The sequence below is a fragment of the Ovis canadensis genome, chromosome 18 (assembly GCF_042477335.2).
Source record: "Ovis canadensis isolate MfBH-ARS-UI-01 breed Bighorn chromosome 18, ARS-UI_OviCan_v2, whole genome shotgun sequence".
NCBI lineage: Eukaryota > Metazoa > Chordata > Mammalia > Artiodactyla > Bovidae > Ovis > Ovis canadensis.
The window spans coordinates 81,722,128-81,983,344 of record NC_091262.1 but is presented as its reverse complement, the minus strand read 5'-3'; the positions used below and the strand labels follow the sequence as shown (position 1 = coordinate 81,983,344).

Genomic DNA, 261,217 nt, shown 5'->3' with positions numbered 1-261,217 from the left:
GGCCTTGGAGTGAATCTTCCAAGTTCAGCCAAAGCTGTATGACACCTTAGTGAAAATTCCAAATACAGGTGCCACGCACAGAGACTGCAAACAGCTTCAACTATGAACCCAAAGCAAAGGTTCCGAGAGCAGACACCGGGACTCGCAGGCATCCCTCTGCAGTCCAGTGGCTTCCACGCGGGGGCCAGCAGGGGCGCGCCGGGCGCTGCGTACGCAGGGGCAACGGGAAGGGCCCCGGCACCGAGTGCCGTCTTAAAACTAACACACCTCCCCATGAGACGGCAACGACGGCCGTCTGTCCACAGTAACACGCAGCTGTGGCAGGCTTATAGCAACGTCTGCAGACTCCCTTACACAGGTCAAATCACCAGTCCTCACCTACGGCTGATTCATGCTGATGTCTGACAGAAAACAAAATTCTGTAAAGCAACTATCCTTCAATTAGAAAAATAAATAAATGTTTTTAAAATCACCAGTCTCCTGTTGATTCGAAAGGCGCCCCTTCCATAAGCAGAGACGCAATGAATGTTCCTACAAGTACTGCGTTGTACTTTCCTTAGCGTAAGTAAACATCGGATCAAAGGACACACATGATCACTCTGAACGGTCACTTCTGGTGATAAGGTACTGCGCTGTTCAGACAAACATGCCCCCTGAGGACAACTAAAGATGCCAGATTAAATACACAAACATCATCTTTAAAAAGCCAAAAGTTTGGTGAGAGAGAGGAAAAACACCAGGGCAAAGTGTCTAACAAGGCTGGGACACAGAGAGGGAAACCAAGAACTCAAAGCTGCTTCTGCCTCAGGAGAAAGACCAACAAGGGGAAAGGAACCAGGAGACAGCAGAGTGTCCAAACATGAGAAATACAGGCTGAGTGAGGGTGGGGGTCTCCGGGATGACGGCTCGGAACGTTTCGGAATGGATGAAAGACATCAGTATTCTATACTGTCAGCAAGTCCAAGTGAAGACCATTAAAAGGATTAACGTATTTTTATATAGGGGCTGTATGTTGAAATTTTCAGAAAGGCTGAAAAGGAAAATATTACTCAAATCCCAGCTTCTATCTCTACATCAGAGGGTGAGCACACAGGGTAAAGGGGACAGAACTTGCTGACTGGCTGGTAGGAAGTTTGTGATGCGTAAGCTTTTGCAAACCAAAAAAATAAAAACTTACTTCTACCATATGAATCAGGCCTAATGCTAACAAGAAAACCCACACAGAAAAAGGGTGCGCGCTCACAGGACTTCTATCTTTTATTTTACACATTTATGTATTATTTTAAATTTTGTTTTAATGCAGTTATTCTTAAAACTATAATAATTTTTTTCATTAACTTTAATGATACAGATGATTTTTAAAAATAAAACAGAAAACTCACATTTCTAGGCTAATGAACATCATTAAACTGCTACATGTGAGTAGATAAATTCGTTTCTCTTTTATGCACCTGAAATACTCTTCCACTTTCATTTTTGAAAACTACTTTTGCTGGGTTCAGTGTTCAAGCCTGTTACTATTTTACAGATTTCACTCCACTCTATTCTTGCCCGCGTTGTTTCAATGAGAAATCTGTGATCATGTTCGTTCCTCTGTGCGTAATATGACTTTTCTTCTTGGCTACTTCCAAGAATTCTCTCTTTACCTTCGCTTTTGAGTTATTTGGTTATGCCATGTGTTAGTTCAGTTTTGTTCCTGTTTCTTGTGCTTACGGTTCGTTGAGATTCATTGATTAGTATGTTTATAGCTTTCACCAAATTCGAAAAAAATCCAGCCACTATTTCTTCAAATAGTTTCTTTGTTCCTTCTTCCAATTTTGCCTCCCCTTTTGGGATAACAAGTAAACACATACTTGAGACTTAAAGCTTTTCCACAACTCATCGGTGCCCTTAACTATTCACTTTTCACTTTCATTCTGTCTTCTCTCTGCATTTCATTTTCAGTTCAGTTCAGTCGCTCAGTCGTGTCCGACTCTTTGCGACCCCATGAATCACAGCACGCCAGGCCTCCCTGTCCATCACCAACTCCCAGAGTTCACTCAGACTCACGTCCATTGAGTTGGTGATGCCATCCAGCCATCTCATCCTCGGTCATCCCCTTCTCCTCCTGCCCCCAATCCCTCCCAGCATCAAAGTTTTTTACAATGAGTCAAATCTTCGCATGAGGTGGCCAAAGTATTGAGTTTCAGCTTTAGCATCAGTCCTTCCAAAGAACACCCAGGACTGATCTCCTTTAGGATGGACTGGTTGGATCTCCTTGCAGTCCAAGGGACTCTCAAGAGTCTTCTCCAACACCATAGTTCAAAAGCATCAATTCTTCAGCGCTCAGCTTTCTTCACAGTCCAGCTTTTTTCACAGTCCAGCTCTCACACCCATACATGACCACTGGAAAAACCATAGCCTTGACTAGACGGACCTTTGTTGGCAAAGTAATGTCTCTTGCTTTTGAATATGCTATCTAGGTTGGTCATAACTTTCCTTCCAAGGAGTAAGCGTCTTAATTTCATGGCTGCAATCACCATCTGCAGTGATTTTGGAGCCCCAAAAAGTAGTCTGACACTGTTTCCACTGTTTCCCCATCTATTTCCCGTGAAGTGATGGGACCAGATGTCATGATCTTCATTTTCTGAATGTTGAGCTTTAAGCCTGGCTCCTCTGTCCATGGGATTTCCCAGACAAGAAGACTGGAGTGGGCTGCCATTTCCTTCTCCATATAATAACTTTAATAACAATTTTAAGTATTTCAAATTAACAGTAAGGTAAGGGACCATCAGTAGTCTTCCAAAAGCCAGAGTATTCAGATACTATACTTAAAAGAGAAAAAAATGAGCAACTTACAACCCATCACACACTCACAATTTATAATCTATCATACACTCACTCCCCTAAAAATCCTGAATTAACAAACAACATGGATTCTTCATTGATCAAAATATTAATATATTTTTAAAGACTTTTAAGAATTTAATGTTGTGAACAACTCAAATATATTTTATGATATTTAAAGATACCTGTTTTATCTGACCCACTGATTAAGTGATCAAGGAAATACAGATAAAATTCTTGTGCTTCAAGTTGTCTGTATTTGTCAATGTACTCCATTTCCGCGCTCTTTTCACCCAGGAGCCTGCAAAGAATATTAAAAGTTACTATACTGTTTACAAAAGGCCTATAAAAAGTCTACTGTTTATAAAAAGCCAAGAAATTTCCATATGCTAAGAGAATTCTTGAATAGCTAACTTTTACATTAAGCCCTACAAGAAAAATTGCAAATCATCCATAAACAAATGAAAATACAATCAAATTCTCAGTCAGTCACCAAAGAGATGCAAATTAAAGCAATGAGGTTTTTCATCCTTCAAATTGGCGAGAAGAACAAGCGGCCTCAGATTCTGAGGGGAGGGTGGGAACCGGACGCAGCCACTTACTCTGCAGGGCAATCTACCAGTGCCTGTTGCACTCCCCCCGTGCCTTCCCCGAGAGCAGGGCTGAGAGCAGGGCTGCGCCTGCAGATGGGAGTATGAGCCCAGATGCGCATGGAGGCTGCAGGGTCTCAGAACGAGCCTCCGCAACACGGCTCACTTTTCTATGAGGATTCTTTTGAACTAAAGGCAGTCAAGACGCTACAGGTTCAGAGAGAACAAAGGCAACACATTCTCTGACGTAAATCATAGCAATGTTTTCTTAGGTCAGTCTCCCAAGGCAACAGAAATAAAAGCAAAAATCAACAAATGGGACCTAATCAAACTTACAAGCTTTTGCAAAGGAGATGAAACCAAGAAAAGACAATTTACAGAATGGGAGAAAATATTTGCAAATAATTCAACCAACAAGGGCTTAATTGCCAAACTATACAAACAGTTCACACAGCTCAATTTAAAAGAAAAACAGTAAAAAAAAAAAAAAAAGGCAAAAGACCTGAATAAATATTTCTCCAAAGACAACATCCAGATGGCCAACAGGCACATGAAAGGGTGCTCAACACTGATAGTTGTGAGAGAAATGGAAGTCAAAACAACTGTGAGCACCACCCCACACCAGTCAGAATGGCCATCATCAAAAAGTCTACATGTAACAGGGAGAGCTCTGGCAGTCCAGCGGCTCAGAACCCGCCTTCCAGTGCAGGGGACACGGGTTCAGTGCCACAGCTACTGAGCCTGCGGGCCACACCTAAGACCTGACACAGCCAAATCGTTTCCTTCTAAAGTCCACGCGCAACAAACACGGGAGAGGGTGTGGAAGAAGGGGACCCTCCTACCCCGTCGGTGGGAATGCAAAATGGTGCGGCCACTGCAGACAAGTCTGAGGCTTCTCTAAAAACAGGAGTTACTGCACGATCCTGCAATCCCACTCCTGGGCACATACCCAGAAAAGAACTGTAGTCTGAAAAAAGACACGCACCCCAGTGTTCAAAGCGGCAGTATTTGCAATAACCAAGACACGACTTTGCTGACAAAAGTCCGGCTAGTCAAAGCTACAGCTTTTCCAGTAGTCACATCTGGATGTGAGAGCTGGACCATAAAGTAGGCTGAGGGTCAAAGTACTGATGCTTTTGAACTCTGGTGTGGGAAAAGACTCTTGAGAGTCCCTTGGAGACTGCAAGGAGATCCAACCAGTCAATCGTAAAGGAAATCAGTCCTGATATTCACTGGAAGGACTGATGCTGAAGCTGAAACTCCAATACTTTGGCCACCTGATGCAAAGAGCCGACTCACGGGAGAAGATCCTGATGCCGGGAAATAATGAAGGCAAACGGATACAGGGATGACGGAGCGAAGACGGTTAGCTGGCATCACCGACTCAACAGACACGAGCCTGAGCAAGTTGGTGATGAACAGGGAAGCCTGGCATGCTGCAGTCCCTGGGGTTGCAGAGAGTCGGGCACGACTGAGCGACTGAACGGAAGACATGAAAGCAACCCAAACGACCATCCGTAGAGGAACGGATAAAGAAAACGTGGCTGGGGATAAATTACACAGGGGACACGCAGGCAAAGACAGGACAGAGACGAAGGCTGGGCAGCTCGGGAAAGCAGGAGCCCTGAGGCCAAAGCCCCAGGAAGGTGGGCAGGAGGCCCACGTGGCTCCGGCAGAGAAAGCCCGGTGGGGGTGGAGGGCTGGAGGTGCAGAAGGGCCAGGGATCCGGGCGGAGGGGAACCAGGGGACTGGCAGGGGCTAAGCCTAAAGATTTTGGCCTTTGCTCTGAGTGAGGTGAGTCTGGCGCATAGACAGAGAAACGGCAATACCTGACTCCTGTTCTAACAGGATGGCTCTGACCGGGTGAAGTGGGGCGGAATGATGGGTGCTCAGACACAGCAGAAAAGCAGGGAGACCACCTAATGACCATATGACCAAGGCCAGAGCTGACAGCGCTCCGACCAGAGGGGCAGCGGCAAAAGCGGAGCCCACAGGACATGCTGTCAGTGTTAGACCCGGCGTACGCAAAATGACCGGCTTCCCTGGCAGCTCAGGTGGGAAAGAATCCGCCTACAATGCAGGAGACCTGGGCTGGGAAGACCCCCTGGAGGAGGGCAGGGCAACCCACTCCAGTCTTCTTGCCTGGAGAATCCCATGGACAGAGGAGCCTGGTGGGCCACAGTCCATGGGGTCACAGAGTCAGACAGGACTGAGTGACGGAGGAATCGACAACGAGTTCAAGGCCCCAGCTCCCAGCTGGACGGGTGAGCATCTGCACCCGCACAGGGGGCAGCTGCGAGTTCCGGCAGAATGCCTCAGCAGCCGCTGCGGGACGCTGACCAGCAAGCGGAACCGGGCAGACTGGGGAGAGACGAGTGCCGAGCGCACACCAGGCGCAGTGCGTCGTGCTTAGCTCTGGCAGCCCCTGGCCTGAACTCCCCACGCTGCAAAACGCACGTGGGCCCTGGCACAGGGTGTGGGGGGACTGATTTCCTTTAGGATGGACTGGTTTGCAGTCCAAGGGACTCTCAGGTCTTCTCCAGGAACACAATTCGAAATCAATTCTTTAGCACTCAGCTTTCTTTATGGTCCAGCTCTCACATCCGCACATGACTACAGGAAAAACACCACTTTGACTACGTGGACCCTTGTCGGCAGCACAAACTCTCACGGCCCTTTTTCTTGGTCTATCCACTGCTCGGCCTAGAGGACAGAGGCTGCTGCAGGAAGTGCTTGGCAGAACAGGACAAGAAAGCCCCCGCTTCTGGCCAGAGGACTGGGAGAGGGAGGCCCTGGGCGGGACAGCGCCCCTGGGACACTGCAGACCCCCAGGAACCTCTAGGAACCGCTGTGCTCACCCGGGCTGGGCGCGGCACCAAGCCCAGACAGCCTGGCAAGGACTTGGAGAACTGAGGACAGATCCAGACAGCCCTGCCGAGGCTCGGAGGCCCCGATGGGCCTCGGATCGCTGCCCACAGGAGGCCGGGTGGAACCTGCAGCCCCACAGGGTGTGACGAGACCCAGGGCCCATGATACGATGATACTCCAAGCGCCCAGGGCACGCCCACAGGGACCGCGCTGGGAGCCGTCAGGAGCGCTCCTGGGCGAAGCGACGACCACTGACTTTGGATAATGGCTATCCAACCTGGGGACCCCCCACCTCACACCAACTGCAAATCAACTCCAAACCAACTCTACAGCCAGGAGGTACTTATTTTTTAAGCCTAAAACGCTGATCTTCCGCTATGTCATAACTATGGAGTAAAGAAGGCTTTAAACAAGAACAGAAAAAAGGGAAATATGAATGAACAAGTTATAAAGCCTGGGACGATGTCTACAGAGGCAAAGGGCACGGACAGAGGTCACGTGAGAGCGGTGACCCAGGCGCACTGCGAGTCCCCACCCGTCAGGAAGACCCGAGCACAGCCCAGCAGGGACGCAGCTTTTAACGTGGCCTGCCGTATGGAGGGAGTAATTAATACAGGGAAAAGAAATCCAACATCAGCTTCTCAAATGCTGACTGCATCTTTAATAGTCAAAAAAAAAAAACCCCAATAATCCAGAACTTTGAGATCCGTAGCAAAGGAATTAAAAACCGGAAGACAGTAGTCTCTTTACAATGAAAAACCTTCCTTTAATTGCAATACAAAGCTGCTGAGAACTGTATGAGGCGGCCGGGTCGTAAATACATAAAATCTGCGTATATACAATCTGGCTCCTTAGCCTGCCCTTCAGGATTCCAAAACTTTGTCTTTTTAGACTTAAATTTACTTCCTTATGCATCTTACACTTTTACACACATGCACACTAGGGATGACACGACCCTCTCTCACCGTCTTATAAAGCTTTCTACAGCTCAGCCAAGAGGCCTGAAAGCCATGGCAGGGACCAGAACGGAGCCACCTTCACACTCAAGTCTCACGTCTTCCACACAAACCAGCCTCACGGGGTTGCAGTCAATTAGAAAAACTCACTCATTCAACTCACTAAAATGTTTGATGAATAAAATCCAACATTATTCTGATTATACTCTGATGAACAGGCAGGATTAACGCAAAGGTACTTCCTTACCCGGATCTACAAATACTTCTGTTCTCTGTCTACATCACAGTAGGGGAACTGCTGTAATCAGAGAATGACATTTGGGCTCTATTTCAATCTAATGACCTCAGGAGCTAGGACAGAAAAAACAAAATTTATAATACTACCGGTGGCACACCCTAAGTATTAGAAAAACTGGCTTACCCGAGGAAGATCAAAGGAAAATGTACTGAGTGTGAGTCAGGGAGGTAGGAAACGTTCTGTGAAGGTCAGACTTGGGCAAGCCTCGATGGCCAGTTAGGTGCTAACAGGTCAAGGGGAGGCGGGAGACCGCCCCTCGAGAAGTTCTCTGTGTGGCTTGCTCAATGACCCTTAGGTCTCTGCTCCGAGGACAGCCCGTCCCCAGGAAGGCCTTCCCCGACCCCTGCAGCCAACCAGGGAGGGCTCGAGTGTGCCAGGACCACCACACCGACCCCTCGGGGACTCGGGTTCGTCTGCCCACGGGGCCCACAGGTCAGGGCACGATCAGTCGGTCCACCGCTGCCCCCCACGCCCCCCCAGTCCCCGACATGCACCAGGGCTGGCACAGTCGGGCACAGTCAAGGGTACCTGCTGAGAGGAGAGCCACAACCCCAGCAGGGGCAGAACGGACCTGGTCTCAAAGGACAGGAGTATAGCAGTGGGGAGAAACGCGACCAGAGCCAAGCAAACAGGCGTCAAGGGGAAAATGGTGTTTTTCCTTCAGACCGAAGAAAAAGTTAGTTGGTATTTAAACCAGGCCCTGAAAAAGAGAGTTACAGTATAGGTACACGGAAAAGAAAGACAAGCCCCGCAGCAGAGCCAGCGTGAGCGCAGCTGAAGGGTCAGAGCCGGGCACGCACGGGACAGACACCGGTGTGCAAGCAAGCAAGCCCAGGACAGAAACGCAGGTCATCTTCCACACCCAACACAGCTCTGACGCTGCAGAGGCAAACGTGAAGAACAAAAGCGCCGACGAGGAGGTTATTCAAAGGGAGAAGCCGCGTGGTTCACAGTGCCGTCAGGAGGAAATCCGAGAGGACAGTTCTGTCACGAGAAACTTTCCTCCCGTCCTTCGCACAGCGCTATACACGATGCAATGTGAAAACCTGCTCGTTGCAGATAATGAATCTTGACATCTGGGTTTTCTAACATGTGAGCGACAGGAGCTGCAGGGTGACCACACGCATCCCTCTCTATCGTGTGTGACATGCAGGTCTGATGCGGACGAGCGAGGTCTACTCGTCACAGTTCAGTTGAAGGAAAGAGCAACACAAGAAACAAATAGAAAAGGGAAGCGCTGTGCAGTCATTTAACACAGACCTAGAGAGTCAAGAACCTGTTCACACCTGAGGGAAAGACACACAGGCGCTCGGACAGAAAATCCTCACGAGGACCTTACACGCCAGCTCACCCGAAGAGGACGTGCAGGTCTCACTTTCAGCTCCAGAAGAACACAGAAATCCTTTTCTATAATGAATTGTAAGATTTTGTTTACAACTTCATATGTTCTTATGTCTCTATTTTTTTTTCTGACCTTAATCAATAGACTCACTTATCACCATGCTTCTAGAGATTACAAAGTATTAAGTTATCTGCTTCAGTGTATGTAATATTATATGTAATGCACTGCAACTTGTTTAAATATACGAATTTAAATACTATTTAGAAAGAAAACCGAACCTGTACAGAATGTAACATTTGCTAATATCTAGCATTCTCTGCCTATTTTGCACAATTGTAACGCGTTTCCTCAGAGTGTAGATTGTGTGTATCTTGTGCAAAGAGTCAAGCCCGATCCCTTCCCCATGCTTTCATTAGCGGGGACAGTGACCTGGCTTCTAAATGGCCTGAAAGTTAAGCTGAAGAATAAAAGCAACACGGTTATTTTTAGAGCTCTCCAGGCATAAAAATGCAGCACTAAACTGTGGCCCGCAGCTCCGCACAGCAGAGCGTCACATCACGAGGCAGTCTTCACTTTGGCTGGGAGCGCATCTGCGGTGCTTCAGACGACCTTTCTTCATCTCTTCACCAGGGATATGTCTAAACGCATTTAGGACCAGAATCCGTAGCTGCCGGCATCTTTTTCAAAGAGACTGAGCTACATTCAAAAGGCAAAGCGTTATATAATTTGTAAAGATTAAATAGTAAGTTATTTTTGTCATTTCTTCTAGGCTACTTACAAGGTGAATTAAGGAGCATTCTCTCCAAATGAAGACATCACAGCCTCATTCCTGACACAGAAAGTTATTTATTTTGAAGACGGCTTCAGTGGGGAAAGGAGGCGGCTCATTCTCTCAACAGGGGCCCATCCAGGAGGAGGAGACGTGCCTGTGTGAAGCACAGCTCCATCACCAATTCAAGTGAACTCTTTAGCAACAGGCCACGTTGGACCCAGCAACTTCACAGGTAACCTTTAAACCTTTTCTGTATAAAACCTGAGTCAGAAGTATGTTTGCAGACAGCACTTTCCTATATGTTAATATTATAGAGCCCCCTAAGAACCTTTAATAGCAAGTGTTGGTGTTATTTTCAGAAAGCGTTCAGTCTGTACATTATCTCTGGCTGTGTTTCATTCCTGCTTAGCGACATAAAAGTATTTCGAAAGCCTGGTGTTTGGCACTGACCTAGTTAGAAATAATCCGTTCTAATCTTATTCTGACCTGTATATCTAACCAGTGAAAAATCCATGCACTTTTCTGGCAAATTTACTGTAAAGAAACAAATATTTGCTGATCAGAGCCGTAACATTTCATGCAAGTAAACAAGTGAAAGCTTTTCCACAGGCTTAAAATGCCATTTTTTGGCTGGATGAAATGGCCAAAATATGATTCCTACAAATCCACACACTACCCTGACTCAGACGTAGTGACCAAGACTCTGCTCCGGGAATTAAAGTGGCATCTGAAGGAACGGGAGAGGCTGATACAAGAGATCGAAAACGAGCAAAAAGTGAAAAAAACAGGTGTGGATTACAACTGGCTGAGAAGCTGCCAGAATCCCCACACAGCCATTCCAGCTACGGAACAAAGACAACTCGAGGTTCTCTGCTCACAGGTTCAACCTTGTCAAACGGGAACTGTTCTCAGCAGGTAAAATACTATATTCTCTTCTCGTGATGTCTGCTGTCAACTCTTAAGCTCCTCTTATATTTAGAGTGGAAATCGTTATTTATCATATAAATCCTTTAACCATGTGTATCAAATACTCAGCAACCAAAATCCCTAAGAATGGGCTGGACAAGAAAAAAAAAAATCTGTTGATATCTCACTGGCTAGGAAATGTTTTAAAGTCACTTTCAAAATTTCTTCACTAGAAGCATAATTTTAAAGCAATGTGCAGTTTATGCTAAAGATGGATAACTACTATATGAGCACATCATTTAAGCTGAATTTTTGAGACAAAGGGTTATGACAAAAGAGATTTTCTGAACTGAATACTCATAAGTGCTTTGCCTCTAGATTTCGAGAAGTTCTGGCAGAAAACGATGTACTGCCATGGGAAATCGTCTACATCTTCAAGCAAGTTCTGAGAGACTTCCTGAGCAGCGCTGACGGGAGCAGTCAGCAGGAGGGCCTGGAAGGGTCCCCGAGCGCAGCCTGCGCTGTACGCTCCGTGACCCCCGGGGGCAGCTCCGTGGGTCCTGAGAAAGATGAAATCCCCACCATCTCAAGCTATGTAGACAGGAACACAAAAAACAGGTTCCCGACATTCTCACACCGAATATGGAACCTACCGTACTACTACCCATCAAGTTAAGTTACCTATACCCAGAGAGAAGAGTTTTTTGCTGACCATCTTAGCATCAGAACTCTTAACATTAAGAGAAAATGATGTGACTTAATGCTCCTTTGTTGCAAGATCAGAAGCTAAAATTTCTGTGACATAGTCGATATCTGAAATAGTGTTCCTTTTCTAGCCACTTTTAAAATGCAGTGTTTTCACTGAACAGGATGCTTTTAACTAAAATATTTCCTAAATATTTTGAAAAACTGTTTGAAGTATTTTCTTATACCTCAAACACAACTCACAGGAACTAAGTTTTATTCTGAAATTTGAAATATGAAATTTATATGAAAGTATGAAGTTTAACATTTGACAAATTAACTTTGACATTAACTTTGACTTTTCTTGTAAAAGGAAGCTATGTATGAATAAAATAAATGATTGATGTGAATCTTATCTTTACAATATAAGACTGGATCAATCAAGCTCGGTGGGGGAGGCGGCAGGAAGGAGGAGACGACGGGCGCTCTGCAAGCAAAGCAGCGCTGCATCTCAACGCTCGGAGTCACCTTTAATCTCAGCCAACGTTGACAGACACGACTGGGCGACTTCCCTTTCACTTTTCACTTTCATGCATTGGAGAAGGAAAGGGCAACCCACTCCAGTGTTCTTGCCTGGAGAATCCCAGGGATGGGGGAGCCTGGTCGGCTGCCGTCTGTGGGGTCGCACAGGGCCGGACACGACTGGAGCGACGCAGCAGCAGCAGCAGCAGCAACATTAAGAGAAGCATAAAAAACACAGATCTATATTATGAATAAAAAGAAATGAACTGGTTTAACAACACTGGTAACTGCTACTCTCAAAGAAAAACAATCAATGCTGATCTATACTTTAAACCAATACTGTGTTAGTCGCTCAGTCGTGTCCGACTCTTTGCAACCCCACGGGCTGCAGCCCGCCAGGCTCCTCTGTCCGTGGAATCCTCCAGGCAAGAATACTGGAGTGGGCAGCCGTTCCCATATCCAGGCCATCCTGGTGTCAACATGACCAGGGTTTAATAAGACAAGGCAAATGGAAATTCACCCCAAGCAGATTTAAAATAAAGACACCTTTCACTCCTGATCCCTTTCTGTTCAGTTTTCAGAACATAACTATGGCTTCTTCCATCACTGTCAGAGTTCACAGAGTGAGAACTATTTGTAGGAAAGAGAAATGTTCCCCAAAGTGCACAGCTGCTCACTGAGCAGTGAATGTAGGAAGCAGAAAACAAGAGGTTCAATACTGCATCAATGATGCAAACAGGATTTTCATTTAATTTTTATGGGAGTCTAGTTGGTTTATGACGTTGTGTTGGTTTCTGCTATACAGCAAACTGAATCAATTACACATAAGCATAGATCCACTCTTTTTTAGATTATTTTCCCATAAAGACCATTACAGAGTATTGAGTACATTTCCCTATGCTATATGGGAGGTCCTCACAGAATTTTTGTTTTAAATAGAATTTGGAGTTTGTCTATGAAACTCCGTACTAGAACTGGCAGCCTCACCGTATCAGAAAATACACACCATGAAGAGGTTTAAAACATCTTCCTCCCACAAAGGCACCTCAAACAGTCACCGCACAAAAGAAATGACCAAGTCTACAGCACTTTCAAGAAAGGGCAATCCTCTCTGTCCAGAAGGGAAGAAAATACAATTTTAAATATGGTTCCTATCAAAAAGCTCACAGTGACTGAAGAGGCTGTAGATGGTAGGTCATCCCAGTAGCGCAGGAAGAAGACGGACCCACCCCACTGAGTCACCCACAAGGCGTGAGCCATCCGCACCCCAGACTGTCAGCGAGTGGGAAAACGCACTGACCTGGGCATTCTCAGTTTCCACCTCCCACTTTCGTCTTTGGCAGTAAGCTAATAACCATGGTTCCCGTGTCAGTATCAGTGGATATAACTTAAAACTAGAGTTGTTTCTTAAAAACCGACAAATTAAGCAGAAACTATAACACCAATAACTCCCTGAAATATTACCAGATCCACACATGTATACACTGGGCTACTTATAGAACTTAAAATCAGCAAAAGAATGAGGATTGAAAATATAAGTGGGGTACAATTGGGGGAGAGGAAAGCTTCAGGTATGGTTTACAAAGATGAAGTGTCGGCACAGCAGCCAAGTTTGAGCTTGGGAACAGTAAGGAATACACACACTAAGCCACTAACAGGGCTCTGGTAGCCTGACACACAGCCAGCTCTCAAAAGGCGGCATTGCTCCCCAGCTCGGTCCACCCAAGAGCAGGCAGCCATGCCTCTCCACGCAGGCGCTGTGCTGAGCACCGCCTGTGTGTCTCTCTCAATCCTGGATTCGAAAGCAGGTGACGCTGTTCCCGTCCAACAGATGAGCAGACGGCCTCAGGCCTGCTCAACGGCTCCCCAACAGCGCAGAGACGCTGACTGGCAGAGCGGGGATGCACGTCAGCCTGGCAGGCCCCTCAGCCCCAAATGCACACAGCCGGTTGCCTACCCGACACCTCCTCTTGGAGGCCCACAGGCAACTTAAAATCAACATGCTCTAAACCGAAATCACAGAGGTTCGCTAACAGGATAAATAAAATGCAAGAAAGGAACAGAGGAATCCAAACAGCACATTTACAGACTAAAAGCACCACTCAACCCTTCACCCAGTGCTTTCCAGTCACGTCTCAGGAAAGGACACCACTACCCGTCCATCCAATTTTATAAGCCAGACATCTCAGAATCATTCTGATCCCCTTGCTTTGGTGGAGGAGCCAAAAAACACATCACAAACAAGACTGTGTGTGACGGTGTACACCGTGAAACACACTTACTCTGGAACTACTTCGTGGTACAGTTGCCAGGGTATTACACACACACACCCCCGCCCCAACCTGAGGGAAATCAGCTCTGGTCAGAGGAATAAAGACAGATTTCAGGCTTTATTCAAGATAGGAGCAAATGAGGAAGCAACCCTCATCATTTTTAGAATAAAAATAACTGGGACCCACAAAGACAATTCATCCCCTCAGACACCTGAGTTCCTGCTACATGCCAAGTACTGTGCTGGGGTGGAGACTCATTGAAAATCTCCACCCTCAAGAGTTATGTGGGGAAAACAACACAAAATAATTCCTTGAGAGCACTAAGAGACACACTCAGTACACTAAGCACGCGCGACGCGAAACAGGCTCTCCCACTTGCCTTTCCTCAGACCCTGCCCATGCTTCTTGCCAGCCGCCTTTGCACACTTTATCTTACAACCTCTAAATGAGCGCGTGCTCCCGGCTTGGGGCTCCATCACCCAGAGCCTTAAACTCCCACTGGTCCAGCCCCACAGCGAGGCTTCTCTCCTCGACTCCAGACTACCTGCACTTCCCGTTATCTAATAGGGATTTCAAAGTGAGCATGTTCGCGGTCAAGCTCCTGGTACTCCCCCCATGCCCGTTCTCCCTGCAGGCCAGCCTTCCTCAGCGGATGGCAACAGCTTGCAAGGGCTCGGCCAGAAACCAGATGTCACCCGTGCCTGCTTCCCACTCCCGTTCTGTATCTGATCCGGCTAGAGCTCCAGCCTCTTAATAACACATCCTGAATCCCACCGTCGCTCACCACCTCCATTGCCACTGTCCTGGTCTATATGCCTGTCCTCCCTCCTGCTTGGATGATGTGTTACTGAGGACTCTTCAGAGAAACAGAGCCAACAGGATATGCGTTGATAAAGTTGATACCCGACTGCCCTGTTTCTGCCCTGGGCCCCATTCAGTTCATTCAACTGGCAGCCACCCTGCTGGAGTGGGAACCACAAGGGGTGGCCACGCACAGAGCCTCCAGGTGCCCTCCAGTGACCCCGGACAGCTCGGTGGGGCAGCTTCTCACTGAGACCACAGATGGAACTTGTGACCTGGCGCCTGCTCCCACCGGAACCCCCTCCTCTCCATCAGCCAACCCCAGCTGCTCATGGAAGACACAGACACTCAAGTACTTTCCCAACGAATGGGGAAATTACCTAACAATTTACATTCGTTAAACAGAAGGTTTTTAAAAAACAGGGACTTTGTAGGTGAAGAGAAAACAGAACTCCTTGGACGGTAACACAAGCCAACACTAACATCTATGCAAGGCCTAGACACGGAAAGGCAGGGCCGAAAGGAGAAGGTCACATGCTGTGGAGTCAAACACACCCACTGTCCAGCCTATCAGATACCGCGCTGGGAGCAGCTTCTCAACGCAGCTGAGGAAGCCAAGGGGCAGCTCTAAGACAGGACCAGCCTCGTCTGTCACAAGGACGGACTGCTTGTGCGGCCTGTCACGTGCAAAATGCCCAACGCAGCAGGCACTCAATCGACAGTACTGCACACCAGGAAGGAAGCGGGAAATTAAGAAACAGGAAACTGGATAAAGGCGCCAGACGACGGCAATCTGAAAGCTTCTGCAGCAGCGCCTCCGGGATCAAGAACACCTTAAGGTGCTGGAGAGTCAAGAGATGTAAGAGTGGGAGCTAAGCAAGATCGCAGTGAGCCACGAGTCTGGGAGCTTTGCAGACAGAGGCCAGGCCACACACAGACCAGCCCTGGGCGGGGGTGGGTGGGGGGGTGGGGGGGGGGTGGGTGGCCAGCTCCCAGCCTCGAGCTGAGGGCCAGGCCCTGAGTTCCAAAGGGAAGCCCGCAGACAACCGCGGAGGGAAACGCTCAGATGCCTATCACAGTCACAAAGTATTTCCTTTTTCACATGCCAAGGTGAAGAAAGGGAATGTAAAAATAAAAGAAAACATCCCACAATCAGCACAAAGGAGCAAAAACACAACACCACGTGGAAAACAAGACAGGAGGAAATCCATATCACTGACACATCATCTGCCAACCATTCACCCACCCACCCGGCTTTGCCACCCCTCCCAGCTCGGGGCCATCTCTGACCACTCACCACAGGGCCTCAGGCACGGCCTCCTTCCAGAAGGAAACGCACACCGTGACCGTACTCACCACCCAGACATGCATCCATCTCACAGAGCAACTCTCATCTCAACTACTGTGATCCATACTGGAACCTTTTCTAAATGCTAGGGGTCATGACTCCTGCGGCTCACCGAACTGACTTAGCACCACCCACAGACGAAACTCCAATGACGCATGTGCACTACTCTTCCCACCTGAGGGATGGATCCCCTCTAGTATGGTTTCACTGTGTGATATCCTGCACTGATAAAGCCTGTCTTCCTCTGCATCGAATGTTTTCTCCCAACATCGAAACTCTCCTGCACAGAGAAGACATCAGTCGGAAGCCTCACCGTACCAGGTGACAGCTTCTCATGTCTGAATCCCAGCTCCACCGCTGCCACAGTCAGCTCGAGCTCAGCAGTCTAGAACAGCACACACGTGTTGCTTCACAGTTTCTGCGAGTCACGCGTCCAGGTGGCCCCAACCGGGCCCTCTGCTTTGTGTGGTTGTTCAGTCATCAGGTTGTGTCCGGCTCTTTGCAAGCCCATGACTGACGCACACCAGGCCTCCCTGTCCTTCACCACCTCCTGAAGCTTGCTCAAACTCATGTCCACTGGGCCAGTGATGCCATCCAACCATCTCATCCTCTGTCTCCCCTTCTCCTCCTGTCCTCAAACTTTTCCAGCATCAGGGTCTTTTCCAATGAGTCAGCTCTTCGCATCAGATGGCCAAAGTACTGGAGCTTCAGCTTCAGCATCAGTCCTTCCAGTGAACATTCAGGGTTGATTCCCTTTAGGATTGACTGGTCTGATCTCCTTGCTGTCCAAGGGACTCTCAAAAGTGTTCTCCAACACAATTCAAAAGTATCAAGTCTCTGGCGCTCCAGCTATGACAAACTTAAGATAGTGTACTGAAAAGCAGAGACATCACTTTGCCAACAAAGAGGTCCGTTTAGTCAAAACTACAGTTTTGCCAGTAGTCATGTGCAGATGTGAGAATATCACTGTCCTATGGTTTGCCTTGGAAATGAACTGAGATCATTCTGTCATTTTTAAGATTGCATCCAAGTACTGCATTTCAAACTCTTTTGTTGACTATGAGGGCTACTCCATCTCTTCTAAGGGATTCTTGCCCATAGTAGTAGATATTATGGTCATGTGAATTAAATTCACCCATTCCCATCCATTTTTAGTTCACTGATTCCTAAAATGTCAATGTTCACTGTTGCCATCTCCTGTTTGACCACTTCCAATTTACTCTGATTCACAGACCTAACATTCCGGGTTCCTATGCAGTACTGTTCTTCACACCATCAGACTTTAGTTTCACCACCAGCCACAGCCACAGCGGGGCACAGTTTCCACTCTGGCTCAGCTTGTTCATTCTTTCTGGAGCTACGTCACTCTTGAGCATACTGAACACCTACTGACCTGGGGAGGGGGGCTCATCTTTCAGTGTCGTAATTTTTCGCCTTTTCACTGGTGGTAGGCAAACATCTGGAGAAGGCAATGGCAGCCCACTCCAGCACTCTTGCCTGGAAAATCCCACGGACGGAGGAGCCTGGTGGGCTGCAGCCCATGGGGTCACACAGAGTCAGACACGACTGAGCGAATGAGCAGCAGCAGCAGGCAAACATCTACTGCATTTACCAAGTAATCTTACATGCCGATTGTAATAATCCTAAAAATGGGGCTTATATTTTATCTTTTTTCATTTTATTACTCTGAAAATTCATTTTTTATTGACTTTACAATAGTCTTAGCCCATGAAGAATTGAGAATTTTTAAAACTCTCAGACAGTAAAGCGTCTGCCTGCAATGCAGGAGACCCAGGTTCAATTCCTGGGTCAGGAAGGTCCCCTGGAGAAGGAAATGGCAATCCACTCCAGCACTCTTGCCTGGAAAATCCCATGGATGGAAGAGCCTGATAGGCCACAGTCCATGGGGTCACAAAGACACTGAGCCACCACAGGGAAGCAACTATAAGGCACTGTGAAAAGTGCAAAACTAGAGATAACAAAAAGATTAGCGGCTGCCTACCCACTGGGGCTGGGGAGTGGGGCCAAGAGGGATGAACAGGCAGAACACAGGATGTTTTCAGCAGGGGAACTACTCTTTTTGATACTAATGGTGGATACATATCGTCATGCTTTGTCCAAACCCACAGACTGTACATCACCAAGAATGAACCCTCTGTCTTATCTATGGATCTAGTTAATGATGATGTATCTATTGGTTTGCCAGCAAATAGATGAGGAAAATGGGGAAACTGTGAGATTTCATTTTCTTGGGCTCCAAAATAAATTCCAATTGTAACAAACATACAAATATACCACACTAGAGCAAATTACTAACAATGGAGGAAACTGCTGGAGCAGCAGGAGATGCCTGGGACTCTGCTTTCCGTTCAATTTTCCTGCAACCTTGAAGTGAAGTCGCTCAGTCGTGTCCGACTCTTTGCAACCCCATGGGCTATAGCCTACCAGGCTCCTCTGTCCATGGCATTTTCCAGGCAACAGTCCTGGAGTGGATTGCCATTTCCTTCTCCAGGGGATCTTCCCAACCCAGGGATTGAATCCGGGTCTCCCGCATTGTAGACAGATGCTTTGCCATCTGAGCCACCAGGGAAATCCTAAACTGCTCTAAAGAATAATAGTAAAGCCTATCAATAAAAAGATTTTTCACTGACCCAAACTCTGGAGAGGATGCACTCCTGGTGGAGAAGGTTAACCTGGTCCAGGCCACAGACTAGGGCTTGTCTGATGCCCAGCTACCTCACCAGAGAGGCCAAGGCCAGGGACGCGGTCTCAAGGGGTGGGGGCGGCCCAGGTCCTCGGAGCCCAGGCCCACAACTGCGCCCACCCGTCTCTCTCTTCCCCAGCCTCCTACCTCCAGGGTAGTGCCAGCATGGCCTGGGCCTGGGCCGGAGCCTGCTCCTGGTCTTGGTGCTGGCCCCCAGCCTGGGCCTGGGCCTCAGCCTGGGCCTGGGCCTGAGCCAGGACCGGAGCCTCAGCTGGAGCCTCAGCCCGGCCCTCAGCCTCAGGGTCAGAGCTGGGGGCCGCATCCCTGCGCGGTGCCTCGTCCCGGGCAGCCTCGGCGGGGAAGGCAGGTGGTGAGCCGAGGAGCTCCACGTTGGTCACCATCTTGCCGATGGTAAACCAATCATCGATTTGGTCGAGGGTGAGCTTGCGCAGCATGTTCGCAGCCCGGCCTGCGCGCCGCTCAACCGCCGGTCAGAGAAGCGTGAACTGGCGAGGCGGGAACACCTGGCTGCACCACCAAGAGACTGCGAGCCCGCGGCCCCGCCCCGCCCCGCTACAAGCCCTCCAATCAGAGCCCTCCACAAGGCGCATTGCCTCAACCTCAGGCCGCTGGCCCCACCCCCCTCAAGCCCTCCAATCACAGCCCTCCACGCGCCGGGCTGCTGGGAGCTTGTGGCGCCAACGGACCCCGTGGCACCGACGCGCTGCGCTAGGCGTGTTGGGAGCGCTGGTCTTCCGCCCACATAGAGGCTGGGTGACTTGGGGCTCTGCCGTACATTACCAAAATTGGGGAAATGAGGCCTTCAGGGTCCCTCAGCCATGTGGAGGTGGGCCCAGCATCAGGGGACTGTAGATGTGCAAGACCAGCGCCCCCAGTGTCTCTCCAGCCTCCCCCTCGGGGCTGCTCCGTCTGAGGCCTGGCGATCTGGGCCGAGGGGGAACAGACGTTTATTGCGTACTTCCTGTGCGCCTGGCCCAGCGCAGGGTCGCGGTGATAGACCTCAGGTGAGGAAGATGAAAGGCAAACCAGAGCCTGCTAACCTCAGACACCTTGCACCTAATTTGGGGAATGGAGCGAGAAAGTTAGGGAAGGCTTCTTGGAGAAAATGACACCTAGGTGGACACTTGCGGGAGAACCGGTTACAAGCCGGGCGAAGGAGGACTTGGAGGGGAGATAATCCGCTGATGAAGCCAGGGGCTCTGGTAGCTGAGAGGATCTGGACGGAATTTAGTGGGGCCAGAACTTGACTGGCCGCAACTTGAGTTCGTCTTCCTTCCTAAATCCATTTCTCGGGGGCAGTGTCCCCACAGCTGCACAGAAACAGATGGTAAGAGGTTCACATTTGGAGATTATCCGCAAATGGATGGTGATTAAAGCCCTCAGAGCAGCTGAAAAGGTCCAGGCCAGAGCGAGTGGAGGTGGACAGAAGCTAGGAAACAGCCTGAAAGAAGAGGCAGAGAAGGCAAAGATACTGACGTTACTGCCTGCCCAGCTTAGTATCATCAGCGCCCAGTGCAGTGTCTGGCACCACGTGGGCTCCCGGGAGCGGTGTGAAAGAGTGCGTGAGCAGCGTGAAGAGCATGGTACTGATCAACAATGTGAGAGCCAATCAGGTCAGGACTGGGAAATACCCAATGAGTGGCAGTTAAGAGGTCAGCCTGAGAGCAGTGCAGGCAGAAGTCAGACTAGACACGGTTGAACTACTGGTTTCTTACAAAAAATGAACCCAGCGTGGCACTGACCTAAGTTAGGACAGTTCCAGGTCCTAACTTGGCCACACCACCACCGTGTTATGAGATCTGGGCCTTGGGGTTTTGGCCAGTCCAAGTACTGAACCGTCAGAAGTATGCCTCACACATACACATTTGTGGGCAAGGGAAAGACAAGAAAATGTGATCATAAAGTCATTGAGACTCTTTGTACGTCGTTCAGCATTGATTGAAAAACACTACAACTTCATCCGTTTAGTGAAGGCTAACACGTGTCCGAATTTTGCAAGATAGGCTGTTGTTCAGTTGCTCAGTCATGCGCAACTGTTTGTGACCCCATAGACTGCAGCACACCAGGCTTCCCTGTCCTTCACTGTCTCCCAGAGTTTGCTCAAACTCCTGTCCATTGAGTCGGTGATGCCGTCCAACCGTGTCGTCCTCTGTCGTCCACTTCGGTAACTGCAAATCCTATTTGTGTTCCCTGGTATGTTATCAGTATATGACTAGTACAAGGAGAAAGAAGGCAATGGCAGCCCACTCCAGTGTTCTTGCCTGGAAAATCCCACGGATGACGGAGCCTGGTGGGCTGCCGTCTATGGGGTCGCACAGAGTCGGACACAATAGAAGCGACTCAGCAGCAGCAGCAGTACAAGGAGATCAGCCCTGAAGATTCACTGAAAGGACTGATGTTGAAGCTGACACTCCAATACTTTGGCCACCTGATGCGAAGAACTAACTCATTTGAAAAGACCCTGGTGCTGGGAAAGATTGAAGGCAAGAGGAGAAGGGGACTATAGAGGATGAGATGGTTGGATGGCATCATTGACTCAATGGGCATGAGTTTGAGTAAACTCCAGGAGTTTACTGGAGACCAGAAGTCTCCAGGCTTCTCTGTCCATGGGATTTCTGAGGCAAGAAAACTGGAGCGTGTTGCCATTTCCTTCTCCAGGGGATCTTCCCGACCCAGGGATCAAAACTGTGTCTCCTGCATTGGCAGGTAGGTTCTTTAACACTGAGCCACCAGGGAAGTCCAAAAAGCGGATTAAGCACTACAGTATTTTATAACAGAAGGTAGCTGAAGATACTGCATGCTAACAGACAATATGATACATAAGCCCTGGGCGAGGAGTCAGCAGGGCATGTGGCCGAGGTCACCTGTTTAGACTGAGAGCCTTTCAATGGACTGCTGGATAAATTGGCTCTGCCGCTTCAGCTGTGAGCCTTCGAGGATGACAGAACAAGTGATGACAGGTCTGGAGATGCCACGGGCCTGCCCCAGGGCCTGCTTTGAGCCCCTTCCTTTCACGAGTAGTTCTTGGCCCTCTTTAGTCACTTGGCCCAGCTCATCCAGCATTCCTGCCCAAAGTCCAGAGTTCACAAGAGGCAGCTTGATAGTTCTGCATAGGCACGTGAACACCTAGGTCAGGGCACCTGGGAAGGCCCCAGAGTGGGCGTTGGTGGAGGTTTCACAGATTTGCATTCCCAGAGCTGGTGGGGCTGCAGACCCAAAGGGGAAACAGAAGACGATTACAAATGATGTTGATGCCATGAGCAGGAGAAGCTTTGCCCAAAATACTTTCATATCTTCACTGACCCTCCTCAGGCACAAAATACAGCATTTTGTACTCTGAATAAATCTGCTGGGATGGCCCATTCTTTAAACATTGTTTTCTTTAAACATGGGCCATGTTTCTTGCAGGCCATGTTGGATAAGCAACTAAGGACATTGAAATTCTGTTGATCTCAAGTGGAGTTTTAAGTTGAAATGATTTGTCTTGAAATAACTCCTTGAGGTTTTTCCCAAGTGTTTTTTGTCCTCTGCAGTTTTCTACCTCTTTTTCTAAGAGTGTTTTTCAAACTTTGTCTTTGTTTCAGGATTCCTTTACATGCTTAAAAATTGTTGAAGACCCACCCTAGAGAGCTTTTGTTTATGTGGGTTCTATCTACTTTTTTAGGGGTTACGACTGAGGTTTATTTATTTTTACATTAATTTTATAATATTAATAAAACTATTTTGTGTTAAAGCGAATAATTAAGAAAAGTCACTGTATTTGCCCCTCAATTTTTGTGTTCGAGAAGAGTGACGTGTCTGCGTTTCCACAGACCTCTCAATGCCTGCCTTAATGGCTGATAGCTGGGTTCTCATTCTGTTGTGACAGCACAAGTCATTCAGCCTCTGGAGAGCTCCACCATAGACCTGTGAGAGAATTCTAATGAAAAAGACAAATAACATCTTACTATTGTTATGAATAACAGTTCTGACCCCTAAGGAGTCTTGAAAACCCCCAGACCACGTTTTGAGCATCAATACTGTAAGATGACAAGTTGTCTGAGTTTGATGCACAGCTTCTTCTAATTCTAAACTTTCTTCCCTTTGAAGTGGGGCCCAGTTCATTGCTGTTTCTCCTTCACACCCTTCCATCTGAACTCACTTTTCTTTTGCCTGAATAATGAACACCAATTTTTTTTTTTAATCTGCAGATCTACTACTGATTATTCCCTCAGTCTTAGTTGGTCCAAAATGTCATTTCGCTTTCTGTATTGAATGCATAGTTCCTCACGCATAGAATTCTAAATCGGTGGTTATATTAGGGTAGACTTGCTGTTCCTCTCTTTTTGTCTGTGTTCCTCCAGAATGGTTTTTTCTAACCCAGCCTCCAATTCAGTGATTCTTCAACTAATATGTTGCTATAAATCTATCAAATTTCTTTTTGGCTCTTTTTCAGTCAGTTAAGTGGCTTTCTTTGTTTCTTTTTCTTATTTTTTTTTTACAATTTCCAGTTTTCTGCTTAATTTTTCAGCCTTGTGTTTCCTTGTGCATACTAAGCATGGGTCTTTTTAAAACCTGCGTTTATTAGGTCCAGTGTCTGGAGTCCCTGTAGAGGTCTTTATTTATATTGTCTATTGTGTAGAATTACTATGCACGGAATTGATGCATAAAAACATGCAGAGCAAGAATGTTGATAACACAAAGAGAAACGGCAAGAAACCCAGAGGTGGGAGACTCGGCTTCTCGGCCATTAACACGGCAAGCAGAGACTCCCGTTATCAGGTAGACCAACTCGTCCTCTTTGTCCAAGACCTTCCCTGTTGCAGCACAGGAAGTCCCACTCCCGGGCAAATCCGGACGGTTGGTCACCTTATTGTGACACAAAACCCCGCCACGTCCCCTCCCCCAGCGCTCGTGCTGAGGCCTCCACCCTGTCGAACCGCTGGGGGCGCTGTGGTGCGCAGGCGCGGCCAGGTAGGCGCGCTGGCCGGAGGACTGTCGCTCCTTCCGCCTTCCCGGCAGGCCCCGCGCGGCGCCTGCGCGCTGAGTGACCTTTCCGAGTCGGCGGTTCTGAGTTGGGGCTTCCTGAGCCTCTGGTCCTTGGCCGAGGTGAGTATGTGGCCGAGTTCGGCGCTCGGCGTGGGGCCACCGGGATGGTGAGGGCTGGACCGCGGGCGGCGGAGACCGGGGGCCCCGTAAGGCCCCCACGGCCGCGGGCAGGGGCTTCCCCGGCCCTCCCACAACCGCACCTCGACCCCCGCTGACCTTGGGGCCCAACCGCTGCCGCTGCCCACGCGAGTGTTCCCCCGCGGGCCCCCCGCTGTAAAGGGAGGTCGTCTCGGGGTTCGCTGTGCTTGGCGAGTAACGCCGAGGACGCGCTGCGCCTTTTCCTTCAGCCTTGAAAGTCAGCCACCTCCTCCGAGGTTACGGGGCTAGTAAGTGATGGAGTCAGGATCCAAGCCGAGCACTTCGGCGCCACGTCAGGTGGCCTCTCGCCTTTACCCCTCAGGTTTCCTCGCTCCTTACTGTTCTCGGAGCTACCCTGTACGTATGACAAGGCCATGGGAGGGGCGAGACGGGGACCAGAAGGGGATCCGAGGTGGTGACTACAGTTGCAGGGACATTCAACGTGTGAAGCCTGGTCCGGGCTCAACGGGTCAGACGTTTCTGGTCCTCAGTGTAGGCTCAGGTGACGTTTGCTTAACATAGCGCGCCAGAAACTGCAGACTGACACGGACACAGTGGACGCCCATCTGGCCTTTGACTCGGAGGGGCCTTTGAAGGAATGGGCGTTAATAAAACCCACCCAGAGCTGGGAAACGTGGCCGGACAGAGTGGACTCAGGCAAAAGTAGGAGGCCTCCGGGACACTCACTCGTCCGACCAAGCTTGGAACCCTTGAGCCAAAGGCAGGTGGGAGGTGAGCATTTGCAGCGTACCTGCCCTGTAGCGGTCTCGGGTCGTTTTAGGTGAGGAGAGAACGCCAGGGGCCTGGGCCTTGAGCAAAAGATCCAGATAACAGAAGGTTATTTTGGTCTGTTCTTAGGGCCTTTAACCTTCCTGGTTTGCTTTGCTCTTTTCCTTCTAGGTCTTCATCTGGCCTTGCTCCAAGCCCTCTAATGGGCCTGGGCCTTGCCCTCATCATAAGCTTAAGTCCTCTGTAGAACCCCAGGAGCTTAGAACTATTGCAACCAGCTAGCCTTTTGGAGAGATTCCTTCTGACCTTGTTGTGATCATTTTCTGAGTTTTTATTCCTCATCAGGCAGTAGGCCGGGCTTCCCTGGTGGGCTCAAACGGCAAAGAATGCGCCTGCAGTGCTGGAGACTGGGGTTCAATCCCTGGGTGGGGAAGATCCCCTGGAGGAGCCCCCCTGGAGGAGGGCATGGCAACCCACTCTAGTATTATTGCCTGGAGAAGCCCCATGGACAGAGGAGCCTGGCGGGCTACGGTCCATGGGGTCGAAAGAGTCGAACATGACTGAGCGAATGCACAGGCAGGCCAGGGTCCCTTATGTTTCCTCCTGAAATTCCATTGAGAGCACAGGGGGGCAGGTAGAGCTGTCTGTGCTTCACAGAAAGGGAAACCTCTGAAGTGACATCTTTCAGTCTGGCCCAAGGTAGAGGGCAAAGCAGGCAGAACTCATGTAGGAACCCAAGATTCACAGGCTCCCAACCCCACTGGTCTTCCTTCCCAGTCAGTGCTGGGCGCAGGGAGGAGAGGAGCACGCTCAGCGCCTCCGAGCTCTTGCCATCTGGGGCCCCAGAGGTTCCTCCGCGCCCTGTGGCGTCTTCTCAGGTGCCTCTCGAGGTGGCACCCTTGCCCTCCTGGAGCCGTGTGTTCTGACGGAGCATCCCAGTACTGCCTGGGGACAGGACGCGTGAGGGCACCGCTGTGTCAGCCCAGCCTGCGTCTGTGCTCTCCTGGGAAGAGCTGGGAGCCAGGCCTCAGCGCAGGTCCTCAATCACGAAGCGCAGATCCAGCTGGGTGAGCTCGGGCAGCTTCCTCCTGGGGCGCAGGCGATAAGCGTGTAAAGTGCTTCGCGAGTGTGCTAGGTCTCTGTGACAGTCGCAGGGTGAGAACCGCGCTCTGCTGCAGCCCCCAAGGCCCTCCGTGCCCTGGCCGTCCGCCGCCCAGAGTGCAGCTGCGATTCCATGTGTATGAATGCTCGCTGTAGCACAGCAGGTGCTGTGACAGCAGCGCCTCTGTCTTCACGACAGCCCTCTGAGTGGGGTGGGGTGGGGTGGTGGTTTTATCCCTGCTTTAGAGATGAAGAAACCGGGACAGTTCAAGTTAGCTGGCAAGAGGGACGGTCCAGGTGCAAGCCCCGCAGCCGACATGGCCTTCCCGAGGGCCCTCCCACTCCGGGCACGTCCTGACCGCGGGGTCTTGGCCCGTGTGCTGCCTCTGCTGACGACACTGTTCCCCCAGGAGCTCCTGGCTCTTTAGGAGCCCGTGCTTCAGCTCTGGAAACAGTGCCTGCCACCTCTTACATGCACACTTCACACCTGCTGAGTGAATAATGGCCACACGATACAGATTTCATTCACGGAAAACCAGAGGAAACTGAAGTGAAATTTTGTGTAGCCAAGTAGAGATTCGGAAGGAACAGGGGTGACTCTCAGTCAGCCTGGGGCTGGGACCGGGCCTGCTCTCGAAGCCAGAGCAGTGTTTCCTAGTAAGATGAGAAGTACTTTGATATCGGTGTTCCTCACAATGATTTGAGTGGCAATAGTTTAATAGATCACCTTGGATGCTGCAAAGCTTATTAAAATGAAAATGGGGGCACCTGAGCAAAAGCATTGCTTTGAGAACTGCACATAAAGGTGAGCTCTGTCAGTTCAGAATGTGATGGCTTTTCCTAATCAAATCCAATAATTATTGTGTTGATTAAATAAGTTATTACTGCATCTCTTAGGAAGTGAGTGTTCTCTCATGCTCAAGACTGGGATACATGTAACACTCTGTAGGTCATAACGCTGAATTGCATAGTTGAATAGAACTGAAAGTTCTCTTTAAAAGAAAAGTGAGGTGACAGGCATGTTAATTAACTGGACGGGGGAAGTTCATCCGCAAGGTGCCCATCTGTCGGTCACCACTGTGGCGTGCACCATAAGTACCGCACAGTTTTGTAAGTCAGTTATGTCTCAGTACTGCTGAACTTAAAACATAAAAGGCCTGAGATTCACTGGATGAACGTGAGCCCGAGCCTGGGTGTTATTGTCACAGGGAAACCACCATGCTCTTTTTCAGCATCGAATGCCAACAACTCTTAACACAGTGATGTAAATGTACTAGTTTTAAAGTTTTAGAAGCGTGTGATTTGGGGCATAATTTGGGGACACTGGTGGAGGGTAGCCTTCAGAGGCGGGCTGTCAATGACAGTGCAGGCTGAGAGAGCTCTGGGCCTGGAGGAATGGGAAGTGACAGAGTGCCTGGATGGCCAGGGTTGGGGGTATTGCCGGTGTGTGGAGCTCGGAAAGCTGTTGAGATCAGAGCCCCAGTGTAGATGTTGGAATGGCTTTGGGGAGCAGGTCTGGCATAGAGGCTGCTGCCCATTGAATAGTTTGAGAAATAGGGTCAAACTTAATAAAGGGAAACCTCTTGGCAGTTAGGTTTATTAAAACAGCGGTCATGGTAATACTTAACCACTGTGCTCCTTTTCAGATGCTTCAGAGTCTTATTAAGAAAGTTTGGATCCCCATGAAACCCTACTATACCCAAGCTTACCAGGAGATTTGGGTAGGAACGGGGTTGATGGCCTACATCGTTTATAAAATCAGGAGTGCTGGTAAGTTTCTTTGTTTGATTCATTAGAGGTCAGGAAGAAAATTCCTTTCAAAAGGAATCACAGTTCATATTGTAAAGAAACTATGGCCCTTAACCAGCAGGGCACACCAGAAACCCTGGTGGTCCTTTATTGAAACATGGGGAGTATAAGAGCTGTGTCAGCAATAAGAGAGATTTGAATAAGACTTTGCTATCAGGGAATTGTGAATTTTCTTAGGTGTGGCAGTGTCCAGAGTGCAGAGGCGACGTCCTTAGTTTTGAGAGACGCAGGTTAAAATATTCAGGGGTGAAGTGACGTGGTAAACAGTATTCCACTGCACCTTTCCCACTGATCTGAATGAATATGTTCATAGTAAAACTTGAGGCAGAGCATCCACTTGGTTCTCAGTAGAGCAGAGATGAGGCCCAATTGTGTATGAATAAGAGAGAGTGAAGAAAGGAGAAAACTTTAAACTGCAGGGCTGGAGTTTGGGATGTGGTGGGGAGTGAAGGGTCCTGCAGATCATGAAGGGCTGTTTAACTGTTTAGAGATCATCTGTGGTAAAACTTTTACCACTTTTTGGCTTTGAAGCACTATAGGATTACTACTTTCTGAAAGCTTCACTTGACAGCTTTACCTAAGGTATGAACTTTTCAGCCAGATGATGATTTTGACAATAAATTGGCTAAAGGTATTTTTGGAAAGAATTGATATGACCAACTTTTCTTTCCATTTATTTTAGATAAAAGAAGTAAAGCCTTGAAAGGTAAGATTTCTGCTTAAAATGGGTGGGGAATGAAAAACACCATCATACCTTTTCAAGACAAGGTGCCTCCTTATTGGGAATTGAAGCCAACAGCTGTTCCAGTGAGCGTTCAGGCCCAGAGGGGACATATCAGAACGTAGAGTGCTGGTCGGCTGAAGCAGAGGAGCCTGCTGTTCTGCTTCCTATAGACTGAGCTTAAAAACCATTGCTCAGCCCGTGGGCGGAGTGTAGCTCCCAGGAGAGCAGTGAGTTGATCAGAGCTAGCTGGTGCCACCAGTGGGGACGCAGGAGTTACCTGGGCGGGCAGGCTGCCCTGGAAACGCACAGCGGCACTCTGGTGCTAGGTATTTCTTCACTTCACTTCCTCCCGACAGTGAGACTCTAGCCATCTGAGTCCTAGACAGACACAGGGCTGGCCCGTGAGCTTGGGAGGAGACATTTCCCTGCCCTCGCTCTTAGTGTCCAGGTGGGTTCCACAGACCCTCCATGTACATTGCCGTAGAAATAGCCCTCTCTCTGCTTCCTGGTATTGAAAGTCGTCCTTTGTGCCTCCGGCTTGTCAGTGCGGGCTTGCGTGATGACTGCAGTCCGCTCTTCCCCCCCCTAAACTGTCTCTGCATCGTGCTTCTCTTTGGAAAGCTTCCAGCGCCGCTCCGGCTCATGGTCATCATTAACCAGCTTTCCACGGACGGGACACCGGCCTGGCTCTGCTGTGGGAACGTGGGATCCCGTGTTGACGTGCTGCGGTGCCGCTGCCCTCGGGCCTGAATAAACATACCTGTGAGACTCACCCTGTCTGCACCCGTGTCCCTCCCTGTGCCCCTCGCCCGCCCTGCGCCCCTTGCCCGCCCTGTGCCCATCCCACCCCGAGCAGGTCTGCGCGACAGGTGCAGCCATCCTCAGGGGCCCTGAGGGGCTGAGGAGTATGCACCCCAGTTAGCGCAGGAGTCCGGGGTCACATCTAGGCACTCACGCTCCCATGGTCTGTAAATGTTTGCTAAACAGATGATTCTGCTGCTTAGGACTGTGACCTCCCTAAGGCTCCCTTTTCTCATCTGGAAAATGAACAGGGAAGTTCTAACAGGGTTACTGTGGAGCTCAGGAAGAGGAGGTGTGGGAAAGCGTGTGTTATTCAAACTATAAAAGGCTTTAGAGGTAAGGCAGTGTTAAATCACATACTAGGTGGAATGAGAGACTCATTCCACCAGGAGAAGGTTTTGTCCAGAAGTCACTTATAAGGCAAGATACATAATAAAAAAAAATTTCTTTTAGCTTGACTGATACAAATGAATGCTGCATGATGTTTTTCTCCATCTAAGACAGTTACCAATACCCCTAGAATTGCATTCAAAAAGTAGGTCCTGCCGCAGTCGGCACAGGGTAGCAGTGCGGTGGCCGTGTCTCCCTGTGGAGTAGACTAGGGCCTGGGGCTCGGGCTGGTCTCCGGGCGCCTTCCCTTCTCTGAAGGGCAGTGGCCGTCCCTGCTTGTCATTGGTTCTCCAGCACTGGTGTCAACTCAGGCCCATGGATGGTGCCTGAGAAACGGCTGCCACTTCCAAATGGGGTCTCTGAGCCTTGGTCTCTGTTGTAAAACGGGGATAAAACCCACTTTTCAGCCTTGCTGGCTCTGACAGGGCACTGGCGTGAAAGTGTCATACAGTCCCAGAGGGCCTTGGCGTTGAAGCTGGGTGCAGGGTTCCATCTCTTGCCAGAATAGCATTTTCTCCGATAACTGCCTCCAGAGGATGAGTCAGCTCTGCAGTTCAGAAGGACCTCATTTTAAAATTTGCTCATCTGGGCCATCTGTTCCGAGATGGCATCCCCTGGAGGGCTGTCAGCAGGGATGAGCAGGCCCAGCATTTCCAGCTTCCTTCAATGTAAGGAGAAGCCTGAGAACTTGTGTTTCTCACAGGTTCCCAGGACCACACTTTGAGAACTGCGGATCATACAAAAAACGCACCCACCCAGAGCCCCTAAGGCCCACTCCACCAGTGTTCACCCACATTCCCACGGTGCTGCCCGTGAGCACAGTCAGTCCTGAGACCCAAGCGAGGTGGGGCTGTAGTCCCGTGTTACAGAGGAGCCTGAGGCTGAGAGATGGGCAGTGATGTGCCAGGGGTTGGGTAGCCAGGGCTGGGACCGGGACCAGGACTTGGACTCCGAGAAGCCGAGCTCTGTCCGGAGAAGGAGAAGGTGAGGCCCGGGAACAGGCCCTGACGTCAGCAGAGGTGTTGCTGTGCGGACCCTGGGGGCAGGCCCCCTCTGCCGCGAGCCGGTCCCCGTGGTGACAGTCATGGGGGAGCAGTCTGTAACAGATGCTCGCTGCTCACCTAGGACCTGTGCAGAAAATGGGGCGAGGGGCTGCTGGGACTGTGGGAGCGGGCCCTGTGGCTCATGAGTGCTGTGCAGAGGAGCGGCCCACCCCGGGGTACACCAGCCGGTCTCTTTTCTGTTTACTTCCTGAGTTCGTTACAGTGACCAGGAATTGAACCCTCAGCCCCTGCATCGGAAGGTGCAGTCTTACCCGCTGGACCAGCAGGGAAGTCCCGCCGGCTGGTTTCTTGGCCCTGCCTCCTAAGTGGGGGTAGGTGGCCGAGAGAAGCGCTTGTGTTGCTGCTCGGAACCCACTTGCTGTTTCGCCCATGGCAGCCTGTAGGGGGAGCTGGTGTTCGCTGCCAGCCCGGCATCCCCAGGCTTCCTGTGGGCGCTGAGCACCGAGCTGGGCCAGCCGGGAGCGGTGCTGGGGGCGGGGAGGGGCCCTCCACAGGGGAGGGGCGCGCTCAGAGCAGCCCTCAGGAGGTGCCGACCAGAGAGGCCTGGAGCCAGCTGGAAGCGAGAGCAGCCAGTTTCTTTTTCAGACGGTGCCACAAGGGGGCCCTTTATCCTGAAGTCTGCCTGCCGCCCGTCCTGGCCTAGTACTCTGCTCCTCACCCTGAACCGGTTGGGGGGGAGGGGGGATCCTGAGACAGGTGGGGGAGAACACAGCTCCAGCATCTAAAGGGCTACCTTTGAACAATGTGTTTCAGCCTCAAAGAAGCTTCTGGGAGGAGGCACATGTCTCCTGTCATTGTATATCACAGGGGTACCTGCACCCCAGTCAAGCTGTAAAGCAGCTGTAAGGTGACTGATCCTAAATTCCAGATTATGTGAAGGGCGCTAACTCAACCTCTTTCCACCTGGTATCTCATGGAGGACCAGGTGTTAGCATCAGGCACTCAATGAAAGCAAAAGCTTGTACTTTGAGAAGATAAAATGGACAAACCGTTTAGGTGGACTGGTGAAGAGAAAAAAGAAATAGTGTCAAGAAAGAGGGAGATGCCGTTACTATAGATTCTAAGACCCTGAAGGGATGAGGACTTCCCTGGCGGCCCAGTGGATAGGAGCCACCCCTGGCCCAGGAAGGCCCTGTGCGCCGCTGGGCAATGGAGCCCTTGCGACGCCACAGCGGGGCCTGTGCCCTAGAGCCCGCGCCGCAACTGCTGAAGCCAGCACAGCGAACAGCCCAGCATCCCAACAAAAGCAGCCCCACTCGGCCACAACTCCAGGGACCCCACGCACAGCAACGAAGACCCAGCCTAGCCGATAAGCAAGCAAGGGAACATCACAAAAGACCAGAAGATTCTACAGGGTGCATGAAGTAGACAAGTTCCTTGTAAGATACAAACCACTAAAGCTCACTCCAGAAGAAATGGGAATATGAATAGCACTCTCTCTCTTTTTTTTTTTAGCACTCTCTCTCTTAAAGAAGTTTAATCTGTGGCTGAAAACTCTGGAAACTCCCAGCTCAGATGGCATCCCTGGTGAGTCACACCAAATTTTGAAGAATGATATAATAACCAATTGTACACAAATTCTTGCTTAACAGAACAGGGGGAAGCACTCCCCACTCATTCTGTGAGATCAGCACCAGCTGCTCTCAAGGGATGAGAAGCAGAGTGACGTTAAAAACTGCAGACCAGTGTTCCTGCTTGAATGTAGATGCCAAAGTCTTCCGACAAAATTGTAGCAAATTAAATCCCATCAAAAGTAAAAAGAATAATCATGACCAATGTTTAAAATTTTAAGAGGTTTAAGATTCAAAACTAAACAGGACATGTAGGAATTCCCAGGTAGCTCAGCTGGTAAAGAATCTACCTGCAATGCAGGAGACCCTGATTCGATTCCTAGGCTGGGAAGTTCCAAGAAACCCTGACTAGGATTAGGCTTAAGGTTATGCTAGCAGATCCCCCAAGAGAAGAATCTGGCAAACAGCAGAGAACCTACTGATTCTTAAGAACAAAGACAGCACGACCTTCAGCTGACTGCTAGCCTGGCTCCAACACTTTTCTCGAGGGAGTAGGAATCACTGGTATGCTCCTTAATAGGCACGCTGACCTATATATTTTAATACATGTTACAACGCCAAAACTAAAATAGTAGTAGTGAGGGAGTGGTGGAGTGGGAGGTTGAGGTCTGCAGATGTAATTAGACTGTATATGGAAATTAACATTGTAAATCATCTATACATCAATTGAATTAGTAGTTGTTTCTTAGGGCAGTATGCTGTTATGTGTAGCAGAAATAAGGTGTTCTTTGCTTAACTAAGGAAAAAACATAGCTCGTCGTATTACAATGACAATATGATCATCTCAAGAGATGACAAGAGAATTAGGGTTAAGCGTCCATTCATGTGAAGTTTCTTATCTAAGCAAGGGTAGAGAGTGACATCCACCACGTAAGTGCGTGTGTGAGCACTTCCAGCGAAGGCCATCCTCAGTGGAGAGGCTGACTGCTTCCCCTTTATGACTCTGGGAAGATGGGGTTGTCCGCCCTCACCACTCCTGCGCAATGTCGTGCTGAAAGTACAGGCCCTTCCAGCCGAGCAAGATAGAGACGTGAAAACGCATGGAGAGTGGGATACAGTAAAGCTGCGCACAGACAGCATGATGGCACGGAGAAGCCCTTCCGTCCTCTTCCGCAAAGCCGCCAGCCCTGTGAGACTGTTCAGCAAGTCTGCAGGACCAAATGTCAAAATACAAAAATCAGTTGTATCTCTCTGACAAACCTAGACAGTGTATTAAAAAGCAGAGACATCACCTTGCCAACAAAGGTCCATCTGGAGAAAGCTACGATTTTCCCAGCAGTCACGCACTGCTAGGCAGCTCCCTGAAGCCCCAGCCCCCGCCCCACCCCTGTGAGTGACCCAGCAGGTCTGGGGCGGGGCCCGGGGACCTGCATTTCCCTCAGGTTCCCAGGCGCTGCCGCCACTGCGGGAGCCCCAGGACGCCATCCTGAGAGCTGCCGCTGTGGCCTAGCCACTGCAGAGAGGACTCGTTTGCCGTCACTCCTCAGCTGCTCGCCTTCGGGAGGACCTGCAGCCCCGTCCAGGGCCAGTGCACCGTCTCACCTGGACGGCGGGCTCCACGCTGCGGAGCTTGAGGGCAGGGGTCTGCAGAGGGAGGGCGGGGCCCCCCTTCCTTCCTGAAGGTGGGTGGGGCCCTCGAGGCAGTGCCCGGGGCTCAGGGCACCGCTGGCCTGTGGCAAGGGGGTCTGTAGGGATGGAGGCCCAGTGACGGAGGACCCCACCTCCACGGCCAGTGGCACCTCGGCTCATGGGGTGGACTTCGGAGCCACTGCGGCTGTCCGAGGGGCGGCACAGGAGGCCTCAGTGCTGGTTTCACTGGAAATGTCACTGGGTTTAAGGCTGCTGGGTTTCTGCCCTTTTCAAAAGGCAGAGCGGCCGCACCTGACGGCAGCGTCTGCTCTGAGCCCAGCGTTGTCCACAGCAGGCAGACGCCAGCCGGAGGCCAGGCTGCTCCTCTGTGCCCCCGTGGTCCCTGAGGGAGCCCCTCTGCAGGCCTCCGCCAGGCCCCTGGACGCCTGAGGACGCTGGCAGGTCGTCACAATATCCCCGAGTCTTGGCCTGGGCTGTCAGATCCCTTGAAGGAAGGTATTGTGAAGGTCGGGGAAAGCGTGGTGGCCAGGCTGAGGTCCCTGTGTGCGGGGCCTTGTCCTTGGCACCCCTGTGATTCCTGTCACATTCTCCCGAAAGGTGTCAGGAGGCTCAGGCCGGCTTGTCAGAGGCCGACCCCAGGCAGGGACGCAGGTGCAGGTGGCTTCTTGGGGAGGTGTCCCAGGAGAGCCCGGGAGGTGGGAAGGAGCAGGCCTGGTACACAGTCTGGGGAGGAAGAAGCCAACCCGGGGCGCCGCAGCGGAGCGGCCACTCGGCGGGTCACACGCCCCAGCGCTCCTGGCCCTCCTGGGACTGGCCCCCAGAAGCAGCGTTGTGGGGGCTGCCCTGAGGTGGACCGGCAAAGCCGGGAGGGCACTCAGGCCCGTGAGCGGACAGGGATCTGGGAACAGTAGCAACAGGCTCCACCTCATCTGGGTCCTCCCCAGACCCTTCCAGCTAGGAAGGAAAATGTCCTTGCAGTTATTTCAAGAAATCTTGTCATCTACCAAAGAAGATGTGTAATGATTGAAAGAGTGTAGTGATAATAATGACGGAAAAGAATCTGAAAAAAATATGTCTGTGTATGTATAACTGAATCACTGTCTATATTCTTGAAAGCAACCCAACATTGTAACTTAATTATACTTCAATTTAAAAAAACAAAAGAGCTTAGTGACACCAGAAGGGCGTATGCAAAAGAGCTTAGTGAGACCAATGAAGAAAAGAGAGAAGACCCAAGTAAACAAAATAAGAAATGAAAGAGGAGAAATCACAATTGATACCAAAGAAACACACACAAAAAATAATACTATGAACAATCGTATGCCAACACCAGTTCGACAACCTAGAAGAAACAGACAACGTTCTAGAAATGTGTGGTGGGTTTAGTTGCCAAGTCATGTCTGACTCTTACGACCCCATGGCTGCTCTGCCCATGGGATTCCCCAGGCAAGAATGCTGGAGTGGGTGGCCATCTCCTCCTCGAGAGCATCTTCCCATCTCAGGGATCGAACCCTCATCTCCTGCATTGCAGGCAGATTCTTTACCACTGAGCCACCAGGGAATCCTGTCAGAGTCCACCAAAACTGAATATAGAAGAAATAGACAACTTGAACAGGCCAATCACTAGAAGTGACATGGACTCCAAACAAACTCCCTACAAACAAAAGTCCAGGACCAGGTGGCTTCACAGGTGAATTTTACCAAACATACAAATAAGAACTCATCCTGATTCTTCCCAAACTCTTTCAGGAAATTAAAAAGGAGGAAACACTCCTAAAGACGTTCTGTGAAGCCACAATCACCCTGATAACAAAAGCAGGTAGAATTACAGGCCAAAATCTTTGATGAATACAGATGCAAAAGTTCTTGACAAAACGTTAGCAAACTGAATCCACCATATAAAAAAGATACACCACGACCAAGCTGAACGCATCCCAGGGTGACAAGGATAATTCACATACCCAAACCAATCAATGTGATACACCACCTCAGAAAAAAAGATAAAACTACATGATCGTTACTACAAACAAAGCCAGTGGAGGTGACGGAATTCCAGCGGAACCATTTCAAATCCTGTAAGATGATGCTGTTAGACTGCTGCACTCAATATGCCAGCAAATTTGGAAAACTCAACAGTGGCCACGGGACTGGAAAAGCTTCATTCCAATCCCAAAGAAGGACAATGCCAAAGAATGTTCAAACTACCATACAATTCTGCTCATTTCACATGCTGGTAAGGTAATGCTCAAAATCCTTCAAGCTTGGCTTCAGTAGTACTTCCAAGAACTTCCAAGAACTTCCAGATAGAAAAGCTGGGTTTAGAAAAGGCAGAGGAACCAGAGATAAAATTGTCAGCATCCATCAGATTGTACAGAAAGCAAGGGAATTCCAGAAAAATATCAGCTTCATTGACTATACTTTTAAAGCCTTTGACTGTGTGGATCATAACAAACTGTGGAAAGTTCTTAAAGAGATGGGAATACCAGACCATCTTACCTGCCTCCTGAGAAACCTGTATGCTGATCAAGAAGCAGCAGTTCGAACTAGACATGGAACAAGAATCTGGTTCACAACTGGCAAAGGAGTATGTCAAGGGCTGTGTATTGTCACTGTTTATTTAACTTCTATGCAGAGTACATCATGCAAAATGCTGGTCTGGATGACTTACAAGCTGTAATCAAGATTGCTGGGAGAAACAACAATCTCAGATATGCAGATGATACCACTTTTATGGCAGAAAATGAAGAGGAACTAAAAAGCCTCTTGATGAGGGTGAAAGAGGAGAGGGAAAAAGCTGGCTTAAAACTTAACGTTCACAAAATTAAGATCATGGCATCTGGTCCCATCACTTCATGGCAAATGGCTGGGGAAACAGTGAAAACAGTGACAGATTTTATTTTCTCGGGCTCCAAAGTCACCGTGGATGGTGACTGCAGCCATGAAATTAAAAGACGCTCGCTCCTTGGAAGGAGAGCTGCGACAAACATAGACAGTGCATGAAAAGCAGAGACGCCGCTGCTGACGGAGGCCCGTCTAGTCAAAGCTGTGGTTTTCCAGTGGGCATGCACAGATGTGAGAGCTGGACCATAATGGCTGAGCACCAGAGAACTGATGCTTTGCAGTTGTGGTGCTGGAGAAGACTCTTGAGAGTCCCTTGGACAGCAAGGAGAACAAGCCAGTCAATCGTAAAGGAAATCAACCCTGAATGTTCACCGGAAGGACTGATGCTGAAGCTGAAGCTCCAATACTTTGGCCACCTGATGCAAAGAGCTGACTCATTGGAAAAGACCCTGATGCTGGGAAAGACCGAAGGTAAGAGGAGAAGGGGATGACAGGATGAGATGGTTGGATGGCATCACTGAAACACTGGACATGAGTTTGAGCAAGCTCTGGAGTTGGTGATGGACAGGGAGGCCTGGTATGCTGCAGTCCATGGGGTCACAGAGTCAGACACGACTTACCAACTGAACACCAGAGCAAGAAACAAGTGGAGATGAAGCATTTTAAAATGCCATTTATAACATTACTCTGGGGAAAGGCCATATGTGTGGGTGCATTTGATGAAAGATGTGCAAGACCCGGAAAGTGAGAGCCATGAAGCGTCACGGAGAGAAACCAAGACACGTAGATGGGGAGACGCAGTCGCGGGTAGGGCTTCCCTGGCTTCCCAGGTTGCTTCAGACAGTAAAGAATCTTCCTGTATTTGGGAAGACCCGAGTTCAATCCCTGGGTTGGGAAGATCCCGTGGAGAAAGGAATGGCACCCCACTCCAGTATTCTTGCCTGGGGAATCCGATGGACAGAGAAGCCTGGTAGGCTACAGTCCATGGGGTCGCAAAGAGTCGGACACCACTGAAGCAACCAACATTTTCTCACACTCATAGATACAAAGACTCAGTCTTGTTAAGATGTCAAGCGGCTTCAAATTGACCTAAGACAATTCCAGTCAAATCCCCAGGAGGCTTTTATAGGAATTTCCAAGCAGATCCTAAAATGTATATATACATGATTGTTCATAACAATTGCCTTAATAATAACCAAAAACGCAGGAGGGGAGATCAAATGTCTATCAGCAAATGAGTGATAAGTTGGAATATCCATACAATGGACAATTCCTCAGCAATGAAATCTATTATCAATACACACAGCCTGGGTCAGTCTCTGGACCACTATGCCGAGTGACGAAAGAACTAGGAGAGAAGACATGCGGTGTGACTCCACTTAGGATCCGTTTCCAGAAAGCGTGTGCAAATGTGCAGCAACCTGCGGAGAGCAGTGGCTGCCTGCGGTGGGAGGGTGGGGCACAAAGGGCCGGCAGAGGCTGGAGTTGACGGAGGAGTTCATTTCCCTGATTACAGTGATGGTTTGACGAGTACATACATGTGTCAAAACTCGTAAATTGTACATTTTAAACATGAAGTTTATTGTGCGTCAATTATATCTCAATAAAGCTGTTACGGGCTTCCCAGGCGGCACGGTGGTAAAGATTCTGCCTGCCAGTGCAGGAGACACAGGAGACTTGGGTTCAATCCCTGCGGTGGGAAGAAGCCCTGGAGGAGGAAATGGTAGCCCACTCCAGTATTCTCGCCTGGAAAATTCCACGGACAGGGGAGCCTGGCGGCCTACAGTCCATGGGGCCGCAAAGAGTCCGACACAACTGAGCACGCGTGCAAAACTGTAAGAAGGATTTTAAAGTTTCTAGTCCGACCGCTTCAAAACATAAAGATGTGGTTCAGTGAATGAACCGAAGAGGCTGGCATACCAAGCCGCATGAGTTCAGCCTCCACTCACCTTCACTTGGGCATGGCGTGTCTCAGCAGGTGGAGGTGACACGGGTTTTTCAGATGCAAGAGTGATACTAAAATACGTGAGGGGCCCTGAGATTTGAATATCCATGTGCATTTAGAAGTGCACATTCATAAAGTAGATGAGAGGGTGATGTGCGTAGTCCTTACCCGGTGAGGCGAACTTGCAAACGGCAAAAACTGGCAAAGCTGAGAAGTGAGCTGCCAACAAACCTGAAACATGTTATCAGCTTTTCATGACTAAGACTTCTCTTCATTACAGTGGGTAGGTTTCACTATAGTCACAGGTTGAATTCAAAACAACTCACTTAGGGTTGATTTGGGAGCAAAATGTGCTCAGAATAAACACAACAAAGTCTATGGCCGTCACATACATAGGGGGTTCCTGTCACCACAGCGCTCGGGTCCGGTGGGGAAGCAGCCCTGGAAACTGCGCCCTCTGTTGGGGAGACAGTGGCAGTGCCCACGATCCCGTTCAAGACCGAGTGCTCCCAGGGGAAAAGCTCGAAGGCTACCCCAGGGTGTCCCAGCTGAGTGAGGCCTAGAGGCCCCTTCCTCCCGGAGTAGGAAGGCATCGCCAGGTGTCCTGCCTAAATGTCTTCTCCGAGAGGCTTTGGCCCTGCAGTCTTTTCTTTTTTTTTTAAGTTTTACTGAAGTGTAGCTGATTTACAGTGTTACTAATTTCTGCTCTACAGATGTATAGAACGGACTTTTAGACTCTGTGGGAGAGGGAGAGGGTGGGATGATTTGGGAGAATGGCATTGAAACATGTATACTATCAGGTAAGAAACGAATCGCCAGTCTATGTTCGATACAGGATACAGGATGCTTGGGGCTGGTGCACGGGGATGATCCAGAGAGATGATATGGGGTGGGAGGTGGGAGGGGGGTTCAGGATTGGGAACTCATGTACACCTGTGGCTGATTCATGTCAATGTATGGCAAAACCAATACAGTATTGTAAAGCAAAATAAAGTAAAAATTAAAATTAAAAAAAGTTCTCCTGAAGTCTAGCTGATGTACAGTGTCGCTAATTTCTGCTCGGCAGCGAAGCGCCTCTGTTGCGCACGCACTCTCTCATCTCCCCCCACTGTGGGTCATCACAGGATGCTGAGCGCTGCGCCCTGCGCTCTGCAGGAGGCCCCTGCTGTTCTGCCCATTCTCTGTGTGATAGTTTCTCTGCTAATCCCAACCTCCCCATCCTTCCCCTCCCCCCCACCACAATCACAAGACTGTTCCCTGTGTCTGCGAGTCTGTCCCTGTTTCATAAATAAGTTCGTCTCTGTCAGGTTGTAAGCTCCACAGACAGGTGATGTCACATGGTGCTTGTCCTTCTCTCTGTGCCTTAGCTTAGTACGACAATCTCTAGGTCCATCCACGGGTGTTTTCTCTTTAATATTTATTTGGCTGCGCCAGGTCTTAGCTGTGGCTCATAGGACCTTTTCTTTGCGGCATGCGAACCCTTAGTTGCAGCGTGTGGGGTCTAGTTCCCTGACCGCGGGTTGAACCCGGGCCTCCTACACTAGGAGCACAGAGTTTCAGCCACTGGGCCACCGGGGAAGTCCCCGTAGGCTCTCTGACGATGGCCGTTCTGACTGATGTGAGGCTGGTACCGCACTGCAGCTTTTATTTGCACCTCTCTAGTAATCACCAGTGATGAGCACCTTTTCATTGCCTGTTGGCCGTCTTGGCGTCTTCTCTGGAGAAATGTCTGCTTGGGTCTTCTGTCCATCTCTCATTCTGTTGTCTGTTTTCGCTTCTTTGTGATTAAATTATAGGAGCTGTTTGTATGTTTTGGAAATTAGGCCCTTGTCGGTTGCATTGTTTGCAAATATTTTCTCGCAGCCCTTAGAGTGTCTCTTTGTTTCATTTATGGTTTCCTTTGCTATGTAAAAGCTTATAAGTTTGATTAGGTCCCATTTATTTATTCTTGCTTTTATTTCTATTGCCTTGGGAGACTGACCTAAGAAAATATTGGTATGATTTTTGTCACAGAATGTTTCGCCTATGTTCTCTTCTTTATGGTGTCTTAGATTTAAGTCTTTACTATTTTATTTTTCTGTATGATGTGAGAGAATGTTCTAACTTTATACATGTATATGCAACTGTCCAACTTTCACAGCACCACTTGCTGAAGAGACTATCTTTTCCCCGTTGTGTATTCTTGCCTCCTTTATCAAAGATTAACTGACCGTAGTGAGTGGGTTTACTTCTGAGCTGTCTATTCTGTTCCACGGATCTGTATGTCTGTTTTTGTACCAGTACCATGCTGTTTGGCCTTCCCAGGTGGCTCAGTGGTAAAGAATTTGCCTGCCAATGCAGGAGATATAGGTTCAGTCCCTGGGTCAGGAAGACCCCCTGGAGAAGGAAATGGCAGCTCCAGTATTCTTGCCTGGGAAATCCCATGGACGGAGGAGGCTGCAGCCCATGGGGCCACAGAAGAGTCAGGCGCAACAGCCGTGCGGTTTTGATCACTGTGGCGCTGTGGTCTTGCCTGCAGTCTGAGAGGGCCGCGCCTCCGGCTTTGCGCTTCCTCCTAGGGTGGCTTTGGCAGTTCTGGGCCTTCTGTGTTGTTTTTGTTGTTCAATCATTAAGTCATACTTGACTCTTTGCGACTCCACAGACTGCAGCGTGCCAGGCTTCCCTGTCTTAGGAGATTCTGATCACAGTCAGAATTTTCAAGACCTTGGAAGAGCCCGCCTCTGAAGGAAGCCTGGAGCAGAGGCTGTGGCAGGGCCGTCAGCCACCTGCAGTTCTGCCCAGGCAGTGAGTCACAGCGGGCACACCAGGTTTTCCTAACACGGGGCCCCTTCACTCAGCACCCAGATGTCCCCAGGGAGCAGCTGCAGGTCCGAGCACTTGTCTCCCTTCCCTCCCCTGCCCCCCATTCCTGGCCAAGGCTGGGAGCCCCACCCACCAGTGCGGGGGCCACAGTCAGTCTTGTGGCCCTAGACTCCATTTCTGGTGGCTTTAGGCCCAGTGTCATCCCCCCTCCAGCCCCTAGTGTGTCCAGGCAGTAAGCTGGGCTGTCGTCTGCCCCCCAGCCCTGATTTGAGCATGAAGCTGGGCATCAGAGGTCCTGCCTAGTTCCGTCCCCTCTGGGAGACCGACTATCTTCCAGTCCCCGATTTGTGGTCAAAAACGCCTCTAACAAAGATGGACCTAGTATCGCTACTGACCAGAGCCTCCCAAGGCCCCTCCCGCCCGCGAGGTCTCTGTGCTTGCTAGAACTCTCTCACAGGTGGGCCACACCCAACACCCAACACTGACCGCCAGGTACCAACATCCCAGCCTGTGAGCCAGGGAGAGCTGACCTGTGTTTCCCAGGAGGTGGGCACTAGACCCACACTGGACTGGCCCAGAACTGCCCTCCTGTGTGGGGCCAGCCCAGCTCCAGCCCTGCCCCTCCTGTAAACCCAGACAGGCCGGAAGGAGAGCAGGCCCGGCGCCCACAGATGTCTATCCCAAATGTTCTCGCTGGGCCTGTCCACTCATGTCGGCCCAGGAGGGACGGGGGCTCCTTGGAAACCCCAGGAAAGCACAGGGGCCCCTGGACCTCCTGGAACCAGAACTGGATCTGGGAGCTGGAAACTCTCTGCATCCCCCCAGGCCCCACAGCACGTCTTCCCCCTGGTGCCTGAGCCGCCCACTCCACTCCTCTCGGCCGAGATGCCACGAGGGGCCCATGTGACGCTTTTGCTGCATCGCCCTCCTCCTCGGGGCATCTCCCTCTCTTCCGGGTCCAAATACCTGCGGGGGATATCCAACTGGCCCAGCCCATCTTTCTGCACTAGGCCACCGGGCACGCGCATGACCTGCCTTCACGTCAGGTGTCAAGTGGAGACTGAAAGAGGCTTTCCTTCATGACAGCTCTGGCCACCATCTCTCACTCCATCACTGAGTAGGCTTTGAAAACTTTGACCTGCAAATCCCCCAGTGGATGTGTCCAGTATGTCAACAAGGCCCCTGACCTGGAAGTGCAGGTTTGGGGGCGGCTGCTGTGGCTGTGGGCTGGGCCCTGGCACCAGGAGCCAGCCTAGATGTCTACAGTGCCCCCTTCTCCAGCCAGGAGCCCAGGTCAGCTCACATTCACTCCCAGTGGGAACTGAACGGACAGGTTTCTCACCTCCCAGGAGAAAAGTTTGCTAAGCCTCTGGTTTCACTGCCCAGATAGTGAGGACTCTCTGCTCACTTCTGCTCTTCTTCAGGGAAGGCTGAGGGTGGCCCACGCAGGACTAGGGTTCTGGGGGGAACTTGGGGCCCCAGGGACAGCCACAGCTAGCTTCTGTGACCACCACAGGGAGTGGTTAATAACCACCTGGGCTGGCGGAGGGCTACCTTCTTCCAGGAAATTAGTTCAGGAGAGCTTGGTGGCCTGGATCAAGTCTCCTGTTAAAGAGTAACTTACACCCCATATTACATTCAAGTCCCGGGAGTAAATATCCAGGGGAAGTATTTATTTTAACAGGGAACAAAGCATCCTTTGTGGGCCAGCTCCGCCAACGCCCGGACCTCCTTAGATAGGAACTGGCTGGCGCAGTCCCCTGGGAACATGCAGCCTTGTGGCTGACCAGCTAACCTTTCCGAGTGGGTTTACACACTGCCGTCTTTGCTCTCCCTGAGAAGTCAATAGGGCTGTCAGCAGCCCCTGCAGGCCCCTCAGGTCCAAGTTGAACAGGATCCCTGTCCATGTGTGGTCTCTCCCCTCATCTGGAGTGAAGGTATAATGCACCCTCTGAGTGGTCCGTCCAAACCCAGACACGCCATTTGGGCCTCACCTCTGGGGGCTCACGGCGTCACCTAGCCTCTCCTGGAGGCAGCACCATAGATCTGCCAGCGCTGAGCACCCTGCCCCCCACTGGCTGCATCTCTGTACCTCCCAGGAGGGAGTGCTGCTAAAATACACTTTTTCTGGGCCCCAGCCTGGATGACTCAATTAAATTCCTAGGGGTGACAGTCTGGGACTTGTATTTTGAAAAAAAAAAGGAAAGAAAAAACAACTTTCTTTGCCTGATTCAAAACAATGTTAGGAGAATTGTGCAGAGTATAAATAAAACGATGGGCATGAATAGAGTTGATCATTGATATGGGGATATGAATGTTCACTATAAATCCCGTCTCCTGTAACAAGCCTGAGGGAAAATATTAACAATGCTTCACATGAGGAAAAACTTTTAAATGCAGAGATTCGCCTCTGCAGCCAGATTGAGAACCCCGAAAGTGAGCCCCGTGGGACTGAGAACCCCAAAAGTGAGCCCCATGGGCCTCGACGGGAATGAGCCGGCTTGCTCAAGATGCAGACAGACCCAGCATGCTAGCGCCTCCAGCACAGCGGCCTGCCGCCAGCCTGCTCCATTCCTTCTCAGCAGACTCCAGTCAGATTCGGGGAACAGCCCGTGAGGCAGAATCCGTCTCCGCTGTGGCTCAGGAGGCCTGCGGGGCCAGTCATACAGCAAGCAGAGCAGGAGGGACTGGGGCGCACCCAACCTGCAGGCCAAGCCAAGGTCCTGTGGGGTGGGACGCTCCTCCCCGGGACCCCTTCAGGAAGAGCCGAGTGACAGCCTGCTGCCGGCGGTGCCCCTGGGCCGCTGGGCACAAGTGGCCTTGTGACCAGGGCGGTGGCCTCCCAGGAGATAGGCTCAAGGTGGGCAGGTGGGGAAACCGGGCCGAGGACACACCCCGGCCGCACCCACGCCGCCCCAACCCCTGGGGCCCCGGCCTCGTTCAGCCAAACGCCTGGGAAGTGGGGCAGCTGGGGCAGGCCCATCCCGGGAGCACAGGGCAAGGTCCTTCAGCGGTCCGGGGACTTCCGGCGGCCGGCGGGCGGGCCCGCAGCGAGTCAGGAGGACACAGCGCCCGGGGGAGGCTGGAGGCCACTTCCCCGCGTCCTTCCGCCTTCAGGGGAAGCGCGCCCCAATTAGCACCTGGGCCACACCCGGGCCCACCCGGGGGCCTGGCCTTCCCCGGGCCGACAGAGGCCACCTAGCGCTGGCGTCACAGGGAGTGGGAGACCTGGGCCCACTGGCCCGGCTGGGAGTCCTGGAAGGCAGGGCCCGGGGCCAGGGCCCAGCCCTCGGCAGCAGGCCGCGGAGAGGAGGCCGCGGAGGAGGCTGCGGGGAGCGGGGCCGCGGGGAGAGCGGGCGGGGGCGGGGCGAGGGGCTCCTTGGCTTCCGGGGCCGGAGGCCAACTTCCGGCGCCCGGTCTGGACTCGCGGCCGCCTTCCGGCGCTCCACCTGGCCTCGCCGAGAGCCGCGGGGGCCCGAGGACGTCCTGGGCCCTGGCCCCGGTGTCCCCCTCAGCTGCCGCCGCTTTCCTCGTGCTCCACACTCAGCAGTCCCGCCCGCCCGTCTCCCAGCCCCTGATCCTCACACAGCTGGACGTGACCCGGGGCAGGTCACACAGCCTGCACAGGAGGAAGCCTCAGCTTCCTCCTCCATAGACGGGGCGCTAACGCCTGTGGTGGCCATCGCTGCAGTCCGGGGCCCTCTGCAGCAGACACAGGTTGTAAAGAAGACCTCTGCACACGGACCAGCTCTCCAGGATTTAGTCTGCTCAAGGAAAAGCAGGCCGCAGGACGGCACACACAGAGCGACTTGGTTTGAGTTTCAGCACGCCGCAGGCGCAGCACTCAAATTGTGCATTTATATAAGCACGAGCTTGTATTAAGTTGACCAGAAAAGTTCGGTCGGGTTTTTCTGTAGCATCTTCTGGAAAAAACCAAAAGAACTTTTTGGCCACCTCAATATACAAGTAAGGGATGAGATGCGTGTGCCTGCTCAGTCTTGTCCAACTCTTTGCAACCCCATGGACTGTAGCCCGCCAGGCTCCTCTGTCCATGGTATGTTCCAGGCAAGAATCCTGGAGTGGGTTGCCATTTCCTCCTGCAGGGGATCTTCCCGGCCCAGTGATCAAACCCAAGTCTGCCGCGTGTCTTGCCCTGGTAAGTGGATTCTTTGCCACTGAGCCAGCTGGAAAGCCATGTCTGCCAAGGTGGATGCCAAAACTAACCAGCAAGTACACCAGGAGTCGGGGGCTTAATCAGGATGGACTTGGATTTTATTGGTAACACCTTGATTTTTATGAGACTGCTCAAGAATTACTGTGTGATCTCAAATAAAAATGTAAATTGCACCCTTCTTGCAAAGGCGTGGGGAGAATTACACCCTGAGAGCCTGGCACAGCCCTGCCCTCTTACCCTGTGCCTCCTCAGCACCTGAGCTCCAGGAACCGGCCCAGAGCCAGGCCGTTTATTCGTCAGCGAGCTGGTGCTACTGCTCCTCTGCTGGCCTCGGCCTGGACTCTGGGTCAGAGGCGGTTCCAAGGTGGGCCTGGCATGGCATGGAGTCTCCCGACCCCAGGGGACATGGCAGGCGCACCTGACGCCCAGCCTGGCTTCCACACGCGTCTCCTAAATGTTTGGAGGTGCCAAAAAACACCAGCAACAGTATTTTTCATGCCAAACACCCATGAATAAACATTCTCTTCCAAAGAGACAATGTGGGACTTCCCTGGCAGTCCAGTGGTTAAGACACCGAGCTTCCACTGCAGGAGGAATGGGGTCAATCGCTGGTCAGGGAACTAAGACCCTGAGTGCCTCTCAGCATGACCAAAAAGTACAGAAAAAGAAAATTCGTCAGACCAAGATTGATTAGCCAAACAGTAAAACACAACAAAACTAAAGTTTTTCTCTGGAAAAACCCAAAAGAAGTTTTTGGCCAACTCAGTGTATTAGTAAGGGATGGGATGTGTGTGTGCTCCGTCGTGTCCCAACACCCAGACCAGTGAAGTTACAGGAAACAGGCAGCTTGGAGAGCTTCGCCAAGCACCTGTGACACCCCTGCAAGGTGTTCTGAACTTGAGACTCTTCTTGTTGTCCGCTGTTTAGTTGCTAAGTTGTGTCTGACTCTTTTGCAATCCCAGGGACTGTAGCCCACCAGGCTCCTTTGTCCATGGGAATCCCCAGGCAAGAATACTGGAGTGGGTTGCCATTTAATCTACCCCACCCAGGGATCGAACCTTTGTCTCCTGATGGGCAGGCAGATCCTTTACCACCGAGCCACCGAAGATCCGGCTCTAGCGGGGCCCTCGGGCACCAGCGTTGACTGCCGCGCACCCAGGCGTTTTGCATTTGCCCTTCCCCACCCCACCACCGACCACCAGCCCCGCCTGGGCACCCCACCCCTTCTGAAACCCTTTCCCACTCTCTCCTCTCAGCCCAAGCCAGGCCCAGGCACCTCTAAACCGAGTGCACCCACGATCCACCTGTCCCCAGGGCAGGGTTGACAAACACAGAAGACCTGCTCGGCAGGATCTGGGGGCGCAGCATCCAGACACAAGCCCAGCCCCAGGTTGCCCCAGGGGCTCGGGGAGGCTCCCCAGGTGTGGCCACCCTTGCCTGAAGGTTCACACCTAGGCCTGAAAAAATGTGTGTCAGATTCAGTGGAATGCAGTTCCCAGCAGGGCACCAGGGAAAACAAGTTCCAGAGCTGGCCTCCCAGGAAGTCACACCTGCTGCCGGAAAGTCACTGCTGGGCTCTGGGAGCTCCTGCTTCCTGAAGACAGACAGCAGCATCGTGTCCACAGGGTCAGGGCCTGGGGAGCCCAGTGTGGGTGGGAAGCTAGGGGAGCTTTGGACTTGCGGGCATTGTCCCCAAGCCTCGCCTCCGTGCCTGAAAGATGGGGCTGTGCTGTCCCCACCAGCAACTCTGACGAGACTGCCAGGGAATGAACGAGGCGTCCTGTGAGCCTCAGGAGGGGATGGTCTGGGGTGGGGGAATGGCTTCTCCCTAAAATCAGGGCCACAGAAAGTCAGCACAGAGCTCCTCCGCGTGACCCCTGCCTCCAGGGCTCCCTGGAGGAGCCTCACGCCCACAGCCTGGATAAGTTTTCAGGTGCCCGCACATGACAGAAGGAGGTCAGCCCACGCCCACCAGCTCTTAGTGACCTCCCCCAACCCCCAGGAAGCACCCAAGTGCCAGAGCAGCCCTGTCCCGTCCTCCCTCAGCCCCAGATCCGGCAGCAGGAAGAAGCTGGAGAAGCAAGATGGACAGTCACCCCATGGGCCCCAGCGGCCAGCATCTGCTGTGAGACTCCCTGCCTCACCTCCCTAGGGTTGTGAAGAAAATACCCTCGCTTTGGTCAGCTTTTGGTTGGGAGGGCCCCTGTGCAGACCCTGTCTGTCTGCCAGCAAGCAGCCTTCCCCAGCTGTGTCCCAGAGGACAGTGACTAAAGCCATTTTGTCATCCTGCTGCTGATCCGATGAATTGCCATGGGCAGCGTCACCTCCCCATTCGTGAACTGTGAAGCGAGCTAACGCCACCCACTCAGCGCTCACAGGTCTTTATCGTGAGTGTGTATCGCTTCCGTAATCAAAAATAACAGCAGGGCACTTTAAAAACAATGAGGCAATAATCCCCCAGCCCAGCCAGCCTGGGCGGCCTCAGGGAGGCAGCGTGGGGTGGGGCTTCCTGAGCTCCGGGCCATTCAGGGTCCAGATGTCCCACCCCAGCTGCCTGACCCCCAGGAGGGGGCAGGACAGTTCAGCTCCCCAGCCCCGCCCTTTCATCATCCTCCATCAGGAGTGTTTCTGCCCCTTGGTCACCAGCTGAGGCAAGCTGGTGCCTCCTGCCAGGAAGGACAGACAGACCCCGCTCCCAGCGCTGCCCTCAGCGGCCCTCAGGCAGCCCTCAAGGTCTGCACACCGAGCCGGCTCCCGACTCCCCTCCCAGACCCACGTGTGCAGAAATAGGACAGCTTGCAGGGCTGGGACTAGGGTCAGGGGAGTGAGGCGCCCAGGGCACCCCTCGGAAGGGGTGCCCACTCTAAGGGCCCATGACACTGCCAGAGGATTTAGGTAAATTTACTTATTTTTTAAATTGAAGTAGAGTCGATTTACAATGTGGTGTTAGTTTCAGGTGTACAGCAAAGTGATTCAGTTATTCACACAGGTTCAGTTCAGTTCAGTTCAGTTCAGTTCAGTCGCTCAGTCGTGTCTGGCTCTTTGCGACCCCATGAATCGCAGCACACCAGGCCTCCCTGTCCATCACCAACTCCCGGAGTTCACTCAGACTCACATCCATCAAGTCAGTGATTCCATCCAGCCATCTCATCCTCGGTCGTCCCATTCTCCTCCTGCCCTCAATCCCTCCCAGCATCAGAGTCTTTTCCAATGAGTCAGCTCTTCACATGAGGTGGCCAAAGTACTGGAGTTTCAGCTTTAGCATCATTCCTTCCAAAGAACACCCAGAGCTGATCTTCAGAATGGACTGGTTGGATCTCCTCGCAGTCCAAGGGACTCTCAAGAGTCTTCTCCAACACCACAGTTCAAAAGCATCAATTCTTCGGCGCTCAGCCTTCTTCACAGTCCCAACTCTCACATCCATACATGACCACTGGAAAAACCATAGCCTTCACTAAATGGACGTTAGTTGGCAAAGTAATGTCTCTGCTTTTGAATATGCTATCTAGGTTGGTCATAACTTTTCTTCCAAGGAGTAAGCGTCTTTTAATTTCATGGCTGCAATCACCATCTGCAGTGATTTTGGACCCCAAAAAATAAAGTCTGACACTGTTTCCACTGTTTCCCCAGCTATTTCCCATGAAGTGATGGGACCGGATGCCATGATCTTCATTTTCTGAATGTTGAGCTTTAAGCCAACTTTTTCACTCTCCTCTTTCACTCTCATTAAGAGGCTTTTTAGTTCCTCTTCACTTTCTGCCATAAGGGTGGTGTCATCTGCATATCTGAGGTTCTTGATATTGCTCCCGGCAATCTTGATTCCAGCTTGTGTTTCTTCCAGTCCAGCGTTTCTCCTGATGTACTCTGAATATAAGTTAAATAAGCAGGGTGACAATATACAGCCTTGACAGACTCCTTTTCCTATTTGGAACCAGTCTGTTGTTCCATGTCCAGTTCTAACTGTTGCTTCCTGACCTGCATACAGGTTTCTCAAGAGGCAGGTCAGGTGGTCTGGTATTCCCATCTCTCTCAGAATTTTCCACAGTTTATTGTGATCCACACAATCAAAGGCTTTGGCATAGTCAATAAAGAAAGGAGAAAAGGAAAGATATAAGCATCTGAATGCAGAGTTCGAGAGAAGAGCAAGAAGAGATAAGAAAGCCTTCTTCAAAAAAAAAAAAAAAGAAAGCCTTCCTCAACGATCAATGCAAAGAAATAGAGGAAAACAACAGAATGGGAAAGACTAGAGATCTGGTCAAGAAAATTAGAGATACCAAGGGAACATTTCATGCAAAGATGGGCTCGATAAAGGACAGAAATGGTCTGGACCTAACAGAAGCAGAAGATATTAAGAAGAGGTGGCAAGAACACACAGAAGAACTGTACAAAAAGGATCTTCAGTTCAGTTCAGTTCAGTTCAGTTGCTGTCGTGTCCAACTCTTTGCGACCCCATGAATCGCAGCACGCCAGGCCTCCCTGTCCATCACCACCTCCCGGAGTTCACTCAGACTCATATCCATCGAGCTCGTGATGCCATCCAGCCATCTCATACTCGGTCGTCCCATTCTCCTCCTGCCCTCAATCCCTCCCAGCATCAGTCTTTTCCAATGAGTCAGCTCTTTGCATGAGGTGGCCAAAGTACTGCAGTTTCACCTTTAGCATCATTCCTTCCAAAGAATCCCAGGGTTGATCTCCTTCAGAATGGACTGGTTGGACCTTCTTGCAGTCCAAGGGACACTCAAGAGTCTTCTCCAACACCACAGTTCAAAAGCATCAATTCTTTGGCGCTCAGCCTTCTTCACAGTCCAACTCTCACATCCATACATGACCACTGGAAAAACCATAGCCTTGACTAGACGGACCTTAGTCTTCATGACCCAGATAATCATGATGGTGTGATCTCTAATCTGGAGCCAGACATCCTGGATGTGAAGTCAAGTGGGCCTTAGAAAGCATCACTATGAACAAAGCTAGTAGAGGTGATAGAATTCCAGTTGAGCTGTTCCAAATCCTGAAAGATGATGCTGTGAAAGTGCTGCACTCAATATGCCAGCAAATTTGAAAAACTCAGCAGTGGCCACAGGACTGGAAAAGGTCAGTTTTCATTCCAATCCCAAAGAAAGGCAATGCCAAAGAATGCTCAAACTACTGCACATATATACATATATTCTTTTTCAGATTCTTTTCCTTTGTAGGTTATTACAAACTATTGAGTACAGTTCCCTTGGGTAAAATTTTTAAATGCCAAACGCGACTTACAAACACTGCGATGCAGTTTAAAGCTTACATTTCCCTGAGTGTCCCCCGTCACTGGCTCTGAACCCCCTGACTGGATCTCATTGGAGCGGGTGCTACAGGCTCATGGTTCAGTCCTCTGAAAGGGTGCTCCGGGCAGGTGGGGCCCCCAACTCCCATCCCGCTCCCCAGCTCCACGCAGCCTGGACGGGGCACTCAGCCCAGGCCTGTGCCCTCTCCGCCAGGGCCCAGCGAGGGCTGAGGGCACCGAGCAGGTGCAAGGGGACCAAGGGCCGGTGGGGCTCCGGCTGGGACCTCCTGCGGTTGAGGTCACTCCTGCTCTCGGCCTCTCAGAGAGACAGTCCCGGTAATCACCCACTTCCTCCTCGTGCTCTGTGACTCACCTGCTCTCAGGTCAGCATCACGCCTGACTCACCTTCAGCATCAGCTGAGCGAGGCCAGAAGATGCCGGCCGCCGTGGGGACCAGGGGCAGGAGGGGGACATCAGGGGGGCGGTGACGGCCGCCGTGGGGGCCAGGGGCAGGAGGGGGACGTCGTGGGGAGGGAATGGCAGGAGCTCAGGGGCTTCTGTGCTGCGGCCTCAGGAGGAGCCCCGCTTCCCACAGGTGCAGCAGCCCTGTGTGTGCGCCGCACTGCACAGTTCACACACGCCATCTCCCATCTGTTAAGGAGGCAGAGGCCAAATGTCCCCTTGGCTGATGGGGAAACAGGTTGCAGAGGGGCCTTGATTTCCCAGAGAGCAACAAGTCAGGGTAGCCAGCCAGCCAGCCTCGGGCAGTGCCTTCCTGCTGCGTTATGCATAGCCCGGAGCTGTCCATCCCGGGGCCTCAGCCCCAAGCCCAGGGCCGAGGGGGGCGGGGGGGATAGGCTGGGCTGGGGGCACAGCGCTTGCTGGTCTTTGGAAAGATCTTCAGAAGATCCGCCTGCCCCACCTCCTCCCAGACCTCCCATTTAACCCACCTGGGAAAGGCTAGAGGTCAGAGGCAGCTCCAGAGGGGTCACCCCTCTGAGGGGGCATTTGGGCAGAAGTGAGGGAGGCTCCACCTCTCTAACTGGATGGGGGCTTCCCAGATGGCACAGGGGTAAAGAGTCCATCCGCCTGCCAGTGCAGGAGATGCAAGAGACCCGGGTTTGACCCCTGGGTTGGGAAGATTCCCTGGAGTAGGAAATGGCAACCCACTCCAGTATTCTTGCCTGGAGAATTCCCTGGCAGGGGCTGCAATCCATAGGGTCCCAGGGTCCCAAAGAGTCCAACACGACTGAGCACACACATACACACACACACACACACACACCACCTCTCTAGCTGGATGGGGGCACACCCGCCGGATGCCATGTGTGTGGCTCACCCAGCCTCCGCAAGCCCTGGGAGAAAGCTCCTTCCAGCAGGTGGAGGCTCCAGTTTACGGAAACCACACAGCAGCCTCAGCGCAGTGCCCGCCCGGAAGCCTCGTGGCCCCTGCCGTGTGCCTCCCGGTACAGAGGCCCCGGGGGTGCCCGTGCAGCTCAAGGGGAGGGGGGCCCAGTGGGCACCCTGCCCACACCAGGCGTGCCTGGGCCCCGCCTACAGAAGGAGACGTGGGGCCGGCCACCTCCAGGCCTGTCCTGACTGGCTGGAGCTTCTATTTTTACATCCACACTTCCCGCTTCTTTTCTTGTCCTCAGGAAAAGCTGACAGAGAAGGGGAGCCTGGGGTCGCTCCCTGGGGCGGGAGGCAGCCAGGCAGTGTCCCTGTCCTGGCGCTGTTCTCGGGACAGAGCCGTCCCCAGAGGGACTCTGCCCTGCAGGGCGGCCTGGGGGCACCCCTCCTGGCCAGGGCCTCGCAGGCTGGGCGACTCGCGGATGCTGCAGGAACTGGCCTTGTGCCCAGAGGCGGGGCACTCGAGGGGGTCTGGGGCAGCCGCTGCCCACTTGTCTGGGGTGTCCGGCCTACGCCCTCCTCTCACCCCCAGACTCATCCTTCCAGCCCCATCCGGCCATGCCCCTGACCTCAGAGCAGACGCCGGAAGAACCGGGGAGGAAGGAACGCGTGGGCAGGACAGGCTGGACAGGACGCTGCTTACCTTTCTTACGAAAAACAACAAACTGCGCGCGGGCTCTCCGAACCTGGCTCAGGACCCACAGCGGGGCCCCGGCAAGGCGGCTCCCTCTCCAGGCCCCCGTGTCCTCACCTGTGAAGTGGGACCCACGACTGCAGGGCTGACGAGTGGCCCACGGCCGTGGCGGGAGGGCTGTATGAGTCCTTGCGCCGCCAGCACTCAGACGCCAGTTCTGGGCAACTCAGGCCGCAAGGAGCCGGACCGGAGAGGTGAGGCGCCTCCCGGGTCCACGCGGAGCGTGACCCTCCGCTGACCTCAGGGGCCTCCATGGAGCACAGCTGGCTCGGTGCCCCCGGAGATGCGTTTATTTCTCCCCAAACCAGAAGGAAAAAATAAATAAACTTTTAGGTGGAAGAAAATGTTTCCATGTATGATATGAACATACTCATCTTTATCCCAACACAGCTATAAAAGGTCCTTTTCCATATTCGTTCATGGAGGAGGCCGGGGCCCCGCCTCCAGATGTGGCTCCGTGGGCGCATCCCCATCAGGTTTCCAGGGAGGAGATGCGGACCCGCAGCTTGAGTCAGGACCAACGACCGAGGCCAGCGGGCAGGGCGACCAGGTCCAGACTCGGCCACGGGGCAGCCGGTGTCGAGGCCCTTCCTGGAGAAGCCGGCCGCCCGGATGCCCCCGCGGGGAGGAGCGGCCTCTGTGCAGTCCAGGGGCCGCCGCTACCCTCTGCGGGTTCAGGACCGCGCACCCTCCTCTGAGCGGCCTCCCGCGCTCAGAGACGGGCCTTCGCCAGGGGGCGCTGTCAGCTCCTGAGCGCCGGGGCCGCGGGGCCGCGGGGCCGCGGGAGGGGCTGGAGGCTGCTGCACCCACCAGCTTTGGGTCTCCTGCCTCGGAGCAGCCCCGCGGAGACCACCGTGGCCGGGACCCCTTTCAAGGTCAGCATTGCCAGCCCTGACCTTGGCTGGGGGAAGCCTCAGGGTTACTCCCGAGCCTCTGGAGTTTGCTGGAAGGACCACCACGGTGAGGGCCCCCGATTGCTGGGGTGAGGAGGGACTCTGGGCCAAAGGAATCTGGGACACGGCACAGGACGGGCCATCCTTACTGGCCGCGTGGCCTTCTTTGGGCCCCTCTGGCCCTGTTGGTGAAAACAGACTGGGATTTAAAGCCAACCTGGCCTCGGGGCAGCACTGGGACTCAGCTCCTTCCTCTCTGGGCCTCATTTTCCTCTTTTGTAGAGAAACTGACTGCAGGGAGTAGGCCTCTCCGCATTGCAGGGGCAGGAGGGCCAGGAGGGGCCAGGCGAGCTCCAGGGACAGGACAGATGCTCAGGAATGTTTTCCAGCCCTCATTGTGCGCACTGCCAGCGCCTTTGGGGGCAACATGGAAATTCTCAATGGAAATGTTAGCTCAGGCCCCCAGCCAGCTGGTCTGCACCGCCCAGAGGCAGCAGAGGGCAGGGAACACCCAGGAGGAAAGCCTTGGACTGGCCTCCAGCTGGCCTGGCCCTTCTCTGCCCTCCTTCGTTCCCCAGCTCCCTGCCTCCCCAGCCAGCGTCTGGGCACACAGACCTCCTGGGCCTTCCCAGTTTCCAGGCGTCCCGGGCCCTCTGCCAAGGTGCCCCCGTCCTCGTGGTCAGGCTGGCTCATCCAGAGAAGACGCAGGATGAGAAGATGACAAGCCCCCCCTCTCCACCCAGGGAGCCCCTCACCCCTCTGCACCCAGACGTGCCCCCAGACATCGTCCTGAGCACTGACCTCAGGCCAGGCGCCTGGATTATGTCGCTTCCGTCCTCCCTGAGCACCCTCGCCCCCATTTTACAGGTGAAGAGACTGAGGCTCCAGAGATTGAGGCACTCATGGGTCTGCTTCGTTGCCTCTGCAGATGCCTCATCCTGTCTGAGCAGCTCCTGCAGAGCCTGCGTCGCGCTGGCCTCTTAAAGGCTCCGGGGCTGGGGGCGGGGGAGGGCGGCGGTTCATCCCAGCCATCGAGGGGGCATCAGGGAAGCAGGGAAGGGCTGACGGCGCCCCTGCCTGGCCTCCGGCTCATAGGCTGCCTCCCCGCCCTTCCCACTTGGCGCTGAACTGGGGTGGGACCCGCCGGGTCTGTCGCCTCCTGGCCTGGTGGGGAGCACACAACGCTGGTCCCACAGGTCCTCCCAGGCCTGCACGTGGTGTCAGCAGGGTCCGAGGGCCCCCACCCAGGCCTGCGGCTTCCCCGACCCCCTCTGGCCCCGGGGCCCACGCGCTGCTGTGGGACCTGCACACAGCAGCCCTTGGAGCCAGGCTGGGGCAGTGCGGGGAGCAGGAGGCAGCGCCCCAACATCGGGAAACATCGGCTCCTTGGCCATGCGGCGCCAGACCACAGGCCATAACAGCCTGTTGGTTTGGGGAGACGCAGGTCCCTGACCCTGCGCGGGAGGACCGGCAGAAGGGCACGTGGGGCCGCTTTCTCTGGATACCTGGCCCTGGGCGAGGACACCCCTCCCCGGGCAGGTCCGCGCTCATGGACTTGCCTCCAAATGCGTCCAGCTTGTCGATTACGCTCAGTGCCTTCATCCCTCGGGGATGTATCTGTGGGTGAAACTGCTGAATAACCAACCAGCGTCCTGCAAACCCTGCTGACACCAGAGTCCGCCTGTCCCGCTCTGACCTATCCCTGCAGCCACTTCTTGGTGAGTCAAGTTCTTTAAGATTTTCAATCTGTTCCTAAAGCAACAGAGATGAGTGAACAACTCAAATGCAAGAAGCAGGACAGCCGGCCAGGCAGCCGCTGCTCTGGTCCAGGGGCCCTGGCGCAGCAGGGGTACCAAAGAGAGAGTGGGCGTGGAGGGGTCTTGGGTGGGAGGTCTGCTCCCAGTGAGGTGCCCGCTGGCCTCTCTGTGAGCACCCCCACTCTGGGGCAGGGGGTTCTGGCTCCCCCGGCAGAACCAAGCACAGGGCCCAGGTCCTGCAGCAAGACAGAGGCGGGGTGCAGGGCCCTGGGGGTCCTGCCCGAGCTCTTAATTTCCTGGATTTCTGGGAGGCTCCTGGGGGCAGTCGACACGCCCCCCCCCCAGGCATGCCCAGTGGTCTGCAGCCCCAGGCGGCCTTTCCAGCACCACGTGCAGAGCCAGCTGGAGCCTCTGCAAGTGTCCGGCCACTGGAACTGGGTTTGGGGGAGGCCCCGAAGCCTCACCAGACAGCAGGGAAACAACGCCCACCGACCAGGGTCACAAAGCGGAGCCCCAGGGGAGGCCTGAGGCCGCCTGGGGAAGCAGGCTGTGGCCGCGGCCGCGCCCAGGCTCCAGCCCAACTCTCGGTGGCCCCGGTCCCCATGGCACCCCTGGGGCTGAGACCTGCCGACACGCTGGCCGAGGGTTGGAGGTTGTCCCCAGCCAAGTGCGGACCACGTGGTCACCCCTGAGCAAGCCCACCTGGTCCCCCAGACGGGCACCGTGGCAGAGGGCGGGGGACCGCCAGCTCCCTGGGGACCTGCAGAGCGGGGGCAGGCGGGGGTTCTGAGGGTTCAGTCTTGGGTTTCTGGGCAGCCCTGGGGGCGGCTCCAGGGGCAGAGGTGCAGGAGGGGGCGTGTCCAGTGGTTCTGGGGGTGGGGCAAATCCTGGGCAGGGAGGTGGTTCTTGGGGCAGAAGGTAAGGGGTCCCCTTGTGATGTCGACCGTGGGGCAGTCAGCATTTCCGGTGATGATGGGGGCTTAGCTGGGAGGGAGTGGAGAGTGGACCCCAGCGGGGAGGTGGAGGGCCCCTCGGAAACAGGGACAGCACTACCTCCTCCCAAGCGGGCTCCTCTTGGCCAGCCGCGCCCTCCAGTCCCAGCTCCCTAAATGCCAGAGCAGCGGAAACACGTGGGGGCTGCACCGGGAGGCATCTGGGCTCCCACGGCTGTTCTCAGCGTGGTGGGGCGGGGAATGGGGCCTGGGTGGGAGTCAGAGGTCAGGGGTCAGGGGAGGAGGAGGGGGACAAGGCAGGGCTTCGGCACCAGCGTCCGGAGGAGCCCTGAGTGGGCACCTTGAGCTGGAGTCTGCTCACTCCCACACCCTGCAGGGTCCACAAATCCCAGGAGGGGTGAGAGGCGGGTGCTGCTGCCTGGGCCCCCGCCTGGGCTGGGGGGATGGGGGAGCCGTTAATCCCCATGGGTTTTCACTCTGGGAACAGACAGCAGAGGGGTTGAAGCTGCAGGCGCCGACTTTCCCTGCTTCTGGGAGGCCTGCCCAGAGTCAGGGCACTGAGGGGGATGCCACCACACAGCCACAGGACCAGGCCATGTTCTGGGACTTCCCTGCTGGTCCGGTGGTGAGAAGACTCTGCTGCCGGTGCAGGGGACACGGGTTCGATCCCTGGTCCAGGAAGAGCCCACCTACCGCAGAGCAACAAAGCCCATGCTCCCCAAGAAAGGCCCCGGCAATGGGGAGCCCACGTGCAGCAACTAGGGAGAGCCCGCAAGCAGCAGTGAGGACTCGGTGCAGCCAAAGCCAGCCAATTAAAAATTTAAAACATACAAACCAAGGAAACATTGCTTTTTAAAAATAAAAGAAATAGAAACCATTTCCCAGCCCCCAAACGGCGGGTCCCTCAGTCCTTCCCACAAAGGCCCAGATGCCAAGAGGCCACTGTGGCTAAGGGACCTCTCTTTAGGCCAGCTTTATCAGCTAATGGCAGCTAAGAGTGATTTTACACAAAATAAAGTGTCGGAGGTAATTGCTCCTGGGCACAGCTCCCAAATTCCAGCCTGAAACCAAAGGCCAAATGTGCCCGTTAATGATTAAGCCTCTGGAGTGGGCGCCGAGGCGCAGAGCAGCAGGGAGAGGCTCTGTTGTGGGGGAGGGGTTACGGGAGGGAGAGGGGCCAGCCCCGTGGGGGAGGGGCAGCACTTCTCCACCGAGGGAAAGCTGAATATTGTCTAATCCAGCCCCCGGGGCAGCAAACAGGCCTCCCATTGTCTGTCCGGAAGCAGGTCACAGTCATGGCCCAGGCTGCACCCACCTGAGGTCAGGATGAAGGCCAAGGGAGGTTGGAGCATCCTGGTACCTGGTGGGTAGGACGGGGGTGAGATGGTGGGGTGGAAGGTGGGGGGGCTTGTGTCCACTGCCTTCCTCTGCACCGAGGGACATTCTTGGGGGTGTGGCTTGCGTCCTTCAGAGGGTTTAAACCACAGAAAATGAATAGGCCTACGTGAGCTCTGGCATAAGGAAACTCAGACTCGGAGACAGAAAGCAAATGTGGGCTGCTCTCCCAAGCGGTAAAGAGTTTCGGACTGGCACTCCGAGAGGCCCGGGCTCCGATCTCAGCTCTGCCACAGTCCAGCAGTCAGGTGAGGTCTCTAAGCCTCGGTTTCCTCCTCCATAAATGGGGACATGGTGCCTGACCTCAGGTCATCCTGAGGCTTGACGGGAGGATGCCTGTGAAGCGCACGGCGCCGCCCCCTGGTACGGGGTGAGTGTTCAATGCGCAGCGGCTGTTTTTAAATCACAGCTACGATCACAGCAGGATTTCGCCTCTTTGCAAGATCCTCTCCCTACCCCGGCCTCCCACCATCTGTCAGCGTGAGTCCATAGACGGATACTGGACAGCGTTCAGGTTCAGTGTTTGGGGCTGACTGAGGAGGTTTGGGGGAGTGGATGAGAGGGCATTAGTGACCCTGCCTCCCGGAGGTGGGCTCATAAGTGACTGTAAACAAATATCTATCTATTATACACACATGCACCTTACATATGTAATACACACATATACACACACACACACACACACACACACATTCTGTGTCACACTCTTTCCCGCCGTGGTTATCACAGGATACTGAGTACAGTGCCCTGTGCTCTACAGGAGGGCCTTGTCTATCCATCCTACACAGAACAGTTTGCATCTAATCCTTCCTCAGTGCCCTCGCCCTGGACAAGCACAAGTGTGTTCTCTGTGTCTGCGAGTCTCTCCCTGTTGCATAGACGGGATCGTCTGTGTCCTACTTGGATCCCACGTGTAAGTGCTCTCGGACGACATCTGCCTTCCCTGCTTCACTTAGCATGCTAGTCTCCAGGTGCGTCCATCATTCCGCTCTTTTCTGTGACTGAGAGTATTCCGTTGTATGTGTGTACCACGTCTCCCTCATCCAATGAATACATATTTTTACATATTTTACATATAACAGCTTTATTGATATGTAACTCACCTAGCATAAGGCACGCCCTTTTAAAACACACGATTCCACTAGCGGTCCGTTTCTCCCATTTCTCCCTCCCCTCCAGGCCTGGCATCCACTGCTCTGCCTTCTTTCTCAATGGATTTGCCTGTTCTGGACATTCCACATAAATGGAATCATACAATACATGTTTTTGTGTGCGTCTGGCTCCTTTCACCAAGCACACGGCATTCAATGGGCAGAACCTGTCTCAGTACTACCTTCCTTCCTGTGATCGAGTAACACTCCCTCTGGGCTTCCCAGGTGGCTCGGTGGTAAAGAATCTGCCTGCCAGCGCAGGAGATGCCGGTCCAGTCCCAACTCAAGAAGGAAATGGCCACAGACTCTAGTATTCTTGCCTGGGAAATCCCATGGACAGAGGAGGCTGGCAAGCCACAGTCCATGGGGTCATAAAAGTGTTGGACATGACTTGGCGACTAAACACCAGCAACAACATTGCCTCTGTGAACAAACTTCGTTTGTCTCACCGTTCATCAGCTGCTGGATATCCGAGTTCTTTCCCCCTCTTTTTACAACTGTGAGTCATCCTGCTATGAACATTAGTGCACAAGTTTTTATGTGGACACGTGTTTTCATTTCCCTTAGGTGTATACATAGCAGTGGAATTGCCAGGCTATATGGTAGAAAGAAGGCTTCCCACGTGGCGCTAATGGAAAAGAACCTGTCTGCCAGCGCAGGAGACATAAGAGATCGCTGGGTGGGGAAGATGCCCCTGGAGGAGAAAATGGCACCCCGCTTCAGTGTTCCTACCTGGGGAATCCCCATGGACAGAGGAGCCTGGAGGGCTACAGCACATGGGGCCGCAAAGAGTCAGACACGACTGAAGCGACTTAGCACGCATGCATATGGCAGAAAGAATGTTATTTAAAGCTCAACATTCAGAAAATGAAGATCATGGCATCTGGTCCCATCACTTCATGGCAAATAGATGGGGAACAGTGGAAACAATGTCAGACTTTATTTTGGGGGGCTCCAAAATCACTGCAGATGGTGACTGCAGCCATGAAATTAAAAGACGCTTACTCCTTGGAAGGAAAGTTATTACCAACCTAGATAGCATATTCAAAAGCAGAGACATTACTTTGCCAACAAAGGTCCATCTAGTTAAGGCTATGGTTTTTCCAGTGGTCATGTATGGATGTGAGAGTTGGACTGTGAAGAAAGCTGAGCGCCGAAGAATTGATGCTTTTGAACTGTGGTGTTGGAGAAGACTCTTGAGAGTCCCTTGGACTGCAAGGAGATCCAACCAGTCCATTCTAAAGGAGATTGGTCCAGGGTGTTCTTTGGAAGGAATGATGCTAAAGGTGAAACTCCAGTACTTTGGCCACCTCATGCGAAGAGTTGACTCACTGGAAAAGACGCTAATGCTGGGAGGGATTGGGGACAGGAGGAGAAGGGGACAACAGAGGATGAGATGGCTGGATGGCATCACTGACCCGATGGACATGGGTTTGGGTGGACTCCGGGATTAGTGATGGACAGGGAGGCCTGGTGTGCTGCGATTCATGGGGTCTCCAAGAGTCGGACACGACTGAGCGACTGAACTGAACTGCTGAACTGAACTGAACTGAGGAAGGGATAAGTTAAGGAGTTTGGGATGGACATGTACACACTGCTACACTTAAAATGGATAACTGCCATGGGATTCTCCAGGCAAGAATACTAGAGTGGATTGCCATTTCCTTCTCCAGGGGATCTTCCTGACCCAGGGATTGAACCCAGGTCTCCCGCTTTACAGGCAACCTCTTTACCAGTTGAGCCACCAAGGAAGAGTGGATAACCAATAGCGGATAACCATGTGCTATTGTCTAGCGCATGGGGCTCTGCTAATGTGGCAGCCCAGACATGAGAGGGTTCGAGGGGAGAACAGACACACGTGTGTGTAGGTGGAGTCCCTTCCCTGTCACCTGAAACTATCACAGCGTTGTCAGCCAGCTACACCCCAATACAACATGAAAGGTTCAAAGGGAAAAAAGATACAGTCGCCCTAAAAGCAGTAGAAGAATAAAAGTAACTCTGAGAGTCTCGTAAAGCAGACTCTTGAACAGCGTGGGTGTGAACTTTGTGAGTTCACTGATCCTCAGGTGGTGGTTTCTCCTTCACTCAGTGCCTGCCCTGTGCGCGGTGTGCTAAGTCCCTTCAGCCCTGTCTGCCTCTTACGGACTGTAGGGTAAAATCAGGTTCTTTTCCATTAGTGCCCCCTGGGAAGGCTTCTTTCTACCATATAGCCTGGCAATTCCCCTGCTACGTATATACCTGAGAGAAATGAAAACATGTGTCCACATAAAGACCTGTACACCAACGTTCATAGCAGGATGACTCACAATTGTAAAAAAAGGGGGAAACAACTCGGATATCCAGCAGCTGATGAATGAATGGTGAGACAAACGCAGCTTGTTCACAGAGGTAATGTTGTTGCTGTGGTTTAGTCGCTAAGTCGTGTCCGACTCTTTCATGACCCCATGGCCTGTAGCCCGCCAGGCTCCTCTGTCCACGGGATTCTCCAGGCAAGAACACTGGCGTGCGTGGCTGTGCCCTCCTCCAGGGGATCTTCCCGACCCAGGGAGCGAACCTGCGTCTCTTGCATCTCCTGCAATGGCAGGCAGGTTCTTTTACAACAAACGCCACCTGGGAAGTTCAGTTCAGTCGCTCAGTCGTGTCCGACTCTCTGCGACCCCATGAATCGCAGCACGCCAGGCCTCCCTGTCCATCACCAACTCCCGGAGTTCACTCAGACTCACGTCCATCGAGTCCGTGATGCCATCCAGCCATCTCATCCTCGGTCGTCCCCTTCTCCTCCTGCCCCCAATCCCTCCCAGCATCAGTCTTTTCCAATGAGTCTACTCTGCGCATGAGGTGGCCAAAGTACTGGAGCTTTACCGTAGCACCACCCGATCTGAGGTTGGTTGACTCCTCCGATGTGGAACCTCAGATAGGAGGGCCACCTATAAAGTTATATTTAGAGTTTTGACTGCAAGGGGCTCATTCCCCGGTTTCATTGTTCAGGGATCAGCTGTAACATAGTTGAATTTCTCCTTTCCTATTGAGGAGACCATAGTATCTGAAATTTGGAAAGGCAGAGACAGAGCGTGTAGGACTGCAGGGGCCACGCTAAGCCCAGGGAGAGAGGAGCAGCCCCGGGGAGGGCAGCCAAGTTGGGGAGGTGAGTGGGGACCACGCGGATTTGCACCATAGGCACCTCTGTGTCATTCATCTGGGACTGAGGGTATTGTTTGCAACAGAAAGATACTTTGTTAATTAGAACATGTTTGGAGTCACAGACAAATTTTGGAACTGAAAATGTAAGTTAGCAGGAAAACTGGTTCCGTTTACCATTTGTCAGGAACACAGCTGGAGAGGAGGCGGGCTCCAGCGTTCGGCTTTGCCTCAAGACACCATCTGCCTCCCTCCCACTTCCCCACCAGGCCTGGGACCACGGCTAGAGCCACAGGCTCAGGAGGGGTGTGTGTGTGTGTGTGTGTGTGTGTGTGTGTGTGTGTGTGTTTGCCTTTTCCCAGGGGAGAGCCCTGCAAACCCTCCGAGGCTGCTCTCCTGCTCCCTTGAGGCTTGTCTGCTAAAGGCTGAACTTCACCCACCTCCCAGCTGTTTAATGAACAGCCTCTATGGTTCCTTCCTGGCCAGGCACCCTGGGGCACTCAGGGTGTGCAGGGAGGCAGGGATGGTCTGCTGGCCTCTCGTAAGGAACATGATATCTGCCCATTCTCCAGCCAGCTACTCACCCGTCCATCCACGCACCTGTGAAACCCTCTCACCCACCTGTTCATCCATCTATCTATCCATCTCCCTGTCCACCCACCCCCATACCCATCCATGTATCCGTCCTTCCATGCGTCCCCCATGACTTGCTGAAGTCTCCTCAGAGCCAGCCCCCCAGGCTCCGTCCTCAGAGTCCAGTGAGAGGACCAGACACAGCTGTAAGCCAGCAGTAACCGCCTGGGCTGAGGAGCCGGGGCAGAGGTCAGCCCTGGGAGCGTCAGTGGAGCTTCTGCTTGAGGGACCCAGAGAGGGAGACGCTGAAATCAACAGCCTTGGAGTCAAAGCAGCAGAGAGCTGGCGAAAGGGGGTTGCTCTGTGGGGAGACCAAACCAGACCACCCAGGGGTCAGCTCAGGATGGGAGCAAGGTGCTCCCAGCTGTAATAGCTCCCTTGGGGGCGCTCTGTTTTCAGGGGACCCCTCCAGCTCCAGGACAGCACAGCAGTGAAGCCCCGGGGCTTTGGAGCCCCTCCAACCAGGACTTCGCGATTGCAGGGGCTTGGGGTGCGTGTGGTGCACCCCTTTCTCCCGGAGACCCGGACCTGTGGACATGCAGGATGTCTGCTGAGGACCCTCCCAGGGCGGGAGCCGGGGACAGGCGGGGGACAAAGCTTTCCTTATCATCCACGTTGTCACTGTCCACAAGTCTAGGACACGGGATTGGAGAGGGGGTGGCTGTTGGTGGCGGGGGTGGGGTGGAGTGGGGAGAGCAGCGCAGCAGAACCTGGTCCCAGGATGTGTCCCCAGCAGTAAAGCTCTCGGGAATACCCTACAGCGGTGGGCATCACCAGTGGGCACGCCGTCTCACACCCAGCCACGCTCACAGATACCCTCTCTCACACGCGCAAAGGCCCAGCTTCTCCGTACTGTCTTGGTAGCCCATCCACTCTGGACAAAGCCCAGGGCCACCGCCTCCTGCCTGGGGCAGCATTTGCTCCCTCTTAAGGGCAGTCCAGACGCTGGAGGCAAAGGTGGGGGAGCTGAACGCCACGAGCAGAAAGTCAGACTTTATCCTCCGGGCAGGCAGGGGTCAGGGGCCTGGTGAGACGCGGGTGTCAGGCTGCTGTGTGAGCCCTCGGGAGGGGTGGGGCTGGGGACAGGATGCACTGTGAGTGGCCCTGCTGTCTGTCAAGGGGACGGAGAGGCCTTGGCTCAGGAACTAGTGGACTGCGGCCACGGGGCTGGGGGCTGGGGAAAGCCAAAAGGCCTCTGACACTCTCCCCAGAATGCCTGGGAATGGCACATACCTCCAGGAATCTCTGCGGCCCCTGCCCTCTTCCCTGGAGACCCAGCCTTCCAGAAGCCCTCTGCGGAGTGTGGCTTGCTCCACCACCACCCCAGCCACGGAGGCTGCCAGGGACACTCGGACACCCAAGTTGCTGTCAGGGCGGGTGCAGGACACCACCGCAGGGTCTCCAGGATGCTCACTGGCCTGGAACTGATCTGTGACTGCAGCTTCTGGAGGCTTCCGGAGCCCAGATCCCCACCTGAGACCAAACCAAAGACCTGGCTCTGGTCCCTCGCTTGGCCTGCAGCCTCCCGACACTGACCCGCTGCGCTGTGTCCTCGGGCCTCCCCTGACCCCCTGGAGCCTTGGCTTTCGCATCTGTAAGATGAGAAGGGGCCCGAGATGCCTCGCTCACCCTCACTCCCACCCCCCACACTTCTGGGCGCCAGTTCCTTGCAGGGTGAGGGCGTCAGGGAGGGACAGACAGGTCCTAGGAGGGTGACACTCGTGACGATGGAGAAGAAGGAGGGTGAGGCGTCCAGGGTAGGACGTCCGAGTGCTCCCGAAGGCTGGGGTGAGGCAGGGCCCACCCTTCCCTCCCCACCCAGCACCCAGCACCCAGCACCCAGCACCCAGCACCCAGCACCCAGCACCCAGCTCTTGCCCACAGGCCTGGTTGATGAACAGATAAGCTGTCTTAGTAGCAGCTACCAGCCACCACCAGTAGGCACGAAGCCTATTGAGTTACAGAGGCCTGACTCACCGCAACGGGGCCCACCTTTCAGCAGTGCACACCTGGGCCTTAAGGTAAGTCCAGGTCACTTCTAATTGAGAAACGAGGCGGCAGCGGTTTCGCGGGGTGCGTGTCGGTGAGTGGCCGTGTAGGGCGGCCCTGAGCCTCGACGGGGTAGGAGTACAGTGCCGCGGGCCTGAGTGGACGGGGGGCTGAGAACCCCTCCTGGCAGGCCTGGGCAGCCAGCCCGGCCCACACCCTTCCCTCTGGCCTGCCCTGAGTTTCGGGACAGGAAGCGGCCCTCGACTGAGGCACACACCCGCCCCGCCCAGCAGGCTGTGTCTGGTGCTGTGAGGACGTCCTGAGGTCAAGCCTGCCATCGCTTAGGCGGATGCCCCGGGTAGACCAGATGAGGAGGGGGTGGGCTGGGGGCAGCTCTGCCGAGTAGGATTCTGAGTAGGGAAAATGGGAGCAGGGGGACGCTGGGGCCCCGAGACAGAGGGAGCAGAGGCATGGGGTGGGGCGGGGGAGGCAGGGGAGGGAGAGGCCGAGGGCAGGCTGGAGGGGCCGGGCCGCACCCTAGAGGCTCGAGAGTGGGGGCCCCAGGGATTGAGAGCCAGGCCCCCTCGGCACACGCCCTGCCCAGCACCACTCCCCCCCGCCCCCCCCCCTGCCCGCCCCGCCAAGTCAGCGGCAGGTGACCTCTGTGTGAGCCCTGAGGGGCACCAGGGCGGCCTGGGAGCATCACTCCCTTCCAGACCACACACCACTGCCATTTGCCTGCCAGGCCAGCCCCCAGGGCAGTACACTGGGCCCGTCTGGGATCCAGCCTGGTCAGTGGGCTCTGGCCAGGAGGCTGTATAGGTGGCGAGGGGACCAGGGGCCCCAGCGGGCTGGTGGAGGAGATGAAAGTCCCTCTGTGATGAGAAGTCTGGGTCCAGTTGTCAGCAGATGGGTCCTTTTCTGCCCGCAGGCCCAGGTCCAACTCCACCCTCCAGCTCCACCCCACCGGGCACTGCCTGGCACCTGTGTTCAGCTGGGCCCCGGGCAGAAGCCTTTGCTGCTGGAACCACAGGCACCGCTGCGCACAGGTGTGGGCAGTGGGCTCTAGGCCCCCTCCCACGGGTGCGAGCGCGGGTGGCAGGTTACCTGTCCTCTCTGGCCTCAGTCTACTCATCCATCAACTGGGTACGTGGTAGCAGCACTCGCTTCCCAGGGGCGGGAAGAGGTGAGGGTAAAAGATGCTGTGTGTGAAAGCGCCCTCAGGGAGCTAATAAGAGGCAGACTCAAACAGTGAGCACACTGCGAAACCCTGTCAGAGTTACCCAACGAGTCCGAGGTGCTGGGAGGCTTCCCACAGGCAGCTCCTGGAGCACCGGCCTCCACAGAGGCCCCACAGCGTGGAGCGCCCCCATGCTCCCCGCGCCTCCAGAACAGGCCCTGGCTCCTCCTCTCCTCCGGGTGGTGGGTCCTGGCCCCTTCTCTGCGCTGACCTGGGCCTCTGGGACCCAATGGCTGGAGCTGCTCTCTGCCAGGTCTGGCTTGTCACTCTCAGGGGACGAGGTCACTTGCACAGCCCCTAACCTGGGGCCTGTGCCACTTGTTGGGGGGGCGGGGGCGGGCATGAACCCCTCTGCACCTCCCACCCAGCTTGGAAGCACCCCAGGCTGCTTCCTCTGAGGATGAGGGAAGTGGACATCCCTGAAAGCCCTGGGGAAGAGCAGCAGGTTCCGGTGCCAGGCTCCAACCGCTTGGCCTGTAGCTCAGTTGCCCCAGAGTCTAATCCCAGTGACAACACAGGCTCTGCCAGGGCGGGCGCTCCCCACCCAACTTGTCTAATCTGGACAAGTGCTGGGCTAGGGGCAAGGGAGCAGTTAGAGCCGGGGACTCTGCGGGCTGGCGGCTCAGGTTCAAGTCCCGCCCAGACACTCACGGCTGTGCGGCCTCAGGCACGTTGCTCAACCTCTCCCGCCCGAACAGTGGGAGCGCCGGTGGTATCTTTGTCTGAGAGTCATAGTTTTACCAAGCTGGCAAGTGCCTACAAAGGAGCCTGGCCCTGAGGGCTGAAAAATCTGAATTTCAGAGAAGGGGCAGCACTGAGAAAGGCCAGGGCTAGTCAGACCGGCAGAGTGGGCAGCGGGTCCCGGGTGCCACCCTCCAGAAGCCCGGAGCACTGAGGGGCTGGCTGCAAGCCCGCAAGGGCAGCAACAGGCCAGGACCCGGGCCAAGAGCGCAGCCCCGGCTCTGAACGCAGAGAGCAGCGGGGCGAGCCAGCAGGCCCAGGAGGCTGCAGAGGCATGCCCGTGGGGAGAGAGCCCGCGCAGCCACTCGCGCACTCGCTCCCTCTGCTGTGTGCTCAGTCGATGCACTGAGCACCTCTTACATGCTGGGCGGCGTTCTAGGTGCGGGGGAGTCCCCCCACCCCGCCCCACCAAGCATCTCTTCCAGAGGTGGGTACAGTGCCAGCTGGAGTGCAGGGAAAGGGCATGCCGGGCATGGGGGAGGGGTCTGCGGGCCTCCCTGATGACGGTGAGCAAGAAAAACACATCCAGGGCCCGCTTCGTGGACCAGCACGGGGTCCCGCCCCCCAGGCGTACGCTCTGCCCACTGTCCTGAGAGTCTTGATCACTCTACCCTTGAATGTGTGTTACAAGTGGAGTCTGATGCCCCAGAGTTGGAGCCGGGCTCAGTCTTCCTGCCCACTGTTTCTCTGCCTCTCAGTTGCCCTCTCCTCTGCTGGCTGGCGCCCCAGACCCCATCAGAGCTACATACACACACACACACACAAGCCCAGCCACGGCTAACACCTGCCCCAGTGGGAACTGGAGTTCAGGGAGGCTCAGGGACAGTCACGCATGCCCCAGGGTGTCTCAGGGTAGGGCATGGAGGTGGCGGTCCCTACCCCGCGCTGGCAGCTGCGAGGCATGTTCTGTAGGAGGTTTGGCAGGGCCAAGGTACCGAATAGTTCCTGAACAGAGGTGGTAACCCCTGGGGGGTCGCCACGGGAAGGGGAGACTGTTTTCCTAGCAGAGGGGACTCAGCAGCCGGTGATGTGAGTGTACACCTGGGGTCCCACGGGTTCTCGTGAGGGTCTGCAAGTTCGGCAAGCAGCCCTTACATGGAGCACAACATTAACTGACAGATTAAAAAGATCAGGACAGATCGAGAGAGAGACTGTCTCTTGGAAGAAAGGAAAACGTTTTCTGCCTTGGGCCACTTAATAATACTTGTTTTTCTTTTTTTTTGCTTTTTAAATGAGGAGTCCCACTGGTCCCTACAAATGACACAGCCAGCTCTGGTCCTGTGGAATCTGGGAGGACTTCCCAGAAGAGGAAAGAGCACGTGCAAAGGCCCTGGGGTGGGGTGGTTGGCATAACTGAGCAAGGCGGCCGTGTGGCTGGATTAGACAAGGGGAGAGCTGCTGGGCATGAGGTGACAAAGGGGTTGGAAGGTGGCATTTGTGCCCACCCTGTCGGCTCTGGAGGGACTTTGGCTGGGTGACGTGGAGAGCCAGTGAGAGTTTAGAGGAGTGAAATGATCTGGTTCATTTTAAAAGGATCGTGTTGGGTGGTAGGTTGAGAATGGGTTCTAGGGTGGAGGGTGGGTAGTTCAGTGGGCAGCACAGGCAGAGAAACAGGGGATAATTTTGAAGGCCAGTGTAGTGACGCAAGGGAAGGGTGAGGCCTTCCTGGCCAGGGGGTTGCATGGAGGGGGTGAGACCTGGCCAGATTCTGAAGATGCTTTCACGGTAGAGCTGAGTGTTCTGGTAGACTGGATGTAGGGTATGCATCAAAAAGGACCCAAGGACCACTTGGCAGTTTTGTCCTGAGATATTAGCAAGATGGGGGTGCCCTCAGCCAACCTGAGGAAGGCTATGAGGCAAGTGAGGTGCGAAATGTACCCGTTTCTGATTGCTGCTATAACAAATGACTCCAAACTCGGTGGTTTAAAACGACACTGTTTTTTTTTCCTCTCTCATATTTCTGGAGGCCAGAAGTTTGACACCAGCTTCACTAGCCTAAAGCTAAGGTGCCAGCAGGGCTGGCTTCTTCCGAGAAGCTGTGTCCTTCCTTTCCTGGCTTCTGGAGGCCCCTCCCTCACTTCACTCCACCCGCGTGCTCCTGCAGTCCCGTCTCCCACTTCCTCCTCTGACCTTCTCCCCTCCCTTTCATAAGGACACGTGTGATGGCGTTTAGGACTCACCTCATCTCCCCGTCTCCAGAGCCTGAACTGAATCCCACCTGCAAGTCCATTTTCCCATATAAGGTAATATCCACTGGTTTCTGGGATAAGGATGTGTTTATCCTTGGGGAGCCATTATTCGCCATAGCACAGGCAGTTAGAAACTAGACGTTCAGCTTTGGATATATTAAGCCAAGATGCTTATTAGATATGCAACGAGAGATGCTGAGAAGTCGGTTCTATAAAAGAATATGGAGTTTAGGGGAGAGGTCCCGGCTGGAGACGCAAATTTGGGAGTCATGAGTGTGTAAACAGCATTTAAAGCCGTGAAACTGATTAAGATCATCTCGGGATCATCATTTCCTTGAGCTGAAGAAATTTCCCAAAAGACAGAGGTAGAAATGAGGAGAGAAAATTTAAGGAGAAAATTAAAAGACCAAACCAGTGAGTCCCACATCCAAAATGTCAGGAATTCCTAACACACACAAAGAGAGAAAGAGAAAACGAAATAAAATTATCAAAGACATGTTTAAGAAAACCTCCCAGAAGGGACTTCCCTGCTGAGCCAGTGGTTAAGACTCCATTTCCACTGCAGAGGACACAGGTTCAACCTGGTCAGGGAGCTAAGATCCCGCATGCCATGTGGCATGGCCAAAAGAGTAAAACAAAACAGAGACGAAAGCTATTTAAAGGACTTCCCATGTGGTACAGTGGCTAAGAATCCGCCTGCCAATGCAGGGGACACAGGTTTGATCCCCGGTCCGGGAAGATCCCACAAGCCGCACGGCAACTACGCCCGTGCTCCAGAACTACCGAGCCCGCACGCTTGAGCCTGCAAGCTGCAGCCACTGCAGCCGGTGCGTCCAGGGCCGGTGCTCCGCAACAGGGGAGCCCCTGCCGGGAGAGGCCTGGGCACCGCAACGCAAGCCCCGATCACTGCAGCTAGAGAGGGCCTGCACGCAGCAACGACCCAGAACAACCCAGAATAAATATTTTTAAAAATAAAAACTGTCTTAAGAAGTTGAGTTTATTGAGGTAAAATCTGTACACAATTAAATCTTTTAAAGTGTACAATTCAATGAGTTGTTAAACATGTAAATAATCATGTAACCTCCACCAACATCAAGATATAGAACGTTTCTGTTATCCCCAAAAGCTGCCTCAGACCCCACCGCAGTCATTTCCCCTTCATGCTTCAGGAACTACTGATCCGATGTCCTTATTTCAGTGCCTGTGACTTTCAGAATGTCACAGACTCATCCAACTTGTGGTCTTTTGTGTCTGAATCCATGCACTGCAGTTCAGTGCAGTCGCTCAGTCATGTCCAACTCTTTGCGACCCCATGAATCGCAGCACGCAGGCCTCCCTGTCCATCACCATCTCCCAGAGTTCACTCAGACTCACGTCCATCGAGTCTGTGATGCCATCCAGCCATCTCATCCTGGGTGGTCCCCTTCTCCTCCTGCCCCCAATCCCCTCCAGCATCAGAGTCTTTTTCAATGAGTCAACTCTTCACATGAGGCATCCGAAGTACTGGAGCTTCAGCTTTAGCATCATTCCTTCCAAAGAATCTCAGGGTTGATCTCCTTCAGAATGGACTGGTTGGATCTCCCTGCAGTCCAAGGGACCCTGAAGAGTCTTCTCCAAGGCCACAGTTCAAACGCATCAATTCTTCGGCGCTCAGCCTTCTTCACAGTCCAACTCTCACATCCATACATGACCACAGGAAAAACCATAGCCTTGACTAGACCTTAGTCGGCAAAGTAATGTCTCTGCTTTTGAATATACTATCTAGGTTGGTCATAACTTTTCTTCCAAGGAGTAAGCGTCTTTTAATTTCATAGCTGCAGTCATCATCTGCAGTGATTTTGGAGCCCCCCAAAATGAAGTCTGACACTGTTTCCACTGTTTCCCCATCTATTTCCCATGAAGTGATGGGACCAGATGCCATGATCATCGTTTTCTGAATGTTGAGCTTTAAGCCAACTTTTTCATTCTCCTCTTTCACTTTCATCAAGAGGCTTTTTAGCTCCTCTTCACTTTCTGCCATAAGGGTGGTGTCATCTGCATATCTGAGGTTCTTGATATTTCTCCTGACAATCTTGATTCCAGCTTGTGTTTCTTCCAGCCCAGCATTTCTCATGATGTACTCTGCATAGAAGTTAAATAAGCAGGGTGACAATATACAGCCTTGACGTACTCCTTTTCCTATTTGGAACCAGTCTGTTGTTCCACGTCGAGTTCTAACTGTTGCTTCCTGACCTGCATACAGATTTCTCAAGAGGCAGGTCAGGTGGTCTGGTATTCCCATCTCTTTCAGAATTTTCCACAGTTTATTGTCATCCACACAGTCAAAGGCTTTGGCATAGTCAATAAAGCAGAAATAGATGTTTTTCTGGAACTCTCTTGCTTTTTCGGTGATCCAGTGGATGTTGGCAATTTGATCTCTGGTTCCTCTGCCTTTTCTAAAACCAGCTTGAACATCAGGGAGTTCACGGTTCACGTATTGCTGAAGCCTGGCTTGGAGAATTTTGAGCATTACTTTACTGGCATGTGAGATGAGTGCAATTGTGGGGTAGTTTGAGCATTCTTTTGCATTGCCTTTCTTTAGAATTGGAATAAAAACTGACCTTTTCCAGTCCTGTGGCCACTGCTGAGTTTTCCAAACTTGCTGGCATATTGAGTGCAGCACTTTCACAGCATCATCTTTCAGGATTTGAAACAGCTCAACTGGAATTCCATCACCTCCACTAGCTTTGTTCGTAGTGATGCTTTCTAAGGCCCACTTGACTTCACATTCCAAGATGTCTGGCTCTAGATTAGTGATCACATCATCATGATTATCTGGGTCCTGAAGATCTTTTTTGTACAGTTCTTCCATGTATTCTTGCCACCTCTTCTTAATATCTTCTGCTTCTGTTAGGTCCATACCATTTCTGTCCTTTATCAAGCCCATCTTTGCATGAAATGTTCCCTTGATATCTCTAATTTTCTTGAAGAGATCTCTAGTCTTTCCCATTCTGTTGTTTTCCTCTATTTCTTTGCACTGATTGCTGAAGAAGGCTTTCTTATCTCTTCTTGCTATTATTTGGAGCTCTGCATTCAGATGCTTATATCTTTCCTTTTCTCCTTTGCTTTTCGCCTCTCTTCTTTTCAGAGCTATTTGTAAGGCCTCCCCAGACAGCCATTTTGCTTTTTTGCATTTCTTTTCCATGGGGATGGTCTAAGCGCAGGCGGCTGCGAGCCGGCTCACTAAGCACGGCGGAGAGGAGCTACCCTACGTCCGAGGTCAGGGGCAGCGGCCTGGAGTGCCAGGCTGCAACGGCGCAGGAATGGCTGAGAGGAGCTACCCCGCGTCCGAGGTCAGTGGAGGCAGCTGGGAGGAGCTACCACGCTTCCGAGGCCAGGGGCGGTGACCCTGAGGAGCCACATACGCCAGAGGCCAGGGCCAGCGGCCGGGAGGAGCAACCCAAGGAGCGGTGGCTGCGCAGGCACAGGAGGGCCTAGAGGAGCCATCCCACGTTGAAGGTCAGGAATGGCGGCGGTAAGGAGATACCCCTTGTCCAAGGTAAGGAGCAGCGGCTGTGCTTTGCTGGAGCAGCCGTGAAGAGATACCCCACGCCCAAGGGAAGAGAAACCCAAGGAAGATGGTAGGTGTTGCAAGAGGGCACCAGAGGGCAGACACACTGAAACCATACTCACAGAAAACTAGTCAATCTAATCACACTAGGACCACAGCCTTGTCTAACTCAGTGAAACCAAGCCATGGCCGCCGGGCAACCCAAGACGGGCGGGTCATGGTGGAGAGGTCTGACAGAATGTGGTCCACTGGAGAAGGGAATGGCAAACCACTTCAGTATTCTTGCCTTGGGAACCCCATGAACAGTGTGAAAAGGCAAAATGATAGGACACTGAAAGAGGAACTCCCCAGGTCATTAGGTGTCCAATATGCTACTGGAGATCAGTGGAGAAATAACTCCAGAAAGAATGAAGGGATGGAGCCAAAGCAAAAACAATACCCAGCTGTGGATGTGACTGGTGATAGAAGCAAGGTCCGATGCTGTAAAGAGCAATATTGCATAGGAACCTGGAATGTTAGGTCCATGAGTCAAGGCAAATTGGAAGTGGTCAAACAAGAGATGGCAAGGGACATTCTAGGGATCAGCGAACTAAAATGGACTGGAATGGGTGAATTTAACTCAGATGACCATTATATCTACTACTGCAGGCAGGAATCCCTCAGAAGAAATGGAGTAGCCATCATGGTCAACAAAAGAATCCGAAATGCAGTACTTGGATGCAATCTCAAAAACGACAGAATGATCTCTGTTCGTCTCCAAGGCAAACCATTCAATATCACAGTTATCCAAGTCTATGCCCCAACCAGTAACGCTGAAGAAACTGACGTTGAACGGTTTTATGAAGACCTACAAGATCTTTTAGAACTAACACCAAAAAAAGATGTCCTTTTCATTATAGGGGACTGGCATGCAAAAGTAGGAAGTCAAGAAACACCTGGAGTAACAGGCAAATTTGGCCTGGGAATGCGGAATGAAGCAGGGCAAAGACTAATAGAGTTTTGCCAAGAAAATGCACTGGTCATAGCAAACACCCTCTTCCAACAACACAAAAGAAGACTCTACACATGGACATTACCAGATGGTCAACACTGAAATCAGATTGATTATATTCTTTGCAGCCAAAGATGGAGAAGCTCTATACAGTCAACAAAAACAAGACCAGGAGCTGACTGTGGCTCAGATCATGGACTCCTTATTGCCAAATTCAGACTTAAACTGAAGAAAGCAGGGAAAACCGCTAGACCATTCAGATATGACCTAAATCAAATCCCTTATGATTATACAGTGGAAGTGAGAAATAGATTTAAGGGTTTAGATCTGATAGATAGGGTGCCTGATGAACTATGGACTGAGGTTCGTGACAATGTATATATCTGAATCACTTTTCTGTACACCTGAAACTAAAACAATATTGTAAATCAACTATGCCTCAGTGCTTTAACTACCGACCTTTATTTTCACTGCGCTGGGTCTCCGTTGCTGCATTGGGGCTGCTCCAGTCCCAGTGAGCAGGGACTGCCCCTGTTACCCAGCGCCCTAGGGCTCTAGCGCCCACAGTGGGCTCAGCAGTTGTGATGCATGGGCTTAGTTGCTCCATGGATGTAGGATCTTCCCTGACCAGGGATCAAACCCATGTTCCCAACGTTAGCAGTCAGCTTCTTATCCACCATACCAACAGGGAAGTCCAGTTCAGTCAGTTCAGTTCAGTCACTCGGTCGTGTCCAACTCTTTGCAACCCCATGAATCGCAGCACGCCAGGCCTCCCTGTCCATCACCAACTCCCGGAGTTCACTCAAACTCACATCCATCGAGTCAGTGATGCCATCCAGCCATCTCATCCTCTGTCGTCCCCTTCTCCTCCTGCCCCCAATCCCTCCCAGCATCAGTGTCTTTTCCAATGAGTCAACTCTTTGCATGAGGTGGCCAAAGTACTGGAGTTTCAGCATCATTCCTTCCAATGAACACCCAGGACTGATCTCCTTTAGAATGGACTGGTTGGATCTCCTTGCAGTCCAAGGGACTCTCAAGAGTCTTCTCCAACAGCACAGTTCAAAAACATCAATTCTTTGGCGCTCAGCTTTCTTCACAGTCCAACTCTCACATCCATACATGACCACTGGAAAAACCATAGCTTTGACTAGACGGACCTTTGCTCAATTTAAGAAAATAAAATACAGAGGGTGAGATGCAGGGAAAGAGCAACATGGAAACTTACATTACCATATGTAAAGTGGATAGCCAATGGGAATTTGCTGTATGGCTCAGGAAACTCAAACAGGGGCTCTGAATCCACCTAGAGAGGTGGGAAGGGCGGGAGATGGCAGGGAGGTTCAAACGGGCGGGGATATATGTACACCTACAGCTCATTCATGTTGAGGGTTGACAGAAAACAACAGAATTCTGTAAAGCAATCATCCTTCGATAAAAAATGAATAACTGTTTTTTACAAAAGAAAGAAAATAAAAGACACAACTTTTCCCAAGGGGCTGAACCCTTTTGCCTTCCCAGCAGCCCTGTGTGCGAGTCCCATGTGCCGCACTTCCTTGCCAACACTTGACGCTGTCTTTCATTCATTTCAGTCTTTATAGCTGGTGTGTGATGATAGCTCATGATGAGGACCAAGGATGATCTTTTCATGTGCTTATGTCATCTCTATCTCTGCTGAAGTGTCTCTTCAAAATGTTTTGCTCATTTTTTATTGGGTTGTTTGTCTTATTATTGAGTCATAATTGTTTCTATATTCTGGATACACGTCCTTTATTAAGATTATATTTTGCACAACTTTGTAAGTGAAACCCTAACACACATAACGATGATACTAATAAAGATACCAGCACAGTCATGTCCCCTCTGGCATTAGCATCTAGTCTCCCTACGCAGTCTTAGCCTTCAGGCTTCTGCTTCCTTCTCAGAGATGTTGACCCTTGAAGATGTTAGCCTCTAAAAGAGACTAGTTTAATCAACAATGAAAATACAGTCTGGAGGACTTCCCTGGTGGTCTAGTGGTTAAGAATTTGCCTGCCAGTGCAGGGGACACGGGTTTGATTCCTGGTCCAGGAAGATCCAACACTCCCAGCAGCAACTAAGCCCATGCGTCACAGCTACTGAGCCCACAAGCCCTAGGGCCCCAGGCTCTGCAACAAGAGAAGCCCTCACGCGCCACAGCCAAAAATAAAGAAAACTTTAAGGAAAGATGCAACCTGGAGGTAGCTCTTTTATCAAAACGAAACGTTTTGAGGCGTCCCTAGTGGTCCAGTGGTTAAGAAACCAGAGGCAGGTTCCATCTCTGGTCAGGGAACTAAAATCCCACACGCCCGGGAGCAACTAAGCTGGAGTACCACAGCTAACGAGGCTGTGCCCAGCAATGAAAGAGCCTGCCTGAGGCAACGGAGACCCAAGGCAGCCAAATAAATTTTTTTTTTAAAGAAATGTTTTAATAGAAGGGCATGTCTTTGCAGCTCCTCCGTCGGCACGCTCAGCTTCCCCAGCCAGACTGAACAGAGAGAGGAGTGAGATGGCCCTGCAGTACTCTTCTTGCACTAAGGGAAGACTTTCCTATGGGATTTTCCAGCTTACTTTAACTTTTTAAGGCCTTCATATACTATTAAGGACCTCTTTTAATTGTTGGAATTCTTGTCTCTGCTGACCTCAAAAACATTAACACACTGGGGAAAATTGTGTAAGAGAGACCCGGGTTGTGCTGACGTCACGGCCCTGCCCACCAATCACCAGTGAGATAATAGGCGTTAACAAAACACGGGTGCTAGCAAAACAGTCCGGACGCAGCTTAGCTCAGCCGTGAACAGTATGTATAAAGGTAAAATGCTGAAATTCTGAATATTGCTTAAGCCAGAAATATGATAGAGCCGTGCTGTGAAAAGGGAAACGCCAGGCTGGATGAAGCACAAGCTGGAATCAAGACAGTTGGGAGAAATATCAATAACCTCAGATATGCAGATGCCACCACCCTTATGACAGAAAGTGAAGAACTAAAGAGCCTCTTGATGAAAGTGAAAGAGGAGAGTGAAAAAGTTGGCTTAAAGCTCAGCATTCAGAAAACGAAGATCATGGCATCTGGTCCCATCACTTCATGGGAAATAGATGGGGAAACAGTGGAAACAATGTCAGACTTTATTTTTTTGGGCTCCAAAATCACTGCAGATGGTGATTGGAGCCATGAAATTAAAAGACGTTTGCTTCTTGGAAGGAAAGTTATGACCAACCTAGACAGCATATTAAAAAGCAGAAACATTATTTTGCCAACAAAGGTCCATCTAGTCAAGGCTATGGTTTTTCCAATAGTCATGCATGGATGTGAGAGTTGGACTATAAAGAACGCTGAGCGCCAAAGAATTGATGTTTTTGAAGTGTGGTGTTGGAGAAGATTATTGAGAGTCCCTTGGACTGAAAGGAGATCCAACCAGTCCATTCTGAAGGAGATCGGTCCAGGGTGTTCTTTGGAAGGAATGATGCTAAAGCAGAAACTCCAGTACTTTGGCCACCTCATGCGAAGAGTTGACTCATTGGAAAAGACGGTGATGCTGGGAGGGATTGGGGGCAGGAGGAGAAGGGGACGACAGAGGATGAGATGGCTGGATGGCATCACGGACTCGATGGATGTGAGTCTGAGTGAACTCTGGGAGTTGGTGATAGATGGGGAGGCCTGGCGTGCTGCAATTCATGGGGTCTCAAAGAGTCGGACATGACTGAGCAACTGAACTGAACTGAACTGATGCTGGGAGAGATTGAGGGCAGGAGGAGAAGGGGACAACAGAGGATGAGGTGGTTGGATGGCATCACCGACACAATGGACATGGGTTTGGGTGGACTCCGGGAGTTGATGATGGACAGGGAGGCCTGGCGTGCTGCGGTTCGTGGGGTCGCAAAGAGTCAGACAGAACTGAGCGACTGAACTGAACTGAAAAGGGAAAAGATGTTTTGGGAGAGGCAAGTAAGGTTGCTAAATTGTCATTTGCCATAGTAGGGAGACAGTTGATCATACGTCAAACTGAAAACTCAAGAAATAACAACATAAGCATAATTTCCATAATTATGAAGGTCTCTCTCATACACACAAAATAATTGAAAGAGGCTCTCCCTGGGGCATGTGAGTCAGAGATGGGCCTGTGAGTTGTCCATCAGAAGTACTGGCATTCTATTTACAATAGTTAAAAATCTGGTGAAAAATCAAGTCCAGAGAGTACTTCCCTGGTCGTACGGCGGATAAGAACCTGACCGCCAGTGTACGGGACACAAGTTCGATCCCTGGTCCAGGAAGGTTCCACGTGCCATGGGGCGACTGAGGCTGCGTGCCACAGTTATGGGGCCCACACCCTAGAGCCCGTGCTCCATGAGAGAAGCCACCGCCGTGAGAAGCCGGCACACCGCAGCAGAGACCCAGTGCAGCCGGAATTGAACAGATAAGTACAGGTTTTGAGAACTCAAGTCCACAGATTATTTGCATAATAATATAAACTGGGGTTTTTAACTGGAATTTAAATCAGATCTTTCTGACTGTAATCACTTGTTACGAGCAGGGAGATTTAGAAGCTGATTGGGGAGGTGACAAGCAAGCGATGGGCTGTGACCTATACGTGTGTGTGTGGGTGTGTGTGTGTGCCCACGTGCCATGTACATCCCCCTTCTGGCCCAGCAGGGCCCATCTGTCAAGACCAATGGTCTCCAGCAAGGCTCCCACGTGGCCTTGCCGTGCTTTTCACACCTCATTCAGCAGCGCCGCCCTCCTTGTTCAGCCAGGCAGACTAAGGGCTGCCAATTACCCTTCAGGGTCACTTGGAGGCACGTCAGGTGTCCTTATTCACTGGAGGAAATTCTGGGACTTGTACAGAATCGTCTCAGGCACCTGGGTACAAGTGGTAGCAGTCAGTCACTTTATCCCCACGTACCAAGAGGAGTGCCACCAGCTGTCTTCTCTGGGGTTGGCAGAAAGGACAGATCACCCCGTTCCAGCTTGTGTTGTGTTGTGTCTGTGCGGAGGAGGCTGAGGCGGGGGGCAGGGGGGAGAGAGAAAGAGAAGAGAAGGCTCCACTCTTCAGCCGGTGAGGGCTTTTTAAGGTTAGGCTGGCATGCCTAGGCACCCAAGTCTGCAGAACTGTGGATGGGGACAGTGGCTCTGAAGCCAGAGACCCTCCTGATCTGGCAGCAGCACCTTACCCGGTTCAGGGTGACAGCAAATGCCCGCTTGGCATTCACTGTGTGCCACACTCATCACTGTGTGTAATCCAGACAAAAATCCTTGAGGAAGGCACTGTTATCCCCATTTTACAGATGAACAAACTGAGGCACAGAAAGTTTACATAACTTACCCAAAATTACACAGCCAGACCATATAGCAGGTGGCAGAGCTCCACTGTCCAAGTACAGGTCCTGCCTGAAAGCTCATCTGGTTAACTTCTTGCTACAAAATATCCAAGCAGTAATTGTGAAATGGATTCTAAGCTCATAAAATAAGGCAAGGTGTGTATAGAGCGCAGGACTTAGCATCACAACTATGTTTGAATCCTGTCTCCTGCCAGAGGAAGCCTACCCCCACGGCCTGCATCCACAGCCTCCTGGCACTCAGAACTCAGTGGGCTGGCCCAGTGAAGTGCCCTAGTGGGAGGTCAGGGGGCCTTGGACAGGCTGGTACTTGATGGAATGTCATTGCTCTCAAGGTCAGGGTCAGGTGCCCCCTTGGTGACTTCTTTTTCATTTGTTGGGGACCTCCCCTGCTGCTTCCCTCCAGCCCTGGGGTTGGTGACTGTCCCCCGAGCACTGGTCCTGGAGGGGTGGACTCTTCCGCTGGTTCCCTTAACCCCCGTGGCTCTGCCCATTTGGTAAGCAGTCCCCTTTGTAAATAATCCTCCTGGAATTTCCCTGATTCCCGGAAGCCATCTGTTTTCCCACGGGCCCCTGAGTGGTGTGACAGCGTCATGAATAACGGGGGAACTGGAAGCACCTGAAATGTGGGAGAGCAGGGGTGGGAGGCGGGGAAGGCTGGCTGACCAGGGGCCACTGCACCGCAGCTGGCCGGGAGCGGAGGCCAGGACGTTGGGAGTGGAGGAGGGAACGCCAAGGGCAGGACGCTTGGGGAAGAACAGAAACCTGGAGACGGAACTGCGCAGCCTGCTCTGGTCGCGACCTCCGACGAGCTTCCTGCAGGCAGCGAACCGCAGCCTGGGGGCCTTGAGGCCAGCACGGAGGAAACAGTCGAGGTCGGAAATGAGTGAATCCATAAACGACGGAATGAGTGTTCAGGCCCAGCACTGTCTTCTCTTCTTCCCACGGGGGCCCTAGGCGGACCCCAAGAAGAGAGGAGAATGCGATTTAGGCCTCACACCAGGACGAGGGGTGTGTGTGTGTGAGAGAGAGAGATGGGTGTGTGGGGTGTGTGATCTAGTGTGGTGTAGGCTGATATGTGTGCGTCTGTCCGTCAAGGCAAGGTACCGCGTGGACCCCCAGACCTGGGGTGAAGCCCCGCCCACCAGGGCCCCGCCCACAGAGACACCCCGCCCACCAGCGCCCACGCCCATCTGGAGGCCCCGCCCACTCGAGGCGGAGGCGGCGGCGCAGCGAGCCCCCGAGGCTCCGAGAACGCGCCTGGCACCGCCGCCGCGGGGCGGGCGTCTGTTCTGCCGGGTTCGAGCCCCGGGCACTATAGGTCCCCGCGCCCTAGCCCTGCACGAGTGACGAACCCTCTCTGGGCTTGAAACGACACCGGCCTCACGAGGTGCCCGCAGGGATGAGCCGAGGCTTCGGTGTATATAGCGCTGGCCGCGTCCTGGGCAGGGGCGCCCCTCAGTCAACGACGTCCCCCGCCCCCGCCCCCGCCCGCGGCGGGGCGATGACCCAGCCCCTCGGCCCAGTGGCAGCAACAGGGGCCTGTGTGGGCATGGGCACAGCCCCCCAGCTGCCCCCGTGCTGAGGTTCGGCGGCCTGCAGCTGCGGGGTCTGCCGTGCGCTCCCGAGATGGAGGCGGCGCTGGGGCGCGCGGTGAGCGCCACTCGGTGCTGGGCGGCGGGGGACCCGGTGGCGGATACGCCCCCGCAGGGCCGCGTCCAGCAGAGCGAAACGGAGAAACAGACTGCTGGCTGCCTTCCTATCAAGTTCTTTTCTAACCTTGATCACCGAAAATATTACTATTCTGATGCCCCAGAGGAGCGAACGGAACCACGATTGGTTCGCAGCCAAGGTTTGTGGAAACCGGTTTCCCCGGGAACCGCGGGGGCGGAACACGAGCCTCCTTCCCCCCGGGTTCCTCCCACACACTCGGGGTGGGGGAGGGGAGAGGCAGGGATTGTGCGGGTGAAGGGCTGCCTGAGAGCAGAGTGCGAGGGGTAGGAGTTGGCCTGGGGCGGGTGGAGGTCGGAGGGCCTGTTCCGCAGAGGGGAGTAAGCCTGGGCAAGGAAGGTCTAAATCCCCAGAGCTTTAATTTATCCCCCGCCACCTCGGGCTTCGCAGGTGGCGCTAATGGTAAAGAATCTGCCTGCCAGTACAGGAGACAAGGAGACTGAGGGGTTCGATCCCTGGGTCGGGAAGATTCCCTGGAGGAGGAAATGGCCACCCACTCCAGTATTCTTGCCTGGAGAATCCCATGGACAGAGGAGCCTGGTGGGCTAGAGTCCATGGGGTCGCAACGAGTCAGACACGACTGAGCGACTTAGCACACTAGTCAGCAAAGTGATGCTCCTGTCTCTGCCCCCTGAGGGAGCCACTGCGGGGGCCCCTGAGAGGCAGTGGGCAGGAATGATTTCCACATTAGAAAAACCCCTTTAGTGGAAAAGGGTCTGAATGGAGAGGAGAGGTGAGGGTGTTTCCAGCTGGGAGTAGGGCAGTGAGAAAAGGGACGGGCTGGGCAGCAGTTGTGGGCGGGGGGGCGGGAAGGGGAGAGGCCCCAGCCATGCCTGACTGCCTGCAGTGCTGGGTCAATGAAAGGGCCCAGGGCGGTGCGGACTCAGCCTGCTCAGAGGAAGGGGAGTCCTGACTTGTGTGTGGCCCTTCGGTGGGCATGACAAAGCAGGATGTCGCCACGAGACCTACTGGCTCCTACTTGCAGGGGGCTCTGTGGGCACCAGAGGGCCTGGTCTCACCCCGCGCCCCAGCACCGGGCTGTCCCCGGTCCCTTTCTCTCTTTCCCAAATCCCACCCTTCAAAGCACATTCCAAAGGGGACCCCTTCCTTGCACCCAGCACCTCCACCTTAGTCCCCTTAAAGGGCCTCCCCCTCCTCCTGCCATATGCCAGCCAGCCTCCCCATGGTGGCCAATGGGCATTGAAAAACACCGATCTGGTCTTTCTCTCCACCCAGAATAAGAGCCAGACTCATGGCCCGCAAACCCCAACCTGACCTCACCTCCCTCCATGCTCCCCTGCTCTGCCCGCTCTGCCCCCAGGCTGCCCCCAGAGCTCCCCTTAGCTCCTTCCTTTCTCACCCACTCTCCTCCTCCTTCACACACCCCTCCCCGGGAGCCCCAGAAGGCTGCCTGCTCAGTATCCAAGCCCCATCTCAAATGTCACCTTCTCTTGGCAGAAGTAGCCATCTCTGTTACATGAATCTGGGTTTATTTCATTTTCTTTACATGCTTACCAGCATTTGAAGAGTTACTTTACTTGTGTTCTTGTTTATCCTTTTCTCCCAGACCAGAATATAAGCTCCCTGAGGACAGGGACCATGTCTGTGTTACTCAAGGTTAGGTTGCCGGGGCCTGGACCAGTGCTGGGCATATGGGAGAAGACAGTGAACACTCACTACCCAGGCGAGCCTGCTGGCCCCTGGGGGAGACAGATATGTCTCCAGGTCGTGATGAGTGAGCCAGGTCTAAGCAGTCTGGGAGAAGGTGGCAGAGCTGAGTCCTCCTGGAGGGAATCTGGAAAAACTTTGAAGAAGGATTTGATTTGTGACAAGAGCAGGTAATAATTCCTGAGGAAATTGGCAGAAGCACCTTTGCAGGAGTAGGGTCCTGGATAAGGGGAGGGCCCGGCCTCTGGATGGCTGACATAAAAGATCCAGATATGTGGGAATTCCCTGGTGGCCCAGTGGGTAGGACTCAGAGCTTTTGCTTCCTGGGGCCCAGATTCATCCTCTGATTGGAGAAACTAAGATTCTACAAGCTGAGCAGCCAAAAAGCCCCAAACAACAACAATAAACACCAGGTGTGGGGTGCTGGGGGCAAAGGAGATTAACCTGAAAAGACAGACTGGGGCCAGGCTATGAACTGTCTTGTTAGGGACTGAATTGTGTCCCCACAAGATTCATATGTTGAACTCCTAACCCCTAACACACCTCTGAATGTGACTGTCTTTGAAGATACGGCCTTTAAAAAGGTAATCAAGATTACACAGAGATCCTACCGTGGGCCCTAATCCAGTCGACTGAGCGTGCATGCTAAGTGGCTTCAGTTGTGTCTGACTCTTTGTGACCCCGTGGACTTGTAGCCTGCCAGGCACCTGTCCATGGGATTCTCCAGGCGAGAATACTGGAGTGGGTTGCCATGCCCTCCTCCAGGGGATCTTCCTGAGCCAGGGGTTGAGCCAGAGTCACTTGTGTCTCCTGCATCAGTAGAAGGGCTCTTTACCACCGGCAGCACCTGGGAAGCCCCAGTAGACTGACGACCTCACAAAAAGAGGAGGAGGTACTTGCCTGGTGGTCCAGTAGCTAAGGCTCCGAGCTTCCAGTGTGGGGGACCCAGGGTTGATGCCTGGTGTGGGAACTAGGTGCCATGCTATAACTAATGATCCTTTCATGCCACAGCAAAGACTGAAGACCTCACAGGCTGCAGCGAAGATCTGGCACAGCCAAAGAAAGAAAGATTTTTTTACAAATAAATAAAAAGAGGGAGAGACACTAAGCACAAAGAGACACCATGCACAAAGAGAAAAGATCATGTGAGGGCTGGCAAGGTGGCAGCCCTCTGCAAGCTGAGGAGAGAAGCCTCAGAGGAATCCAGACTTGCCAACACCTTGAGCTGGGACTTCCAGCCTCCAGAACTGTGAGAAAATAAATTTCTGCTGTTCAGACTAACATAGGTCTTAAGATTGAAATTTTTGAATTTTAAATCCTACGATATTAACATGGTTCAAAAATCAAACGGAAAAAGTCATAGTGACTAGATGAGCAGGTCGTCATCAATCAGTGAAACTGCATGTTGATAGCGTGTGGTGATCATGGCATTTTATCCCTGTGATATTCCTCCCCAAATCCCATAAACTCAAGCGAATCATGAAGAAAATATCAGATAGATCTCAACTGAGAAATATTCTCAGTTCAATTCAGTTCAGTCGCTCAGTCATGTCCGACTCTTTGTCATCCCATGGACTGCAGCACGCCAGGCTTCCCTGTCCATCACCATCTCCCAGAGCTTGTTCAAACTCATGTCCATCAAGTCAGTGATGCCATCCAGCCATCTCATCCTCTGTCATCCCCTTCTCCTCTTGCCGTCAATATTTGCCAGCACCAGGGTCTTTTCCAGTGAGTCAATTCTTCACATCAGGTTGCCAAAGTATTGGAGTTTCAACTTCAGCATCAGTCCTTCCAATGAATATTCTACCAAATACCTAACCAGTATTCTTCAAAATTGTCAAAGTCATATAAAATAAGGAAGGTTCAGGAAACTGTCACAGCCAAGAGGAACTGAAGGTGACATGATGACTAAACGTAATGTGTCCTGGATGGGATCCCAGAGTAAAGGACGGTGGGTAAGACTAACGTGTGTGTGCTAAGTGGCTTCAGTCATGTCTGACTCTGCAATGCCATGGACTGTAGCCCACCAGGTTCCCCTGTCCATGGGATTTCCCAACAAGAATACTGGAGTGTGTTGCCATGCCCACCTCCATGAGATCTTCCTGACACGGGGATCATACCTGCGTCTCTTAGGTCTTCTGCGTGGGCAGGCAGTTCTTTACCACTAGCACCACCTGGGAAGCCCAAATAAGGTATTGTGTTCTGTTGCTAAGTTCTGTCTGACTCTTTACAACCCTGTGCACTGCAGCACTCCAGGCTTCCCTGTCCTTCACCATCTCCCGGAGTTTGCTCAAACTCATGTCCATTGAGTCAGTGATGCCTGTGGACTTCAGTTAATAAACAATGTATCGATTTTGGCTCATTAGTTTAAATGAATGTACCACACTAACTGGCTTCCTCAGTGGCTCAGCAGTATAGGATATGTCTGCAGTGCAGGAATTGAAGGAGATGGGAGTTCAATCCCTGGGTCAGGGATCCCCTAGAGGAGGGCAAGGCAAGGCACTCCAGTATTCTTGCCTAAAGAATCCCATGGACAGAGGAGCCTGGTGGGCTACAGTCCACAGGATCGCAAAGAGCTGGACTCGACTGAAGCGACTGAGAATGCATACACCACACAAATATATGATGTTGACAGTAGGGGAAACAGTGGGCTTGGGGGGAGGCATATGGGAACTTTGTATTAATCTTTTTTTTTTTGTATTATCTTTGAAAGTTTTCTGTACCTCTAAAGCTGCTCCAAAGTTTATTTTTAAAAGTAGCAGTGAAAATGCTCACTCTGATTTCTGACCTAATCCACCCAGTTCCCACTCCTGCCTGCAATCCTTTATTAGGGTTCTTGCTCCTTCAAGAATTCCTTTATGCAAATTTGACTCTATACTTTTCCCCAAATGGGCTTTTTAACTTGCTTGAAAGAATATTTAATCATTTTTAATATAAAATAGTTCAAACATAAAAAGTAGAGAGAAAAGCACATCCCAGGGACCCATCACCCACATTCAACAGTTATCGAGGATTTGCCGAGTGCGCTTAGCCTGGATAGGATCTCCTGCCTGGCTCGCTCTCTTTTGCTGAACCATTGTGCATCTTTGGACAACCCAGATGTCATCTTCTACCACCCTAAGAATCATATCCCACCATCAACAGAGATTCCTGAAGGGCTTCTTGTGAGCTTTAATCTGGGTGATGTGGAAACATAGACAGCTTGGCAGGGTGTTTATCTTGACCCAATTATGTCCAGGTGTGGGATGGTTTGGGTGTGGAGGTCAGAGCTAGGAGGCCAATTATGCACGCCCTTGGTCTAGATACCAGATGACGGACCAGGCGATGGGGCCTGGTGCTTGGAGGTTGCAGTTGAATGGAGAGGAGGAGGACTAGCCAGAGCCTGTGTGGCCGGCCACCAAGCAGCCTGGCTTCACATGGGTGCTTGCCTGGAGGACAGAGGGTACCTCGGTGTGAGCGTAGGGCAGCTGCCTCCGTCTGTCCCCACAGGTCCTGCCGGCAAGAGTGGGCACCCAGTGGCCTAGCTTCCCCTTCTCAGGAGAGTGAGCTCATTTTGACCACCTCATCCCAGGTGGCACTTCTCTGCTGTGCGCTGACAAAGCCTGTTCTTTGCCTGTACCCACCCCTTCACGACTCAGGACTGGAGCATGTCAGAGCCGAAAGGCCCTCAGCAATCACGGACTCTAGACTTGCCCCAGTTACACATGGGAAAACTGAGACCCAGCGAGGAGATGCAAGCTGCATAGGGCTACACGGGGAGTCAGAAGCAGGGCTGGAGTGAGAACCAGGTCTCTGACTTTCAACCTGGGATCTCCTGTTATTACCTAGAGCTCTCTCTTCTCTCCCAGAAGAGACGTGCCACTAGCCATTGATGCCCAGTGTGTATAAATTTAAAAATCTCTGCGTAATCCCTCTCCTAGGGGATTACCTGGGTTACCTCTGTATACTAAGCCTGCTTGCTAAGGATAGCATAACTACAGAAACTACTATTTATAGAGCCGATCCCATGGGCCACAAACTGTGTTGGGAGATTTTCATACACATCCGAATCTCCCTATATCCCATGAGGCAGGTGTTATTATTTCTCTAATCTCCCATTATAGATGGGCAAATTGAGATAAACAGAGAAGGTGCAGCTTGTCTAAGATCACACTTGACGGTGTGGCCGAGGCAGTGTCTGACTGGAAAGTCTACACTCTCAACCATTAACCAACAACCTTGGCCTCTGAAGAAGAAGCCAAGAAGAGGATGGTAGTGGCTCCCCAGCCTCGCCCCTCTTTGTCCCTCAACCCCACCCAGCGGCTCAGGCCCCTCAAAGGGGCAGACAGGCTAGGGACAGACTCTGATCATCTGTCCCTGGAGACGTCCCTCTGACATCACCTGCTGTCGTCTCTATGGTCCATTCCCAAGGTGGGTTTGGGGCCATAAACAGACCCCTGCGCTCCAGATGCTCCAGAAGTTTCAGCGTTGCCTGTGGAGTGCACAGGTCACCATCTCATCTCCCGTCAGGGTTCAAGTGAATGGCACAGTGTGGCGGGCACAGAAAGGACGCGCACTCACTGGGCAGTGAGGGTCCGCTCAGCCCCAGCCCAGCCCTGGCCTCTGTTACTCAGGCGCTCAGACCGGGGTGCCGGTGAGACAGGGCTGTAAGGAGAGAAGAGGACCCTGGAGAGGAAGACTGCGTGCAGCCCGGGACGTCTGTGCCTCTGAAGGATGCTGGCACAGGTGCTGCAGGCATCCTAGGCCAGGGGTACCGCCTGCAGGAAGTGCCAAGGCTGAAGAGCCGCCACGTGCCCGGGAAGGTCGGCTGGCCTTGGGGAAAGGGCCCCGGGAGGGTCGCAGAAGCCGCGGGCAGGTGGTGGTGGCGGGGAACAGGTGCCCAGGGCCCGAGCGCCACGCCGGCTCGTGGGTCCGTGCTGAGCCTTGCGGAGCCAGGTCACACGCGTGGTCTGGGGCGCACCCACCCCCTTCCAGCCCGAGCCCTGCAGCCCCGCGGGGTTCCGGGAGGCCGGGGTCAGGCCGCGGTCGCAGGGGCACGCGCGCGCCGTGGCCGCGGTATGCGCCCCGCCCGCGCCGGGCCTCCCGGAGCCCGGGTTAGAGCCGTGGCCCCGCCGAGACGCGCTGCGGTGCCCCGGACAGGTCCTCCCTCCCTTGGGCCTCGGTTTCCCCCACGCCCGAGGTCTCGGAGGAGCCGAGACCGCGGCAGCGCACCGCCAGGGAGCCACAGGCCGGCCCGCGGGGCGGGGCAGCGGCCCGGCTTCCGCAGCGCGCGCGCCCCCCCGCCTCCCGCGGGAGCGCGGACGCGCTCGTACCTGGCCGCGCTCGGGAGCGAGGCGGAGCGGGGCGGGGCGAGCATGCCCCGCCCCCGGCGCGGGCGGGCCAATCGGAGGGGGCGGCGGGCCCCGTGAGGGGCGACGCGCTGGGGGCGGGGCCTGCGGGCGCTGAGGGGAGTCCGCGGGCAGGCGGCGGGAGGCGGGCGGCCGGAGGCGGCGGCGGCGGCGGCGGCGGCAGCTGGTCCCAGCACAGCGACGCAGCACGCCGGCGGCCGCGACAGGGCCGGCCAGGCTCTGCAGCCCGCCGCAGCCGCCGCCTCCCCGTGAAGGCCAGAGAGCGCGGCGGCGGGCGCGCGGCCTGTGAGGGCGACCGGAGCGGCGGGCACGGCGCGGCGCCGAGCGTCCTGTCAGGCGGCCGAGGGCGCCGCGGACCCGCGCCGCGATGATGCCGGTGGGTGCGGGCGGCGGCGGCGGCTTCCTCCGCGGGCGGCCGGCCAAACCTCCTTCCTCCCGCGCCTCCCGGCCCCCGGGGGCCCGCGCGAGCTCGGCGGGCCGGGCGGGAGGGGAAGGAAGTGGCCTGGCGGGCGCGCCCGGTCTCGGCGCCCCCCCCGCGGGTGGGCAGGTGGGGCGGCGCCGGCTGTCAGCGCGGGCTGGGCCGGGGGTCCGGGGATCTGGGGTCCGGGGGTTGCCGCGGGGGCCAGGAGCGGGGGCCGCCGTGGTCGAGGGTCCGGGGACGGGGGGGGTCCCTGGCCGGCGCCCGCTCGGCCCCCAGCGCGGCCCTTTCCTCCCGAGCCTCCGCGGCCGGGCTGCCCGGGAGGGGAAGCCGGAGGTGGGATCGGAGCCGGTCAGTTGCCCCCTCCCCACCCCGTCCGACCTGGCGGGGGGTCGGGCGGGGAGGCCGGGGTGTCGTTTAGCGCTCGCCCTGTTGCAGGGTCTCGCGGCGCCTCTGTCCCCCCCACCCCGCCTGAAATTTGCTGGTGTCGTATTTGGAGTCGGCCGTGTGGGTGCCCCCGTGTGGTGTTCCCACGCTGGAAACCCACATTTCTCCGTAGTCCTTTTCGTGATATCTGAAATCCTGTTGTATTTAGGAATTTGCTTGGGGACTGGATTTTGAGAGCCATTTTAGGCATTCCCTTTTACCGTCCCTTCGAGAGTTGTACCTTTGGCGTTATCTGGCCTGTCGCCGCCGTTTTGAAGGTTGAGCCAGGTTCGTTTGTGGTGCGGTGCCGCCTTGTCCTGCCCTCAAGGGTGCGTTCTACTAGCAGACAGAGCTCGTTAGATTGCCAGACTCCTAGCGGAGCTTTTCCTTTACCTGTCATCTAAAGAGCCGTGAGTGCTGAATTATAATTTTTCTATTCTGGCTTTTTGTGAAGTAAATGTCTTGATTTATGAAAAAAATGAAGGGCTGGTGGTACCCAGTTGGATGTATTGGTTTTCTGAGTGCCTGTATATTAAGTACAATTCTCAAAGGCATTTGTAGTAAAGTAGCAATTTAGCCTACAATTTCTACATTTGAAAATCCATTTCAGAAGGAAAGTACCATTTCTCTGCATTTTCTGCTTGAATACTATTATTCCACCGTGCTGCACCCAAGGACATTTAGATTAGCATTTTTTTCTCCCTGATCTTTCAAATCATTTCCTGTCTCTTGGTAATCTCTTCTGGCCTTTTTGAACTAATTCCAACGCATTGCCTTTGCAGAGTCTTAAGATTTGACCTAGTTGATCCTTAGATCCTTCTTTGGCATCAGAGCTTGTATTTCTAAATGTTTGGTTTTAAATGAGTGATTGTCTTGTAAAGAAAGAACTGGATCAGCATCAGAAGATCCAGAATCCAGTACTGGTTCTGCTACTTTTTAGCAATGTGACCTTGAACAAGTCAAGGTCTCCAAGCCTGGAATTACCTCTGAAGTAGGGATAAAAACAGAACAATATCTGAGGGCTGTCCTGAGGATCAAAAAGGATGATGTGTCCAGAAGTCCTTGTTAAACAGAATGCCATGCAGATATTTTTTATAGTTAGTATGGCTCTGAATTGTCAATTTCTAATTTTAACCTCTGCAAGATAAGGGATTTGGAAATAGTTCTCTCCCTAATTCTCACTGGCTAGATTTGGAAAAGGCGTTATGGTGTTTTGGAATTTTGAAACCACTTTTAGCTAAATCCTGTAATTGATACTATAGTAATATTGAAGCACGCCTATAAAGTTTTGACTGATTTCATCATTGTATGATGTTTCATTTTAAATACTCTGTTAAGGAATTTGGCTTGCATTTTCCATATGATACATTCAGATGTTTTATTTCTCTGCTCCACATAATTAGCATTTCTAGTCTTTACCTTACCAGGTTTTCCTTTTCAGAGTTTGCTTGGCTGGCAGTTGGGAAGTTTCTTTGTGATACTCATAATAATCAAATACTGTTATTGAAAAACAGGCCTATCAAGTATTTGAAACACGCTGCTTTTATTTTAAAATGCCTTCTAGAAACAGATGGTATTTCTCTTAGTCCCACTTTCAAGGTCTTTTCTTTTGTATTTCCTTCTCGCTCCCTGAGTATGGCTTTTAAGATTGAGCCCTTCCTCTGTAAATGTAGTTGGGGTTGGTTGTAAATTTCATAGACGTTTCAAGGACATGCCATTCTTACTTGGTACAATCTTAAACTGTGCACCCAAGATATAAATAAGATTTTTCTTTATTATATATTTGTTGTTCATCATCATCGTAAATCATTGAAGGAAGATTAGATCATATTTTGCAGTTTATAGAGAAGCACTACCCAGTAGGAATGTAATGAACCACACAGATGCAGTTCAGTTTGTCTAGCAACTAGTATTATTTTTAATATTTTATTAACTCAATATATTAAAAATATTATGACTAACATATAATCAATATGAAAAATTTACTCATGTGATACTTTACTTTTTTTTGGTACTAAGATGTTGAAATCAGTGTGAATCCAGTGTAAATCCAGTGAAGTTCTATGTATATAGCACACCTCAGTTCAGACTAGGACATTTCAAGTGCTCGGTAGCACGTGTAGCTAGTGGCTACTATCTTGAACAACACAGGTTTAGAGTGTATGGTATTTTACTTATTTGAGAATTGGCAATTAGTGTGTAGTGTCTGTAATAACTTTTAATTGATCAGATGATTTACTGCAGCAGCCAACCTCTCAGCTGTTGGAAATGAGTATCTTGCCATGTTCTCATCTGACACAATAAGGTCTTTGTAGAAGTCTTCAATTTGCTTGTTACATCAAGTTTCACAACTGTCAATTTTAAACAAAGTTATATTTTGGAATTTTCTGTTATTAAAATATCATTGCATTCTAGTATGTGTGGTCATTCACCTTTTTTCAATGGATGACATTTTAAAACAGTTTCCCAGGGGGAAAAAAGGACCACAGTTTAAAGATGACTTGTTGGCTGATCCCTAACGTCTGGACCTGAAATCATTTAGGCCATACCTAAACAACTTTGATAGAAATAAGGATTTTAATAAAAGTAGCCTGGTTCAGAGCATGAAAAGGCTGAAAAACTGCCTTGATCATTAGCATCATTCTTTTCTACAGAATGAACACTTTGCAGCTGTGGAGCTTTTTGTGCACAGGTGAAATGTATCTGGAGCATGGTGCTGAGGGTACTTTTTTCTCTTTCAGAGGACTGTTGACTTGGGTAAGGGAAGTTCTGTGGCTCTGAAGTGTGTGTTATCTGTAAGAAAGGCGCTCTGGTGGTAGTGTTTCGGTCAGGTTAGCAGTGGGACTCCTTACCTCCAGTAGGCACCATGCAGTGTGAGTAGTTGATTCCACTTGTTTCTGTCCTAGGAGCTCTTTCAGCATATTCACTAGGGGCTGTGGGTTACAGTAATTTGTGCTCAATATTTAGCTCTCATTAAACAAACATTCAGTTATTTCAGGTATTCACTTTTGATGATGTAGAAGACATTTTGAGGTTCTGAAATAGATTCCTTTTGAAACCATCAGCTTTCATGTAATTGACAAAACAGTGAACTGGAAGCAGAGAGGCTAAGGTTCTAGTCCCCACTTGTAAGTAACTCTGCGACCTTTGGACTTAAATTTCTTTGAGCCTCCGTTTCTCACCTGTAAAATGAATTGGTCCTGGTCTTTTCCAAGTATTTGTGCTTGGTCTAATAGTAGGTATGTGGCAGATACTTTAATGAGGGTCAGTAATATTCTCATTGGCTGCAGCGGAGGTTTACACAACCTGTCACTAGTTTTGGCAGTCTTTTAGTAAATGCATTGACTGCCTAAGTGTTTTGGTATGATAGAACTGATAGAAGCTCAATGGATGTTCACTAGTATTGTTAATAATTTAGTCATTTGATCGGCTTTAATTTCTAGCCTAACTCCCTGTACAAAACACTAAGGACTGGAGAAGGTTTTTTAAAAAAAATTCTAGTGACTCCTTGAACTGTAGCCCTTCAGGCTGCTCCAGGCTTTTCTGTCCATGGGATTCTCCAGGCAAGAATACTGGAGAGGGTTGCCATTTCCTTCTCCAGGGGATCTTCCTGACCCAGGAATCAAACTTGAGTCTCTTGTGTCTCCTGCATCAGCAGGTGGGTTCTTTACCACTAGCACCACCAGAAACCCAGTTAAGTCATTTTGACCGGCTTTATGTTATAGCCTAACTCAGTAAACAAAACACTCAGGACTGGAGATGTTTTTTGTTTTCTTTTTTAAACTCTGGTTTCTTTGAGACAAAAATTCAAAGATACTGTTACCATTTAAGATAATCAAACTATTTCTAACCTTTGGAGTGCCAGAAAGTTCACAGAAGGAAAAGGAAAGCTTCGATCACACAAAGATGCAAATATGAAAGGTTTATTATTACAGTTTTATTGAACTTAAAAACAATCTTTAGGAATAACTCTTCTGAAGGCTACAGTATTAAGTATAGCAGTAAAGTTTTCCAGCTGTTTAACTTGCTACGATTTAATTTAGTAGTAATGAGCACTCAATGAATGGTGTTTGTCATTATGTGCTAAAACGCTGTGTCCTATGGGCCTCCCCTGGTGGCTCATTGGTAAAGAACCCACCTGCCAGTCAGGAGATGCAGGTTTGATCCCTGGGTCAGGAAGATCCCCTGGAGGAAGAAATGGCACCCCACCCCAGTCTTCTTCCCGGGGAATCCCGTGGGTGGGGATCCTGGCAGGCTGCACAAGGGCAGTTGCACCCTATAGGTTTTGTGGTGATGTCTTCATTTTTATGGAGAACTGAGGCTCAGGAGGAAAAGAAACTTGGCTAAGGGCCCCCAGCTACTGAGTGGTAGAGTGCTGCTTGAAAACAAGCTCTCTGACTCAAGAGTCTTTGCTCCTGGCCTCTGTGCCAGTCACTTACAGGAGTTTGCTGTAGTCAAGGCATTTTGCTAGTGGTGCTGGTAAATTGAATTAGGCTAAATACTTTTACCTAGCTAAATACTTTTACCTTTGATGCCTAGCTCAGTTGGAGCTTAATATTTTAACGGATCTTGTGGTGAACCTATCTGATAAAAGACGATAGTTTTTGCCATCTTGAGTTTGGGGACGACTCTGTTTTAAACGTAAATGTAAGGCTTCTCAGGTGGCTCAGTGGTAAAGAATTGGCCTGCCAGCGCAGGAGATTTAGAGTCGATCCCTGGATTAAGAACATCCTCTAGAGTAGGAAATGGCAACCCACTCCAGTATTCTTGGTTGGGAAATCCCATGGACAGAGGAGCCTGGAGGGCTACAGTCCACACGGGGTCACAAAGAGTTGGACATGACTGAGCGACAGCATGCGCAGACGTGTTAAATGTATCTTTCCTTTCTCAGCATCCTACTTTGAAAAGTCTATGTCAGTGTATATGCCTAAGAGCTACTTATAATTTTTAGCAAGATAAAAACTTAAAATATCACCAGGTTGCTGTGTTGAAGTTACGTAACTGGTTGTCAGTGTGCTTTTTTGTGTGTTTGCACAGATGGGCAATAACTTCTCAGCAAAATTTCAGTGGGATTTTGATGTCTGAAAGTGCTGTTGCCATAGTTATTTCGCAAACTGTGGTTCTGAGGCTGAACAGAAGAATGGTGGTATTCAGGTTGTATTGTGACACTTTCTTGGCTTAATTGCTTTGTTTTATTTCACTGCAAAGATAGCCATATGACTGTTGTTCATACTAATTGGTAAGCAAAAGCTGCTGTTACTATATTTTGTAAAAGAAAAATCTTTGCTAGGTGATATCATACAGAACAATAAAAGACTAGAAAATGAGGTAGTTTTGATTAAAATTAATAAATGACATTCAGAATGTTAGTGTACAATTCAGAACAGGGTCTTGCTAGCAGTATTGTGTGTCCAGAGAAAATATTAACTGAAGTTTTGACTGAATCATGCTTTATAACGTATGTTGTGATTGTAATCTTTGTAGCTCAAGCAAATGCAAAGGCCCTGTGGTAGGAGCCGGCCCAGCATGCTGGAGAAGCAGGGAGCTCTGTAGCTGGAGCAGAGTATGTGAGGGGCAGACTGGAGGAGATGAAGTAGGAAGGTGTTGGCGGTAAGGGGATGGGTTAGGATCTTACAGGGCCTTGTGTGTTACTATAAGGGCAGAGGACACGGAGAGAAATTTCCTTTGGAAGAAATGAAACACAGTGGTTTACTTATTGCATCATAAGTTGTTCTGAATCAGTAGTCATTGCCTGGGGGACCTTGCTGTAGCAGGTCGGAGTATGGGCCCTGGCATGGTGTGGATTCTGGCATCACCAGTTGACCCTCCGACAGGTCTCCTGCCTTTAAACTGAGGATGCTAATAGTAGTAACCCTCGGGTTGTTAGGATCAGTGGGTTATTACAGTGAAAGCGGCCTGTTGTGCAGTCAGTGTTCAGCAAATGTTATATGTAATAAGTTAAATTTCCTTTGGGAAGCTTTCTCATCTTTGCCTCAGCCAGATACATCAGTAGAGGCATTCAACCTGATGTGCCTTTTTTTTTTTAGATGTAATTCACAGACCATAAAATTCACCTTTTGATGTGTACAATTTAGAAGAAGTTCTAAGTTTATAAGATTGTGTTGTAGTACAATCTTTGTATTGCCTTGCTTTGTATTGTAATATAATACAACCTTTGCCACTGTCTTCTCAGAACATTTGCAGTACTTGTAGTTGTGGCCTCAAACATTTGTGTGTGTGACTGGTTAATGTCCTTTTTTGTCCTAGGCTGTAATTTTCATCGTGGCAGGAGCTTCTTACTGTTTCACCAGTGCCTGTCCCAGTGACTGGCCACATAGTTGGTGCTTGGTGGCCATTTGCTGAATGAAAGAAGGTACGACGTGGAAAGCAGTGCCAGATCCCTTTGTGAAGAGGTGTGCGTGTGCCCTGGTGGGGTTTGCACTTGGTCCTGTGGGTGATCAGAAACCGCCAAACGTTTTTAAGAAGTGGAGTGATGCAGTCAGATTTGTGTGGTGGAGGGGCAATTCTGAAACCAAGACTGGAGGAGTGGGCCATGGAGTGAAGTGAAGTGAAGGTCGCTGAGTTGTGTCGGACTCTTTGCAACCCCATGGACTTGTCCATAGAATTCTCCAGGCCAGAATATTGGAGTGGGGAGCCTATCCCTTCTCCAGGGGATCTTCCCGACCCAAGAATTGGACCAGGGTCTCCCGCATTGCAGGCAGATTCTTTACCAGTTGAGCTGTCAGGGAGGACCATGAGGTAAGGCAAATTAAAAAGAAACAGGAAAAACAGTTAGGAGCCCAGTGGGCACAGGTCAGACTTGACCGGAAGGTGAAGGGAAAGATCCAGGAGGAGGTAAAGGAGATCGGCTGGAGCGAGAGGGTGTGTGGAATGTGTGTGCACGCGAGTGTGTGTGGCCGAGAGGAAGGAAGTACAGTGGCTGGAGCTGAGGATAACAGGCTGATCGCTCCAGCAGCCGGGCTTGCCTTTCCTGCGATTAAGCTAGAGAACGCGTAGCAGGAATAGGTTTAGAGGGCTGTAGGGGGTGAGCGAGGTTTATGCGGAGTGTGTTGAGCTCGAGACGTCTGCTGTATCCAGAAAGATGTTGCTCTTCAAGTAAAATGAATATGTTAAGTTAAATCGTGTTTCATATATTAACTGATTTCTGGTGTTGCGTTTTTGGTATCTGCTTTCTGGGCATCTGTGGCACGCCGCGCGCCTGTGGCATTCCTGGTAGTTGTTGTTTGGCCTGATCAGCTCCACCCTGAGACCCCACTAGACCGCCTGCCTGGGGCAGTGGCTGGCCTGGGCCTCCGCCATCTTTACGGAGTTTATACGCACGCGGTTTATAACAGTGTAATCTGCGTCTCCGCATTGATTGCTTATGTTTTGCTTGTTGTTTACATTGCATGCTTATATTTCTACCTAATGGCAGTCTTGAAAATAATACCAGTAAATAACAACTAAACTCTTGAATGATCAAAATGTGAAGACAGGTGAAGTAAAATTTGATGGCTTTAGGGTTAATAGTGAAAAAGCCCAATGATAGAAACAAAGAGTTTTGTAATAGAGAGACAGATGTAAAACAGGGGGCCTAGTGTTTATCAGCTCAGACTCTGGAGCCAAGACTGTCTGGTTTCAAAGTCTAGCTCTGCCACTTAGCAGCTCAGTGGCCTTGGACAAATTATTTCACCTCTCTGTGCCTTACTTTCCTCTTTACAATGGATTTAGTAGGAGTATGTTTCAGAGGCGGTTGTGAGGATTGCCAGGTGCTTAGTGCATCCTGTTAATGTAAAATAGCACTCAGTCATACCTGCTCCTCTTACGTTTTCTCCAGTAGCTGCAAGGCCTCATGGCAGAGGATCCTACGCACTGTACCCCACCTGGGAGAACTAGGTGGTGACTGTGACATCTGTCCAGTTGCTAGGTCAGAGAGGGACGGTTTGCATTTCTTAGAAATGAAAGTTTGCCCTGTGTCATCGAGACCACAGCTCAGAACCAGCTGGCGTTCCCTTCACTCAGTGCTCAGTCCCTGAGTGGGAGGGCCAGCCCTTTCCTTCTGGTCTCTACCTTATTCCCGAGCGCCCTGTATAAAATGCCCTCCCTAACTGCGCTTCACGTCTCTTCATCGTGCTGATGGCCACCTGGCAGTCACTTGTGGAGGCTCCGTGAAAGGGGGGCTCCGTTTTCTTTTCTCACGGCAGCATCCCCGGTGTCTCTAGTCGACACTCATTAAGTGCTTGTTCACTGAAAGGCCTCAGCAGGCATGTAGGGCCAGGACTGGCATAGTCCCTGCTCTCGGTGAGCTCACGGTGGGGAACAGGCCTATGAACAGAAAGTGCCATTCTGGGAGACAGAGAGCGTATGAGTGGCAGAGTGCGAGCTGCGGCGGGGTGCAGGTGAGAGGAGTCTTCTTGCCCTTGGGATGTCAGGAGAGTTTTCACAGAGGAGGTGACACTTGAGTGGAGTTGAGAAGGATGAGGAAGAAGGGATAGAGGGGGTGGGCAAGGGATTTAGATAGAGGCCCACTTTTGTGGGCTTCTCTTGTGGCTCAGCTGGTAAAGAATCCGCCTGCAGTGTAGGAGACCTGGGTTCGATCCCTGGGTTGGGAAGATCCCTGGAGAAGGGAAAGGCTACCCACTCCAGTATTCTGGCCTGGAGAATTCCATGGAGGGGTCGCAAAGAGTCAAAGACACTACTGAGCAACTTTCACTTCACATTTTCAGGGCACTGAGATCTGAATTGGTGTGGTGTGTCAGGGGAATTGCCTAGAGCGTAAGGCCTGGTGCAGCAGGGGGGCTGGGCAGGTAGGCGGGTGAGGTCAGATTCCGAGGACCTTGTGTGACCTGCAGACGAGTTTGAACTTCATCCTGAGAAACATGGAACTGCTGAAGTTTGTCTGTTTTTGAATTGTGTTAAAATATACATAAAATTTACCATCTCAGCCATTTTAAAGCATACAGTTCCGTCCCATTCAGGTTCGCTCACGTTGTTCAGCAGCCATCACCACCATCCATCTTCAGAACTTTTTCATCTCAAATTGAAACTGTTGCAGGATTTTAAGCAGAGTTGTAGATGCTCCGGTTTAAGTGAAAGTTGTTGTTAAGTGTCTGGAATCCATGAGAAGAGTCTGTGGGATAGTTGAGACAGGAAAGGTCTCTGAGCGCTCGAAACAGTTGTCAGAGCCATGCGTTGAAGGCGGCTTGCGGAGGACCCTCCTCAGCCCTCACTTACCCTGGGCTCCAGCATGTTGCACAGCTTCAAGTTGCCTAGCTCTTAAAGCTTCATGGAGGCTATAGTCAAGGTTGCTGGAGGGGTGTGACTATCAGCAGACAGGCTGCTGGAAACCACGGAAAGAAACGGCTTTAAGAAACCCCAAGGTTGTGGTCTGAGGGTGGGCATCCTGACCTCAGTCACCACCAAAGATAGCATGATGACAGTTTACAGACTACACACAGGGTGGTGGTTAAAGTCCTCATGATGACTGACTCATCAAGAAAAGGGTAAATAGCAGCAGTAACATAGGCATCAGTTGGACACGTTTAGATGAGCTCTGTCCAGTAGCAACATAAGGTGAGCCACAAGTGCAGTTTAAAAATCTGGTAGCCACATAAAAAAGTGGAAAGAAATGAGTGAAACTAATTTTAATAATATATTTTATTTAACTCACTATATCCAAAAATTATTTAAACATGCAGTTAATATTAAAACATACTTAGTGAGGTGTTTTATGCTCTTTTCTCATACTAAGCCTCTCAAATTCCAGAACATATTGTATTCATATAGCACATCTGATTTTGGACTCGCCATGTTTCAAGTTCTTGATAGCCACGTGTGCTGGTGGCCACGTCGAATGGACAGAACCATTTCAGATTTGGGGCTCAGACAAAAGGGCTAGAGCCTCAGCTATTCAGAGAATGCTACCATTCATAAGAATTAATTCCTCGAGGATTATACATGGCTGGTGTTTTATTGTAGCAGTTTTCATTAACTGATTTTTGCTTTTATGTTTGAAAAACTGTTGAGAGACAGTGTAACGCAGTAGTTAAAGAGCACGGATTTGGGAATGACTGGGTTTGAATCTCAGCTATTTGATTTCCTACCTGTTTGATCTTGGGCTAGTTACCTAATCTCTCTGCGTCTTATTGTCCTCTTCTGTAAAATGGAGGTCATAGAAGTACCTACCTTATTAGGTTTTGTAAAGATTAAATGAATTGTTAATATGTAAAGAACCTATAACAGTGGCTGGTGTATAACAATCACTATAGATGTGTGCTTTTATCCCCCACGTGTTTGGTATCTCCAAAATGTTAAATGATCTTAATTCAGTAGACTTAAAAGACATTTTTGCTTTAAAGATTGCTTCGATAGGTATTTTCACAGATGAAAACAGGTTAAACTGTAATTTTGTGAGGATACGTTCTAACTGATGTCTTTGGGTAAATAACTTTGTTTGCTGCAACACTGAGGGTGCAAACAACCACAGAACTAGTATAATTAATAATTAAAGGATTTAGGATTATGAATAAAATAGGAAAATTTGAAAGGATGATTTTATCAATATTTAATTACTAGTACTGTTAGACTTCCTGAGGGCTTAGATGGTAAAAAGTCTGTCTACAATGCAGGAGACCCAGGTTCGATCCCTGGGTTGGGAAGATCCTCTGGAGAAGGCAATGGCAACCCACTCCAGTACTCTTGCCTGGAAAATCCCACGGACGGAGGAGCATGGTAGGGGTCGCGAAGAGTCAGACAGGACTGAGCGACTTCACTTTCACTGTTAAAATTAAACTACTCTCTCTCAGAAATACTGTATCAGCCCTACTATGTCTGAGAAGACTACCTGGTTCTAACTTATTTCCTTTGGTATATTCAGCACTGAATTATTTTGAGAGTTTCATCTTCTACTCTTATTTGCAAATAAAATAGAAAAGAATAGCAAAAGTAAAACCAAAACATAAAAAGATCACTGTTTAGCATGTCGAAGATGTTTAAGAGGAGGTCCTTTATCACCTTCAAGAGTGAAATATGACTGGAAACATAGCCAGATTCATGTGTGGCTATTTAAATGCCAGGTTTTTGGCACAGAAGAGAGAAGTGCCTAATGGGGGCGATTTAATCATGGCCATTTTCATCTGCCATTGATTGGTGGTCTGTGGAACAGTTAAGCAGACTCTCTGCTTAGAACGTAATCTCCATACACAAAAATAAACTCAAAATGGATTAAAGACCTAAATGTAAGACCGGATACTATAAAACTCTTGGCAGAAAATATAGGCAGAACACTCTCTTGACATAAATCGCAGAAAGATCTTTTTTCATCCACCTCTGAGAGTAATGAAAATAAAACAAAAATAAACAAATGGAGTGGACTTCCCAGGTGGCACAGTGGTAAAGAATGCCAGTGCAAGAGATGTGGTTTCTGTCCCTGGGTCAGAAAGATCCCCTAGAGAAGGAAATGGCAACCCACTCCAGTATCTTGCCTGGGAAATCCCAGGGACAGAGGAGCCTGGTGGGCTGCATAGCCCATGGCGTTGCAAAGAGTTGGACATGACAGAGCAACTTAGCACACACATAAAAACAAATGGAACCTTATTAAACTTAGGAGCTTTTGCACAACTGTGGAACCCATCAACAGAACAAAAAGAAAGCCCACAGAATGGGAGAAAATATTCGTAGTCTCAGAGTGACCAACGGGATTAAAATACACAAACAGCTCATGCTCAAAATAAAAAAAACAAACAGCTCAATTAAATGGGCAGACCTAAGTAGACATTTCTGTAAACAAGACATCCAAATGGCCTAGAGGCACAAGAAAAGAGGCTCAACCTCACTCATTATTAGAGAGGTGCAGATCAGACCTGTAATGAGGCATCAGCTCACACTGGTCAGAAAGGCCGTCATCAGAAGGTCTACAGGCAGTAAGTGCTGGAGAAGGTGTGGAGGAGGGGACCCTGCTGCACCGTTGGCGGGAATGTACGCTGGTGCAGCCACCACGGCGAACAGCGTGGAGGTTCCTTAGAAAACCAAAAACAGAGCTACCATAACCTTCAGTGCCGCTCCTGGACATGTATCTGGAAAGAACCATAATTCGAGAGGATACATACACCCCCGTGGTCACTGCCGCGCTGCTTACAACAGCCAGGGCTTGGAAATAGCCCAGATGTCCATCAGTAGAGGAGTGGGTAAGAAGATGTGGTGCGCAGGTACAGTGGGATCTCTCAGCCATAAAAAAGGGCAAGCCCATGCCGTTCACAGCCACGTGGGTGGACCTGGAGATCGTCACGCTGAGTGAAGGCAGACAGACACCGTATGATACTGCTTATATGCGGAATTTAAGGAAACGGTACACGTTTACAAATGTACAGAACAAAAGTTGAGTCAAGATGTAGAGAACAAACGTGGTTACGGCGGGGAAGGTGATAAATTGGGAGGTTGGAATTGACATATATGCACTGCTATGTAGACAGTAGGTCTTTAATAAGAACCAGTTGAACACCACAGAGAACTCTATTCAGTACTCTAATGACCTACATGAGAATAGAAGCCAGAAAGGATGGTTGTGTGTTTATGTATCACTGACTCACTGTTGTACAGCAGACGCTAACACAGTGTTGAAAATCAGCTACATTTCAGTGACCTGGAGGAGGAGACGGCAGCCCACTCCAGCATTCTTGCCTGGAAAATCCCATGGAGAGAGGAGCCTGGTGGGCTGCAGTCCCTGAGGTCACAAAGAGTCGGGTGCAGCTGAGTGTGCACTCCAGTTAAAGAAATGGGGAAAAAACCAATAATAAAGAAGAATAAAGAACCAATCATCTGCCCGCCTCCTGCCTCCCACAGGCATTCCCACTCCCGTCATGGCTGACTCCTTCAGTCTCAAGCCTACATGTTGCTTCCTTCGGCAGGTCTTTGCCGAGCTGGCCATCCAGATCAGGCAGTCCTCCTGTGGGTCTCGCGGCACCTGCAGTTTTCCACTGGAGTTTCCGGGTATCTCTTTGTCTCAGCTCCAGGTTCTGAGGGGGCAGTGTTGACAGGGTGCAGCGCCTTGTTGGTCTCAGTGAAATACTCGTGAATGAATGAATGAGTGATCCTGTAAGTGTGTCCAATTTGTGTTATATATGTTGTCAGCCTTTGCTTTACACTTGGTTTTTGTTTTATGTGTCTTATTACACTGCAGTGTCTTGTCATAAAACAAACTCGGGAGTCTAATTTTAATCTACTTATGAACAGATCCTCAAATATCGTTAACAGTGAATACCTCATGGTCCAGTGGGTTTCTGGTAGGAGTCCTCCTGCAGAATTGCTGATAATCAGATAGGAAGGCTTATATGAGGTAATTGAAAGGGACTTCAGTCGCTCAGTCGTGTCCGACTCTTTGCCACCCCATGAATCGCAGCACGCCAGGCCTCCCTGTCCATCACCAACTCCTAGAGTCCCCCCAAATCCATGTCCGTTGAATCGGTGATGCCATCCAACCATCTCATCCTCTGTCATCCCCTTCTCCTCCTGCCCTCAATCTTTCCCAGCATCAGGGTCTTTTCAAATGAGTCAGCTCTTCGTATGAGGTGGCCAAAGTATTGGAGTTTCAGCTTCAACATCAGTCCTTCCAGTGAACACCCAGGACTGATCTCCTTTAGGATGGGCTGGTTGGATCTCCTTGCAGTCCAAGGGACTCTCAAGAGTCTTCTCCAACACCACAGTTCAAACGCATCCATTCTTCGGTGCTCAGCTTTCTTTATAGTCCAACTCTCACATCCATACATGACCACAGGAAAAACCATAGCCTTGACTAGATGGACCTTTGTTGACAAAGTAATGTCTCTGCTTTTTCATATGCTGTCTAGGTTGGTCATAACTTTCCTTCCAAGGAACAAGCATCTTTTAATTTCATGGCTGGAATCACCATCTGCAGTGATTTTGGAGCCCAGAAAAATAAAGTCAGCCACTGTTTCCCCATCTATTTCCCATGAAGTGATGGGACCGGATGCCATGATCTTCGTTTTCTGAATGTTGAGCTTTAAGCCAACTTTTTCATTCTCCTCTTTCACTTTCATCAACAGGCTCTTTAGTTCTTCACTTTCTGCCATAAGGGTGGTGTCTTCTGCATATCTGAGGTTATTGATATTTCTCCCGGCAATCTTGATTCCACCTTGTACTTCCTCCAGCCTAGCGTTTCTCATGATGTACTCTGCATATAAGTTAAATAAGTAGGGTGGCAATATACAGCCTTGACGTACTCCTTTTCCTATTTGGAACCAGTCTGTTGTTCCATGTCCAGTTCTGACTGTTGCTTCCTGACCTACATAAAGGTCAGGTTTCTCAAGAGGCAAGTCAGGTGGTCTGGTATTCCCATCTCTCTCAGAATTTTCCACAGTTTATTGTCATCCACACAGTCAAAGGCTTTGGCATAATCAATAAAGCAGAAATAGATGCTTTTCTGGAACTCTTGCTTTTTCGATGATCCAGCAGATGTTGGCAATTTAAGCTCTGGTTCCTCTGCCTTTTCTAAAACCAGCTTGAACATCTGGAAGTTCACGGTTCACGTATTGGTGAAGCCTGGCTTGGAGAATTTTGAGCATTACTTTACTAGCGTGTGAGATGAGTGCAATTGTGCGGTAGTTTGAGCATTCTTTGGCATTCCCAAAGAAAGGCAATGCCAAAGAATGCTCAAACTGAGGGGAAAGGTGGGCTGTTTTTATATCAGTGATAGCAGCCACTTATGCTATCAGTAGTCAAGTCAAAGTAGCTGAGTCCCGTGACTAAATGTGATGGAAAGTTATCTTTTGTGTTTGTTTTGCCAGCTTTTTGTTATGCAGAACTGTCATTAAAGCCTCTTAGTCTGCAGCTCTATGTTTAGTGATGCAATAGTCAGTGAGGTGTTGGCTAATATTCAGAGCAGTGTGATGCTGGAGGTTGCCAAGGTCAGAATTCTGCACCACTGAAGAGTCAAGACTGCAAACTTAGGAGCAGTAATTTTTTGGAGGCTCAAATGCGCATTTAGATTTTTATATTAAATAAAATTTCACTGCCTTCTTATCTTGCCATCTCCCTCCCTGAGTGGTACGTAGCAAACTCTCCTTTAAGTGCCTTTCCTTTTATTTTGAAATTTTCAACTTCTTGTAGGTTAAAGCCTTACCAGTTTGTCATAAAACTGTGGATTACTCTCCCCATTACTATGAAGTGAGGAGCAGTCCAGGATGAATAACTGCTGAGGTCCTTTCTAGGGCCACCTTCTGGCGGTGTTGTGATAGTTGAACAGAGGGGTCTGCACGTGAAAGCCCTCTCAGGGAAGTTCCTGGAGAAGCAGGTGGGCTCTGAGCTTGCATTGCATTTGAATTCTGAGGCGGAGAGGGGCCAAGTGGCCCAGCCGAGAACAGGAGGCAGTTCTCTTCTGGGCAGGAGAGCTGTACTTTCAGCAGGTACGTTCATGCCTCCATGATGCGCCAGGGCCCTGTGCAGGGTAAGAATGGCATGGGAGGGAAGGTAAACGTGGCACCAGAAAACTGACATTCAGCAGCTATTTATACAAGCATGCACTAACTTTGATTATATGCCAATGCAGTGCTGGGCATTCGAGACTCAAAGACACTAATTCACTATCTTGAAAGGGGTTGTAGTCTAGTTGACAGAAACATTCAAAACAGGTGTCCTGTGGGACCCAGTGTTTGAGAACACAGGCTTTGGAATCAGGTAGGCTTGGGTCTAGCCCTGTCCCTGCCGCTTACTGTGTGACCTTAAGTCACACACCTGCCAGAGCTTTATCTGCTCATCGGAAAGTAACAGTGCCTCTCGCTCAGTCAATTCTGCTGTGGCCATAGGGAGAAATAATATACAGCCTTTTTAAAAAAGAGGCAGAACTGTGTAAATTGTGGAAAATGCCTCAAATGAATTGTTGGTGGAAAACCGATTTTCTGCTCAATGTGGTCTCACTGGGAAAAAGAAAAGAGTTTTGTGGTGAAGAGAAAGGTCTGCAAGGGTGCACGGAGTGAAGCGAAGGCGCTCAGTCGTCTCCAGCTCTTTGCGACCCCATGGACAGTAGCCAACCAGGCTCCTCCATCCATGGGATTTTCCAGGCAAGAATACTGGAGTGGATTGCCATTTCCTTCTCCAGGGCATCTTCCCGACCCAGGGATCGAACCCGGGTCTCCACACTGCAGGCAAACCCTTTACCATCTGAGCTGCAAGGTATATACCAGCTGTTTAAAAGTGTGAGTCATTAGGGGAGCCGTCTTTTTATATCTGTTGTTAGATTAAAGAAGATTACATGTGTGTTAATTTACCACCTAAAATATAAGAATAATAGCAAAAAGAAAAAAGAAAAACCTCTTCCCCAGGATATGTGGCAGGACTGAATGGTATCATGCACGGAGAATGCCCAGGCGAGGTCCAGCGCATGGTGAGTGTCGGTCAGGAAGCGGGCGTCGTCACCGCTGTTGCTGGACAGAGCAGCCAGTGGGGAGGGCGGCAGAACCCTTGAAGGCTGAAGCTGGGTTCTGTGGCTTGAATTTCCAAGATTAGCTGATTGCTTGACTGTAGGATCTTGGTTGTGTGTGGGGGTCCTTGATTGTCCCCTAAGGCCCAGATCTGGGGAGGAGGGTCCTTGTGGTTCTGAAAGAGGAGGACCCTCAGAAGGGTTAAGTGTGCTAAGCCCATGTGAAGACCTCTCCACACCTGTTTCTCTTTTTTGAGGATAAGAACAGTGCCTGCCTCATCTTGAAGGGAAGGAGAAAGGTGGCCTGCCAAGCTATGATAGTTATCCTGAAAGAGACCTGGGAGCCTGGCTTTCGATGTCATCCCTGGGTTTAGATTCCGACCTTGAGCAATATAATCCTTTCTGGACGCTGCTCCTCCTCCCATAGAATGGGGATGAAGCTCCCGCTGCTCTCACTGACATGGCATAAATGGTTCTTTTCCTTGTTTCTGTTGGATGAGGGTGGATATGAATTTTTTTGAGGTAGGATTGATGAGTCATCTTATAAGGCTTGCTTTTCACTTGCTGGTGAAGTAGGTAGTTGGAATGAATGTTCACTAAAATATATATATATATATATCTGTTTCTGTAGTTTTTGTTTTCTCTTTAGTCCTGATTTTTAAAATACTTGCTGCTTCGTGGAACTCTTCCCTTCAGAGGGTTTTGTTGCCGATGAAACAGTGTGGTTCCCTAGGTGTGATTTACACTGATGCCTATACATCAGGTGTACAAGAGAAAGCCTTGGGTTGTTGCTTGTTGTCCTGGCGGTTTGTTTTGTTAGCGCCTTTATTTTCATTCGCAGTGGCCATGTGTTTAATTAAATGGTCACCTCAGTTACATTCCAGTTGAATTCCTTGGACTTCATTATTTTTAACTAATAGGGTCACCAAGTTTTCTTTTTCAGGATCCTGTTGATGGTCATGGAGTCATTTTCAAATTTTATTACAGGGCTGATTTATGATCAGCTGCCCTTTATCATTTGCTCGTGGTGGTGTATTCCAGTGTCAGTTTGTTTCATGATTCTCTTTTGTAATTTAATTTCAGTTCATTTCTGTAATTTTTTAAGTTCTGGGGTTTTTCTGGTTTTCACAGTGCCCAAAGCTGTTGCCAGGTATTTAAATAAAAGGGGAGGAAATTAGATTTGAGAGAATATTGTATGTCAGACTTCTTGCTGGACAGTTCACAGACCTTCTAGTTCAATATTAAGTCAACAGTGTAACTAAATAAACTGCTGAGGGAGAGGAAGCCTGTCTGGCTGAGAATCAAGAGACCTGATTTCAGTCTTGGTTTTGTTACTAACAAGATTTATTAGCCTTGACAAATTATTTCCTTTTCTGGGCTTCTGCTTCCTCATCTGTAAATGGGGAAAGAGGGGTGGTTAACATAGATAAGGCTCCTTTCTGGCTCCAGGATCTGATGACTGATCTTTCTGATAGCTTAAATTTTAAATTCTCAATGTATTTCTTTTAATTGAATTGAATGCCTTTACAAATGGATTAAAAAGCAAATGGTCACTTATGCTAACTCAGACTACCAAAAAATATTGTTTATCTTTTTCCCAAAACAATTTTAGTGACTATTGAAAAGAAAATGGAGGCACCGGTGTACCGTCCTCTCAGATTTGCAGCTTAAAATGTATGCGTTTAACAGGACTGGCTTAACAGGACTGGCGTGAATATTACCTTAGGGGACACATTGTTTTATTTTTGTGTTAAAATATGGATTCTTGTGAGACACTGAGTGCTGAGCCAGCAATTGTAACTGTTTTTGCAGCAGAGGGAAGGAGACTGTTCTGTAGCAGTGTATGGAGCAGCAGAGTTCCGCTACGTAGGCTTAGGGGAAGGAGACTCTTGGAGGGCACAAACAAAACCCTGTGCGCACCAGAACGTGAGGGAAAGGAGCAGTGACCCGTAAGAGGCTGTGCCAGACTTGTCCACGCGTGTTTGGGAGTCTCCTGGGGAGGCGTGGGTCACCGGTGGCCTGCCCTGTGGCCGGGGTGCTGGCAGCAGCAGGCCTGGGGGGCACAGCGTGTTGGAGTAAGTCCTGTTTGAGGAGGTTACGGTTAGCCCTTCCACAGAGCCTGGCATGCTACCATAGGGACTGCAGACTGCAGGACAGGGCCGCCTTAGGCCAAACTACAGGGAGGGGTCACAGCCCCCACCCGTCAGCAGAAAATTGGATTAAAGATGTACTGAGCCCTCTAGTGGTAAAGAACCCACCTGCCCATGCAGAGACTCAGTTTCAGTCCCCTAGAAGGAAATGGCACCCCACCCCAGTGTTCTTGTCTGGAGAATCCCATGGACAGAAGAGCCTGGTGCTACAGGGTCGCAAAGAGTCAGACAGGACGAAAGCAGTTTAGCACACGTGCGCGAAAGCATGCGCATGGCCCTGCGCGACAGAGCGAGACCCGGTTTCCCCAGTAGCCAGTCCCTCCCATCAGGAGGCTCGCACAAGCTTTCTACCCATCAGAGGACACAGAAGAAGCAAGGGCTGCAGCCCCATGGCCTCTAGAGCAAACCACAGTCACAGAAAACCAGCCAAAATGACCCCACGGACCACAGCCGTGCGGAGCTCAGAGACTGTGAGCCATGCCACGCAGGGCCACCCAAGACAGACGGGTCGCGGTGGAGAGTTCCGACAAAACGTGCACTGCTGGAGAAGGGAATGGCAAACCACTGCAGCCTTCTTGCCTGGAGAAGCCCGTGAACGGTATTGTTGATGGTAAGTTCTCAGCTGTGTCTGACTCTTTGTGACCCCACGGACTGCAGCACGCCAGGCTTCCCTGTCCATCACCATCTCCCGGTTTTCTCAAACTCATGTCCATTGAGTCGGTGATGCCATCCAGCCATCTCGTCCTCTGTCTTCCCCTTCTCCTCCTGCCTTCAATCTTTCCCAGCATTGGGGTCTTTTCCAATGAGTCTCCTCTTCGAGTCCAGTGGCCGAAATATTGGAGCTTCAGCATCAGTCCTTCCAATAAATATTCAGGGTTGATTTCCTTTAGGATTGACTGGTTTGATCTCCTTGCAGTCCAAGGGACTCTCGGGAATCTTCTCCAGCACCACAGTTTGAAGGCCTCAATTCTTCAGCACTCAGCCTTTTTTATTGTCCCCCTCTCATATTTTACATGACTATTGGAAAAACCATAGTCTAGATCATACTGACCTTTGTCAACAAAGAAATGTCTCTGGTTTTAATGCACTGTCTGGGTCTGTCGTAGCTTCTCTTTCAAAGAGTAAAAGGCCTTAATCTCACGGCTGCAGTCACTGTCCACAGTGGTCTTGGAGCCAAGAAAATAAAGCCTGTCGCATTTCCCATTGTGTCCCATCCCATGGAGCGACGGGGCCAGGACGATGCGCAAAGACAGAAAGATACGAAACTGGAAGGTGAGCCTCCAGGTCAGTAGGCGTCCCGTGTGCTGCTGGCGAAGAAGAGGGAAATAGCTATAGAAGGAATGAAGAGGGTGGGCCACAGCGGAAGCGACCCCCAGTCGTGGGTGTGTCTTGTGGTGAAAGTAAAGTCTGAAGCTGTAAAGAGCAGTCTTGCGTAGGGACCTGGGATGTTAGGTCCATGAATCCTGGTAAATTGGAAGTGGTCAGACAGGAGATGGCAAGAGTGAACATCAGCATTTTAGGAATCAGTGAACTAAAGTGGACAGGAATGGGCAAATTGAATTCAGATGACCTTTGTGTCTACTGCTGTGGGCAAGAATCCCTTAGAAAGAATGGAGTAGACCTCATAGTCAACAAGAGTCCTAAATGCAGCACCTGGGTGCAGTCTCAAAAACGACAGAATGATCTCAGTTTGTTTCCAGGGCAGACTATTCAGTGTCACAGTGAAGCGAGCCTGTGCCCCGGCCTCTGATGCTGGAGAAGCTGAGGCTGAACGCCTCTGTGAAGGCCTACAAGAGCTTCTAGTCGTCGCTTAGCTGCCGAGTCGTGCCCGACTCTTCTTGACCTCGTGGCCGCAGCACGCCAGGCCTCCCGGTCTCCCTCCTGCCGTCTCCTGGAGCTTGCCCAGGTTCGTGTCCATTGCACAGTGATGCCAGCCAGCCATCTCATCCTCTGTCATCCTCTCCTCCTGCCTTCAGTCTTTTTCAGCATCAGGGTCTTTTCCAGTAAGTCGGCTCTTCATAGCAAGTGGCCTAAGTGTTGGAGCTTCAGCATCAGTACTTCCAATGGGTATTCAGAGTTGATTTCCTTTAAGATTGACTAGTTTGATCTTGCTGCCCAGGATCCTCTAGCACCACAGTTCAAAAGCATCAACTCTTTGGCACTGTGCCTTCTTTATGATCCAGCTCTGAGAACCATTCGTGACTACTGAAAAGACCCTGGCCTTCACTATATGAACCGTTGTCAGCAAAGTGATGTCTTTGCTTTTTGGCACACTGTCTGGGTTTGCCATAGCTTTCCTGCCAAGAAGCAGTTGTCTTTTCAGTTTCATGGCTGCAGTCACCATCCCACAATCCACAGTGATTTTAGAGCTCAAGAAGATAAAATCTGTCACTGCTTCCACCTCGTCCCCTTCTATTTGCCATGAAGCTATGGGGCCATGTGTCATGATCTTAGTTTTTTTTAATATTTAGTTTTAAGCTGGCCTTTTCACTCTCCTCCTTCACCTGCATGAAGAGGTTCTTCAGTCCCTCTTCACTTTCTGCCATTAGAGTGATGTCATCTGCATATCTGAGGTTGATGATACTTCTGGCAGTCTTGATTCCAGCTTGTAGCTCATCCAGCCCAGCATATCTCATGATATACTCTGCATATACGGTAAATAAACAGCTGACAGTAAACAATCTGGTCAGACTCCTTTCTCAATCCTGAGCCAGTCTGTTGCTCCATACAGGGTTCTAACTGTTGCTTCTTGCCGTGCATACATGTTTCTCAGGAGGCAGGTCAGGGGGTCTGGGATTCCCATCTCTTTTAAGAATTTTCCGCAGTTTATTGTGATCCACAGAGTCAAAGGCTTTGGCATAGTCAATGAAGCAGAAATAGATGTTTTTCTGGAACTCTCTTGCTTTTTCAATGAACTAGCAGATGTTGACAATTTGATCTCTGGTTCCTCTGCCTTTCTAAATCCAGCTTGAACATTTGGAAGTTCACGGTTCACATGCTGTTGAAGCCTCACTTGGAGAATTTTGAGCATTACTTTGCTAGTGTGTGAGATGAGTGCAATTGTGCGGTAGTTTGATCATTCTTTGGCATTTCCTTTCTTTGAGTTTGGAATGAAAACTGATCTTTTCCAGTCCTGTGGCCACTGCTGAGTTTTCCAAATTTGCTGGCATATTGAGTGCAGCACTTTCACAGCATCATCTTTTAGGATTTTAAATAGCTCACTGGAATTCCATCACGTTCACCAGCTTTGTTTGTAACAATGCTTCCTAAGGCCCACTTGACTTCACACTCCAGGATGTCTGGCTCTAGGTGAGTGACCATACCATCATGGTTATCTGGGTCATTAGGACATTTTTTTGTACAGTTTTTCTGTGTAATATTACCACCTCTTCTTAATCTCTTCTGCTTCTGTTAGGTCCTTACCGTTTCTGTCCTTTATTGTGCCCATCTTTGCATGAAATGTTCCTTTGGTATCTCTGATTTTTCTTGAAGAGATCTCTGGGCCTTCCCGTTCTATTGTTTTCCTCTATTTCTTTGCATTAATCATTTGGGAACACTCTCTTACCTCTCCTTGCTATTCTTTGGAACTCTGCATTCAGATGGGTATATCTTTCCTTTTTCCTTTGCCTTTTGCTTCTCTTTGCTCAGCTATTTGTAAGGACTCCTCAGACAGCCGTTTTGCCTTTTTGCATTTCTTTTTCTTGGGGATGGTTTTGGTCACCACCTCCTGTACAGTGTTACGAACCTCCGTCCATAGTTCTTCAGGAGCTCTGTCAGATCTAATCCCTTGAGTCACTTCACTGTACAGTCATAAGTGAATTTTGCAATAAGATTTTTTGCCCAGAGGCCATCCAGGCTGTGGAGTAGGCTGACCTCTGGGTTCTGTAATGAGTCTCTGCTGATTTTCTCCTCTGGGCTCTTACTTACAGTGCTCTGCTTTCCAAGGAAACGTGCGTCATGCATTTGAGTTCTTCAGTTACAAACACAAAGGTTTGTCACTATCTCGTAACTCTTGAATGGAGATTGTCTCCTACAGCTTCACAGGGAAGAAGAGCTTGAATGGTTCTGGGCTTTTTCTTGTTTTAGGTGTTCACTGCTTTGTTCCTGAACTCTTCAGGTAGCAACTTAAGCTTTGGAGTCAGACACTCTTGGGTCAGACACTCTGGCGCTCCTTAGTCACATGACCTCGGGCAGTCCTTTACTCTGTCTGCGGTGCCGGTCATCCCAGCACCTAGTTCCATGGACTGTTGGGAGAGTTCAGTGATGTGATGTGGGTAAATAGCCTGTCTGCGAACATAGTAAGCAGTGAAATCATAGCCGTTTTTACTATTAACAAATTGTAAAAGTCCTTTGAAGTTAAGTATCTGGTTAGAAACTTCAGTTCTCATTTTAAGCACCTAGATATGTCAGTACTAAGTAAAGTAAATGAGTCGCTCAGTCGTGTCCGACTCTTTGCGACCCCATGGACTGTAGCCTACCAGGTTCCTCGCTCCATGGGATTGTCCAGGCAAGAGTACTGGAGTGAGTTGCCATTTCCTTCTCCAGGGGATCTTCCCTACCCAGGGATCGAACCTGGGTCTCCTGCATTCCAGGCACGTGCTTTAACCTCTGAGCTATGTGAGTACTAGCAGAATTTAAAAAGAAACAGCGGACCTCTATATGTCTCCTACTTCCAACAAGCAGTTTCCATAACCATAGGCTATAGACAAGGCATTTATTATGAAAACTTATTTAAAAACCCTGAGATCTTGGTCTTTTACCGACAAAACTTAGGCAAGCCTTTAGAAAAAATAATGGGTTTTGTGTGAAAGTAACTTAATGTTTAGTTTTCCTTTTATAGTGATTTCCAGATCCTGGTTACAGTTGTTATTGAACGGTGCTAACATTGAACTCTGTCTTCCGTGGGCCTCCCCTGATGAGGTGAAACCCTATCCACCATATCACTCTGCTGTACCAACTGTGGTCTGTCTTGTTTCATTAGGACGTCTTATCATGGTCCGTGCCATTAGAGCCTGAATTTAGATTCCGTGAAGCCCAAGAGACAGCTTTTGAAGTATTTTTTTTCTTTGTAAATGGCATAGATAATCTCCAGGCACTGAGACGTTTGCTTTCTACACTTGAGTTTTGCTTAGTTTTCTAAGGAGGAGAAACATATTGAAAATGGTAACTCAGAGCATTATAAGCAAATTCAAAGTAGCATCATGGTTTTAAGAGATGGCTCAAACCTGAAGGACAAAATAGAGTCATTTGTAAAAAGATATGAGGGCTATTGGACTTACTTTTCTGTGTAAATTGTGTTCTGATTTTGTACAGATAGATAGTATTGTCAATACACATGATTATATTAAAGTGCTCTTCAGAGACATTGCTAATTATTATTTCTGTTTTGAGTTTTATTTCCTGCTGGCAGAAGGATTAGTGGTACTTGACTTCTGGTATTAGCAGACATGAAAAAACAGGATTTGTCTAATTATAAATCTTTATTACTAGAGAGAAGAAAAATAAATACAAAGAAATGATTTAATATTTATTTAAAGTTATTTCCATTAGGAAAAATACTGATTGAATAGGTTGAATAACTGGTATAGCTAGATATTTTAAAAATAAGTTTATTGATATATAATTCACATGCTATCACATTCATGCCTTTGAAGTATACAATTTAGTGGTTTTAATATATCCACAGATTTGTGTAACCATCACCACTAGCTAAGTTTAGAATGTTTTCATCACCCCAAGAAGAACCTGGGTGCCCATTAGCAGTCACTTCCTCGTCGTCTTTCCTCTCATCCCCTGGCAGCCACTCATCCGCTTTCTGTGTGGATTTGCCGGCTCTGGGCGTCTTGTGCAGGTGGGGTCACAACAGCGTATGCCCTTCAGTATCTGGCTTCTTTCACTCGGCATCGTGGCTCTAAGGTTTATCCGTCATCTAAGGAATGCAGCATTCTCTTCATTCCTTTTCATGGCCAAGTAATAGTCCGTGGTGAAGACAGGCATACAACATCTGTTTATCCATTCATTGGTCTTGACTGCTTCCACTTTCTTGCTGTTATGACTGTGACTGCAGTTGGGCTATGATTTTATGTTCACGTTTTTGTGTAGACATACTTCTCTAGGGTATATACCTAGGGTTAGATCAGTGTTTTTCAAAAATACATATAGGAATATATTTTCTTGAATTTTCCAAAAAAATATGTAGGAAAAGGAAGCCTTATTCTGAGAATTGTTAATATACCTGAATTAAAATTTTGTAAGGTCAGTAAAATGTAATTAGAACATCTATTAGGAGATCATCTTTATAGTTGAATAATTAGAAAAAAATGCATGATTCTTTATTCTGGTTCCCTTATATGATTAACTTGTACATTTCAGATTCTTTCAACTGTAGACACTAGATAAAACTTGGTTAATTGAGAAGTTACATAGTAATGGCAAGTATATTCTAAGTACGAAGGTATTTATTAAAATTTCGCTGTTTTTCTTTTTTCTTTTGGAGTGGTTTAGAGTAGTGATTCAGACTGTAGCTTTGAAGTCAGTCAGATCAGGGTTAAATCCTGGCCTGGCATTCATTAGCTCGGTGACCTTGGACAAGTTATTTAACCTCTCCAGGTTTCCTTTCCCTAATGTGTAAAATGAAGGGCGGTGTTTGTCCCTAGAGTTGGTGTGAGGATTGAGGATGTGTGAAGTGCAGATGGCAGACACGATCAACTGAAGACCGTAGTTTCCATGAGGGTTCACTGTGTCTGTCGTACAGTTCTGTGGGTTTGGACAAATGTCGAGCATCTTTTATCTTCCAGTAGAGGATCATACTGAGTCGTTTCACTGCCCGAAAAAATTCTGAGTGTTTCATTTACTCATCCTTCCTCCCGCCCTCAACTCCTGGCAGCCACTGATTTTTTTTTTAACGTCTCCACAGTGTTTTGTTTTTCAGAATGTCATTTCATTGGAGCCATACAGCGTGTGGCCTTTGCAGGCTGCTGTCTTCGCTTAGCCGTATGGGCTTGTTTCCTGTGTCTTTTTGTGCCTCGATAGCTGTTTCTATCGCCGCTTGGTGTCCTTTGGATGCACCACAGTTCATCCATTCATTCACCTACTGAAGAATGTCTTGGTGGCTCCCAAGCTTTGACAGTTATGAATAAAGCTCCTGTGAGCATCCATGTGTAGCTTTTTGTCTAGATATGAGTTTTCAACTCACTTAGATCAATGCCAAGAATCTTTAATTGTTAGACCCCATGGTAAGAGTACGTTTAGTTTTGGAAGAAGCTGTGAGGCTGTCTTCCAGAATGGCTGTGCCGCGGTGCTCGGCTTCTTCCCCACCACCTGGCATCGGCAGTGTTCTGGAGTTTGGACCGTCTGTTAGGTGGGCGGTGCTTTCTTTGATGAGGTGTGTAGATCTTTTATCCACTTTTTGATTGGGTTGTTTTCATATTACTGAATTTTCAGTTGTGTATATTTAGGATACAAGTTCTTTATCAGTTATGTGTTTTATAAATATTTTCTCCCAGGCTGGTCTTTTCATTTTCTTAATAATTTGTGTGTGGGCGGGGGGGGGGTGGTGTTTAAGTTTTTATTTTATACTGAAGTATAGTGGATTTGCAGTGTATTACAATACTGTTTTATATTGTTCTGCTCCATTAAAAATAAAACTGGCCCCGAGGGCACTAACTGATTATACAGCATGTTAGTAGGTCACAAGCTGTGGTTGAAAATCAGTGTCTCTTCTGTTTCCATAATGTTCCATGAACAGAGTCAGTAAAGCAGCAGACATTCTGGGCAGTGATTCCCAACATCGATGAGTAGGGGTGTCAAGGGTTGGTACTGCCCTTTTCCTATTCAGGGATTCTTTAAGTTTTGGAGACTAGATTTGCTCAGCTGCTTCACCTCCACACATGCTATGGACTTACGGCATACCTAGTCTTTATGAGAAGGTTCATGAGTTTTGCATTTCTACAGGGTTTTAGACAGGTTCCCCCCAGATGCATATGCTTTTAAATACTGGAGGAACTAAATAAGTTAGATGAAGGGAAGCTGAGATGTGTATTTTGTGTTCCCAGGAATAGTGTATAACCAGATTTCACCAGTTCAGGCTATTGAGAGGAAGTTTTCATATGATGGAATATATATTTTAAAAAGCTAAATTATTAAAGCAAATAAAAACAGTGACTTGAACTAAACATAATTGATATGGTTTTTGAGGATCTAATTTAAAGGTCACTTAACTGTATTATGGAGAAGGCAGTGGCACCCCACTCCAGTACTCTTGCCTGGAAAATCCCATGGACAGAGGAGCCTGGTGAGCTGCAGTCCATGGGGTCACGAAGAGTCGGACACGACTGAACGACTTCACTTTCACTCTCATGCATTGGAGGGGGAAATGGCAACCTGCTCCAGTATTCTTGCCTGGAGAATCCCAGGGACGGGGGAGCCTGGTCTGTGGGGTCGCACAGAGTCGGACACGACTGAGGCGACTTAGCAGCAGCAGTAGCTGTATTAGTTTCTTCTTATAAGTAGATGCAACTCAAATATTTAAATGTATCTGTCCTCTCAAGAGTGTTAAATGTTTCTCACTTATTTAGAAAAAATTTTTCATTATTGTTCATAGGCTAGTTCTAGTTCTTTGCCAAAATAATGCAAGTTCTAGTCATGGGGATTGAACTTAATATGATCTTACTAAACTGTTCATTCTTCTTTGGAGTTAATTCTTTTCCCCCAGATTTGCAGGCGTGTGTGTGTGGGGGGAGAGGTGGAGCTCGCACCCTGGTACCCTGCAGTGCCACCTGTGGAAAGCGGGAAGGCTTTACCCAGGGATGGCTGCGATGTCTGGGTTTGAGTGGAATCTGCCAAATATCACATACGTGTGTACAGGCTTCTGACTTTCACACTAGCATTTTTAAGAGGTTCTTTTCCTCCTCCTAGTGTGGAGTAACTCGGCTACTAGAGGGATATAGTATTGATCTTTTTTTCCTGTTTGAGACTTTGAAGATAGTATAAGAAGGCAGACTTTGTGACGCCACCTACTTTAAAAATAATTATTTCATATACTTGGGGGAGTTGGTTGAGTGCCTACTATGTGCCAGGCTTTGCTCTAGGCAGTAGTGATACAGCAGTGAACTAGCTAAATCCCTACTCTTCAGGAGCTTAAGTTCTAGTGGAAGGAGACAGAGGATAAACAAATAAATACACAGCTTACACAGGTGTGTAGGTGGTGGGGCGTGTGAAGAGAACGAAGTGGTGAGAGGCTGCAGTGAGACGGGGAGGCCGCTTCAGACCGGCCGGTGAGGCGGACAGAGGCCTTGCAGGCTCCCCCCAGGCGGTTCCTTACATCAGTGGTCGATCCTAGTGGCTTTCTTTATGGAGCTCAGATGACCTTAGGAGTGAGGATTAGGTGCCCTCTTGCGGGATTCGATATGGTTATGCTGGTGGCTGCCTGCTAGGCTGCCTCTGTCTTTCACTTACCAGGCACCGCTCATCAGAATAGTCCACCAGCTCTGAGAACACAGGTGCTGCTCACAGCGGCCTGTGGCTTTTTGGGGTTTTTAAACAAGTTTTTAAAACGTAAAAATATGTGCAACTTGGGACACACTTAGATAATTTTAAGAGCAAGTAATGGGGTCAACAGCTCACCCCTGTGAGTCACACTATTTTAGTAGAGGATATAATCATGATAACCATTGATAATTTAGTGCAAGAATGTTGTGCCAGAAATAGCCACGGTCTGTTACAGGAGAGCAAAGGAGGAAGCTCTGACTCTCACCAGGCCAGGATGGGGAGACAGTGTGTCAGGAAATGCTCCTCGAGGAGGTGGACGACTGCGGATGATGGAGGGGGAGGGACAGGCCGGGGAGCCTGGCAGCGAGGCTTGTCTGGGCAGAGGGGGCGGGGTGAGAAGAGGCATGCAGAGCGCCGGTCGCTCCGCTCTGCTTGTGGCAGCGCACGGTGTGAACCCGTGTGTGCTTCTCTAAGTGTGCTCGGCCAGACCTTTTATTTTCAATAGATTAATCTTCTAGGAAGAATAAACAATAGCTTTTTTTTCTTTGTCTTCTTAACCCTTAACTCTATTGGATTTCATCTCTATATATACTATTAAGAAAGAAAAAAACAGCGCTGCCCCTTAGATTGTGACATGCTGCCAACTGTAAGATACCTTGTGGTTTCTTTGAAGATACTTTTAAAAGTGGATGCACATGTTGCTTGTGTTGAACATCCTTCCATTTCTTTTAATCTGGGGAAACCTTGCTGTAATAATGGCAGCAGCCCCATGCCTTTTCAGCTCTAATTTTAGAAGATGCTTTAGGAAGTATGGCATCCAGGTCAATGCCAGCTTAATTTATCTCAAAAGCTTTTAAATCTCATGACTGTAATAAAGTTAGCTTTGACTGAGTGATAGAGATTAGAGGAAATGGATTGTGCTAAGGTTAGGAAAGATAGGCTTTAGTAAAGACTTTAAAATAGAATTAAAAACCGAAAGAATGTGTAGTGACTTTTGGATCAGTTATCTGGGAGTTCTTAACTTTTAAGAATTACTGTTCAGACTCACAACTTGGCCATTCTGCCTCTCCTCTGCTTCTCCCATCATGTTGAACTTATTCACACGTCTCGGTAATTCAGAAAGCATCCCCAGAGTGTCACGCCATCATTCATTCTGACAACAGGTTCCTAAAGAAATCTGCTTTCTGAGCAGAGGAGCACAATCCGTGTCTTTATGGACGCCACCCTGTGCCCGTGGTGGGTGTGAGCACGCGAGACTGGTTCTGGCCAGAGGCCCGGCTTCGCGAAGCACATGGTCATGCAAACCTTCACTAGCTCAGAGTGTGGAGAACAAGCCATGGACCCTGTAGTGGATGTGGGGCTGTAGGATGAGGCTGCAAGGGCTGAGGAGCAGAGAGAAGCGGGACCCTCTCCTGGTCATTAGTGAGCTGTAGTTATAGCAGAAGATAATTTTTAAAAAATTTTTCGCTGCCTTGAAATTTCGATTTATAAACTGTGGCTTGGGAAAATCTATTGTTAGACCTTAAAAAGCATAGCCTGTGACGTCACATGGGAGGATATTTGCCACGTGTGGATTCGTGCTCAGTTGTGTCCAGCTCTGTGACCCTGTGGACTGTAGCCTGCCAGACTCCTCTGTCCATGGGATTTCCCTGGCAAGAATATTCCAGTGGTTTGCCGTTTCCCACTCCAGATTTATCATTAGAATTGTAAAATAAATGTGTAAATAAAAATAAAAATCTGTTCTGATTGTTCTTGTGAAACTGGTATAGCATTAAGGCCCTTCAAGTTCTGGACTTGTTTGTAGTAGATCCAGGATTTACCTGTTTTATTCCAAATTATACAGATTCCAACCAGTTATGTGTTTAAGACCCCCGACAGGAAAAAAATTTGTCTGGATCAAGGATCAGAAAGAACTGTTTTATTTCTTGTAAAATAGAGCTGTGTTTATAATTTCCAGAAGAACTGCGTGAAAATGCGTGTTTACCGAACAGACTGGATGTGTCTCACTCAGCACTTGGACAGTGTTTCTCCGGTTCTGGGGTGCGGCGGGGACTTTGCATTTTGCGTGCCATTCGTGGAGTCGACCAGATTTCAGGGAGCCTCGCAGGCATCAGATCCCGATCAGGAAGTGGAGTGAAAGATTCCAAAGTGAATTGCCTGGAGCCTGGGGAGGGAGGTAGACAGGCTGGCGCTGTGATGTAATAATGTGTGTGGAGGGTTACTGGATCACAGAGGAAGGAACACGTGGCCTCCCTGGTGAGAGAAGGTGGTGAAGGGAGGTTTTGCAAAGGCGGTAGCATCTGAGCTGAGTTTTGAAGGATGGACAGGAGTTGATAGGCAAACAGGAAGGGCACTGGGGCAGAGGGCCGGGGCCCTGAGAGAGTTGGGGAGGGGGAGCGAGGGGGAGCACAGGAAGACGCCAGGGCCGGCAGGCCAGGAAGGCGGTGAGGCCCGTTCCCCTTGGTAGGGGCCTGCAGCTTGTCCCGCCGTCCAGGCTTTCTCGAAGGCTGTTCTGTGGCGACCCAGGCCCCGTGAGAGTCCCTGGCAGGGGAAAGCTAGAGACCCGCATGAGCATGGCGACGATAGCCTCTGAGTGCCCCGTGAAGAGGCCAGTTTCCTGTTTATACACCGGAAGAAGTGTTTGGGGAGGGTGGCTGTTAGGCGGTACGAGCCCCCTGGATGTTTTAAGCCAGGAAGTGACTTCACTTGGTTCACGTTTAGAGAGGGAGCTGGTGACCGCCATGGGCAGGTGGGGTGAGAGGAGTCGGGGCCCAGGGAGTGCTCCATAACTGTGGCTGGTTTGGGTCGAATGGAACCTGGCCGCCAGCACAAAGATGCTTGAATCTCAATAGACAGGAATGCAGGGCACTGCTAAGAGAAGAGACTGTACCAGTAAGCTATGCTAAGATGCTCATTTGACAGCTGAGATTTTGAGAAGGGAATTTGGGGACAAATACAGATTTTGTTTCTGACTTTGATCAAAGATTAAACATTCTATGATATTTTCTGATTAAAGAAAATCTTTGGCTTAAATTTTACTTTAGGAGTAATATTTTTAAAAATCCATTCTCAAAGGACCTCTTGAATTCTTAGGTCAAAGTGATAGGTTTTTGGTGTTTTTTTTTTTAAAGATTTAAAAAAAAATAATACTGGACAATTTTTATTTTTTGAAATTATAATGTGCTTTCGTTTAAGAACCATTTTCATTTTTTTTACTTTGCTATATTATTTTTTCAATTAAAAAAAAATAAATTGGATTTTTGGTCTTTCTAGTACCAAATTTTAGGAGCTCTTTAGATCTTGAGGGCTTCCCTTGTGGCCCAACTGGTAAAGAATCCACCTGCAATGTGGGATACCTGGGTTTGATCCCTGCGTTGGGAAGAACCTCTGGAGAAGGGAACGGCTGCCCACTCTGGTATTCTGGCGTGGAGAGTTCCATGGGCTGCACAGTCCGTGGGGTCACAGAATTGGACACGACTGAGCGACTGTCACTTTCCCTTTAGACATTGAGATTTACTTTTTACATGTAGTGCTAGTTGCAAATATTTTCCCCCAGTTTGTCTTTTTTGCTTTGTAAAAGATTCTTGTATTTAATTACTTGAATATATCTTATAATGGCTTTTCAGTCGTAGTTAGAAAGGCCTCTCTACTCCAAGGTTACAAAAAAATTTACCCAGTTTTAGTTTAGAATTTTTATAATTTTGTGATTTACTTTAAGATATTTGATTAGGAACTTATTGCTTATGTGTAATATGCAATATAAATTCCTTTTTTTCCAGTTGGGCATACTAATTATTCAAGCAGCGTTCACTGAACAGTCTTTCCCCTCGTGAGTTTTGAGGTGCCTCCTTCATCATTGGCCAGTTTGTGTTTCTGGACTCCATAGTTTGTGCCACTGATCTGTTGGTGTTCTGGCGCCTTACCGGATTGAGGCTTTATAATGTCCAGCAGTGCTGGTTCCCTTCTAATAATCCTCTTTGGGCATTTTCCTGACTTGTCTTACATGTTAATTTTTCAACATGAACTTTAGAGTGAGCCTAACCTGTCCTGTAAGCATTTTGGCCGGATGGGGATGGATTGGTGGTAGGAAGGTGGGGCAATCACTTTTGATTTGCAAGTTAATCTTTTTATTGCTTAATGACTGTAAGTTGTAGCTTTAATATAATCTTTTTTCTTACAGATGATATTAACCGTGTTCTTGAGCAACAATGAACAGATTTTAACAGAGGTTCCTATAACACCAGAAACAACATGTCGTGATGTTGTCGAATTTTGCAAAGAACCTGGAGAAGGCAGTTGCCATTTAGCTGAAGTGTGGAGGGGAAATGGTATGTATTAGGCTCTATAACAGTGACCAAGTACATGAAATCCGATGTTTGTTGAATGCAGAATTTTGTTTCTGGTTCTTTGTTATCTGAGGTAATAAGGAACTGGGAAATTAAAAACTCGTTATATCACATGGGGATAGGATGGTATAAATGCTGTTTTCAAAAAAATGTGTTACAGCAAGGAGCTCAACCCAGTGCTCTGTGACAACCTAGAGGGGTGGGTTGGAAGGGACGTTTAAGAGGAAGGGGACGTATGTTTAAGTATTGATAGTAAGCCCTTCATAAATATTTATTTAATTGAGAAGAGTTAAGGCTGGCTCTTACATTTAAGGATTTGTCATGCTAGCTGGGCAGAGAAGATCAGTGCAGGTAATATGATTACTGAATGCAGAAAATTCTGCAAAATAACATAGACTCTAACGGAGGGGTTGAATTGAGCTGGGATGAGATATGCTCGGTGAGAGAAGCAGTGTGAGGGAAGGACTGGAGAAGAGAATGGCCAGGGTGTGCCCCTCAGACAGCATTGTGGTGGTGGTGGTGTGGGGGGGTGGGTCGCTGAGATGGGCAAGGCCTCCGCTCCAGCAGCGAGTGGAAGAAGGGGTGGTGTGCACTCACGACTCCGCGTCAGGGAGCAAGAGAGCAGCCAGCTGGACATGTTGCGTTTGAGATAGGTGTCCAGGTGGATGTGTTTAAAGGACTCTCAGGGATAATCAGTGAATTCTTAACGCTTCTTAAAAACAGGTTTTTAAGAAGTGTTTTAACTGAGGTGTAATTGGTGTACAGCATTCTGTTTGAAATGCACCCCATAATGGTTTTATTTTTGTGTGTGTTGTGAAATGATCACCACGGTAAGTCTAGCTCACTTCCATTGCTGCACACAGTCACAGAGCATTTGTTCTTGTGATGAGAACTTTTAAGGTCTGCTCTCAGCAACTTCACACCTGCAGTTACAGTGTTAACTGTGGTCACCATGCTGTACACAACATCCCCAGTAAGAGCTCTTTATGTATCCTAGATACAAGTCCCTAATCAGGTATATGATTTATAAATATTGTCTGTGTTATCCTTCAAATCTGGAGTAAAAACTTTAAGGACACATTGAGAGAAACTTGGCTTTGATAAATGGTGGATGGACCGTCACCAAAGTAGCAGGAAGAGGCCAGGTCCTCAGGCGTCAGTCTGACCAACAGGAGGGGGGTGAAGTAATGGGGGTTTTAGGGGGTGACTGTTAGAGCCTGGTCGCTCCATCATCTCTAGCCTCTCAGCTCTCTTGTCTTTGTTGCTTGTTATCACTACTGATTCCTGGTTGGCCTCATACAGTAGCTTGGGAGAGCCCCCATGGTCCCAGCTGCTGGAGGATGCTAGTCTCTTACGTGAGTCTTGAGCTGGTGCTGTCCCTGGCTCCACGGCTATCTGAAAGCGTGACCCAGGGTTTTACCTCATCGAGAATGAGGCCTGCCTCCCCGCAGAGCAGATGGTCACAGCCTGCCGCTCCTCTTGCCTGGAGCAGTCCCGAGCACCTGGCCCCCGAGCCTTCACTCTCCTCGAATCTTGGAGGGTGTTACGTGTCTCTCCTCTTTGCCTCAGTACTGTCATTGTGTTTATCAAAACAGGACAGTGGCTTTCATCCCCTCCTCTCTCATTGGACTAAAACTGGTGAAGGCGGGGACTTGTGCACCGTCACACATGCAGTGCCCAGCCTGGTGCTCATAGAGGCCCTGAGTAAACGCATCATTGAGTAGATTGGGGCTGCAGAGCGAAGTCTTGGCAAGATGGTGGCGGATGAGCTCCAAAGGAAGGGAGAAAGCACGGCCTTTTCTCAGTCTTTTGACCCTGGAGGAGCGATTCAAGTGATTTTCAGATTTCGGAGAACCCTTTGCATAAAATTACTGCATCCGTTACTCACAGTATACTCATGTCATCAGTGTTCATAAATAGAATACTCCAGTATAATTGTCAATGCTTTTTTAAAATTTTAATTTTTATTTGGCCACGTCGGGGCTCACTTGCAGCATGTGGGATCTTCACTGTGGCCCAGAATGCACAAGCTCAGTAGTTGTGGCCCGAGGGCTTAGTTGCTCCACCACACGTGGGCTCTTAGTTCTCCCACCAGGGATCGAACTCGAGTCTCCTGCGTTGCAAGGCAGTTCTTAACCACTGGACCACCAGGGAAGTCCCTGTCAGTCCCCTGTTGAGAGGAGAGCGTTTCTGTGTGGATCTGTGTGTTGGTCTGCTCAGGCAAATAACAAAGCACCCCAAACTGGGCGGTTCAAATAACAGAAATGCACCTGTCTTTTCACAGTTCTGGAGGCTGTTGGTCTGACTTCACGGTGTCAGCAGGGCCGGTCTCTCCTGACGTCTCTCTGCGTGGTGTGTGGATGGCCATGCCTTCTCCCCGTGTCCTCACGTGGCCTTCCTCCTGTGTGTGTGTGTCCTAATCTCTTCTTAAAGGGACACCAGGCACATTGGATTGGGGCCCACTCCAATGACCTCGTTTTTACTTTCTACCTCCTTAAAGATCCTGTCTCCCAATAAGGTCCTGTTCTTATGGAGGACTAGGTTCAGGACTCAGCATGTGGGTTCCTGTGTGAGGGGACCCAGGCCAGCCCATAACAGCCTGTTCATCTGGCCCGCTCACCACCCTGCTCTCGTCTGGCCCCTTCCTTACACAGGGTGTCAGCTTTAATGCAAATCAGGCAAGACCTTCAGTTTTTCTTTTTCTGAAATCTCCTACTTGGTGTTTTTTGTTGCCTTTTCCAAGAATGCCTGAAAGTCGTATTATAGATTTCTCCATTACATACAGTGTTGATGAGGGTTAGTATTTATTACATGGTATGTGCAGGGTAGTTTTGTTTTCACTTTAAAACAGAAATAACATTTTAGTTAACCTTTATTTTAAAAAGCTACTGAAGCTTAGTTTGCTTTTCTTAAAGTTAATCTTTTCTTAAAAATTTTTTTATTTGTAAAGGAAACAAATTTTTTTTAATAACTGGCTTAAGGGAAAATTAGATTTAATATTTATAAAGTTATGCTCAGACTTGGTGAAGTTATGCTCAGATTTAAGTGAAGATTATGTGAAAGTCATTCAGTCGTGTCCGACTTTTTTGGACCCCATGGATTATACAGTCCATGGAATTCTCCAGGCCAGACTACTGGAGTGGGTAGCCTTTCCCTTCCCCAGGGGATCTTCCCAACCCAGGTCTCCCGCATTGCAGGCAGATTCTTTACCAGCTGAGCCACAAGGGAAGCCCAAGTGAAGATTATAAGTTGATTTTAATTAACGTGAAACAAATTTGTAAGTCAAAGCAATACTAATAAAAATATGGCCTAAGATAAAATTTTATGTTAAACTGATGGACATGGTTAATCTTAAATTCCACAGCTATAGCATTAGAATATACATTTTTTTTTTTAGAATATACATGTTTTTAAAAAAATTTTTTATAACACAAAAATTGTTACTTTGAAAAAGTAAATCATGTTACGGTTTGACAGAAAACATCAAAATTCTGTAAAGCAATTATCCTTCAATAAAAAAAAAACAAGCCCCACCAAATGTGGAATGATAACGTTGGATACTTCTTTAGTGTTCAATTTGTGCTTGCTTCTTGCTGTACAGATACTCCGTTCTGAGTTGGTTGACCGAGATGAGACGATTTACGTCCTTGCCCTTGAGGTCTGTTGAATAAGACAGGGCTTGCCTACACATGTAGGAAGATGAAACGGCAGCAGCGTAGTGTGCATTGTGTTTCTGCGAATGGCGGGGTTTTCTTCCTTGTGGAAGTCTGGCCCTTCTCTCAGGGTGAAAATTAAATCACATCTTGTGTGTGTGATGAGGCTGCCACACGCTCGGCTCTTTCTCCTAACTTGGCCTGACCAGGTGTCTCTCACCAGCCCTGCTCCTGCGTTGAGAGGAGAAGTGCGGTTGAGTTCTGTCCTGCTCCTCCCAGGGCAGGCGTTTTGCACCAGCCTCGGGACCTGCCAGTATCCGTCCTCACTTTCAAGCACAAGCAGCAGTGGGAACATTTCAAGGTTTCCTTTCTTTCCCTTTACATTGAGATAAAATTCACGTAGCCTAGACATCCCCATTGCGGGGTACAACTTCGTGGCTTTTAGGACGTTCTCAGTGTTGTGCAGCCGTCTCTGAACTCGCTGCCTCCCGTTTCTCCCACCCCAGCCCCTGGCAACCACTGTATTACTGTCTGGCTCTGTGTGTTTGACTCCTCTAGGTACCTCATAGAAATTGGATCATAGAGTATGTGACTCTGATCTGGCTTTTTTTGACTCAGCTTGCTTAAGATTCATCCCTGTTGTAGCACTCATCAGTACTTAATTCCTCTCTTTGGCTGAAATTACCCATTGTATGATACGCAGCGTTTCGTTTATCCTTTCATCGGTTAGTGGAGATTTGGTTTGTTTCCCCTTTTTGGCTGGTGTGAACATTCTCTTGCAAGTGTTTGTGTGGGCTAGCTGCATTGCCAGGAAGTGAGTATCAAGCCTTTGTGCATCTGATTGCCACCTGTAACATTTTAGTGAATACTAAAATTTGGGCAGTTTGTTAATGTGTTCCTTTGAAAGAGTGGGAGGTACTCTGCTTCATGATGAATATAATCAAGGACATTTTTTCCAATGTTCCCTATTTAATGTTGCAAAATTGCTTTTATGATTACTTCTTTGTGTTTATAGTCTTGCTTTTATTTCATTAAAGTTAAAATTTAGTGCTAGTAATATCCTTGAATTCTGATGTATATATGTGTGTATGTTTATTTAAATTTATTTTTATTCATTTTTTACTTTTGATAGGATTCATTTTGTTTGTCTCTGGGAAAAGTAAGAATTTTTCTGTTTGTTTTTTCCTAGAGCGTCCCATACCCTTTGATTATATGATGTATGAACATCTTCAGAAGTGGGGGCCACGAAGGGAAGAAGTGAAGTTTTTCCTTCGACATGAAGATTCCCCAACAGAGAGCAGTGAGCAAGGTAGATCAGCGCTTTACTTTTTGCCGTGAAATAAGCTACTTCAAGGAAAATAGGAATAGATGCTAAATTATCCCCCTGTTCACTTGCAAGTGGTGAGAGGGAGAGTTGGTGTCTCAAGGGGTTTTACCCCTGTTACTGCCTCCCAGCCCTTGCCTCCTCAGGATCCTGAGTCAGTCACATAATGCGTGAAATACGTGCGTAGACCTGCTGCCAGAAGGGACTGATCTTGATAAATATCACATGGTTGAAATCTCTGGATTTTAAGAATGAATGAAACCATGAAAGCATCATAAAAATTCTGAGAAATGCCTATATGTGCATTTGAAGAGAGAGAAAGAAAGAGCAAGAGCCACCACCTAAGTGGGGCGTGCCCTGGTGGCCTGGTGGTTAGGGCGCCAGGCTTTCACTGCCATGACCCAGGTCCACTCCCTGGTCAGGGAGCTGAGACCCTGCAAGCCTTGTGGTACAGGAACAAAACTAAGGTATATATATGTATGTATGTATATGTAAGACTTCAGTGTGACGCTGAACCATAGTAGAAAAGACAGTTATTTAAGAAACAACAAGAAAAACCTGCATGGCAGTAACCACCCTAAAGCAAAGTCAAAAGATTATAAACTGGGAAATAGCATTTATAGCTCATATTGCAAAGGGTTAGTTACCTTTATATAAAGTGATAAGGCCAGTGAAATAAAATGTGCAGAATATGCAGACATGTAGTTCATAGCAAAGGAAATACACATGGCCAGATGTCCAGCCATACTCCTAAAGAAGGCATGCAGAGCAAACACTGAGATACTGTATTTCACCTGTCATATCGGCAAAGATTAGAACATTTAAGAAGTGTTGGCAAGGACGCTGAAAAACAGGCAGTCTTCCACACTGTTGGCAGCTTCTGTAGAAGCAATTTAGCAATATCTATTACACGTACGAAAGTATGAAACCTTTTACCCGGCAGCTTCACTTTTGAGAATTTTCCCATAGCTGAGTCTGCACACGTATGGGATGACGCATCCGCAGTGTTGCCCACGGGCGCTGCTGGTGGGAGCAGCCGCCAGCGCCTCCAGGGGTGTCGGCTGAAGAGACCGGAGTGCGTCTGCGTCGTGCCCTGCCTCAAACCACCTCCTACACTTGCCCCCTGAGTAAGCACAGTGTACACACGTGCTGCCTTCTGTGTAACAGATGAAAGCGTAGTGGCGTGTTCTACGTCGGCTGGTGTGTGTGTGAGTAGTATCTTTGGAACCATCAGTAGGAAACTGGTCACATAGCAAGCCTCGGGGGAAGGAGAGAGGGAAAACGGGTCAAGTATACCTTCTTGTTCCTTTTGAATTTTGAACAATGGGAATATACTGCTTGTTTTGAAAACTTTATTGGAGTATAGTTGAACTACAATGTTATTGTTAGTTTCAGCTTTACAGCAGAGTGAATCAGTTGTGCATGTACACACGTCCGCTTTTTGAAGATTCTTTTCTCGTATAGGCTGGTAGAGAATGCTGAGTAGAGTACCCTGTGCTACGCAGTAGGTTCTTATTAGTTACCTGCTTTATATACAGGCGTGTGCATATGCTAATGCCAATCTCCCATGAATCACTCATTTTTTAATTAAAATTTAAATAAGGGAATCTTTTTTTTTTTGGAAAGCATATACACTGTACAGTTAAGAAAAAATCCTTGTTGTTTAACAGTGACCGTGGATTACTTCTGGTATTAAAACAAAAAAATTGGAAGGACATCTTTTTGTCAAAAGAAGATTATTTTATTGCAGATTATCCCCAGTATGTTTCTTTTTGTTTGTTTTGTTTTTGGCCGTGCCATGGAGCACGTGAGATCTTAGTTCCCTGACCAGGGATAGATCCTAGGTCCATGGCTTTGGCAGCAAGGAGTCTTAACCACTGGACTGCCAGAGAAGTCCCTATTTGTGAGTTTTTTTAAAACCAGCTTTTTTTTAATGGGCAAAATATACAAACATGCAGTTCATAGCAAAGAAGAAATATATATGGCCTGGGAATATATGGAAAGACGTTCATCCATAAACTCCTAAAGAAAGCAGTGCAGGGAACCCAGCGAGATACTGTATTTCACCTGTCAGGTCAGCAAAGTTAGAGTGTGATGACAGCGTTGGCAGAAGTAGAGGACATCCCGCGCTTCAGAGTCGGAATTCTGTCTGTGGAGGCGAAAGGGGAGCGTGGAGGACGTTTCTCCCGTCACCTTTACCCTTGGGGGAACAGGAGCTTGGTGTGTGAAGGAGTCGACGCAGGTCGTGTGCAGAGCGTTAGCAAGAGTGCGGAGCTGATGGAATGGAGTTGGGAGCGGAGCCGCCTGGGTTCAACACTAGTCCTGCTGCTTGCTCAGTGTGGGCCCTGGGTGCCTGACTTCACATCGCTGTGCCTCCGTTTCCCTATGTGTGTGGTTCGCAGGGCTGTGGTGGCAGTTAATGAGATGTCCTGGTGCGGTGCTCACTAAATGTCAGCTCTCACTGCTTTCTGACTTTGGAGTGCAAAATCATCACGTTTCTTCTTCACCACCAAAGATTAAGTGACACTGGATATAATTTCTCTGTGTTTTATGGTATTCTAATTTGATTGTTTACTGTTTGGAAGAAGCAGCAATTATACAATATTAAATTAACCCGAGCACCTTATTTCATAAAAGTCCTATTGCTATTTAGTAAAGAATTTAATTTTTCCTGTAAACTGGTAGGTACCATACTCCAGAATGTGTGTCCATGGAATTTCTGCCAACAGAAAGTAGCTTCTGTGAAGCGCCTTCTCTGCGTCGTGTGACTGTGTTTGGTTGCACGCTGTCATTCCTCTTCATTTAACCTCGTTTTCCATTAATGGCCTCCCCAAGGGCCCTGATTGGATATTGTATTCTTATTTGCCCTGTCTTCCCCATCAGATGCACTGTGTGTCTGTTTATGTCCTCAGTAGCTTTGCTTTGTACATAAAAAGAATAAGACTTTTTAATCTCCTAAGAGCCAGTCTTTGCTTCCTTGGGGGTGATAGCACTCTCTGAGAATGTATGGCTCAAGGTGAGGCAGTATTTTCCATAATATAATGTTTCTTCAAAATTTTCAAAGTAGCAGGAAAGAAATAGAAGAGAACATGGTATTCTTTTCTCTTCATTTTAACATTAGGTTAATGACCCTTTGAAGCCATGTTTTCTTAGTAATGAAGCAGGCTCTGGGGTGTGGAAATTCTCAAAACAGTGTCAGGTGGGCGACGAGCAGAGTAGGAGCAGGCATCCAGCGCAGCCACTTACGTGACTTGAGACTCACCTGCCACAGGACTGTGCCGCACACTCGGTTTAATAAAATGATGACAGGAGAATTTTGCCAGTTTAAATTTGAAACCCTTAAAAATTAAAAAAAATATATATTTTTTTATAGAACAAAGGAGAATTCAGAAGATAGTATCCCATCTCAGTTTTAACCCTAGTAGTGAAGATCAGTTTTATGCATCAGTTTTTGAATGACTGGATATTATAAGTTCTATTTTTGTCTCTCTTAAAATTTTTATCGAAGTATAGTTGATTTACAACGCTGTGGTAGTTTCAGATTTACAGTAAGGTGAATTAGTCATATATATACACATACCCATTCTTTTCTAGATTATTTTCCCATATAGGTCATTGTTTTAGTCTCTCCTAAAACAATAAGAGCTCGAATTTTTAATAAAAATAGATAATAGACATAAAATGCACATAACAGGAAATTTACCATCTTGACCATTTTTAAGTGTTAGAAACTTTTTGATATAAATCAGTTTCAATATTCTGAAATAGAATATAGAAAAAAATTTCATTTAAACAACTTTATGTATACGGATTAATTATAAAACATTTTTTCAACTGTACTAATTTTTGAGCTGACCAGCCTAGTATTTTGTACTTGTGCTCAGTATTTGAATAAGTGAAGAAATTATGAAATATTTTTTTCTAGGATATCGGAGAAGGCAATGGCACCCCACTCTAGTACTCTTGCCTGGAAAATCCCACGGCGGAGAAGCCTGGTGGGCTACAGTCCATGGGGTCACGAAGAGTCGGACACGACTGAGCGACTTCACATTCACTTTTCACTTGCATGCATTGGAGGGGGAAATGGCAACCCGCTCCAGTGCTCTTGCCTGGAGAATCCCAGGGACGGGGGAGCTTGGTGGGCTGCCGTCTCTGGGGTTGGACACAGGGTTGGACACGACTGAAGCGACTTGGCAGCAGCACGACATCTTTTAGTAAGTCTGGCACTCTCATTTCTCTAGGTGGCCGTCAGACCCAGGAGCAAAGGACTCAGAGAAATGTAACAAATGTACCTGGAGAAAAACGCACTGAAAATGGGGTAAGTGATGGTGAATTTTATTGAACAAGTTTACTTGCTTTTTATAGGTACTGATGCGTTTTGGTTATGATTTAACTGTTAATATTCATTTTGACTGTGCTGAGTCTTCACTGCTGTGCGCAGCCTCTCTCTGCTTGCAGTCGTCGGGGCTGCGCTCTCATTCCGGTGTGGAGGTGGCTCTTCTCGTTGCAGAGCGCAGGCTCTGGGGCACGCAGGCGCCAGTAGTTGGGGCACGTGGACTCTAGAACCAGGGCTCAGGAGGCGTGGCTCACGCGCTTAGCTGTTGCACGGCTTGTGGACTCTTCTTGGACCGGGGATGGAAACGGTGTCCCCTGCGTTGCAAGGCAGATTCTTAACCGCTGGACCACCAGAGAAGCTGTGTGATCTATTTTTAAAGAATTATTTTTGACTAGTACTAACCTAAAACAGTAAAACTACCAGTTATTTACCAGCGAAACAAGTTTATTTGGGAACAGCAAAGAACTGTAATTCAGGACATGCAGCTATGGACAGCCACGTGCAAGTACTCTGCGACAAGAGGAAACACTTTTGTAGAGGAGAAGGGGCGGTTGGGAGGGGCTGTCATCAACAAGAAGTCTTTTGGAGGAAACTGGGAGTTTGACGTTTGGTGGCCTTTCCTGAGCTGCATTGTTGCCGCGAGGGGGAGGTGGGTCTTCCTTCTGCCGGTGGCCGTGAGTGGTGGAGTTTCCTCCTCTGGGGACACACAGTACGCCTCTTCCTGTTGGGTTGGGATCTGCACTGGTGTCTAGAGCTGTGTGTGTGAGCGCCCCGCTGTGGCCTCAGCCCCATTTCCTTGGGTTTCCCTGTGTATTTTCACAGGGGAAGTTGCCATCCTTGTCGAGTATTTCACTCATTTCTGTGAAGGTGTGACCCGGCAGCCTGAGCGGCCATGGTCTCATCGTCCTCACGGTGCCCGTGCACTGGGTGGGCTCCGGCAGAGCAGTGCCCTCCAGTGCTCTTTACGTGCTGCTGCCATGGCTGGTCCTGGAACCGCAGCCGCGGGCCTCGGTCCCCTGGAGGCAGATGGGCTCATCTCCGGACTGAGAGGCGGGCGTGCAGACTTGCTTTGTGTCTTCAGTGTTGATGTCTTGAGCCTTCCGTCCGGTTTTAAAAGACAAGAGGGCTGCTGGGCTGAAGTCATCATAGGTGTCTCCAGGAGAGAGGGCTTCCTTTGTCATCTGGTGTAGAGTTGGAGAAAAGGCCTAACATCGGTTATAGGGGAAGAAGTTTGTCCAAGCAGATGGATTCTTTGAAGAAATCTGTGTTGAAAGAGCAGAAATGCATGAATGACAATGAGTGAATGAGAGGAGAACAAAGAAGGAGAGAGATTTCATCATGATCTTTTCTGGAAACTCTCGTAGCAACTTCTCCAAATAGTTTTCAGGCTGAAGAATAGTTCTTTTTCTGGCTCTGCCCTCACTGGATGTGTAGCTTTGGCAGGTTACTGCCTAGCACAGTGCTTGGCACGGTCACACACGGGTGAGAGACACGGGCCTCAGTGCGGAGGGCCCGTCTTCAGACACTGGCTTCAGAACTTTCTAACTAGCTGAATTTGAGCAAGTCACTTTGCCCCTCTACTTTCCAGCTTCATGTTATTGGCTTGCTTTTATCAGTTACCATTGTGACTTTAAATGATATACTTCTATCTCAGTTTCTTTGTACAATCACCTTGAAACCATGTCTCTGGACCTCCCTTCTCGTAAGACGAAGCTGTCAGCACCCCTCCCCTTTTCTCCATCTCCCTCTCCCTCCTACCTTCTAGTTTTTTCAGCTGTACTTCTGTGTTGTCAGTGCTGATAATATTTGTGTACTTTTATCTGAGTATAATTGAAGACTTTTATACTTTGTTTATGCCAAAGCCTTTGACTGTGTGGATGACAATAAACTGTGGAAAATTCTGAAAGAGATGGGAATACCAGACTTCCTGACCTGCCTCTTGATAAACCTACATGCAGGTCAGCAAGCAACAGTTAGAACTGGACATGGAACAACAGACTGGGTACAAATTGGGAAAGGAGTACATCAAGGCTGTATATTGTCACCCTGCTTATTTAACTTATATGCAGAGTACATCATGAGAAACGCTGGGCCGGATGAAGCACAGGTGGAATCAAGATTGCCGGGAGAAATATCAATAACCTCAGATACGTAGATGACACCACCCTTATGGCAGTAAGTGAAGAAGAACTAAAGAGCCTCTTGATGAGTGAAAGAGGAGAGTGAAAAAGTCGGCTTAAAGCTCAACATTCAGAAAACGAAGATCATGGCATCAGGTCCCATCATTTCATGGGAAATAGATGGGGAAACAGTGGCTGACTTTATTTTTCTGGGCTCCAAAATCACTGCAGATGGTGATTCCAGCCATGAAATTAAAAGATGCTTGTTCCTTGGAAGGAAATTATGACCAACCTAGATAGCATATTAAAAAGCAGAGACATTACTTTGCCAACAAAGGTCCATCTAGTCAAGGCTATGGTTTTTCCAGTGGTCATGTATGGATGTGAGAGTTGGACTGTGAAGAAAGCTGAGCGCCGAAGAATTGATGCGTTTGAACTGTGGTGTTGGAGAAGACTCTTGAGAATCCCTTGGACTGCAAGGAGATCCCACCAGTCCATCCTAAAGGAGCTCAGTCCTGGGTGTTCATTGGAAGGACTGATGTTGAAGCTGAAACTCCAATACTTTGGCCACCTCATACGAAGAGCTGACTCATTGGAAAAGACCCTGATGCTGGGAAAGATTGAGGGCAGGAGGAGAAGGGGATGACAGAGGATGAGATGGTTGGATGGCATCACCAACTCGATGGACATGGGTTTGGGTGGACTCTGGGAGTTGGTGATGGACAGGGAGGCCTGGCGTGCTGTGGTTCATGGGGTGGCAAAGAGTTGGACATGACTGAGCAACTGAACTGAATACTTTGTTTATACACTAGTTATAAAGTTGAAAAGCATTTAATGGTGTTTTAGGTTTTTCAAATGCTAACCACTGTAGGGCCAAGTGGTGTACTAGATTATATTTCCTTCTTTTGAGCGCCACTCAGGGAAAACTCCTCCTCCTGTCAGGATTAAGGATTCTCCTTCCTTACCCTCCAGTCGCTAAAGATCACTCCACAAATCCTTTTCCTGTTCCTGCCTTCTGACTTGCTGGTGCTCTGAGTCTGAAGCCTCTGTGGGGTTCTGGCAGGCGTATGTGCTTCAGAAAGTCTGAAGGAATAAAGGCCCAGGCCCCATAGGTAGAACTTCTGATTCAGTAAGGCTGGGATGGGCCTGGAAGACTCATATAATACTGTTGCCGTGCCAGGTTTGGGAACCTCCAGAATGCATGTACCCACTGTCCAAAGCATTCAGAACTTACCTGTCCAACAGAATCTTAAAGATCCCTTTGTCTTCTAAGATTTCCCCTGAACTTCAGGGGAAGTGAAATAAGTATATCAAATAGGCGGGGACTGTGTGTGTGTATAAACGGAAGGGACTTAGGAGGAACGGAGACCAGTAACAGTATGGTGAGTTTCGATGCAATGGGTCCTTGATCTTCCCAGGATGAAGTTGTTTATTGTTAACATGGAGATGATGTTTACATGTCAAGATCAACAAAACTGAAACCTGAAACCTAAATTAAAACTGTGTTTGCATCCTGTATGCGAGCTTGCAATTAGAGGAAGGTTGAGAGCTGGTGAGGAGGTGTGACTCTTGTGCTGGAAGCGTGACATCTAAGAGATTATTGTGTTCATGACACCCACATCTGCCTTTTAAGCCTAATAATATGTTACCTTTGTGAAGCACTTTATTGTCTACAAAGCACTTTTATGTGCATTTTTAAAGTTAATAGGATGTTAAAAATGTCCGTCTCCAAAAATGTTTTTGCTGTGCACCTTGGACCTAGACTAACAGCGCCTGAGCCTGTGTGCCCCATGCCTGCTGGCACCTGCTGAGGCGGCTGCTCTCCCCGAAGTGCGGGTCACAGACTCGGCTGTCTAAGAAATAAAGGCCTCGGCCCCACTGGCAGAACTTTTCATTCAGTAAGTGTGAGGTGGGCCTGGAAGACCCTCGTGTGACACTGTTGCTCTGCCAGTCTGGGAACGTCCAGGTTATATGTACACACTGCCATAAGCATTCGGAGCTCTCTTGTCCAATAGAATTTTGAAGATCTGGTTTGCCTTTATGGTATAAAGGCAAATTCATTTATCCTTACTGTGCGTGCCTGCATCAGGGGGTCCCAGGACTACCCTCAGTGTCAGCAGTTTGCCCGGAGGACTCGCAGGACTCAGCATGAGGCGTAGTCACGGCTGGGGGCCCCAGCCAGAGCAGGCAGCGCAGGAGCTGCTGAGGGGAGAGGTGGCGTGGGCCGTGGCGTCTGGGGAAAGCTGCCCAGCTCCCAGGGGTCCCTCCCAGCGGAGTCACACGGGACGCGCTGCGTCCAAACCAGCTGCTTGCTTGAGACTAGAGTCACAGTATCGCTTCTTATTCTGCAAAGAGTCGGATACCGCTTAGCGACTGAGCAGCAACGCAGTGCTTATTAGTGTGTTTCTGGACGAGTCATTATACCAAAAGAAAGTTGTCTGGAAAACGGCGTCATTTTCTAGGAACTATGGTCGTGAGGCGGAGAAGGCGATGGCACCCAACTCCAGTACTCTTGCCTGGAAAATCCCATGGATGGAGGGAGGAGCCTGGTAGGCTGCAGTCCATGGGGTTGCTAAGAGTTGGACACGACTGAGCGACTTCCCTTTCACTTTTCACTTTCCTGCATTGGAGAAGGAAGTGGCAACCCACTCCAGTGTTCTTGCCTGGAGAATCCCAGGGACGGGGGAGCCTGGTGGGCTGCCGTCTATGGGTCGCGCAGAGTCGGACACGACTGAAGCGACTTAGCAGCAGCAGCAGCATGGTAGTGAGGAGTCGTTAACTGAGCAGATACTGTGTGCGGTGAGGAATCCTTTTGTTTTCATAGACAGATTTGCGATCTTTGATAGTTTTTGGCACATACTGGAAAACTGCATTTAGCACATGGTGGCAGAATGTTTTCATAGTGCAATAAGTGGGATATAAAGCTAAGTCTTTTTACTAATATTTGAAAGACTAAATATCTATAAAAACATATAATTAGAGGCTTAAGATGGAAGACAAGTGTATTGTGTAATTGTCTACAATGGTTTGTGTTGAGAAACTTTATTATATGTTTTTAATAAATGAATTATTGCAGCACCGATTTCAAAATTATGTATAAAACAAATTACTTGAGGAGATGAAAACACATGGGACTAAAGCCGTGTCATCAACTGACTTGTGATCTAAGCTTTCAACCATAACTATCAAGTGAGTTGCAGTTAATATGTTAAAAATACAGTTCTGATAGCCTGTTTGTCAAGAACACTTAATTTTGTCAGCTTTCTTAGTTGTGATTCAACATAATTAGCACGCATGAGACATTAGCCAACACGTCCCCCTTTACGCCTAGCTTTTAGCGACTTGAGCTAGCTTAGTTACTGGAACCCTGGTTACAGTGCGTTTGGGGTTGATGGCTTAATAACATTTTTATGCTTGCCTTTTTCATTCTTATCAAAATAAAATACCATTATATGAGATTCTTTCTTCATCAAGAGGTTAACATTTTATTTTAAAAAGAGGATAATTAAAATATAAACCCTGACAACACCAAATGTCAGCAAGGATGAGGTGAAGCTAGAGCTCTGTATATTGCTCGAGAGTGTAAAATGATGCTTACTTTGGAGAACAGCTTGTCAGTTTGTGTAAGTGAAACGAGCACTGAACCACACAGCGCTTGGTCCCCAGCTTCACTTCTTGACGTCAGTTACCCAAGAGAAGCCAGAACATTTGTCCACATAAATACTGGTGCATGAATGTTCAGGATGGCTTCATTCCTCATAGCTAAGGAGTGGAGATGACCTGAATGCTCATCAGCAGATGAGCGGGAAAATAAAACTGTTTATACAAGTGAGTACTGCTTGCAGCAGGAAGGAACGGATTCCTGGTGCAGGTAACAGCATGGATGGGCCTCTAAACGCTGCCGCAAGGGAAGGAAGCCAGACTCAAGGAAGTGACCCTGTCCACGGAACTTCTTGAGCACACAGGACTTGGAGATCGTGGCTCACCCACCCCCATCCCCACAGGTGGGATAGAATTGACTGGGAAGCTCAGTGGGGCGCTCTCTGGGATGATGGGAGCACGGTGCTGACTGGGGTGGCGGTTAGACTGTGATGCGCAGTGGTCGGCCAGTGCAGCAGCATACCTCAGGCGGTGTGCTATGATCTGCGGATTACGCCTCAGGTAAAGTAAATGTGAACCCTTTCTCTGTGTGTTTGATATACTAGCCTGCCATTTCGTTTTGTTAACTTACTACCATTATGTATGTTGTTGAAGTTTTGTATCAGAAATGGATTGGAATATATACTTATCAGTTTTTTAAAGTTGCTGATCTTAAATTTAGGAACATTAAGAGAAAAAATTAGAAAATCATGGGATTTTTATTAACAGTGTTGTGAAATTTTATGTATATATATATATATATTTAAACAGCACATTATAGTATCTACGAAGTTTCTAGGGGTCAGGAAGTCAGGGCTTGGCTAGGTGACTTGGATTCAGGGTCTCTTGCGGCACTGCAATCAAGGTGTTGGCCAGGATCACAGTCATCCAGAGCTTGACTGGGCTGGAGGATCTGTTTTCAAGCCCATAAGATAATATTTTTACGCGGAATTTCTGTAAAGTCAGGAACAGTAATGTAAAGAGGGCTCGGCTTCTCATTTGCCTTCATCGCTTTGGGGTAGGAGGCTTTACGAGGCGCTTTGTGCTCTCAGACCTGCAGGTCTCGGTGGACCAGGGTAGCTGACTGTGGTCCTGCTTTTCTGAGCTGCTCGCAGGCTTTCCAGGATGGAGCCGGCCGCACAGTGCACTTTGCGCAGGAGTGCACGATGACGTGTGAGCCCGCACCGCTGCGCTGGGAGAATGCTCGTTTCATTTCCCAGCGAGAATATCAGGATCGAGGACTGAGCGCAGGTGCCATTCCTCATGGTTGAACTTGATGGGTAACCTAGTTTCTTCCCATGTGAGAGTCTTACCTCATTCGGCAGAAGAGAGGCTCGCTTGTTGGAACCAGGGAGCAACTGCATTTTACTTTTTTATCACTCACAGTGTATGGGATTCTATCTGGCATCTCAAGGGTAAGTGACTCACCATGACTTCAAACATGTATAATGCTCAAACAAAGAAATAACTCCGGTTCCCCTGACCCCTCCACCACGTCAAGGCTGGGGAGCTGCGTCCTTTCCACAGGCCTGCCAAGCTGTCCCCAGAGAACTTTCCCACTTATTTTACTGGTCGTGGAAGTGACTTGTCCTCTCTGTAACCTGGAGTTGAACTCATCAGATAACTACCATAATGAGGGACCTCAAAGTGCCCAAGGGAGCAGGATTTGATTTCTTCTTATTAGATGCAATGGAAAGAAATAAGTGAGGAATTAGGTCATAGGTTTGTCTGAATAAATTGAGTTCATATGGAGAATTTAAAATTATTCCTCTGGGGTTTAGTTTACATGGAGAGAATACATGCTGTTAGGCCTGTCATAAAAGGATCAAATTTGCATCAGGGGTTTTTGTTTTCTTTTAAAAAAAAAGCCCTGAAAAGATGCTTCTGCTGAATTTTCACATTGAACAAATTAGGGAATCTCTACTAAAGTATAAAACGTCGCCTGTCTGTTGACTTACAAGTTTGTGGTGGCTTGTGTGTTTATAACCCATTTAAAATAAGATTACGTTCCACAGGTGTGTTCACTTTGAAATAATTCACTGAGCTGAACAGATTTATACAGGTTTCTGTCTGTAATATCTACATCAATAAAATTTCTATTCAACTTCAGATTAAGAGCTTTGTGTTGGGCTAGCCCATGTGACATACAGATGTTTTGAAAGTGAAGTGGCTCAGTCGTGTCCGACTCTGTGACCCCATGGACTGTAGCCTCCCAGGCTCCTCCGTCCGTGGAATTTTCCAGGCAAGAGAACTGGAGTGGGTTGCCATTTCCTTTTCCAGAGGATGTTCCTGACCCAGGGATTGAACCTGGGTCTCCCACATTGTAGGCAGACGCTTTACCGTCTGAGCCACCAGGGAAAATTTCTATTAAAGTACAATATATATTAGTATATACCTAAGATATAATATCTGAATTACTTATGTCAATAGAATATATCTTAGTTTTATAATTAGAGACACACATAACACATACAAAGAGCTCTGTCTTGTTCACAGTGTAAATATCAGAATACGCAACCGTTCAGTTTCTCCTCCGTCTTTTCATTGTTATTTTAAGCCCTTGGTGAGGAGGTGAGACCAAAGAGCTAAGTTTTTGGTTTTTTTCTTCAAGTTATAAAATTATGAAATTAATGTAAATTGAAAGATTTGTTACAGGAACTGCATTTTTCTCTAATCGAGAATATGTTTCTGAAAGTTTCAAAAATACCTTTTGTTGACCTTCCCTGATTAAGAATCCACCTGCCAATGCAGGGGACATGGGTCAGTCCCTGGTTGGGGAGCTTCCACAGGCCACGGGACAAACTGAACTCGCAAGTCGCAGCTACTGTGGCCCGCGCACCTGCAGCCTGGGCTCCACCAGGGGAAGCCCACACGTCGCAGCTAATGGTGGCCCCGCTCGCTGGGCTAGAGGAGGCTCGCAGCGACCAGGACCCAGCGCACCAAAGTAAATCCGTGGCTTAGAAACTCCTTGTTGTGGTGATTGCAAACATCTCAGTAGATGGAAATTAGAACACTTTATTAATATTAAAGCAGAAATTTGAGTGCATTGTGACAGTTGGGGCATTTTTATAGAATGAACAAATCTCAAATGAAGTTTCTGTAATTTGGCAGTTTACAGAATCTGGTTTAGAAAAGGAACTTGCCCACATTGCTTTCTCAGGACTTTAGATAAACAGAATGGGGGCTCCAGTTCGTTAAACCCTGACTCCACTTTCTAATAAACAGTCCAGAATGGGCTGACTGCCACATGATCGGTTTGGGGAGGACAGGAGTCGGAGGAACAGGGCTTGGTACCCTTGGGGAAAGTTACAAGAGGCCCAGAGTACACAGGAGCCCAGAGATGGACCGTGGAGCTCCAGGGAGGGCCTGTGCACCTGCGTGGCTGGGCCACGGGGCTGGAGGAGGCCGGAGCAGGACAGGCGAGGCTGGGGTCGGAGCTCCGGCCCTCTGCCAGCTCTGTGTCCTCGGCCACATCCCTCTGCCTTTCCCTGGGATTCCCCCGCAGTGCGGGCTCATCTGCCTGCACAGGTTTGTTGTGAAGATGTGTGAGACAGTGCGTGTCACACAGCCAGTCTAGAAGGGGGTGTGTAGGAGATGGTCAGGAACAAACCCTTTGCATCCTTCTCTGTCCGTGCAACTGACCTGGGGCACATTATTTGAACTTTTCTCATCTATAGAATGGAGCTGCAATTATCTCTGCCTGATAGTGTTATTTTAAGGCTTACATGAGTTGATAAATGGAAAGTAATCACATTAGAGCAAGGTTCATGACGGAAGAACTGTACAAAAAGGATCTTCACGACCCGGATAATCATGATGGTGTGCTCACTCACCTAGAGCCAGACATCCTGGAATGTAAAGTCAAATGGGCCTTAGAAAGCATCACTATGAACAAAGCTAGTGGAGGTGATGGAATCCCAGTTGAGCTATTTCAAATCCTGAAAGATGATGCTGTGAAAGTGCTGCACTCTGTATGCCAGCAAATTTGGAAAACTCAGCAGTGGCCACAGGACTGGAAAAGGTCCGTTTTCATTCCAATCCCAAAGAAAGGCAATGCCAAAGAATGCTCAAACTACCGCACAATTGCACTCATCTCACATGCCAGTAAAGTAATGCTCAAAATTCTCCAAGCCAGGCTTCAGCAATACGTGAACCGTCAACTCCCTGATGTTCAAGCTGGTTTTAGAAAAGGCAGAGGAACCAGAGATCAAATTGCCAACATCCACTGGATCATCGAAAAAGCAGGAGAGTTCCAGAAAAACATCTATTTCTGCTTTGTTGACTATGCCAAAGCCTTTGACTCTGTGAATCACAAGAAACTGTGGAAAATTCTGAAAGATGGGAATACCAGACCACCTGACCTGCCTCTTGAGAAACCTATATGCAGGTCAGGAAGCAACAGTTAGAACTGGACATGGAACAACAGACTGGGTACAAATTGGGAAAGGAGTACGTCAAGGCTGTATATTGTCACCCTGCTTATTTAACTTATATGCAGAGTACATCATGAGAAACACTGGGCTGGAAGAAGCACAAGCCGGAATCAAGACTGCCGGGAGAAATATCAAGAACCTCAGATATGCAGATGACACCACCCTTATGGCAGAAAATGAAGAGAAACTAAAGAGCCTCTTGATGAAAGTGAAAGAGGAGAGTGAAAAAGTTGGCTTAAAGCTCAACATTCAGAAAATGAAGATCATGGCATCTGGTCCCATCACTTCATGGGAAATAGATGAGGAAACGGTGGAAACAGTGTCAGACTTCATTTTTTTGGGCTCGAAAATCACTGCAGGTGGTGATTGCAGCCATGAAATTAAAAAACGCTTACTCCTTGGAAGGAAAGTTATGACTGACCTAGATAGCATATTCAAAAGCAGAGACATTACTTTGCCAGCAAAAGTCTGTCTAGTCAAGGCTATGGTTTTTCCTGTGGTCTTGTATGGATGTGAGAGTTGGACTGTGAAGAAGGCTGAGTGCCGAAGAATTGATGCTTTTGAACTGTGGTGTTGGAGAAGACTCTTGAAAGTCCCTTGGAGACTGCAAGGAGATCCAACCAGTCCATTCTGAAGGAAATCAGTCCTGAATATTCATTGGAAGGACTGATGCTGAAGCTGAAATCCCAGTATTTTGGCCACCTCATGCAAAGAGTTGACTCATTGGAAAAGACACTGATGCTGGGAGGGATTGGGGGCAGGAGGAGAAGGGGACGACAGAGGATGAGATGGCTGGATGGCATCACTGACTCGATGGACGTGAGTCTGAACTCCGGGAGTTGGTGATGGACAGGGAGGCCTGGCGTGCTGCAATTTGTGGGGTCGCAAAGAGTTGGACACGACTGAGGGACTGAACTGAACTGAAGGTTCATGATGAGCACAAAAAAATGCACCCTGTCATGAACGGGATGGGGACATGCTTTCAGATCCCATCAGTTGCCACTCCTGCGGATGTGGATGATGCTTTGTCGATCGTGGGTCAGTCTTCAGTGTAGGCCACACCGGTGGTGTTCTAATGAGACATTTATATTTCAGGGCCTTTGATGCATTTCAGCTTCTCGAGACCCGGTGGCAGTGAAATGGCATTTGCCTTTAGGTGTCACCTGCACATTTGTGTTTTAGTTTGTGTACTCTTAAACATTTGGCATCCCCATTTACTCAAATGAATTTAATAGAAGCAGTCAACAATGAGGAGAGGTTCTTAGGGGAAAGTAAACTGACTTATGTTCCTCTGACTTCTAGTGAAGTGAAGTGAAGTTGCTCAGTCGTGTCCGACTCTTTGTGACCCCATGGACTGTAGCCTACCAGGCTTCTCCGTCCATGGGATTTCCCAGGCAAGAATACTGGAGTGGGTTACCATTTCCTTCTCCAGGGGATCTTCCCAACCCAGGGATCGAACCCGGGTCTCCCACATTGGAGGCAGGCGCTTTAACCTCTGAGCCACCAGGGAAGCCCCCTAACTTCTAGGGAACCTATTTAAAAATCTCGACGTGTGTGCATTGTGACATTAGAGAAGAATGATGACGCAGACGAGCATCCATTCCTCTGAGCATGTTTTGTTCTCTATAGGTTGGGAATCCACGTGTTGAACTTACCCTCTCAGAACTGCAAGATATGGCAGCTCGGCAGCAACAGCAGATTGAAAACCAGCAGCAGATGTTGGTGGCCAAGGTACGTTACTAAGCAGCGGGGAATGGCCAGCGAGTGTCCTTCCGCATTATTTTAGATTCCGTGGCCGATCAGCATAAGTAGAACTGTGCTGCCACGGTGGCAAACAGGGTCCTTCCTCATGGTCTCTCCTGTGATAGTAGGTGCTCACTGTGGCTTCTTGACATTGGGGGGCATTGGGCAAGAGCATCTGACCCTTGACTTGCACACTCAGACCCCAGGACAGGAAGCGGTTGAACTTAACCCAATTGTAGATAAAATTTGGAAAGAAAAGATGCTCTCCATCACCCCCTTCTGTTTCCTCTGGGTGTGTGCTCAGCCGGCGTGGTTGGCATTAGTGTTCTGGAGGAAGCCAGAGACCCTCGATGAGACGCTAGTCATGGGCCCCGAAGACAGTGGCTTCCCCGTACCCCAGCCTGCAAGGACTCTGTCTGGGGCATGGTAGGCACTCACAGTGAACACTGAGGGCTCGATTTGCCACTGAAACTCTGACACAGGATTTGAAACTATTGCCCACCCTTAGTGAAGCCAAAGAAACCAAAATGGAAATGTTGGAGTTTGGAAAAGAGCTTTATTGCAGGGCCGGGCAAGGAGAACAGTTGGCTCATGCTCAAAAAATCCAAACTCATTGATGGTTCTCAGGAATGTATTTTTTTTAATAGGCAAAATTTGAGGTGAAGACTGCAGTGTGTGACTATCTTCTGATAGGTTGGTGGTGAGATAACAGGCTAGTGTCCAGGAGTCTTGTGCTCAGCCTGGAATTACCAGGGGAGCTCAAGATACGTTGTGAAGTGTATCCCCGAGGGCAGCGAGGAGGCAGGCGGAGGGGCCAGGACCCTGTTTCCTGACAGCTCCTGCTTTGTTTCTGCGTTCCCTCAATGCCCTGGTTAGTGACTGTTTGAGTCTGCCTTTTGGACTCAGGGAAGGTGTAGGAGTCTGAAGCCCTTTTCCTATAAACTATAAACCAGAAGGGGGACACAGAAGGGCTTTTGTACCCGGGATGGCCCCACACTGATGGATTGGTTTCGCAACTGTTCTGAAGAATGGTTTAGTCATGGACTAAAACATCAGACCCATCTCCCATGCCTGCTGAGAAGGATTCTTGGTGTAATGATCGTTTTTTTTTTTTTTTTAGCAGTTAATAAATAATGTTGTTTTATTTTTTTTTTTCATTTTAAACAAACATATGAATTCTTTTTTTTTTAGTTTTTTATTTTTAAAATTTTAAAATCTTTAATTCTTACATGCGTTCCCAAACATGAACCCCCCTCCCACCTCCCTCCCCATAACATCTCTCTGTAATGATCTTAAATGCCCTGACAGTGCTACACAGAGAACGTGCAGACGCCACTGCCCAAGTTCTTACTGACTTCTCTGTAGAGAGATCTTAGCAACCAGATGTCCAGCCCAGCTTATGTTCATGTATTGAATGACCATGTGACTGTCCACACTCGTGTTAATAACAGTTTAAGTTGGACTTGTTTTTGATAGTAGTCTTGCAAAGTTTATTGGATTTTTTAATAATACAAGGATAAAGAACAATTAAAAGCTAAGTAAACTGGAAGATATATTCATTCCGTTAATAATGTTTCTAAGATGAAATGTACATGGTATTATGTCATCATAAGCTTTCCTAATTCTGCTTTTCTTTTTCTCTCCAAATATTGATTCAGGGGTACTGCTGTTGAAAGGAATCATTGATATTTTCAGCATTAACTCAAGTTAATGCGGGTTATTCCATATTTAAGCTCATATTCCCTTCCTTAGGTTGCACGTGTCATGCCTGCCGTGACATTTAAGCCTCTCCTTAGGCATGTTCATGCCTATGGGTAGCGCCACAGGTAGTACTGTTGTCCTGCCGGTGTGCCTTCCCATGAGCGGGTGGAAAACTATGGCAGAGCATCACAGATGCTTGTACTGCAGGACTGTCCTGTTCTTGTTTGATGAGAAAATGTTTGATTCCTTTTGAAGAAGCTAATCCTAAAGAAAACAAGCACTTCTTCCAATGTCCCTGCCACTTAGCAGATTAGAGGTTCATCTCCTTACTAATCACCTTCTCTCTTTTCAGTATAAAATCCGCTGGTCAGTGCTCATTTCCTTTAGGAGGTTAAACAAGGGACCCGTGGAAGCTGCTTTGTAGGCGCAGGAAACCTGTAGCAACAGCAGGAAGCTTGGGCTGCTGGGCTTCACACACAGGGCGGCAATGAGGGGGTGTCCAGCGCTTCTCTAATATTCATGAAGACAGGAGATCCTGTGGATTCCGCTTAAACTGTTTGTAGTGTACAGAAGTGACTGTGCATTTCGATTTTCAAAGCTAGCTATTCTCCTCTCTCGGTAGGAACAGCGTTTACATTTCCTGAAGCAGCAGGAGCGCCGTCAGCAGCAGTCTGTTTCTGAAAATGAAAAGCTTCAGAAACTGAAAGAGCGAGTTGAAGCCCAGGAAAATAAGCTGAAGAAGATCCGTGCCATGAGGGGACAAGTGGACTACAGCAAGATCATGAATGGCAATCTGTGTACGTGCCGTGGCCCAGGGTGCCCACGCTCCCGGGCGCAGGCCTGGGGAGACAGGCCGCTTCCAGGAGCCTCAGCCATAGGCTGATGCCAGAGCTCGCTCTAGGGAAGCACTGGAGCTCTGCTCTGCCATCTGCAGCTGCCGGGATGCGTGGTGAGATGAGGGGGTCTTCTAAGACCCCCCTCAGTAGTGTTTTAGGGAGTAGTGTTTTAGGGAGACCCGTCTGTTACCGCGCTTGCAGCCACCCTTTGGCTTAGGACTCGGGTCCTCTAAAGACTCAACTCACGAGGGAGGTTCTGTTTTAACTGGACAGCCAGTTTTAGCTGTGTGTCAAGCTGAAGCCCACAGATGCTCACTGTGTGTGTGCGCGTGGATTGTCACCTTACTGTTCAGTTCAGTTAGGGCCCACTTTGGCAGGAGTGGAGTTAGTCGCTCGGCCGTGTCGGACACTTTGCGACTCCGTGGGATTCTCCAGGCGAGAACACTGCCGTGGGCAGCAGTTCCCTTCTCCAGGGGGTCTTCCCAACCCAGGAACTGAACTCTGAGCCACCAGGGAAGCTCGGTGCCTGCTTTATGTTACAGTGATGAGCGAGATAGATTTGGGTGCCCGCCCTCACAGAGTGGTATCTTTGGTGCACTGAGCTTCCCAAGTGGCTTGACCAAAGTAGCTTTGGGACAATTGCCCTAATTTAAAGACATTAAGTTTTTAAACATTCCCTGGTGGTCCAGTGGCTGAGACTCCTCACTCCCAAAGCAGGAAGCCTGGGTTCAAGCTCTAGTCAGAGAACTAGATCCCACAAGCCATAGTTAAGACCCAGCACAGCCAATGAAATAAGGAATTTCTCCAAAATCAAAATATTCAATAATTCGTGCACACGACTGTCTTCTGAGTAGCCGCGTGCTCCACAGGCTTGTTGAGATATGCTTTGGGTTATACCCCTTGCGGTTTTCTCTCCAAGGATGATGCAAGAGTTGAGTTAAAGGTGTAGAAATGGAGAAATGTCACCCAAAAAAGAGCAAAATACCATGAAAAAACTCAGTCAACTAATTATGTTTTTTTCTTTACTGATGGAAATTATAGCTGCTGAAATAGAAAGGTTCAGTGCCATGTTCCAGGAAAAGAAGCAGGAGGTACAGACTGCGATTTTAAGAGTTGATCAACTCAGTCAACAATTGGAAGATTTAAAGAAGGGAAAACTGAACGGGTTCCAGCCTTACAATGGCAAGCTGACTGGACCGGCAGCAGTGGAGCTAAAAAGACTGTACCAGGAGCTTCAGGTGACTCCCCTGAGTCTGAGGAATGATTCTGTTAAAACTTCCTCATTTTGGGTGTCCTTTCGGTGTAGGCTGTAAACCTCAGAAATTGAAAATGAATGAATTCTAATTTAATAGTAGGCACCAGATGTATTCAGTACAAAAGCATGTTTTGAGCAGCTTTGAGCTATAATTCATACAGTTTATGAACACCCATTTAAAGTTTACAAGTAAGTGGCTTTCAGAATCTTCACAGAGTTCTGTATCCACCACCACAGTCGATTTTAGAGTATCTTCACCACTTGCAAAAGAAACCCCACGCCTCTTCGCCGTCACCCCACAACTCCCTACCCCTCTAGCCTTAGGCAACCATGACTCTACTTTCCGTCGCTCTGGATTTGCCTGTTCTGGAAATTTCATATGAATGGAATCAGGCAGTTGTAGTTCTTTGTGAGGGATTTCTTTCACTTAGCATGTTTTTAGTACAGAAATTTGATATGAATTTAATTGGCAATGTAATGAACAGGTAAAGAACTAAGCTTCAGATAATACCTAAGGCCTTTGTGTAAACTGTATTTTGACAAGATAGATCTCTGTTGTTGAATCCTTGTGTTTGTCAGCATGGGCTGCCTTAACACTGCAGACAGGCCCCTCTCTCCATTCTGGAGACTGGAAGCCCCAGAGCAGAGAGCTGGTAGACTCCGCTCACGGCGGGGGGGGGGGGGGGGGGGGGGGGGGGGGGGGGGGGGGGGCCGTGGGGGCGGGGCCCTGCTGGCAGCCTTCTTGCTGTGTCCTCGCCCGCTCTGCTTTCTCTCCCTCCTCCTACAACCCCAGCGTGAAGGCCCCAGCCTCCTGACTGATCAGTCACACGGGGCCAGGGTGGATCTCGGGAGGACAGTCGTCAGCGGCCCTCAGGAGGTGTTTGTGCTGCAGGTGGTTTGGAGCCAGAAGCAAGCTTTGTGCTTCTGTTAGCACTTGCCAGGAAAAGGGTTCTGTCACTTTACGAAATGGGGATTTTTAGTCACAGGGAGTAAACCGGCTGATGGCTGCCGCTAAGTTCTGTAATATAAATATTACAATATTAAAATGGCATGAAATAAAGTGTTATAAGAATTTTTACTTTTTCTGTTTTTAAGCAGTTGTTAAAAAGTGCAGTTTTGAAGAATTCTTTCGGTGAAATGTGATGAGTGTGTTGTATGTATTTACATGCATTTCTAGCTCTTTGAGTGCAGTCAGACTTAAAAAGCACACGTCGCCTCGTGTTTGGTGCCGGCGTGTGTGCGGGCGCCTGTGTGCGTCTGAAAGAGTTTGACGCGGCAGCACGCGTCCACCTCCCGTGCACGGTGCCCTGTGACGCTTTCTGTTCTCTGCTTCACATTTTTAAAGTTCTGGCTAACCCATTAAAACAGCATAAAAGGGACTTCCTTGGTGGGCCAGTGGCTGAGACTCCAAGCTCCCAGTGCAGAGGGCCTGGGTTCAATCCCTGGTTAGGGAACTAGATCCCACATGCCACAGTTAGAGTTTGTGTGCAGCAATTTTTAAAAAGTGATACAGGAACATTCAGTTTGGTGTTCGGACTGTCCATGGGTCTCCTGCGTGGGACAGAACCAGACGCCTCTCCCCAGGTCCCTTGGTGTGTCCAGGATGGGCCTCCCACCCCAGCTCCCCAGGACCACAGGCTTCTTTCCCACTGTCATTACAGGCGCTAGTCCTCTGTATGCTCGGAAGACACGTTTGCAGATGTCTGCTCTTTTTTTGTTCCGTAAGAAGTACGTTCCGGCTTCATCCATGCTGTACCTGTAAAATATTTAGCATCTGGGATGATGCTTGTATGTAAATACACATAAGAACCAAATGTTGCTTTTTTTCTTCTTCTTTTTTTAATCCCCCTAACAATGAGAATTTGACCTTTTAATGAATACAAATCATCAGCATTGTCTTTTCTGTTCCACAGATTCGTAACCAGCTCAACCAGGAGCAGAACTCAAAGCTGCAGCAGCAGAAGGAGCTCCTGAGCAAGCGCAACATGGAGGTGGCCGTGATGGACAAGCGGATCAGCGCGCTGCGGGAGCGGCTTCACGGGAAGACGCTCCAGGCATGTGGGGGAGGGAGTATTTCCGTGAGATGGAACACTGAGAGTGGCTCGCCCTCAGAGTGTGCATCTTTGCTGTAAGGCCCTCCTGCTGCCCAGCACTGCCGTAGCTCGTAGAACACGAATTGGCCGTAAACCATAAGAAATGACAGTAGAAGAAAGTTCTTGTTCCCAAAGACACAGTTGTTTCCTGGAGTGTGGGATCAGGCCAGCCCGTCTGCACCCCAGACTGCTGCTGTTCACCGTGCGCCCTCCCCAGGCGGCTCTGCCTCCCTCCGCTGGGGAGCCCTGGGCCCTGGAGTCCTTGACCTTTTGTGCCTGATGCACTTACTGTGAGCTGAGGGCCGCTGTAAGCTTCTTAGAGGTAACCCATGTGGAAGGGCTTTGTAAACTCTTGAGCAAAGTGCTGTATAAGGAGTTAGTGCTTTTTAAAAATCTTTATTTAGTCTTTTGACTTTCAAAGGTAATGAATACTCACTGGAAGAAAGTTAAAACAGTATATGCTATGTCGCTTCAGTCATGTCTGACTCTTTACAGCCCTGTGGACTATAGCCCACCAGGCTCATCTGTCCATGGGATTGTCCAGGCAAGAATACTGCAGTGGGTTGCCGTGCCCTCCCCCAGGGGATCTTCCCAACCCAGGGGTCGAAGCTGTGTCTCTCACGCCTCCTGCGTTGGCAGGCGGGTTCTTCACCGCCAGCGCCCCCTGGGAAGCCCCCTGAACAGAACAGAAATGTTTAGGGAGACTTGGACAGCATGCTGGCCTCCTCATTCTCCAGGGATGACACTTGTTAGTGGTGCCAGTCTTTTGCTTAATATAGACAGAAAAGTATTCAGTGTTTAATTGAAAATGGAATTGTAGGAATTACATCATAGCTCAGTTGGTAAAGAATCGCCTGCAATGCAGGAGACCCTGGTTCGATTTCTGGGTTGGGAGGATCAGCTGGAGAAGGGATAGGCTACCCACTCCAGTATTCTTGGGCTTCCCTTGTGGCTCAGCTGGTAAAGAATCCGCCTGCAATGCTGGAGACCTGGGTTCGATCCCTGGGTCAGGAAGATCCCCTGGAGAAGGCAAAGGCTGCCCACTCCAGTATTCTGGCCGAGAATCCCACGGATGGTATAGTCCGTGGACTCGCAGAGTCGGACGCGACTGAGCCGCTCTCACTCTCTCTCCCATCATTTGCGCTGCTCTGCGGCTGGTCTCTTTTCTGTTTAACTGTGACAGGGGTGTATTTCCGGTCAGCACTTCATTCCTTGTGTAACTTCTGGTGGCTCTCTGTGTCCCAGGCCCGTGTCCCCGTTTTCCAGCCCTGCTGTCAGTAGGGCTCCCCGAGTCTTGATGTGACTCCCAGCACTTCATGAGTGTCTGTATCACAGGGAACGTGTGGGGGGATGGGCACTGCTGTGTGGGGCGTCTGGCTGGCACCATGTTCCCCCAGCGGTGCTTCGGGCTCCGGGGGAGCAGGGCCTCAGTGCAGAGCTGACTGGCCCCGCCCCTCAGCAGTGGAAGGGGAGCGGGGGCCGGCAGCTGGGACAGTGCCCCAGGAGTCCCTCGTCCTCAGCGCGCGCTGCTCTGGCAGTGGGCCAGCATCCTTGGGGCAGCTCAGGAGGCGAGGGCTGGGCGTCAGGGGCTCCCCTGGTGGGGTGGGGGAGGCAGCCCAGAGGAGGACAGGTGCCAGGGGCCTCAGCTCAGTGTTCTCAGCTGCAGAGGCTCTTGGCTACAAAGCTGCACTGTTTTCTTTTAACCAGGGTGCCTAGAGGTCAGTGGTTCTCTGAACGCCCTGATTTCAGATAATGGTTCCCTTTTTTCCCAGAGACCATGGGAGAGGAGGCGTGCCCTTGCTCCACACTTGCTTACGTTTCAGTCTTAGTGATGGTGGGCCAGTCCTCTGTGCAACCTGTGTGGAGATGGACCAGTCAGTCACCTCATTGTAAGGAGTTGTTGATGCGGGTGTGGAGACTGGCACCCCCCAGCTCTGGGCAGCTGGCCTACGGCCTGAAGAACCCAGGGAGTTGCTGGTGTTGCAGCCTGAGTCTGAGGCTGTCTGCCCACAAAACTCCCTCTGCTTCCAAGAGCCTCAGTCTTTTCCTCTAGGGCCTTCAACTGATGGGCCGTCCCGGCCACATTATGGAGGGCAATCTGCTTTACTCACAGTCTGTTGATTTAAATGTTAAAAATACCACCACAGCCGCGCCATGTTGATGGGTAAAATTAACCATCCCAAATGGCTATACAGACATTACTGCTTATTGAACCCGATACATCAGGGCATCTCCCTGAAGAGGCTGGTGCTCCTGCAGAGATGCGTCTCCAACCCAAAGGTTTCTGGCACCTTTGAGCAGCTGTCAGAATCATGGACCCTGGGACTTCCCTGGTGGCCCAGCGTTAGGGCTCCACGCTCCCGTGCAGGGGGCCCAGGTCCGATCCTGGTCAGGGAACTGAGCCCGCATGCCACGAGTGAAGGCCCACACGCAGCAACAAAGATAAAGGGTGCTTTTCATCTCGTGGACCGTGTCTCCAGGGGACCAGTGCTCACGCATGCGGGCTTCTGCGAGCAGCTGGAGGAAAGGCATGGGTGTCTCACCTTGAGCCTGTCTGGGGAGCTCTGAGGGTCTGCGTCTCCCGTCAGATCTCTGGTTGGCACGCTTTTGTGGTGGGGCAGTGTCACGAGACCTGTGTCCTTGCTGAGAAGGGCAGAACTGCCTCAGGGAGCTGCTCAGAGTCTTGCCCGTCCAGACCCTGTCACTGTGTCCCACGCGTCTCCTTCGGTCCTGTGACAGCCCTTCCCCCAGCTTTCCAGACAGGGCCGCAGGGGCTCGGAAACGGTCAGTCACTTGCCCGAGGTAGCACAGTGACTGAGTGGGAGAGGCCAGGCCCAGAGCTCAGGCTGGGACGGTGCCTCTCTGCCCGCCCAGGTGTCTCCACTCAGCTCCTGGCCTTTACCACTCCCACCCAGGTCGGTGTTACCAGGGCATCGCCCATACAGGGCTGGGCCAGGGCCCTTTCCGGAGGTCTCACCCTTTCTAGGCACTGGGCTCCCAGGCTGGTGGAGCTTCCTACGTGTGGCTCGGGTCTGAGCCGTCCGTCATACTAGGCTGACAGTTCTCCTGACTCTTCCTTTCCGTGTTGCAGCTGAGCCGCGTGAACGGCACGTCGTCGCCTCAGTCACCCCTGAGCGCGCCCGGCAGGGTGGCGGCGGTGGGGCCGTATATCCAGGTGCCCAGCACCGGCAGCTGCCCTGCGCCCGGAGACCCAGCGAAGCCCCAGTCCCTCACCGGCGCCTCGAGTGCTGCCCACGGAAGGTCCAAATCTGGTGAGTGGCTCTGGCCCTCTTCCAGGGAGAACAGGGGGCAGGGAGGAGAACTGGGGGGGCAGAGGCCTCGGAAGGGCCCCACCTCACACTCCAGCCCCGGTGAAGTGTCCCTTGAGGCACATCGTCGTCTCAAGCAGCTTTTAGGGAGCTGTGCGCCACCACGGTAACAACAATCCTGAGACCGGAGGGGGCCCTCTTTTGGACTCAGCATCCTTAACTCTGGTTTCTGAAAACACAGCTTAGTTAAGACCTGGGTCTCTCCCACCAAGGTTTTCTTTCCCTTGAGGGCGCTCGGTGGCCAGCAGGGCGCCTCCCTGCAGCTGGGATGCTGCTCGTCCTCCTGACCCAGCTGCCTCCCCAGGGGCAGAGCCCTGTGGCTCAGGGGTCCCCAAGCTCGGGGCCATGGGCCGGGACTTCCTGTCAGATCAGCGGTGGCATGAGATTAGAAACAAGTGCACAATCAGCGTAATGCACTTGAATCATCTCGAAACCACCCCTTGGCTCCTGGTCCGTGGAAACACTGTCTCCCACACGCCGGTCCCTGGTGCTGCCAAGGTCGGGGATCGGTGCTGCAGCTGCTCTGCCTTCCCCGCCAGCACGGGCTCCGTCCATCAAAAAGTCCACAAACCATCCCTTTGGCCCTCACCACCCTGAGTTGGCGGTGTGACCAGACTCAGGCCTCCGGCTCCATGCGGTGCATAACCTCCCTGAGGATATGGGGTCCCTGCAGCACCCCGGCTTCCCAGCCGAGCACAGCCCTGGTCTCTGTGGAGAGGCCACACTCCTTTTTCAGAGGAAGACAGCACATTCAGAATGCCATGTTTGACCCTGATGCATCCGGTGCCGGGTAGGGAGATGTCACGGCAGGGGCTGCCCGTCACGGGGGTCACGGAGCGCAGGTGCAGCTGCCACTCGTCGCTTGCCACAGCAGGACCGCCGGCAGGCCGGGCCTCCATTCTGGGGGCTTCACGGGTGGCGGTCGCTTGCCTGGCACCTGGGCTGAGTGGCCGCGCCGCTGGAGGGCCTGGGGCTCGCCCTGACCCCGGCGGGATGAGGCGTCCCTAGCCTTCCTGGGCCACATGCCCTGGCACAGGTCCCTTCTTGGCCGTGTCTCAGAAGCCACATGGCACACGTAATCTGCATGAGACTTGAGCTGCAGCTTTTATCGAGAAGCTGTTGTTTATCGTTTGACCCACCCGATGGTGAGGGTCGATGATCATCGGGTCCAGTGGCAGGTAATTAGCACAGCCAGGTCCTGCTCAGTTTAAACGCTGCCAGCCCGCCCGAGCTGCTGGTGCCTCGCAGTTCCCTTCTCTTCATGGGCATGCATGTGCTGGTCTGCCTGGCTAGAGCCGCCAGGAGGAGCCCCTCACAGGGGCTGGGAGGCCGTGTCCCCAGGGTTCGGCTGCAGCCCTGCCCCCTCCGTGCTGCAGGGTGAGTGGGCGCAAGGGCCCCATGCCAGCCCACAGCCCGGGTGGAGAGCCTCAGCGAGAAGGCTCCCAGGATACTCTAACGTGCCCTCGGCTGTCCTTCTGGTTCCGTGTTGCACAGATGGCCATGGTCAACCCAGAGCGACCCGTCTGTGGACAGTGTCGGACCTTGACGCCGGGCCTGGCCGTGGCCCATCGCAGTGCCCCGCGAGCCCGTTTGCAAAGCGTATGTCGGCCGGCAGGCCCGCTGGGGAGCTCTGGTGACGCTGCCAAATCTGCAGTCCTTCCAAACTGACAAAGGCTGCTCCCCGCTCAGACCCGACCACCACCTCCCGGGCAGGAGTGGCGCCTAGGAGGGGCCTGACAGGTGTCAGCCCAGAGGGGCTGTTCTGGTTCTGTTTTTACAGAATGAAGATGATTTTCTGAGTTCATTATGAGGCTTTGAGTTCTTGCTTCGTGCAGGAATCTCCCATCACACTTTCAGATGGTTGACCGTTGCTAACAAGAATGAATGGGTCTTTCTTCTTTATCTTCTGCCTCATTCTGAAGAAAGAGTAGTCCTAGTCCCTCTCCAGTGCCTTTGTGTGCCTGATTTCCATGAACTCTCCTGTGGGTCTGCCATCTCAGGAGCGGCTGGCAGCCACGTTTCCTGAGACCCTTAGCGAGGCCAGCCACCTCTCCTGCGTCAGCTCTGTTTGTTGCCCTTTAGCCTGGGGTCTGCTCTCAGTGCATCCCTGGTGAGACTGTGCGTCTGTGGCCCACACGGCCCAGCCTGAGAGCACCAAGGGGCGGCGTGAGAGCGCACACACCTCCAGACGGGGAGCGGCATGGCCCACAGTGAGCAAAGGGGTGGCTTGGCCTGAGGCCTGGGAGTACTCGCCAGGGCTGGCAGCCGGGCTGGGCTGAGCAGGGAGGCAGCGGGCACGCAGTGCTGCAGCCACAGGCGGGCTCTGCCTCGGAGGGGCTGCTGCCCGGCGCCCTCTGGCCCTCTCCAGGACGCGCGAGGCCTCCCCCTCACCAGGGGCGGTGTGAGCTGCAGCAGAGCAGCTGTCCGGGAGGGGCGCTGCCAGCCGCCCCTCAGCCACCCCCGCTGTGCTGGCAGGCGGCAGGAGGGTCTGGACAGTGCCCCAGGCGTCCCTTTTCCCCTCCAGTCCAGCCCCTGCCACTGCGGGGAGGCCTGGCCCTCCCTCCCTGAGAGCCAGCCTGTGCCACCAGGGGATGCTTCTGCAGCCTCTCTCAGTTTGGAAAACACTGTTGGACGGTGTGCCTTTTCGGTGGCTTTCCTGAGAACCTGGGCTCACTGGCTTTCTCATCACTGCAGTGGATTGATGGCCCGCTACTCCAATCACTGGGAACTGTACCGCTCTCCTGTGATCATGAATTATTTTCAGAGGATGGAAATTTCTAACAGACTAAAGCCAAATTTTTCTTCTAATCCCAGAAGTAGTACAAGTCAAACCTGTTAGGAAGTCAAAAGATAAATCTTTTTTATTGCTGTGTGTAACTGTATTTGTAAATAGTGTTTGAAAGCCCTGTGCCAACGCTTGTTTTGCTTGTTGGTGTTGATGTAATGGGTTTGACTTGTATTTCGATGGGAGCTGAGAATGTCTCTCCAGTCCCCCGGCCCCTCGCCGGGGCTGGCGCATCTGTGTGCTCGGTCGATGAGTCTCTGCGCACCTGAGAGCCCCGTGGGGTGCTGGCGAGGCCCCTCGGCAGTCTCTGCGGCTGCCCGTGTGGCTCCATCAGAGCGTGCTGTCTCAGAGGTGATTTTTTTGCTTCTGGCAGAGGGTTATTCTTACATTGCTTCAATTAATTTCAAGAAAAATTTTACTTAAATTCTGTGTTCTTTTCAAGTCAATGATGGAAACTGGCCAACCTTAAAACAGAATTCTAGCTCTTCGGTGAGACCACCGCAGATTGCCGGCGTGGACTGGAAGGACACGAGTGCCGAGGGGCCGCTCAAGCAGGGGCCCGTCTCTAGCCAGCCCATGCCCCTGTCAGCCCTGAGTGCTCCGGAGAAGCTGGTAGGTCATCCGTCTTTGTCCAGAACACAAACAAGCCTGTAGCTGACCACACCCTTCTTCAGCCTTCGTCTTCATCTAAGGGGTATGAGGTGTCATGAGGCAAACTAATCCTGTTAGTGTCCACGTCATACCCAAGTCTGAAGGAGTTCACGGCCCTGAGCACGTGGGCTGGGCGTGCGTGGGAGGCCTGTGGTCAGGATTGTCCCCCTGCTGTGCGACCCTCTCAGCGTGCCGCACCTGCTCACGGGCCCCTTGGAAGGACAGTCCTACTCTGTACTCCTGTGACCAGGGGTGGAAACGTGCTGAGCTTGTCAGAAGCTGACTCTGTGTTCCTCTCTAATATGTTGATTTAGGGCATGGAGACTGGCAAAGTGCCGCCCCCTCTGCCTGGTGTAAGCAAGCCGCTGCCCCCAAGCTATGGGACGTACCCAAGTCCTGCCCCTGTGGGCCCGGGCTCGACCAACTCCCTGGAGAGAAGGAAGGAGGGCAGCTTGCCCAGGCCCAGCGCAGGCCTTCCCGGTCGGCAGAAGCCCGCCCCGCTGCCCCCTGCGGGCGGCCCGCACCAGCCGGGCTCCTCGCAGCAGATTCAGCAGAGGATTTCTGTGCCCCCAAGTCCCACATACCCGCCTGCAGGGCTGCCTGCGTTTCCAGCCGGAGATGGCAAACCCGAACTCCCGCTGACTGTGGCCATTAGGCCCTTCCTGGCTGATAAAGGGTCGAGGCCACAGTCCCCCAGGAAAGGACCCCAGACGGTGAATTCAAGTTCCATATACTCCATGTACCTCCAGCAAGCCACACCACCTAAGAATTACCAGCCGGCCGCGCACGGCACCGCGAATAAGTCGGTTAAAGCAGGTATGGGGGGCGTGTCCTCCTGGGGCTGGGAAATCCTCTTTCAGAAAATGCCAGTCTGTACCCTGAGTTCTGGGCCACAGGCTGTTTAGGGTTAGACTTGATTCCTAGTGACATGTGGCTGTGGGCGTCTGTGTGAGCGGGGATAAAGATGACGTTCACAGAGCGGTCCTGCCGGTAGACCCCAGCTCCCTGACTTCCCGTCTGAGCGCCCACCTGCCCACGTTACTCCGGAAATCCAGGCTGTAGAAGGCTGACATCTCAGAATTTGCTCTCTTTTTTTCTCCTGCTTTGTAGTCACTTGTGCAGGACTTATCTAGGAGCTGGCGTCGTGGGGGTCTGCCTGGACCTGATACCCTGGCCCCCAGCAGTCGCCGAACCAGGCCCCTGGGGTGATATGAGGGAAGGGTTTTGCTGCTTTGGGGTCCTCTCGCAGAGCCCACAGGGACGTAGAGCTCTGGTTTGGGTGCAGGGAAGTCCGCCCTGGTCTCCTGGGGAGGCAGGTGTGAGAACAGAGCTCGGCTCCCGCGTGTGGAGGCTGATGGTGGTTCCTCCTGGGCGGCAGGATCTGGGCCTCAGGGAAGTCTGGGGTCTCCTCAGAGTTCTCCCCTGTGGGCTGCAGGTTCCAGAATCTAGTTTGAGACTCTCCAGGGTCCCCACAGGGGCCCAGGGGGCCCCAGGTGGACATGCCAGCCCTGACCTGCGGCAGGCTCTGGCCTTGGGGACAAGGAACACCAGGGCCACCAGGGCCCTTCCTTCCTGAGGCAGCCTGTGGTCTTCGCCATGTGGCGTAGCCCCAGGGTCACGTGGTTCTCCTCGGCTAGCAAACAGCGAGTGCCTCTTTACAGTCGGTAGGCCACTTCGCAGCCTTTTTCTTTTCTGCATCTGAAAAAGCCCTGATTCCTTACACACCAATCAAGTAGAGAGTCCCCCTCCCCAGGGAAGAGTTGGCGGGTTCCCGTGGCTTTCCTGCGGCCTCTGAGCGCTAGGCTTGTCTCCCCAGTATACGGGAAGCCGGTTCTGCCGTCGGGCTCCACGTCCCCGTCCCCGCTGCCCTTCCTCCACGGCTCGCTGGCCCCAGGTGCCGCGCAGCCCCCGCCTCCCGGGGAGAGCACCGAGAAGGAGCCAGAGCCCGAAAGCCCTGCGCCGCCTGGGGACGGGGCCGTGGAGAGCCTGCCGCGGCCGCTCAGCCCCACCAAGCTGACGCCCATCGTGCACTCGCCGCTGCGCTACCAGAGTGACGCCGACCTGGAGGCCCTGCGCAGGAAGCTGGCCAACGCGCCGCGGCCCCTGAAGAAGCGCAGCTCCATCACAGAGCCCGAGGGTCCTGCTGGGCCCAACATCCAGAAGCTGCTGTACCAGCGTTTCAACACGCTGGCTGGCGGCATGGAGGGCGCCCCCTTCTACCAGCCCAGCCCCTCACAGGACTTCCTGGGCTCCTTGGCTGATGTGGACAATGGGAACGCCACTGCCAACGGGAACCTGGGCGAGGCCGGCCCCGCCCCGCCCACCGCCCCGCTCCCCGTAGAGCCCCCCCCAGCCTCCGACGCCAACGACAACCGGCTCCCTTCCCCTGAACCCGAGGGCCTGCTCTGTCCTCCGAACACCCGCCAGATGGCTGAGCCGGCCGAGGATGACAACAACAACGTGGCCACAGCCCCGTCCACCGAGCAGGTCCCCAGCCCTGGGGCTGAGGCCCCCTCTCCAGGGGAGGAGCAGGCGCCCCCAGCTGTGCCACTGTCCTCGGCCTCTACGGTGGGTGTCGCCCTAGACCAGAGCACCGGCTTCCTGGCCAGCCAACCAGAGCTGGTCGGGGACACACCTGGGTCGGGTGGTGCCGGGCAGTGGAGCCAGCCTCGCCCTGGGGGCCCAAGGGTTCCTGAGGAAAGGGGGCGTCGCTGGGATCAGGGCAGGCAGCTAGGGGAGGAGACCCTTCTAGACAAGAGCACTGGGGGGAGAGTGGTGCTGAAGGAGCAGAGGGAGGGGGGAGCCTCTTGCCCTGAGCCCCTTGGCAGGGCAGGGGCAGTTCAGCTCTGAGGTCCCCCTCGCTGCCTCCCTCGGGCACCTGCAGGGACAGCCCAGCCCCCAAGGCAGAGCCACCCGTGAGAGCCAGGCGCAGGCTGGTCTGCAGGGCCCCCTTCTTGCTCACTGGGGCTGCAGGCGGAGGCGCTGCGGGTACAGCTCCGCCTCAGGCTCTAGGGACCCCTCCTCCTGCCTCCTCTCCTCCGCTCCCAGCCTGCTTGCCTGGGGTCACTTTGAAATGCAAAGCACGCTTCCTCCCCATAGAGCAAGCGGACCAACCTGAAGAAGCCCAACTCAGAACGGACGGGGCATGGCTTGCGGGTCCGTTTCAACCCGCTGGCACTGCTCCTGGACGCATCTCTGGAGGGCGAGTTCGACCTGGTGCAGAGGGTCATCTACGAGGTGAGCGCGTGCCTGTGTGGGGCGGCGGCCCCGGCAGCGGCCGGCGGGGCTCACGCGCCGTGTCCCGTGTCGTAGGTGGAGGACCCCAGCAAGCCCAACGACGAGGGCATCACCCCCCTGCATAACGCCGTCTGCGCCGGCCACCACCACATCGTGCGGTTCCTGCTGGACTTTGGGGTCAACGTGAACGCCGCCGACAGTGACGGCTGGTGAGGCCCCGGGGTGGGTGGGGGCAGAGGAGGGAAGGAGACAGGACGGCCGCACCGGGGCCGCGCCTCCTCCCAGCCACCTCCGTCCTCGTGCTGGGTTTGCCAGAGGCGCTGCTGTGATCACGCCTGTCACACGGCTGACCACGGAACCGTTTGTTCTCAAGCGGCCAGAAAGCCTGTGTGGAGGGACCCGTGCTGTTGACCGTGAGCCTCAGGCCGCGGTCTTCGCCACCGCCTGTGAACATCTGTTTCTTTATATTGTGGTAACATACAGCCGTTACCATCACAGCTGCTGTGAGGGCGTGTTCACGTCACACCACGAACACGCAGTTTACAGGTTGCTTCTTGGTCCACTCACCACCCAGCCTTTTGAGGTGTGGGTGTGGTGTGGGGGGGGCGGTGTGTGTGTGTATGTATGGTCTGTGTGTCCGTCGTAAAAGTGGGAGTAGAATCAGGCCCCTGCAAAGGCAGCAACACAGCAGCTGGCTGGGCGGTGAGTGCACACCCTGCAGGCCGCCTGGGACCTGGGCCACCGGCAGGGCGTGAGGCCTCCCTGTGTCCCCCCAGGACGCCCCTGCACTGTGCCGCCTCTTGCAACAGCGTCCACCTCTGCAAGCAGCTGGTGGAGAGCGGCGCTGCCATCTTTGCCTCCACCATCAGCGACATCGAGACGGCCGCGGACAAGTGCGAGGAGATGGAGGAGGGCTACATCCAGTGCTCCCAGTTTCTATATGGTAGGGGCGTGGGCACACGCCCTTGGGCGCCGTTCCTGGGCCACGGTGGGCGTGCGCCATGCCACTGCCTGGCCCGAGAGAAGCCCCGAGTTCACCCTTGGGGAAGCCCAGTCTGTCTCCTGGGACCAGAGGTCACCCCAGCCCTTGGGCTCATCCCTGAAGACCTGTCACATCTTATGGTCAGGATTCCATACCAAGTTGCTCAAAACAAAGTCTTCCCCTCTCTGCCAGATGCTCTCTGTGGGCGGCCAGGATGCCCTGGGTACGCAGCCAGAGCGAGGCCTTGAGGGCGGTGTCCCGGGTGGGCTCAGTCCCCACTCTGTGGACAGTGATGCACAGAAGGGCAGTGCCCCAGGCCCAGTCCCCAGGGCAGGGGGCGGGGGACGCCTGTGCTGGGGGGCGGTGGCTGGCCGTTCTGGTGGAGTATGCGTCCCACCCCCGAGAGCAGCACACAGGCCTTCAGTCGTGGGCTTGTGGGTTGTAAGTTTCACCCTAAGAAACACCACCTTTTCTTCTCCCTGGAGAAGGGCATGGCGGCCCGCTCCAGTGTTCTTGCCTGGAGAATCCCGTGGACAGAGGAGCCTGGTGGGCCAAGTTACTTAGGGTTGCAGAGTCGGACACGACTGAAGCAACTTAGCATGAATGCACCTTTGCTTCTGGACATGAAGCTTCTGCTGCGGGCCTCTTGCTGGGACACGGAAGGGACTCGTGGCGTTATGGGGGGGGGAGGGGTGGCAGCCGGCCCAGCCTCTAAGCGCTCTGCTGTGGCCCCAGCGGGCTGCCCGAGGCCAGCGGCGTCTCCGAGCCTGGCGCGGGCCGGCCCTCAGCAGCCGGCCCTGCAGACCTGACTGTCGGCTCTCCTGTCCCAGGCGTGCAGGAGAAGCTGGGCGTGATGAACAAAGGGGTGGTGTACGCCCTGTGGGCCTACGAGGCCCAGAACAGCGACGAGCTGTCCTTCCGCGAAGGGGACGCGCTCACCATTCTGCGGCGCAAGGACGAGGTCGAGACCGACTGGTGGTGGGCTCGTCTCGGGGACCGGGAGGGCTACGTGCCCAGGAACCTGCTGGGGGTAAGGCGGAGGTGGAGCCCTCCTACTGCCGGGGGCGGGGTCCTCCTACTTCCGGGGGTGGGGGGGCCGGCTCAGACCCCACCCCGGGGGCAAGACTGCCTTTCTCCGTGCTTCCTGGGAAACGCGGGGAGCGGGGGCATCTGCTCTGGGGGAGGCCTGTGGGGAGGCTGGAGCCCCTCGATGGGGGCTGCTCCCTCCTGAGCTGCTCCCGGGGCCTGAGGCTGCGCCCTCTGCAGCGATGGCCCGTCAGGCCCTGGGCCTCCCTCTGCCCTCTGCCCCACGCCCAGTGGGCTGGCAGCTGCTGTCGCCCTGCCAGGCACCTTTGGGGGCCTTACAGACAGTACCGGTATCTTAGGCGGTCCCGAGTGCCCTGAGAGAAAAAGGCACGGGGCCTCTGGGCGTTAGGGGGGTGTCTCCAGAGGGCGGCCTCTGAGCGTCAGCCTGGCCTTGGCACAGGGCCCCTGCCCAGCGGTTGTCCCCTCGTCCTAAGCCCTGTCCATTGCCTCCCAGTTGTATCCGCGGATCAAACCCCGACAGCGGACGCTGGCCTGAGCGCCCCCTGCAGCACTGCACAGGTCCGCCGGCGGCGGGGAGCGGCTCGGGCTGACTCAGCCATCTCCCGGAAGTGGACGCTGGACGCAGCTTCAGGGGCTCCCGCAGCAGACCGTTTCCGCGGTGTGAGGGCCCCCGGGTGAGGGTCTGCCCTCGGCTCAGAGAGAGGCCTTCACCTCCAAGGAGACTGAATTTTGCTAATTACTGTAAATCCAAATAAATACCCAGCTTTCTAAACCACCACCCTTGTTGCCAATAAGAAGCCCTGTCGTTGACCCCCGATTGGTTGCCGATGAAGACGATGCTCTTACGGACGTGGGCCCCAAGGCCCCCTCGCCCCCGGTATTGCCCCAGCCTCCCCAGAGAGCCTGCCAGCTGTGAGGCGCGCCCCTCGCTGGAGCCCGCCCTCCTGTCCCCCGGAAGTCAGAAGCCCGGCGCCGTCCTCGCATGCATTTCTTCTCACCAAAGGAGCCCTGTGTGGAGGCCTGTCTAGCGGCGGGGGGTCTGAGGTGTGGGCTCCTTTCCCGTTCCAGGCCTCGGTCTAGGTCACCAACAGGCCACAGGCACAAGGAACCTTAGGACCAAGTGACACCACCGGGTCAGAAGTTCCAACACGGCGCCGCCTTCCTGCAGCCTCCCGATGCCCCAGCGCCCTTGCCATTCCCGGCACTGAAGGCCTGGGCAGGGGGCGGGTGGATGGGAGACGCCCGCCAGTGCGTCTCAGGGCAGGGCCCAGACTCCCCGGTCCCTCTGTCCCGGTTCCAGACTTACAGTGAGGCGCTTCCCCGAGGTTTGAACTGTACGTACAGGCTTTTATATACCAAAAGTATTTTTTGACTAAACCACTCGAAACTATCAGAACCATGTTGGAAATTTTTTTTTTTCTCTCATTAAAGTCCAGGCCCTGAGCTTTATTTTCCATGTACGAGTCTCGTGTGTAATTTACGTATAGACATGTATATATCCTTGGGGCACCGATTGTACACAGCGTGCTCACGAGAAAGGAGCACCCGCGGGCAGCCTGTGCTGAGGCTGTGTGCATGCACGCAATAAACCGCTGTCTCTCACAGGCGGCTTCGAGTCTTGTGTTCTGGAGCTGGAGCTGAGCTGAGCGGGAAGCTCGGGTTGTCTGGACACAGAGAGGCAAGGCCTGACCCTTACTTTCAAAATAAGTTTTAATTGTAAGCTTTATATACAAATTGTTGTACAGTTATTTTAAAGTGAAACAGTAGTGAAAAGTAGAAAAGGTAAAGCCTGCTCCCTCCCCGGTGAAGCATCAAAGGTTTGCTCGTGGCCCTGGGTTAGTGACACGCTGAGCGGGCAGTGTGAGAAGCGCACCAGGTCAAATCAGGCCAGGTGACCGCTGCCCGGATCACATCTGTGGAAGAACCAGTGGACCAGAACCAGGGTACCAGAACCTTCTAGTAAACATGGGCACTCGTAAAAACAAGGCAGAGAGCATTAGCAGTAGTGTAGCTCAGCCTCTCCCTCGCAGTTAGGGATCACCAAGTGACAGGTTCTAAAGCGCGAATGGCTGGAGCGTTGGCCGGTGCGTGCATACTGCACTAGGCAGGCTCCGAGGGCTCGGCGGCGTCTCCAGCGCTTGCAGGGTCAGTCGTGCCTGTGCGCCTGTGAGCAGGTGCTGCTGCCCCAAGCGGACCGTCCAGCCCGCGTGGGGTTACTGGTCCCGAGCCTCGTGGAGGAGCTTAGCCGCCTGCAAGGTGACCAGAAAGGCGTGTGCCTGGCTGAGGCGGAAGGAGGCCCCTCGGCTGGGCGGGGGAGGAGCGTGGAACAGGAGGTACCTTGTGCATGGCCGCCAGCCACGCCGTCGCCTGCCTCCTGCTGCCCTCGGCGTCCTCGCCGGCTGTCAGCGTGAGCTGCGTCAGCCCCTCCGCCCCCGGGGTCGTGTACTGCAGGGTCATGCCTGTGGCCCTCGCGTTGCCTCCTGGAGTGGGAACAAGGTAAGGATGCCCCGAGCGGCCTTGAACACCAGGGTGTCAGCAGCCCCAAAGCAGCGGCCCGGGCGCCCCTCCCTGGCCCTGGTGCTGGCCTCTCAGGGGGCCTGTGTCAGGGCAGCGGCTGCCTGGTGGCCGACCCTGAGCTCACAGGGTGGGCAGGAGCCCGGGTCAAACACTCGCACCCCATGGCTGAGACCCTGCGCCAGGCTACACCTGCCTGTCGTGCTGGCCTCACACCCACCCCACCGCTGGGCGCCAGGGTCAAAGCGGAGGAGCCAGGCCACCGCAGGACATGAGCTCCTGGAAGGCTGTCTTTGGGGGACCGCCTGACGCCAGTCCCCGCAGCTCAGAACCCAGCCCGAAGTGCCATGCCTCCAAGGCTTTCACAAGCCGCGGTCCCAGCTGTGTCAGCCGGCTTACCCCGGCCTGGGCTCTCTGAAGGGGCGCCACCCTCACCCCCACCCCCGCTCTGGGGCAGCCCCCTGCCTTCTGCCCACCACCTGTTCCTGGAAGGGGGCTTTCCCGATTCCTGGGACTGTTGAATTTTGAGAGCCTGTAGCCGGCAGGGCTGAATCGACGTTCAGCCCGACCCTTGACAGAAAATGGGCGACCCTGCTGTGGACAGCGCAGGCGCGGGGACCCTCCCTGCCCTCCCCCGCCCCGCGCACCTCCGCTCCGGAACACGGTTCTGGGCACGGACTGACCGGTTCCAGGAAACCGGGCAGAGCAGGGCTCCCTGCGCCCCCGGAGCGGCCACAAGGGGGCGCGGCGCCAGCAGCCCCGGCCCCGCCCCCGGGGAAGCCCGCCCCCCAAGCGGCCGCACGGAGCTCGCAAGCCGCCACCCGCTCCCGTTCCTCCCCAGGCCGGGCCCGGCGGACACTGGCCGCGGAGCAGGGCTCCCCCTCAGGAGAGGACGGCCGAGCCCAGGGACAGACGGCTTCACGGTTTGGCCGCCTCAGGCCCGAGTGTGTCACGGGGAGCCCCCCTCCCCGCCCCGCAGACACGCTGACCTTCGGCGGCGGGCCGGCTGGCGGGGAGGCTGGTGTGAGAGAGACTGTCTACGTCCGGCAGGCAGGCAGAAGAGGACAGCAAGGCCGGTCAGAAATCAGAGAGAGGGCTCGGGTCAGCCTCCGCGCTCGGACCCGAGGCCCAGGAGTGGGGTTCAGGGCAGAGGGCCGGGCCGGGCCGAGCTCCCCGAGGAGGCCCGTCTCCGCAGACCCTGGCGGGCGGCGGCGATGGGAGCCCCACTGCAGGCCCTGGGGAACCAGGTGATGCCAGCCACGAGGGACGGGACGGAAGAGCGGGGAGCGCACGTCCAGGGAACCTCCTCTCGGCCTCACACGCCCGCGAGTGGAGCCCCGGAGCCCCCGGCGCCTACCTCCGGGAGGGAGGCCCTCCGTGAGCATCTGCACGGCGGCGATGCGCGCCACCTCCACCTCGCGGTGATCGTCCCCGTCCCCGTCCAGAAGCAGGAACCTGCAACAGACAGAGGCGTCAGTGCCACGGCCCTCCGAGGCTCCGGGCGCCCAGTGCCAGGCGGAAGCGCCCGCCCTCACCTCTGGTTGCTGGAAAGACGGCAGACCATCGTGTCCGGCTTCTCGGAGTTACCGAAAGTCACGAGGAAGGTGGCGCCTGCGGAGGGGACCAGACGTGAGCACGCGGCAGCTCCCCGCGCCGCCCTCTCCAGGCCAGGGACACGCGCAGAGAACAGAAAGGAGCGAGGCGGCGGCGGGAAGGGTGTGACGGGGTCGGGGTGCAACGCCGGAGGCCAGAAGCGCCGCCTGGGGCTCCCCCAGGCCCGGATCGCAGGGCGCAGACACCCCCCCAGGGAACCCCCAGGGCAGCCCGGCCCGCTGCTGCCAGGAGGGCCTGCGGGCGGGGGGTCGGGGAGAGGGCTGCCAGGTCCTGGGGGCTCCGCCCGCCCGGAGCCCCGGGGCGGCTGGGACCACACCCGGCGGAGTCCCACCCACCGACCCCGCCCGCCCGGCGCTCACCGCTCAGCAGCAGCTTGAGCTGCCGGTCGTAGAAGTCGGCCTCGCGCCGCGACACCGGCGCGCACCCGGCGCACTGCCGCACCGGGTCCACGAAGCACATGCGCCGCAGCGCCACCTTCTGGCCGCAGCACTTGTCGCAGAAGCACTTCCCGCACCGGCGGCAGTGGTGCTGGGGACGCGGGCACGGGCGTGAGCACCCCGCAGACAGACCGCGGGCACCAGCGGCCGCAACGCCTCCAGGGGCCCCGCCCCCACACCGCACCGGGGCCGCCCTCCTGCCCCGCCCAGCTCACCTTCCTGGTGAGAAAGTCAAACTTGGTGTCACACTGCATGCATCTCGGGCACTAGGAGACAAGGGGACAGGGGTCAGGCCGCGCGGCCCGGCCGGCCGCCCGCACCCAGGGCCGGCCAGGAGACACCGCAGCGGCGCGGCGGCCAGCCGGCGGAGGTGGTGCCAGGGCCAGCCGCCCAGGGCTCGGGAGGGGAGCCTGGGGACAGTGCTCCCGGGACCGGCCTGGAGACGGCCACGTCGTCACCCAGCCACAACCACAGGAGCGCCCAGACGTGTCACCTGGCAGTGGGGACGGGCTGCCCCCACGTGGCAAGGCCCAGCCTCTGCAGTGGGAAAGCCGCTCACTCCAAAGATGGGGGACGGGAAATGCCGCCACCGGGCAGGGGGCCAGGCGCCCTGACCGTGTGACCCTCGCCTAACCCGCCCCCCGGGGGTCCTGGCCAGCAGGACCAACCCCGCCGTCCTCTGCCGGCTTCACTCGGGGCAGCCAGAACCCAGGCGGGCTCTGCTCCTGCTCCCAAGACAGGGCTTGACCGTGACACCCGCACCCCTCCCCCCAGACCCAACTCAGGGCCGCCGGCCCACCATTCCCAGTCGGCCTTCTCCAGGGGTGGGTGGTGGGCAAGGCCAGTCTGCAGATGCCCCCTGCCACAGGCTGCCAGGACCCTGCGCTGAGCGCCCGGCTAAGCTTTACGTGATCCCGTGATGTTTTCTTGTTTTCTCTTTGTTCTTCAGCGGCTTTCCCGGGACACAGGGCCTGGCCCTCCAGAATCACCCGCAGAGTGCCCACCTCGGGCACGCGCTGGCGAATCCCAGGGCTGCTGCCCCCACCAGCCCCGCCACTGCCTCTCCCCGCCACTGCCTCTCCCCGTCACTTCTGAAACCTTCTGTGTTTGGCACTCAGGCCTCCACCTGGGGCAGGGCCTCTGTGTGCCACACTCTCCCATGACCTCACACATCCGCCCGCCGCAGAGTCCGCGGGATGAGGGTGCAGTCGTGGAGGCTGACCCTGCTCCCCCCTTGCCAGGAGGCTCATGTCTGAGCAACTGAGAGAGCAAGTTCTAAACTAAGACCACAGCAGAAGGTAAAATACACTCCCTGAAAAATATTAGTGAGCTAGACATTTTGTATTAATCTAAATAAACCAATGAGGTTATTCAGAAAACAGATTTTTAAATAAGGTAATTTTCCTATGGATTATATAAGAGAAAAGAAGCTTTTAAAATTATGAAGAGAATGATTTGACATGAAAATAAAATTAAATGAATAAGAGTAGCGGATGAAGACATGAGTCAAGAATTCATACCTGGTCTGAGACCAGCTACACCGAAAGGAGACGCCAGCCCAGGCTGGGGCCCAGCTCTGCGGCCTGAGCAGCTGACTGGACCCAGAGGAGAGGCCCCGGGGTGGGGGACCGCCATCCGAGGAGACGTCCGAAAACCAGGGACCAGCAGCCTGCCCCCTGTCCCCCCGCGAGGCCAAAGGCCCTGGAGTCACCTGCCCCTGAGGCCACGCACCAGGTCTGTCCCCACAGCGCCCCCGGGGGCGGGCGGGGGCTGCAGTCTCACAGGGGAGAAGCTCGGTGAGCTGAGACACACACTTGTGCACACACAGACACACACAGATGCACGGGCAAGCGGCCACTGCCGGATCCTCCCTGGGCTGCGCACCCCCCCAGGTCAACATCGAGCCGCCAGCCACCTTCAGGGCCCCTGTGCTGCCCCCCAGGACTCTTACCCCACAGACGGGGGAGGGAGCCGGTGGTAAGGGGCAGGGGTCTCCACAGATCCCCACGAGAGGACGGGGTGGAGGGCCAGGGGTCAGAGCCGGGCAGCCCCGACCAGTCCCCTCGCTGCTCCAGGAAGCCAGCAGCTGACTGGCGCCCACCCTGCTGATGCAGGAGACTTCCGACAACGCGGGGGGTAAGTGAGGCGACAAGGAAGATAAAGGAAGAAACCAGAAAGGCCCACAGGAAGCCAGGCCGGAACAGAGGAGGCCTTCGGGGACTGTGGGCCACCCCTCGGCAGCCCAGCGCAGAGGCCCTGGTGGACTGCTCGGAGACGGCAGTCTGTGCCGACCGGCTGCCCCGGGAGCCCTGGGGGTGCTCAGGGGGCCCCTTCAAAGCGCAATAAAGACAGAGACTGGAGAGGTTAAAGGAAAGCTTCGAGAGAAGCGACAGGGAAGGATGGAGCCTTAGGACGGCGGCCCTCTGAGGCTGGAGCGACAGGACCGCCGCCCACACTGTCCTCCCAGATGCCAGGCTCCCACAGGAGAGCTTCTCAGGCTCCTCAAGAAGTAAATCATATAGGTAAGTTTCAAAGTTACATGTATTAAAGCATCTTTGTTGAAAAGCAACCATTTTTAAAGAGTAAAAAAACTCCGACAAATATAAAGTAAACCCATGTCAAAGATTTAACTCAATTAACTGAGGCAAGCAATGAAATATTAAAAAAACAAGCTCACAGGGAAATCTGAGGCGCAGACCCACAGCAGCCGCAGGGACGAGGTGGGCCTGACAGCTCGGCTGACGGGGCAGGGCTGAGGAGAGGCCCGGGCCCCTCCCAGGACGGCCGCCTCTCCTGCAGGGCCCCGGAGGCCGAGGGCAGCTCCTGAGTGAGCGGGCGGGCCTGCAGGGCCTCGCCCCCACCACGAGGGACCCACCCGGGATCCCGGAGGCCAGAGACGGGGACCCCCTCGGGCAGTGTTCTCGGAAAGCGTCCTGCAAAGAGCCCCCTCCTCACGTGCCCTGGAGGAGACGCACAGACAGCCCGGCCACCCTCCACAAGCCGGACGGGCCGCAGGCGGGACCCCCGGGCCTGCTTGTCCCCTCCCTGACCCACATGCGCACGAACCTCACTTGAGGCAACGCTCATTCATCTCTCCTTCCTTCAGGCCCTTGAACTCTGACCCACCTCTTGGCCTGAGACAGTCCAGGGGCGATGCGCCCGACCCACGGTCAGATCACACCAGCCGCCCCCGCCTGCCCCTCCCACCCTGCTCCCCAAAGCCTGGGCTGCGCCCCCATGGAGAAGCCCCCTGCCGTCTGCCCCTGGACGGCTTGCAGATCCCTTGGTCGGAACCACCCCACAATGGCTCTCTGAAACACAGTCTCTCCCCACCCAAGCCCACCTTCGCTTCTTGTTTGACACACCTGTGTCCCCCGTTCGCCTCTGCAGACGTCAAGACTACTACTATCTGCTCGAACCACCGCACAACTGCACTCGTCTCACATGCTAGCAAAGCAACACTCAGAATCCTCCAAGGCAGGCTTCAACAGTACATGACTGTGAACTTCCAGATGTTCAAGATGGATTTAGAAAAGGCAGAGGAACCAGGGATCAAATTGCCAACATCCACTGGATCATGGAAAAAGCAAGAGATCCAGAAAAACATATTTTTGCTTTACTGACTATGCCAAAGCCTTTGATTGTGTGGATCACAACAAACTGTGGAAAATTCTGAAAGAGATGGGAAGGCCAGACCACCTGACCTGCCTCCTGAGAAATCTGTATGCAGGTCAAGAAGCAACAGTTAGAACCGGCACAGAACAATGGACTGGTTCCAAATTGGGAAAAGAGTACATCAAGGCTGTATATTGTCACCCTGCTCATTTAACTTACAGGCAGAGTACATCATGCGAAATGCCAGGCTGGATGAAGCATAAGCTGGAATCCAGATTGCCAGGAGAAATATCAATAACCTCAGATATGCAGATGACACCACCCTTATGGCAGAAAGTGAAGAGAAACTAAAGAGCCTCTTGATGAAAGTGAGAGAGGAGAGTGAAAAGGTTGGCTTAAAGCTCAACATTCAGAAAACGAAGATCACGGCATCCGGTCCCATCACTTCATGGGAAATAGATGGGGAAACAGTGGAAACAGTGACAGACTTTATTTCTTGGGGGGCTCCAAAATCACTGCAGATGGTGACTGCAGCCATAATGCTTACTCCTTGGAAGGAAAGTTATGACCAACCTAGACAGCATATTAAAAAGCAGAGACATTACTTTGCCAACAAAGGTTCATTTGGTCAAAGCTACGGTTTTTCCAGTAGTCATGTATGGATGTGAGAGTTGGACTATAAAGAGAGCTGAGCGCCAAAGAATTGATGCTTTTGAACTGTGGTGTTGGAGAAGACTCCTGAGAGTCGCTTGGACTGCAAGGAGATCCAACCAGTCCATCCTAAAGGAGATCAGTACTGAATATTCATTGGAAGGACTGATGCTGAAGCTGAAACTCCAATACTGTGGCCGCCTGATGCGAAGAGCTGACTCATTTGAAAAGACCCTGATGCTGGGAAAGATTGAAGGCAGGAGAAGGGGACGACAGAGGATGAGATGGTTGGATGGCATCACCAATTCAATGGACATGAGTTTGAGCAATCTCTGGGAGCTGGTGATGGACAGGGAGGCCTGGCGTGCTGCAGTCCATGGGGTCACAAAGAGTTGGACACGAATGAGAGGCGGAACTGACATCGAAACAATAGTACAGAGCCACCGTCGCCGCTGTTACACCCAGCACCCAGGACGGCAGGAAAGGGCATGTGTGCATGGGTCAGAGCAGTCTCCGACGGCTGCACACCCACTCTCCTTGCTGGGGGACACGCGGATACAGTCACAGGAGGCCCGAGCTAGGCCCAGGCCTCCTCCCGCTCCCCCCATGTCCCAGCACTGCCCCCCCAACCTCACAAGCTCTTGGAGGCACATAGAAGAGCGAGTCCATTATTTCTGGGGGCAGGAACCCCTCTGAGAAGCCAAGAGTCACAGATAACGCACACCCCCAGGTTCTCCAGCATCTATAAGGGGAGGCCCCGTGGGCCGAGCACCAAGTCAACAGTCGACAGACCCCAAGGAACGATGGGCCTGTCACTCCACACACGACTGGACTCTCGTCCCCGTGAGGCCGAGTGGAGGCGGGTGAAGCGGGACAGCATGTCCCCCCCACGCTCTCCCTACACCCTCCCCTGTTTGTGTTCCAAACCACAAACACACCGGGATCGTGGCCCCGGAAGCACAGGGTGGGCTGAGCGCCGCTGAGCCGGGAGGGCAGCAGGGGAACCCCCACCTCCCCCGAGCTGCCTCAGATCAGATCGAAGCCAGCCTCCATCAGACTCTCCCAGCCCGCGCTGCCCCACCCCAGCCAGCTCTCCTCCAGAACACTCCCCTCGGCCACTGCAGACGGGGCCCCTGCCCAGTACATGTCAACACACACTTCCTCAAACTCGGGTCACTGCCCGTGGGAGGCCTCCTCCCCTCCTCAGAGCTCCCTCCGCCTTCTTTGGCTGTTGAGACGGCAAACGGGTGTGTTTCTGGAGAGCACGAGAAACTTCCACTGGGGAGGGCGCGCCAAGGGGGACAGCACCTCTGCCTGACTCCTCCACTTTTCCCAGGAGCCCGCAGACCCCAGGCTAGGCCCCCACGCCCCACTGCTCTGAGAGGACACCCGAGGCAGCGACGGGGTCATTTCAGGAAAGAACAAAGGGCCCCGAGGACGGACAGTGGGGCCCCAGAGTGAACTCAAGAGCCAAAGTGCAGGGCGGCCAGGCGGCTCCCACTCACACACCGTCCTTGCTGTGAGCATTTCATGGGGATCAGTCAGGGAAGAAATGTCTAAAATGGCCCTCGGGGACAGCACCAGAGGCTGACTCGCTGGCCTGGGCTGAGGGGGTGGAGATGCTGTGGGCCCCGGGACTGGCCCGTCCTGGCTCCGCCCCCCACGGTGGAGACGATCAATCCGGCTGGACCTCGGCCCCTTCACCTGCCGCCTCCCAGGCCAGTCGGTGCTGCTGTGACTTCCCTCTGAGCCGTAATGACACCGCCAGGCTCCCTCGCCGATTCAGTTAAACGAGCTCCCGAACACGCGCTGGCTTAGAGAATGAGAGCTGTGATGGTACCCTTTTCTTTCTTTAACCACCTTTCAGCGGCACTAACCAAGGGGACCGTGTGAGGAAAAGCACATTCCGCGAGTTCAGAGCCTACAAGCACCCAGAGGACAAACGCAGAAAGGGAAGAGCGCAACTGGGGCGACGAGAGGCCCAAGAGGGGACGACCCGGCCCAGGGACCCCCGCGGCCCAGGGACCCCCGCGGCCCTCGCCCAACGCCCTGCCCTCTTGGAGCGCCGCGGGCTGGGCTCGGTGACCAGGGGGCGGAGGGAATGAACCCTCCCCCCGCCCTCCCAGCGGGCCAACCGGCCCTCCCTAGCTTCTGAGCTCTCCCGTGCCTGGAAAACACCCGATCGCATTCCTCCCGTACCTCCCCACCCTTCCCTGCGGAAAACCTGCCACCGCGATTCCCGGGGCAGGGAGGAAAAGCGGTCAGCTAGAACACGAGGGGCTGTAACTTAAAGCTTGTTTCCAAAGCGTGGTCTTTTCCCGTCTCTTAGACGCTCGAGATTGACAGAACGCACCAGGCTTCTCCGCCAGCCTTCGCACAGCTTAAGGGATCCGGTCCAAACTCCTGAGCGCAGCACACAAGGGCACAGGGGTGCCGCCCCGCCTCTGCGGGAGCAGGTGCGACTCCCCAGGCAGGACGCCCTGCAGACACCCCGCCTGGCGACGCCCGCTCGCACCCAGCACCCCCCAGCACCGCAGGCCACGGCGAGGGCCCTGCCCGAGCGCCGATCGCAGAGAAACGCTTCCCCCCCCCCGCCCCCGATCCCCGCGCGGGGAGAGGGTGGCAACTGTCAGAAAAGTTCCAGCCCAGCAGCTCGACCGCGGGAGGCGGCCGGTCCACAGACGACGGCGCAGGGGTCAGGGCCCGGGCGGAATCACGGAGGGATGTCGGGGTGGGGGGGCCGCGCACCCGCGAAAAGGGCCAGGCGGAGCTCCCGGACGGGGGTTGAGCCGGGAGTCCGTCGGGGCGGTCCGCCGGGGCCGGGGGCGCGGGGAGCCGAGGGCGGGGCGCACTGCGCGGGCCCGGGGAGTCGGCGCGGACTCCAGGAGGGCCTGGGGAGCGGCCGGGGTCCCGGGGCTGGCGGGCGGCCGCGACCTACCTCCTTGTCCGGGACCCACGGCGGCTCCTCCAGGCCGAAGGGGCTGCCGTAGGCGCGGTGCTCAGGCACCATGCGCAGGCCGCTGGGAGAGCGCACCAGCTTCTTGGCGTCGCGGCGCGCGGCCACCTCGGAGGACATGACGCCGCCGGAGCGCTCGCCCGCTGCCCGCCGCCCGCGGCCCGCAGCCCGGCCCGAGCCCCTCGGGAGCCCCGCCCCGCCCCGCCAGCGTGGCTGACAGCGCCCGCGTCCAGTCGCCAAGCCAGGCTCAGAGCACGGACCAATCGGTGCTCGGGATCCGCCCCGCCGCCGCGTGCTCCAATCGGGACAAGGGCACCTCCTCCGCCCCTGCGGCCGGCCACCAATGGTCAGCGAGAACCCGCCCAAGCACGCCCCGCCCCCTCGGGGCGACTGAGACTTCGGATTGGCCAGTCAGTCGGCGACGTGGGCTCCTCTTCTCTTCTGATTGGCGCATCCGGCTCGGGGCGCCCTGCGCTCATTGGAGGAGAGGCAGCAAGGAGGAGAGGCGGTGCGAAGGAGCTCGCGGAGCGCGGGCGAGGTGAGGACGCGGCGTGGCCGCTGCGGTCCCGGAGCTGCCGGAGGCCGGGGTGGCCTTGGACACAGAGACCGCTGGGGCGCGGGCAGGGACCGGCTGGGCGCCCGCGCGGTCCTGCTGCTGGGATTCGCGGCGGGGGCCGGCTGGCGCCTACCCAGTGCCCCGATCGGCGGTGCGCAGCCGCGGACGGGCAGGAGGGACCGCGGAGCCAGGGCCCCCGCGGGTCCCGGGCGGTGGGAGGGGGCCGGGCGGATGCCGAGCAGGGATGGGACAGAGGGCCTCGGTCCCGGGGCGGTGAGCCCGCGCAGCTGCAGGGCCTGCTCGGGCTGTGCGTCCGCGCCGGGGGCGCGGGGTGGGGCGCGGAGGGTGGGGTCGGGTCGGGCTCAGAGCGTGCCAGGTGGGAAGCGCAGGTGTGCGTGGGTGGCAGGGCGCGGCTGCAGCGTCCCCTGGTCTGTCAGGACGGCCCGGGCGGGGGCCTGCTGGACATGCAGGCCCGGGGGACTGGGGAATGAGTGAGTGCTCAAAGCCGCAGGGGCTGAAAAGAGGAGAGGTTCCCAGATGAGCAAGAGGGTCCTGCGAAGGGAGCGGGACCGGAAGTCCAGGCTGGCCGGCTCTAGAGAAACAACAGTGCTGGCCTAGGCAGGGGAGGACCTGTGTGGCCGCCCATGGGGTCCGGTGAAAGCTCCCTCCAGCAGCCCTGGGATGAAGGCCTGCTCATTGGCGCCCTTTCTGGGAGGGGAGCAGGAAAAGAAAAGAAACGTCTTGAGAGGGAGCTGGACACCCTCAGGCGGGTTAGCCTCTGGATTACCGAGTTCTGCGGTCCAAACAGTTCCCTTTGGAGTTGTTAACAGATGGGCAGTGCAAACGCAGGGTCAGGGGCTTAGAGCCCAGGCCTGGACCTGCACCCCAGGCCACCCACTTGCTGGCTGTGTGACCTGAAGCTTGTTGCTTAACCACTCTGTGCTTCCGTTTTCTTGCCAGCAATACAGGGGTTGTAATACTTCTGGTGTGACGTTCATACCTGTCACACACTTGGACTGTTTGGTAAATGTCAGCCCTCAACCTTTGATGATTTTAGAGCAACAGCCTGGAGCTGTGTGTATTGATCCTTTGCCTGAATTCAGAGAAAGAATAACAGTTTCAGTTTGTGAGAATTTGGCCAGCTGCCTCCCCCAGGGCTCCTCCCACCCGACCCAACCCCGCCTGGTACTGGGTGGAGTGGGAGAGGCGCTTAGTGCATCAGTTCAGAAAGATCTTCCCTCCTCCTCCCATTGAGTTCTTAGCGTGAATCAGTTAAAGACGCCAGGAACCTGACTGTTGTCCCCAGAGTGGAGGTGGGCCAATCCCAGCCTGTTAGGCGGCACAGAAGTCCTCAGGCCACCTGAGAGCCCCAGAGGCACTCAAGAGTGGCTCCACCTGGGGAGGAGTCTCGTGTTTGGCCCAGGGGTTCACATGCCTTCACGCTCGCTCAGCAGCAGCACCTGCTGCTGATTGTTCCCTGAGACCCGTGCACGCGATGCTCCGGGGGCTGCCCAGGCCCGCCCGTGCCCACGCTGGGTGCTGCGGGGCACACGCGTGTCCCTGGCGGCTCCGCCTGGGCCCCTCCCAGGGCCCTCGGTGGGGCTCCTGGGCCCGTGTCAGGTAGCAGCAGGCGCTCTGTCAGTGGGCACTCTACTTGGGCTCGAGGCCCCGTGGGTGGTCACTGCTGGCTCTGTGTGTCCAGCTGCTCTCGGGATTGGGTTTTACATCCAGGCACTTCCCGGCCGAGTCCCTGCACAGGCTTCCCTCCCACGGTCATTCAGAATCTGGACCTCTTGCTCCCAGAACTGCCTCTAAGGGCTCGGGGCCACCCCAAGACAGCTGATGGGTGCTGGGTAGCCAGGCCCTCGCCCCTGACCAGACTGGATGAGGGGGCGGGTGGCCCGTCTCTCGAACCTACGGGGGAACCCCATACCGTGAGGGCCAGCAGTGTCCGTGCGGAAGGCCAAATCCACGCTGTGCTGCACCCCTCGGCGTCGGGAGCCCCGGGGGGCCCTTCCTGCTGCTGCTGTTGGCCGCTGGGCACGGCCTCAGCCGAGTGGCCACAGCCTGGCATGGCCGCCCTGCTGCCACCCCGCCCACCATGCAGCCCTGGGCCGGGGGCCAGGGTGAGCTGCAGGCCAGGTGGGCAAGGTGTCCGCTGTCCTTTCTGGAGCGGCTCAGTGGTCACGGCGGTTCTGACCTCCCGGGCGCCCGCAGGATCCACCACTCGCCTTCCTGCTCTCTCCAGATCCCCACGGAGACGCGCTCGAGGGGAGCGTACGCCAGGGAGTGCGGCGTGGGCCCAGCACCCGCGCCCCAGAGAGGTGGGTCAGGGGGGCCAGGGCTGGGACACAAGCCCGCTTCTCACCTTCCCAAAGTGGATGAAGCAGGGTGACCTTCAGGGGGGTGGTGCTCGGGGGTTCCTGAAATGCACGCCAGGGTGGGCTGAGCCCAGGCTTCTGAGTTCCTGTCGAGAAGAACCTGGGGCTGATCTCAGCGCTGTCCCTGGGATGGGGGGCCTCCCGAGCCCCGGGCCCCACAGTTGGCCGCTGCCCCCAGGCTCAGTGGATCCGCCGCACTGGCCTCCCGAGCCGCTCTAGGGGGAGGCCGGCACGTCGGAACTCGTTTCCCAGGGCAGTTGCCTGTCTCTGGTTGTCCCTGCTGAAGAAATGGATTTGGATCGGCTCGACCTGAATCCCAGAATCATCGCTGCAGTTAAGAAAGGTGTGTTTGCCACTGTTTATGTGGCGTGATTATGTTTATGTGATTGTGAGAATGTGCCGTGCACTTGCGCACACTTTATGGTCAGCGGTTTACGGGGTGGCCTGTCCAAGCCTTGGGAGCCCTCTGCCTCCCGGCCCCGGACGGCGCCCGAGGCTGGCCTGTGCGGGTGCTATCTTAGTTTACTTTCGCTGCAGCGGCGCACACGGCGTCTGCAGTGAGACGGGGCTGGCTACCCCTCGTGAGCCTTTCAGCACTGCGTTTGCAGCTGCGTCGGTTTCGAACGCTGTGCTTCTGCTGGGTCTGACTTCCGGCTCCTCACAGGCCTCCGCTTCGGGGGTGAGAGCTGGCTTCCTTGTGCCCCCTCTCCCCTGACTTGGTCCACCCACCCCCCTCGGTGGGAACGCAGCCTGGGCCACATCAGTCATCAGACTTGTCACCGGGACATCACAGCTGTCACAGAACCTGGGCTCACGGCCGTTTCCTTTCTTGACCATCTTTGGTTTTCCCCAAAGTTAGTGCTTGCCTCCTTTCTCATGGGCGCGTTTCCTGTGCCTTCCAGTCATTCCCACACCTCGCAGGATGTCTGTCAGGCCGGCCCACCCAGTCTGCTGGCGTCTGGGCACATCCGTCCCCAGGCTGTACCGACTCCTCCACTGCCTGGTGGTCCCCACACCCCCCCATCCCCCATCCCGTCCCGGCACGCCCTCCGTCTCCGCCCCCCATGGTTGCGCCCTCCATCTCCGCCCCCCATGGCTGTGAGGATGCTGGGAGGTCAGGCACTCGGCACTGGTGGGCGGTGCACAGGGCTGGGCTGCTCCTCACTCCTGAGGCCACGTCTTTCCCTTTGATCCACAGTGAGCAGAGCAGAGCAGGGTGTGTCTTTGAGGCCGTTCAGGAAAGCCGGCTTTCGCGCCCCCGTATGCTGTGCTGTTTGTCTTTCGTGTGTGTGGGCTCTTCTTTGCCTTTCTCTGGATCGACTGGATGGATTGTTAGCGGGGTTTTTTCCTGCTAGTTTAAAAATATTACACTGATCTAAACTCAGAATTACTCCCTTTCCTCCCAAACGCCAGCTCTCGGGCCTCACCCCGTAAAGCCCCGCATGGTGCTGCTCAGTCTCCCTCTTCACTCGCTGGGCGCAGTGGACGTCGTTTGGGTCCCTTCCTGCGGCCCCTCCCTGGCAGTGCACACGCAGGCCTGTCTCAGATGTGTCTGGAGGCCACTGCTCCCTGCCCTGGGGACAGGCCCCTTCCTCCCTGACCTGTAGTCCAGGGGTCCATACAGCTTCAGGGAGCAGGTGGGCCGACTGCTGCTCACCAGGCCCCCAGAGCTGAGGGTCACCCACTGTCCCCGCGTCACTGTTGCCACGGGCACCGCGTCTGACTGCGTCCTGTGACCGGTTCTGTGATTTCAGCCAAACTCAGATCAGTGAAAGAGGTCCTGCATCTTTCTGGGCCAGATCTGCAGAGACGGACCCACCTCTCCAGCCCTGACGTGCGGCTCCTCCTGAGGGCGGCTGCCGTGCTCCTGCGGGGACACAGCATGTGCACAGGTGCTGGGGCCCCGGCGTGGGGGCCTGGACGGGGTGCCTGAGGGGCTGGGGCCCTGGGCTCACCTGTCTCCGCCCCCTCTGCCCCCAGCGCTGCGCCTGCTCCGGCAGGAGGGGCCGTTCCCCGAGCAGTGCCAGCGCCTGAGCCTGGGCTGCCCCGTGCTGGACGTGCTGCTCCGCGGCGGGCTGCCCCTGGACGGCATCACCGAGCTAGCCGGACGCAGCTCGGCTGGGAAGACCCAGCTGGCCTTGCAGCTCTGCCTGGCTGTGCAGCTCCCGCAGTGCCACGGAGGCCTGGGGGCTGGTGAGTGCCAGGGGTGGGGGTCCCGACCTGCTGGCCCCAGGGGGCCGTTTCCCACGTTTCCCATCTCTTCACGCCCAGAGGGCCCCCCTGCCAGCTGAGCTCAGAGCCCGGGACCTGCCCACGAGGATGAGCGGGCCTGCAGTGCCTGTAAATGGGCGTCCCCTACAGGGGACTGGCCCATGGCCGCCGTGACCACGTTAAACATGGGTCTGTTGGACGTCTTGCTGAGAAAGCGGCTTCCCCGAATCAGATCCAAAAGCCCTAATTTTGAAAGATGTGGTACCCACCTCTGGACGTGCACAGGCACCATGTGGGCACCAGGGGCTCGGCCGTGTGGGGAGCGCACAGACGGCTCCGGGACGACCCGGGGTGCAGGGCGCATGGGCAGCCCTGACCACTCAGGGCAGTTCTCCTGGCTCCTCACCCCCCGCCGTCTGAAATTCTGTGGGAGCAGGACCAGGTCACAGCGGGCTGCACGCTCACAGACAGGCGGACTTTGTCGAGCTGCAGCGAGCAGGGACCTGTCTTCACTGCGGCGCGAGGGCCTCTGGCCGCAGCAGCATCTTGCCACGGAGTGTGGGCTGTGAGCACGCAGCTTTGGGCACACAGCACCTGGGCTCAGCCCTTGTGGCCCAGGGCTTCCTTAGCTGTGGTTCTCAGGCACAGCAGCAGCAGCTCAGAGGCTCCACAGCACAGGGCACGTGGGGTCTTCCAGGACCAGGGCTTGAACCCGTGTCCCCGGCGTGGCTCTGAGCCACTGCACCACCAGGGAAGCCCCTGACTTAGTTACCACCCTTCCATCCGACGGTCACGTGGCTTGTTCACGCCTTCTGTTAGCACGTGGCTCCGGGTGGATGCCTAGGAGTGGTGCTGGGTCTCATGGTAGCTCCGTGGTTCCAAAGACTCTTAGCAGCTGCTGCGCCGTCTCCCTTCCCAGGAAGGCTGGAGGCGGTCCCCAGCCCCCCGCATCCGAGCTGGCCCTTGTCCCTCTGACCCAGCATGGGAGCATCGTCACTGTGGCCCCAGCCGCGTGCCCCTAGTAAGCAGTGGTGCTGAGCGTCTCGCCACGAGCTGCCGCTCACCCGCGTGTCTGGAGCAATGTCTCTTCCCGTCTTCTGCCCATCTGAACCCTTGGATGATCTGTCTTTCTGCGACTGAACTCATAAGTGATCTTTGTGTCACGTGGACACTAGGCTCTTCTCAGATACACAGCTCACAGTGCTCTCTGGAAGCTGCTCCTCACTTTCTCGATGGACTTCTGAAGCTGTCCTTCACTTTGATGGTGTCCAGTTTCCCTGGTCTTTCTCGCCTACGCTTTTCGTGTCGTGGGCAAGGACCCACTGCCTGACCTGAGGTCTGAGATTCACGCCTGCAGTTTCTCTTAACAGTGCTGTGCTTTGGGCTCTTGTAGCTGACCCAGTGTGATTCCGTTTTTTTATGTGGTGTGAGGCACGAGTCTGATCTCGTCCTTTTGTATGTGGGCGTCTGTCCATCTGTCCCACTGCCCTTTCTTAAAAAGACTGCTGTTTCCCACTGGACTATCCTGGGGCCTCTGTGGAGCACCCGTGGCCCCTCGCTCTTTCCAGCTGCGGGACTCAGCCTGGATCTTCCGGAGAGGGTTCAGGCCCCGGCGATGTATCGCCAGCGTTTTGAAGACTGGCTTTTCCAGGCACAGCAAAGACAGTTCCCTCCACGTAGCCTGGAACTGTGGGAGCAGCCTGACAGTGGGATCTGGGAACTTCTGATCCACGGGGCCTGGGAGGGGCCCCCCGTGTCTGCAGGAAGGGGTGTTTCTGAAAGTGCAGGCCCCTGAGAACGCCACCCACTCCCACCTGAGACGGCCAGGGGGCAGACCCCCAGGGTGACATCCTGTTGGCCAGGTGGCAGGCAGGCACCGGCCAGCCCCGCCCTGGGTCAGAGGGAAGGCCCACAGGGCGGCGCAGGAAGGGGGCCGTGTGCTGACCGCGCCGCCGCCTCCCAGGGGCGGTGTATGTGTGCACAGAGGACGCCTTCCCCAGCCGCCGTCTGCAGCAGCTCATCGCCCAACAGCAGCGCCTGCGGGCAGACGTCCCGGCGGACGTGATCTCCAAGATCAAGTTTGGCCACCAGATCTTCATCGAGCATGCGGCCGACGTGGTGAGTGTCTGAGGGGGAGCCAGCGGGTCGTGTACACAAAGCCCGGAACCACGGTCAGGCCCCGTGCCCGCCTGCGGGGGGTCACAGCCTGGGGCCATGGGTCCCACTCAGGCCAGCGTTACGCAGTGCCTGGACTTGGGATTAACTGGCCATCCTCTGTGCTGCTGCCAACCTTGGCCCCGAGGAGACACACCACCTCCTGCCCTGAGCAAACCCCCGTGTCCCCACCGGGCAAGTGCCTCCGGCTCCCATTCACCCGGCTGCAGAGATGCCCACTGCCCGCAGAATGGGGCCCGCTGCCCCGGCTGGAGTCGAGTGGAGTTCTACACCTCTGAAGGAGGGGAAGGCCCCCTCGCAGCCCTGGGGCCCCAGCCGGACAAGCCCCTCAGACTGCTGGCCGCCGGGCTGGGCTGCCAGGGTGCCACCATGTCTGGAAGCCGTGCCTGGAGAGGGGGCGGGCAGCCAGATGGGGCCGTCATCTGCGGCTGAGTAACGAGGTGGAGGGCTCAGAAGGGAGCCGGGCGGTGGAGAGCAGAGCAGCATGCCCCCCCGGGCCCTCCCCTACTAGAAAGAATGTCAAGTAAAGGGTAAGATGTATAAAGTTTAATTTTTAGAAATTTACAGTAAAGTCCATGATCACACATAGCCCGGGGCAGGGGCAGAGCAGCGGCCCAGGCCGGGCAGGTCGCGGGCATGCGGGCTGTCCTGGGCCCCGCAGTGTGAGGCGTAGCGGGGGCAGGGCGCTGGGATGGGGTGTTGGTCAGCACTGCAGGCACTGCCCCAGGCCCTCCAGCCTCGTGACCTTCACGGTGTCACCGGGCCCTCGGGGTGCACACAGCAGCTCAGGCTGGACTCCTCCATGGCCGCCTCACTGCAGAGGGGGCGGAGGGTCAGGGCTGGGGTCAAGGCCCCCACCCACGGGGCTGCGCCTGGCAGTGGCTCAGGCAGAGCCGCTGCCCTGTACACGCCCGGGCCGACACCCCTGCACAAGCGGCCTCGGGCCCAGGGCCCTTCCGCCTCCCGGGGGACAGGGCCTCCGTGCCCGGCCGCTCGGGGGAGTCCCGACCCCGCGCCCCCTGGGTGACGGGACTCACGCTCAGGCTGGCGTCTTCCAGGCCACTGCTGCTGCTGTCGTTGTCCACAGCGAGGGGCTCTGCCGGCGGCGCCCTGCGGGTGAAGCACAGAGCGGACCTCACTCGGGGCGGGGACACGGGCACGCAGCTCCCGGCAGTCCTAGTGGGGTTGGCCCCCGAGGATGGCACAGTGCCAAGGGCCCCGCTGCGCGTCCTGGTGCGTCGCTGGGCCCAGCCCGGGGGTCTGCACGCCGGACGCAGGATGGTCAGGCCCTGTTTGCCACGCCTCCCTGGCTGGGTGTGGCGACAGGTCAGCCTTGGTGATGCCGCTGGGTGCAGGCCCTGGCGGGGAGAGGGGCAGGGCAGGGCGGACAGGGGGCCTCTGAGCTGGCGCTAACGGGCCTCCCGGCCCTCAGGACACCCTGCTGCAGTGCGTGAGCGAGAAGGTGCCGGTGCTGCTGGCCCGGGGCATGGCCCGCCTGGTGGTCATCGACTCCGTGGCAGCCCCCTTCCGCTGTGAGTTCGACGGGGCAGCCCTGGCCCTCAGGGCCCAGCGTCTGCTGGCGCTGGGGGCTGAGCTGCGGCGGCTGAGCTGCACCTTCCGGAGCCCCGTGCTGTGCGTCAACCAGGTGGGCCTCCCCCCAGCCCCCGCGGAGCCGGGCCGGCGGGGTCCCGTCACTGACTGCTCTGCACCCTCCAGGTGACGGAGGCCATAGAGGAGCAGGACTCGGTGGCTGGGCCGCCAGGGTGAGCGATGCCCTGAGAATGGGGGGCTCGGGGGGCGGGAGGTGCTGGTGCCACAGGTGACACGTGGTGTTCCCCATCTCAGGACGTCCCCAGCCCTGGGGATAACCTGGGCCAACCAGCTGCTCGTGAGGCTGCTGGCCGACCGGCAGTGCCCTGAAGAGGTGCCTCTTGTCCCGCCTGGCCGCACCCTCAGGGTGGTCTTTGCCCCCCACCTGCCACCCTCATCCTGCTCCTACACGATCACCGCCGAGGGCGTGCGGGGTACGCCTGGGACTGTGTGCAGCTGACCGCAGGGTCCAGGACACCCCTCGGAGTGGGGAGCTGCCCCTGCTGCCGAAGCCGGCTCGGCCCGTCTGCGGAAACCCCCTCTGGGCCCATGAGGACTCATCTACAAGGGCAGCCAGTCCAGTGTGCTGCAGTGGCTGGGGCCTCGGCCCTGGCCTTGTTGGGGGCAGGGGGTCCACTCCGGCAGGAACTCCTGCCCAGACGCACCTGCCTCCCCCACCACGGCCGGCGCTTCTGCTTGGAACACGGTCCTCTGCTCAGCCTGGCCACAACCATCCGGTTTGGAAGCACGAGGCCCCACATTCACCGAGGACACGCAGGCCCAGTTCTGGAAGGGCTGAGTCACCTTCACCACGCCTCTGCCCACCTCCGCCAGGCAGCCGGCCCAGCGGCTGCGGACGAACGCACACCGGGTGAAGGCGCCCGCCGTCCCGGGCCCTCCGCAGCACTGGCTCTCTGCTGGGACTCCCTCACCCGACGGCCACCCTCTCACTCCTCTGCTCGCAGGGTGCAGGCCGACCCCTGCCCCGACACGGGCCGCCCCTCAGGGTTACGGCTGGGCCACCAGCACTGTTGTGTGTTTTTCTAGGACAGGACGATCCACTTCCAGCTTTCATCATGTTTTCAAAGTAGCCTGTGACCCTAAAAGGCCGAGTGGCTAGTGTTAAATACGAAAAGCTGCTTTCAGGGTTGGAGTTTCACAGAAGAGCCTTTCTGCCAAGTACAGGGACTTTACAACAGGAAATAAAAGTGTTTGTAATTAACTATGAACAGTTCCAAATGATTTCCTAGGCAAGTCACAGCCACAGTGAGAAAAAAGAACGGGAACGGCCGCCCCGGTCGGAATACAGACCGCCCCACGCTGCAGAGGTGCGGACCTGCACGCTCGTACCCACACGCGCCCCGGGGACCACATCCATCCGCCCAGCTGACGGACGTCCCGGGGAGCCCGCCTGTCCCCAGCCCTCAGCCGCCCACACCCCAGGGACAGCCAGACGGCCCTCAGAGGCCCACGACCCCGAGGGGTGGCCCCACACCACCGTGGGAACCACCCGCGTCCCCCGACGTGCTGGCGAGTTAAGGGGAACAGCACGCACATCTCTGGGTCGGGGATCCCACGGAGGGTGTGTCTGCCTGTCCAGTGACTGCGCTGACTTGAACCTCACCTGGGCTGGCACTGAGTGCCGCTTTAGTTTCCAGAAACCCCAGGATCACTATATCGCTCGAACACAAGCGCAAATAGAAACCCACCAGAGGCTGGCCCCACACAGAAGGCCTTCCCAGGAACTGAAGTCTGACGCGCTGTAAACCCAGTCCTCAGGCAGGCTGCCACTCCCTGTGGGGAGGCTGCCACACCCTGTGGGGAGGCTGCCACTCCCTGTGGGGACGCCGCCTGGGGATGCACTATTCCTAGCAGTCTTCTGACCCGACAGACAGGAATACTTTTAAGCTTCAGAAAGTAACCAGCCGAATCCCTGCAGCCCCCTGGGAGGGGCAGGAGGCTGGAAGGCAGGTCCCCCGACCTTCGCCCTGACACCCGCCTGCCTTCACATTCCCGCGGACGTTCTCAGCTCCTCCACAGCCTGGGGCGAGTCTGACTTGTCAGAAATGATGTAGAATTGGGTGCTGGCCCTCAAGGGTCCCCTCACCAGGAAAGGAGGGCGGGCGGGCGGCCCCCCCGCTGCCCTCTGAGAACTACACGGGGCTTCCCTCAAAGATCAGAACAGGGCACCCCCCACTGAACAGCCGCTCTCAGCAGCCCGGGCCCGCTCACCCAAACACTGCCTCCACGCGGCCTTGCAGAAGCCACCACACCCTTAGGAAAGGGGCCAGCGGGCTCCACGCCAGGCCAGGGTCACCCCAGGGCCCTGCAGAGGAGGTCTGTCTCCACCAGCTGGGAGCGTTCTGTCCTCAGCCCCATGCTCGCTCTTTCTGAACACCCTTTGTTTTTCCAGAGACCGCGGTCACTAAGGGAACCTGGGTGGGTTTCACACATCCTGAATCAGCTCCGCGGCTGGGAGAAAGCATGAACGCAGTGGAGGCAGGGGCTGTGATGGCCCCGTGGCCCCTCCAGGCTGTGAGGTGACAGACACATCGCCCCCCACCTCGACAGGCACCTGAAAGGGCCACAGTGCCCACGTGGGGACACGGCCCTGCTCTTCCTCTCCTTTCCAGCACCTCTGGGGAGCACTCAGAAGGAACGCCCTGACCCCTGAGCGGCTGCAGCGCACAGTGGGGTCAGGAGCCCCAGCCTCCGGGGACGCAGAGGCACTCACAAGCAGGCCCTGTGCAGGGTGGCCTGTTCCTCTGTAAGAGAAACTCCCCAAGTTTAAAGCCCCACATCGCTGTGACAAGACCCCAGGGGGCTGCTGCTGCCCCCTCCCCTGCTGGGGTGAAGGACGCCCCCAGAGGGAGCCCTAGGAGAGCCCCAGGGAGGCCCACCAGCTGACCCAGGCGGCTCATGAGGGAAAGGCGGCTGGGAGCGTCCCACCTGGTCAACAGAAGATGAACCACACCTGGAATCTGATGGCACCAGGACGCCCACCCCCCAGACCCGCCTCAGCGAGCACGCAAACCGCGCTCAGCGGGCATCACCTGGAGTCGCCCTCAGCGAACCAGCTGGCCCTCATGATCCCCTTGAGCAATCTCGGGGCTGATCTGAAAACGCTTCAGAACCACCCTGTGTTACTTAAGCCTCCAAAGAAAAGCTTTGAAAAGGGAAACGAATCTCCACGTACCCGGGGCCCAGGAGGGGCAAGGGCTGCGAAGGGCCTGCCCGCAGCCACCAGCCGCCATTCCTGTTCTCCAAGGGCATGTTTAAGGCTCCTGTCTCAGTGAACAGCCTTAACACAGCACAGCTGAAAGCAGGCTTCAGAGCCGGGCAGAGTCGGCGGACAGCAGCCTGGCCGTAGACTGGGCAGCTCGTGGGCACGGGCTGCAGAACGTAACTCAGGAAAGGAGGCGGCCCTGAAGGGGGAGGGCCCTGGCCAAGCGCTGAGGGTCTGGGCATCAGCCTCGGGGCTTAACTCTGCCTCTCCCGGGGGCCTGGCACTCAGAGCCCTCGAGCCTGCCAGACAACGCCTTCGTTCCTGCATGAGAGCAAGAGGAGAGGTCACTCTCCCCAGCACCTCACAGACCCCAACCTCCGTGGTCCTGGCGCTGACTCACGTCACAGGAGTCCTGCCGCTCAGATGTGTATGTGCAAGAAGCAGGAATCAGGTGAGAGGACTGTATCAACTCCCAACCTTGTGAAAACAAAGGGTCTTTCCTTCACGTCCTCACCAGGAACGTATCCTCCAGGCCCCACACAGCCCCTGACCAGAGGGAGCGGGAGTCAGCATCCCAGACCAAAGGCCTGTGCACAGCCATCCCGGGTGCTGGGGGGAGCGGGGGTCAGCACCCCTGACCAGAGGCCTGTGGACAGCCACCCCGGGTGCTGGGGGGAGTGGGGGGTCAGCACCCCTGACCAGAGGCCTGTACACAGCCACCCCGGGTGCTGGGGGAGCGGGGCTCAGCACACCAGCTGGCCCTCCACCGCCTAAGGACATCACAGTCACCAGGGGACTGAGGCAACTGGGGGCTGGGTGCAGTGCCCAGGACGCCTGGTCCAAGGGACAGCTGCCCACCCCAGGTCACAGAGGGGCCAGGGGCCCGGCCCCACATGGAAGACAAAGAAGCCACGTCTGATGCACAGGGGTGTGCCAACAGTCTCTAATGCAAAGATGGCCGCTTCGCGTGAGGCGTGGACAGGTGACATAGTGACTATTCATCTTCGTAAAGTTTCAGGCAATTTTAAAACACTGAGCAGCTTAGCCAGATGTTATATTAGTTACACACTCCGGCACTGCTGGAGGCTAAAACCATAAATAACACACATCAACACCTGGTCAAGCCTTATTCTTACTTTATCATTTGGCTTTTAATTGTCAATCGGCATTCCAAAGACCATTCATGCGCCAAGAATGTGCCCAAAGGGAGCCCTGCCACAGTTCACTAGTTCGGTCCACGCCGACGGTGAGAGCGGCACCACGGTGCCCACTCACCTGGGATCAGGAAGGCTAAACGCTGGCAGGCTGTGCTGAGACTGCAGCGGTGTGGAGCAAGGCCCGGCCAGCGTGGGCCGGAAGGCCAAGCGCTAGAGCGGGGTGGGGCTCCTTACTTGGAAATGGTCTTTGGCCGCCTTGCCACCCACGTTAAGGACATTCAGAGAACTGGCTCGCTTCCTGCTGCACCGGGCCGGCGGACATGCAAGGACAAACCATCGGCGTGTGAGTCGCCAGCAGCGGGGAGCGCAGCCAGGCCACCCCTGCATGGCCTGTCACCACGGGGGCCTGGGCCGTCCCTGACCAGGAGCAGGCCTGCAGCTCGTCCAGTTCCCAGCACGAATGCCCCAGATATACCGTATTCCGTACCCGTTAGATAAAAACTGCAGTTTCTCTGTCTTCCTCAGCAAAAAGCCTGTCTCGGATAAACCTCAACGTCCTCAGAGCCTCCCTTTCTGAAGCCCAGCTCCTCCGGGAGCCAAGAGGCCCTGCCAGTGCCGCCCGTGGGCCCACAAACGCGGCCCTGAGCAACTAGGCCAAAGAGGGCCCCGCGAAACTCACTACTGAGATCAAATGCATGAACATACTATGTATTTCATAGATTTTTCCACATTAAATCTAAGGAAAAACAAATAATCTTTTATTAGTAAAACTCTGAGGCTAGGGTTTCTCTGCCTAGAAACCAAAATTTAAAACAAATTTCATGGCTTTGGATTTACACAAAACATAGTGCTTTGTGCATATATTTACTTTTTTCTTCGATTTGACACCTTTAAAGTACTTAATGTATCCTGCAAATTACCTACAATCTAAACTTAAATTATGGATAGTTATAAAATAATGCATTGCTTACTGCCACTATGGATGACCTCAAACAGAAAGTCACCTTAGCTTTAAAAGCTAAAAGGACCAACAGGAAGGGTGATTTTTAAGTGTTTTTAATAGGATCAGTAACTCTGCATCTGACCTGTTGACGTCAACAGGGACCCCTGTGCTGAGCGCGTGGCCGTGAGGCTGAAGCACAGGTGTGGAGGCTGAGTGCACCGGAAGCCCAGGGACAGCCGAGTGGCCACCAGGGGCTCAGGCAGGGTGCCAGGCACACAGCAGGCACGTCCTGGCATCTCACCGAACAAACTACACCGGAAACAAAGCCTTAACTGACTTATCCCCCAAGTAAAACTCGCTCCCCAGACTCCCCCAGGACAGGACAGAGTAAAACTCGCTCTCCAGACTCCCCCAGGACAGGACAGAAACATCCCCAGGAACCCCGAGGCCTGCACGGCTTTTCCTCTGTCCAGAACCTCTCAGGAGCAAAGCGCGGACATCTGGGCAAGCTTCATGATTCTCTGATGTAACTGGCCAGCTAGCGTTTTCTAAGAAAGATACACCACCTTTGTGCTCAAACTTCTCTTTACAAGATGAGATGAAAGAGTGACTTGATGCCTGTCCACACCTCCTCTGAATCGCATCTTCACCCTGACTTAAACCCTCGGGGTCTGCAATGCCAAGGCGTCCTGGGCCTCCTGGACTGTGCCCACTGCAGGCCACAGACCCTGCTCCCACAAGCCCCAGCTTGGTGCCTCTCTGTCAAATGTGGCCCAACCAGCAGCACTGCCACGACCCAGGAACTTGCTGGAAGGGCAAGACCCCCTAGTGTGCCCCCGGCCCATCAGAAACGCAGGGGCGGGCCCTGGCCCAGGAAACCCTGAGGCCCGCTCAGGTTGGAGAGCTACCCGCCCAGTGAACTAAGATTGTTACTCTTATCTGGAAAGATTACTTTGTCTTATGGATTTGATGGACTAAACCTTCTAAATTTTTACTTTTCAAAAGCTCGGTAAGATGCCATCCCAAGTTATACTATGTATGAATATTGTTGGTCTGTTCCGATGCGGGCTTCATCCTTATCAGGCCTCAGCCTGGGCTTGCCTGGCCCTAAACGCCATGAACGGGCCGCACCAGAGACAAACTATGAGCTCAGCCACAGCCAGGGACTCGGGACTGGGCTCCGCACTGTAGACAGGCTGTAAGACGCCCAGACCCTCAGGCCGGCCGACGTGGCCACCCCGGGGGGCGGCCTGTAGACACCGAGTGCGTGCTGGGCGGCCCCCGCCCGCCTCAGAGCCGGCTGCGGAAGGGGTGGGAACCCGGCAGGCGCCCAGCGAGCGGCTCAGCTCTCCCAGCATTGGGAACAAGAGGTTCAATCTTCCAAGCATCAGAGGGGCAGGCAGCACCCCATCGTGTTAATTCTGGAAGTCAAACAGGGGCCCCTCAGGACCTCCTTCCCTAACCGCGCTTGTCTCCTCCAGGCAGGACCGCCATCTGCTCGACAACCCCCGCGTCCAAACCCTGCAGCGGCTTCCCAGTGGCTGTCGGTGGAGCTCACGCAACTCCCTGTGTAGATGCGGCTGCAGACACTTCTGAGAAGCTTGGACGTAGGGCGACGGCAGCATCCAGACGTCCAACCGTCCCTCTGGCCTCTGGCCTCAAAGCCAGTGGGAAGCAAGTCCTCCGGCAGCCGAGCCGCGGCGGGGGCAGAGCCGCGGCGGGGGCAGAGCCGCGGCGGGGGCAGAGCCGCGGCAGGGCAGAGCTGAGGCGGGGGCAGAGCCGGGCCCAAGGGTGGGGCTGGCGACACCAGGGGCCTCGGGACCCGGACCCTCCCCGAGGACGGAGGAACGAGACGGGACATGCCCGACAGCAAAGGGACCCAGCTTTACATTCCCACACATCACCCAAACGAGTAACGGGTCAGAGTTACTACAGCACTCAGCGTGAAATGCTTTAAAACTGAGGCATACTAAGAACCACCGTTCACACAGCAGGGACCGTGTTAGGGAGGCTGAGTCTCACAGAGCAGCTGACAGCAGAGCACAGTGCTTCTGCAAGAGGCGCGTCCAGAGAGAGGGCGCTGTCTACACCAGAACGCAGAAACCCGGCGGCTCGCCAACAGTGACGAGAGGACGGTGAGCCCCTCCCTGATGACCCTCACGACAAGGGGCACCTAGAAACAAAGTCCTCGGACAATTTAAAAGCTCTTGTTCAAAAGACCCTAAGGGTCCATCACTGAGACCCTTTTCTAAACGCATGGCAAAAGCTAAGGTTTTTTAAATCTCCAAAAGAAACTCATTATAACAAAAAGTCTTGTCAAACCATTTTCTTCTTACAGTAACACCTGTATGATGGGATTTAATATACTCATAGCTGGCAGTTGATTTCAAAAGATTAAAACTGGCTTTAAAATTGAATAATGCATGATAAAAGAAAAGAAGTTAGTATACTCAGTATTTTAATATTAAATTCTTACTTTTCACTGCTAAGGCTTTCTTTGAGCATGTAACAAAACTAAAGGATTCCATAAATTTCTTTTAAAGCCTTCAGCTCTTTTAGCCTTTAAACAGGAAATTTAACAATTATTTCTCAACTTGTCCTGGCAAATAATTAGACTGCAATTACTGAACCTGCATGGCTACCATGTGGGGCGCAGGCTGGAGTGTGCGCCGAGGCCCGGGGGGGGGGGGGGCGGTGAGGAGGGCGTGGCGGGGGGGGTGAGGGGCTGGAGATAGTTACCCGGGGTTCTTTGGTTCACTGTCTCGTGAACTTCCTCCCTTCAGCTTCCTAACCAGCTTCTCGCTGCTGCGTCTAATTGAAGCCCGGAGTTTGCTAAAGGAACCACTGCGTTTTAAAGACCCGGTGCCGTCCTGAAAGAAACGTGAACAAATGTGAAGCTGCAGGGGGTTCTCCTTCCAAGAATCCACATCACGGTCGACCTGCCGGTCTCTGACCTGCTGGTTATGACCCCTACGGAAATTACCAATTTACCAGGTATGCAAATACACTTCAAAGTCTTCCCATTGTAAATTTCATTAAAGATAACCCAAACAATATGAAAACCTTTGAACATGAAAAAGCTTATTCAAACAAAAATAATAACATCCCCAAAAGAAAATTAATTACTGTTTTAAAACAAAAGATACACAGAAAGTCTCAAGGAAATTAAGGCAGCTTCTAGAAATATCACCAAAATCAAACTCCATGTGTAATAAATACGGAGGCACAGGGTCCACAGAACGGAGCAGGGCCCAAAGCACTTGGACCCGACACGGGCAGTGCCTCCGACAGCGCCTCCTGCGTGCGGCAGACACACTGCCCCTTCGCTCAGCTTAAAGGACTGCTCTATTACCTGAGATTAGAAAGTAGTGGGACAAGGAAACAAAACATTCACCCTACACACTCGACTAAAAGCCCGTGGGCCTGTGCAGGGAGCAAGGGAAAGTGCGCCCAGCATTCGCACTCTCGATTCAGACAGTAATAACCGAGACACGTGGCAGTATCTGGACATGAAAATCAAACACTCAAGAGTGAAGATGTGTACAGCAACTTTTATTCTCAGAAGGAACCACCTGGTTAGATGTACAGGAGCCCCATCCCTCCCCCTCTAGAAGCTCCGGCAAGGCCGCATTCCATGGAAAGCGTGAGAAGTTCTACGAGGCAGACAGACACCAAGACACAGGTCAGTTGGAGTGAGTTTATTAGAAGTTAGAAAGACACAAATACACAAATCACTGAACACTTAAAGATTAGTAGAGAAAAGCAGAATTGCCAAAATTCCACATGGAGACTACACAGCAGATTCTACTTGAGCACGATCCAAAGGGGAGCGCCCGGGAGAGCACATGCCCTACTCTGACAGCCTAGGAGGGTCACGGGCACCTCATGCCATGGCAGGGACACAGGGGACTACCAACTACCTCTCACAAAGGGGGCGGCGAGCCACGCTCTGTCGTCTAACTCGTGTGTCACACAGTAGGTGGTGTATTAATACAGTCTGTATTACTAAGTACATATCTGGCAAAGCTACATGTATACAGAGATAAGGAGCCCCCGACAGGACAGCAGCACCAGAAGGAGTGGCCAGTCAGAGAGAGAATCCTAGGGATGCTAGACAGCGGTCAGCACTGGAGAGAGAGGAGGAGCCCGTCATGCAGGAGACAGCGGGTGTCGCGCAGGGCGGCTAGGCCTGTCAGACAGAAACGGAGAGAGAGCCCGTGAGCGGGCGGAGCACGCCCTCGAAGCGCGGCCCGGCCCACAGTATTTCTAGGTCACAGCTCCAGGGTGGCGTTCCAGCCGCTCCCATCTTTGGGACTGCCTGCTGCCTGCTCCCGCCAGCCCCGGGGAAAGCAGGCCCTGGGCCTTCTGTAGGCTACCTTTGCTTCATCTACTCATCACGGCGAATCGTCATCAGAATAAAATCCAATAGTTTACAGCATGGACTGGCACCGTGGCAGAAATCCCCTTGATATGCAACCATGAAACGTCTTTCGAGTTACTGTGCATAAGGAGATTCCGAAACGAAAAGCACAGTGGCCACAGGAAGCCCCCGCGGTGGGCGAGGAGTGCACTCACGCCAGCCGTGACCCGGGGACCCTGCAGCCCTGCGCTACACAGGGACCCCTAAACTCGGGCAGGACTTCCTCTAAAATACACTGGCATTTCAGACATTTTAAGACACACTGGCTTTCAAAGTTTATAGCACATTTTAAACATGCAGTTGATAATCCAAAGTTAAAGTAACTACGGAAGCGGATCTCCGCGGCAGCGCGCATCCTGGTCCTGGCTGGCGGGGAGCCCGCCCGCAGGGACCTGCGCCCGCCCACCCGCGCTGACTCACCATGCGATGCTGAGCAAGTCATTTAACCAGCCCGAGCTTCATCTTTCTCATCTTTAAAATGGAAAAATAAAACTTGTTACCAACTCCCCATCAGTGCTGGGAGGACAAGAAAACATCAGTTCTTGCTGCTCTTCAGAAAAACAATGTTATTAAAATGTTAATATAATTCTGTAAACAGTACAAGTTCTGTTCACTTCAAAATTCAGTGCTACACTACATAGAGTGTCATTTATAATACTCCTGTCCTAGACACTCGAGTACGGAAGAGTCACTTCACTCAGGTTCCAGAAGTGCCTCTCCCAGACACGCACACACACAACTCTCTCCCCGGCCCCCACAGGGCAGGCTGGGGGGGACAGACCTGGGGAGGGGTGCCCGCCCTCCTTGCTCTCAGCCCCTGGGACCACCCCCTGGGACCCTCCCCTGAGAGAACAAACCCACCCAAACTGAGTGGGTTTCTACTCAGCACACACTTGACAGGTGGGAAGTGGCCCTGCATTCAACCTGGAAAACAGTCTGGATCTCTATTCTGCCACGGAAGGGTACCTGCATCAAAGAGTGGGCTTCTGAACAGACACTAACAGAACAAGGAAGGGGTCAAGAGCTGCACAGCAGTGCATATTAGCTACGGACTCAGGTGACTTTTAAACTTTTAAACTCTTTTCCTTTGCTATGTTCTCGTTGTCTTCCTAATGTCATTTTTTAAAAATAAAAATTAAACTATTTGTGATTGACAGTATATCTCATTCCCAGTAATCCTAGGGAAAAGCTTACTGGGTGAGCAGCTTTCGGAATCATTAACACGGGGGGCAGCCTGACAAGAATGCTGATGTGGAGCGGGGCTCCTTCACAAGGACCCCAGCCGAGCACCCGGCCACCATGCTGGCGCTCCACCCAGAAGGGAGGCGTGCGGGGTTTCCTGGAAGCCTGGTGGGGCCACTGCCAATGCAATTAGCCCTCAGTCACAGCGCAGCCCTGCGGCTCTGCATGGCCCGCTGGGGAACCGGTCCAGGACGGACACACGTGGGCCGCAGAGACCCACGAGGCCAGCGTCACCCAGGGAGGGCTTCTGTGCACGGACCGTCTGTGTCTTCAGAGGCAGGGCCATAGAGACTTATCCTGAGAGTGACTGCTAGACCTGAAGAGTCTACCTAAAAACAACGCCTGATGGAGTTACCTTTCCAGGTACTTCAATTATTATCTTTATGGTTACATTAAAAAAGAAAAGAACTGTACCTCTCTAAACAAACTATCTACCATGTTGAGAATCTGATCCAGAAACTTCACCGGAATTATTAAAACATGTCCAGCAGGCTTGCTGCTCTTGCATTTGAACAGCATGCGATTCAGCTGGGCGCTGAGCCAGCCGGGCAGTGTCTGCAGGCGCCGTGACCGTAGCCCCCTCGTCCTCTGTGACTGCCCTTCGTGGTCAGTGTTGCTTCTGGGTGCGGAGAAGGCCTGGGCCTGGGCTCCTGTGAAAACCCAAGTGAGGGCTGCCCAGCGCTTTCCCGCTGCCTTCCAAACGTTTTAAGGAGCACTGAAACCCTTTTGTTTTTGTCCACTTGGCTCACATTTCTTTATTTATTAGGGGACAAATTCTTTTAACCCGTGAAATCCTTTTTTAAAAAATTAAAGTCTAACGTAGAACCCCAATATAAAATGAAACCTAAACAGCATTTTCTCATTGGGAGTGTGCGCCAAGTCCTTATGACGGTGAAGACAGAGGCGGCGGCTCGCAGGGCCTGTGATCTGAAGCGTCAAGTGACGGACAGGCCCAGCCTCGGCGCCGCCTCAACTCTCAACCGATTTCTATCTTCTATCCTGACCGCGTAACACTGAGAAAGTGGCTGCAAACAGCAACAATTCTGCATCTGTTTGCCTTGGAGCCCCAGGGAAGCCTGCACTCACGCCGAGATGGCATCAGGCACTTAACCTCACACCTGGGCAGAGAAGGTGGGGACAGCGAGTGTGAGCCCCAAACCCAGGTGACACTTACAACAGGCTCATCTGATTCAGCAAAGCCGAAATGAAAGAACGCCTAAGGGTGCACAGGGCTCTCTCGCCTCTTCTTAAAACATACGCAGTGAAAATAAAACAAGCCACCTGCTGGGAAAGCAGCATGGCCCCCGAACCTCAGCACTCCCGGGGGGGAGCCAGTCTGAGAGCGAGGCCCACGGGAATGGGGTGGTCTCAGCGGGCTCTCACTGTCCCCGCCCTGGTGAACCCTCTGCTTACTTGCTGCTTCTCGGAAGACCCCATTTGCGGGGGGGTGGGGGGGTGGGGGGGTGGGGTGTGTCCTTATGCCCAAAGTGATTTTAGGCACTGCACTGGATGACCTAAAGTCTAGATTCTTTTCAGCCAGGGAACCCACTGCCACGCCAGACGCCCTGGAATGGACTTCGTCAAAGACACAGAGCTGCTGGTGTCTAGGAGTTAAGTAAGAAAGTACCCAGTGCCCACTGTGTGCACGTCCTGAGTGACAGCCTGTCCCAGCGAACGGAAACGTGACACGGAAGCAGGAGCGGGCAGGCACTGGGCGGGGAGGGGGGAGCCTCCACCCTCTGCATCACGACTCCGCGGCTCACCCCCATGGGGAGTGAGCAGCAGCTCTCCTCAGCCCGGGTCTCAGTCTGGAAGACTCTAAGAGAGCCCTGAGGTGTCAATGATTTTATCATCCCATGATGTCACTCAAACATTGACCTAGAAATACTGTCTCAAGAGAAAGCTCCCCCAGAACCTCACTCTGAAGGATCAAACCCCGCCCCCGGCTTCTCAGGACTCGCGGAGGGCGGGCCCTCCACACAGAGCGCGCGGACAGTAGCCAGCGCGGGGAGAGCGCGGTGCACAGCGCGGCTGGACGCGGACGCCCGCAGGGCTGCGCCCCGGACGAGGCCCACCGGGCGCGTGGCCAAAGCACATGCTGATTGGTTGTCTTGGCACAGGAAGAACCACAGCCAGGAAGCTGCCAGATAAAGACAGTAAAAGGCGCTCTCTCGCAAAGTCTGGCCAGTAATGTTCCGTGTAAAACGTCAACCTAGAATGCTGACCCTTGCCCAACTGCTACAGCCAGAGAAAATCCCAAAGAATAGATTCAAAAAGACAGACTGTAAGAAAGACCCTGAACTATTTGGCAAAACATCTGCACAGCTGTAACTGGTCAGACTGTACTCTTTGTTGTTGTTTAGTCCAACTCTTTGCAGCTCGATGGACTGTAGCCCACCAGGCTCCTCTGTCCATGGAATTCGCCAAGCAAGAATACGAATACTGGAGTGGGTTGCCATTCCCTTCTCCAGGGACTCTTCCCGACCCAGGAACAGAACCCAGGTCTCCCACATTGCAGGTAGATTCTTATCACTGAGCAACCTGGGAAACCCTCATCAAACTGCATTATATGACGTCCAAAACCAAAAATGAACACTACATCTGACTGTATTAGAAGTAAACTTGCATTCAACCCTCTCCCATAAAAGTGAAATTTCAAAAACACCAGCTCAGTATGTTACACCTCACTGGAAAACACGCAGAAGGCCGCATGCTCTCTGACAGCCCTGGAGAAGAGCAAGGGGCAGACGTCCCACGGAGGCAGAGTCTGCCAGGGAGGTGGCAGGTGTCCGAAGCAGGCACAAGCTCGCGACCCAAAGGCCCCGGCAGGCCCTCCTCCAGGGGATCTTCCAACCTAGGGCCTGAGCCTGCGTGTCTTGCGTCTCCTGCAGAGGCAGGCGGCTTCTTCACCACCAGCACCACGCGGGAGGCCCTGTCCTGTTCTCTTCTACAGACAAGTTCTATTTGGATCATCATCTTCCTTTGAAGGCTTGATTAATTCTAACAAAATCTACAGCAGCCTCGTCAGTGAAATTAGGAGCACTGAAGTTAGCAATGAAAATGGGTTAAGTTAAAAAAGCGAGTTAGTTCTCTGCCACACTAATCCTAACATTAAAATCAAACCAGATGATGGAGTATGCTTAAAACAACCAGGACACTCAATCAGCATTACGTGCTCAGAAGAAAGCCAACAGCTCTCACAGATTCCTAAAGAGAAGACAATCTCTTCAAACAAGGAACAGACTGCAGTATTAGCAGAAGATTCGGACTCACAAAAGGCTTAATTTGTACTTAGTTTGAGAAAGAGAGGCTGCCTACAGGTGAGCCGGGAGAGGCCGGGCCGCGGCCGGGCGGGCAGGCGCGCTGTGCACTGTACTTACCCCGTTCCACTCTACGCTCATACTCACTTCCTCCCCTCCGTCAGGGCCACTCTCGTACTTGACCACGTCCGCGCTCAGGCTCTCCCGGCTCCGCCGCTTCTCCGTGTTCTCAGGGTCGTTCAGCACTTCGGCCACTCTCTGTTTGTGAACATTGTCAAGACCCTGGAGGCAGGCAGGGGGACAAGGGTTTGACCCATCAGCGCTGAAGTTTTACTGCGGGTTTCTTTCCTCTTTTAGATTTTTTATTGAAGGATAACTGCTTTACAGAATTCCACTGTTTTCTGTCAACCTCAACACGAATCAGCCACAGGTACACGTGTCTCCCCTCCCGTCTGAACATCCCTCCCGTCTCCTGCCCCATCCCGCCCCTCTAGGCTGATTCAGAGCCCTGTTTGAGTTTCCTGGGCCACACAGCAGACTCCCGAGGCTCTCTGTTTCACACGTGGTGATGTGAGTTTCCCTGTTACTCTCTCCACGCCTCTCACCTCTCCCCCCCTCTCCCCACGTTCCTAAGTCTGTCCTGTTTCTCCACTGCTGCCCTGTAAATAAATCCCTCAGCACCGCTTTTCTAGAGCCCATATATAAGTTAGAATACAACATTTACTGTTCTCTTTCTGCTTACTTCACTCTGTATAATAGGCTCTAGGTTCATCCACTTCATTAAAACGGGCTCAAATGCATTCCTTCTTATGACAATTTTCTTAAATTTACTGAGGTTTGATTTGTGACCCAAGATGTGGTCTATCTTGGAGAATGTTCCATGTGCATGTGAGGTGTATTCTTCTGCATTTGGATACAATGTCCTGAGGATATCAGGGAGATCCATCTCATCTAAAGTATCATCTAAGATCTGTGTTTCCTTATGAATTCTGCTTGGATGAGCTGTCCACTGGTGCGAGTGGGGTGCTGCAGTCTCCTACTATTATCGTGTTGCTGCCAATTTCTCCTTTCATGTCTATCAGTGTCTGTCTTATGTGTTGAGGTGCTCCTGCGTTGGGTTCATCAGTTCAGTTCAGTCGATCAGTCGTGTCCGACTCTTTGCGACCCCATGAATCGCAGCACGCCAGGCCTCCCTGTCCGTAGATATTTACAACGGCTCTGTCTTCCCACTGGAGGGATCCCTGGATCATTATGCAGTGTCCTTCCTTACCTCTTGTCATCTGCTTTATTTTAAGGCTACTCTGTCTGATACGAGGGTTGCTATTCCAGCTTTCTTTTGCTTCCCATTTGCATGGAGTATGTTTTTCCATCCTCTCACCTTCAGTCTATATATATCGTTAGGTCTGGAGTGAGTTTCTTGTTAACAGCATATATATGGGTCTTGTTTTTGTAACCATTCAGCCATTTTGTGTCTTTTGATTGGAGCATTTAATCAATTTACATTTATAGTAATTATTGATAAACATATTCCTACTGCCATTTTCTTAATGGTTTGGGGTTGATTCTGTAGATCTTTTTCTTCTCTTGTATTTCTTGACTGTATAAATCCTTTTAACATTTATTGTAAAACTGGTTTGGTGGTACTGAATTCTCTTAACTTTTGCTTCTCTGAAAAGCTTTTTATTTCTCCATCAATCTTGAATGAGATCCTTGCCAGGTACAGTAATCGTGGTTGTAGATATTTCCGTTTCAGTACGTTAAATATATCCTGCCAGTCCCTTCTGGCCTGCAGTTTCTGCTGAAAGATCAGCTGTTAAGTGTATGAGGTTTTCCTTATATGTTACTTGGTGCTTTTCCCTTGCAGTTTTTAATATTCTTTTTTTGAGTTTAGTCTTTGTTACTTTGATTAGTATGTGTCTTGGTGTGTTTCTCCTTGGGCTTATCCTGTATGGGACTCTGCACCTCTTACGACTTGATAGACTATTTCCTTTTCCATGCTGGGGAAATTTTCAACTATAATCTCTTCAAAAATTTTCTCATACCCTTTCTTTTTCTCTTCTTCTTCTGGGACGCCTATAATTCAAGTGTTAGTGCGTCTGATGTTGTCCCAGAGGGCTCTGAAACCATCCTCAGTTCTTCTCATTCTGCTTACTTTACTCTGCTCTTCAGAAGTTATTTCCACCATCTCACCTCTCAGCTCACTGATTTGTTCTTCTGCTTCAGATATTCTACTATTGACTCCTTCTAGAATATTTTTAATTTCAGCAATTGTGTGGTTTGTCTCTGCATATTTATTCTTTAATTCTTCGAGCTCTTTGTTAACTGATTCTTGCATTTTCCTCCATTTTGTTTCCAAGGTTTTGGCCATCTTTACTGTCATTATTCGGACTCTTTTCTCAGGGAGCTGCCTGTTTCCTCCTCATTTACTTGGGTTTCCGTGTTTCCCGTTTGTTCCTTCCTGTGTGTAGTATTCCTCTGCCTTTACGTTCTTTTCTTTTTTCTACTTACTGCGTTTGAGGTCGCCTTTCCCCAGGCTTCAAGGCTGAGCTCTTCCTTCCCTTTTGTCTCTGCCCTCCTATGGGGGTCCCGTGGTCTGTGTAAGCTTCGTGGGGTGAAACTTGTGCCGAGCTTTTCGTTTGTTCTTCCTCCGCTGGGCGAGGCTGAGTGAGGCGGCAGTCCTGTCTGCTGACGGCAGCTTGCTTTTTGTTTGCTGTTTAGACGAGGCGTCCCGCACAGGGTACTACTGGTGCATGGGTGATGCCAGGTCGTGCATTCAAGCGGCCTCTCCTTTGTGTGAGTTCTCGCTACCTGATGCTCCCCAGGGCAAGTTCTCTGGTGGTCTAGTCTTGGAGTCAGGGCTCCCACCCCAAAGGCTCAGGGCTTGGCCTCTTGCCGACCTCCCCTCCTCCCACCAGCACTGGGCCATGGGTTTCGTCTGTGCGTCCACTGGGAAGACGGTCCCCAGCCTCAGAGACCTGTGTGGGGGAAGGCGACCTTCCTCTTGCTGAACTGCTGCACCGGCCTTCTCTGTCCTCCACGCATCCTGGGACTCTGACCGTCTGACTCTAGTTTTGAGTGTCTACTGTGGATTTCTGAGATGACTAAACATATAGTAGGGGGGAAAAGCTCTTAAACCTTGGAGGGGAAGTGAGAACAATAATTCTTAAGAACGTGCAGACTCGTACATTTCACCATATATAGATTTTTACCTCAAATTTTAAAACATGACCAAACTCTGAGCTTCAGGTAATGAGGTGCATGCTGAAGTATTCAGAAGAAAGTGTACCGAGGTATACACCTTTGAAAGGCATCCAGAAAAAAGGCCTGAAGGACGGATGGGGAGAGACGCTCATACTCAGTCTAGCTGGTGAGCGCACGGGGACGATGTCTGGGGAGCTTCATCGCAAAGTGCTGGGGAAACACCCAGGCTCTAACACTTTAACGCCAACTGCCTGGTGCTCCGCAACTCCAAAACAAGCATAAGGTGAAGACTCACGGATTACACTGTTCTCAGTACAACGCTTTAAGAAATTAGCCCCTGGCTTATGAAAGCCGTTTTCCGGGCAAACTCTCCAGCTCCTGAGAGAGACTGGACGCACAGGCCACACACCTTACCCTCAGGATCACCGGCGCACACCCAAGGGCAGCTCCCTGCGCCAGCGCCTGGCAGCAAGCTTCCCACGTGTGCTCCAGAGCCACCTGATGGCCAGGTAGCGCCCACCTGATGTTCCAGATGGAACTTCCACCCAGACGGCACACACAAACACCATCCCTTCACTGACCCTCACAGTTTCCTCCTCGAGGGGCACAACCCCAAACAGACCACACGCTGCTGTGACGGCCTCAGTGAAGTGGACCCTGGCCTTCCTGGCAGGAGAGGCCGTTCTCAGTGAAACACCGGCAACCCCTTCCTCAAACGTCTGCAGCTCAGCTCCGGGCTCACAACACTGCTGGCTGATGACTCTGCACGGTGCTGATCACAGCAAGGCCCAATGACCCAAGGGCGCCACAGACCAAGAGCCAGAATCCCACGCTCCGTGCTCAGGGCGCGTGCTCAGAGTCCCCCTCCACGGAACACCAGCGCCTCAGTCGGAGACCCCGGGAGGGCAGCAGAAGGAGCGCCCGCAGGGGCACAGGCAGGGAGAGGACCATGGACAGGCCCTCTGCCAGGCCTCCTCTAATCCCTCTGCACAGAATCTTGACAGGTAACTTCCACCCCAGCCCAAAAGTCGCCATAAACCAACAACTGCATGATAGCCTGCACATACACCATTCTGGGGAAAAAAACCACATCAGCCCCTCCCGTCCTAGAAACAGGAAACAAGACCTGCCATCCGCACTGTACTGCACACATACACGGGCACAGTGACACGCTAACCTCTGACGTCTGAAAACTGGCAATTAAAGCGCACAAAACAGGCCCTTTCCTTGTATGTGCTTTACAGACCGTGTTTCAGCATAACTAAAACACCTCAGATGATGAAGCAACGTGCTTCAGTAGTCCTCTTTATTTCCAAATAACATTCCATCGCATGGATATACTACATGGTGTATCCATTCATCTGTTGACGAACGTGCAGCTGTCTGGACGTTCAACCTACTGAAACCAACGCTGCCATGAACGTATTTCCTCATCACTCACGGAGGCCATACCTGCCAATTCACCCACTGGCCAAAATGGATCTGTCATCCCAAATCCACATTCTCAGTGCTTCCGTGGGGATTCACTGACACACGCGGAGTGGAGGAAAACTCAAGTCAGTCGACGCGCACGTCCGCACTAAGACGGGAGAAGGCGACACTGCTCTCCTGCTGCGTCCCTCACTGCAGACAGTGCCCTGCCCCCAGCCTCAGTTACTCAGAACCGTGCTGTCTGCGTTTTGGTCGGTGGCCCCTCGAGTGGTGCTCAGGGCGCCTCTGGACGTGCCTTATGGAGACACCGAGCTCCCATCAGGCAGGAGTCAGTGCTGCCGGCCATGACGTCAACATTACTGAGTCAACAACACACACTAAAGAGGGTGTCTCTGAACAGGAGCCCAGCGGAGACAGGCTGTGTGCTGATCTGGTGACTGTGACCAGCCTCGCAGGAACCTGGCTGTGCCTCCCGGGGACAGGCGTTTAGAGCAGCTTCACGGAACCCGGTACGGAGGGAGGGGAGCCAGCGGCATCCGCCTCAGCACCCGGCTGCCCTCTCTCGGGCAGGTGCCAGGGGTGGGTGCGCGGGGTTAGGCAGGAGCTCCAGGCCTCGCTTCCAGAGGACCCTCCCAACTGCCCTCTCTGGCAGCTGGGCCGTCCACGCCGCCACCAGCCGCGCGCAGGGCTGCAGTCCCTGCACCCCCTCCTCGACACCCGCTATTTCTGCTGGGTTTCGTTCCAGCCATCCTGGAGGGCGTGAGGCGGCGCCTCGCTGCCGTGTGCACCTGCAGCCCCAGATGGCTAACCACCTGGAGTGTCCCTCCACGTGCAGCTGGCAGCTGTGCAGCATCTTCAGAGAAATGTCGACTTAGGGCCTGTGTTCATTTTGCCGTGAGCTGCTCCTTTCCTTCTTGTACGTTCTGGATGTGAGGCCGCGTCAGAGATGTGGTCTGCAAACCCGTCCGCCCACTCTGTGGGCGCCCTTCTGTGTTCTTGGCAGCGCCCCCGAAGGCGCAGGCGTCTCTGGCCCTGGGGCTCTGACTGGCTCCCGCCCCTGCTGCCTGCGCCTGTGGTGTCATGTCTACGTCACTTGAGCAGCCCGAGTTTATCTGTGCAAACTTAAACAGTCAGTGTTTCCTCGCTCTAAACCAGTGTTTCAACAAGTCTCATGGAACAGAATCAAACTCAAAGCTACAAGCAGAAGGCTGCTGACTGACCTGTTTGCGCGACCTCATGGCCGCTTCCTCCAGCGTTTCTGCCGCTTCAAATTTGCCTTGACGTCTGTAAAGCGCCCCGAGGTTTTTCAAAGTAGTGGTGACAGTTGGACTGTGAGAAAGCACATGATTCACAAACCGATTCAACGTACGTTTCGGAGCAGCCACTATCAACAGCACCTCATCTAAAGGACAAACATACTTAGGCCTGGCTAAAGTTAAATTTCTACAGTACTTTGTAACTGTAAAACTCTAAAAGGCTCTTCTAGCTCATGCATCCCCTCCCTACGGCACTGAGGCCTGCGGCTGGTGGGACAAACCCCAGTGCTCTCTCCACTCACACAGCCTCCTGGGTGTCTCAGCAGGAAGGTCTGCGCTGGGGCTGCCTGGTGGCCATCGGCTTCCCCCGGAAGCAGAGCTGACTGTGCCAGGCGGCGCGGAGGACATGCGCTCTAGCGCTGCCCTCCACCCTCCCCCTTCCCCTTCCCCTTCAAGGAGGGGGAGCAGAGCGGAGCCACAACCATCACCAGCGGGACCCGAGGCAGAGAATGACGGCTGTGTGTGCCAAAGAAGGCCAAGCGGAGTGACACAGACGGCACTGCTGTGCTGCTCACAGAGCAGCCTCGTTAACAATGAGAAATGAACCCAGCTCACGTCACTACAGATATGCTCCAGGAGCCTTTTCTCTTATCGATGACGGGAGCTTTAGAAGTAAGCTGGGGACTCCCTGGTGGTCCAGTTAGCAGCTGGGACTGCACTCCCAATGCACGGGCTCTGGGCTCGCTCCTTGGTCAGGGAACTAGATCCCACATGCTGCACTGCAGCTAGGTCAGAGGGTCACAGCTAGAGAACCTGTGTGCTGCCAAAAAGACACTGCAGGATCCAAAAGAGGTTCCATGTACGCTGCAACTAAGACCCAGAGCAGCAAAAAGACGCCAGCGGCAGTTCAACAACGAATGGCAGAGCAGCTATGCTCCGTGTTTCGAGACTTTGTGCACGGTGCTGGGGGAAGCACGTGACTTTCAGAACGTATGGTGAGTGCTACGGGGAGTCAGGGGAGGGATTTATTCCAAACTAGGAGTTTAGAATAAAAGAGTTTTCCTGAAAGAGTCATAGGAGACCATCCAGTCAAGGCTATGGTTTCTCCAGTGGTCATGTATGGATGTGAGAGTTGGACTGTTTAGAAGGCTGAGCGCCGAAGAATTGATGCTTTTGAACTGTGGTGTTGGAGAAGACTCTTGAGAGTCCCGTGGACTGCAAGGAGATCCAACTAGTCCATTCTGAAGGAGATCTGCCCTGGGATTTCTTCGGAAGGAATAATGCTAAAGCTGAAACTCCAGTACTTTGGCCACCACATGCGAAGAGTCGACTCATTGGAAAAGTCGACTGATGCTGGGAGGGATTGGGGGCAGGAGGAGAAGGGGACGACAGAGGAGATGGCTGGATGGCATCACCGACTCGATGGACGTGAGTTTGAGTGAACTCCGGGAGTTGGTGATGGACAGGGAGGCCTGGCGTGCTGCAATTCATGGGGTCGCAAAGAGTCGGACACAACTGAGCGACTGATCTGAACTGAACTGAACTGAATGGGAGACTAGTAAACTGAGTCTTAGAGGATAAGTGAAAGTTAAAACAGGAAAAAACCACAGACAAGAAAAGCGTTCCAGTCAGAAGAGGAAACAGCACTGGGCCAGGCTGGCGGGCTGCTGGTGGAGGAGCCACGTTGCCCTCTGCAGACAGGAAGCCCTGAGGCTGCAGGAGATGGGCTGTGCACCTGGACACAGCTGCCAAGTGGGGGCTTCACAAGGCTGCCGGCCTGTTCCTGCGAGTCCACCCTGTGGCCTTAAAGGCTATGTTTCCGCTTAGCCATCTCTCCTCCTGCAACCTGGGAGCTAGCCTTAAGACACAGCACTAATGAACAGGGCCCGTTTTTGCCCATGGGATCCTATTAAGGTGGGTTTTGTATAAATTATCTCACTTACGAAGTTATGGAGTTTTACTGGAATCTGGGGCAAATAAGGGCCTGTGCAGCCACACCACCCTGCGGAACTTTACACACGAGGTGGTTTACAGGCTGCCCTTGAAGCACCAGCGCCTCCCACAGCTGAGGCCTGTTTCCCAGGCAAGCAGACGCACCTGTCAACTTTGCAGGCCTTGTACCAGCCACCATACTCTCCAAAAGACGTCCCATCCTTCTGCTTTCCCTAAATTGCAACAAAGAATTTCAAGTAGATAATTATCAAGCAACATATTCAGTTTAGAAAACTTCACAAAATAAAGTGCTCTTACTTTGCATTCTTCTCTCTCCTCAGCATGCATCCAAATGGGCTTATTTTCATCTATGGAAGAAAAAATAACATGCTATGAATTGAGGCACAAGACAGTCCACTACGCAGAAGCTGTCAAGTTCCAGCGTTCGCAAGGTTTCCGTTTTGTTTTCCATATGATTCCTCGCAGATATTACTTTTCACAACTAGGACAGACTAGGCTTCACACTGGAGAATAAGGACTCTGACGGCAGAACCAGACCCAAGAAACAAGGAGGAAACCCCTTGTTACACCCCATTCTGGGAACAGAAGACATGGAATCAAAGGTGCCTACCCAGACAGGGAGGCTACTGTCAAAAACACGGACACACGCTCGAGTCCTTGTAAGGAGACTTTCTGTTGTTGTTCGCTGACTTGTCTCTCCAAACATTTACTGAACGCCTACTATTTCCACGCCGTGGCCCACGCCCAGAGAGGACGCCGCCGCAAAAAGACACAGGCACCCCCACGCTTAGAGCCGCACTTTCACAGCAGCCAAGAGCTGGAAACAAACCACATGTCCATCGACAAATGAACGGATAACGTATACACGATGGGATACGACTCAGTCATGAAAAAATAAAGAATGAAATAATGCCATTTGCAGCAACATGGATGCAGCTCGGCGGATCATACTAAGTGAAGTCAGAAAGAGAAAGACAAATAACACAGGTTACCACGTGCGTGGAGAATCTAAATTACGACACAAAGGAGCCTACCCATGACACAGAAACAAGACTCGGGGACAAAACAGACTGGGAGCTGCGGGCGGGCGGGGGAAGCGGACAGGAAGGCCCGGGTCAGCAGGCGCAAGGACCACACAGAGGATGGGCAGACCACGAGGCCCTGAGCAGCACAGAGACAGTGAGCATCTTGAGATAAACCACAGCGCAGAACACTTTAAGAAGAATGTGCATACACTCATAACCAAATCATTTTGTTGTAAAGCAGTAATTAATATTTTAAATCTATACTTCAATTAAAAAAATAAAGCAAAAGAAAGACAGTGAGACTAGCCAAGGAAATTCTGCAAAGGAAGATTAACCAGAGAGCCCGTGACACATCACACACTCTGCCTTCACCCCCCACACCTGCCTCACTTCACACCACAGCGCCCAAGAAGATGTGTGACAGACACAAGCAGCAGTATCTGCATCAGTGGAAAGAAACAGCTCAACACAAAAACCACCCCCACCATTAACAGCAGCAATAAAACCTCTGACTCGATAAAGAATTTAGAATATGACCAATAAGACCTGAAGACTTAGTGGTGGGAACAGATGGATTATTCAGTTAGGGGTGCTGGCACAAAAACTGTTTAAATATCTGAAAAAACATTTTAAATCTCAATCTTTTTAAAAAAAAGACTGAAGAGTATTTAAAACTTACTGACACTGCAGTCTTCTTGCCTTGAGAACCCCACGAACAGTGTAGAAAGGCAAAAGGATATGACACTGAAAGATGAACTCCCCACCTTATTTATTGGGTCGGTAGGTGCCCAATAAACTACTGGAGATCAGTGGAGAAATAACTCCAGAGAGAATGAAGAGATGGAGCCAAGGTGAAAACACCACCCAGATATGGATGGGACTGGTGATGGAAACACAGTCCAATGCTGCGAAGAACAATACTGCATAGGAACCTGGAATGTTAGGTCCATGAATCAAGATAAATTGGACGTGGTCAAGAAGGAGATGGCAAGAATGAACACTGACATCTGAGGAATCAGTGAACTAACATGGACTGGAATGGGTGAATGTAACTCAGATGACCATTGTATCTACTACTGTGGGCAAGAATCCCTTAGAAGAAATGGAGTAGCCATCATAGTCAACAAAGGAGTCCAAAATGCAGTACCTAGGTGCAATCTCAAAACAACGGAATGATCTCTGTTCGTTTCCAAGGCAAACCATTCAGTATCACAGTAATCCAAGTCTATGCCCCAACCACTAATGCTGAACTTGAGCGATTCATGAAGACCTGCAAGACCTTCTAGAACACCAAAAAAAGATGTCCTTTTCATCATAGGGGACTGAAATGCAAAAGTAGGAAGTCAAGAGATAGCTGGAGTAACAGTCAAGTTTGGCCTTGGAATACAAAATGAAGCAGGGCAAAGGCTAACAGTTTTGCCAAGAGAACGCACTGGTCATAGCAAAAAAAAAAAACGCTTCCAACAACACAAGAGACAACTTTACACATGGACATCACCAGATGGTCAATACTGAAATCAGATTGATTATATTCTTTGCAGCGAAGATGCAGAAGCTCTATACAGTTGGCAAAAACCAGACCAGAAGCTGACTGTGGCTCAATCATGAACTCCTTATTGCCAAATTCAGACTTCAACTGAAGAAAGTAGGGAAAACCACTAGGCCACTCATGTATGACCTAAATCAAATCCCTTATGATTACACAGTGGAAGTGACAGATAGTTTCAAGGGACTGGATCTGACAGACAGAGTGCCTAAAGAATTATGGATGGAGGTTTATAACACTGTACAGGAGGTGGTAATCAAAACCATCCCAAGAATAAGAAATGCAAAAAGGCAAAATGGCTGTCTGAGGAGGTCTTACAAATAGCTAAGAAAAGAAGAGAAGCAAAAGGCAAAGGAGAAAAGGAAAGACACCCATTTGAATGCAGAGTTCCAAAGAATAGCAAGGAGAGATAAGAAAGCCTTCCTAAGTGAACAATGCAAAGAAATAGGGGAAAATAGCAGAATGGGAAAGACTATAGAGATCTCTTCAAGAAAATCAGAGATACCAAGGAAACATTTCATGCAAAGATACAAATACAGGACAGAAAATGATATGGACTTAACAGAAGCTACAAAGAAGAAGTGGTAAGAATACATAGAAGAACTGTAGAAAACAGGTCTTAACGGCCCAATAGCCACGATGGTGTGATCTCTCACCCAGAGCCAGACATCCTGGAATGCGAAGTCAAGTGGGCCTTAGGACGCATCATCACAAACAAAGCTAGTGGAGATGGTGGAATTCCAGCTGAGCTATTTCAAATCCTAAAAGATGATGCTGTTATCATCACAAGGAGACTCAATATGCCAGCAAATTTGGAAAACTCAGCAGTGGCCACAGGACTGGAAAAGGTCAGTTTTCATTCCAAACCCAAAGAAAGCCAATGCCAAAGAAAGTTCAAACTATTGCTCAATTGTACTCATCTCACACATTAGCAAAGTAATGCTCAATATTCTCCAAGCCAGGCTTCCACAGTACGTGAACCGTGAACTTCCAGATGTTCAAGCTGGATTTAGAAAAGGCACACGAACCAGGGATCAAATTGCCAACATCCACTGGATCATTGAAAAAGCAAGAGATCCAGAGAAACATATTTCTGCTTTACTGACTATGCCAAAGCCTTTGATTGTGTGGATCACAACAAATTGTGGAAAATTCTGAAAGAGATGGAAGACCAGACCACCTGACCTGCCGCCTGAGAAATCTGCATGCAGGTCAAGAAGAAACAGTTAGAACCGGACATGGAACAATGGACTGGTTCCAAACTGGGGAAGGAGTACGTCAAGGCTGTATATTGTCACTCTGCTTATTTAACTTATATGCAGAGTACATCATGTGGAATGCCTGGCTGAATGAAGCACAAGCTGGAATCAAGATTTCCGGGAGAAATATCAATAACCTCAGATATGCAGATGACACCACCCTAATGGCAAAAAGCGAAGAGGAGCTAAAGAGCCTCTTGATGAAAGTGCAACAGGAGAGGGAAAGACTCAACATTCAAAAAACTAAGATCACGGAATCTAGTCCCATCACTTCATGGCAAATAGACTGGGGAACAATGGAAACAGCAACAGACTTTACTTCCCTAGTCTCAAAAATCACTGCAGATGGTGACTGCAGCCACGAAATTAAGACACGTGCTCCTTGGAAGAAAAGCTATGACCAACCTAGACAGCATATTAAAAAGCAGAGATATTATGTTACTTTGCCGATAAAGGTCCCTCTAGTCAAAGCTATGGTTTTCCAGTAGTCATGTACAGATGTGAGAGATGGACCATAAAGGAAGCTGAGTGCCAAAGAATTGATGCTTTTGAATTGTGGTGTTGGAGAAGACTCCTGAGAGTCCCTTGGGCAGCAAAGGGACCAAACCAGTCCATTCTAAAGGAGATCAGTCCTGAATATTCATTGGAAGGACTGATGCTGAAGCTAAAACGCCAATACTTTGGCCATCTGATGCGAAGAACTGACTCACTGGAAAAGACGCTGATGCTGGGAAAGACTGATGAAAAGAGGAGGAGATGACGGAGGATGAGATGGTTGGATGGCATCACCAACTCGATGGACATGAACCTGAACAAGCTCGGGAGTTGGTGATGGACAGGGAGGCCTGGCGTGCTGCAGTTCATGAGGTCGCAAACAGTCAGACACAACTGAGAGACTGAACTGAACCAACACTGTTGTTTACTGAGGTTTTAGCCTATTGTTAGACAAGAATCCACCTCAGTTAGGAGAAATGGATTTCCTGACAACAAGCCATGTCACGCTTTCAATGCTGCACCACAGTAAAGGCGGCCTGTGGCCTGAGAGGCACGCCCCAGCCGCCAGTCAGGGCATACCTGCACCTTTCTGTCCTGTGTCCTAACGTTCGTGTGGAGGATAAATCCAAGTACAGAAAAACCGCTTCTAACTAGAACCCAATTAACTGCACTCCATGCTACTCTTTTTAGTAGAGAGAAGTTAGCAAATCACAAGGAAAGTCAGTAAATCACTTCCCTGAGTAAAACTTATTTGAAGCAGCACTAAGCTGATGGCCTGGAATCAACCGAAACCCAGCAAGGCTTCTGCAGGGAGAGGACACGGAAGCCCCCTATGGACTGTGAAGCCCAGGGAGGTGAGCTGTGATCCAGCAGGGGCCGAGGAGGACAGGGTCCGTTTCCAGAACGACAAGCCAGAGGCATCGCCATCTCCTGACAGTAAGATAGGCACACCGCTCCACTTGCTGACAGAGGAGAACGAAGACACTTCTTAAAAGGCTCTCAAAAGTGCTTTCCAGAAATTCTCCATGAAAGAAAAGTATTTATTAACCACATCCTCCTTCCCCCAAGGATCCTAAGGTTTCCAACACACGGGTAACAACTGTCGACATTCTCAGCCCCTCTTGTCACGGCCACCGAAGGGGGGCAGATGCCTCAAGTAATCAGATCCTGTTTTACTGAGCAATTTAAGTCTGACAAAATATTTTTTCCAAAACTGTGTATTAAGCACCTACAGCACTTTAAGGACTATAAAGGAGACAGGCCTCAGCTCCTTATGGTCGTCAGACAACCCAGCAGGACTGGGAGGGTGGAGGGTCTGCATTTCTGACAGGCCCCAGGTGGTGCTGAAGCTGCTGGGTTCCTGCCGGCACTTTGAGAGCCACTGGACCACAGAACAATTCAAGAAAGCAGTTAAGGACTCCAGAAAGGCTCTCTGGAGCTACTGCAGCCAGGCTGTGCCTAAAGCAAGCGCAGACTCTGGGTGAGGGCAACCTGGAAACACATGAGGCAGTGGGCCATCACCCTGACTGTGATGACCTCAGTATTACCGAGTTTTAAACTGGAAATCCCCATGTTTAACGCACCCTACAGTTAATCTGCTTAGAAACAAAAGTGCACCTCTTACCGTCCACTGAACCAAACTCCCTTTCGTGTGCGCGAGTAAGGATCTCTTTGTATAGGGTCTCTGCTTGCTTGAATTTCCCTTGCTTCAGGTAGCAGGAAGCCTTAAAATAAAACAAAGCACTTACTACTCTTCATACGGCGGGGAAGCACACATTCTCATCTACAGGTTATGAAACAGCGCTGAGGCTTCAGGAAGAAAGGAATCTATCTACAGAGCTGACCTTCCGTCAACATACCAGGTTATTTTTTGTTTTGGCCACATTGGGGTCATCAGGCCCCAGTTTTGTCTGGTAGATCTCGAGGGCTCTCTGATAATAATATTCCACTTCTTCGTACTTGCCCTGGTTCTGGCACAGTAAGGCCAAGTTATTTAACTGTTTGGCAACATCTGGGTGATCTTTTCCCAAAACCTAGGAATAAAAAATAGCATTAGAAACACTTGTTATTTTTTTCACAGGGTACCATCCAACCCACTCCCTACCCTACCATGAGAAGGCTCTTCCTAAACATCAAGAGGACTGTGCCTTGCTTCCAGGCTTATGATACTTAAACAGCCACCCATGCAGTACAAAAATAACCAGCATTAGTTGAGTCTTCTTCTTGGGGGAGGGAGGAAACTGTGCTGATTTCCTTCCCAAGCTTTGGAGTCTTGAATCTTTACAATAATCTACATGGTAGGTAGTATTATGGACATTCTGAAGATGAAGAAACCGGATTTTATAAAGGCTATCTAGTAAGACTGCCAAGTTCTAAACATGCCCAAACTCATACCCAGCCCTTTCTGACTCTGATGGCATTACACGCATTCCTGTGAAGAACAGCCTCAAAGGGAACTTCCAGCTCCTCAGCTAGCATCCTACATATCCCCTCTTTAAAACCAGATTCTGTCATCACAAACCAGGTCCTCACACTTCAAACTTCACTGCAGGGCTCTTCAAACTCGAATGTGCTGTCTCAGACAGCCAAAAGTCTTCTCCCAGCCCCACCCAGCTCCCCACTCCCACCAACTCATCCTGCAGGCCTCAGGTCCCCTCAGAAGGGACCTCCTTATATCCAATTTAAGGGACCCGTGAGTCCGTCCCCACCCAGTTAACTCACAAGTACACCACTTCGGTTTTTTTCCTTCTTTGCTAGTATCACTACTCAAAACTGCCTTATTTATCAACTTAGCTGTTTGTCGCCTGACTCTCCGCTATTAAAATGCAAGCCTCAGAGAGCTCTGTCTCCGTGTCTAGATGCAATGTTATCTCAGCACCTAGGAAGGTGCTGGCACACAGGGCGAAGAATAAGCACCGAGCTTCCCGCTCAGGACCTGAACAAGCCTTCGGTCTCGCCCTGCGCCCCCACGAGGCAGCCGCCTCCCGACCCTCTGCGTCGCCCTCTTCTCCCTGGCTGGGAAGCCCTAAGACTCGGCTCCAGACCGACTGATGGCGGGAGGCCATGTGAGCACAGCCCCAGCCCTGGACCTGAAGAAGCCGCTGCTCTGTGCTCTCCCTGAGCTCTCGGCCAGAAGCCAGCGTCTGCCTGGTGGACCGTGCTCCCAGGGAAGAGGCTGTGGCTAATTCTAAATCATCCCCTCTAATCAAGTGAGGGTCCCAAGTCCTCAATCCATGTTTGCCAGATGAGTGCATGAGAGCAAATAAACACGGAAGAGCCTAACAGACCATCATCCGGAGTTCATAGTCCACAACGTGAGACATCTGTGGTTCTCCCTGATTCTAACCCCAGCCCTCTCAAAACCTGAGTGGGTAAATAAAAAATAAAAATCTCATTTCTTGATAAATATCACGCAAATGACAGCATGGACAAACCTTCCTGTATGACTTGATGACGAGCTTCTTTTCATTTTCCCTCTCCCAAGTCCTTGCCATTATGACTCGAAATTAAAGGATTAATCTCTCAATAAGTAACATTTGATAATATGACAACGTCTGATAACAATGACACACACAAATGAAAATATCATGACGTGGACCTGCCCAGTGTCTGCAACATTTCAATACACAGTTATATGGAGTACTGTGGAAATTAACAAGATCCGTTTTAAAAACACCTAATCACCATACACTGTACTACTGCTGCTGCTGCTGAGTCGCTTCAGTCGTGTCTGACTCTGTGCGACCGCACAGACAGCAGCGCACCAGGCTCCCCGTCCCTGGGCTTCTCCAGGCAAGAACACTGGAGTGGGCTGCCATTTCCTTCTCCAATACACTGCACAAACCAACACTAAATGTCCACGACAGTGCCTTCATCTGTGTTCTGAGTTATTTTTTAGTTTGCATTAAGTTTTATAAGCGTATTTGGTGACCATTTAATTTTCATGTTTTTCTTCTTGACAGGCACATGCCCCACTGTAAATGAAATGCCCCATGCCTGGCACTCACAGGCCTCAGAAATTCCTTCTTCAGCCGAGTCACTTTGAGGCCACTCTAGGCCTCAGGCTGGGAGGGCCCAGAACTCAAGGCTCCACCCTCTGCATCCCGACTCCCCCGAGACTCCCAGGCAGGGCCCGTTGGCTGCGTCTCAGCCTGCACGCTGGACTGAAGGGCCTATTTTTGGTGCTTGGCCAGTGAGGGTGTGTCTCCATGGTCCTATCTCAAAACGTAGAGTGAATTATTTAAAAGCATAAAGTGCGGCGTTTGGGGAACAAGGACCACCCCGGGCGCACCTTCTCTCTGATCTCCAGAGCTCTCTTACACAGCGGCTCGGCTTCTTTGTACTTCCCTCTTTTGCCGTAAAGCACTGCGAGGTTGTTCAGAGTTGCTGCCACCTACCAACAGAGGGAACCAGGAAGAACGGTAAGCGCCATGGCGGAGGGGGCGTCAGACGCCACACACACACACACACACACACACACACACACACACACACACACACACACACACACACACACACACACACACACACACACACACACACACACACACACACACACACACACACACACACACACACACACACACACACACACACACACACACACACACGACCCCCAGTGCGCGACGGAAGTGCTCTCCAGCCAATGGAGGACCGTGACTCCACACACACACACACACACACACACACACACGACCCCCAGTGCGCGACGGAAGTGCTCTCCAGCCAATGGAGGACCGTGACTCCACACACACACACACACACACACACACACGACCCCCAGTGCGCGACGGAAGTGCTCTCCAGCCACTGGAGGACCGTGACTCCACACACACACACACACACACACACACACACACACACGACCCCCAGTGCGCGACGGAAGTGCTCTCCAGCCAATGGAGGACCGTGACTCCACACACACACACACACACACACACACACACACACGACCCCCAGTGCGCGACGGAAGTGCTCTCCAGCCAATGGAGGACCGTGACTCCACACACACACACACACACACACACACACACACACGACCCCCAGTGCGCGACGGAAGTGCTCTCCAGCCAATGGAGGACCGTGACTCCACACACACACACACACACACACACACACACACACGACCCCCAGTGCGCGACGGAAGTGCTCTCCAGCCAATGGAGGACCGTGACTCCACACACACACACACACACACACACACACGACCCCCAGTGCGCGACGGAAGTGCTCTCCAGCCAATGGAGGACCGTGACTCCACTCAGAGGTGAGAGAGCAACATCGCTGTCCACGGTGGGCCATAAAGTAACACCACAGACCATTAACAAAGCAGCACCAACATGATCTTAATTTTTTTTTTTTTAAATTTCACTTGGAAGCCACAAAACCAACCAAAATAGATAAAAAGACAATACAAAATCTTTAGGAAAAAATTTATAGAAGTACATGCAATTTGATCCAGGATCAAAATCACCGCACGTGATCCATTTGAGGTGGGTGATCAACAACACAAGTGAACACTGAGATCTGCTCGGTGTGAGCCACCCACCCCGGGGCTCAGCACTGCTTCCGAGCCAGCAAGTCCTACCTGCGCCATCCAGTGAGAGGGCAGTTCTTAAATCTTCCCTGTTGAGTTTAACAGTGAAATGAGTTGGGTAAAAAAAACATATTAGGGACAATAAAGCTTGAAAAGGATGGAAGAGCCAGTATACAAACCGCAGGGTGGTCTCTGCCCAGGGTCTTCTCGCGAATGGCCAGGGCGTCGTTCAGCAGGCTAGCTGCATCTTTATATTTATTCTGGTCTCTAAATTAGAAACACACAATTATTTGTTTAGACACAGCTTACTACAGCTTTTTACAATGTAATTCTGAAACTAAGGAAATAAAAGTTAAGTTTCAATTATTAAAAAAAATTAAAAGTTAGCTATTACAACTATTAAAAACGCTCCTAACAGTAGGAGAAAAGACTCCCTCAACAGACACGTTGGCAAGGAGAGCTGGGAATCGGACCCGCTAAGCTAGACCGCTGGGACGATACCGCCCCATGTGCCGAGGGGCCTGCGTGTGCCCTGCCCCGCACAGCTAAGTGTGGCCGTACAGACAGTGCAGGCAGGCAGAGCAGATCCAGCTGCCGGCCGCATGGCCTGGCGTGTCACGTGGCCTCCTCAACCAGCCTACTGCAAAGGAAGGATGTAACTCACAGAGCCGCTCTAAGAAGCTAACTGATTTGCCAAAGCAGAAGCTCAGGATGGGGCACGCGCACACAGACACAGCTGTGCCCGCTGACACAGGGCGGAGTGGAGGGGCCTGCTAACGGTGAGGAGACAGAAGCAGCTGGGGCCCAGGCCGGCCCCCTGGGTTTAAGTGCTACCGACTGACCGAAGGGCTGCAAAGCAGTCATGTGCTGTGTGAAACGGAGCGCACACACGGCTCCAGCGCGCGAGGACAGCCACCCAGCAAGGCTCCGCCCGCGCGGCCCTGGAAGACGGCTGAAGCTGCTGGGTCCTCAAAGGGCACTGACTGCACCGAGTAAAGGTTTTCTATTATATTAAACTTATATTATCATCGTATACTATGTTATACTATTAACATCTTATATTAAACTGACTCAAACGTCCTATGAAAGTCAGCAGGTATGAAGCAGCCCCAGTTAAACACAGCCACAGCCATCCCCCAATGCCGAGAGAGATGGCTCAGATGAGGCAGGCACACTGGGCGCTGTTGTGAGACTGGCCTGTCATAAGACGCCAGGGACCACAATCAGCCAAGAGGGCGGCCACGCCAAGAGCAGGTGCTCCAAACCAGCTGGAACCAGTCAGAAACCCGGCCCTTCCCCAGACCTGCTGAATCAGAAACTTGGGGGGGGGGGGGGGGGTCAGCACGCATCCCACAAGCCCATCCAAAAACTCAAACTCAAATGAAAACCAATGCACACCTTGCCAGCATTAAAATAGATCCCAGTACAGAAGTGGGCAAGATCACAGAAGGCCCAAGTAACTAAGAACGCAGAATCACAGAACACAGATTAACACACAAAGCTGTGCGTCTCAGTGATAGAAGAGCAGGAGATGGCCAGCCCCGCCCCAGGCTGGCGACCGTCGGGGAGCGTGAGCTGGCACCAGCTTCCTGAGCTGCCGGGCAATCTGTATCAGGAAGCGTGTAAGGTGTAGAATCTTACCACTTAGGAACTGACACTGGAAAAAAGTCACAATCTTTTGCGCAAAACTTGAGCAAAAGATGTTCATCAGTATAACATTAATACCCCTCCCCACAAAGAGCTTAAAATTAAATGTCCCTTACTAGAAGAAAGCTGAAATACTGAGTCATGGCTCAGCTCTGGGACTCAGCACTGAACACAGACACAGCTGCTGTTCCAAACATTTCCACGCTACAGCACCAAGGGAAAGAGGCGCCATCAGATTCCTAGCACATCCACGTGACCACGCCTTCTACGTGCGTTTTTCACTTAACTCACTCACAAGAAAAATATCCAGGGTTAGCCAGAAACAGTCTCTCGCTCTCGATGGTTCGCTCCTGTCTCTTCACTCCTCTTCACAGACCCTCCGGCTCCCGTCTGCACCCCACTCAGGTGCTCAGCTCCAAGCCCAGCAGATCCTGTGGCCCGGCCCCCACCCCGCTCTGTGTCCTCCACTCTCCCACAGCTCTCTTCTGAGACCCAGCCCCTGGGCACAGGCACGTTCAAGCACGTCCCCTGCAGCCCCATCGCCCACTTCTACCACACTCCCGCTGCTCTGCCCCGTGGGAAGGAGGAGTCAGTCCCCAACACATCCTGCAAGGCCCCTGAAAGCACTCGCACCCCTCCACTAGGCCTCCCCTAATCCTCTCAACTAGAAGGCATCTCTCAATTCCATCAACACTTCGGTGTTATTTTATTTTATTACTTACTGGCCATGCTGCAACGCTTGCAAGATCTTGGTTCCCCGACCAAGGACTGAACGTGGGCCCCGGCAGTGGAACCACTGAGAACTGAGCCCTGGGCTGCCGTGGGATCCCGACGCCTGTGCTAGTCTACTGATGACAGTCTCCTTGCCTCTGTAATTACACACGAACATAACCAGCCTATTCTCTAAACAAGGGGCTAAGTTCCTTTAGAAACATCTAGGGAATGCTATCTACTTCACACTGCCAGGTAACGTCACATTTCATAACCCCTGCAACCCTCCTGAGGCTCAGAAAAGCTAAGGGCTCCGGACAACACCTTCAGTCTAGTGGCCACTTGACTTCCAGTCCAGTATCCTGCTTCTCCTTGAGAACAGGTGCTATGCATTCATCTGTGCAGCTTCACAAGAACCAGCCCAAAGTTTTACACACACTTGGGTCTCAAAAATGCCTGCTGAACTGTAAACAATCAAGGAAGGAACAGGGTGCAGCTCCCTGAGATCCGCCATGCGGAGCAGCCACCACAGACCAGCCGTCCCGGGAGTGACTGCCCCTCCACAGGCCCCCACTCACCGACCCGCTCCCTCTCAGCTCAGTTCAGCAAAGGGCTCTGGTGGACCGCTGCCCAGGGCCACAGGCAAACTACTGAACTCCATTCAGCAAGTTCACCAAGGGCTTCTGAGTTAGGAAACACGCTCAAGGGTGTAACTCAAGGCAGAGACGAGACAACCTGGTCCTTAACGTCAAAGAATCAGGATTCCAGAAGAAGAGATGACAAAATTCAAACGAGGATGCCAAGCACAGAGCAGGAGCTATGAGAGAGGCGGGGCCGAGGGTTACAGGGCCAACAGGGGACGGGTGCGTGGAGCCCTGGAGTCAGGAAGGAGGGCTGATGGGGATCAGAGAGGTTGGGGGCCAGGCAGGAGGAGTGGGAGGCTGTTCTGGGCAAAGGGAGCCTGGTACACCAAGTACTGAGGGGAAAAATAACCACCAGTCTAGGGTGGCCCGATGGAAGAGGCTGGCCTGGGCGTCCCAAGCAGCGTCCGCTCTACAGGGCGACGCTCCTGCCAGGCAGCAGCTCCGTGTTCTGAACTGAACCCCTGACTGTTCTGAAGACAACTGGACGGTCAGGCTGGAGAAGCAGCTCAGAGCAATTTATGGAAGCACATCCTCGGGGCAAGCTCACTGGAAGCGCCGTCTGGGTGGGGTGAAGAGGAAAAGACGAGACTACTAGCCTGTACACCAGGGCCAGGATGTTGAGCATAGTGGCCACGTCGGGGTGGTCGTGGCCCGAGGTCTTCTCCAGGTCCTCCAGGGCCTGCTTGCAGAGGGGCACAGCCACCTCGTAGCGCCCCTGCGAGGCGTACTGGATCACCAGGTTGTGCAGGGTGCGCAGCCGCGCGGGGATCTCGTAGCCGCCCTGCTGCGCGGCCGCCGCTGCGCTGCTGTGCTGCTGCTGAACTGCGGAGAAAGGCCAGTTCAGACGCAGGGAGGCTGCCCGGGACACCGGCCAGAGCTTCCTTTGTAGGCTGTCGGGCCGGGGTTCCGCACACCCACACTGCGGAGCGAGGCTGCCGCAGCCCCAGGAAAAACCCCCTCCTCCGCGCGCAGAGAACCCAGATCCCGGGGGGGAGCTGGCAGCACACGCCCCTTTACTAGGGGCCGGCTGAGCCCGCGACTGTATCTCAGAGAGGGCGACCTGCGAGGCAGTCTGGGTGTATGTTCGCGCTCTTGCAAGGCAGGCTACAAGCACGCCAGCACCCACTAATAACAGCAATTACCCCCAAGAGGAGAGGCCACCTCCCGTCCACTGGCCACCACTCACCCACCACTCCCAACTCACTTCCTTGACCAGGGTCGTCGTCATCATTTGGGAAGAGGTCATCCAAAGGTTCCTTGGTGGAATCAGCGTCTTTGTCCTCCTGTGAAACCAACCCAGGACAGTATTAGTTTCACGAATATTATAACAGCTACACTGGATATCTTTGACATAAATTTCATTTTAATTAAAAACAGAAAAGACAGTTCTCTTTCCAGATCATATCTAGGATTAGCCACAGTTTGCTTTATCCATTGGTCTAGGAAAGAGCAGTGGGAAGCCTGCTGACCTGAACTCAAAGCACCCGTGCAGGCTGGAGCCACAAACAGACCACGCAGGCACCTCTGTGCCTGAGTCGCCACCCGGGCCCCAGGAAGTGCAAAGAGCAAGGAGCGCTTTCTCATCTTATTTGGAGGCAAGTGATTAAAATGGCGAATCTCTGAAGACTGTGGAACTGGCAGGCTGGACACCCCCTCCCCACCCAGCACCACACAGGACCCCTAGGAGCCGTGTGACAGCCTGTGACCGGGTCCCCAAGAGAGGAGCCCTCAGGCAGAGACAGCGACCAGACGATGGGGTGAACGGACAGCAGATCAAGCAGGTAAGAACTCGGCATCACCCTGGCACAGGCGGACAGCAGGCTCCTCCGGAGGGGACATCCTGAGGGGCACACGTCGCATTCCAACACTCCCGACCAGGACACAAACCCAAACACACACGTGAGGAACAACGCGTGACGTAACTGGCCTACATTCTTCAGGAATACCGGTGTCATAAAAGACTTTCCTCTCCCCGTGAAAGGACCTGTTCCAGATGAAAGACGACTGAAGGGCCGTGACCACTACGTGCAGTGAGTGGTCCTGAGCGGGATCCTGGGATGAGTGGGAAACGCCACCAAGGCCTCTGCAGAGATCATGGGCGAAGTGGAGTCTGGGCTGCAGAGGAGAGGAGGCGTAGCGGCCTGCTCAGCCTCCCGGGTGTGGCCCTGGCCCCCACAGGAAACCCCTCAGGCCAGGGAGATGCACCAGCAGTGCGAGGAGGAGCAGGGACAGGGCAGGAAGGCATCACGGGCGCACCCTGAAAGGGGAGGCGGGGCTGGCTTACTGCATCTCTTCTCCATGCCAGACATGTTTCCAAATTAGAAAGTTGTAAACGTCTCTGAATCTGAGAGACAGCCTTCCACTGCTCAGCGCTACCTCGTTTTCCAGGTGAATCAACTACTCTCTTCTTATTGGCACAACAGCCTACAGGAGGGTGTTTTTTAAATCGAAACATCAGCTGCTCCTGACTTAAGAGATGCAAGAGAGAAGTACAGCAGGTTTAATGAAACAGGGCGCTTTGGACTAACCACGGCCCAGGTCATGGTGAAGCCGCAACCCCATGTGACGCGTGTGGAGACGGGGTTCTGGGAGGGAACCGGTTAGAAACACCACCAGGCTGAGGCCCTGGTGCTGGGCCCTGAGACACCAGTGCGAGCTCCCCTGCCCCGTGCGCCCACCGCACGGTGTGAGGGCAGTGAGAGGGCAGCTGTCTGAAAGCGGGCAAGAGTCCCCCAGAAACCAGCCCTGCGGCACCCTCACCTCTGACTCCCCGCTTCCAGACCTATGGCAGAACCCGTGGTCTGTGCTCTAAGCCACCCAGCCCGTGGCATTTTGCACGGCAGCCCGGGCTAAGACACGGAGTGAGTGCAGGTCTGCTGGGGCAATGCAGACTACTCTAACAGAGGGGACGTGGGCTCGGACTGGAGACACAGACGCAGACCTCTCAGCGGCACACAGATCACAGAGAGATCACACCAGAACTATACAGACAGTAAGCAAATCTCAGCTCTGAACACAGTGTGGCAGCCAGGACCGGATCCTAGAGAGGAAAAGGGACACTAACGAGGGACAGGGGAACTCAAACAAAGGCTGTAGTTTCGTCCACAGCAACGCGGCAACAGCACTTTTTTGCTTTTAACACAGGCACTGCTACAGACGGAACGTCTGTTCCCCCCCCACCCCCGCCCCGCCAAATTGATATGCTGAAGCCCTAAAGCTCAACATGATGATATCCAAGGGTAACGTGGATCAGATGCAGGCCTGAGGGTGGGGCCCCCGTGATAACACCAGTGCCGTGACAGCAACAGGAGGAGACGAGCACCAACGAGGCCGTGTGGCGACACACCAGGAGGAAGGCCCTCACCAAGACTCCAACAAAGCTGTCACCCTGCACAGTCTCGGATTTCCAGCTTCCAGGAGCAGGAGACACAAGCATCTGCTGTCTGAGGTGTGCAGCCTGCTGCTCTCTGGAGACAGACACGGCCAGAGTCAGCTCAGACATGTGCTGGGAGACACGGGACGCAGCAGGAGGAGAGTGAGAGTGGAGGCGCTCAGTCGCACCCGACGCTCTGTGGCCCGTGGGCCGCAGCCCACCAGGCTCCCCCGTCCGTGGGATTTTCCAGGCAAGAACACTGGAATGGTGCCATCTCCTTCTCCAGGGGACCTTCCCAGCCCAGGGAAAGCGAGTGAAGAGTATATGGGGATTCTCTTCACAGGACCATTTCAACTTTTCTGTGAATCTAACATCATTCCAAAATAAAAAAGGTTACTCGTCTAAAAAGTTAACTGAATCAGAAACAACAGTAACAGAGACTGGGATGAACATCCAGAGAGCACCAAGAGAAGGAGAAAAGGACCAAGACCCTAGGGAGCCCTCACATTCCAGGAACCCCAAGACAGGCCAAGGCAGACGCGCGAGCGAGCGAGCAGAAGGAGCAGGCGGTGTCCTGGGGGAGGGGGCGTCTCAAAGACAAAGCCAGGATCCACCACAGGCCACAGAGGCATTTCAAGCCCGGACGACAGGGGGCTGGACGGGCACTGCTGACGGCACGTCCAGCGGCGGGCTGGGCAGGGAGCCGACGGCAAGCGCCGGGGCGCCCAGCAGATCTCAGGCCGGGACAGCCCTCCCCGAAGGCCATGGCTCCTCTCTGCATTTATTTTGTATTTACCAAGCACTTTTACATTTTCTGACCACTGTTCAAAAAACACACGTATGAGAAAAGTACTCCAAAGGGAACGTATACGACTCGCCCAGGGACTCAGCCCCAGGACCCTTAACCCCGGTCGTGTTTCATGCAGGCTCTGGAGGGGAAGGAACCACGGCCGGCTCCACTACAAGCAGGGCGGCGGGAAGGCACCACCGTCACTCCCGCACTCCCGTGGGACCACTCACCGAAGGAGAGATGTCGTCATCGTACTTTTTCAGCTGATTCATGAATTCCAGATGCTTCTTCTCTTCCTCCAGCTGAGCCACAGACTGCTCGCTCTTCTGCAGCTTCTGCTGAGTGTTGGCCAGCTCATCCCGCAGCCACTGGTTCTCCTGGCACAGACGCCGCACCTGTGCACGCAGCTTCTGCTTCTCCGACTCCACGGCGTTCAGGTGGTTTGACAGCGCCATCATGACCTGGACCGACAGAGACGCTGATGGCACTGCGGCGCTCAGCCTAACAAGCGCCACCTCCCACCTCCAGCAGCACCCTGGGGCTGCAGCTCCAGCTGCCCTCGCAGACGCACGCTCCAGAGCACGCACAAGCACAGCTGGCCGTTGACTACTCCCACCCTTCACTCTCCGGCCACGTGCAGGGCATGGCCAAGAACGGCACACGCTCCTCTCTCTCCCTGCCTCTGCCTCGCTGCCCACCCCGCTCCCCAGCCGGCTGAAGATGCAGCACGGAGGGCTCCATTGGCAAGCCAGCAAGAGGGCTCCCACCAGAGGCCACCATGTGACCCTCTGACTCCGGACCTCCAGCCTCCAGAGCTGTGGACCATGTGACCCCCTGACTCCGGACTCCAGCCTCCAGAAGCTGTGGAAAACAAGCGTCCACTGCTGAAGCCCTGGCCTGATGGCATTCTGTTCTAGCGGCCGGATCTGACTGAAACAACAGCTGAATTAAACGCCTCTTCCTTCTCTCTTGAAAGAAAAGAAAAAAAGAACCCTGGCGTGCTCAGAACATCTACAAACCAATTCCAACTGTTTCTGCCTGGAGGCAGCTCTAATGGACTGGGCGATGGGCAGGCAGCTGCTGTTCGGATGAAGCCGTGCTCACTTTTTATCCAGGTGGTGCCAAGAGAGTTTCTTTGCCGTGAGCAAATGCCATGCACACACACCAGATACATGTGCGGAGTGGACTGGTGACGGGGCAAGGGAAGGGACGGAGGCTCTGTGGCCACAGTGAGAGCCAGGGCGCCCTGATGCACTCGCAGGCAGAGGTGCCCGCTGGGCTCTGCGGAGGTACACTGATGGGCCTCAGGGAAGGGCCTGCCTGGAGCAGAGACAAGCTCCTGGGAGGACAAGGGCTGTGGAGGAAGGCTGGCTTCGGTCAGTCTGTCCTCTGCAGTCTGTCTACCAGCCCTGCCTTCTTATCACCCTCCCAGGTCTAAAACCTGGAAGTCTAGGATAGGGGGCTCTTTCCTCCTCCTCCTGTTAACACCAACATCTGCCAGCCTGACCAAGGAGGTTCCCACTCACAGACAGCGAGCTGCGGGCTGACTCTCTCTCATCCCGCTTCCCTCGGCTCAGGAACCTGGGAGTTCAAGGGGAGAGGCACCATTCCCCAGTGTCCCTCACAACTAGATGAGCCCGTGGAGTCAGTGAAACGTAAGCAGAGTGCCGGGCACAGTGCAAGGAAGCAGAGGGAGGCACGACCTTCCTGCGCCCTTCGCAGCCCCAGGACAGTCACGTGGCTGCAGCCGGACTCTGTCTTGGCCCACGAGACGGGCGGGCTGGCGTGCAGGACAGCAGGGGCAGGGACCCGACAGCCACGCAGCCCTAGAGCCTGGGCTCAGCTGGGGGCTGGTCTGTACAGACACGACCGAGCAGCTGCTGGCGCCGTGCGCGGCTTTCTGGGGAGAGGCAGGGCACCTGAGGCGGTCGCGGGCTGGAAAGCGAGTGCGGCCTGTCTGTGTGTCCCCAGTGTCGCTGAGGGGCGTCCCCGCCCGCTCCTGGAAAGGGACGGCCCACCTCGGTTATGTAGTCTACACTCGACTCGACGTTTGAGCCGCTGCTTTTGCTTTCTGTGCAGCCGAATCAAACCCTAACTGACACGAACAATTTTCCACTCTACTTTTTAAAACTGAGGCATGCCCAAATCAATCATCATTTGCCTAGCATACACAACCCACATATAAGCTGATTTCGATTATCCTGTGAGTATCTGCCCTCTAGTTTAAACCTCATATTTCAAACAAAATCTCCATCTTCCCAGACTGGCAAGTTCATGGTCATGTCATGAGGCCATACCTGGGCCTCACTCAGGCCAAGCTCCAACATCTCCAGTGACTTTCGGATCATGTTTGATTTCTCCTCCACCAGATTACTTTCGTCATCTTTCTTCAAACACTTTAGTGTCTCCAGTAAACTTTGCAAAATGGAATTATGCTCATTCTTCAGAGCTTCCAGCCCCTGGATCACTTGCTTTGTCTTGGAAATAATTTCATCCTGCGTGAGCTTCTCCAACTTGTCCTCCTTCATGTACACCATTGTGGACATGTCGTCATGCATTCTAGAATGGAGAAAGAGAAGAGCTGGACATCTCATTACAGGCTCCATTTATGCTACACCTTTAGCAAAGGACACATATGAAGACTTTTACATCGACATTTTAACAGGTGAAAACTAAGAATATTATGATTTGTTCCCTTGAAATACTATATCTACACTGTTTCTGGTTTTTCCTTTGCAGGCCAAATTAATTACTTTTCTGGCTTGTGTCTGAATTTTCTTTTACAGAAATGACAGTAATGACAAGCATTAAAAGCAGCAGAGCATCCACGTGGCGTTTCCAAGACACATGGCCTCAGTGAACAAACTTTCCCTTGAATGTTTACCAGCTGTTTTCTCCTTAATGAAATGCAGAGGGTCAGTAAATTCCATCACATATTTACCAGATAAAACCTTGAGAAGGAGTCATGGCTACAAAAAGAGAAACCAGCAAAGGAACGCAGAGCAACCAGAGTGGCAAGAGGACTGCGCCGGACCGCAGCCTGGGGACATGGGAGACGCAGCATGACCAGAGCTGGGAAGACTCCGGAGGGGACGTCCCTGGTGGTCCAGTGGATACGCATCTGCCTGCCAACCTGGGGGACACAGCGTCCACAGGCTGCAGAACTGAGCCCGTGGGCCACAACTGAGCGCTTGCTCTAGAGCCGGGAGCCGCAGCACGAGCAGCTCAGACACTGCGACCAGAGCAAACCCACCGGCAGCAGCCAAGACCCAGCACAGCCGAGAAGGCAAACAATTAAACAAGAAGGGCACAGCACGACACGACGTCAGCGAAGCGGAGACGACAGCCGAACGAAGCAGCGGCTCTTTCTTCTACCGTCTCTTAGCTTTCACTGTCTGCCTTTAAACCCTATAATTCATTTGTTTTAAGGCCATAAACAGGGACCATCAGGAAAGCCTGTTCAGGAGAGTGACAGGGATGGAAATCAGAATCCACTGTGTCAGGGTGACTTCCCGCAGAGCACCTGCGACGCCAGAATCTCTGTTCTCTCGTTATCTTACGCCCCTGTGGATGTGAGCTCTCTCTATAAGGCAGAAGGGCTCGACCCTGTGGCCCGCCGGGTGCACGCCACCCAGGACAGCTCCTGTACCCACAGACCACCCTGTGAATGCATGGACTGCTAGATGCCAGGTACAGGGAAAGGGCTTTTTGGCAGGATTTCAGTTCCCTGGTGGGTCAGACAGTAAAGCGTCTGTCTACAATGCGGGAGACCCAGGTTCAATCCCTGGGTTGGGAAGATCCCCTGGAGGTGGAAACCGCGATCCACTCCAGTACTATTGCCTGGAAAATCCCATGGACAGAGGAGCCTGGTGGGCTACAGTCCACGGGGTCGCAAAGAGTTGGACACACTTCACTTTCAGTTCCCAAGCAGGGACTTAACTCAGGCACAACAGTGAAAGCAGAGTCCTCACCACGGGCACTCCCAGGGAGCAGTGTGGAGGCAGGGAATACAGACCAGGCGTTCCAGGATTCGGGAGTGAGGTGCGAAGACCCCTGCACTCTAACAGCAGGAAGAGGGGTGGGGCAGGAGCAGAGGCCAGAGACGCCCCTCACCGACACTGGGGGCACACACAGACCCGCTGCGCTCACTTCCCAGCCCGCGACGGCCTCAGGTGCCCGGCCTCTCCCCAGAAAGCCATGTCGGGGTCTAAGGAGGGGCAGTGTCGCACCTCTACAGGTTGTAGCAGTGGCTGAAAAGGGAAGGGGGAACAGTCTAGTTCACGAAAAAGAGAAAGGGGAACACAGTGTTTACATGAAAGTAGGAAAACCACACAAGGTAGACGTTACTACAGGAAGAACACAAAAATGCAAAAAAACAAAACAGAAAGAAAAGAATGGCCACTTTAATTAAGGAGATGCCTCAATTGAGTAAATCCACTTAAAGAAACCCAACTTTAATTCCCTAAGGGACATGTAACAAAGCCAGCCACAGGGCATTGCGTGCTCACACTCCTGTTAACAGTTTTAGCCACACACAAGAATAATGAGCACAAGTGTCACGTGGACACATGCATGCGTGCGTGCACGCACACACACCCCAGCCCCCCAAAAAACTCACTTAAGGCAGGTTTTTTTAAACTCTTAAAAGAAAATTAAGCATAGAGTCCAAACACTCCTGGGCCTACAGTTCTCACGGTGCAGTGGGCAGCCCGAGGCCTGGCTCTGCCACAAGCCGTCCCCACACCATGGCAAGGCCCAACCCTCCTGGGTGCTGTGGGTGGCAGACTGCCCCTGCAGGCCCTGGTGCATGGAGGGGGTGCAGGGCCCTGCAGGCCCTGCTGCATGGAGGGGGTGCAGACCCCTGCAGGCTCTGGTGCATGGAGGAGGGGCAGGGCCCTGCAGGCCCTGGTGCATGGAGGGGGTGCAGGCCCCTGCAGGCCCTGGTGCATGGAGGGGGTGCAGGCCCCTGCAGGCTCTGGTGCATGGACGGGGTGCAGGGCCCTGCAGGCTCTGGTGATGGAGGGGGGACAGGGCCCTGCAGGCCCTGGTGCATGGAGGAGGGGCAGGCCCCTGCAGGCTCTGGTGCATGGAGGAGGGGCAGGGCCCTGCAGGCCCTGGTGCATGGAGGAGGGGCAGGCCCCTGCAGGCTCTGGTGCATGGAGGAGGGGCAGGGCCCTGCAGGCCCTGGTGCATGGAGGGGGTGCAGGCCCCTGCAGGCTCTGGTGATGGAGGGGGTGCAGGCCCCTGCAGGCCCTGGTGCATGGAGGAGGGGCAGGGCCCTGCAGGCTCTGGTGCATGGAGGGGGTGCAGGCCCCTGCAGGCCCTGGTGCATGGAGGGGGTGCAGGGCCCTGCAGGCTCTGGTGCATGGAGGAGGGGCAGGGCCCTGCAGGCCCTGGTGCATGGAGGGGGTGCAGGCCCCTGCAGGCCCTGGTGCATGGAGAGGGGGCAGGGCCCTGCAGGCTCTGGTGCATGGAGGGGGGGCAGGCGAGGCACTGAGGACAGTGGCCAGAGAACAGCCTCGCAGGACTCAGCACCACCCCTCCCGGGAGCGGAGGTGTCAGGAACGCCCCTGACAAATGACCCCACCAGGCCTGCAGACACAGGCCTACAGCTCGGCGCTTTGCTGGGCAGTTCCGTGGTAGACTGCTCCAGAGTTCAGTTAGGAAGTGAGTCCTTCTGCTACGTTGATACCACCTCCCCTTGTAACTTCTACCCACTGAGCCAACCTCTGCCCTCTACAATAAACACAGAATACCTTCACTGCCTCATCCAGAAGATAACTTTTCAAATACTGTGTCACAAGAACAAGACTCCCCAAACTGTCCATCTCCCCAGCTCATACCTCACGCTACTCCTCAGGCACACGCCTTTATCCCAACAGCTTCCATACCTCCCGTCAGGGTCACCATCACATGGACACAACCCTGCTCGCTGCTTCATCACAGGAGAGCACACAGTGGCACCTGGATTTAGTCTGTTCAGTATCTCTCTCATCTGCAAGCCAGGCCATTATAACCAAAGGTAGGGTATATAAAAAAATAACATGAGGCCACTGTCTATCTAGGAGGAAAGAAGGTGCATTCCTACCCTCACTATACACTAAAATAAATTCCATACTGAATAAAGAATTAAAAGTTAAAAAAAAAAAAACCCACAAGAATCCAGAATAAAATTTAGGCAAAGATCTATACACACACATGTGAAGGTAAAGAGCGCCCTATGAATAACAGCAGAGAGCTAGAAAACAAGACTGGTGAGAGTCTATGCAACTAAGAAGCTCTGAGGGGGTTCCCTGGTGGCCAGGTGGTCAGGGTTCTTTGCTGTCACTGCCTGGGTCCAGTGCCTGGTCAGGGAACGAAGATCCCGTGATGACACACGACGCAGCCAAAAAATAAAAATCTGCCGCTAAAGACTGATCTGGAAACCACCTTTCTGAGCAAACACTATTTTGCAGACCATCACAGTGAAGAGCTCAAAGATTTAAGGCAGAGGACACAGAGACGTCTAAAAGGTAAAAAACACTGGCGTCCAGGCGATCTCAGACACCCTCTTTGTCAGCCCTCCCTCCAGCCCTGCTGAGGAGTGTGCCCTGAGGAGACTACGCAGGAGGAGGACTCGGCCAGCACAGGCCTGGCACTGCTCACAGGCACCCGGGGACGAGCTTCAGGGCCAACGCATCCAAGTCCAATCAGACACCCTGCTTTCGCTCACCTGCGTTGTCAACCGGAGCCTCGATCTCACTTCGATGTCAAGTGGCACGGATACACACTTGACCTGGGACGTGGTTAAGGGCTCAGAAATACTCCCCTCCCCTTCCCCTCAGTGACACACACAACATCTGGCCTCAGGCTATTCTAATTAACCACGTGAAATTGTTTCAGTTCAGTCGCTCAGTCCCGTCCAACTCTCTGTGACCCCATGGACTGCAGCACGCCAGGCTTCCCTGTACATCATCAACTCCAAAAGCTTGCTCAAACTCATGTCCATTGAGTTGGTGATAACATTCAGCCATCTCATCCTCTGTTGTCCCGTTCTCCTCTCGCCTTCAATTTTCCCCAGCATCAGGGGCTTTTCCAGTGAGTCAGTTCTTCACATCAGCTGGCCAAAGTATTGGAGTTTCAGCTTCAGCATCAGTTCTTCCAATAAATATTCAGGACTGATTTCCTTTAGGAGGGACTGGTTGGATCTCCTTGCGGTCCAAGAGACTCTGAAGGGTCTTCTCTAACACCACAGTTCAAAACCATCAATTCTTTGGTGCCCAGCTTTCTTTATAGTCCAACTCTCACATCCACACATGACTACTGGAAAAACCATACCTTTGACTAGATGGACCTTTGTTGGCAAAGTAATGTCTCTGCTTTATAAAATGCTGTCTAGGCTGGTCATAACTTTTCTTCCAAAGAGCAAGCGTCTTAATTTCATGGCTGCAGTCACCATCTGCAGTGATTTTGGAGCCCAAAAAGTAAAGTCTCTCACTGTGCAATTGTTTACTGTGCTTTTATTTCCAAAAAGAGAACTCTTTAAAGTCCCATGATTCCTCTGGGAAAGCAACGGAACTAAATACTTAACTGCACGATCTCCAAGGCAGAACCTGAGAAATCTAACATCTTAATTAAGTTCCTAAAACACAAGAAGCCCTTCTTCATATCAAAACTCTTAAATCCACAGTTCAACAGGCAAAGCTATTATTACTAACTTCCAACTCTCAGAATTCAAGTCCCCAACAAATTCTCTACTCTCACTGCAAATGATACAGTCGCTAAGTAAAATAATGAAGACAAAAATAATCCTAAAGCATAAGTTTTATTTGACTTTAGAACTATTTTTGTTTCCATTACTTGAAACATTGATTCGATCTTTGTAATTTTTATCCAATAGTGCATATAACAGTTTTTTTTAAATACTTATTTATTTGGCTGCATCAGGTCTTAGCTGTGGCACAGCAGCTCCTTCCTTGTGGCACACTGACTCTTGAGTTGTGGTTTGCAGGCTTAGGTGCCCCATGGCATGAGTTAGGGAATACTTAGTTCCCCAACCAAGGACCAAGCCTGGGTCCCCTGCATTGCAGAGCACAATCGTAACCACTGGGCCACCAGGGAAGATCCAGTATAACAGCTTTGATGGGCAGTTCTAATACAGAGGGGTCTCAGCAGCCGCGCAGAACAGACTTGTGGCTGTCAGGCGGCTGGGGGAGGCAGGGGATGGGAGTTCAGGATTAGTGGACGCAAACGATTATACACAGAATAATGGATAAACAGCAAGGCGCTCCGGTACAGCACAGGGGACTGCGTTCAGCATCCTGTGACACACACAGTGGAGAAGTGTGTGTGTGTCTGTAAACCAACTGTACTTCAGTAAATCACACACACATACACACCACCAGTCTCATGTCCAAGGATTTATTGCAATCATTTACTCGTCTGACCACACTATGGTCAGAAATTGAGAAGTAATAAGAATCTAGCTTATCTCCACATTCAGACCCTCAACTAAATCCTGCCTGGAGCATTCTGTAACCTAAAAATAATTCTTACTTCTTTTTAAAATGCCACTTGAAAAACACAGGTTCTCCTTTTGAAAGGCTGCCCTGCCCCTGGGAAACACAGGAAACCAAAACACGGGCCCTTCACTAAGAAGAAAGGGACTAGGTCACTGCACACTCAACCCTGAAACGAGACGGACAAGGCAACCGCCTCACCGCCGTCAGCAGCGCACCCACTTCATGTAACACGGGCAGGGCGAGGCTCTGGGCCTCGACAGTAACTGAAAGCGATGACCAGCCAGGTAACCAGCACAGAGACATTTTTGAGTACACAAAAACACTGACCTGCACACTCCGCTCCTTCACCTCTGCTCTGAACTAATCTGAGAGGTGATACGCACAACAGAAAACAGCCCACACCACACCCTGCAGCTCACTGTTTCTTTCCATTTGTTCTGTAACGTAACTTGCCCTTTATGACAAGAGTGGTTTCTCACTTTCTCTAAGACACCAGGGATAAGAAGAGAGCTCTTCAGAGTTGCAACTAACTCCTGCTAGGAACGACGGGAATGGGACAATTTAGAGTGGACAATCTGGTACGATATTAGCTCGGGGCTCTCAACTGAGGAAGACTGCCAGGTCCAATGAAGCCTGGCAGGGGAACGTGAGAACCGAGCTCGGCCACACCAGGGAGACGCTGGAGGACAACCCCCCAGCCTCCGCCAGCCTGCAGACCAGGCAGCCCGGCCCCGCCCCCAACCAGCCCAAAGACAGCAACAGCCCTTCACTCAGTAAACATCTATCGAGCCCCCAGTTCTACGCCAGGCGCTGTTCTAGGCTTAGGGGTCAGACTTTACCAAAGGGCTGTTTGCTCAAGAAAACACCGGGTGACAAAGGAATGTCCTACACACCGGGGCCCGGGGGGCCGGGGGGCCGGGGAGAGGCCGAAACCACCAGAGCTGCAGACTGCTGAGAGCAACCCTGGGAGCAAAAGGCAATAAACAAATGCTTTCCGCACTCTGAAAGAAAATTATTTCCAATTCAGAACTCTACAGCCGGCCAACTCTCAGTCTGTGAGAAGAATGCCATTTTCAGTCACAGGTCTCAAAACATGTCACCCCCCATGCAGCCCTCCTCAGGCTACTGGGAGGCGTGCACAACCAAGACAAAGGCAAACCGAGAGAGCAGAGGACACCGGGGCTCCGCAGGCACGGGGAGGGGGTCCACACGGGGAGGGGGCTCCGGCACGGGAGGGGGCTCGGGCACCCCGGGGAAGGGGCCCGCACGAGGAGGGGGCTTGGGCACCCCGGGGAGGGGGGTCCGCAGGGGGAGGGCACAAGCACCAGGAAGACAGCCCTGCAACCCAACACAAGGACCCACACTCAAGACTCCGGGGGCGCGTCGGCACTAATGTTAAGAGCAAGGAGATAAAAACAAGTATCAACTCTGAACAAAACAAGAGCTTGGAGAGGGAAGAGTAAGCAGTTTACCGCATGACTCAGCTACGGCACTTCCACAGGGATACGGATAAAGGTAAAGACTGACCTAAGCAAGTTAAGTATAACTGTCTATGGGGAGCCTGTGGCAATGCAAAGGACACACCTGTGTAGTCAGGAGGGGCGAGAACACAGCAAGCTCTGAACATCTAGCGCAGGAAGTCAAAAAGAAAACCATCCGACAGCAATAGAAACATGTTCTTTAGTAATGGTGGTCATCACAGAAAAACCATCATCTCACTTAACACAAGTGAAAACAGTTACTTCTGGGAAGAGGGAAAGAAGCGCGACAAAGACCCAACGCGACAGAACTCTGAGACTGTTTGAAAGCGGACCGCACCACTCTTGGCGCATCCCACAGGAGCCCGGGCCCCGCCTGAGCCATGTGGGTCTCGGCGTCTTGCAGGGGCCCCTGCTGCAGGTCACCTCCCCACACGCCAGCAAGTCCCTCAGTGCAGCTCAGGGGTGGGGAGGGGCATTAAGGACTCTTCCAGAGACCGTGTTGAGTTCTATGCACCTCTCCTGCCTGGGAGAGGGCCTCCTTCCTCACCCATTTCTTGGTGCCAGTGTCGACCGCGGGAGCTCGTTTTATGCTTTGTTGTTGTTCATGGCTGAGTCGCGTCTGGCTCTTTTTGACTCCATGGACTGTGGGCCCCGCTGTCCGTGTGCTCCTCCAGGCAAGAGCGCTGGCTGGGCTGCCATGTCCTTCTCCAGGGGTTCTCTCCAGCCCAGGTGCCTGCACTGCAGGCGGACTCTTCAGCACTGAGCCCCCAGGAAAGCCCGTCCACAGAGGCTGTCCCTCCAGCTCAGTCAGTCGCTTAGCCGTGTCCGACTCTTTGCGACCCCATGAATCGCAGCACGCCAGGCCTCCCTGTCCATCACCATCTCCCAGAGTTCACTCAGACCCACGTCCATCGAGTCCGTGATGCCATCCAGCCATCTCATCCTCGGTCATCCCCTTCTCCTCCTGCCCCCAATCCCTCCCAGCAGCAGAGTCTTTTCCAATGAGTCAACTCTTAGCATCAGGTGGCCAAAGTACTGGAGTTTCAGCTTCAGCATCATTCCTTCCAAAGAAATCCCAGGGCTGATCTCCTTCAGAATGGACTGGTTGGATCTCCTTGCAGTCCAAGGGACTCTCAAGAGTCTTCTCCAACACCACAGTTCAAAAGCATCAATTCTTCAGCGCTCAGCCTTCTTCACAGTCCAACTCTCACATCCATACATGACCACAGGAAAAACCATAGCCTTGACTAGACGGACCTTAGTCGGCAAAGCAATGTCTCTGCTTTTGAATATGCCATCTAGGTTGGTCATAACTTTTCTTCCAAGGAGTAAGCGTCTTTTAATTTCATGGCTGCAGTCACCATCTACAGTGATTTTGGAGCCCCCAAAAATAAAGTCTGACACTGTTTCTGCTGTTTCCCCATCTATATCCCATGAAGTGATGGGACCAGATGTCATGATCTTTGTTTTCTGAATGTTGAGCTTTAAGCCGACTTTTTCACTCTCCTCTTTCACTTTCATCAAGAGGCTTTTTAGTTCCTCTTCACTTTCTGCCATAAGGGTGGTGTCAACTGCATATCTGAGGTTATTGATATTTCTCTCGGCAATCTTGACTCCAGCTTGTGTTTCTTCCAGTTCAGCGTTTCTCATGATGTACTCTGCATAGAAGTTAAATAAGCAGGGTGACAATATACAGCCTTGACGTACTCCTTTTCTTATTTGGAACCAGTCTGTTGTTCCATGTCCAGTTCTAACTGTTGCTTCCTGACCTGCATACAGATTTCTCAAGAGGCAGGTTAGGTGGTCTGGTATCCCCATCTCTTTCAGAATTTTCCACAGTTTATTGTGATCCACACAAAGGCTTTGGCATAGTCAATAAAGCGCAGGTGGCTGCAAGCCGGCTCACTAAGCGCGGCTGAGAGGGGCTACCCCACGTCCGAGGTCAGGGGCAGCGGCCTAGAGTGCCAGGCTGCGACGGCGCAGGAACAGCCGAGAGGAGCTACCCTGCGCCCGAGGTCAGTGGTGGCCGGGAGGAGACACCCCGTGTCCGAGGTCAGGGCAGCGGCTAAGAATACTAATCATTAAAGATACCACACTGTTCACTGTGTTGCTCACACTGTTGCAGCTCTGGCCATGGGGCGCTCCAGTGCTTCTGAGCCCCTGACATGCCCATCCTTCCGCTCTTGGAGCACTACCTGGCACCACAGGATGGTCCAGGCCCATCTTGTACTCTCCCTACCCCAGCCTTAGAATCAGCCATTAGTCCAAAGAATCTCGGTTTGTTTGACAGAATGGTTTAGAAACCACTCCTGGGCCCAGTGGTCTTCGTCCCAAACCCATAAACCCAATCTAACCATGAGAAACACACCAGGCAAATACAAACTGAGGGGCACCCTGTAAGAGGCTGGCCAGTACTGCTCCAAGGGCTTCCCAAGCGGCGCTGGTGGTCAAGAACCCGCCTGCCAGCGCAGGAGACAGAGGAGATGCAGGTGTGACCCCGGGTCGGGAAGACCCCCCTGGAGGAGGGCACGGCAATCCACTCCGGCGCTCTTGCCTGGAGAGTCCCGCGGACAGAGGGGCCTGGGGAGCCACAGCCCATAGAGCTGCAGAGTCAGACACAGCTGAGCGACTCAGCACACACGCACGCACCACTCAGAGCTGTCAGAGAGCTGGATTCAACGGGATATGATGCCCTGGATGGGGTCCCGGGACAGAAGAAGAAGAAAACTAGTAACCCAAATAAAACGTGGGCTTTGGTTCGCAACTATGTACCGCTGCTGATTCCTCAGTTGGCACAAAGGCAGAAGACACAGCAGGTCAGCGCTGGGCGCCCAGTGCACGGGCCCCACTAGGGACGCTGCAGCCTCAGGAGCGCTCCAGACCATCGCTGCTCCCTTCCTGCGAACCCAGAACTACTCTAAAGCAAAGCGGTTATTTTCAAAATCAGTATGCAAAGCAATACAAACCGTACAGGTATAGCTTTGAAAAAAATAAAACCAAAAAGTAAATCTGCAATATGTGTATTAAGAACTGACATCAACCAAGCAATTTCGTTTTTGAGCATCTTCATATGTGTGTTGTTTTAAAAGAACAAAAACAATCAACCACCAGTAGGTAGTTTAGTCGACTGACACTGTAATTCCTATTCACCACGGAGGAGACAGCTGACGGGATTTAGGCTCACACTATCCGGACAGGAACCGAATCCAAGCCCAAGCCCGTCCACTCTGCTGAGGCACGCCTTTGCTCCAGCACCAGGCTGCCGTGCTTCTGCGGCTCACCACTCAGGAAACAGTGATACCTACCCCGACAGTCTGGAGCCGCAGGCAATGGAACTTCTTAAGACCTCAAACAGAAAGGGTTTGACACTTCTGCCACGGTAAAAATAGGCCAACCTAACCCTGAGACAAGAACAGAAACAGTGAACACACTGCATATTTCGTAAGACCAAAAAGTCTAAAGCCACTCTTTGAAGCCCACTCCAGATCACACAGACTGGAGGCTCTGTCACACCAGATTATCATTTTTCATGCGACAGTCTTGTTTCCCCTCTACCACCTGACCATGTATTCACTCTCTCCTCCTTTGAACCACAGAAATGAGCTTATACACAACAAATACCCTACCAATTAACAGGCAACACAATTTTCAATATTCCAACAACTTTCACCACAAACTCCCCCCTCTCAAAAATTAACAAAAACAAAGCAAAGGCCGAGACAGAACCAGCACCACCTTGGCCACCGCACCTCCTGAGGTTTACGATGTGAAATTCCACTAGGAAGGAGTTAAAGAGCGCAAGGTAAAGAGAGTTAAAAGATAAACAAAGACACCCAAGCACTCCAAAAGGAGTGTGTAGAATTAGATTAGCGGTGGTAGTATTTGCCCAAGTATATAGAGAATATACTTTTTTAAAAATTCCTGAATTATACCCTTTAAAATGGTTAATTTTATGTTATTATGAACTGATATCTCAACTTTTAAACAAAGAAATGGGGTGGGGGGGGCAACAGGTCTCTATGCAGAGTGAATCACAGCCAAGAAAGGTGAGTTAGTCTGACAGTTCTCGGGTGCAAACCGAACTTCCTATAAACACAGAAGATAGCATAGAGAAATAAAAATAAGATGGAGGAGAAAACATAGAAGTCTTTGCCTTGCAAAGACTGATAGCAGAAAACCATATTTAAGATGTCTTTCCAAGAGCTGACCCGGTGAGAAACCGGCAGCCAGCCAGATCCATGGCCCATCTCTCTACACAAGCGGAGGGACAGGAGGCAGGAAGGTCCTGATGCAGGAGGAGCCCGGAGGGGAGGGAGGGGAGGAGGGAGCGGGGAGGGGAGAGGGGAGCGGGGTGAGGAGGGGGAGCGCGGAGGGGAGGGGGGAGCGGGGAAGGGAGGGGATGGGGAGAAACAGGGGGGAGCCTCTAATGGGTCTGAAGAAACAACCCAAGTGGTATTCAGGGAAGCTCAGTCCCATGATCTGAATGCTTGTGCTCCCCAAATCCTTCGCTGACACCCAGCCCCGACCGTGATGGCATGGACAGGCAGCCTTCAGGAGGCCCTGAGGGTGGAGGGGAGCCCGCATGAGTAGGACTAGCGCTCTCACAGAAGAGACCCTAGAGGCCCCCTCCCCCCTCCCCAGTGACGCCCGAGGGAGATGACTCTGAAAGAAAGCAGGCCCTCACCAGGTGCTTAACCTCCAATCACCAGGATCTTGCACCTGCCAGTCCTCAGAATTATGAGAAACAAATTCCTGTTGTTTATAAGCCACTCAGTTCATTGTATTTTGTTATAACAACCTGAACAGACTAAGACCTTCAGTATTCTGGAACCCAAGATTACAGTGTTTTGTGGGTAAGATGATACAAGTGTCAAAACTTAAAAAATTAAATGATTTATTTGCAAAACAGAAATAGATACGGAGAGGTAGAAAACAAATGCATGGACGCCAAAGGGGGAGAGCGGGAGAGATGAACTGGGAGACCGGGGCTGACGCGTGTACACTCTGGACGCTATATATGAGATAGATAACTAATGAGAGCCTGCTGTAGAGCTCAGGGACCCCTATGCAGTGCTCTGCGGTGACCTAACTGGGAAGGTCAGATATAGAAAGAGCGCAGATCTATCTATGCATATAGCTGATCCACTCTGCTGCACAGCAGAAACTAACATAGCCCGACAGAGCAACAAAATTTAAAAAAATTTAAATACACAAATGACCCGTCAATTCCACTCCTGGGTATATACCAAGAAAACTGAAAACATGTTTATGTAAAAACTTACACAGAATGGTCCAAAACAATAAAACTCCGACACTGTAGAACTTGTAAACAAAAATTTCACCATTAATCGTAACAGTAAGAATGTGGAAACGACTCAAATGTTCTTCAGCTAACGAATGGATAAACACAGTGTGGTCTAACCATACAGAGGGATATTATTTGGCAATCATAAGGAACAAAGCACTGATACATGTTACTACACAGCCAACCTGCGCTAACTGAAGGCGGCCAGCCACAGAAGGCCTCACGCTACCTAATTCCACTACATGAAACGCCCATGGGGCTGGAAAGCAGATCAGTAGTGGCCAAAGGCTGGAGGGCAAGGACAACCAGAACTTTTTTTTAATTAAATGATACAAAGCACAGAAAACAGAAACACAAAACCCCACTCTGAGACCTACCTCACCTACTTTAGCTTTGTCAGGGAGTCACAGAAAGCGTAATTTCTCAATCTTTTTATCCTCTGCCCTCTTTTGACAAACAAGAAAAATCTAAAGCCCTTTTCAAGGTATTTTAAATTTCAAATACACAATTCCTTACTTACTGCTATTAGAAAAGCAAAGTAATCAATAGTAATGTTAGAGGTAAAAATTGCCGGGACCCAGCGTGAGGAACTCCGCCCGTGGCAAAGGTCACGAGGAAGGAGGCTCGGCATTACGCAAAGGCGGGATCGAGCCTCAGGAGACCCCCTGTTCCCGAGCATCTACCCCCAAAACCAGAGTCTGCCTACTTTACTGTTTTATGCTCTCACCTACACGTCTGACTTTACGGGGGCTGCCCACCACCTCTCTCAGAGAAGGAGTTAACTTGCAGCTCCAAGTTAATAAAAATTCCTGGGCGTGACAAGAGTGTTCCAACTTACAAACTCCTCTGAAGGTTCTCTAGCCTGCCTGAGCAGGCTCGTCTGGCCACATGTGATTGTTTACAGCCTCCCAACCGTGAGAGGCACGAGACGCTGTAAACTTCCTAAATACAGACTCTTTTGAGAAGTTAGAAAATTATTAGTATAGTATAGTGGGTTGATTAGAAATTATATTGGTGAAGGGTTTTTCATTTGTTGAGCCAATATTTGCTGCTAAATCTCCATATTCCCTGCCTTTATAATGAATATAACTAGCATATGGGAGAAATAAGTATTAACCTTTTACATTAACCATGTTAAACGTTAGGCTAAGTAAATTCCTTTTCTTGATTATAACCCCCTGCACCCTCACCCTATAGGAATGCAACTTTATCTGGTACCTTTGGAGGGTGGCGCCTGGTTTAAGAAAAAATCACCCCTGGAAAAAGTAAGTTTTCTGGTTGACTGACCGTTATCAGAAAGGGCCATAAAATGCCAGCAGGCCTCATGGCCAGAAGATAATGTAAAACCCCTAAGACCTTTGTATACTTTTATATGAAGCACCTGATTTTGATAAAGGTCAGGTCGGCTGACCCCACGTGACTCTGTATTCATCCCTATGTATAACAAAAAGTATATAAGCAAACCTGAAAATAAAGAAAACAGATCAGTTTCTGAAAAGACTGATTCCCCTGTGTCGTTCTTTCCCCTTCTGGCTGAATTCCCATCTGGAGCGTGGATACTCTCCAAGCCTGCTAATTTTGCCTGGGCTTCTAAGATCTGACCGGGGAGGCCTCAGTGTCTCCTCTCCTTCGGAAGAACGGAAAGATGCCTGTGGCCTACGTAGGTGGTGCAAATTCCTTGTCTTGGAGTTTTATTGGTATTCCACGTAAACCAAGTTATTCAGCCTCTTTTTCTCCACTAATATTTCCTACTACACTATCCTTTTCTAATCTCTCTTTATATCTATAATTAAATAAGTTCTTTCCTAGGACGCCTACTCCGTCTCCCCTTCGAATTACCCTGGATCCACCGGGGCTGGACCCTGGCAGAAAATATACATTAACTTTTTGGTTCTGAAATTTCAAAATGAAAATTACACAGTGTGGAGTCAAGGGAGAATAGAACTTACTTGAAAAGTAAACAGTAATCCAAGCATCTCCACGGGATGGCTGGTTTTGTTTTGGTGGGGGCAGGGAAGGATAAGCAGGGAGAAGGTGTGTCCCTCTCAGTTTATATAATAAAGTTAAGGTTCATACTGAAGCAAAATTCAAAAACGTCTCCTGAAGGGTCTCAATCTTTTTCACACCATGACATTTATGGCTAAAAATGCAAATGTCACGCCCTCTCGCGGTTTGTATTACAATAGTGAATTTGTTTCCTAAATATAATATCACATTATAACGATAAACATATTTTATCCAGCTCTACATGGCCTACACTTCACCCATGAAGAAACACCGTAATCTCCTCACGGGAGGAGGTACTCTACCAGGAAACTTTACCTCTGGGAAAGGAAAAGACAGAGGTAACTGACAGGCATGAGTCCAGAGTCTGAAGTGTTCCCGAATGGAGACTTGACTGACTCCATCATTTTCTACTAGAATCACAGCATCTTCTCTGATCTAACTTTATCTAATCCTTTTATTTCCTCTGCTGAACTTGAATCACTTGGACTTCCCTGGTGGCTCAGACGATAAAGCGTCTGTCTACAATGCAGGAGACCTGGGTTCAATCCCCTGGGTCGGGAAGAATCCCTGGAGAAGGAAATGGCAACCCACTCCAGTACTCTTGCCTACAAAATCCCACGGACAGAGGAGCCTGGTGTCCATGGGGTCACAAAGAGTTGGACACGACTGAGCAACTTCACTTTCACTTTCAAACTTGAATCTCAAGGGTGAACTGAATGAATCAACCCTGCTGGATTAAAAATCAGAAAAACCTATAAAGTGAAATGCTTTAAAATTAAAGTCTCCACAATTACAGCCTCTAATCTGACCGTGTTTCCATCCAGAAGCTATAAGCCACTAGATAAAACAAAAGCATGTGTTTTCCCCCCGGGTGAGTCTACCATAAACGGCCCTGCAGGGTCAGAGCTCAGGGCACTTATCCCCCCAGCCGTGCTCAGAACCTGACTGAGCGGGGTCCTCCCGGGTGAGTCTACCATAAACGGCCCTGCAGGGTCAGAGCTCTGGGCACTTATCCCCCCAGCCGTGCTCAGAACCTGACTGAGCGGGGTCCTCCCGGGTGAGTCTACCATAAACGCCCCTGCAGAACTAGAGTTTTGGGCACTTATCCCCCCAGCCGTGCTCAGAACCTGACTGAGCGGGGTCCTCCCGGGTGAGTCTACCATAAACGCTCCTGCAGAACTAGAGTTTTGGGCACTTATCCCCCCAGCCGTGCTCAGAACCTGACTGAGCGGGGTCCTCCCGGGTGAGTCTACCATAAACGCTCCTGCAGAACTAGAGTTTTGGGCACTTATCCCCCCAGCCCTGCTCAGAACCTGACTGAGTGTGGTTCTGTTTCGCAATCGGCCACCTCTGTGTAGAGACCCTCTGACTCTGATAACCAACCACACCACCTGTAGAAAGAATTTTACAATGCAGCCGGGTCCCTCACCAGCAGGTGTCGTGCCTCCCTCTCCCCATACAGGGCTCCAGGCCAGGGCCGAGAGCGCACCGAGGTTGTTCAGTGTGACGTGGGATCACAGGCCCATCTCCCTGGATGCAAATTTTAAGCATGAGAAACTACAGGGAAAGGTACTACATGAAAATACAGGAGAACACGTGTTTTCCTAAAACAAGGATGAGTGAGCCCAAACGATGCGGCTGTCTCTGTTACAAGTCCTTGGTTGAGCAAGTGAAAAGGAAAAACCACTTCACCAGACAGTGTGACTAAGAGAATACATAGGAGGGTGTTACGGGGGACGGGCCAAACGAGTATAAATACAGAGTATTCATTCTGTGGTTTAAAAAAGCATTTTTATTTCAAAATGAAAAATGTCAGCTTATTAGCATAATACCATAAGTCTAAAAGTTTATGTACTTAAGTGCTAATCAGTAACACACATATGGAATAATTTTCTTTCTTAACTGAAAAAAAAAGAATTTTAAAAAATCTGAATTCTCTTGAAAGAAAGAAAATGGGAAAAGAGAAACAGACAACTCACTTAAACCTTCACATCTTTCTGTATCCTAAGTTCCCCTAAAGAGCACACATTTTAAATGCTTTTCAAACGAAACAAAAGAAAGCAGGAACCATGAGGAAAAACACCTGATACTGTGGACTTCACCAAAATGTGAACTACTGATTATTCAAAAGTGAAAGTGAAAGCCGCTCAGTTGTGTCCGACTCTTTGCGACCCCACTGACTGCACCATCCATGGGATTCTCCAGGCCAGAATACCAGAGAGGGTAGCCTTTCCCTTCTCCAGGGGATCTTCCCGACCCAGGAATTGAACCGGGGTCTCCTGCATGGCAGGCAGACTCTCTAAAGGCACAAGCAAAGAACAGTTAAGCCCCAGATTGGGAAAAAATGTCTGCAATACGTGGCAAAAGACAAATCCAAATCCCTAAAGAACGCCTACAGTCACTATTTTTTTAAAAACTGTTTTTAAATGAGCAAAAGAATTGAACAGACACTTCACAACAGCAGGTATATAAAAGGCACGTATGTTAACAAGTGCTCACCATCATTAGTCATCTGGGAAAGGCGCCCTAAACCCATCACAGGATGCCACCAGCCAGCAGCTGCTATGATGAAGCAGACAACACCAAAAGCTGGAGGAGAGTGTAAAGCGCACAACTGCTTTGGAAAGCTGGCAGTGTCTTCGAGATCAATCCTACACCTATCCTATAAGCGATTCCACTCCTCGATATTTATGCAAAAGAAATGAAAATGTGGGACTTCCCCGGCAGTCCAGTGGTTAAGAGCTTCCACCGCAGGGGACATGGGTTTCAGGGAACTAAGACCCCACATGACCAGGCCAAAACAAAGAAGAAAATGTACGTCCACAGTCCTCACAAGAATGAGTGCTCCCTGCCCCAGACACAGACCAGGAGGAAAACGGCGAGACCGTGGCAGATCTGTACACGGGGACACTACTCAGGAACAGAAAGGGACAGACCACTGATACACGCCTTTCCAAGTGCTGAATTTTAAATGGTTATGCTGGGAAAGAAGCTGGATGCAAAATGTACATACTGTTTAATCCAATTTATATGTTATTTTAGAAAAGACAGAACTAATCTGGAGTTATAGCAGAAAATCAGTGTTGCTGGCAGGGGAGTGCAGGCCACCTCCAGGAGCTAAGAGAGCAAAGCCCTCAGCAAGAGACAGCCAGTCGGCGAGAAAACCAGGACGTCAACCCTACAAACACAACAACGGAACTGTGCCACAACCAAAAGGGTTTACAAGAGCACCCTGAGCTCCGGAGGAGAACCACAGCCCAGCACAGATGGCAGCCCCGGGAGCTTGGGCAGAGGCTGCAGCCAAGCCACGCCTGGACCCCTCACCCAGAGACTCTGAGACAACAACGGTTATCATGTTAAGCTACTCAATTTGCAGTAACTTATTATATGGTAAATAGAAAACTAATATAAATTTCACACACAAAAAAGCTTTAGAACTTAATGATGTTTTAGTTAAAAAGGATAGAAACTATAGAAGAATCTTAAAGACATTATGCCAAGAGAAACAACCCAGTCACAAAAAGACAAAAACTGCATGACTCCAGCTATGTGAAGTACCTAAGGCAGAGAAAGCCACAGAGACAGGAGCAGAATAAGGCAGAGAAAGCCACAGAGACAGGAGCAGAATAAGGCAGAGAAAGCTATAGAGACAGGAGCAGAATAAGGCAGAGAAAGCCACAGAGACAGGAGCAGAATAAGGCAGAGAAAGCCATAGAGACAGGAGCAGAATAAGGCAGAGAAAGCCATGGAGACAGGAGCAGAATGGTGGTTGCCATGGGCTAAGGGGACGGAGGAAATAGCGAGTTATTTAATGGATACAGAGTTTTAGTTTTAAAAGATGAAAAGTTCAAGGCTTACTGGACGATGATGCAAATATATTTAAGACTACTGAACTTATTTAAAAATGACTAAGATGGTAAATTGGGTTAAAATCACAATCTAAAAAACACAGAAATCAACATAGTCTTCCCATTTGGTTAATAACACAAGTCATTTTTAAACAGAATAAGTGAATTTAAAACACAACACCATAATCACCATAAGAATGAAGACTCAATCAGCTCTCATTGACCACACGGCCTGCGTGAGCCTCTGTGAAGAACACAAACACACCAGCGTGGTGGCCCAAAGCACTACACCTTAGACAGCAACTCCCAGGAGTGACCGTGACCCCTCTGCACCACTGGGCTTCTGAAAAGGAAGAAACCGGCAGGCGCTTCCCAGGGAAGGCAACTGGAGGGCTGACCTTAGTACTGCTGTGTGTGACCCTGGTTCAAAACTTGAAACACTCAAGAAAAAGAAAGTGAGAAGCCTGACTTCCCAGCTGTAGACCTCTGGTTGATGGAACCTTATCCAACGTCTCCAATCCTCACTTTCCCCAGTGACAGGATGGACGCATTACCGCACCGAGTTCACCTGGCGCAGTGACACGCTCGCCACTCCAGCTCTGCCAGCGGCAGCAGGGCAACTTCAGAGGCGGAGCACAGGCTTCCACAACCCACCATCGGAGGGACAACCCAAGGCTGGAGCTGAGGTGACTGGGATAGTTCAGAACCAAGGAAATAACTTCTACTTTACAGATGCACTTAGCTTAAATTGTTTCTTCTTTTGATAGTCACTTACATCTGCTTTATTAAGTTATCAACAACACCAAGCGTATTTAAAAGCTCTCATCTGCCTGCAAAAATCAGTTAAAAATAAAATCAGAGGTGTTCCCTGGTGACCCAGTGGTTAAGAATCAGCCTGCCAATGCAGGGGACACGGGTTCGATCTGTGTTCCGAGAAGATCCCACATGCCTAGGGGCAACTAAGCCCGTGCACCCAGAGCCGAAGCTCTGCAACAAGAGGAGCCACCGAATCGAAAGCCTGGGCCTGGCAACAAGGAGCAGCCCCGACTCGTGACAACCAGAGAAAGCCTGAGCACAGCAACGAGCCCGGAGCACTCAGAAATAGAAATTAGTTTAAAAAATATTCTTAAATCTAAATACAAGACAAAATCATAGTTCATTTTTTATATAAGAGTACATTAGCCCGTAAGCTACCGGACAGAATGGCACAACAGCACCCTGGGAGAAAAAACGCTCATCATCCCTCCAACGGCCTTCCTGCCTCGGCAAGCAGGACAGTCTCAGGAAAACTTGAAGAGTCTTAATAGCCCTCCAGAACCAAATCCAGTACTCTTCCGTCCAAATCTTCCTCTGCCCCTTAGCCAACGGGATACTGCCGCCCTCCTCCTCCTCCGTGTCCCCGGGCTTCCCTACCCTCGGGTATTCCGCGATCACTACCAAATGTCAGATGCTCCCCAATCTTTATCTCCAGCCTAACTCCAGACCTGATCTCCGATTGACCACCAATCCGCTTGGCCACCGTAAGCACTGTGGATTTAACCGACCCAAACCCACACTCACCATCTCCTCCTCCCATTCTTCCCATCGTGGTGGGCGTCACCTGCCAGTGAGTCACCCACGAGAAAGACAAGGAAATGATCGATGCATTCCTTCACATTGTATGCCAAGGACCGACACAACACACCAGTGCCCTCGTGGAGACTGCAAATGTAAGTGGAGGAGACAGACAATAAACTAAACAAGAAAATAACTAAGTAGGGAATTTCCTGGTGGTCCACTGGTCAGGACTCCATGCTCTCCCTGCCAAGGGCCCAGTTCAACCCCTGGTCAGGGAACTAAGGTCCCAGAAGCCAAGCGGTATGGCAAAAGAAAATAAAGAAAAAAATAATAAGTAAAAAGGAGTAGTGCTGCAAATAGTGAGTCGTGCCAAGGAGTGCGCGGGCAATTGAGGGCACGACGATACCCAGAAAAGCGGACCCAGACACACCTGGACGCACCCGAGTGAGTGCAAGACAGGAAGGTGAGCGGACTAGTCGAGCTGTGGCACTTCCAGAACACTGCGAGAGCCTCAGCAGAGGAGCGGCGGGCTGAAGCCCTCCCGAGTCCACCCGCCCCCAGTCCCTCTCTAACTCTGCTCCCGGCTCCTGTCGCCGAGGCTGCGCTCCGGACACGCTGCCCCTCCACCTCGCCCCTTCCCAACCTGCAGCGTCGCCACTCCCAGGCCTGCCTCACAGCCAGACTCACTCACGCAGAGCACTCAGCACAGGCGTACTGTCATCCGTGGTCCAGACTTCAAGCTGCCCCCGAGGACAGCGACGCCTCAGCAGAGCACGCACCACTCAGCTGGTTCTCAGTGGACCTGTAAGACCGTGCCTTCACATCTTAACAGGCTAATCCTGTTTATCCCAGGCCACAAAGCTGACATCTAAACTTCCCAGCACTTCTGTACTGATGGTATATTTGTTAATAAAGTTCTGCTTTCTTATCATACTTCACTTACATTCCAGGTCATACAAATCCTACAATTTATTTAACTTCTCATTTTTCAATTCCTAGTTTTCTTTTTATAGAATTCTAGTCTGAGATAGTTTATAGCCCTACATGGAAAGCTATGCACTGACTTATTTTTCAACATTATGAAACACACTTAAGAAGGTATAATTTTTTTAAAAAAGGTAAACTTTAAGTCACTGCAGTTGAGCTTTTACTCACTATGAAATGCTTAAGGCATCATGTGGCTCTCCTCTGCCTTCTCCCCCCTCCTCGCTGGTGATGCCCGTGCATGTCTTTCTTCACTATGCATGGTCGACAGTGCTCTTAGAAAACACTGCCAAGCCAGGTGACCGAGCCAGGACACAGTGAAGTGACCACCCCACTGTCGTGTCAGGACAGCACAGGGCGGTCAGACGCGTCTGCAACATGAGGTTGCATCCTTGGATGACTCGGAGAAACTGGCTCTTAAGAGAGGGTCCTCCCCCCACATACACTCCCACACGATCTGGAATTTTCAGCATTTAGTATGTCTGTACTCTTAGAGTACCTAGGAAACAGAACAATGGGTCACATTTCCCACCTTGACAAGTCTTGCTGCCAGTCTGTGAAAGAGGGTCATCCTAAATAAAACTATGAGATTTAAGGACGCTGTTCCAATTTCTAATGGAACTATTCACTTAACTAGTACAATGTATACACTGAGCTAATTATTCTGATCAATGCCTCAGTCATGCTCTACAAAGAAAGTCTAGAAATTTAACTCATGCAAAGAATCAAAGAACCAACTGCCGCTTCACATAGCAATTTAAATGGTGTATCGCAAATGTTCTGCTCTCACACTTTTAGAAAAACATTTTTTTCCAAGAACTTATCAAACGGTTAATACGCAAACGCTGAATATGCTGCTTAAGTAAAAAAAAAAAAAAAAAAGCAACAATACATAATCTTTAATACAAAACTGCCTGCCTCTACAAATCTTTTCATTTTTTACAGAAAGAGGTACCGCAAATGTGACCCGAGTACGTATTGCAGGGCAGGGATGCTGCAGGTTAAGCAGGGGCAACTCCAGCCTAGGCTGATGCTGTGGACGAGGCACTGAGGGTCCGTCACTGGAAGAAAAGGGTCGCGGGCGGGCGGGGTCCAGCCGGCCTCTCCGGAGGGTCCCCGCACGCTTCCGAGCCGCCGGCCGCCCGCCCGAGAGCGTGACAGGCGCGTCAGCCCAGGGCGGTGCCGCGGGAGAGGGCGGAGGCCGGAAGGAAGGGGACGGGCTCGGACAAAGCCAGCCGTGCCGGTCGCCCCCTCCCTGCGCGCCCCGGCCCCCTCCCGGGGCGGCTCCCGGGACCCCAGCTGTCCCCCCGGCGGGGCCGGGCTGGGGATGCAGGGCCGGGCCCGAGATGCTGGCCGGGCGGGGCCGGGGCGAGGTGGGCGGGCGGAGGGCGCCGGGACCCGCAGGGGCCGCGGCGGGAGGGGGCCGGGGCCTGCAGGGGGCAGCCGCCCTGGGGGCGGCCGGGGCCGGGGGGAAAGCGGACGCGCCTGCCCGAGGACCGCGGCGGGCGGAGGGGACACGGGCGCGGCCGGGGGCCCCGGGCCGGCCGCCGACTCACCGTGCTGCTCCCACGGGGCCGCGCGCTCGCGCTGTCAGCACCGGGAGGGCGCGGGCGCGTGCGCGGAGCCGGGGCCGCCGGGGGCCGCCGCCTCAGCCGCCTCAGGCGCGGCGCCGCGGTCACGAGCGAGGGGCGCTGGCGCGGCCGCCCCGCAGCATCCTCAGCCGCCCCCGCGCGCTGTCTCCCGCGGCTGCTCCTCGCAGCTGCAGCTCTGCGCCCGGCCGGCTCCGGGTCTGCCGCTCGCGCCGCCGAAAATGGCGTCTCCGCGTCCCTCCCCCGGCTCGGCGCTCCCGCCCCATCATGCCGCGCGCCGCCGTGACGTCACCTGCCCCGCCGCCGGGGGGCGGGGCGGCCCGGGAGCCCGGGGCGGGGCGGGCGGAGCGCGCCTCGGGGATGGAGATGCGGTCCCCGGGCGGCGGCCGTGGGCAGCCCGGGCGGCGGGGAGGGCCCTCTTGGGGCGGCCCCGCGGGGGCACGGGGCAGAGGGGCGCTCGAGGAAGGCGCTGGCCGAGTACGGCCGGTCAGCACCACGCCTGGGCCTTTCCCTCCTGGGCGCGGCCGGCTCGCGCGCTCACGCAGCAGGAATAATGTTTATTCTTATGCTTTATGTGCTCATTTAAATCTTTCCGGAACCCTCGAGGCGGGGTGGGCTGGGGGTGCTTTCGCCAGCCACAGCAAAGGAAAGGGTCCAGAGGCGCTGGGATAAGCCAGGAGGCCGCCGGCCAGGAAAATCCAGTCTTCGGTGGAGACCTGGCTCCCAAGCCCCCATGCCCTGCTCATGGTCTCATTCCCTCGCCCCTGGGCCATCGCGTCTTAGAGGGCCCGAGCTCAAAGGCACTGTCCAGGCTCTCCCCGCGGCCTCCAGGTCCTCGCAGGAACCGCACCCCAGGCTCACGAGCGGGGTGGGCTGCTTACTTAACCCCTACTTCCTGCTGAAAGCAGAGATGCCACCTCTGCTGTCGAACCCCACCCGGCAGCCATCGCCAGGGCACACCCCTGGCCGCGCGGTGCCACGACCTCCAGCCCAGCCCGAAGGGCAGTACTTCCAGGTCAGACCACGCTGCTGGGCCCCATCCTGCTGCATCGCGGCTCTGCGGGCCTGACTCAGCAGCCAGCCCTGAGGACGTGCTGATTCAGTGGGCAAGGCTCAGCTTTCCTTGCCTGCCACCAGCTTGAGAGAACCCCATCCTCCCCACCCCACCCCTGTGCCTGCACAGGTCCCAAGGGGCATGATTAACCAGGAGGGCTTTCGGTGCCAGCCCCACACCCTGCCCCCAACCCCCCTACACACTTGCTTTTGAACTGCTGAGCTTTTCAGATGTTACCACCCCAGCACCAGCAGCCATTTTAACCCTGCAATTACTGAGTCACCCAGGAGGAAGTAAATGCTGCTAGATTTTCACAGGGAAGTCCAGCTCCTTTGCTTTCATTTATAAATGTGAAGTTGAGCTAAAACAGGGGATGCTCCCAAGGTCACAGCAATCACTGGGCAGAGAGAGACCAGCAGTTAATCAGTCAACCCCTCCACACTCCCTTACTGGATCAGCCACACTGCAGCTTGGATGTGATCTGCTCCTCAACAACCGCCTTAGACTCGGCACGTTGGGCAGCTGTGACCACAGTGCTACAGAGAAGGAGGAGCAGGCTGAGCAAGGCTTCCCCTCTGTCTGTGACTCTAGGCTCAGTGACTGTTCCTTCCACTCACCCGTCACGGAAGCAAGTGAGGGACCTGGGCTGCTCACGCCCTTTTCCGATGGGTGGCCAAGAGTGGACGTCTTTGCAATTGCTCAAGCACATCCCTCGCATCCCCACTGCTGCCAAGCTGTTCAGGCCCTATTATCTAGCTCTTTTATTCTCTCAGCAAATACCTGTGGAACTGCCAGTGGTCAACATAAGAGCCAACAAGCACTGGTAAGCAGGACACAGAAGATACCTGCTCCCGCTTGTGCAGTGCCCAGTGATGCCCTGGTGGCTCAGCGGTGAAGAATCCGCCTGCCAAGCAGGAGACACGGGTTCAGTCCCTGGGTCGGGAAGATCCCCTGGAGAAGGAAATGGCAACCCACTCCAGTATTCTTGCCTGGGAAATCTCACAACCAAGAGGAGCCTGGCGGGCTACAGCCCATGCGGTTGCAAGAGTCAGACATGACTGAGTGACTCAGGCACACACGATTACCACTGGCAGAGGCAGTGAGCTCAGGCAGGCAAGTGGGCTGAGATCTAAGCAATAGGAAGGGGCCAGCTGCAAAACTGCTGCGGACACAGGGGCCACTCCAGGCCAGAGTCCTCAGGCAGGGATGAATCTGAAGCGATGAGGAAAAAAGAGCAATCACCCACCATACCCGGGGACCCTGCCGGAAGCACGTCGCGGCACCCTCCTCTGGGCAGCGGGGCAGAGCACCCATCCTCACCAGGGTCTCCCACTGAGACCAGCAAGCGTCTGTCCCTCTGCCTGTCCATCTGCCTGTTCTTCTGTCTGTCCCTCTGTCTGTCCATCTGTCTGTCCGTCTGTCTGTCCATCTGTCTGTCCATCTGCCTGTCCCTCTGTCTGTCCCTCTGTCTGTCCATCTGTCTGTCCGTCTGTCTGTCCATCTGTCTGTCCATCTGCCTGTCCCTCTGTCTGTCCGTCTGTCCATCTGTCTGTCCATCTGTCTGTCCGTCTGTCTGTCCATCTGTCTGTCCATCCGTCTGTCCCTCTGTCTGTCCTCGCTGAGGCTCCTGGGCATCCCGTCTCCTTCAGTCCTCTGCCTGTCACAGTGACCCCCAAGAGAAGTGCCGCTGTCTCCATTCTACAGATGTTGCAGCTGAGGCCCTGCATGTTCTGAGGTCTGCCTGCTGCCTCCCTGCTGCTGGGGAAGAGGCATTAATTCATCTTTAGGAACAAACGGCAGCCCTGGGTCTCCGCGTGCACGCACCCGCAGAGCCAGGAGTTGATGCCTTTGTGGTGGGGGAGCCTCTGCAGGGGCAGCGAAGCCTTCATCTGTCCTTCCCATAAACCTGGAGACAGGCAACAAATCTGCACATCCCTGTAGCCATCAGCCTGCCGGACCAGCCTGGGTCCTGGAGGGGTGGAGCTGTGCCTGGGGGGCCAGCAGGCACCCCACCCCATAGGCAGGACTAGGGGTTCTTCCCTCCTCACTCCTGGGTGAGTGATCTGTTCCAGGAAGGCAGCCTTGGCCGCTGCCTCCTCCTCTCCACCCGTCTCTGCCTCATCCTCCTGCCCTGCCCTCTGCCCTCGTCTGCTTCTGTCTCCTTTCCACCTTCCACGCCCCTGTTCTAACACCTGAGACATCAACAGGCAGCCTGTAGGTCGAGACAGAGGAGTTGGACCATGTGGCTGCGCCTGCTGTACAGCCCCCAGGGCCCAGATGGAGCAGTGACTGAGGTCCCTGGTCAGTGAAGCGGGGGGGGGGGGGGGGCGGTGGGGGGTAACCACGATAAATGCTAACCTCCTGCTATTTGGAGTCACTGAGGCATCACAGGCTAGGAGGGTTTGGTTCAGTTCAGTCGCTCAGTCATGTCCGACTCTGCAGCCCCATGGACTGCAGCACACCAGACCTCCCTGTCCATTACCAACTCCCGGAGCTTACTCAAACTCATGTCCATTGAATCAGTGATGCCATCCAACCACCTCATCCTCTGTCACCCTGTTCTCCTACCTTCAGTCTTTCCCAGCATCGGGGTCTTTCCCAATGAGTCAGTTCTTCACATCAGGTGGCCAAAGTATTGGAGCTTCAGCTTCAGCATCAGTCCTTCCGATGAATATTCGGGACTGATTTCCTTTAAGATGGATCTCCTTGCAGTCCGAGGGACTCTCAAGAGTCTTCTCCAACACCACCATTCAAAAGCATCAGTTCTTCAGCGCTCAGCTTTCTGTACGGTCCAACTCCCACATCCATACACGACTACTGGAGCCAGGATTTATTGAGAACCACCGATGTCCGGTGCAAGGTTGGGCAATGGGAGAACGCCCCTGCACAGGGGAGCCCAGGGCCTGCAGCAGCTGAGACAGGGAGCTAGGCGAGGAGGGTGGACCAGGTGAGCCAGGGATCAGGGGACCCCTGCAAGAGGGGCATTCACATGGCAGCTGGGATCGCCCCGGTGGAGGAACTGCAGGAAGAGAAGCGTGGTACCCAACACACCACACAGCCTTCCGTCTCCAGTGGACAGTGGGACCTGCCTTTACCATGGTTTTGAAGCATCCATCTTTTTATTGGAAATGTCTGTGGTTGTCGGTGTCCAGAGGCAGCCCTTTGGGGGAGACCAGGATCAGGGGTTTCCCTTTGATCCTGCGGGGTCTTCAGAGGTGGGGGGAGGAGGCAGCGGCCCCAGTCCTGTGAGGGCCTGAGAAGGAGGAAGGGAGGGAGGGAGGAAGGGGTTAGGAAGCCAGCCTGCCTGGGAGGGGCCGGGAAGCGGTACTTGGGTGGCGACCCGGCCCAGGTCGTAAGGGCGTTGCTCCCCCGGAGGGACAGGGAGCGGGGAGGGTATATACAGGCCGTGCAGCCAGGACCCCTCAATTCCCCGCCGGCCCCACCGCGCGCACCCCTAGCCTGGGCACCGCCCGCCAGCCAAGCCGGAGCAGCCTGGGCATTCTCTGGCCTTCTCCCAGCCGGCGCCCCCGTGCAGCGGGGCAGCCTGGCATCCAGACCCACCGGGTTGATCCCTGAGCAGCCAGCCTCGCTCTCCGCGGAAGGCCACACCCTCTCGGGCTTCGGTTCTGAAAATGGTATTTATCAGATTTTCAGGGGCTTTTCCTTTAAAGAACCGGCGCTGCTGGCCTTCATTGAGCTTTGGGAACGGCTCGCTCAGACAAATGGGAAGACAGCGGGCACACCGGGTGGGAAGGGACCCGGGGTGGGGCAGGGGGCGAGGAGGCAAGGGGAGCTGCAGGGAGAAGCTCCGCCCTCTCGTTTTGTTTTTTTGTTTTGTTTTGTTTTTTTCTGATGTGAAGCCTGGGTTCTGCTGGAGAAGTCCGAGCCCGTGGGAGTGCCCTGGGCTCCCAGCATTCCTGAATGCTGAGTGCGGTTCATGATTTCTTTCTTTTTTTTTTTTAGGAAAAACCTATACAACGTAGGATGTGCACATAGTTTTTTAAATCTTATTTTGCTTATGTATTCGGGCCTGCCCAGTCTTAGTTGCGGCACAAGGGGTCTTCCCTGACGCAAGCGCAAGCGGGACCTAGTTCCCTGACCAGGGTTCAAACCCTCACGCCCTGCACTGGGAGCGGGGAGTCTTAGCCACCGGACCTCCAGGGAAGTGCCTGCACGCGTCTTAAGGAGACCATGTGGTGCGTTCTAGTACATGCTCACAGCTGCGCCACTGAAAGCCCCATCAGAAAATGGAAGCCTCCCATCACAGCGCAGAATGCCCTCCCGGGCCTTCCCAGCAATTGCCCCACCACTGCGCTCTGCTGTGTCCTTCGGTTTCACTGTGATGAGCTTTGGGTGCTCAAGCGTTCTGCCTGAAAGGGAGCCACAGGGTGTCCGCCTGTGTGCCGGCACCTTTCTTGCAGTGAGTAGTGTGCACCCCTGTGGCTGCCTTCCTCCTGTTGACGGGACTTGGGCCACTTCCACGTCGTTTACTGTGAATGACTCTGATCTAACCTTTCCCCTGCAAGTCTTTGGGGAACTTGTTGTTGTCGTCCAGGCTCGTCCAACTCTCCGAGACCCCGTGGACTGCAGCACTCCAAGTTCCTCTGTCCTCCACTCTCCCCCAGAGCTTGTTCAAACTCATGTCCATTGAGTCGGTGATGCCATCCAAACATCTTGTCCTCTGTCGTCCCCTTCTCCTCCTGCCTTCAGTCTTTCCCAGCATCGGGGTTTTTTCCAATGAGTCAGCTCTTGGTATCACATGACCAAAGTACTGGAGCTTCAGCTTCAGCATCAGTCCTTCCAATGAATATTCAGGGTTGATTTCCTTTAGGATAGACTGGTTTGATCTTGCAGTCCAGGAGACTCTCAGGAGTCTTCTCCAGCACCACAGTTGGAAAGCAATGGAGGATGTACATTTTCCTTTCTCAGGTGAATACCTAGGACTGGAACTGCTGGGTTACAGAGCAAGGGGCATGTTTAGTTTTATGAGAAACTTCCAGACCTCCTTCCTCTGTGACTGGCCATTTTACACCCCAGTGTAAGAGCATTCCACACGTGGCAATCTGCTAGTCTAGCGCCCTTGAAAAGATGGCTTGGAACAGAGGGCAGTCATACCTCCCAGCAGGAATCCCCAGGGGCGCCCCACCTGGATTACGGTGGGGTGATGCTGGCCCAGCAGAGATGGCTGCTGGGAGGCCTCAGGCCTCCTGCGGGAAGGGCCATAGTTCCTCAGGGACAGCCAGCCCCCAGGTGCAAATTCCCTTCATGAGACATCCTGTAGGCCACAGATTCTGCTGTTAAAAACCAACGATTAAGGATTTCCCTGGTGGTTCAATGGCTCAGATTCCAGACTCCCAGTGCAGGGGGCTGGGGTTTGATGGTCAGGGAACAAGATCCTGCTACAACCAGGAGTCCACAGGCCACAACTGAAAGATCCCCAGGGCTGCAACTAAGACCCAATGCAGCCAAATAGAAGTAAATATTTTTTAAATGATTATAAACACTGGAACATGTGCTCCAAAGCTGCGGGAACTGGAGGTGTGGTGTGGCGCAGAGTGAGGAAGGGGCACGAGCCATCATCTCAGGGGAGAAGATGGGTGGCAGCTGGGTGGTCTTAGGACCAGCCCCCCTGCAGGCCCAGCTTACAGTTTCCAAAGATGGCAGCCTCAGTCTCTACCCACCCCCACCCCCACCCCCCCGCCACTACCACCATATTCTTCTTACCAACTGACTTTGACTTTCCTCCCAATGAAGATAGTGTCTCTGCCCCCTCCCTTTGAATCAGGGCAGGCCTGCACTACAGTGAAGATCTTGGTTTTCTTGTACAGTTCTTCTGTGTATTCTTGCCATCTCTTCTTAATATCTTCTGCTTCTGTTAGGTCCCTACCATTTCTGTCCTTTATTGTGCCCACCTTTGCATGAATTCTAGCATCTGCCTACAATGCGGGAGACCCAGGTTTGATCTCTGGGTTGGGAAGATCCTCTGGAGAAGGCAATGGCAACCCACTCCAGTACTCTTGCTTGGAAAATCCCATGGACGGAGGAGCGTCGTAGGCTACAGTCCATGGGGTGGCAGAGAGTCGGACACGACTGAGCGACTTCACTTTCACTTTGCATGAAATGTTCCCTTGGTATCTCTAATTTTCTTGAAGAGATCTCTAGTTTTTCCCATTCTGTTGTTTTCCTCGATGTCTTTGCGCTAATCGCTGAGGAAGGCTTTCTTATCTCTCCTTGCTATTCTTTGGAACCCTGCATTCAAATGGGTATATCTTTCCTTTTCTGCTTTGCTTTTCACTTCCTTCTTTTCACAACTATTTGTAAGGCCTCCTCAGACAGCCATTTTGCTTTTTTGCATTTCTTTTTCTTGGGGATGGTCTTGATTCCTGTCTCCTGTACAATGACATGAACCCCCATCCATAGTTCATCAGGCACTCTGTCTGTCAGATCTAGTCCCTTAAAGCCATTTCTCACGTCCACTGTGTAGTCATAAGGGATTTGATTTAGGTCATACCTGAATGGTCTAGTGGTTTTCTCCACTTTCTTCAATTTCAGCCTGAATTTGGCAATAAGCCTTTGACTGTGTGGATCACAATAAACTGTGGAAAATTCTGAAAGAGATGGGAATACCAGACTACCTGACCTGCCTCTTGAGAAACCTACATGCAGGTCAGGAAGCAACAGTTAGAACTTGACATGGAACAACAGACTGGTTCCAAATAGGAAAAGGAGTGCGTCAAGGCTGTATATTGTCACCCTGCTTATTTAACATATATGCAGAGTACATCACGAGAAACGCTGGGCTGGATGAAGTACAAGCTGGAATCAAGATTGCTGGTAGAAATATCAATAACCTCAGATATGCAGATGACACCACCCTTATGGCAGAAAGTGAAGAAGAACTAAAGAGCCTCTTGATGAAAGTGAAAAAGGAGAGTGAAAAAGTTGGCTTAAAGCTCAACATTCAGAAAGCTAAGATCATGGCGATGGGGAAACAGTGGAAGCAGTGAGACTTTCTCTTTTTGGGCTCCAAAATCACTGCAGATGGTGACTGCAGCCATGAAATTAAAAGACGCTTACTTCTTGGAAGGAAAGTTATGACCAACCTAGATAGCATATTAAAAAGCAGAGACATTACTTTGCCAACAAAGGTCTGTCTAGTCAAGGCTATGGTTTTTCCAGTGGTCACGTATGGATGTAAGAGTTGGACTATAAGGAAAGCTGAGTGCAGAAGAATTGATGCTTTTGAGCTGTGGTGTTGGAGGAGACTCTTGAGAGTCCCCTGGACTCCAAGGAGATCCAACCAGTCCATCCTAAAGGAGATCAGTCCTGGGTGTTCATTGGAAGGACTGATGTTGAAGCTGAAACTCCAATACTTTGGCCACCTGATGCTAAGAGCTGACTCATTTGAAAGACCCTGATGCTGGGAAAGATTGAGAGCAGGAGGAGAAGGGGACGACAGTGGATGAGATGGCTGGATGGCATCACCGACTCGATGGACATGGGTTTGGATGAACTCCGGAAGTTGGTGATGGGCAGGGAGGCCTGGTGTGCTGCGTCTCATGGGGTTGCAAAGAGTCGGACACGACTGAGCGACTGAACTGAACTGAACTGCACTACAGTGGAAGTGACGCTGTGTGACTCTGAGAAGCCAGCTCTCGTGGGCTGATCCTGCCTCCGCCTGGCTCTCTTGGGAAGCTCACTCTCAGCACCTGGCCACCATGCAGCTGGGAGGCCTGAGCGCTCCCCAGGTGAGACCGCACAGAGCAGCCTGCGTAGACGGTCAGCTGACAGCCAGCATCACCTTCAGATGTTTGAGTGCAAAGGCCTCCGGACGGTGCAGGCCGCAGTGCTGGTGTCCCCCAGCCCCTGAGCCGTTCAATAGCATGGACGAGCCACCCTATGTGTGTGTGCCCAGACCAGACCCTTGGCCAGGCTGGCTGTGAGCACAGAGCACTGTGTTGCGCCGCTGAGTTTGGGGGTGGTCCGTTCCCCCAGCAGGACTCCGTTCCTCCAGTGCTCACGGCCCTTTGGGAGCCCTGACACCCAGGGACGGCCAGGGGTGGCCCTGAGGGCCCTCAGCACCGCCTACAAGGCCCCTTCCTGCGCACAGCTGTGGTGAGGCCCTCCTGGTGGACACAGAGCCTTAAAGGCAGAGGGCGGGAGGGAGAGAAAGAGGAGGCGCTGCAAGGAGTCCTGAGCTGCCCACCCACCTCTGTGATCAGGAGATTCCTGCTGGAGTCCAGAGATCCGGACCCAGCTGCGCCTGTGAGGTGGAGATAATCAAGCTGCCCACCTGCCCCTGCGAAATTTGGGAGGAGCCCGTGGGTGGGAGAGGTCTCAAGGGTGCCAGTCCTGTGTTTCACCCTGATCCCCGGGCACCACTGACCAGTGGCCGTGAAAGAGCCCCTCACCTCTCATCTGCCGGGGGCCAGCGTGAGGAATCCCGCCCGAGACAAGGTCATGAGGAAGGAAGCCTGACAAAATGTAAGGACGTGATCAGGCTTCAGGGGTTCCCCCTGGAATTTCCTGAGCATCCACCCCCCAAAAAATAAGAATCTGCCTGCTTTTCCACTCTTCTGATATTCTCTGGAAAAAGTCAAATCAGGGCTTTAGTCTTCTGCATTTGAAAGGGATGTTTCAGTTAAACCCCCTCTGATAGCTCTCTAGCTTGCCTAACAGGTTCCCCGGACCTCTTACAGCTTGTGAATTGCTTGCAGCCCCCCAACCGCGAGAGACACAAAGCTTAAAACATCTTCAAGATACAGAGCCTTTTCTAAAGAGCTGAAGATCATATTGGTGACGGGTTTTCACTGTTGACTCAATGATTGCCACCAGGCCTCCATATTCTTCATCTTTTAGGCACCTGGGAGGATGTTAATCAATGTAAACGGGATATGGAAAAAGATATATAATAGCTTTGATGTTACCAACGCTAGACTTTTGAGTTAATTACTTTCTTTGGTTATAAATCACTGTACTCCTTTTACTTGTTATAAATTGCTGTATCTTTGCTATGTAAGAATGTAACTTTATTTAGTGCTTTCTGAGAGTGGCACCAGACTTTGGGAAGATCAACACAAATAAGTCTTCTGGTTGACAAACCCTTATCAGAAAAAAGGCTGTAAAATGTTAATTAGCCCTTTTGGCCGGAAGATGATGTAAATTACCTAAGACTTGTGTATACAACTAGGTATGCAGAGAGAAAAGTCTGGTTTTGATAAGAGTCTGGGCTGCTAACGCTGAATAATTTTGTATTACCCATTGATCTCTATGTACCATCAAAAAGGTATAAAAGGCCTTTCTAGACAATAGAGGCTGGGCCAGTTGCTGGACTGGTTTCCCCCGTGTCTCCTCTTTACTCTAATTTCAGGCTGAATTCCCATCTGGAGCAGGGCGGCTCACTACGTCTACTTACTTGTCCTGGCTTCTAAGACCCACGTGAAAGGGAGCCTAAGGCGGGGCACCCTTGGATATTCAAGTGGGCGCCAGTGGCCCAATGTAGATGGTGCAAATCTCTTGTCCTGAGATTTTATTGGTCTTCCTCATAAGCCAAGTTATTCAGCCTTCTTTCTCCACTTAATTTTCCTACTACACTATTTCTTCCTAATCTAATCTTATATTAATAAACAAATGAGTTTTCCTCGCCTATGCCGTCCACGATGCTTCGAATTTCCCTGGATCCACCGGGGCTGGACCCCGGCTCTCACCCACCCGTAACGCCTGGCCCAGGCTTCAGCAGGATTCCACCTCCCAGGTCCCAAGCTCCCTGGTACCAACCTCTGGGAGAACACCTCGACTTGAAAGGGAAAGTGTCAGTCGCGTCTGATTCTTTGCGACCCCATGGACGGTATCCCACCAGGCTCCTCTGGCCATGAGATTCTCCAGGCAAGAATGCTGGAGTGGGCTGCCATGCCCTCCTCCAGGGGATCTTCCTGACCCAGCAAGAGAACCCAGGTCTCCTGCAGTGCAGGCAGAGTAAGACGATGGGAGCCTGCTGCCACCAGACGGGGGACAGAATGGAGGTTGGGGGCAGGTCCTCTGTGCAGGGGGCTCTCTGAGCTCACGCAGGCGTTTCCCTCTGGGGGTGGGGTGCAGTGAGGAACCGCCAAGCAGACCTCCAAGCAGACGTCTGCTCTGGCTCAGCCAGTCAGTTTTGTTGGACCCTCAGGCCCCATGTCCCTGCCTCCAGACTGGCTTCCATCCTTCCATCCCCAAACCCCTGGCTGCCAGACGTGCCTGACTATGTATGAAGTGAGACTGCAGGCGCCATTGACAAAGGTTTTCTCTCTTCGTAGATTTCTTGGTCCCCACTTGACCGGGTGGACTCACCATCACCTTTGGGAGAAGAGGGCCTGTTATCCCGTCCCACTAGAGTCACCTGCTGGTCGGCCCAGCTGGGACCACATGACCTGAGAAATGTCCAGGACGAAGGGCATGGGGCACGGGGGGCAGAGGCCAGTCGGAGTGGACCTAGAAGAGCGGCACCCCCCGCCCCTCCACGATGGCCGCCGCGCTGGTCCCGAGCGCAGAGGGGAAGCCCAGGCCGGCAGAAACCCTGGAGCCAGCAGGCCCAGCCATCGCGCCCATGGAGGACTCTCAGCCCCGGGATAGGCCTCTGTCTGTGCCAGCCGCCCCCTCCCCACGCAGCTCTGCAGGACAGAGCGGGGGAGGGACGGGCGCTGAACAGGGAACTCTGCAAAGGGGCACGTCACAGCAAGGGCTGCGAGGGAACACACCGGCCTCCAGAAGAGCCGAGGTGCGCTCACTTGGGCTGGGCTGTGCCGGCCCCTCTAAGCCACACCCAAGGCCTCTCGTTTCATCCAGCACTGTGACCCCGTCTGCAGAGAAGCTCAGAAACCACAGACCACCTCATGCCGTGTTCTGGCACACCCATTCCCCAAGAGCCAGCCAGGGCAGGAAGCACGATCCCACTTCACAGATGGAGAAGCTGAGGCTCAAGAGCGGAAACTGGCCATAAAGCCTCAGCTGAGATCTAGTTCCTGGACCCCAAGTCGAGTGCCCACTTGGCTGCTGCAGTCAGAAAGACTGAAGCCTCTGCCCACGTTTTTGCCTCTGAAGATTAGATTCAGGGAGAGGCTTCTGGTAGGGCCTCTGGAAATTTTCATTTATTGATTCATTCGAGAAGCTGCTGATCCATCAGACATAAATCTCCCTGTCCTTTTCAGGGTTGTAAATCGACCCAATCTCATCCAAAATGCAGTGCGTTCTCCTGCTCGTCTCCTTACTCACCATAAGTCTGGAGCCCATCAGAGTACGTTTTCTGTGGTGGCCAGAACAAAAGGCCACAAACCGGGGGCCTTTAAACCCGGAAATGTGCTCTCTGAAGGTCAGAGGTCGGGACTGAGGTGCAGGCGCGGCTGCCTCCCTCCGCATTCTGTCGCAGGCCTCTCCCCAGCTTCTGGCGGCTCCCGAGGCCCCTGCTTGAAGAGGCTGCGTCACCGCAGCTTCTGAGTCCGTCTGTCTGTGCACAGCCTTCCTGTGCGTCTTGGTTTCCTCTCCTCCCCTTTCTAAGGATACCCTTAAATCCAGGATGATCTCTTCCTGATATCCTTATCCTAATGACCTCTGCAGAGCCTCTGCTTCCAAATCAGGTCACCATCCCAGGTAGGAAAGGTTGGGAGGTGGACGCACCTTTTGGGGGTCACCAGGAAAAGTCAGGCTCTTCACAGAACCAGGAAACTCAAGTGAGCCACACTGTTTTTTAAAATTGTCTGGCAGCCACAGTCAAAAAAAAAAAAAAAAAGGTGAAAAGAAGCAGGGGAAACTAACCTTACTAAGATAGATATATTATTGTTCTTTCTTCAGCAGATTTTATCAGAAAAAAATTCTTGTTTTTAATTGGGGCAAAACACGTTGTTGCTGTTTAGTCACTCAGCCGTGTCTGACTCTTCGACACGCCGTGGGCTGCAGCACGCCAGGCGCCCCTGTCTTCTATTAGCTCCGGAGTTTGCTCAAACTCATCTCCATTGAGCCGGTGATGCTCTCTAACCATCTCATCCTTGGCCGCCCCCTTTTTCTGCCTTCAATCTTTCCCAGCATCAGGGTCTTTTTCCAATGAGTCAGCTCTTCGCATCAAGGGGCCAGAGTATTGGAGCTTCAGCTTCAGCATCAGTCTTTCCAATGACTATTCAGGGTTGATTTCCTTCAGGACTGACTGATTTGATCTCCTTGAAAAATAGACATACTAAAATATTTTGTTAGCTACCGTAGGTGTACGGTTCAGGAATATGAAGCACATTCGCATTATTGTATGACATTGCCATGGAACGTTTTCATCTTCCCGGGCTGAAATCCTGTACCCACTGAACAATAACCTCGCCTCCTACAGCCCCTGGAAGTCACAGCTCTACTTCCTGTCTCCGGGAGTTTGAAGACTGCACACACCTCACATAAGCAGAATCACACAGAATGTGTCCTTTTCTGTCTGGCGTGTTTTACTTTATACCCTGTCCTCAAGGTTTGTCCATCTTACAGCCTCTGTCAGAATTTCCTCTTTTTCTAAATTTTAATTAATGTATTTGGCTGCACATGGGACCTTCAACCTTCACAGTCTTAGCTCCTGGAACTCCAGGGAAGTCCCAGAATTTCCTTTAAGGCTGTTTAATATAGCCCCTTGGACTGCAAGGAGATCAAACCAGTCAATCCTGAAGGAAATCAGCCCTGAATACTCATTGGAAGGACTGATGCTGCAGCTGAAGCTCCAATACTTTGGCCACCTGATGCAAAGAGCCAGCTCATTGGAAAAGACCCTGATGCTGGGAAAGATTGAAGGCAGGAGGAGAAGGGGACGACAGAGGAGAAGATGGTTGGATGGCATTACCGAGTCAAGAGACGTAAGTCCGTAAGTCTGAGCAAACTCCGGGAGATAATGAAGGACAGGGAAGCCTGGCGTGCTGCAGTCTATGGGGGTTGCGAAGAGCCTGACACGACTGACTGAACCCAATATATCTGAGCACCATTTCAGCAAGTAATCTATTGGACAGATAAAAAGCTACGAGATGGTTTGCGTTCCTTTTCTCACGCTAAGTCTGGAGTCTGGGGTGCAGCGCAGGCTCAGAGCACAGCTAGGCTCAGCCCAGCCAAGCCACATCTCCAAATGCTCGTGGCCCTGTGGCCTCAGCTGCAGCGCTTCTTGCCAGACAGACATCCTGGGAAGAGCTGAGTGGCTGTGGCTGGCTCGGAGCAGCTCCTGGATCCCCGCCCCACTCGGCCAGGTACTGACTCCCCTGAGCAGCCCACCTGTCCTCCCAGGGACACAGCCTCTTGCTTCCCCTCCTCAGTTCTCAGCTCTGTCCTGCCCCACACGCTGCTGAGCCCACACTCACACATTCTGACCGCCAGCCCCCGGGACCAGAGAAGGAAGAACACTGCGCACCGCACCTCCTGGCCTGGCACTAAGGACTTCCTGTGATGATGGAAATGTTTCAAAGCTGTGATGCTCGACACAGGAGCATCCGACAAGGGCTGGGGCAACCGAGTACTAGCTGAAGCTCCAATACTTTGGCCACCTGATGAGAAGAACTGACTCACTGGAAAAGACTGATGCTGGGAAAGATTGAAGGAAGGAGGAGAAGGGGGTGACAGAGGAGGTGGTGGTTGGATCACCCGCTCAGTAGACATGAGTTTGAGCAAGTTTTGGGAGGTAGTGAAGGACAGGGAAGCCTGGCACGCCGCAGTCCAGGAGTTCCCAAAGTCAGACAAGATTGAGCGACTGAACAAGTGCAACTGAGGGGCTGAGTTTTAACTTTACTTTATATTTACTGAAATGCAAAGAGCCACACTTCTCGCTTCTCCGCCTTTTGGCTAAGATCAAAGGCCTTCCCTGTGGCTCAAATGGTAAAGAATCTGCCTGCAATGCAGGAGACCTGGGTTCCCTCCCTGGGTCAGGGAGATCCCCTGGAGAAGGACATGGCAACCCACTCCAGTGTTCTGGCCTGGAGAATTCCATGGACAGAGGAGCCCGGTGGGCTACAGTCCACGGGGTCGCAGAGTCGGACACGACTGAGCAATGAACACACAAACACAAAAAGCCACGAACGGCCGGTGGCTCCTGGACTGGACAGGCTACTTCACGCCGCCGTCCTTGCCACCCCGAGTCCTGGCAGGAGCTGAGCAGGGTCTCGGCCCTGGCCACCAGCAGAGTGATCAGGCCATGGCCTTCCTTGCTCAGAGCCCTCCATGGCTCCCCTCTCACACTCAAGGGAACAGCCCGGGTCAGTGTGGTGGCCTGCCAGGCCCTGGCCTACCTCCCCAAACCGTCGCCCCCCGTGGTTTCCGTTGCCCCACCACACTGGCCACCCTGCAGCTCTTGGCTCTGCTGGGCCCCCTGCAGCCCCAGGACCTGTCACTTCTGCCCAGATCTGGGTCAGGCGTCTTTGCCATCCGCTCCCTCCCGAACCTGCACCTGCTTATTTTCCCAGCGCTGAGCATCTGGTGACCTTACTGCATACATGTCTGCTCCTCCAGGGTTCCTGCCAGCTCTGTTCATGGACAGCCCCCCTCCCCGCAGCAGCCTTGCGCACCAGGCACTGAACAGGACACCTCCAACCTGGGCTTTCAGCATTCCTCCTCCCTGCTGGGGGGCGGGCCCAGGACCTGGCCGGGCCAATCAGAGCAGGTCTGATTCCAGAGCACCCTGAGTGCAGGGCCCCGCCTGGACCCTGTGCCCTGAGGGGCCGCTGAGGCCCTCCGAGGGCTGCTCCGAGGATGCCAGGCAGCCATCTGAATGAAGCTCCAAGAGCCCTGCCCGGCAGGAAGTAACACGGCTCACTATTGTCATTACTCAGTCAAGGGGTCCAGGGCTACATTACTCTCGTTAGCACATCTGTGTGTCCAAAGCCGACCCTGCACCAGACAGCGTGGGGAGCCAGGCAGGGGATGGGCACAACGACAAGGAAGAAGGCCTCCTGCCCTGGACGGGGCAGTC

General features: G+C 52.3%; 5 protein-coding genes and 1 long non-coding RNA gene across 50 annotated transcripts; 4 read left to right on the top strand and 2 right to left on the bottom strand.

Annotated features, from left to right (window-relative positions):
- The first annotated feature begins 10,268 nt into the window (after positions 1-10,268).
- RD3L (RD3 like) lies at positions 10,269-11,234 on the top strand. Its single transcript, XM_069558909.1, has 2 exons — positions 10,269-10,567; positions 10,937-11,234. Exons 1-2 carry the CDS (start codon positions 10,269-10,271, stop codon positions 11,232-11,234), a joined length of 597 nt encoding a protein of 198 aa, XP_069415010.1.
- Positions 11,235-80,165: 68,931 nt separating this feature from the next.
- Positions 80,166-83,637, top strand: LOC138423688 (uncharacterized). Its single transcript, XR_011250420.1, has 2 exons — positions 80,166-80,809; positions 83,368-83,637. It is a non-coding gene; the product is annotated as an uncharacterized lncRNA (long non-coding RNA).
- Positions 83,638-87,783: 4,146 nt separating this feature from the next.
- PPP1R13B (protein phosphatase 1 regulatory subunit 13B) lies at positions 87,784-161,731 on the top strand. 8 transcript variants are annotated; one of them, XM_069559898.1, is made up of 19 exons: positions 87,793-88,080; positions 94,816-94,921; positions 120,800-120,947; positions 125,808-125,927; positions 130,184-130,260; positions 142,100-142,201; positions 144,537-144,711; positions 145,792-145,988; positions 147,919-148,059; positions 151,190-151,370; positions 152,922-153,026; positions 154,655-154,824; positions 155,178-155,679; positions 156,680-157,431; positions 157,963-158,100; positions 158,176-158,309; positions 158,877-159,043; positions 159,913-160,112; positions 160,623-161,731. In XM_069559898.1, exons 3-19 carry the CDS (start codon positions 120,800-120,802, stop codon positions 160,662-160,664), a joined length of 3,351 nt encoding a protein of 1,116 aa, XP_069415999.1. In that variant the 5' UTR covers positions 87,793-88,080; positions 94,816-94,921; the 3' UTR covers positions 160,665-161,731. The 8 variants fall into 8 exon arrangements, with proteins under 8 accessions (XP_069415996.1, XP_069416001.1, XP_069415999.1 ...); XM_069559895.1 differs by lacking the exon at positions 94,816-94,921 and having other exon boundaries at positions 87,784-88,080; XM_069559902.1 differs by lacking the exon at positions 152,922-153,026 and having other exon boundaries at positions 87,986-88,080; positions 94,816-94,961.
- Positions 161,732-161,821: 90 nt separating this feature from the next.
- Positions 161,822-172,166, bottom strand: ZFYVE21 (zinc finger FYVE-type containing 21). 3 transcript variants are annotated; one of them, XM_069559926.1, is made up of 8 exons: positions 171,899-172,166; positions 164,910-164,960; positions 164,617-164,785; positions 164,179-164,254; positions 164,001-164,098; positions 163,633-163,680; positions 162,467-162,609; positions 161,822-162,378 (listed from the first exon to the last, which is right to left on the bottom strand). In XM_069559926.1, the coding sequence occupies exons 1-8, from the start codon at positions 172,034-172,036 to the stop codon at positions 162,343-162,345; spliced, it is 759 nt and encodes a 252-aa protein (XP_069416027.1). In that variant the 5' UTR covers positions 172,037-172,166; the 3' UTR covers positions 161,822-162,342. The 3 variants fall into 3 exon arrangements, with proteins under 3 accessions (XP_069416027.1, XP_069416029.1, XP_069416028.1); XM_069559928.1 differs by lacking the exon at positions 171,899-172,166 and adding an exon at positions 166,215-168,058; XM_069559927.1 differs by lacking the exon at positions 163,633-163,680 and having other exon boundaries at positions 171,899-172,145.
- XRCC3 (X-ray repair cross complementing 3) lies at positions 170,681-182,058 on the top strand. 6 transcript variants are annotated; one of them, XM_069559924.1, is made up of 10 exons: positions 170,681-170,796; positions 171,290-172,454; positions 174,721-174,796; positions 175,106-175,196; positions 176,608-176,745; positions 176,834-177,046; positions 179,028-179,182; positions 180,672-180,884; positions 180,956-181,002; positions 181,085-182,058. In XM_069559924.1, exons 4-10 carry the CDS (start codon positions 175,142-175,144, stop codon positions 181,287-181,289), a joined length of 1,026 nt encoding a protein of 341 aa, XP_069416025.1. In that variant the 5' UTR covers positions 170,681-170,796; positions 171,290-172,454; positions 174,721-174,796; positions 175,106-175,141; the 3' UTR covers positions 181,290-182,058. The 6 variants fall into 6 exon arrangements, with proteins under 6 accessions (XP_069416025.1, XP_069416022.1, XP_069416021.1 ...); XM_069559921.1 differs by having other exon boundaries at positions 170,686-172,454; XM_069559920.1 differs by lacking the exon at positions 170,681-170,796 and having other exon boundaries at positions 171,786-172,454; positions 174,690-174,796.
- On the bottom strand, positions 179,771-250,080 carry KLC1 (kinesin light chain 1). Of its 31 annotated transcripts, XR_011250408.1 has the most exons (20): positions 243,799-244,441; positions 243,335-243,445; positions 242,647-242,787; positions 222,242-222,503; positions 220,175-220,405; positions 216,986-217,064; positions 216,378-216,603; positions 212,959-213,046; positions 211,535-211,636; positions 209,103-209,276; positions 208,868-208,967; positions 203,216-203,265; positions 203,063-203,130; positions 200,930-201,038; positions 195,225-195,359; positions 192,283-192,467; positions 190,996-191,046; positions 188,895-189,025; positions 180,277-180,349; positions 179,771-180,053 (listed from the first exon to the last, which is right to left on the bottom strand). XR_011250408.1 is itself a non-coding variant. In XM_069559916.1 (18 exons), exons 4-18 carry the CDS (start codon positions 222,500-222,502, stop codon positions 180,051-180,053), a joined length of 1,830 nt encoding a protein of 609 aa, XP_069416017.1. In that variant the 5' UTR covers position 222,503; positions 242,647-242,787; positions 243,335-243,445; positions 244,583-244,688; the 3' UTR covers positions 179,771-180,050. The 31 variants fall into 31 exon arrangements, 14 of the variants coding, with proteins under 14 accessions (XP_069416017.1, XP_069416007.1, XP_069416009.1 ...); XR_011250418.1 differs by lacking the exon at positions 192,283-192,467 and having other exon boundaries at positions 243,799-244,799; XR_011250412.1 differs by lacking the exon at positions 192,283-192,467 and having other exon boundaries at positions 195,198-195,359; positions 243,331-243,445.
- Positions 250,081-261,217: the final 11,137 nt, after the last annotated feature.

Coding starts and splice junctions, on each gene's coding strand:
- ZFYVE21 (XM_069559926.1), bottom strand. CDS start 172,036: ATGTCCTCCGAGGTGGCCGCGCGCCGCGACGCCAAGAAGCTGGTGCGC. Junction 164,255..164,616: donor GCTCAAGCTGCTGCTGAGCG/GTGAGCGCCGGG, acceptor TCCCCTCCGCAG/GCGCCACCTTCCTCGTGACT. Junction 163,681..164,000: donor GGAGGGCCTCCCTCCCGGAG/GTAGGCGCCGGG, acceptor TGCCGGACGTAG/ACAGTCTCTCTCACACCAGC.
- PPP1R13B (XM_069559895.1), top strand. Junction 151,371..152,921: donor CCACGGAAGGTCCAAATCTG/GTGAGTGGCTCT, acceptor CGTGTTGCACAG/ATGGCCATGGTCAACCCAGA. Junction 158,310..158,876: donor GCCGCCGACAGTGACGGCTG/GTGAGGCCCCGG, acceptor GTGTCCCCCCAG/GACGCCCCTGCACTGTGCCG.
- RD3L (XM_069558909.1), top strand. CDS start 10,269: ATGCCATTTTTTGGCTGGATGAAATGGCCAAAATATGATTCCTACAAA. Junction 10,568..10,936: donor ACGGGAACTGTTCTCAGCAG/GTAAAATACTAT, acceptor CTTTGCCTCTAG/ATTTCGAGAAGTTCTGGCAG.
- KLC1 (XM_069559908.1), bottom strand. CDS start 222,502: ATGCATGACGACATGTCCACAATGGTGTACATGAAGGAGGACAAGTTG. Junction 220,406..222,241: donor TTGGCCTGAGTGAGGCCCAG/GTATGGCCTCAT, acceptor CTGTCGGTCCAG/GTCATGATGGCGCTGTCAAA. Junction 189,026..195,197: donor TGAGCGTAGAGTGGAACGGG/GTAAGTACAGTG, acceptor CGTTTCTTTCAG/GACGGCACCGGGTCTTTAAA.
- XRCC3 (XM_069559919.1), top strand. CDS start 174,545: ATGGCCGCCCTGCTGCCACCCCGCCCACCATGCAGCCCTGGGCCGGGG. Junction 179,183..180,671: donor TCGAGCATGCGGCCGACGTG/GTGAGTGTCTGA, acceptor CCCGGCCCTCAG/GACACCCTGCTGCAGTGCGT. Junction 181,003..181,084: donor TCGGTGGCTGGGCCGCCAGG/GTGAGCGATGCC, acceptor TCCCCATCTCAG/GACGTCCCCAGCCCTGGGGA.